Raw genomic sequence first — 285,036 nt, 5'->3', positions numbered from 1 at the left:
CTTCAGACTTTCCCCCAACCCATTTCACGCTGCTCACTTCTCACTGGCCTTTCAAGTCTCAGCCTGGGTGTCACTTCCTCCAGGCAGCCCTCTCTGACCATGCCCACTCAAGGATAGATGCCCTTCCCTCTCTCTCTCTGAATGCCCACACTGCTCCTGTCACTCTGGGAGGGAAGAGCCTGTTGGCTTGTCTGTCTCCCTCTCCAGGCTGTGGGTACCACAGGAAGAGGCAGGGACCTCGTCTGCTTGCCACAGACCCTGACACAGCACCTCATAAATATCTGCTGCCTGAATACAAAAATGAAGGTATGAAAAGATTAACAGAATAAACTATATGAGTGAATGAACAGTGGGTTCATCAGTCCTTCCCAAGGACCTGTGTTGCCTGAAAGCTCTGTCCTGCCCCCCAGTTGCCCCGACTAGTGGGAGGGGCCCCCCTCAGGCTGGCTCTTGAGCTTCCAAACCTCCCAGGCCAGTGCCCAACAGTGCCCAGCCCCAGAACTGGAGCCTGCCACAGCTGGCTGGCCCCTGCTCAGGCCAGGCCCTCCTACAGTGGGAGCTGGCTGTACGCCGGGCAGCCCAGGCAGACAGGTCCCACTGCTCCCAGGGGAACAGGGAGAGCTGACCACTTTCCACACTCACCCGGCTGTGCACACGTGGCATCCCACCACCGTGTCCCTCTCCAAGAGGACCCTAGACCCCACCTCAAGACCCTAGCTCCACCTGTATGGAGAGTGATGATGGGAACTCAGCTTCTCTGTCCCACCCACCAGCTACATCTCAGGCCAGCCCCTCCAGCCTGGATGCTCTCTCAGAAATCAGCTCACTCAAGCTTGGGCCCTGTTTCTCAAATCCTGGGATCCACAGTTCCCTCTTCAGGCTACAGTGCTTCTCACTGCACACTAAATCCCAGCGAAAAGACTTCCACACTCTCCCCATCTAGTGTGAAGACCTCCACAGTCTCTGCTTTGGATGTGAAAACCTCCACGCTCTGTCTGTCTAGTGTGAAGACTTCCACATGTTCCCTGTCTGGTGTGAAGACCTCCACACGCTCCCTTTGGGTGTGAAAACATCCATGTTCTCCTTTTCTGGTGGGAAGACTTCTACACTCTCCCTGTCTGGTGTGAAGACTTCTATGGTCTCCTCTTTGGGTGTGAAGACATCTATGCTGCCCCCATCTGGTGTGAAGACTTCCACCCCTTCCCCTTCCAGTGCCCTCCCAACACTCCACCTTCTTCAAGCTGTTTTCCTGGCCAGGAAGGCCTCCCACCACCTTTCCAATGCTGAATGTCTACAGATCCTTCCAGCGGCTACTTCAGTCTTCTTCCTCCTGAACCATCTCCTGATCACCCCGATCAAAGTGAGCTTCTCCTTTGCCTTGACTCCATTTACTCATCCAGCACTTCCCATGGGGCATTGTCCCTCTGTTCCTTGCCTCCTAAGGAATGAGGCAAGCAAAATCTTCCAGGGAGACCCCACATCCGGTGTCCTATCTGTATCCCCTTCACCCCCACTCAGCCAGTGGCACCACACAACTCAGCTTTGACCCCAATCTCTGACCTTGACCTTTCCACCTAAGCCTGGCATCCCTGACTCATCTGCTATTGGGGCACCAGGTTTACCTCTGCTCAGCTCAACAGATCAGTGACCACTGGACTGTCTTCACCTTTTTGGATTTCAGTTTGACCCTTGGATCCTGCCTCTCTGATCATAGTCTCCTCCCCATTCTATACTCTACAGACCTCCACTCCCAGGCCAGTCTCTGCCTTCAGAACTTCTGCCCCATCTCAGACCCTAGATCTCTGCTTATCAGGGAGGGAAGAGTGGGCCATCCAGAAGGGACACATGCCCACTGCTCCCAGGACAAGACTGTCTGTTTAAAAATTCCTTCTTCCCAGCTAGGTACAGCGGCTCATACCTGTAATCCCAGCACTTTGGGAGGCCAAGGTGGGCCAATCATCTGAGCTCAGGAGTTCAAGACCAGCCTGGGCAATGTGGCGAAAGTCCATTTCCACAAAAAATTAAGCAGGCATGGTGGCGCATACCTGTAGGCCCAGCTACCTGGGAGGCTGTGGTGGGAGGATCACTTGAACCCAGGAGGTCAAGGCTGCACTGAGCCAAGATCACGCCACTGCACTCCAGCCTGGGTAAAAGAGCGAGACCCTATCTCAAAAAATAATAATTTTAAAAATAAAATAAATAAAATAAAATTGCTTCTTCCTTCCCTACCCTTACCAAGGGATCCCTGTAGAGAGGTATTTCATTCCTTTTTCTTGACAAATAATAATAGTCCATTCTATGGAGCAACCACATTTTGCTTATTTATTCATCATCTGATAGATGTCTGAGTGTTTCTACTATTTGGCTATTATGAATTCTACTGCTATGAACATTGCGTACAAGTTTCTGTGTGGATTTGTGTCTTCAGTTCTCTTGAACACATACCTGGTTGTGGGATGCTAAATCGAATGGTAACCTTGTGTTTAATTGTTTGAGAAAATGCCACCCAGAGGCCTTCTCTCCTTTCTGCTGTACTTGAACCAGGGATGCTTTTGAGCCTGGAGCTGCTGGCGGCCACTTTGCCAACAAATAGAGCCCGAGAAAGAAGCCAACGTGCAGGAGAAAAGGGTGAAAAAGAGAAACCAAGTGCTGATGACATGGGATCGATCGATCCCTGGATGTTCCAGCAACACAAGTCAATATATGCCTTCTTCATTTCTTTCTTCATTCACTCAAACACTTATTGCTTAAACCATTTTGAGCTGAGTTTTCTGGTACTTAAATGAAGAGTTAACTGAGCCAGGCTTTCACTGTTCATGCTGATTTACTTTCCAGCTCTGGGCCCTTTCTCATGTTGGTCTGAATCCCAAACACAACTCATATAAGTGGGAGCCCAGTCTCTGTTCAGATGAGGCTTAGAGAAGGCAGGGAGACCAGGGAGTCACTGAGCTGGGCCAGGGGTGGTCTGCAGCCTGCATGGTCTAGGCTGGCCCCAGTGCAGTTCTTCCCTTCTCATCACTCACAGCTGGACTCACCTCTCAGGGAGCAGTGGGATGGCCCTTCCCTGGCCCATGTCACGCATTTGACATTGACCTCTTCCCTCTGCCCATGTGAGGCTTTGTTTCCCAGCCATGGGTGCAGTCCATCACTTTTCTGCCTCCCCACAGCCAAAGAGAGTGGCCCAGGCCTACTGGCAAAGGCATCTCTACAGACCCCAGTTCCCTTGGTGGGCTCCGTGACTTTGCCCAGGTGGAATTCACAGACGAGTTTCCAAAACTGCTAGGTTGAGTCTGCTAAAAGACTATTGGAAATGGTTCAATGTGAGATGGAGCCACAGCAAATATTCAGGGCTTGCCATGGGCACTGTTTCCATCCTTCCTTGCACACAGAGCCAGGCTGAGCAGCCAGCAGAAACACAGGCAGAGTCTTGCTAAACAGGCCTGTCTGTCCCCACAATGACTCACTTTGGTCACAGGAAGGCAGGACACTGCCTCTGCCTGGGATTTCAGCTGGGAACACTGGTGCAGGTCTGCATCCGGGCCACTGCTCGCAACATGGAGGGTCACAGCAGAGAGGTGCAAATGCTTCTGCAGAAAGACACAGTGACAACCCTGAAAAGATACATTTAGGCAGCATTGTCTCCTACAGATCAGTGAGCCCACGTGAGCAACAGTGGACAGGTATGTGTCACCAGTTGCAAAACCCAAGGGTATAGGTTTTATCCATTTTTGGCCATCGAGAGCAAGCTGGAGGAGTCTCATGAGGCTACAATTTGCCAGCATGCTTCACTTTATGCTCCCAATCTGGAATTAATGTTGGCAAATGTTGCCTTGGGTTAATTAAACTTATTAATGAGATGGGGCAATAAAAGTGCCAGTTTCCTCCCATGTTTGAGGTATCCCTTAGGGAGCTAAGAGAGAGGGAACTCAGCCAACCACAGAAATGTTCCAAAACCCAGTCATGCTGAGAGCTTGTAAAATTAGGGTCTGCCACAGTGTTGCATATCTGAGCTCCTTGAGGACAAGAATGAAGTGACACTTATCTCATGTTCCAGTACCTTGCGGAGCTGGGCTCACAATTGGGCACAAAGAACCCCTGCCTTGATGCTGGAGAGTGAGTGCAGGACCCTTTGCTAAGCAAGAGAGAGATTGTGCCCCCAAAATCTTCCTATTAGACCATTAAACACACACGAAGTCCAGAGGCTGAAGAAAAATGGTCCTTTAATTTTCCCACTGGGCCAGGTGAGCTTATCTTGAATGGGCAGAAGAGACCTCCTCTCTCTTCCTCTTCCCCACCATCATCCCATCCTTCTCTAACACCTCTGCCATCCCCCTAGAATCCACTCTTCTTCCCCATCCCTGGCCCTAGTCAATCCTTCAGTCGCACTGAGTTTGCCCCATCCATATGACTGGAATGGGAGAAGCACTAGAAAGTAAGTTAGGGTCCTAAAGGATGGAAGATGGGGTCCTGTCCAGGTCCAGTCTCAGGGAGAAGTATCATCTGGCCCTGCTCAGACCGACTGCCCTTAACTCTGGGATGATGTCTCAAGTCTTGTCTCTGCTCTGCCTTCCCAAAGACTCCCTCCTGTTCGCCTAACCCTTGAAAGACCAGCTCTCCATGTGTCTGGAATGTGACCAGGGAAAGAGAAAAGCCCATCTCTGTCAGGACTCAAAGGAAAGCCCCGGACACCTGTGATGTCTGCATCCTAGTGAGCAGCCTCTGCCCCATATGCACCACCAAGGGAAGTGAAATGAGCCAAAGGAAGTTCCAGGAAAATGATGAACATACCAGCGCTTTCAAACCTCATCCCTTTCATCTCTCGAGAGAGCTGTGTTTGTGCTCTTCTTCAAGAACCGACGACAACTAGCTGCACTTTGCACTCTACCTCTTCTGTTCTCTAGAATCTTCTGTGCCCCAAATTCCCTCCCCCATCAACCCCCCCCCCCCACCCACCCACAAAGCCTAGTCCTGCCTCTGATTTAGAACTTTGCTCCCCAGGACCTGGGTTTTTCCAGAAGCCTGCCAATAACCGAGGCCCCCACTGTGCTGATAGAAGGTAGCCACCATCTCTGCCCTAAGGGTGGGAAGCCACCCTCCCTAAGCTTCAGGGAAGAGCCATACTGCCTCGCTTCTCACCAGAGCCCAGCCTGTGCCTTCTGGCCCAGGGATCTTCCTACAGACCCAGCTGCCTACTAGTCCCAGTTTCCCACACAGGATTTGAACGTCTAAAATTATGGCAGACTAGGCAGCTTGAAAACCTTCTGTGCATGTAGAATCATGTCTCTCCAAAATTCATGTCCACCTGGAAATTGTAAATGTGACCTTATTTGAAAAATAAGGACTTTTTGGATGTAATCAAGTTAAGATAAGACCATACTAAATGAGGGTGGGCCTTAAATTCAATGACTGGTGTCTTCATAAGGAAAAAAAAGATTTGAGCACAGACACACCCAACAGAAGGTCATATGAAAATGGAGGCAGAGACTGGAGTGAGGCATCTACAAACCAACAAATGTCAAAGATGGTCAGAAACAACCAGAAACTAGGACGAAGTAGGGAAAGATGCTCTTCTAGAGCCTTCAAAGAGAGCAGGGCCCTGACAACATCTTGATTTCAGACTTACAGCCTCTAGAATTGGGAGAGAATGAATTCCTGTTGTTTTAAGCAACCCAGTTTGTGGCAATTTGTTATGGCAGCCCTGAGAAACTAATACATCTTCTTTACAAAATACACAGAAATGCTAGTTAAAACAAAACAGCATCCCTACCTGAATGAGCTCACAATAAATTAACAGTCAAATATAAATGGGAATATAAAAACCAGAATGATGACAATGATGCCACAACTACCTTAGGAACATTGTGAATCTTATTGATCAAGGAGCTGAAGTTTTAAGAACCATATAGGGATAGATATGAGGCTTTGGTCTTACACTGAGGCCCCCCTAGGCCTCCATGTACAGCCAGGACCCTCAGAAGTCCACATCTTTAGTGAAGTAGTGGATTGGAAAAGAGCCTGCCCATTATCAAAGCGAGATGACAAAGAAGCTTGTCTCTCTTGGCCTAAAATTGAAGTGGTGAAGGAGGGGGCAAGCATATCTTTAAACGGGTTTGGGATTTAAATTTCTATTGTATGTGCATTGCAGGAAACTGCAAGCCAAGAAACAAAGCTGACATCCAGACAGTAACACTTGGGGGAACTGGAAGAAGAAAATACAAATACCCCGATTATTTGTATTTGTATTTGATCTCACAATCTAAAATTACAACACACACACAAAAACACAACAGGCAAGAACAAGAGAAATGACACCCAGAAAAATGAATACCATGTGCAAAATAAGGATGTTTAAAATGTTCAAATAAATAGAAGATAAAATTAGAAAATTGAGGAATAACACTCTTAAAAGATACCAGGAAGATTTGAATTTGAAAAAGAACCAAATAAAATATAGAGGAGTGTGTGTGTGTGTGTGTGTGTGTGTGATATTAGACTGAGCTGAAGAAGTAATTAGTGACCTGGAAGATAGACATAAGGAAAGCACCCAGAATACAGCAAAGAAAGAAAGGCTAAGAATACAAAGAAAAGTTGAACAAACTTCTAATTAGAGTCCCAGAAGACAAAGAGAATAGAGAAAATGAAAGAAAGGCCATATTAGAAAAAAAGAATTTTCTGGAATTTGTTTGAGACAAGAATACATATATTCAGGAAATGTGAAATCTTTAGAAGAATAAAGTCAAAGAAAACCACATCCAAGCCAAGAAGATGTCTTAAAAGCTTTTAGAGAAAAAGACAGATTACCTACAATTAGATGGACAATAAACTTCTCAATGACAACAACAGAAACAAGAAGCCAGTGGAACAACATTTTCAAAGTACTGAGGGCAAATGTTTTCACTAGCATAGTATGCATAACTAAGGAATTATTCGACAATAAAGACAAAATAAAGATATTTTTCAAGCTAGCCATGAGGAAGTAAGAGTGTCTGGAATTCCCATCCCATCAGTTTGACCTAGAAACTGGACAAAATGTAGGAAACTTTTCAGACATTGGAAAACAGGCATCATAGGACTATGATCCCTGAGAAAACAGGAAGTGAATAAGGCAAACCTCACTATTACTCAGGCTTTATGCTTAGAGATCATTTCTGGTCTGTGGTGCAAGAACCCAGAGACCTACAATTTCATGGAGTAGAAGAGACAGAGATTGGTGTTCAGGAAAGTCAGAGTAACTGGGGTTCATGAGGACAGTACTCAAAAGAAGGCAGCATTAGAGAGAAACAAAGTAGGAATTTGAATAGGGGTCCCCTTGAGTCTTGGACTGAACACCAATCTAGGCATGAAGAGTGATACTCACACAAGGCCAACAAGAACAGCTTCCAGGGAAAGGGCCATTACTGGAGAACTGTGAGATGAACAATTTCAAAAGCTCACACAGGTCCAGGAATTGATCATGCTCACTGCAGACAGAGTGCAGGGACTCATTCAACACACAGAGTCTCTGGACTCTGTCTGCAGGGAGCTTGATCTGCAGAGTGCATTCGGAAGAGAACGCAGAAGGGTCAGGCCTTCGAAGCAGAGGCTAAATTAGCCTTAGGATAAAGGATATTTGATACCCACCTACAAATCCTAAAAACAAACCCCAAAGAATCAAATTTAACTTAACAAGTAACTTAACCACCCTTCCGAAAAAGTTCAACCCTGGTTAAAAATATACACTAGAATCCAGCACTCAGTATAAAATTGCAAAGTCCTTTCTCCAACAAAAAATTATTACATATACAAAGAAGCAGGAAAATGTGCTCCTGGGTCAAAAGAAATATCATGTGATGGAAACAGACCCAGAAATAATGGAAGATAGAGCAGAAAGAGACATTAAATCATTTATTAGAAAGGTATCAAATCAATAACTTAAACCTCCATTTTATGAAGTAGAAAAAAATGACAAAATAAACTCAATGCAAGCAGAAGGCAAAAATCATAGAGACAGCAGAAATCAGTGAAACTGTAAGCATAAAAGCAAGAAAGAAAAATCAGTGAAACCAAAAGTTGTTATTTGAAAAGATCGATAAAATTGATAAACCTCTAGCAAGACTGATAAATTAAAAAAGAGAAAAGACACAAATTACCCATATCAAGAATGAAAGAAGGGATATCATTGCAAACCCTGCAGGCATTAAAAGGATAATATAAAGGAATGCTCTGAACAACTCTATGCACATAAAATTGACAATGATGAAATGTAACAATTCCTAAGAAAAGGAACTACTAAAACTCATCCGAGATGAAATCATAATCTGAATAGTCCTGTAACTATTAAAGAAATTGAATGTATACTTTTTTAAAAACCTTCCAAAAAAGAAATTTCCAAGCATAAAGGGTTTCACTGGTGAGTTCTAGAAAACATTTAAAAAATAACCCCAATTCTACACAATCACTTCCAGGAGACAAAAGCAGAGAGAACATTTTCCAACTCATCTTATGCTGCCAGCATTACTCTGCAATCAAAACCAGACAATACAAGATAAGAAAACTACAAACCAAAATCCCTCATAAAGAGAGACGCAAAAGTCCTCAAGAAAACATTATCACATCAAGTCTAGCAATATAAAAAGAATTATATGTCATAAGTAAAAGTGCAATTTATCCTGGGAATGCAAGCCTGCTTCAATATTTGGAAATAAATCAGTGCAATCCACCATATTAATGGTTTAAACAAGAAAAATTACGTGATCATATCTATTATGGGGCTGAATTATTTACCCCAAAAAAATCACATGTTTAACTCTCAACCCCCAGCACCTCAGGATGTGAATGTATTAGGAAACAGGGTCTTTAAAGAGGTAACTAAGTTAAATGACATCATTATGGTGGGCCCTACTCTAATATGACTGGTGTCCTGCTGGAAAGTATATTTATCCATTCTCATGCTGCTAATAAAGACATACCCAAGACTGGCTAATTTATCAAGGAAAGAGGTTTAATTGACTCACAGTTCTTCATGGTTGGGGAGGCCTCAGGAAATTCACAACCACGGCAGAAGGGGAAGCAAACATGTCCTTCTTCAAGTGGCAGCAAGAGAGAGAAGAATGAGAGCCGAGTGAAGGTGGGAACCCCTTATAAAACCACCATATCTCATGAGAAAACTTACTATCATGAGACTAGAATGGAGCAAATCACCCCTATGATTCAATTACCTCCCACCAGATCCCTCTCACCACAAGTGGGGATTATGAGGACCACAATTCAAGATGAGATTTGGGTGAGGACACAGCCAAACCATATCAAAAGGAAGAAGAAATTTGGACTGTCTTAGTTCAGGCCACTATAACAAATAACCACAGACTGGGTAGCTTAAATGACAAACATTCATAGCTCAGTTCTGAAGGCTGGAAGTCAGAGATCAGGGTGCCAGCATGGGTGGGTTCTGGTAAGGGCCCTATTCCAGGCTGCAGACAGCTGACCTCTCCCTGTAACCTCACATGGTGGAAAGAGGGCAAGTTAGCTTTGGCCTCTCTATTTTTTTTTTTTTCTCAGAGACAGGGTTTCACTCTGTCACCCAGGCTGGAAGGCAGTGGTATGATCATAGCTCACTGCAGACTCAACCTGTCAGGCTCAAGCCATCCTCCCACCTCAGCCTTCCAAGTAGCTGGGACCACAGCCATGCACCACGCCACCAGCTAATTTTTTTTTTTTAGAGACAGGATCTTGCTATGTTGCCCAGGCTGGTCTTGAACTCCTGAGCTCAAGACATCCTCCCACCTTGGTCTCCCAAAGTGCTGGGATTACAGACATGAGCCACCACTCCCAGCCTTGGCCTCTTCCTTTAAGGACACTAATCCCATTCATGAGGTCTCCAAAGGCCCAACCTCCTAACACCATCACTTTGGAGGTTAGGATTTCAACATAGGAATTTTGGAGGACGCAAACACAGACCATAACAAACACAGATACGTGAAGAGGAAAGACCATGTGGAGATACAGGGAGAGCATGGCCATCTGCAAACTGAGGAGCCAGGCTTCAGAGGAAACAGCCCTGTTGAACTTGATCTCAGACTTCTAGGCTTCAGGATTGTGAGAAAATGAGTTTCTGTTTTTCAAGTCATCTAATCTGTAGTACTTTGTTATGGCAGCCCTAGCAAATTCATACAATATCTATGTGATATGTAGTGCAGAAAAAGCATTTGACAAAATTCAAATCCATTTATGATGTCTTAGTAAAAAACTCTTAGCAAACTAGAAATAGAAGGAAACTTCTTAACTCAATGAAGGGCAGATACAAAAAAACTATTCCTAACATCCTACTTAATCGTGACATACCGAATGCTTCCCCCAAAATAAATAGCAAGACAAAGGTGTCCACTCTCACCACTCCTATCCAACATCATCCAGGAAGTCCTAGCCAGTGCAATAACGAAAGAAAAATAATTCAAAGGCATACATATTGGAAAGGAAGAAACGAAACTGCCCATTTACAGATGACATAATTATCTACATAGAAAATCCCAAGTAATCTAAAAATAAAGTCTGATAAAACTAGTGATTTTAGCAAGGTTGAAAGAGAAAAGATCAACACCACAAAAATCAATCACATATGCATGTGTATACCAGTATTGAACAGTTATAAACCAAAATTTGAAAAACCAATACATTTTACTAAATCTCAAAAAAAAAAATACTAAGCATAAATAAAACAAAACATGTAGAGAATCTGCATGCTGGAAACTACAAAAGCTGATGGAACATATCCAAGAAGCCAACCTCATGTTGAAATTTGATCCTCAATGTTGGAGGTGAGGCCTAATGGGAGGTGTCTGGGTCATGGGGGCAGATACCTCATGAATAGATTAATGACATCCCTGCCGGAATGGGGGGTACACGGGAGTGGGGATAAGTAAGTTCTCACTCTATTAGTTACCAAGAGAGCTGGCACCTCCCTATAAATCAAGAGGTATACCATGGTCATGAATGGGAAGACTCACAAAAGGTAGAAGACAATTCTCAGATAGACCTGTAGATTTAACACAATTCTAATCAAAAATCCCACAAGGATCTTTATCTTCTTTTTCTTTTTTGTGAGGCAGAGTCTCGCTCTGTTGCCCAGGCTGGAGTACAGGGGTGTGATCTCAGCACACTGCAACCTCTGCCTCCCGGATTCAAGCGATTCTCCTGCCTCAGCCTCCTGAGTAGCTGGGACTACAGGCACGTGCCACCATGCCTGGCTAATTTTTTGTATTTTCAGTAGAGACGAGGTTTCACCATGTTAGCCAGGATGGTCTCAATCTCCTGACCTCTTGATCCACCTGCCTTGGCCTCCCAAAGTGCTGAAATTACAGGCGTGAGCCACCGTGCCAGGCCGAGGATCTTTATATATATAAGCAAGCTGATTCCAAAATTTTAATAGAAAGGTAAAGAAACTAGAATACCCAAAGCAATTTTGAAAAGGAAAATAAAGTTGGGAAAATCACACTACCTGATTTTTTAACTTACTACAAACTACATTAATCAGCCAGGCACAGTGGCTCACAACTGTAATCTCAGCACTCTGGGGAGGCAGGTGGATCACCTGAGGTCAGGAGTTTGAGACCAGCCTGGCTAACATGCATATGAGATTGATTTTTGTGTTAATCTTTTCTGTTTCAACCTTGCTAAAATCACTAGTTTGATCAGACTGTCTCTACTAAAAAGACAAAAAATTAGCCAGACATGGTGGTGGGCATCTGTAATCCCAGCTACTCAGGAGGCTGAGGCAGGAGAATCACTTGAACCCGAGAGGCGGAGGTTGCAGTGAGCTGAGGTCATACCACTGCACTCCAGCCTGGGTGACAGAGCGAGACTCTGTCTCAAAAAAAACAAAAATAAAAACTGCATTAATCAAGACAGTGTGGTATTGCAGAAGGATGGATACATAGATCAATGGAACATAATAGAGCACCTAGACATATACCCACACAAATATGGCCAATAGAGTTTTGGCAAAGGTGCAAAAGCAAGTTAATGGATACAGGCTAATCCTTTCAGCAATGGTGTTGGAACGGTTCACCCCTCACCACGCTTTCTGCCCTGCCTGGCACTGACGGGGGACTCCCTGCTCAAGGGGCAGGGTCACCAAGAACCCCTGATATGGTTTGGATTTGTGTCCCCACCCAAATCTCATGTCGAATTGTAATCCCCATGTGTTGGAGGAGGGACCTGGTAAGAGGCGATTGGATCATGGGGGCAGATTTCCCCCTTGCTGTTCTTGCGATAGTGAGTTCTCATGAGATCTGGTTGGTTGAAAGTGTGTAGCACTTTTCCCCTTCGCTCTCTCTCTCTCTCTCTCTCCTGTTGCCATGGTAAAGACATACTTGTTTCCCCTTCACCATCTGCAAGGATTGTAAGTTTCCTGAGGCCTCCCAGCCATGTTTCCTGCACAGCCCGAGGAACTGTGAGTCAATTAAACCTCTTTTCTTCATAAATTACCCAGTCTTTAAAGCACTGTGAGAACGGACTAATACAGCACCTCACAAACCAATCTGACACCTGGCAGCACCCAGCACTCACCCTGCAGAGAGGACAGGCCAGAGCCTGGTGGAGGGAACCAGCATGTGTGGAAGAGACGGAAGAAGGATGACATGGGTCCCGGGCAGAGCAGCTCTGCACACTTTTGGCACCTGAACAGAAGTCCTTCCTTTTTTTTTCTTGGAGGGTCTGTATCTCAGTCAGCTCAGGCTGCTATAACAAAATGCCATAGACTGGGGCTTAAATAATAGACATTTATTTTCTCACAATTCTGGAGCCTGGAAGTCCAAGGTCCAGAGGCCAGCATGGTTGGTGTCTGGTCTGACCCTCTTCCTGGCTTGCAGGTGGCCACCTTCTTGCTGTGTCCTCACGTGGCAGACGGAGAGAAAGAGCAAGATCTTCCATCATCAAGGCCCCATCTTCATGACCTTGTCTAAACCTAATCACCTCCCAAAGGCCCCATCTCCAAATATCATTACACTGGGGGTTAGGACTTTGTTGTATGAATTGGGGGGAGGGCACAATTCTAAAGTCTAAAGCAGTCACTGTGAGTGTGCCACCCTTGTGCAGAAGCCATGGGCACCTCTCCTTCACACACTGGGCTGACAGCCATAGTTGAGTTCTTCCATCCACTGGGGCTGGCCTGCCCTTTTTTTTTGAGATGGAGTCTTGCTCTATTGCCCAGGCTGGAGTGCAGTGGCGTGATCTTGGCTCACTGCAATCACTGCCTCCCGGGTTCAAGTGATTCTCCTGCCTTAGCCCCCTGAGTACCTGGAATTACAGGTATGTGCCACCACACCCAGCTAATTTTTGTATTTTTAGTAGAGACAAGGTTTCACCATGTTGGCCAGGCTGGTCTCAAACTTCTGACCTCAAGTTATCCTCCTGCCTCAGCCTCCCAAAGTGCTGAGATTACAGGTGCAAGCCACCATGCCCACCCCATCCTGACCATTTTTAACTCAGGTGGGGCTCATATACTCCCCCTTCCTCATTAAATGGAACCAGAGAGCTCCCTGAGGCTCCCCAGCCATGCAAGGTGAGCAGAAAGTGGGGAACTGGCATGGCTGTGAGCCAACAGCTTCCCACCACAGAGCTGCCCCAAGCGGGCTGGAGCTGGATAAGAGATGCGGAGCTAGGATCACCCACAGCACAAGGTGGGGTGTGGGACGGCTCGATCTACACATGCCGGCTTGCTGCGCATCCGCCACCTCAGATATGCATCTCTCCAGCCCGTAGTTCTTGAGCACTCACGCCACAAGCCAGGCAGCCTGCTGCAGGAAGGAGAGGAGAGTTAGCCAGCCCCTTCCTGTCCCTGAGGGCCCGCCATTCCCGCATCAGATGCTATCAGGTGTTACAGACACCCCTGGGTACCCCAACGCTTGCCAGCACAAGGTTTAGCAGTGGCCTCTCAGTGGAATAATGGGCCCCAGGGTCCCCTGAAACACACACCCAGTGCCAGGTGGCAGCAATCTCAAGACTGATGTAAACAGTGACAGTGACAGCCACCGTGCAGGGACCTTGGGGCCACCACTGTGTACACAATTCACATGCAACTTCACTTCTAGGTTTGGGCCAATTATACCCGATATGGCACAACTGTCACCCCTTTTTCAGACTAGAAAACTGAGGGTCAGAGATGGGAAGTCACTTGTCCAATGGCTAAATTGAGATCTGACCTCAGGTCTGAGTGCAGACACTAAGGAGCTTCTGTTTTGGCTCCACCGTTGGCCTCTGAGGCAGTTCCCACCCTGGAGAGTGGGTGCTGCATGAAACGCACCCTCTTCGAAGGTCCTTTCCTATTTCCCCATCGTGAATCTTTGCTCCACGGTGGCCACATGGCTGACAGATTTTCACAGGAGTTTGGGGTTGAGGCTGGCTCTGTAAAGCTGTGTTTAATCTCGCCCTGACCCTGTAGTTTCCACACACAGACATTTTTGTGCCATGACTTGCCATTTTCCCATGATTTGACCCAATGTGCTTGCTGCATCAAATTGTTTACTTTCAAAACATTTGTGTTTCTCTAGGCACGCTCTTGCAAACACTCTCTGGGGCTGACGGGCCTCCAGCAAGAAGCCAGCTGCAGGCCACAGCTGAGCATCCTGGTCTTGAGCCACGCCAGCCTGGTGGAGGCTGAGGCCGCAGCAGTGAGCCTGGAGCACTGACCCTGATACTGCCCTATGACTGGCAAGCGGCACGAGGCTGCTCAAAACCCTTGTGAATGCATCTGTGCAGGCCCCAGAGCAACCATGATCTCCCCGCTCAGTGTTACCTTGCTGACTGTGGTCTGAGACCACCCCAGAGTGACACCAGTATCCCTGCCTCCTTTCCCGGCACAGATGGTCCAGCTCTTTGCCAAGGCAACTGTAGCCAAGTGGCCTGGGACAGACCCAGAGAAGCAGGAAGAGGAGCCCCCACCTGCCATCTGGGGGCTTCGAGACCCAGGAAGGCACTTGTAGGCAGCAAAGTCCAAAGAAGGGGCTATCCGTGTCCAGGTGACAAGCCCTTCTGAAAAGGCAGCACAGAGAGGAGGCCAGGAGCAGGTGCCAGGAGACCTTGTCAAGTCACTCAAAGTCTGAACCTCAATGTCTTCCGCTGTCAACTGCAGATAATAATATGAATAATAGAAGGCGCCAGCAGCCCTGCCTCAAGGATTGGACTCCATACTGAGTGTGAAACACTGCATGGTGCAGGGCGGTGGTTAGAGCCCCTGGCATGCTAGCTAGTGCTGCCGTCAACATTGGAGATGGGGGCCAGGCAGGACTCACTGACCTCCTGCACCAGTCGCTGAATTGATTTAGTTAAATACTACATGATGTTCATTCAGTGCCTTAGCATGGAGCTGGAGTCCAGCAGGAGTGTCCTGTTCCCTTGGGGGGGATGCCCCAGAGACAGAGGCAACAAAATCCCAATGCCAGCATCGCTGCTGAGCCGGGCCTCCATGGCTGTGAGCTGCCTGCAGATCACGGAACGTAGTTAAAGCGTGTTTGTGCAAGCTGGGGCCAAGGCCCCTTCCACAGCAGCTGCCCTCAATCAGCACATCCGTCACACTAGATGCTCCATGAACTTTATCTTGCTTCATTTCCTGAGAGCCCTAAGAGGCGAGCACTATTGTAAAGCCCATTCAGTGGTGTGGCATCCCCTCAGGGTAATCAGAAATCCCCAGAGTGTGGCCCCAGGAAGACAAGGAGCTCGCCCTGTACTGAGGGTGATACGAAGGCTAAAATGCTCACCAGCTGCAAAGCCTGGACTCCCAAGACAGGAGCTCGGAGCAGAGGCTGCACTGTGGAGGCAATGGGGCCACACCCCCAGGCTGTGCAGAGGCTGCCCGCACATCCTCATTCTTCCACTGCACACCCCTCACCCAGCCCCACTCACCCCAGGGTGCTGGGGTCTCCAGACGTTGGTGGAAGTAATGCATCCACGTTATGCTACAACACCTTTGAGAGACAGGTCAGCCTCCTAGCCCAGGCACTGCCCTCCCGCTGCCACCAGGCCCTGGGCAGCCCAAGGGGTAGAGCAGGGAGTTAGGACATGCGGGCAGAGGAAGAGAGAGACCAGAAGGCGAAGACACCGGGGCCCCCAGGATGAGTGTTCCCTGGCCAGGGTGGGGACTGATGGGAGCCACGTGCAACGCCAGAATGGCCAGCAGCAGGGTTTCTTCTGGCCCTGACCCACAGGCCCCCCCAGACCTTGTGGGCTGACACAGGGAAGTCACAGCCATCACACTGTGTCACCCTTCACAGTGTCACTGAGTCACCATGTCACAGCCTAACCACATGACAGCATCAGCACACCACAGTGCCACCTTGTCGCTGTGTCCACATTGCCCTGTCACTGTATTGCAGTCACAGTGTCATATCATCACTCTGTCACATCACAGTGCCACCATGTCACACCATCCCCCATCACCCTGTCATCGAGTCAATGTCACCATGTCACACACCACATGTCATTCACTCTGTCACCACACCCCACGTCACCATTTGTGCTTCTCAAGAGCTTTCCAGGTCCTGCTAATAGCCACTGGGAAAATATTTTCAGGAAAAGCCACTCATGCCCAGTGACCCACCTGAAGCTCTGCTGCCGGCAGAGACGGAGATCTCCAGCCCCGCAGGGTGGGGCTGTCTACACTGGCTACAGATCCCCGAGGGCTGTCAGTTTGAAAGCTTTGTGTGACTCCCTTTGCTGTGCCCAGGACTTTGCATGGATCGACTTTTGGCCTCAATCTCTGGATGCGTGGCCTGTGCAGTCCAGGAGCAGGAGGCCTGTGGACACCTCCCAATAGAACAAATGTGTCCATGCTAACAGACCTTTGCTTCCAGGGGTCATTTCCTCTCAAACCTACAGCCAACAAGGCCACCAGTCCGCTCAACCCAGGGCCACTTCCCTAATGACCAGCCACCAGCAGAAGTAGACAGCCTCAGGCAGATGGCCAGAGTCACCCATTCTCTAGGGCATCAACTCCCCTGGCTGCCCTGCTCAGCCCAGGCATCGCTCACCTGCGACCAGCAGAAGAGACTGATTTCACGAAGGCAAACGCCCCAGAGAAGGGACTGCTGCTGGGCTCCAAAAGCCAGGCCTTCAGAGCCAACAGACACAAGCCCATTCACAGGGCCCACTTCAGCTTGTTCCCCAATGTCTGCCCACCCACCAGGTCATTGCGAATGACCTTGTCCAAGGGTGGTCAGGCCATTGAGGGAGATCCACAGACACACACAGCATCATCGTAACAACACACGTTGGTGGAGTCTTCACCGTGAGCTGAGCACCATGCCTCATGCAGCAAGTGTGCCGGTCATCTCCTTTCTTGCAGTAGGTACCTGGCCTTGACGTCTGCCTCTTTCTGACCCCCAGTCCAGAAGCTCATCCCTCCCCTCAGCCCCTCCCACCTCACTTTCTGTCACTTGCCACACTGCCATCCATTGGGAACACGCACTAGATATGCAAACCTGACCAAAGGCACCTCCTCATCCCGTCTCAGAACCTGTTTCCTCACCTGAGATCAGGATCCATATGACAGTTTTCTAGATTCAGTATCAGGCACTTTTCCAAGGTCTTTGGTGAAATATTTCATTTTCTTTCCCCAACACCCTATTAGGGAGGGTTGATCTAGTTTAGCCCCATTTTCCAGGTGAGAAACTAGGGCTCCAATAAATCCTGTGACTTCCAACAGCCACACATTTGGTCAGCATTGACTCCCTACGTGAACACTGGCCCCAGGGCCGTGCCAGAGCTACACTGACTCTCATGAATTTTCTAATTTTATCCTTACAACCTACAAGAAACCACGTACAGAGCTGTGCACAGGCATAGCCAAGTGCAATGAAAACCTCTCAAAGCCACCAGGTCTTGCACAGCTCCCTGGTCCCCACCCCAAGGGCCCTACTATCAACATCCGCAGACCAACATACGGGGCTGGGCCTCTTTTGGACTCCCCAGACCCTGGCCCAGCTCAAAGATGGCGGAACCACAAAGCTCCACCCCCAACATGTTTCTTATAGCCAAGTGTTTTGCTTCTAAAATTGTGTTTGTCTCAGTCATTTGGGGATAAACAAAATGCAAATTCATTCATCAGAGATATTTCTGAACTGGGAACATGAAAGTCCAGGAGCTGCCTCCAGGCAGCTGTCCCTTTAGCCCCTCTGGCTCCTGGGGGAGGCGAAGCCCTTCGCTGGTTTGGATGGGACCAGCAGGAGCATGAAGGACTCACCCCTCTCCAGCAGCAAAGCCCTTGGAGCAAGCCGAGTCCACAGTAGCTGTGGTTCCCTCAGCAAATCAGGAAAGGGAATTTACTCCTCTGGAGGGAAGCTGGCCTTTCTGCTCCTGACTCCAGGTTCCCTGGCCCGGAGGCCACTGTTGGTGTTTCAGGCCCTAGATCCAGCCTTTGTTAGGAGGCCTGGGAAGGAGGTGGATGAGCTATGGAGGCTGTGTTTATTCTCCTAGTGCTGCTGTCACAAATTTCCACAAACGTACTGGCTTGAAACAACACACATTCATAACATTCCAGTTCCATAGGTCAGAAGACCACCACCATCTCACTGGGCCAAGATCAAGGGGCCAGTAGGGCTGTGTTCCCCCAGGTGGCCCGAGAAGAGCACCCATTTACCCGCCTCCAACTTTTCAAGGCCACAGTGTTCCTGGCCCTTCCTCCAGCTTCACAGCCAGTAACGGTGAGTGGGGTCCTTCTCACAGGGCATCCCTGTCCCCCTCTCCTGCCTCCACTTCTACCCTTGAGGACCCTTGTGATGACATTGAGCCCACCCAGATAATCAGACAATGCAACCTAGCCCAAACTCATTCTGCTCACTGCACAACACCCAATAAGTCAAGAGACAAGGAGGTGAGGCAAGGAAAGAGACTTTCGGAGAGCAGCAAACTGAGAAGATGGCAGATTCATGTCCTAAAGCAGCGGTCCCCAACCTTTTAGGTACCAGAGACTAGTTTTGTGGAAGACAATTTTTCCATGGACAGGGTGTAGATGACTCAAGCGCATTGCATTTATTGTGCACTTTATTTCAATTATCACATTGTAATATATAATGAAATGATTATACAACTCACCATAATGTGCAGCCAGATGGTCCCATCTAGGGGGATGGGAGACAGCGGGAGATCATCAGGCATTAGATTCTCATAAGAAGCTTGCAGCCTACATCCCTCACATGCGCAGTTCACAAGAGGGTTCATGCTCCTGGGAGAGTCTAATGCCACCATAGATCTGACAGGAGGTGGAGCTCAGGCGGTCATGCGAGTGGTGGAGAGCGACTGTAAATACAGATGAAGCTTTGCTCACTTGCCTGCCGCTTACCTCCTACTGTGCACCCCTGTTCCTACAGGCCATGTACCAGGACCAGTCTGTGGCCCAGGGGTTAGGGCCCCCTGTGCTAAAGAACCATCTCAAAAGGCAGGAATCCCAAGCTTCCTTTCATGATAGGAAAGGGGAACCAGCATAGGGTTGAGGTCAGGAGGTAACTAGCGACCACATACATCTGGGGTCAGCAGGGGTCCAAGGAGGTTGCAAAATTTCTTTGTCCTTGGTCAGGTCACAGTGCTTGTATAAATCTTCAACATAACATTGTGACCTGTATGTATGCCCTCCTCGTCTTGTTGGGATTTGTTTTGGGAAGGGATTATGATTATCTTTGCTTTAAAGTTAAACTGTAGACTAAATTCCAGTCCCACTGTTAGCTTGGCTCAGTGCAGAAATCAACAAGAACAGTTAGCTTGTGAGGTTAGATGCAAGATGGAGTCAGTTATGTCAGATTTCTCTCACTGCTACAATAACGCAGGATAATCTCCCTATCTTAAGGCAACTAATTAGCATTCTTAATTCCCCTTTGCCACGCAAGGTAAGACATTCACAGGTTCCGGGGATTAGGACGGGGACGTCTAGGGTGGTGGGGTCAGGGAGGTGCATTATCCTGCTCACCTCAGGAGTCTGAGAGAGTGCTGCTCACCTGAGATAGGGAAGAGACTGGCACAGTACCTGGGTGAGGAGTGAATGTGTGCCTGGAACTCAGTAGGCCTCGTGCACAGGGCCCAGCCTCATAGGGCCTGTGGAGGTTGGACACTGAAGGGCACAGGGACTCTTCAGCCAAGCAGGAGGTCTGTGGAGAGGCCCCCAGAGGCGAATCCCCTCAGTCCCTGGAGCACAGACCAGTGGCCAGCCCAGGACCCCATACACACTGGCACACCCCACAGGGCAGTCAAAGTGACAGGGCCTCACTCCGTTTCCAGGATCACATATGGCCCAGGTCTCTTAGGGGGCCCAATGCAGTGGGGGAAGGGTTCCCATAATGACTGAGCCAAACCTGTCACCAACCGGGCTCGGAGCCAAATTTCATTTAACTTCTTTGCTGGATTTAAATGCGTATATATATATATAGCCAGGCATGGTGGCTCACACCTGTAATCCCTGAACTTTGGGAGCCAAGGCAGGTGGATCACCCAAGGTCATGAGTTGGAGATCAGCCTGGCCAACATGGTGAAACCCCATCTCTACTAACAATACAAAACTTAGTCGAGTGCAGTGGTGAGAGTCTGTAATCCCAGCTACTCGGGAGGCTGAGGCAGGAGAATCACTTGAACCCAGGAGGCAGAGGTTGCAGTGAGCTGAGATCGTGCCACTGCACTCCAGCCTGGGTGACAGAGCAAGACTCCATCTCAAAAAAAAATTTTATATATATATATATATATATATATTTCTTGCTCTTGAGCCCCATGGGAAGGTTCTTTCCTGTTATACCAGAAACACCTGGGAGAGAATGGCACTGTCATGCTAGGACACTGGTGATTTGCAGTGGCCACCTCTTGAGTCCCTGCCATACCAACTGGCCTTCCCTCCTTCTCACTCTCCCTCCAGCACACTGAGGCCTCAGTATATTGCCCACAAACATGGGTAAACCCTGGTTTGTTTTGCTTTGTTTTGTTGAGGTAAGAGTCTCCCTGTCACCCAGGCAGGAGTGCAGTGGCACGATCTCGGCTCACTGCAGCCTCTGCCTCACAGGTCCAAATGATTCTCCTGCCTCAGCCTCCCGAGGAACTGGGATTACAAGCATGCGCCATCATGCCCGGCTAATTTTGTATTTTTAGTAGGAATGGGGTTTCACCATGTTGGCCAGGCTGGTCTCCAACTCCTGACCTCAAGTGATCCACCTGCCTCGGCCTCCCAAAGTGCTGGGATTACAGGCATGAGCCACCACGCCCAGCCAACCTTATTTTTGTTTTTGTTTGTGGAGAAAGGATCTCACTCTGCCACCCAGGCTGGAGTGCAGTGGCACAAGCATCGTTCACTGCAGCCTCCACGTCCTTGGCTCAGGCGATCCTCCCACCTTGGACCTCCAAAGCACTGGGAATACAGGAGTGAGCCACCATGCCTGGCCGAACCCTGCTTTCTTTGGCTGTCCTTAACCTAGGAAAAGGTGCTGATGGCTGCACAGGCACCTGTTCTGAAAACACCCTTGTGACAGGGAAACAGCAGAAAGGACAACGCTCCAAACAGCAGGAGCAGGCCATGCCCGCACCCAGCATGGCTTCCAGGCACCATCGCCCCTTGGCTGACCCTTCTCTCTACCTCCTGGCCTCCTCTCTTTCCTGTCTCCGGCTCCAACCCTTGTGTGCAAGAGAAAATTAAGACCCTGGGTGAAGCTGGAAACCATCATTCTCAGCAAACTATTGCAAGGACAAAAAACCAAACACTGCATGTTCTCACTCATAGGTGGGAATTGAACAATGAGAACACATGGACACAGGAAGGGGAACATCACACACTGAGGCCTGTTGTGGGGTGGGGGGAGGGGGGAGGGATAGCATTAGGAGATAAACCTAATGTAAATGATGCGTTAATGGGTGCAGCACACCAACATGGCACATGGATACATATGTAACAAACCTGCACGTTGTGCACATGTACCCTAAAACTTAAAGTATAATTAAAAAAAAGAAGAAAATTAAGACCCAAGGGTCATGGGTGGGCACCTACTGCGTGTCAAGCCCATTAGTTCCTTTATCCACATGAGCCTGCAAGACAGCAGCTGATGTAAACCTAAGAAAGCTGAGGCTGAAGTCATCTGGTGGGATCTGCAGCTGGTGTCTGGCGGCGGCGGAGTGGAAACTCACACCCTCCCGCGCCCAGACCTGTGCTCTTTCCCACGCTGCCTCTGCACGGACGCCCTTTTCCGACAGGCTAGGATCCCTGTTGAGTGCACAGGGCATGTCACACACTACTTGGCTTGTACCACGGAGGAAACAGAGGCCTGAAAAGGAACAGCCATCTGCCCAGGGCGGCCGTTGGGAAGAGCAGAGCTGGCGCCACTGAGTCCTCACGCCCCTCTATGTGTGCGTGACAGTTACCGGCAGCAGTATGCGTGTGACAAAGCTGGCCTTCGCTCCCCAGGTCTTCAAAGCCAACTCCTTTGCACAAGCCCCAAACCCTCTCCGCCTGAGGAACCCCGGGCAGGTCCCAGGCCAGGAGTGAGCACCATGTTCAAAATGTCAACAGCCCCTACTCCGAGCCCTGGAGGCCTGAAGAAGCTGGGGTTACAGGGGTGAGCCACCACACCCAGCCCCTAATGGCAGCTTTTATCTTAGCATCCAGGCAGCTTGCTAACCCAGGCCCAGGGCAAGGCCTCCCTAGACTCACTCACTCAACAAAGGTTCATTTTTGGTAGACTCCAGGGACTTCACTGTGAAAGAGACCAACAAGGCCCCTGCCCTCCAGAATTTACAGACAAAATTCAAGTAAACTAACAAACAAAACAGTTACCAGCCCTGATAAGTGCACAGAAGGAAGCGGAAAGAGTGTGCTGAGAAAGGAAATCACAGAGGAGGCTGTGCTTGAGATGGAGTGGGGGGTCGGGGAGAGCCACTCTGAAAAGATGCTATACATTCCGGGGCCGCCTGGTTGAGAGCAGCACCAAAGCCATTCCAACAGCAGAACCGCAGTGCCAAGGCTCAAGGTGGGCTAACAGCTCAGATTCAGTGAGTTCCTACCTCCCCCAAACACCCCCAGCCCTTCGCAGGTAATATGTTTCTCCCTGCAACTCTATGAGGGAGGTACTATAATCATACTTTACAGATAGAGAAACTGAGGCACACAGCAATGAAGTGACTCACCTAAGATCCTACAGCTGGAAGTGGTGAAACAGGATCCAGCTACCCAGGGGGTGCCCAGGCCCAATCTCCCTCTGAGGATGCTCCAAGCTCGGGAATGGCCTTGCCTGCCCCCTGATCTCACCATTGTCTGGGCAGCTTGGAGCAGACCCAGAGCTCTGGAATCTGAGGACAAGGTCCAGTGGCTCCCAAAGAGTGCTCCTGAGATTGGGTCATTGATTTGACTGGGGAGAAACCTGGATACCATGTGCTTCCTGCAGCACGAAGTGGCCGTCTGGCTTGGGATGGGGCCAAATCCATCCTGAGCAGGCAGGCCTCCCATACCCTCAAGTTCAAGCTTGATCCAAGGTAAGGTTAAGCCACTCTCTGCCTCACTTCCCTCATCTGTAAAGTGGGGATGATAAACAAAGATCACATGAAAATAGCTGCAGAATCACCCTGCAGGGGGAAGGCTTCCCGCACCTTGGCAACCTGCACTGGGAAATCTCTTTCTCTTTGGAGGGAAAGGCAAACACTCTCTGCCTTGGTCCCCGCTGGCCATGCAGGGCTTTCTGGGCCTGGACACACTGCACATTCATATCAGTGTGCCCCTGAGAAGTGGCGGACAGCTGGCCACCAACCAGGCGTGTGGCTTGGCAGAGCGACCTGGAACGAACTCATAAGCTCTCCCCTGTCCTGCTTCTGCAGGGGACCAGCTCCCCGCTTGCATAGCCAGGATGGTTCTCTGTCTCTATCTCACGCGGGCGCACACACACACACACACACAGCCTCGGGCAGCACTAGTAGCCACGGGGGACACCACAGCAGGCACACGTAACCAGGCCTTGGTAGGATGCCCCTCAACTTCAAAGCTCTAGGGCAGGGTGGAGGCCCCAGGTAATGACAGGGAACCCCTATGCAGAAACCGCCAGCCTCAGCAAGAAAAGAGGTCAGGCCCGGTTTACAGCTGACCCTGTGTTCCTGGGCTTGTCAGCCTGTGGCCAGCACAGTGCTAGAACGGCTGTCAGCTGCCCTGTGGCCAGAGCAGGTCTGCACCCCGACAGCTCCTTCCTCCCAGCTCCTTCTCCTATGTTACCTGCCTCAAAATAGGACACAGTCCCACCCAACCCCCAGCCTAGCCCGCCTCTGGGCTCTGAGGACAGCCACTCCCACCTTCCTCCTGACTTTGTTCCCCCAAAATTCCTAGAAAGCCAACCCAGGGCTCCCTGCAGGTGAAGCATGCATGTGAGACAAATATGCCAGATGGCCCTGTCCTTCCTGGTGCCTCAGGAATCCTGCCTGCCTCAGGACAGTGCAGGGCTGGAGGGAAGGGGAGAGCTCCCCACTGCAGCTTCGAGCCAAGGAGGTGACAATGATTTTTTTTTTTTTTTTTTGAGACACAGTCTCACTCTGTCGCCCAGGCTGGAGTGCAGTGGTGTGATCTTGGCTCACTGAAATCTCCGCCTCCCAGGTTCAAGCAATTCTCCTGCATCAGCCTCCCAAGTAGCTGGGATTAGAGGCACGTGCCACCACAACCAACTAATTTTTGTAGTAGAGACCGGGTTTTGCCATGTTAGCCAGGCTGGTCTCAAACTCCTGACCTCAAGTGATCCACCCACTTTGGCCCCTCAAAGTGCTGGGATTACAGGCGTGAGCCACTGCACATGGCCAGAGGTGAGGATCTTTGTGCCTCTCCAGCCTGGGCAGAAAAGCAAAGGTTCTGGGTCACTGCAGAGCCCTAGAGATGAAATTAGAGATCACTAGTGGGTCCTTTTGATCCTTGACAGGGATCAGAATAGCCTGGGTTCCACATCACACACCAGGGCCTGTCAGGGGGTGGGGGGGCAAGGGGAGGAAGAGCACTAGGACAAATACCTAATGTATGCGGGGCTTAAAACCTAGATGATGGGTTGATGGGTGCAGCACACCACCATGGCGCATGTATACCTGTGTAACAAACCTGCACATTCTGCACATGTATCCCAGAACTTCAAGTAAAAAATTTTTTTAAAGTAGCCTGGGTTCCAGTTTGTAAAGTGCCCCCACGCCCCACCCTGACTTCTGGAAATTGTTCTTCCTAGGCCCCCAGGGCTCTGCTCCCTCCCATGTCTCCTCCTCCAGCTCCCTTCTCTCTCCCTGCCCTCCCCGGCAGGTTCCCTGGTCCCGTCTGTTCAATGTTGGGATTCCTCGAGGTCCGTCCCAAACCCTCTTCTGAGCCTGCACTCTCCCTGGGCCATCTCAGTCACCCCTTCTTATACGCAGATTTGTTTTCAATAGAATTTACAATGAGTGTGCCTGCCTCTCCCGCCTCTCCTGTGCCTCCCATCTACCTCCTCCACTTCTTCTGCCTCAGCCACCCCAAGACAACAAGACCAACCCCTCTTCTTCCTCCTCCTCCTCCTCAGCCTACTCAAGGCGAAGACAATGAGGATGAAGACCTTTATGATGATCCACTTCCACGTAATGAGTAGTAAATGTATTTTCTCTTTCTTATGATTTTCTTAATTTTCTTTTCTCTATTGTAAGAGTAAAGTATTTAATACATATACAAAATATGCGTTCATTGACTGCTTATGTTATCAGTAAGGCTACTGGTCAACAGTAGGCCATTAGTAGTTAAGCTTGGGGGAACTTAAAAGTTATACATGGATTTTATTAACCCCTGTGTTGTTTATGGGACAACTGTACAGTCATATTTGTTACCCCAGTGAATCCTTACAACCTCCCTGCCAGATACGGGTATCCATTTTACACATGAGCAAATGGAGACTCAGCAAAGGGAAGAGATTTGCTTCATGCAAAGTAATCAGTGCACTCTTGGACACCCACCTGCTCACATTTTCTGGACAGCCAGATTCACTTCCTTCTTGTGGCTGGAGGTGTCCTTTGGCAGGCCCTGCCCAGGCAAACTGCCAGGCCAGACAGTGGGTTCTCGGTGCCCTCCTCTGGAAGTGCCCCTTTCTTGCCTCATGCCTCTCTAACCAAGAAGTGTCCAGGGAACATGGGGACCCAGCTGGAAGAGACCCCTGTTGATCTTCATGACCCAGGATGGACTGCAGCAGGGAGCTGCAGTGATCATATACACATGCTCACACAGATACATGCACACACACACACACCCCAAGGTGGGGCACCAACATGCCAATGAGGCAGCACCAGTTCTGCCATCTTCATGCTGTGTGACCTTGAGCGAGTTACTCAACCTCTCTGAGTCTCAGTTTCTGCAATATAAAAATGGAGACAAAGGCCAGGCACAGTGGTTCACGCCTGTAATCCTAGCACTTTGGGAGGCAGAGGCAGGTGGATCACCTGAGGTCAGGGGTTCGAGACCAGCCTGGCCAACATGGTGAAACCTCATCTCTACTAAAAACACAAAAATTAGCCGGGCATGGTGGCAGGTGCCTATAATCCTAGCTACTTGGGAGGCTGAGGCAGGAGAATCACTTGAACCCACATGGCAGAGGTTGCAGTGAGCCAAGATCATGCCACTGCACTCCAGCCTAGGCGAAAGAGCGAAACTCTGTCTAAAAAAAAAAAAAAAAAAAAAAAGACAAAAATACCAAGTTCTTGGAGTTTTATGAAGATTAAATGAGAATTCATGAGAAAGAATTTTGCAGTTAAAGGCCATGGAATAAGAGACTTATCATCATCATTCTGTGTTAATTATTTCAGTCTTCTTAATATTATCATTATCATTGAGAGCCCAGGGTGTCCTCCCCAACTAAATCAGAAAGACCAAGAGATTATTAAAATGCAATTGAAGGGCTGGGCGAGGTGGCTCATGCCTGTAATCCCAGCAATTTGCGAGGCCAAGGCAGGAGAATCACGAGGTCAGGAGTTCAAGACCAGCATGGCAAACATGGTGAAACCCTGTCTGTACTAAAAATACAAAAAATTAGCTGGGCGTAGTGGCAGGCGCCTGTAATCCCAGGTATTCAGGAGGCTGAGGCAGGAGAATCGCTTGAACCCGGGAGGCGGAGGTTGCAGTGAGCCAAGATCGAGCCACTGCACTCCAGCCCTGGCGACAGTGCGAGGCTCCGTCTCAAAAAAAAAAAAAAAAAAAAAAAATGCAATTGAACAGCCAAGATAATCCTTGGGTAAGCATGAGAGAGTGGAGAAGGGTCCCTGGACCTCAGAGAAGACCATAGTCACCGGCCCTATTGGCCCAAGGCCTGGGGTGCCTGTTCTGGGCAAGGACCTGACTCCTCAAGGCTTCCCCCCAACCCCCCAGCTACATGGGGAGGTTCCTGGGAACATCCAGCCCTGCAGACCTCCTTCTCCTCTCACAAGGCTGCCTCCTGGGCCAGAAGCCCATCTCCAGGGCAGTCTCAGTCCAGGGAAGGTGTCCTCAGAGTGTTCCCCCGAACCCAGCTCCCTCCCCCCGGCCCCTTGCTGTCCTCCTTTCATCTGGCTCCTCCTTGGGTCAGGCCGCTTCTGGAGATCCCACCCTCAAGAGTCCAGGCATGGCACCTGCCCCTCGGCCCCCGTGGGAGGTCCTCCGAGCCTGAGCCCCATGCGTGCAGAGAGTACTGGCCAAGGTGGGTAACAGCCTCTCCCAGGGCAGCGCATGACAGGCTCCTCATCCTGCACAGGCCCCCTTGGATCACACGGGTGGGTTTAGGGGTGCAGGAAGGAAGTCTTCCCAACATTCCAGACCACAGGGGATAGTTTCTCCCGGCTCCAAACCATATGGCCACCCTAAAGCTCCATGCTGCAGCCAGAGACCACTGAGGCACAGGCTGGGGGAGCAGAGGAAGCCATGGCCCGCCCTGGGTGAAACAGCATCGCCAGTGTCCTCGCAGCAGGAGTACCCCCCTCCCTACCGCAGGACAGCTGTGGTCTCAAGCCCCTGCAGGCTCCATGGCGGGGAGCTCCATGGAGGCCAACACTGCCCCACTCAGCTCTCACGCATTGCCACCAACGCTCCCAGCCCCACGAAGGAAAAGAAAATCCCCCACTCAGCTCTCACGCATTGCCACCAACACTCCCAGCCCCACAAAGGAAAAGAAAATCGTTTTTCCTCTGAGCACAGCTGAGACATGCAAATTCTCAAAGAGGCGCTGAGGATGGTGGAAGGAAATCTAACCTTGCTACTTACTGAGAGCTCCGGCCGCCGTCCCGTGAGTGGCCTCCCATCTCCCTCCTGGGTCCCTTGTCTTTGTCCCAGCTTCTTCCTTAGCTGTGCTCACTAAATGAGCAAGGATTTGAATCAGCCCTGTGCCCATCAGGGGAATTCCCAGGCAATGCAGGGTGCCAAGGACATCTATAGGCCCAGAGCACCGGGAAATACAGGCCTGGGGGAGGCACTCAACCTGTGAGCTGAGCAGATGGCGGCGAAAGCCCCCAGCAACCTCACCCCTCTGGTGGGATGCCCTAGGCTTCTGCTTCCCGAGAGCCCCCGGGGAGAGGAGGCAGCTGCCCTGATAGTGACATTTCCCAGGCTCACCTCTCCACTCCAGGTGCTTCCAGGATCACCTCCCAAATACATCCCCCTCCCTCCAATGCTGGTCTCAGGGTCTGCTTTTAGGAGTGAGGAAACCAAACCAAGATAGAGGACAAAGACCGAGAGTTTGGCAAAGGAAGGACTCAAAGAAGTGGTCCATGATAGAGGAGACAGGATGGAGGCACTTCCGTGTCGTTTGAGTCTCACTGTGGTCCTTTAGGGTAGGTGATATTATTCCCATATCTCAGCTGCAGCCATTGAGGCTCAGACACGCCCCAGATTCCCCATCAAGGACAGGTGAAGCTCGGATTCAAACCCAGGCCACTGACCAGAGCCCAGGTCCCAGATGCTTCCAGGCAGAGCTGGGGGAAATGTCATGTTCTCTGGAACCGGGACATTTTCAACCATTCCATGAAGTTAGTACGATGACAGGAAACTGGCTCATTGAGTCCCTGGGACTGAAGAGAAGGCAGTCAGAGGGAGGATCATGTTTTATGCTCCCGATCGCCCCATCCCCTCCCCCCGCAGGCCTCGTGCTTCCCACCACCCGCTCATTCATTCCGCACATTGAACAGCCTCATCTCCCTCTTTTCCCTTATCTCAAAAAGCCCAGAGCTCAGCTTTCTCTTCAAAAGCTCCGCTAATGAGAAGCACATTTGATTTCCTCGGGGGAGGCAGCTGTGGGTCGACAGCCGGAAGTGTAAACTCTGCTGGTGGCTGAATCATCGCGGTGCTTCTTAACTTTTTTATGGCGATGTTTTATAATTTTCTAAAAACACATAGAAGAATGAGGCTCATCGCTCTCGTTATCGGCATTGACTGGAGTGGAGTTCAAAAGACTACAGATGGTGTTGAAACATTCTCCACAGGCTGCGGAGGCTGGCGTTCAGAACCCAGGGCCCCGCCCTCCTCGGGCCAGGCACGGGGAAGGCAGGACCCAGGGGAGCAGCCAGCACTGCGCATGCTGGGAGTGTTTAATAAATACAGGCTGAATGAATGAATGAACCGATGCAACCAAAACTTTCTTTTTCTCCAAGGAAATTAAAATGATTGGCCTATGATGACCCATTAATAAGATGGAATATGATACAGTCAAAAACTTAATGATTGGGAGAATATTTAATGACAATGATAAAGTATTCCCCTTTTAAAGTGGAAAGCAAATTGAAAAAAATAGAGTTAAATCCAAGCTTTATTTTCAACATATGTACATAAATAAGCCAGGCACAGAAAGACAAACGTCGTGCATTCTCACTTATTTGTGGGATCTAAAAATCAAAACAATTGAATTCATGGACATAGGAAGTAGAAGGATGGTTTCCAGAGGCTGGGAAGGATAGTTAGGGGTGGGGGCAGGGAGATGGGGATGCTTAATTAGTACAAAAAAAAATAGAATGAGGCCGGGCGCGGTGGCTCAAGTCTGTAATCCCAGCCAAAGTGGGAGGCCAAAGTGGGCGGATCGCCTGAGGTCAGGAGTTCCAGACCAGCCTGGCCAACATGGTGAAACCCCGTCTCTACTAAAAATACAAAAATTATCCGGGCATGGTGGTGGGCGCCTATAACTCCAGGTACTCAGGAGACTGAGGCATGAGACTCACTTGAACCTGGGAGGTGGAGGTTGCAGTGAGCCGAGATCATGCCACTGCACTCCAGCCTGGGCAACAGAGCGAGACTCCATCTCAAATAAAAAAAAAAAAGAAAGAAAGAATAAGACGTACTATTTGATAGCACAACAGGGTGACTATAGTCAATAACTTAATTGAACATTTCAAAATAACTAAAAGAGTGTAATTTGATTGTTTATAACACAAAGGATAAACGCTTGAAGAGATGGATTCCCATTCTCCATAATGTGATCATTATGCATAAAATGCCTGTATCAAAACATCTCATGCACCCTGTAAATATATACACCTACTATGTGCTCACGAAAGTAAAAATAAAATTTAAAACAACAAAATATATGTATATAAATACAGAGAAATATAGCAGAAACATAAGGACAGGCACAAATGCTAGTGGTAGTTATCTCTGAACTGTGGAATAAGGAATGGTTTGCAATTTCTTCTTTGTCTTTCCCTGCATTTTCCAGTTTTCAATCATGAACTTGTGTAAGTTACTTCAGTAATCAGAGAGAAACATGTCCGACGGCAGCCAGGACTGGGCACGGCCTCACCTGCTGGCTGCCTCCCCAGAATCCGTGGTCTGCCCTTCCCCTAGAAGGACCAGCGTTCCTCTTTGTCGAATGTGTTCTCTTTTCCATTCTCCATTTCACATTTCAAGCGAATGACCCGCTCCCCTACATCCGGAGGTGAATCTTATTTTCTAAGCCAATCAGCATTTTCCATTTTACCAGGCCTCAGTGACTGGTTTTGGAATGGGAACCCAAGCCAATCAAAATCAACAAGGCCCTTTCTTCCACAAGAAAGCAATTCAAGGAGACTCAACCTTTCCCACTGGACACAAATGGAAAACAATGTAGCCCCAGGAACTTTGGCAGCCATTCTGTGCCCATGAGAAGAGCGTCTGGATAAAAACATGCCAATACCAAGGAAATAGAGCCAAGAAAAGGAGAGGAGCCAAGTCTGGTTACATCATTTGAGCCCTGGAGCAAATCATTCATGATAGCTGAGTTTCAGGTGCCAATAAAATCTCATGTTTTGCTGAAGCCAGTCTGAATTGAGCTTTCTGATACAAGCTAGAGATCCAAATGGCATGTGGTGTATTGAGGGCCTTCTCTCGAAGCCAAACAAGTGGAAAACAGCCAGTGCCAAGAGGGTGCAGCTCCGCCCAGCCAGGAATCAAAGCGTCAGTCAACCAAAGAGACGAGGAAAGGTCAACCCGGAACCTGGGCTCACTGTGGGAGCAGCAGAGGGAGCCCCTCCTCTACCAAAAAGGGGAAGCCTTCGCTCGGTATCCTTTGGAGAGGCAGGACAGCATGGAGGTTACTTACCAGGAGGGACCCAGGTCTGACCGGCTCAGACCCCTGGACTTGATCCCAGCTCTATTCATTGCTAGCTGATCACCTTAGGCCACTTTCTTAACATCTCTGGGCCTCAGTCTCTGCGCTTGAGGATATAGTAGCCCCTATCATGTAAGCTGTTGCGAAGATTAAACAAGTTAATACCTGCAAAGACTTTAGAACAGTAGTTGGCACAGAACTATCCTCCTTAAGAGATTTCAGCGGCTGCTATTGTTCCTCATATCATTAATGCTAACTCTCTCCTTGGATGAGTTCCACTCCGGAGGTTTGCGGCCCTCCAGCTTCCACCCACGTGTGCATGAGCCCCCTTCGGGCAGGCGCTACCCAGCCCTCCCCTGAACCTGACCTGATGGGCTGCTCTGGACCCACCCACGCCTGATGGTGGAGGCATGCGCAGACTCAAGAGCTTCGCAGCCTTTCCCCAGCCCTAGGCTGTGATGTGTTTCTGCTGCAGGTGACAGGCAGCCTTCCCCACGCTGGATGAATGGGGGAGATGATTTCATTGTCAGGGCTCTGGGGTCCCATGAGGCTGCAAATACTCCACCTCCCTCAGCCACACTTACCTCTGGGCTGGCGTCACCTTCTGGCAGGTCATTTTCAAGTTGAATAACTTTTTTTTTTTTTTTTAAGCCTGAAGGCTCAACAAATCTGTCACTTAAAAAACTCGAGTTCACAAGAAAGTCATAGAGAAAGATAATGTACTGAATAGCTGAAATTGCAGAAATGCTGAATAATCATGAACATACTACATGTAAAAATTCATGGGTAATGATTAAAGTTCTTCTTAGAGGAAAACTCAAAGCTTTTAATATGTTAATTAGAAAATAAGAAAAACTGAAAACAAATGAGTTCAACTCAAGGAGCTTAAAATAAACAACGGTCAACTCAAGGCAACAAGGGCATAAGAAAATAGACAAGGGCAGAATTAAATAAACTCGAGAACAAAGCAGGAATGTTAAAAAAATCAAAATACAAATATAGAAAATGAAAACAAAATAACTCACATATCAATCATTTTGGATTTTGGGGGTGGTTTGTTTTTTTTTTTGAGACAGAGTCTCACTCTGTCACCTAGGCTGGAGTGCAAATGGAGTGATCTCTCAGCTCACTGCAACCTCTGCCTCCTAGGTTCAAGCAATTCTCATGTCTCAGCCTCCAGCCTCCTGAGTAGCTGGGATTACAGGTGCACATCACCATGCCCAGCTAATTTTTTTTTTTTTTTTTTTTTTTTGGATTTTTAGTAGAGACAGGTTTCACCATGTTCGTCAGGCTGGTCTCAAACTCCTGACCTCAAGTAATCCACCCACTTCAGCCTCCCAAATTGCTGAGATTTCAGGCATGAACCACCACACCCAACCACACATAGCAATAGTTTTAAGTGAAATAGTTAAGAAATATTATTCACAACTACAAACCGAAATTTAAAAGCAGATTAAATGGATACATTTCTGGAAAAAAAAAATAATAAAGTGCCAAAACTGGTACAAGAGGAAATAGAAAAGTTGAATAGATCAGTAGCCATGAAAGAAAATAAAAACTCAAGAGAAACAACAAACTGTAAGAAATAAAAGGAGGCTTCAGCATGGTTACCAGACATATACTCAACATACAAAAAACAACTATGCTTCTCCACTCCAGTAAAACCCCATGGGAAAAATGCAGCCAAAGATATAACAGTATTGGTCATAGCAGCAAAAAATATGAAGTGTCTAGGAATTAGCCTACCAGGGAATGCGTGATATCTGTATGGAGAAAATTTTGCATCTACTAAAGGTACAAAATGATATGTGAGCAATGGTGAAATGGACCTATTCACTTAGCACTCCCAAGGGTCATTTCCCTCAAGCTAATCTGTAAATTAAAAACAATTACATTAAATCTAGCCAAAAGCACAGCTGCATATTTTCAGGAATGTAACAAATCAATTCAAAAGTTCATCTGAAAAATAAAGATTCATGAATGGCTAAAACAATCTTTTTTAAAAAAGATCAAAGAAGCAGTGTTGGCAAGAGAAATATAACAGATCAAAGAAACAGAACAGAAATTCCAGGATCAGACCAAAATGATGGACGTGGCATCAAAAGTCAAAGAGGGAAAAAATGAATTATTTAGTAATTGATGTTGGAGATACGAGCTTGCTATGTGGAGAAGAGCTTGGCTCCTAGCGTACACAGGCTACGCTGCCAGGGAACAGCCCGTAGCCCAAGCATGACTCACTGGCCACATGTGCCACCAAAATATTGTGCTGGCTACTGGACAATCACTGGTCTGGGTATTGCAGTGTGTCTGATAATTTTCACGTATATTCATGACACTTTTCAATATTTAATGCATATTGAATACTTATGTAATTCAAACTATTTCTACACAGAAGAGTGATTGAAAGAAACAAGCTCTAAGTGAAAAGCAGGTTTCTGAACTCTTTACACTGAATTAAGCAAGCAAATAATCAGGCTGCTTCAAAGATGAGCAACTGAAGCATTCGACTTCTAAAAAGATGGAGGTAAACTACCCAAAATGAACAACTCCGACTCCAGTAAGGCAGCATGGCAAGAGTAAGAAGACAAAAGGAATTATGAAGAAAAGTGTTTATCCTGACTATTTACTTCTTTTAGAATAGGGAAGGCCCAGTGTGGTAGCTGACTCCTGTAATTCCAGCACTTTGGGAGGCCAGGTGGGTAGATCACTTGAGCCCAGGAGTTTGAGACCAGCCTGGGCAACATGGCAAAGCCTCATGTCTACAAAAAATAGAAAAATTAGCCAGGTGGCTTGTGCCTGTAGTTCCAGGTACTTAGGAGGCTGAGGCACGAGAATCACTTGAGCCCAAGAAGTGGAGGTTGCAGTGAGCCAATGTCGTGCCCCTGCACTCCAACCTGGGTGACAGAGTAAGACCTTGTCCCAAATAAATAAATAAATAAATAAGCCAGGCACGATGGTGCACACTTGTAGTCCCAGCTACATGGGAGGGTAAGGCGGAAGGGTCACTTGAGCCCAGCAAGTCAAGGCTGCAGTGAGCTGTGATTATGTCACTGCACTCCAGCCCGAGTGACAGAATGAGACCCTGTCTCAAAAAAAAAAAAAAAAAAAAATTGGCTGGGTGCGGTGCCTCATGCCTGTAATCCCAGTACTTCAGAATGCCAAGGTGGGTGGATTGCTTGAGCCCAGGAGTTCAAGACCAGCCTAGACAACGTGCCAAAACCCTGTCTCTACTTAAAATAATAATATGTTTTTAAAACTTAAAAAAAAGGGGGAGTTTTATTATTGGTGTAGGTTATGTAGAAGAAAAAAACACTAAAAGCTCTTTAGATGCAACTATCAATGGCATTTGTAAAATGTTCACGTTGTACACAAATACAAGAATATAAAAGCTGAAAAACACATATGTGCATATAACATAAAATAATGTCATATATGATATGGTTTAGATCTGTTTCCCTACCCAAATCTTATATTCGATTGTAATCCTCAGTGTTGGAGGTAGGGCCTGGTAGGAGGTGATTGAATCTTGGGGGTGGGTCTCATGGTTTGACACCATCCTCCCTTGATGCTGTTTTCATCATAGTGAGTGAGTTCTTGCAAGATCTGATTGTTTAGAAGTGTGTAGCATCTCCCTGCTCTTTCTCTCTTGCTCCTGCTCTGGCCATGTAAGATGTGTTTGCTTCCCCTTTGCCTTACACCATGATTGTAAGTTTCCTGAGGCCTCCCCAGAAGCCACTATGCTTCCTGTACAGCCTGCAGAACCACAAGCCAATTAAACCTCTTTTCTTTACAAATTACCCGATCTCAGGTATTTCTTTATAGTAGTGTGAGAATGGACTAATTACATTATACATTATAATACATTATAATACTAGTATATACATTATAATACTAATGCATTATAATACAATGTATAATATACGCATACACATATTCCAAACAGTTTAAGGACTACAGGTGAAAGTTAATTATAAAGCTAATAAAAGTCCAGGTGTGGTGGCTCACACCTGTAATCTCAGCACTTTGGGAGGCTGAGGCAGGTGGATTATCTGAGGTTAGGAGTTCGAGACCAGCCTGGACAACATGGTGAAACCCTGTCTTTACTAAAACTACAAAAATTACCAGGGCACGGTGGCGGGAGCCTGTAATCCCAGCTACTCGAGAGGCTGAGGCAGGAGAATCACTTGAACCCAGGAGGCGGAGGTTGCAGTGAGCCGAGATCATGCCATTGCACTCCAGCCTTGGTAACAAGTGTGAAACTCCAACTCAAAAAAAAAAAAAAAAAAAAGCTAATAAAAGAAAAAAAAGTTTTATGGTCTCAGAGTTTGTTTTTTATTTTTTTATTTTTTTTGAGATAGAGCCTTGCTCTGTTGCCCAGGCTGGAGTGCACTGGCACTATCACAGCTCACTGGAGCCTTGACCTCCGGTACTGTACTCAAGCAATGCTTCCACCCCAGCCCCAAAAGTAGCTGGGACCACAGGCACATGCCACCACACCCAGCTATTTTTTTTATTTTTATTTTTTGTATAGACATTGTCTCAATATACTGCCCTGGATGGTCCTCAACTTCTGGCCTCAAGTGATCTTCCCACCTTGGCCTCTCAAAGTGCTGGGATTACAGGCATGAGCCACCTTGCCCAGTCTCAGAAAGAGTTTCTTAAAGAAGTCACTGAAAGAATAAACTATGAGAAGAAAAATGACAGAATCAACTTCATCAAAATTAAAGCTTTCTGGCTGGGCACAGTGGCTCATGCCTGCAATCTCAGCACTTTGAGAGGCTGAGGAAGGCAGATCACCTGAGGTCGGGAGTTCAAGATCAGCCTGGCCAACATGGTGAAACACTGTCTCTATTAAAAATACAAAAATTCGCCAGGCGTGGTGGCATACACCTATAAACCCAGCTATTCGGGAGGCTGAGGCAGGAGAATTGCTTAAACCCGGGAGGCAGAAGTTGCAGTGAGCCAAGATTGTGCCACTGCACTCCAGCCTGGGTGACATGGTGACATAGTGAGACTTTGTCTCAAAAAAAAAAAGCTTTCTACTTGATAAAGAATACCACAGACAAAGTAAACAGATGACTGACAGACTGGGAGAACTTTTTTTCAATGCCTGAAATTGATGAGGCATTATTACCCAAATTATTCAAGTAACTCCTATAAATCAGCAAGTTGAAGATAGTCAACCCTTGAAGAAGATGAAAAAATGTTATGAACAGACAATTAGCAGCAGAGGAAATCCTGTTGTCACAAAGTAAACGAGGAGCTCTACCTCACTAGTAACCAGAGTCGTGGAAATGAAAAGGAGATCACACCTTGCTGCCATCTTTGCAGAAAATAGAAGGTCAAATGACAGCCAGTGCAGCTGTGGTTTGCAGAAATGGGATTCCACATCTCCCGCTGGTGGGACGAACGTGCAGGCATTGCAGAGAGCCATCCAGGAGCATAGGTGAGAGGCTCGAATCCCCCTGCGACACAGAGATGTGTCTCCTGCATTTACATCCCAAAGATTCTTGCACGACCCACAAGAACATATAGAGAAGGACGCTCAGCACAGCATTGCTTTCTACAAAGAGTAGCAGGCAATGGAGAGGCCATCGCCCAGGAACGAAAAAGGTTTATGGTTTCTTTAATTTTTAGTTGGTTGGTCGGTTGTTTTGGTAGAGACGGGGTCTCATTATGTTGCCCAGGCTGGTCTTGAACTCTTGGCCTCAAGAGACCCTCCCACCTCGGCCTCCCAGAGTGCTGGGACTACAGATATGAACCACTGCACCTGGACTATTTATTTATTTATTTATTTATTTATTTATTTATTTATTTATTTTTGAGACAGAGTCTCGCTCTTTCCCCCAGGTTGGAGTGCAGTGGCTCGATCTCGGCTCACTGCAACCTCCACCTCTCGGGTTCAAGCAGTTCTCCTGCCTCAGCCTCCCGAGTAGCTGGGATTACAGGAGCTCCCCCACCAAGCCCAGCTAATTTTTTGTATTTTTAGTAGAGATGGGGTTTCACCACATTGGCCAGGCTGGTCTCAAACTCCTGACCTCGTGATTCGCCTGCCTCAGCCTCCCAAAGTGCTGGGATTACATGCGCCCGGCCTGGACTTTGTTTTTAAGTATACTCACACACTGGCAAGTCCATGCAGTCATCAGATGTATTGAACCAGACTTACATATAGCAAAAGGCCCAATCTCAAAAACATAATATCTGACGAAACAAGGAAGAAAGGGATGAGATTTATGGGCCAATACTATTTATGTAAATTTTAAAACACATGCAAAATAGCACTATATATTTTCAAGGAGTCACTGATTTTAAAATAAATGTATTACGTGTTGAAAGTGGATTGGAAGAACATAAATGCATGAAAGCAGGTATTATTGGGAGGAGGAAAATGGGAGGGAGGAGGGAGGAGGAAGGGAAAAAATAATAAAGCAAATAAAACCAAACTGCAAGGCTGCTGGGGAAGGGGGCAGGTCCTCAGCTGGGTGGTCAGCTCAGTTCGGCGGACCTGCAGACCCCAGGAAAGAAGAAAGGTGTGCGCCATGCAGACAGCACCGGTCACATGAATGAGGACAAACCTAGACGTTTCCCGCCACGCAAATTCGGGGTCTTTGTTGCACTGCAGAAGTCAGGATCTTTCCTGCAACCAGGTAAGCACCAAAGGACCTTCCCAGCGTTCCCCTTCCATTTCTCTCTCGTCCACCAGCCCTAGCCCAGCACCTGCAGGCTCATCTGTCTACAGCCCAGCTTCCCTCAACAACACAGCTAGACTCAGGCCCTTGTGTCACCAAGGCCCATCTGCATTGTCCGACTGCCTCTGAGGCCTCTGGCACACCTGACCTTCCACCCACCCACCCCTCTACCCCTTTGCCAGAGACGCCAACCAGAAATGGAGGCGGTGGCTCAGAGCAACCCAGACAGGTGAACAACAGCAGTGCCTGGGCAGCAGGTGGGTCTGCCTGTCCCACACACCCACTCCACCTCTCAGCAAAGCCCCCTGGGGACCCGGCATACACTGAGGGTGAGCCCCTAAGTCTCTGGGAGCACGGAGTCTGAAAAAGATGCCCCAGATGTCACCCAGGGGACAGCTACAGTCCAGGTGCTGTCTGAATAACTTCGGAGCCTTATTTCTTGCTCATTGGATTCCAGTCCTGATCATTGCAGAGTTAAGGGGAAAGAGAGATGCCCCCGATTTCAGGGATTCCCAGGCATGCTTGGGTGGGGAGGGGTGGCCGTCTAACTCCTGCAGCAGCAGCGGGGGGTGAGGAACCAGATGGCCTCAGGACCTTGAGAAGGGGCCCTGACAAGGGGTGGCACTCATTTACTGTCTGAGAAGCAAGGTCTCAGGACCAGCTGGTGCCCTGACAAGGGATGGTACTCATTTACTGGCTGAGCAGCAGGGCCTCAGGACCAGCTGGTGCCCCTCCAATGGCACAGGGGCTGAGGGATGCCTGTGGAATCCATGGAAGAAGCAAGGGATGGTGGGAAGGAAGGGAGCAGGGAGGGAGAAGGGGGAGAGAGGGCCTGAGGAAGGACAGGAGCCACCACACCTAAGTGCAAACAAACCAGGCCTCCCAGGTGCCAGCTGAGCAAAGGGACACGAAGGCTCCCTGACAATACAGGCTGTTCCACACACACACCTGGCCGTGGTATAAAGAAGCCTGCTTCATAAAAGCGTGGAGCCAGCTAAGCACATCTTAGAATCTTCCAGGCAAATAAAAAGTATCCCTTCAAGCACCAGCCTTTCTATTGTAACATTTAGAATAATAACACTGGGAGGAACGAGCTCATGCTCCCCACATTTCATCTTATTCCATTATTTATTTAATTACCCACAGGATACCAAGTGTAATTTGATGTTTTCCCAAAGATGTCATCATCTGGAACTTGTGTCTCCCCTGTTGTCACGCCACTAGGACCTCAGAGCTCACGAGGCCTGAGCGTCCAACCGGCCTGCCCTACCAGCCCATCGGCCTGCCCTCTGCCTACCCCACCTGCCCGCTCTTCTATTCCAAACCTCATTCTTCCCACTCAGAGCCCTGGGACCTGAGAGCTACTTCTCTCTCCACCAGGAAGAAGGGAGCCCAGTGTTCCTAGTGAGGGAGCCCAGCTCCTTGCAGGAAACTGACCTCCTCCCACCCCCAGCGGGGCCAACAGAGGACTGGGGATTCAACCTCAAGCTTGGGACGCAGAATCGTCAGCAAGCTCTGGGCTGCGATGGGGTGAGGATGAATGAGGGTGCTCACTGCGACCCCAACTCAGAGAAGACGGGAAGGGATGTGGCTTAGGGGACAGCCGGCATTCTCAGCTGCTGGCGTTTGTGTTAGCCTGAGACAGAAGCAAGGATAAATCAGAAAACCCATCACGAGCAAAGGCAGTGAGAGGGAGACTGGATGCCAGGTGTGGTCAGCTTGGCATGGAGAGGCCAGCACAGGCATGCCCAGGGCCCAGGGCCCCAGCACGGCCCAGCTCTCCCCTACACCAGCTCCTCCTCATTCCCCTGACCACTTGAAGACCCAAGAGCCCTGGCGCTCAGTCCCTGGTCCTCTCTTCTCTGTCCACACTCAACCTTGTTAGTCTCACTCAGTTGCAAGGCTTAATGTCATCTATATGTTGGAAACTCCCAAATCGATTGAATTGATCTCCTGAATCTCAGGCTCATGTATCCAGTTTCCTACTTGACGTATTTCTGCTTGGATGTCTAATAGACATCTATGGGGTAATCCATCACTGCATAACAAACTCCCCAAAACTTAGAGCCCCGAAAGAGCGATGTATTGTTTCTCGTGATTCTGTTGGTCAGGAGTTCATCTGGATGGTTCTGCTCTGTATGATGTTGGCTAGAGTGGCTCCCACCGCCGCATTCTCTGGGAACTCAGCTGGAACTAGAAGCTCTTTCTCTCCTGCGTGTTAGTTCGTGCTGATTGTCTGTCTGTTGGCCTCAGCTCTCCTCCACGTGGCTTCTCCTCTTCCCACAGTCTGCCTCAGCTTCCTTACAGCATGGCAGCTGGTTTCCAAGAAAGCAAGAGGGGAAGCTGCTAAGCCTCTTCGAGTTCAAGGTGAGACCAGGAATTGGCACAGCTTCATTTACTCCACATTCTCTGTTTTTTCTTTTTCTTTTTTTTATTTTTCTTTTCTTTTTTTTTTTTTTTTTTTTTTTTTTTGAGGCAGGTTCTTGCGCTGTCACCCAGGCTGGAGTGCAGTGGCACAATCATGGCTCACTACTGAAACTCCTGGACACAAGCAATCCTCCTGCCGCAGTAGCTGAGTAGCTAGGACTATAGACGTGTACCACCATGCCTGGCTCCTCCCTCCACATTCTATCAATCAAAGCAAGTTAGGAGACCATTCTTAATTCAAAGAGCAGGGAGAGGAAGGGTTGTGGGGGGTGGAATTGTCAGCGGCATTCTGAGGAGCTTCTTACCAGGACGTCTCATACCAGCCTTTCAAAATCAAGCTCCTGATCTTTCCCCCAGACATGCTCCTCCACAGCCTTCCCCCAGTGGACGACAACTCCAGCCAGCCAGCCTTCCAGCTGGAAACCTGCATGACACCTAATTCATTCCAAGTCCTGTTGCCTCCACCTTGAAAATGTATCCCAAAACACCCCTTCCCACCACCATCCCAGCTCCCAGCAAGTCTAAGCCCCCAGCGTCTTTACCTGAGTTCCTCAGCAGCCTCCCAGCGGCCTCCCTGCCTCTGCCCTTGGAGTTTCCTCTTCACGTGACAGCCAGGTGGATCCTTCAGTGCTCTGGGCCAGAGAGTAAGTCAGGGGGTTCCGCTCAGACCTTCCTGTGGTTTCCTGCTTCCCTCAGAGTAAGTCAAAGCCCTTACACTGGCGCCGGGCCCTATGCCGGCTGCAGCCCACCCCATACACGCTCTGCATGACTGCCCAGGCCTGGCCCCACTGCAACCTGACCTTCCATCCAGCAAGCCCCCCGCCATCCCCTAGCCAGGACTGGCTACATAATTCACGGGGCCCCACGCAAAATGAAAATACAGGCCCTTCTTCCTAATGACCGAGCATTTCAGGACAGCAACTGGACAGAACGAACCCAAATGCAGGAACCTTGAGGCCGGGGCCCTGTGTGCTGCCCGCACAGGTCACACACTGTGAAGCGACCCCTGGAGCAGCCCAGTGAAGCAAGCGACACAGAGCTTTTTGTCATTTTCTTATGTCAAGATCAGGAAACAGGCTCAGAGAGGGCCAGGACTGGCCAGGGTCACACAGCTGGAAAGCAGAGGACTCCTGCTAGACTCCAGACCTCAGCAACAGGGTCTGGACTCCCCTCCACACCCACCACCTTCCCCTCCATGCCCACCTCCTTCCCCCCGCCCCATGCCTGGATCCACCTGAGAGGAGAAAGACCCTGAGTCCCCCTCTTCGCTGCCCCATGGACACTCCTACCCGGCGCACCCCTGTCCTCCAGCGTGGGGGCATCAGAAGTCCAGTCCCACCTGCCAGGCCCTCCATGGCCTGCCCTGTGTCATGGTCAAAGTCCCCCCTTACTGGAAATTAGGGCTTTATTTGAGCTGGGAATGAGGCCAAGGAAGATGGTGAAACAGGGAGAAAAGCAGAACCCAGTGGGAAAATGTCGCTTCCGAGGACAGGAATCAAGGGACATGAGGCTAGCAGAGGAAACCTGCACAGGAAGGGGTGGAAGGTACTGACCAGTGTAAACCAGAAGCCCCCGCCCAGCTCTGGAAGCCCGAGACAGCACTGCCTGACTCCAGGGCCGAGCCCAGCAGGGCCGGGCCAGGGGAGGTCTCCCCGAGGACCACAGCCTGGGGCAGAGACACGGGAGCCCTAATTAGGAGCTTGCAAAAGGCTTAGCCTCGGGATTACACAAAGCCCCAGAGCCGGGCCACGTGAGCCCCAGCCTGTGTCGGGACAGACTTAATGGCCTGGGCTGGAGTCACCAGCAACATAAAGTATTCTTGTTCCTAGCTATTTTAACAAGGCATTTATGGACCCGAGACAACCTCAGGACACCACTCGGCTGAAGGGGCTGGCTGCCCAGACAATCAGGGCACAGAGTCGGGTCAGCACAAGGGCCCAGTGATCAAGGCCAGGAAGGCAGGAGAACTGAGGGGCCATTCACCCCACGGTGCAGGGATGGCCCCTCCCCAACCCTGTTAAAACGCAGCCAGTTGGGCTTAGCCCTGGGGGGCCTTCACCTTCATAGAGGTGGGAAGAGGGCGGAGACACACTGCAACCAGATTCCCAGGCCTGGGAGCCCACCACCAACACCAACATCAATTTCAAACATAGCCACAGTAGACACTAAAGCACTGGGGGCCAGGTCCCTGAGTCACTGTCCCCAGCAGCACCAAGCACCCTGGGAATATCTTGGGCTCCCCAAGACTGCCCCGCTGTTCCCATCAGCCTGTGCACTTCATCACAGAGCAATTAATCTGTTGTTCCAGTTTTTGCTCATCAAAGTGGCCATAATCAGGGTCCAATGTAGCGAGATGAGCCCTCCTGTTGATGCAGTTCCAACCCAGTTATGTTGCCCAGGTGGTCTCAAACTCCAGGGCTCAAGCAGTCCTCCTGCCTTGGCCTCCCAAAGTGCTGAGATTACAGGCATGAGCCTTCTCTATTGTTATTAATAACAGTGACAGCTACCACATATCCAACACTTATTAAGTGCTTTAGAGAATTACATTTTACCCTCACAAATAACCTGTGAGAGAAGAACGTTGATTATCTATAGAAAGCTGAGACACAGGGAGGTTAAGAAACTTACTGACGGTGCAACCTTAGGCAGATAGTGGCATCAGGTCTAAAACATGGGCCTCATTGGCAGCCAGTGACCATATGCCTGGTCACTGGGTAGCAGCCTGTCGACAGGGTGGGTTTGTGTGAGCTGGCAGAAACAGCTTTGGACTTGAAATAGGGACACCCTGGTTCCACTGAGCTCTGACACTCACTTTACAACCTCTGGACATCTCCATGAAATGGGGATGCAGCCCCTTTCCCTCCACTTTCCAGGGCAGTGAAGGGGATTGGAGAAGCTGAGCCAGGGGAAGTGCTTTGCTCACAGTGGTATCCAAATAATGGCCCCCAAAAATGCCCAGTCCTAATGCCTGGAACTGAGCCTATGTGACTGATATGGTTTGGCTGTGTCCCCACCCAAATCTCATCTTGAATTGTAGCTCCCATAATTCCCACATGTCATGGGAGGGACCCGGTGGGAGGTAACTGCATCATGGAGGTGGGTCTTTCCCATGCTGTTCTCGTGATAGTGAATAAGTCTCATGAGATCTGATGGTTTTATAAAGGGGAGTTACCCTGCACAAGCTCTCTTGTCGGCTGCCATGTAAGATGTGTCCTTTGCTCCTCATTTGCCTTCTGCCATGATCATGAGGCCTCCCCAACCACGTGGAACAGTGAATCCATTAAGCCTCTTTCCTTTATAAATTACCCAGTTTCAGGTATGTCTTTATTAGCAGCATGAGACTAGACTAATACAGTGTCCTTACATGGTAAAAGGGACTTCGCAGGTGTGATTACATTAAGGATCTTGAGATGGAAGATTATCCTGGATTATTATTCAGGGGCCCAATGTGATCACAGGGGTCCTTATAAGAGAGAAGAGTTGGGGCTCAGAGGCGGAGAAGGAGATGCGACCACAGGAGCAGAGGCCAGAGAGATGCTCTTTGAGGACATAGGAAGAGGCCAGGGGCCAAGGCCAGGGCAGCCTCTGGAAGCTGGAAAAGGCAGGAAACAGATTGTCTCCTCAAGCCTCTAGAAGGAACCAGCCCTCTGATACCTTGATGTTAGTCCAGTGAGACAGATTTGGACTTCTGACCTCCAGAGCTATAAGATAATTAATCTGTGTTATGTTACAACACCAAGTCTATGGTAATTTGCCATGGAAGCCACAATGAACTCACAGAGTGGCTCCAACACCCATTCATTTGGGAGCAATTCCATGCACAACTCTGAACCCTGTGGATTTCACAGAAGTGTCTGCTTTGGTCCAGGCTTGCAAATTCCACTCTTGCAGAACAGAAAAGAGGCTTCAGATAATTCTGTTCTACTTCCTGCAGAGGGTTTAAAGAGTAGGAGCTGAAAACTATATCATTATTGTAAACGACACCAGACTCTTCCTGCTGCCCCCAAATCAAACATATTTTCTTCTCGGAGAGTGATTTTAAGGTGTTTTCTGACAAAACCAGCCCTATTCAGGTGGAGGCCACTGCCCACCACCAAATCACCCCATGTGCCCATGGACTCTGCCACTGGCCAGGGCCAGGCCGAAATCACAGCACAGGGAAAGGAGCCACACTGGCCAGGCAGGGCAGCCAAGGGCTTCAGGTTTTGACAGGGTCAACGGTTCAAGGCTGCGGGGCAGGGAGCATCCCAAGAGCTATGAATATAACAAGTCATCTGTGCACAAAGGATGCTGCCCTCTTATATTAATAAACCTTACGGAAATGTATAGGCCGTGGAAGGAATCAGAGCCAAGCAGACGCTTCTTCATCAAACTGCCCACACAACAGAAAACGGAGTCCACGTGGATGTTCCCAAACCGGGGGAGACTGTCAGTGCTTGACCATGGGGTTTGTCCTTCTCCACCAGGGTCCAAGCACAGACGGACTTGGTAAGCAGAGCCTCAACAGACCTGCCTGCATACTGACACCCCTGCCAGGGAAGCCCCTCAGTGCAGCGGGGGCAAAGCGAAAATGGGAGGTCTTCAGATGGAGATTCCAGTCCCTGCTGTGAGCTGAGGCCATTTCTGGACCTCAGTTTCCCCAGCCACAGCCAGAGTGAGCTGGGGTACGGGACCCAACCTGAAGGTCTGGGCTCCCCTACTCAGGTCCCCAGGCTCAGGACTAGCTCCACCTCTCTCTGCTCACCTGCTCACAGATGTGGCCCCAGCCCAAGCCAGAGCTTCCCCAGCTCTCCCCACTCCCTGCTTCCTCTACCCCAGATTCTGAAAAAGGAAGCTCCTTTCTGCTTGAGGCTCTCCAGCTCCTCCTTGCTCCTCCATCTCCTGGAAGTCCCCCCAAACTTGAACTTGTTTCTTCACCACCTGGCCAAAGGAAACTTGATTCCTAACTCTCTTCATCCCTGGCCTTTGCTCCCTCTTCTTTATTTTCTTCAGAATCTTTGCCCTCTGTCTTAGTTTTGGTTCCCCCAAAGACAACCAGAGCTAAGAACTTGGATGCAGGTAGTTTATTTGGGAGGCAGCCCACGAAGCACAAGGGAAGATGGAAAAGCAGAGAGGGTGATGAGGGTTGAGTCATGTCCCACAGAAAGATGTGTCAAGTCCTGATCCCTGGTACCTGTGAATGTGACCTATTTGGAGATAGGGTCTTTGCAGTAATTAAGGGTTAAGGTCTGATATGGTTTGGCTGTGTCCCCACCCAAATCTCGACTTGAATTGTAGCTCCCATAATCCCCACGTGTCATGGGAGGGACCCAGTGGGAGGTAATTGAATCGTGGGGGGCAGGTTTTTCCTGTGCTATTCTCTTGGTAGTGAGTAAGTCTCGAGATCTGATGGTTTTGTGAAGGGCAGTTCCCCTGCACTTCTCTCTTGCCTGCCGCCATGTAAGATGCGCTTTGCTCCTCCTTCACCTTCTGCCGTGATTGTGAGGCCCCAGCGCTGATGGCCTCCCTGGGTTCAGGAATGTCCAACTGGACTCTGTTTTCTATTGTGTGGGCAGTTTGATGAGGCATTGTCTGCTTGGCTCTGATTCCTTCCACGGCCTATATATTTCTATAAGGACGTAGAGCCATGTGAAACTGTGAGTCCATTAAACCTCTTTCCTTTCCCAGTCTCAGTTTATGTCCTTATAGCAATGTGAGAACAGACTAAACAAGGTCTTTACATGTAGATAAGTTGTAAGTTAGGATCCTGTGATTGGGATGAGCCCTAAATCCAATATGACTGGTGTCCTTATTTGAAGAGGAGAAAAGACACCGACACACACACACAGAGAAGCATGCCCCATGAAGGCACAGTCACAGTGGGAAGACAGAGACAGAGATGAGAGTGGCATAGCTGCAAGACCACAAACACTGAGCACTGCCAGCAAGTACCAGAAGCCGGGGAGAGCATGGCCCTGGGCTTGTTACTCAAAGCCACCCAGTTTGGGCAGCACCCCTAGGAAATTAATACTCCATATATATATTAACACACACACTCTCTAATGGTTCTTCTCCTCCAATTGAGACTTGAGTGACACACGTCATTCTCTTTGGCCACCCAGCATCCTGATATACCCCTTCCCCGCTTCACGTATCTTAGAGGAAGGGAGAAACTCCAACCCATCATAAAGCCTGAAAATGCCAGAAACCTACCTTCACAGCCTCCCTTGCAGCCAGGGAAACAGACATTTGATAAGGGTTCTGCCAATTAGATGCATGTGAGAGCCAGTAACAAAAAGTCTGTCACTGTGTGGATGCCAGGTTGGGGGTGTTGGGGTAGCAGAGATACCCACTGTCAGTTCTAGAGGCTTCCAGAATTGGGTTGAAGCAGTGATGGCCAGTCCTTACACTGGTGGAGTCAGCAGCACACGCTGAGGTGTCAGTACCCATCAGAGGTCTCAGGGTATCTCCCCTGGTCCTGCAAAGTGATTTTGAACATTATTTCCAGGCTGCATAGCCCTCAAACCATGTTGTCCAACCTGTGCAGAGATCCTGTGAGCTGCTTGATATCCCTTAGTACATTTCTGGTTTGCTTTAATGAGCCGAAATTAGCAGCAGCTGCTTGCAGCTATGCTCCTTGATTGGCATGCAATTTCATGCACACAGCTCTTCCCACTTTTGCTTGCAGCTACTCTAGGATTCTGGTGGGAAGCTTTGGAGCGAGCCAGGAGCTGATCTCGGGGTGACCTCCCACTTTCAAGGCTGGGCTGCTGGCTCTCTGGTCTTTCCCATCAGCAAAGTGAGAGAGTGGTTTTGAGTATAGGCTTCAGCGGCCACAGTCATGGGTTAAGATCCTGGCTCGTTGGGGGCTCTTGGGGTGAGTTATTTAGCCTCTCTGACTTTTTTTCCTGTTTTTTTCTCTCCCCTCCTCAACTTCTCTGAACTTTTATCTGCGAAATGAGAATAATAACACTGAGGATTTGTGATTGACCTCAGGATTTGTTTTCTCCCCAAAAATGCTTTCTTCCTTCCTGGTGATAGGGCCTGTTCTTTCTTGGGGTGAATTCACTCGTGACTCATTCAGGGACAGGCATGGGTCTCCAAGAGGCTCATCCAAGTGTCCCCAGGATGTTTCTGGTTAAACAGGACCAACTGTTTCGGGTGGAGTGGGTGTGAAGGTTGAGGTGCATCCTAGTTGCAGGCAGCTATCTCTGCCATGATGCAGATAGTGCCTCTTGGGATGACCCAGTCTCTAAATGCCAGATGAGGAGAGGGTGTTCTGATGACACCTTCCAGCCCCTGGATCCAGCTGGGCTTGAAGTTACATGAAAATCAGCCGGTCAGTTTTCTTTTCCCTTCAGCTGGTGTAAACTGGGTTCTTCATCTCTGTCGAGTCTCTGAGCAGGATTCAATGAGAAAATAGAGAGTTGCTGAGCATGGATCCCAGGGTAGAATCTGCCAGGTTTTCTTTTCCAGGACACATGAGAATGCAAGTAGACTCCAGGTGGCTGCCAGGAGCGCCCCCAGCCTGCCAGGCATGCCCAGGCCTCAATCTCAGGGCTAGATAAAGCTTAGATTCAGTCTGGGGCCCTGGCTACACACAATTTTGTATTCTACTTCACACTGTGTTGTGGTCATTTTTCCATATCATCAATATTCTTTGAAGGCCTGATTTGTCATGTCTAACAATCCAAAATGAGGATTTCTCATAACTCTTTTTAGCCATCCTCTACTGTTTGACATTAAGGTCGTTTCCCATTTTCCACTTTAGAAGTCGTGCTGTTAAATCATGTTTGTGCACAAGTCTTGGACTGTATTGTAAATTACTTTCCTGGGATGGATTTCTAAACATGGAATGACTAGGTAGGTCATGGATGTCTTTAGAGCTCTTGATACCTTTTGAGATGCTCAGTTTTGAAAGAGCATCTGTACCCTTTTTTAAACGCATAACTCCACTGTTAACCAATCTTCACTGCCAGAAATTCTTCCACGGCTACCACTCATTTAGTGCTGTGGGCTAGATACTGTTGTAAGCACCCATTTACAACAAGCCAATTGCATGGATAACATTATTGTCCAGTTTTAGAGATGAAGAAGCTGAGGCTCAAAGAAGGTTTGCAACTTGCCGAAAGCAACACATCTAGAAAGAGGGAAAGCAAGGTGTGTGCTAGGTTTGTCTGCCTAAATCCTACGCTGTTCTGCCTGAAACCTTCTTGGGAGGGAGGGATCACTTCCTACTGGGAGTTCTACCTGAAAATAATTCCCCCAGCTGGTGCCTGGACACTTCCTGTGCAATACCATGAGATATCCCAGTAGAAGCACATTCTAAATTATTTTGGGTCCTAGATCATACAGCTTACACCTTAATAACATCAGGGTTATTTCCATTGAGGATCTTTCTCAGTGAAGCATAGTTGCACGGACCTATGAATGGTGCGTCTCCTAGCAAAGAGTCTTTGAGTAGCAAATTAAGCCCTCGGAAAACAGGGCAGCAGCCTGGGCACTTGTTTACTGTTCCTTCAATGGCGTTGTCACGTCCCTTCCTGGGCAAGGTCAGGGCAACAAAGGGAAGAGCAGATGCTAATCAGGCAGAGTTCACCAAGCGCTCCCTCAGGACTGAGGGAGTCGGAGAAGGGCCTTTAGGGGTTTCAGCAACTATATCACAAAGGATGGGGGTGCAGAAACCTCGGACCAGGACAGTGAGTCTGGGTGCTGTCACGTGCAGAAGGACAGGTTGTGTTCACTTCTCGCCCACCCTCTGCATCCTCTCTTCAATCCATTTTCAATGAGCTGCTCTTTCCCCGGCCCCCCACACTGAGCAGGTTGGGGGCACACTTCTCTTGGACAGTGCAGCCAGCATCCACATGACTCCCAGGGACAGCCGCAGGTGACTGGGCCAGCATGCTCATCACCACGGGAGGCTGGTGCTTGGGAGAGGCCGCGGTTCCCATCTGGTCTGGGGCCCACCCGGACAGCCGCACACCTGGGGCCTCCCTTTTGCTGGGCCAAGCCTCGCCCCTGCTGGGTTTCCCTGTTGATGGGGGAATTGCACTGTCAGGGGGGTGGGGGCAGGAAGGGGCATGCCTGTCCCTGAGGGGACATGGGCTAAGGCACATGGGAGCATGTCCTCTGCGCCTGCTCTGCCGCTCCGTGTGAAACCAGTGGCACCCCAATGTCTTGGGCTGTCTAAAGACCATGCAAGGAAGCAGAGCTCCACCAACTGGAGCCGCCCGGGGATCTGACTGTAGCTAAAGAGGCTCTCCTCATGCAAGTCCATGCAGGTCCCAGGCAGCTGTGTGTGGAGTGGCCCCACAGACCTTTGGTCCACAATGGGGTCTGTATGAGCTCCCCCCACCCCACCCCATCGTCCCTGCCTGGGCCTCGGGGCACCTTCCAGCTGAACAGGAGAACAGGAGACCCTGCACATCGCATGGTCTAGCCCAAAGATGGCTCCTGTGGACCCATGTATCGCTCACCCTCCCATAGCCCCTCAAAGTGCTGGGCCCAGCGGTCTGTCAGCAAATACCTGGGGACTGGGGCCAGGTGTGACCAAGCCAGTGCTACTTGATTCCAGGGAGCTTTAAAGATGGTGTCTGGCCGGGCGCGGTGGCTCACGCTTGTAATCCCAGCACTTTGGGAGGCCGAGGCGGGAGGATCACGAGGTCAGGAGATCGAGACCACGGTGAAACCCCGTTTCTACTAAAAATACAAAAAATTAGCCGGGCGTGGTGGGGGGCGCCTGTAGTCCCAGCTACTCGGAGAGGCTGAGGCAGGAGAATGACGTGAACCCGGGAGGCGGAGCCGAGATTGCGCCACTGCACTCCAGCCTGGGCGACAGAGCGAGACTCCCTTTCAAAAAAAAAAAAAAAAAAGATGGTGTCTGGGGGCCGGGCGTAGTGGCTCATGCCTGTAATCCCAGCACTTTGGGAGGCCAAGGCGGGCAGGTCACCTGAGGTCTGGAGTTTGAGACCAGCCTGGCCAAAAGTGGTAAAACCCCATCTCTACTAAAAATACAAAAATTAGCTGGGTGTGGTGGCTGGCACCTCTAACCCCAGCTACTCAGGAGGCTGAGGCAGGAGAATCACTTGAACCCAGGAGGCAGAGGTTGCAGTAAGCCGGGATCGCGCCATTGCACTCCAGCCTGGGCGACAAGAGTGAAACTCCGTCTCAAAAAATAAAAATAAAAAAAGATGGTGTCTGGGACAGAGACTTCCTGGAGATAGGAGGAAGGGGTCGAGTACCATGGCCCAGGTGGGCGAACCTCAGCCAATGAGGGAACAGAATCCTTTCTCCATAGACACCCACACTGGCAGCACATCCGTCTGCTCCCTAGGTCTGACACTGCTGTAAGACCACCTTGCCTTCCGGTGCCCTTAGAGCCCCTCCACTCGGGTTCTGTGGAGCCAAGTTAGTTCCTCCCAGCACCCCGGGCTTCCCCCACTTCTCCTGAAGGTGATGTTAGTAAAGACATCACATCACGTCTTTTCCTCCTTCCAGATTACGGCACACAAGCTGGACAGGAGGTAGAGGATGAGGTAAGGAGCTGGGGGACATGCTGTCATTTCCCCACAGTCATTCCTGCAGGCTTTTGGCCAGGAGAAAGGCTTGTTATTATAGAGCCATCAGAGCCACCAGCCTCCTTCTCCTTCTGCAGGTGGGTGGAAGTCAAGTCCGTTTGAGGCCTCCATCCCCTTGGCCCATTCACCATTCAAATCCTCCCGAGAGTGCCCGCCAGTGGCAGACAAAGCCCGGTGGAGTCTCAAGAACTGGGATCCTCTCCTGCCCTGACCCCTACCCCGTTATCCCGGGTGAGATTACAGATTTGTGAACTTGGGTATAAAGGAACTTTTTGAAAATTCCACTTCAAAGAGCCAGTGTGTCTTCAGCCCCCACCTCTGGGCACAACCTCCAAGGGGTGGCAGGTGGTGTCTCTCCCAGCCCCTGAGTCCCTGTAGGGGTTGTTCACAGAGGTTGTGCCTGAGTTTTCTCTCATGCACGAAAGATCCTACAGAAGCCTTGGAAGACTGTGGCTCTGCCCCTTTCTTTGAGATCTTCCGGGGTCTCCAAGGGACAAGAGTGCGTGGGGCTCCCTGCCAGTAGCTCCCCTTCCTCTCGGGTGCCAGGCTTTGTCTCAGAGGTAGCCCGGCTGTTGGCACCAAGTAGGCCCCCCACACTGTGCCGTCTTTTGGAGTGAAGACCACGTGGGGGTAGCACATCAGTCTTCGAGACCACCTTCCTGGTGCCCTTTTCTTTCTCAACTCTTCTCTCCCCCTTCTTCCACCACAGCACCCACCCTGTTCCCTCTTAAATCAGCTGAGTGTTTATGGGCACCGATTGCAGGTCCAGCACCTGCTCTGGGGATTGATGGTTTAGAAAATGAATAAAGGGAGGTGGGGAAAGGAGATGGCAGTGGGAGCACCCAGCCCTGTCCTGCTTCTTTGCAGAAGTGGTCGGAGAGTCCCCTAGAGTCAGGAAGAATGCCTTCGACGGACCACTAGCTCCTCCAGGGCCGGGTTTGTGCCTCGTCACCTTTGCGTGGCCAGTGCTGACTTGGCTCCCAGGCTTCCATTTGCACACACATGAAATGGGCATCACAATGCTTCCTTCTCAGGGCTGTTGTGAGACTTAGATACAATGCTGCATGGCAAACGTCCAGCACAGAGTGCTTGTGGCAGTGCCCTCTCAGCACGGGAGGACAATGTTGGGCAAATTTGCTGGGCCACACATACACAGTGGTGCTAATGGCAGTGCCTGCCTTGGGATCCTGGGAGGATGAAGTGGAATGCTGATGGTAAGGACCATTCTGGAACCTGGCACTTCAGCACCCAATGAATGTGATTCAGAGATGGTGTGGGGAGCCAGGTGCACACCTCTAATTCCACCTACTCAGGAGGCTGAGACAGGAGGATCACTTGAGGCCAGGAGTTTGAGACCAGCCTGGGCAACATAGCAAGATCCCTGTCTCAAAAAGGAAGAAAGAGAGAAAGAGAGGGAGGGAGGGAAGGAGGGAGGGAGGCAATGCAGAGGGCAGGAGAAGGGAAGAATAACTGGGCACTGGGCTTGTCCTCTTGAAGACTGCCAACTCCTGCCCACCCAACACAGCCTAGTCCCTGAATGTTTATTGCAACCCGGTGGCATGGAAACGCAGATGCCATTTGGGGAAAGAATCAGCCCTCACGGGAGGGAGAATGCAGTGAGGAGGGATGGAGGAGCCCTGGGTCCGAGAAGGAAGAAGGTTATGTAGACGAGGCCAGGTGGGAAAGGGTCAAGACAGATGCAAAGAAGATGCTGGGTGTGGCCAATGGTGCTGACGCCCCTCTTGGCCCACCCAGGCTCACCAGGGGCGGGTGGACAGTACACCTGCCCACCCATGCAGCATGAGGGCCTGTCTGCTCAACATCTGCAGAGCCAAGGGCGGCCAAGAATGTAACCCTTCAAGTAACCATGGAAGGTAAGTTAACTTCAGTCTTCTCAGACTCCATGGTGCCCACGTGCCCAATTTTGGAAGGATAGTTATGCAAGGATACGGACAGAAGGCCCGGAAAGAAAGCTGCAAGCCATCTTTAGGAGCTCTATCTGCCAGATGGGATTATGGAGGATCCTTCCCTCCTCCTGTGTATTTTTCTATTATTAAGAGGTTTTCAAGGAACATGTATTACTTTTATATCAATTTTCCTTCAGCCCCTAGTTCACTCCAAGCAGATCTACTTGATGGGCAAAGCCACAGCCGAGGGAGCCTGAGCTGGGCAAGGCCCGCCCATTGGCACCCGGAGGCATTCCATAGGCAACCAACGAGGCCGCTTCTCTTGGCCTTTCCGACACCGAGGGCGTACCTGAGGCTGGAAACTTCCAAGAGGTTTAGTCATCAATCCCTAGCCTCCTGCTGGCTGTTCCCGATAGTCAGCAGGGATCTCAGCGTAGGGAGCTGGCAGGCAGGCATCCCTCATTCAGGAGGCATTTGCCAAGAACGGTAAGGGGGGAGTGTCTCGCCCCCTTTAAGTATCAAAAATCCCAGGCTCTGTGTGTACAATCCCCTCCCTGGCCTTTCCAAGGGTGGCAGGAGTCCTAGCCCAGTGAAAAGACTGTTGAAGAGGGAGGAAGGCTGCTGAGAAGGACTTGCAGGGAGCAACAGGCTTGCCCCAGGGGCCACCGGTGCCAGCCAGAACAGCCCATAGTGGATCCAGCTTCTCCCCCAGGCCATTCAGTTCCACAGCACAGGCTGTGGAGAGCCTGCCCAGCCCCCTCACTGCTGGAGTGCAGATGAGTGGCAGATGGCCATCCAGTGCCTCTGGGCCCTCGGCTTGGGGACCAAAGGGGTTTCCCATAGCTCAGTGCATGTGCCCCACTCTAAGAGCCAGATTCACAGCAGGTACCCAAGGTTTATAATTGAGTACCTTCCAACTGATATTCTTCATCTATTTGTTCAAACGTATTTGTTGACTGCAGGAAGGAACCGGTGCTGCCTCCACTGTGTGCAGGGTAAAGGCTTGATGACATGGGGGCTTTCCAGCCCAGCAACTGCCACTGAGGCACTTTGAGAGGCTGTTAATTTCTCTCCACTTCCCAGAGCCTTGCGCGGTGACAGGGGCGGGGTCTTTTTACGTTTTGCCAATTTGGCTTATGTTCTGTGATGTTGTTGTGTCCTCAAAGGTTGAGATCCCAGGGAATTTTGCCCGGCTGGCTCCCTTCAATCTACTCTGCCCACTCTGCAGCCAAGCAGAAGCAGCCATGTCCCACCACCAACCCCTGGGCCTGACTCCCTTTCCCTTGAGGTTCACACTTCTCCCAGGCTGCAAGGCCTGATTTAATGGCACCTCCTCCCTGCTCCTTCCCTCACTCCACAGCTCCTCCCCCAACTCCCCAGCTCCTCCCCACCTCCTCTGTCCTCCTCCCCTTACTCCCCATCTTTTCCATGAGCCTCCCCGACTCCCCAGCTCTTCTCCATCTCCTCCATGCTCCTCTCGACTCCCCATCTCCTCTGTGCTCCTCCCGACTCCCCATCTCCTCTGTGCTCCTCCCGACTCCCCAGCTCCTCTGTGCTCCTCTCGACTCCCCATCTCCTCTGTGCTCCTCCTGACTCCCCGTCTCCTCCGTGCTCCTCTCCTGACTCCTCAGCTCCTCCATGCTCCTCCCCAGCTCCTCCATGCTCTTCCTCTGACTCTTCAGCTCCTCCCATCTCCTCTGTGATCCTCCCGACTCCCCAGCTCCTCCCCATCTCCTCCGTGCTCCTCTCCTGACTCCTCAGCTCCTCCGTGCTCCTTCCAACTCCTATCTCCTCCATGCTCCTCCCCTGACTCCGCAGCTCCTCTGTGCTCCTCCCCGGACTCCCTAGCTCCTCCCCATCTCCTCCATACCCCTCCCCTGACTCTGCAGCTCCCCTGGGCTCCTCTCCTGACTCCCTAGCTCCTCCCAGCTCCTCTGTGCTCCTCTCCTGACTCCCTAGCTCCTCCCCATCTCCTCCGTACCCCTCCCCTGACTCTGCAGCTCCCCTGTGCTCCTCTCCTGACTCCCTAGCTCCTCCCAGCTCCTCTGTGCTCCTCCCGACTCCACAGATCCTCCGTGCACTGCCCTGACACTCCAGCTCCTCCTCTGACGCCCCGGCTCCTCAGTGCTCATCCCCAATTCTGTCCCAACCACTTCTTCATCCTGACTTGTATGAGTTTTGCTGTTTTTGTCTCTCTTCCCCCACGACTTTGAGATGCTATCTGTCTTTCCTTAGCTTTCATTCTCTGGCCCCTAGCTCAGATCCTGGCCCTGTAAACACCCAATAGACCCTGGTTTGATTTCAAATTGTTCATCAATTTCTGAAATTAATGCACCTCAAGCTTTTCATGGCACTTGTCTGCAAATTGATTCAAGATGCCCAGCCGGGCAGGGGCACGTATGCTGGGGAAATCAAGGACACCAACATCCCTCCTGCTGGGAAGGACCCCACACTCTGACTCACCTGGTTTTCCTTCACACGTGTATTTGCGGGAAACGAACTTCTGTGCTTGAATAAATATGCGGTTCTTTGTGAACATCAACGTTGTAAGTGCAATAAATCACTGGAAACAAGAGGCACCTCTCGCGGTGGAAAACAGGAACGGCTTTCGCAAGCACTATCGGAAAGAAGCAGCGACATCAATAAAGCCGCCTGTCAGAGCTGAGGAAGGAAATCAAAGCCCTTCCTGTGGAGGACACTGTTTAATTGATGTCTGCATTCAGGGGATTACGGACTATGATCAATCAAGACTGGACTGACCGAGAGAACCCTGAGCATGGAAGGTTAGCTGGGTGCCCCGGGCTCCCAGCCAACCACGTCAGAGCCAGAATGGGCACCCAAGGACGGTAAAGACAAGACCCCATCTAGAGTTGGAAGCACCCAGAAGCCTCTGTCATCACCCTGCCCCAGCAATGCCACGGATGGGTGCCCCCTGGCAGAGCCACAGAATGTGTAAAGCTAAAATGAGTGTCCCGGCGTTCAGGGTTCTCCCTGTAGTACCCACCTCAGCATCCCTGGTGTCATACACAGCAGGTACTGAATAAAGGTGGCTGAATTATGGGTTCCCAACTCCCAGTGCTGGCAGCGGGTCAGCACTCAACACTGAATCCCAACTGCATGGTCTGGTGCACTCCCAGGAAAACAAACTGGTCAACAATTGTCACCAGAGGAAGTCAAGACTAGCTCAAGGTAGTGGACAGTACATCTCTTCATCGACTCGCTGATCCAGTCGAATCTGCTTGCTTTGATCACTGAAATTTTGCTCCAGGGGCTTTCAACCCTGGCTGTGCTGCAGAAGCACCTGGAGAGTCTGTTAAAATATGCACGTAAGCCAGGCGAAGTGCTTCACGCCTATAATCTCAACAATTTGGGAGCCCAAGAAGGGGAGATTATTCTTGAGGCCAGCCTGGGCAACACAGAAAGACCTCATTTCTAAAAAAAAAAAAAAAAAACTGTGGCCAGGTATGGTGGCTCATGCCTATAATCCCAGCACTTTGGGAGGCCGAGGTGGGTAGATCACCTGAAGTCAGGAGTTCAAGACCGGCGTGGCCAACATGGTGAAACCCTGTCTCTACTAAAAATACAAAAATTAGTCAAGCATGGTGGCGGGTGCCTGTAGTCCCAGCTACTCTGGAGGCTGAGGCAGGAGAATCACTTGAACCCAGGAGGCAGAGGTTGCAGTGAGCCGAGATCGCACCACTGCACTCCAGCCTGGGCAACAGAGCAAGAATCTGTCTCAAAAAAAAAAAAAAGAAATTTTTTTTATTAGCCAGGTGTGATGGCGCACACCTGCAGTCCCAGCTACTCACGAAGCTCAGGCGGGAGAAGTGATTGAGCCCAGGAGTTTGAGGTTACAGTGAACTATGATCACACGACTGCACTGCAGCCTTTTTTTTTTTTTTTTTTTTTTTTTTGGAGGGGGAATGTGTTTAATCCCAGCATGTCCTCTGCTGTCCTGCCCTGTGTCGTTGGCGGATGGCGCCAGGCAGCATCACTTTTTCTTGGGCTCCTTACAAGCCACCACGTACCTCTGAGCCACATTGACGGGAGGGGAATAGCCGTCTGCATAGGAGGTGTCTTCAAACAGGACCGAGTAGTCATCCTGGGGCCGCTGTGGGGGCGCATGGATCAGGGCGCGGTAGAAGCAGGTGGTCTGGGGATACAGGGCCAGCACGAGCTGCTCCTTCTGGAACAAGGCCTCGGGGTCCGTCTCCGGGTTGGCCTTCCACTGGGGCAGTGGGATGACACGGCGCCGGCTCAGGGTGTGTCTCTCTTTGCCTTCTTCGTCGATGTCACCCAGGCTGAAGTGCAGTGGTACAATCATGGCTCACTGTAGCCTCAACCTCCTGGGCTCAGGCGATCCTCCTACCTCATGAATAACTCAAGATAGTGGATGGTACATCTCTTCATCTGCTCGCTGATTCAGTAGGCTGATCTACTCGGCCTCCCCAGCAGCTAAGACCACAGGTGCACGCCACCACTCTGGCTAATTGTGTTTTTTTAGAAATGGGGTCCCACTATGTTGCCCAGGTTGGTCTCGAATTCCTGGGCTCAAGCGATCCTCTTGCCTTAGCCTCCCATAGTGTTGGGATTACAGGTGTAAGCCACTGTGCCCAGCCTGGGCTAGCTCTCCAGGGGCTGAGGAACTCACATTTCCAGAATCTCTCTGGCCACCAATCCTTCCTTTCAAACCAAAGCAGAGGCAAGGAACCAACAAAGTTGAATTCCTCTGCAATCAGGACACCTGGTGGCCCTTCTGGGCTCCATTCAGCCTCACAGGACCCCAGCCAAGACTTCTCTCACCAGAATGAAAAACCTGCCAGGCCTCGGAGGGCAGGTTCCCAAGGGACAGCCTAAGAAACAGCAACCCACTTTTTCAATCCAAACTGTGAATTGCTTTAGGAGCAATCTGCTAGCTAAGCAAAGCTTTTCCATTTTTCACCTGTCTAAGCGCATTCTTCTGAGTCCTTGAGAGAGGACGGATGGGAATCCCAGCTCTCCCTTCATCCTCGTCACAGAATAATTCACACACAGGAATTCATGGTGCCAAGGTCCCAGTGAGAGGTGACGGGCCTGCCACAGGGGCGTCCCCAAACCCCCATGCCTGACACCAGTCGGCAGCATGACAGGGAGGGATGTGTTGCCCCATAGCCAGTGTGCTGCCTCCACAGGCAGGACAGGGAACGATGGGGACCAAGTGGTGCCCCAGCAGCCTTAGCCTGCAAGCCCCAGGCCTGTGTCCGTGGTTAGCCCAGCACTGCCCAGCACCTCAGTGCTGGAGGGAGTCTCCCAGGACCCCCCTTGCTCAAGACCCCTCTGTCCTACCTGATCCCAGACTCCCTCTCTCTGCCTCTGGCAAGACCACTGAGCCCTGCTCAGCCCCAGGGCTCCCTCCAGCAGCAGACAGTTGATCGCCCCTTTGGCCCCATCTTTTGCAATCCATTTCCCTCACTCCTAACCAGCCCAGAACAAATGCCCACTGGGGGCCAGCCTCCATGCCAGGCACAGACAGTGGGCACAAAGTCAAATGACCTCCCGTGAACCCAACAGATGCCCACCAAGATGCATTCAGACCATTCTTAAGCAAACCAGCTGCTGTCATTACAGAGATAGGAACTTCTCCAGAAGGGTCTGGAAATGACTCTCAGCTGCCATCACTGCTACATGGGACAATAGAGTATCACATGCATGCCTGGGCATCCTGCAGAGGGGGTCCCTCCCTGGGCCTGTCTTCACGCTATCCATCAGCACTTTTAAAGGATTCTTCTTCACTTTCCCCAGAACCAGGGTGTCCCATGTGCAGTGAGACCACAGGACATGGTGGCAAGAGGTTATCTGGACCAGAGATCTACACAGTCCAACCACTGGAGAGCTTTTCACAACCTCACACGCACAAGCCCCACCCATACCCAGAGGCAGAATCAAGGGAAAAAGCCCGGCCCCAGCATGGTGTGACTTGCACAAGTCAGTTAACCTCATGGAGCCTCAGTTTTCTCACCTGTGGAATGGCGCTAATAACACACCTTCCAGGTATGAGATGAAATGAGAGCCTCTGGTGCTTCACAGCCTTTCTCCTGACAGCGTACATGGAGAATGTGAACGGACTTACACAGTGCACTGAGTACATGAGCGAGCCTGCCTCCGGTCACCCCAGGGCTGAAGGGACCCCCATCTCAGGTGCAGGAGGCTGAGGGGCAGTGGTGGGAAGGCCTGATGGCTGCAAAGCACTAGGCAGAGAGCTGGTATATCAGAGGCCCCTCATGCAACGATGGGTTTTGTGGCTCAGCCAGGAGGCCCGGGCTCGGGCTGATGCATCACCATTGTTTAAGGAGCTCCCCGTCTGACTCTGGAGCAGCTGGTCTGTGGGGTCAGGTGTGGACCAAAAGGTTCCAGCAGCTCAGAACCAGCAGGTTCTTCCCCAAACAGGGTCACCAGCTCCCCCCGACATGCCACCCCTTCCTGCAGCTCACACACCAGTAGGGTCCTCCCCGCCTAATTCGCGGGCAAATCCCTTCCTGGGAGAACTGAATGGGTCCCTTCTGCTGCGAGCACTTCCCTCACACTGTCCCTTTGTAGCCGCCCAGCATCTCGGCCAGGCCAGACTGGGTCCTCCGCTGTTTACTCTCCCTGCAATTTTTACTTTGCCCCTCTGGCTCCCACCTTCAAAGCTTCAAGCAGGGCTGTGGCTGGGGACTCCAATGGGGCTGAGTTTTCTGCTGGAAAAGTGGCTGGACATGGGCAGGGCCTGGTCTGGCCACCCCAGACAGGGCTATTTGCAGGGGGCGTAGTGACCCAGACAAACATGCTCTGGAGGCAAGACCACAAACAGGCCGGGCCCAGAGAGGCACTGAGACCTCGAAAATGGGGTCAGGCGCAGCTGCTGCAGGCCCGACGCCGCCCCTCTGCTCACCTGAAGGTGGAGAAGCCTAAAGAAGCTGGGAGGGGCTGCTCTCTCTGGAATGCACCACGGAGGCAGACACTCCTCCAAACAGAAAGGCAAGGCCCCTCTCACCCCAGGAGAGCACACCCGCTCTTCTACAGGGCAGGCTGACAGACCCTCTCCAGAGAGGGCCCTCTCCACCCACCCGGGCAGGAGGGTGGAGTCACAACTCGCTAACCCTAACCCCAGGCAACAGGGGGCAGACGCTGCCCTCCCCTTACCCCAGGCCTCCAGACATCCTGGACCCAGCCCAATCGCCTGGCCACACTTAGCAAAGCAGCCAGGCCCACTCGAGGTTGGACAACGTGGGGATGGAGTTTCCTTCACTCCACAGCACAGTCTGGGCTGTCCGGGACCAGGTCCAGGTAGAGCCAGCCTCAGCGCCCCACCTTAAGACTCTGTGAAGAGCTGTCTGAACTCCCTGCACCTGGGTCCTATGAACTCCGGCTTTTCAAGGCTGGCATGGGGACCGTGGGATCTGATGCAAGAACCGACCCGCCATAAAGGACGGGTGATCATCACCATTCATTCACTCATCAGGCCGAGACCAGGGAGAGACAGGCACTGGCCAAGTGAACCCAGGATTAGAAGCCAGGCTCCGGTCAACGGAAGCCAGGATGAGGACCTGCCCCCCGAGGTGTCCCAGGGTGTCCTCGCTTCCCTGAGCCCTCTTAAGTGGAACACCGATTCAGCATCCCCACCCAAACCACTAAAACCCTTCTTTCTCAACAGAGTCTTGTGGGATTGGTGGGCCTGGGGAGGGTACCTCTCTGCTGTCCCATGGCCCTGGCACTTCCTTGCCCTGTGCTGGGGGCTGGGAGGGTGCGTGACCAGACCCTAAGAGGGTTGTTCCCAGCGGGATTCCTGGTACCACCCAAACTTGATGAAACCACCTGTCAGAGCAGGGCCGGGGCCTGTGTGTTTATCAAGCCTCAGGGGACCCCAGAGGGCTCGAGAGTTTGAGGTCGGGGGCAGAGGGAGCTACAGGCAGGACCCAGCAGCCAGTATCACCCTCCCCGCAGCCCGCTGCTCCCATTTCTACATGAGGATACTGAGACTCCAGAGGTTGTGTGACTGCTCCTCGGTCTCAGAGCTGGTAATTTGCCTCCTGGGATGCAGACACAAGCTTCCACCTGCGGGTGTCACCCCTCCTCAGGCCCCACCTCCCCTCCCATCCACGAAGTCCAAGGTAAGTCCAGGACTGGGCCCTGGGCACCAGCCTTGCCCTTGGCACTGATGGGGTTCAGGACAGGGTACCCCAAAATACGGCACCTTGGCATTTGAGGAAACAGCAGAAGCAGAAAGGTCGTTTTCACCTCCCGCCCTCCCTTCTCCCCTGAAGCAGGACATAAAACCCTCATTCAGGTGTTAGTCTCCCTACACCCAGAAGAAACGTCCTCACCTCTGAAGACACAGGGACAGAGGAGACTGAACACGGAGGCCTGGCTAAGTCCCTCCATCTATTACCGTTATATCAGACGTTTTTATCCAATCAAATTTTTCTAGGACTATCCACTTTTGTATCAAACCAAGCATAAAAAACACAAGTTTGGCTGGGTGTGGTGGCTCATGCCTGTAATCCCAGCATTTTGGAAGGCCGAGGTGGGCAGATCACCTGAGGTCAGGAGTTCGAGACCAGCCTCACCAATATGATGAAACCCGTCTCTACTAAAAATACAAAAATTGGCCAGGCCTGGTGGCATGAGCCTGTAATCCCAGCTACTTGGGAGGCTGAGACAGGAGAAACGCTTGAACCCAGGAGGTAGAGGCTGCAGTGAGCCAAGATCCCGCCATTGCACTCCAGCCTGGGCAACAAGAGTGAAACTCTGTCTCAAAAACACACACACACACACACACACACACACACACACACAGGTTTACACATTTCTTTGGGTCTTCATTTCCTTATGAAGGCTCCTGCATCAGGTAAAAATTATATTAAATAAATGTGTATGTTTTTCTCTTGTTATATGAGTCCCAGGCAGGAACCTAGGACGGTGAGGAAACGCTATTTCTCCTCCCTATGGCATCCACACACCCAGGGCCTGCCACTCCTGCCCAGCCCAGGACCGTCACTATCTCAGTGACCAGTGGACAGGGGTCAGCAGGGCCACACGGATCAAGGTGGGCCCCAGCCAGGCAGGGACCAGGCCCGGCATCCTCCCACCCCCTGCACAACTTCGGTCCCCCAATCACCAGGGCAGGTATGAGTAAGGCCATCATTGCACAGTGGCAAAAACTGAGGCCCGCAAGGGCCCAAGGACCACCACTCAGATCCCTCCCAGCACAGCCCAGCCAGGAGCTCCGGGCAGAGTCCCGGGAGGCCCTGCCCACAGGGTCAGAGCGCCCCTGCCCCCGGCCCAACGGATGCGCGGGTGACCATCACCTGTCAAGCTCGCCGCAGCGCGGGAGGTGGCGTGGGACCCTCCCGTGCCCCGGAGCCCGCACCTCTGCACGGTGAACCGAGGCGCTCCGACGGGTGCGCGGACAGCACCCGGCACTGAGGAGGTGAACGCGACTCCCACACACGCGGGACTGAACCAGCGCCCCAGAGCCCCAGAACACGCATGGGCCCGCGGGGCCGCAGCCCACGCCCGGGACAGCCGCCCGCAGTCTACGCAGGGAGCGGCCGCGGGGCTCTGGTTTCTGCATGTTCTGCATTGTCTCCAAGGAGCACATTCCAACGTCAGAATAATAAACTTTTATAGAACTGTATTGCTCTGCAGCGCGGGGGGCACTCGGCCCAGCAAGGAGCGAGCCCCCTACAGGCCTCGGCACAGGAGGGCAGGGCCCCCAGCACGGCTCCTGGCCCCGCCCACGGCCCTGCCCCAGCTCCCGAGCCCCGGCCTCGCGCACGCGCGTCTTGGGGGTTCGCAGGTCGGCCGGGAAGCAACGATTTGCGGGCAGCGCCCCCTGCCGTCCCAACGCACGTGGGGCCCTGCGGCTGCGAGCAGTTCCGGCCAAAAGCCCCAGGACCCGGCCTTGGGGTTATTGACTTGCACGTGGGCACTGAGTCTTGGAGGGGAAGGGACAACTCGCCACACCCCCGTCCTCTCCCTAGAGCTCGAAGCCCCTCTCTGCTGAAATGGGGCCTCCTTTTCTCCAGAAACTGACTTTGGGGGAAACTAAGTCTCAAGGGGATCTTAAAACCCAGGACGTGGGAGCGCTTTTCTGGCCATCTCTATATAAAACCTGCTGGGGGCCCCAGACCCTGGCTCCTCTGTCAGTTCCCAAGACCCGTCGCGTGCCCATCTGAGCCCGGTGCCCACTGGATGGGGGCTCACGCTCACCTGGTCAGTCCTCACCCCCCACCACCAGAAACCAGGCAGTCATGCCCTTCTAATATGGCGGAGGTCCCAAAAGATTATACCATATTTTTACTGTGCCTTTTCTGGGTTTACTTATGCAAATACTTAGCATTGTGTCGTAGCAGGCTGTGCCATCTAGGTTGTGTAAGTACACGCCATGATGTTCACGTAACAACAAAATCGCCAGAGGATGCATTTCTCAGAACATACACCTGTTGTGAAACCACCCGTGACTGTTCTGTCCTAATTCAACCCCCTCATTCGATAAAGGACAGAGAGGCATTGAGTTGCCAGAGGTCATCCTGGTTGTCAGAGGCAAAAGCAAAACTGAAGCTCTGAGCCTCACAGCAACCACCCACGCCACTCCCTCCCATCATCATCAGGAGGCCTCCCCAGGTTTCTGTCCCAGTGAGCGCAGCCGGTGGACAAGTCCCTTCCACTCTCTGAGCCTCCAGCAACATGAAAACACTGGCAGGAGACCCTCCATGATTCCAGGATTCCTAGAACACTGGCAGGACACCCTCACCCAGTGCCCACTCCCAGGTCACCCCACTGAAAGCCGGCAGCTTTCTGTGTGGTCTGCATCCATGTTTTTCTATTTCTCCCAGGAGTAATTACTCCATTTGTTCACAGGTACACGGCTTGGCACTCAGGGGCCATAAATTAAAGAGATGTTGTGATAAAAAGGAAGGCAGGAGAGATTAGGGGCTGGTGGATCCCACTTGCCCTTCACTGTGCGTCTCAGAGACTGGCCTAGGAGAAAGCCACCAAGATCAAAGGCCCCCAGACCCTGTATCCCCATGGATGTGCAAGCCTGAGCTGTCGGTAATCCTCCCAAACCCTGCCTTGAGCCATGCTTGGCCATTCCACACAAGCCTTATTTGTAGCAATCATCTGCTGGGCTCTTAAGTATTGTGATGCAAATTATAAAAGCCATTTTAGTTCAGATATCTCATTAACAATTTGAAGGGCTAGGCTGATGTATAGAGAAAAAATCTCATTTGCAAGTTAATCAAAATAAAGGCTGGGTAGCTAATAAACCTCCTCTGCGCCATTAGACATGCATGGAACACTGGAGTGAGCCCTGAAATATATTTTAAAGTTTTTTTTTCCTAAATGGACTAAGCTGCTTTTAGATATATATTATTCATTTTGATGCCTCCTGCTGGTATTTTAAGAATCCATCCCCCAAGTTCAAAACAAATTGAAATGCTTTTACAGGCCGCAGGGGCCTCTTGGCCAAGCTCTTGAGACAAAGGGAGGAGCTGTTCTCAAAGCCCCCAGTCCCTGAGGCACCAGGACCCCCTACTGGCTCCCTCAGAAGGTTTGTCCAGCCCATCCAGGGCTCTTGGGCATCACCACTATTTCAATGACCTAAAGCAAGCTTGTGTTTCTGAGCCTTGGTCTCCTCATCTGTAAATGGAAGTAATAATACCTGGAGTGAGACTTAAGGCATTTGAAATAGTGCCTGGCACAGACTGCTGAATAAATGCTATTTATTTGAACCACTGTCTATCCTCCGGGACCAGCCAAGTAGTACTCAATAAACATTTCTGAAATAAATGTACCTATTAAAAAGCCCCCTGACGCCAGGAATCGTGTGCCTTATTCACCAGTAAATGTCAGTGACCCAGCATGGTTGGGTGAATGACACCCTGCCTCACACTCAATACCCGCTTTGCAAGGACTGCCCATTAGAATCCCCAGGAGCATTTAATATCCAGGTGCAAGGCCTCATCCAGGAGATGCTGATGTAATTGATTTGAGGTGAGGTCTGGCCATCAATATTATTATTTTTTTTTTCGAGACAGTGCTTCACTCTTATTGCCCAGCCTAAAGTGCAATGGCACAATCTCGGCTCACTGCAACCTCCACCTCTTGAGTTCAGGTGATTCTCCTGCCTCAGCCTCCCAAGTAGCTGGGATTACAGGCGTGCACCACCACGCCCAGCTAATTTTTGCATTTTTAGTAGAAACGGGGTTTCACCACATTGGTCAGGCTTGTCTTGAACTCCTGACCTCAGGTAATCTACCCACCCCAGCCTCCCAAGTGCTTGGATTACAGCCATGAGCCACCACATCTGGCTGATACTAATTTTTTAAGCAAGCCAGGTGACTCTGAAGTGCAGCTGGCATTGAGCAGCACAGATCTAAACCTATAAATGTCCCCTATGTGCCTCCCCCAACCTCTGTGGTGCTTCCCCATCACATACAGATGTGCTGCAGAGAGCATGCTGGGAACTTCACAGTCCTAGTGCTTGACACACATTGTCACTTTCACCTCTGTTATTCTGGGTACATCAGATGTCCTGTCCCAACCTCAGTTTTCTTGTATGTGCAGTAATTAATTTAGATGAGGTGTTCTGGAAGGTCAGAATCCAAAGAACAAGTTATCATTAGGGGGTGTGGAAAGTGAAGGTGGTGACTATTTAAAGTGCAAAAATGTACCAAGATTATCATCTTTCTTTTGCACATATCTAACTGTGCATCTGGGCACCACATACTCTGTGAGTTCTCCTCTACTTTGAACCACTCCTCCCTGAAGAAGAAGAATAACTTTTTATCTGAAGAATGTGAGCCCCTTTAAATTATCAGGCCCAGAAAAGTGTCTAAATATAACGACAGTCAGGTCTCATTCCCCCTTGAGCTAAATAATAACCTCTTGAAGCCCCTTGCCATGCAGCTCTAGACTAACTGAAGCCAAATGGCCACAAAAACGCCATACATCCTGTACTTCAACAATGAATAGCCAATCACTAACCAATGCCAATTCTCTAGACCAATGAGGATGCCTAATAAATAAGTTTTATTATCACCCCTTCTCCTGATCTTTTTTCTTTATAAATATTCTCCAGAGCACTCCCCAAGGCAAACTGATGATGTATCCTGGGCTGCAGTTCTCAAGCTTGGCCCAAATGAGAGGATTTTTCTCAGCCCCCTTGCCAGGCACGCAGCAGGAGGCACCCCATCTACTGGGCCTGCCAGGCTGCGTCTGGCTTGCAGTCCAGCACAGATCCCACAGCAGCTGCTGCTGCATGCTCAGGCCCTGGCGGGAGGGGGTATGTGAGTGAGCAAGTGTGGGGTCCAGCCAGCCATTCCAAATGCTGGCACAGGGGTGGGATCCATGCAGGGTTTGCAGCTGGACCAGGTGTGTCACCCCAAGGGGAATGCAGTGGTGCCCAGGCAGGGGTGCCCATGGCCCTAAAGCCCCGAAAGGGTGTTGCAATATGCTCATTAGCTCTTTTAGTCCCACCATCCACAGCCCAACAGACGGTGGCATGTTAACAGCTCAGTCAGCCCCTTGCCCCATTCCAGCCTGCAGCTCCGGGGCCAGCTCAGCCCCATCACTACTTTCCATCACATGAGGCAGCTGCCCTCCACCAGTGGAGGGCAGAGAGCCACAGTGTTACAGCCTTGTGAGTACCCATGTTCAGTGAGTCTGGAGTTCTTGTCCCACATCAAAGAAGAATGAGGTCACACTGGCAACTGAGGGGTGGTGAGGGCAGAGAATTTTATGAAGCGACAAAACAGCTCTCAGCAGAGAGGAGACAGGAAGGTGGTCTCCTCCAGCGTGGCTGAGCCTGGGGTTTTTATAGGCACAGGATGGGGGAGGGGCAGGCCATAGGTAGTATCAGAAAAGGCAACGTTCAATTGGTCAAAAACCATTATTCAGAAAGAACCAATTGGGAAAGGATGGGCAAATAGGAACAGAAGTTCTCACTCTGGGTCACAGGTTTAATCCAGAACCAACAGTTCAGTCTTTCAGACTTCAGGCTGTTTTTGGCTTGAAGGTGGGGTTTCGCTGGGGACCCTCTCCTATTGGCCTAGGCATTTTGTCTGCCTCCTGCTATCATGAATAACTTTATGATTATTAATTTTGCCTCAGCTTCTTCCTTTAGCTTGACATCTCCTTTGTGATACAGCCAGGCTATCAGTTCTACACCATCTCTTCCTTATCTAGATGTCACCCTTATCTGAAAGATTCCTTCTCCAGAAGCTTCCTCTCTCCCAAACTCCTCCAACTGTATGTGTTGGGGGTGGGGAAGGGGAGCTAGCAACTTATTTATTGATCTGCAACTCTGTGCCAGGTCCTCCACCAGGAGCTTGACCTACTCCATCTTTTTTAATCCTCCTAACTCCCCTGAAAGGTAGATAGCATCCCACTTCCTCACAGCTAAGGAAAGGGAGTCTCTAACCACAGCAACTGCCCTGATGTTCTACCCCAAATCCAAAGCCTGTGTCTGACTCTCCCTGCCTTCCGCTTCACCACCCCTCCACTTCATCCCCAGGGCATTAAGTGCAGTCAGCAGGTTCCTGCCCACCTGTTCACCACTGGACATAGGCCCTGAGGCCCTACAACCAGTGTGTACTGCACGAGTAAGCCCTAAACCATCAGCCAGAAAGGATTTTCTTTTGTTTGTTTCTTTTTTGAGACAGAGTTTCGCTCTGTTGCCCAGGCTGGAGTGCAATGGCGCGATCTCTGATCACTGCAACCTCTGCCTTCTGGGTTCAAGTGATTTTCCTGCCTCAGCCTCCTGAGTAGCTGGGATTATAGGAATGCACCACCACGCCTGGCTAATTTTTTGTATTTTTAGTAGAGATGGGGTTTCTCCATGTTGGTCAGGCTGGTCTCAAACTCCCGACCTCAGGTGATTTGCCCTCCTCAGCCTCCCAAAGTGCTGGGATTACAGGCATGAGCCACCGCACCCAGCCTAGGATTTTCTGATAGGATCACGCCACGGCCCTGCTTCAACCCCTTTCTTCAGTGACTCCACTGCTCACCAAATTAAGCCCAAATTACCCAAGGCCTTCATCGTCACTGGCCACCCTCTCCACAACTCCCTGTGCTTTCCTACCTCTGGGTCCTCTCCGACTTTTAAAGCCTTCAAAGAATTTAGCAGGGAGATAGTTTTGTTAAAAATCACCCGGCCCTAAGGTCATCTCTGGTGAGAATAGCTGAATGCAAATTAAACTGACTCATCATAATAATAGTATGCCCTAAGGCAACCTGCAAATGTGGAATCTCCAGTACACACACACACACACACACACACACACACACACACACACACAGAGACTGAATTAGAACCTGCATCTTAAGGCTGGGCACTGTGGTTCACACCTATAATCCCAGCATTTTGGGAGACCGAGGCAGGTGGACCACTTGAGCTCAGGAGTTCAAGACCACCCTGGAAAACATGGCAAAACCCTGTCTCTACCAAAAATACAAAAAAATTAGCCAAATCTGGTGGCACACAGCCGTGGTCCCAGCTAGCAGGGAGGTTGAAGTGGGAGAATCGCTTGAGCCTGGGAAGTGGAAGTTGCAATGAGCTGAGATCATACCACTTCACTCCAACCTAGGTGACAGTGAAACTATGTCTCCAAAAAAAAAAAAAAATCTGCGTATTAATAAGATTCCTAAGACAGGTTCTCAACCTTGAATCCCCTGGAAAGCTTACCTGGCCTGGGTGCCACCCTAGTTGTAACTGGTATGAGGCGGCTTCCCAGTAACTGCTCACTCATTTAAATGTAGTCATTCAGTGACAGAACACTATGCTGACAGAGTACCAAAGACAACTCTCATACTGCTAAGAGGTAACTTTTTAGAACCTGGGGGAGGCAGGGAACAATGTAACACAATTAACTTGAGAAGTTTTTTCTGTTTGAAAAGCAAGTCACTTCTAGGGATTTACTCCATAGGAACACTGTGCACTTTTGCACCATTGTGAAAAGATATGAAGTGGTCACAAGCTTTATTCAAGTCAAATGGTCCCAATACGAGATGAAATTACAGTATACCCACAAACGATGAAATACCAGTTATTTGAGAATGAGACATGGAAAAACATCCAAAATACTCTGCTCAGGTTAAAAAAAAGAAAAAAGAAAAAGAAAGTTGCAAAACACCACATATGAAAAGGATAACTTTAAAAAAATGATAAGTATTAGTATATGCACAGAGAACACGCTACTTTGAAAGGGAAGTATAAGAGACCTATCTTTTACATGTATTCTTTTTATAACTTCTAGTTTTCTGTAGGTCAGAGTTGAAATGCTCTTAGAAAACACATGGAATATGCCGGGCACAGTGGCTCATGCCTGTAATCCCAGCACTTTAGGAGGCCGAGGCGGGTGGATCACGTGAGGTCAGGAGTTCGAGACCAGCCTGAGCAACATGGTGAAACCCCATCTGTACTAAAAATACAAAAATTAGCCGGGCATGGTGGTGCAGGCCTATTGTCCCAGCTACTCAGGAGGCTGAGGCACAAGAATCGTTTGAACCTAGGAGGCGGAGGTTGCAGTGAGCTGAGATGGCGCCATTGCACTACAGCCTAGGCAACAGAGCAAGACTCTGTCTCACAAAAAAAAAAAAAAAAAAAAAAATAGAAAAAAAAAAAGAAAACACATGGAATAAATAAGAGTCTCAAAAAGCTTAAAAATGTAACTGATAGGCTGGGCGCAGTGGCTCACACCTGTAATCCCAGCATTTTGGGAGGCCAAGGCAGGCGGATCACAAGGTCAGGAGAGCAAGACCATCCTGGCTAACACAGTGAAACCCCGTCTTTACTAAAAATACAAAAAATTAGCTGGGCGTGGTGATAGGCATCTGTAGTCCTAGCTACTGGGGAGGCTGAGGCAGGAGAATGGCATGAACACAGGAGGCGGAGCTTGCAGTGAGCCGAGATTGCGCCACTGCACTCCAGCCTGGGCAACAGAGTGAGACTCCGTCTCAAAAAAAAAAAAAATGTAACTGATAACACTGCAGTAATAGCACAGTGACATGGGGAATAAAGAAATCTTGTATCTGAAGAACATGAGCCCCTTTAAATTACCAGGCCCAGGCCAGGCACGGGGGCTGATGCCTGTAATCCCAGCACTTTAGGAGGCCAAGTCGGGGGGATCACCTGAGGCCAGGAGTTCAAGACCAGCCTGGTCAACTTAATGAAACCCTATCTTTACTAAAAATACTAAAATTAGCTGGGTGTGGTGGTACACACCTGTAATCCCAGCTATTCGGGGGGCCGAGACAGGAGAATCATGTGAGCCCAGGAGGTGGAGGTTGCAGTGAGCTGAGATCGCACCATTGCACTGCAGCCTGGGCAACAGAGAGACTCCATCTCAAAAAATAAAAACCAAATTATCAGGCCCAGAGAGGCGATAGAATGAAACCGTAGTCAGGTCACTCTCTCCCAAGCTAAATAATTACCTCTTGAAGCCAAGTATCTATCAAATGCCATATACCCTATAGTTCAACAGCATACAGCCAATCACTAACCAAGGTTAGTTCTGTAAGCCAATGAGAATTCCTGATAAACAACTTTTGTAATCACCCCTTCACCTGTGTCAGTAGAGGGCACAACAGCAGCTGATCTATCCTTTTTTCTTTAAAAAATGTTCTCTGGAGCACTCTCCAAGGCAACCTGGAAGTGTGTCCCGAGCTGCAGTCCCCAACCTTGGCCCACCTAAACATTCTATATTAATTTTGCCTCAGCTTCTTCCTTTTAAGGTTGATACTCATCACAAAACAGACATTTTAAATATAAGCTTTATTTTAAATTTAAAGAAATATTGAAAATAAAGATTTTTTACAAATCATAATCAAGCACTCAAAACAATTTAGGAATGTTAAACACTAATTCTTAATTCAAAATAATGACATCCATAGAATACAACCCTGGTGTCGGCCAATATGAAGTTTACTTAATATTAGTATTTTATATACACTTAACCATTAATCCTTCCTAAAATTCAATAACAATGATTTCACTTTATAAGATGAAGCCTTTTATGTAATACCCAGAGATAACTTTTTCAAATATGAAACACTTATACCAGTGAGGAAATTATAAAAACATATATCAATTATACTGAAGGACTTGATTTAGAGGCTGTCTGTATATAGATGCATTTCACCTTAGGAAGTACACATGCACATCAAAACACTTCAACTGAATGAATATAGATGCCATTACATTATCTTGGTTACGTTACAAAGCAAACGGCAGGTTAATAAACATTGTTCTATTATGTATCAACTGAAAAAAATATATTCAAAAAAAAAGTTTTTGAAGACTCATGGGAGTGGAATGTGCCCGCATTAGGAACAAAGCTTTTACAGGACCACCTGTCTCCAGCTGGCTCCCGGGGACCACTGAAAACAGCTGGCTACCCTCAGAAAGACAAGATGGTCTTGTTAATAATTTCAATGGACTCTCGAAGCTCATCCTCCTTGATCACCAGCGGAGGCGCAAACCTGATAATGTCGCCATGGGTTGGCTTGGCCAGAAGTCCATTATCTCGAAGTCGTAGACACACCTTCCAAGCATCACAATCTAAAGAAAAATAGTAAAACGTACATGCTCAAAGATAAACGTTTAAACATCCCTTGCCATATGTATGGGCAAAGTGCAGCCTGGCAAAACAAAATTAACAGAACTTGCTCAAGTAAGGGAAACTTGGGCTGGGAGCGGTGGCTTATGCCTGTAATCCCAGCACTTTGGGAGGCGGAGGTGGGCGAATCACAAGGTCAAGAGATTGAAACCATCCTGGTCAACATGATGAAACCCCGTCTCTACTAAAAATACAAAAATTAGCTGCGCATCATGGTGCACACCTGTAGTCCCAGCTACTTGGGAGATGAGGCAGGAGAATCGCTTGAACCCAGGAGGCGGAGGCTGCAGCGAGCAGAGATCATGCTGCTGCACTCCAGCCTGGTGACAGAGCAAGATGCTGTCTCAAAAAAAAAAAAAGAAAGGGAAGCTTGGAGCTGCAAGCTTGCTTTGTTTTTATTCCTAAAAAGGAAGTTACTCTTCACTTTTCAGAAAGTACATAACTAGGTTTGAATGATATGATTAGACATATCATAGTTTTTCATAAATGAAAAAGACCAAGCCAAAAAAAAAAAAAAAATGTGCTAAGGCTGCTGTATTAATCACACAAGGAACAAATGCAAAAGAACTTGGGTATGGGCCGGGTGCAGTGGCTCACACCTGTAATCCCAGCACTTTGGGAGGCCGAGGTGGGCAGATCACAAGGTCAAGAGATCGAGACCATCCTGGCCAACATGGTGAAACCCCATCTCTACTAAAAACACAAAAATTAGCCGGGCATGGTGTGGCACACGCCTGTAGTCCCAGCTACTCAGGAGGCTGAGGCAGGAGAATCGCTTGAACCCAGGAAGTGGAGGTCGCAGTCAGCCAAGATCATGCCACTGTACTCCAGCCTGGCAACAGACACTCCAGCCCAACAGAGAGAGGCTCTGTCTCAAAAAATAAAATAAATAAAATTCTAAAACAGAAAAAAAAAGAACTTGGGTATGATACAGATGATTAACTGACATAAAATGGGCAATACTCAAAGCCCAGTGAACACTACACATTCCGAAAACGGACTCGCTTCCTGAGCTCAACATTTTATAGCAGCGATTCTCAACCTGGCTGCCCATCAGAATCATCTTAAAGGCTATTGCTAATGCCTGTGCCCCGTCCCAGATCTGTCAAATCAGAATCCCTGGGGTAAGGCCAGGCTTTGACTCATTTTTTTAAGAAGCTCCCCAGGTGATTCTTTTTTTTTTTTTTTTTTTGAGACGGAGTCTCACTTTGCCGCCCAGGCTGGAGTGCAGTGGCGCGATCTCAGCTCACTGCAAGCTCCACCTCCCAGGTTCAAGCGATTCTCCTGCCTCAACCTCCGAGTAGCTGGGACTACAGGTGCCCACCACCTCGCCCGGCTATTTTTTTGTATTTTTAGTAGAGATGGGGTTTCACTGCGTTAGCCAGGATGGTCTCGATCTCCTAACCTCGTGATCCGCCCGTCTCGGCCTCCCAAAGTGCTGGGATTACAAGCATAAGCCACCACGCCTGGCCCCCCAGGTGATTCTTTAAGTGCAGCCAAGGTTGGGAGGTTGGAATCGTTGCTTTAAAAGGAAGAGTTATCACAAGAAAATCCAGCAAGGAACACCTAAGGGTTACAAAGGATGTACTAAAACATCAAACACCCAATTAAGTGACAGCCAGCATTATTTTTATTATTGACCCCACAACTGTCATTCATATCATTATTTCTGCTGCTCCTATAACCTCTACTGACACAAAGCATCAAAGTGAGGGAGGGAAGGATAGCAAAGAGGACACTTGCAAGTCCAGACTCACCAACAAAAAATCTTGAACTCTCTAAATACTGCATGACTAATTTAAGGCAGAAAAATAAGTGTCTTAAAGGAACAAGGGTCAAATTGGTTAAATGTGCCTTCATTTAGAAAAGAGCTATATTTTTTATACTCTGAATGTAATTATAAATCAGACAATAATCTGTCTAAAAGGTTTGGTCATTATGTCAGTCAGCAGTTTCAAACAGAACATCCCAACAACCAATTAAAATACCAAGTGTGGCCAGGAGCAATGGCTCATGCCTGTCATCTCAGCACTTTCAGAGGCTGAGGCGGGAGGATCACGAGGTCAGGAGATCAAGACCATCCTGGCCAACATGGTGAAACCCCGTCTCTACTAAAAATACAAAAATTAGCTGGGCCTGGTGGCACATGCCTGTAATACCAGCTACTCGGGAGGCTGTGGCAGGAGAATCACTTGAACCAGGGCATCGGAAGTTGCAGTGAGCCGAGATGGCGCCATTGCACTCCAGCCTGGCAACAGAGCAAGACTCCATCTTAAAAAAAAAACAAAAACAAAACAAGTGTGGCCGGGCGCAGTGGCTCACGCCTGTAATCCCAGCACTTTGGGAGGCCAAGGCAGGCGGATCACGAGGTCAGGAGTTCGAGATCAGCCTGGCCAACATGATGAAACCCCGTCTCTATTAAAAATCCAAAAATTAGCCAGGCGTGGTGACAGGCACCTGTAATCCAGCTACTCAGGAGGCTGAGGCAGAGAATTGCTTGAACCCAGGAGGCAGAGGTTGCAGTGAGCCAAGACCGCACCACGGCACTCCAGCCTGGGAGACAGAGCAAGACTCCGTCTCAAAAAATAAATAAATAAAAAAATAAAATACCAAGTGTATTTTAGGTCTTCCTTAAAAAATTATCTTGAGTAAATGTTTTATCTCCACACCTTTGGTTTCTTTAATAACAATGGCGTTTAATAATCCTTTTCCTCTCACGGCAGTTACAACGTCAGAAGGCAGCTTCATGAGTTCATTTCTCAAGATGATGCCCAATTTTTCTGCATTTTCAGCAAGGTTTTCTTCTTCTAAAACCTACGTTTAAAGAAAAATTATACAAATGTTAAGACTGTCCTTTTTTTGTTGTTCTTTGGAGGACAACAGGGACTGTAAACACAGGAAAAACATGACTAGATAAAAGACCAGAGGAACTTAACTTTCATTGCTATTTTTCAAAGCCTGTATTAATTTCTAATTAAACAAACACTAGCTCAGAGCCTTGCTTTCGTCACAAATCTATTGCCAATCATTCATGGAAAATAAGGATTAAAGTTTATTTAATGCAACTCACATACTGTCATTAATCGAATACATCGGTGGAGGAAATGTAATTCCTAAACTGCAATAGTTTCCTCCCCCCTCACCAAGTTCTATCCTCAGAGATTACATAATAATTGTATGCCTTCAGCAGGCACTTAATCAGTCTGAAAACATTATAAATCCACACTTAAAAGAAAACCTGCTTGCTAAGCAAAAAGACAGGGCTGGTGGGGGGTCACAGTTGAGAGTCCTGTGAGGGCCAGCCAGGGCCAAAGAACCCAAAGCGCCAGGTGACTGTGAACTCAGGAAGCCCACGGAGGAAATCCAGTCTACTAGGCCAAGTTTAAATTACTTTTTGAGAATATCTTGTTCCTAAAATTTTTCCTCTATACTTCATGTTTTCTGATATTTGGCATTCTTATTGAATTTCTTATTATACCAGTGGGCCCAAATTAAAAATCACTTCAACACTGCTTTAAAGAATAGACACCGTGTGGCTGTATCAGTCTTTACCTCAAGGGCTGCGATGGCCACTCGGCAGGCTAGTGGATTGCCACCGTATGTGGACCCATGCTCCCCTGGCTTAATGGTCAGCATTATGTCATCATCGCACAGCACTGCAGACACCTGAAAGACAGTCAATTCACCATGTCATTTCTCAGCACTAAGCATTCTACTAAGCATTCTTTTCCCCAGAGTCCCGCTGTCACCCAGGCTTGAGTGCAGTGGCGTGATCTCAGCTCACTGCAATCTCTGCCTCCCGGGCTCAAGCAATTCTCCTGCCTCAGCCTCCCAAGTAGCTAGGATTACAGGCACCCACCACCACACCACACATGCTACTTTTTTTTTTTTTTTTTTTTTTTTTTGTAGTTTCAGTAGAGATAAGGTTTCACCATGTTGGCCAGGCTGGTCACGAACTCATGACCTCAGGTGATCTGCCTGCCTCGGCCTCCCAAAGTGCTGGGATTGCAGTCATGAGCCACTGTACCTGGCCAAGAAGCTGATATTTAATGACTTCAATGAAAAAGTTTACATCTGCCAGCCTAACTACTGGTAACAACCTAATGACTTACGTCATACCCTAAAACATTACAAATACTTTAGGTACACGTCAATGGCACAAAACAATATAATTTTGCAACTAAAAGAGAAAAGCTATTTCTGCAATGATATAATTTCACAATCCCTTCCAACACTGAGATGAAATGCTTTGTTTAAATGCTTAAAAAACAAAGTTGCGCATTCTTTTTAGCAAAGGTTTTGTCTATTCAGCAAAAACATCTATACTTCAGAGACCTCTGATGCAGTAACAATTACTGGCTGTGAAAGGCAAACCCAAGATATGAACTACAACAAACATTAATTTTTTTCAGTTTCTATGTTCACCAGTCATGGTTTTAAACAATTAGTAATATGCCATGTTTCTGAACACTGGAAAAAAGGACAGGAGTCTACAGGAGTCCTTTGAGGGTAAACTGTTTCCACCCAAATCCAATGTCATAGCAAATTCCAAGGCACATTCAATTCTTCAGGCAATAAGTAAGTGGGTCACACACTGGTCCCTTAAATGTTTTTATTACAGATATTCCAGGTGGCCTACAGCACACTTGGCAAAATCAAACCATCCGAAAGGCATTATTGTCACAATCAGTTGATGTATAAATACTTTAGGGGTATATTTTACAAGAGTAGGAAATGGAAAGAGGGGGGACATGAAACTTACAGGGTATAAGCCCCCAGAAAGGGCCTTTCCAAGGAGGACTATATCAGGTCTGACATTTTCATAATCAACAGCCAGCCATCTACCAGTTCTGGCCAATCCTGTCTGTATTTCATCAGCAATAAACAGAACCTATTGGGGAAAAAAACATAACCCTATTACTAATTACTTTCATTTCCACAGGGAAAATAGCCATCTTTATTTCACTGTCCCCCCACCAACAATAAATGTGTAATTCTGATGTGCCCTCGGATTTGTAAAAATGTTTTAACTACACACACAATTTCAAGAGTATCCTATGAGAATCTTGTAGACTCACCAACTATTTCCTCTGTCTGGCCACTGTCTCCCTAGAGGCCCATTCTGCCCTGCTCTACATAGTGAAAAGGTGCTGATGCAAAGGTGAGGGTTTTTTATGGCTTTTCTGGACCTAACTACGCTCTGGGAACAAATTAACTCATTTGTTTATTCCACAAACATTTAATATGTGACAGGAACTCTCAAATGGTAAACAAAATACACTACTATTAGCCCTGGGGGAAAGGAGGAGAGAATACAACAAAGGGCTTGCGGGGGCTCAAAGTGAAAGGCTCTTAGAGCAGCGAGGAAGGAAACGCTGTTAAGGCCAGGTCTGCAGTTCTGCACAGGGCCCAGGACAAGGCCAGAGACAGGAAAAAGTCAGCTTCTGTGCAGGTTTCTAAGCACTAGACAGTACTTAAGCTCTTAGAATGCCATCGCCCTCTAGTGGAAAGTAATTTAATCTTTGCATTTATCCAATCAGCAGAATTCAGAGAGGAGCTGGGGAGGAGCCCATTCAACCTTATCACAGCTAACTCGACATTCAGCCTTATCACAAACACCTAACATGACAACCTGGTGCCTGGTGCAGAGCTCTCGCACTCCCATTAGGTAACCTGGATCCGGAACAACAACGCCTGCTTCACCCTGAATTGGTTCTACCATGAATGCAGCCACATTTGGATCCTGAAGAGCACGCTACGGAAGAAATAGGAATAAGTTTTAATAACTTTCTTTCTACCACACTTGGAAATCTGAAAGCATATACCACACATATTTTCTATTAAGTATGCAAATCAAGTTTTTGCACTAACGTAAATTCTGACTTCATAAGAATTTGAAGTGGAAGACTTCAAATTCACTGCCATTCAATTATCAGAAGCTCCAAATACCTCACCTTTAAGTTACATTAGCCTACATTTCCTTTTTTGCCTCATTCTGTTGCCCAGGCTGGAGTATAGCGGCACAAACATGGCCCACTAAAGTCTCGAACTCCTGGGCTCAAGGTGATCCTCCTGCCTCAGCCTGCCAAGTAGCTGCGCACCATGCCCAGCTAATTTTTTTTTTTTTTTTTGGAGATGGAGTCTCACTCCGTCACCCAGGCTGGAGTGCAGTGGCACGATCTTGGCTTACTGCAGCCTCTGCCTCCTGGGTTCCAGCAATTCTCCTGCCTCAGCCTCCCAAGTAGCTGGGATGACAGGCGCACACCACCACGCCCAGCTAATTTTTTTTGTATTTTTAGTAGAGACAGGGTTTCACCATGTTGGCCAGGCTGGTCTCGACTCCTGACCTCAAGCAATCTGCCTGCCTCGGCCTCCCAAACTGCTGCAAGTACAGGCATAAGCCACCGCGCCTGACCTTGATTTTTAAATTTTTTTGTAGAGACAGGCTCTCCCTATGCTGCCCAGGCTGGTCTTGAACTCCTGAACACAAAGTGCTCCTCCAGCCCTGGCCTCCCAAAGCACTGGGGTTACAGGCATATACCACCATGCCCAGCCTGTTTTCTAATACACAAATGTACCTAAATTAAATCTGGCTGGGCACAGTGGCTCATGTCTGTCACCCCAGCACCCTGGGAGGCCAAGGTGGACAGATCACTTGAGGTCAAGTGTTCGAGACCAGCCTGGCCAACATGGCAAAACCATGTCTCTAAAGAAAATAGAAAAGTTAGTTGGGTGTGGTGGTGTGTGCCTGTGGTTCCAGCTACTTGGGAGGCTGAGGCAGGAGGATCACTTGAACCCAGAAAGCGGAGTTTGCAGCGAGACGAGATTGTGCCACTGCGCTCCAGCCTGGGCGATAGAGTGAGACTCTGTCTCAAAAAAAGAAATTAATTACTTAAATTAAATCTAAAGTAAATAGCCTTTTAAAGCCAACTTAAGGCTTTCTTAAAAAGTCTTCCACTTCTTAATTTTAAAAAGCTAGCTAAAAACAGAAATTTTACCTAGTAAGTAAGCAGGTATACCCAAGTTAACTGTTAAAGTCGTTGGCTGGCTGTACAGAGTAGATCACAGAACTCAGCTTTCTCTGCGTTGGAAACTAATTGATCGCTACTGAGAACAAGTCTGAAATCGTGGCCTAACTTAAGTGAGATAAATTTGCATTACTGTCATATAATGTACTTTTAATTCATATATTCAACAGCTTTAATTTCTATTCTCAATGAGCTGAGCACTATGACGCTAGTGAAATACCTCCAGTGCAGGCAGATCATTATAGGGAATGATGTCGAATCCTGGCATAAATGGTCCAAAACCATCGTAACTGGTTGGGTCTGTGGAACTGGAGATAGCAGACAACGTCCTACCCCAGAAGTTTCCAGCTACAAGGGAGAAACAAACAGTGATTATTTCAAAGAAACCCAAAATTCAATAAGCACTATCCCCGCAAAACACCACAAGAAGTTTGACTCAAAAAATAAATCAAGGGCTTGCTTTAGTGCACCTTCAGTGGGTTTTCAATTGTTAAAACAAAGTCTGATATTAAACACCATGGCTCCTATGACACAAGGCCACTAAGTCTGGCCTTGTAATTCCTATTTTCGGCATTTCTCTCTACTGAGCCTCTTGACTGGAATATATAGCCCCTGAAGATAGATAACTTACTTTTCTTTCAATAATCCCCAACCCAATACCAAGCCCTAACAATTGAGGTCTTCAATGCATGTTTTCTAGAGAAGGTGCATTTATGATAGTGATATGAGAAAGAATATCCTTCATAGACAATTAGCGGTTTTCCTTTCAAAACTCCAATACTGCAGGCTAACAACAGAATGCATTTCCAATTTCATTTGGAGAAAAGATCCTCAAGCAATCCAAACACGTTTCCATTTTACCTTCCTTGATACTACAATCCTTTATGATGCTAAATGACAGACGTCTCCCTTTCTGCTGGAACATTTTTTATCCATTAATAAAGGTGACTGAGGATCTACTATGTCAGGCATTGTTTTAGATGTTGGGGAATAGGCCGGGCACAGTGGCTCACTTATGTAATCCCTGCACTTTGGGAGGCCAAGGCGGGCAGATCGCCTGAGGTCAGGAGTTCAAGACCAGCCTGGCCAACATGGTGAAACCCCATCTCTACTAAAAATACAAAAATTAGCCGGGCATGGTGGTGCACACCTGTAGTCCCAGCTACTCAGCAGGCTAAGACACGAGAATCCCTTGAACCCAGGAAGCAGAGGTTGCTGTGAGCTGAGATCACACCACTGCGCTCCAGCCTGGGTGACAGAGCAAGACTCTGTCTCAAAAAATAAAAATAATAATAATAATAATAAAGATGTTGGGGAAGCTGCGTGCGGTGGCTCATGCCTGTAATCCCAGCACTTCGGGAGGCCGAGGTGGGTGAATCACCTGAGATGAGAAGTTCGAGACCAGCCTGGCCAACATGGTGAAACCCTGTCTCTACTAAAAGTACAAAAATTAGCTGGGCGTGGTGGTGGGCGCCTGTAATCCCAGCTACACAGGAGGCTGAGGCAGGAGAATCACTTGAACCCTGGAGGCGGAGGTTACAGTGAGCCAGACTGCAGACTAGGTGACAAGAGTGAAACTCCGTCTCAAAAAAAAAAAAAAAAAAAAAGTTGGGAAATAGATCATGATCACAACTGGCAAGATCCCTGTCCTCAGGGAGCTTCCTTTCTAGCAGGGAGAAAACACCTAACATAAACCAGTAAAGCAAGTGAGCTGGATAATTTCAGAGAGGGTTACATTCAAGAAGGAGAGACACCATGTAAAATAACAGCAAGGTTGGGAGTTTGTGACATCACGTTTTTATCTTCTCACCACTTCTGCCAGCAGCAACTCAATTAATCAGTGCTGGATTATCGTATTTTGGCTTCATCTCGTTTCTAAACACTATTCTTGCAAAGCCTCTTTCACTAGCATCCCTTACCTACAAGTAATCTCTTCTTTTACTTGTCCACAAACAATAGCACATTGATTTTGACTAGGTTTGTTTAAGAAGAAATGCACTGATTAGACCATAAGCCTATTTGCTCTCCCCTGCCTAGCCTCAGGAATCTCATCCTCAGTCACTTACCCTGCAGGTATAAGGGACTTACAGTTAGGGACAGTCTTCCTCTGTCTCTCCACCCCACTGACTCACCAGCTTCTTTCAATACTCAGGTGAAAACATCTTTGCACCCTTTGCTATTAAGAAAGAGACTGGACACAGTCTATAAGAATGAAAATCACCAGAAACACCATGTTTGTTTGCAAGAAACAGTTATGTTGTCCTACAACGAAAGCACAAGATTTTTAAATGGCAAGTTACAGAGTTTTGCAAAGATTTCTTCTTTGGGAATACCAATCTGTCCCCTCAAATACCAATCACCTCTGGCCTTCGGTTGAACTCTGGATTCTATTATGTTATGGGGTTTATCATTTAACTGCATGTGTTCACAAGGCAGAATATTTAATGATTTCAACTATCACAAGAATGAATTTGACCATTATAGTGACAAATCTACACATACTTGTTTTAAAAAAATAAAGCTTAAAAAACAAGTCAGAACCTCTCATTTGAATATCATATACAGAACCCAACAGTCAAACTACATCTTCTCAATTAATTGCTAGTCTCCCTAACCAAAATTCAAGTTATTCCTTTCATCCAGGCCCAGAAGCCTAACAAGGGCAACTCCAAGCCTCCTCTTTTCAACAGCTTCTAAGAGGAACATGGCACAACAGGACCTCCAATATCAAGATTCAAACCACTGTTTATGTAGGCCAAGGCCCCACGCTAACTTCACCCAACCCCAGCCCCCAACCCAAACCCTCCACCAGTAAGACTATCTAATTAACTGGATAACTACTATGAAAAAAATCTGACAGGCAAATGAGAGGAATAGGGAGTTCAGAAAGAAAAATCCCATATATGAAGAAAAATCCCAAGAAGAGGAAATCCCTCATAAATTTTTAGGAAACATTCAGCAAATACGTATCATGTACCGGGCAAAACATATTACAAGTATTTCATCAGCAAATTAAAACAGTAAATGTATACATATATATATATATGTTTTTTATATATAAAATATATAAGTGTGTGTGTGTGTATATATACATATGTATGTGTATGTATGTATATATATATATATATATATATATATATATATATATTTTTTTTTTTTTTTTTTTTTTTTTAAATAGAGACAGGGTCTCCCTATGTTGCCCAGAAGGCTGGTCTTGAACTCCAGGGCTCAAGGAATCCTCCTGCCTTGGCCTCCGAAAGTGCTATGATTACAGGCATGAGCCACCATGCCTGGCCACAGTAAATTATTATATTGTATGTTTCAATCATAGAAGTTAATATTTAATTTCACATACCTGCAAAAACAATCTTTGCTTTGTATTTCTGAATGCCCTTCACGGTATAGCCCCACTTACGAGCTAGTTTACAGGCAGTCTCTCCGGCCTCCACTCCTATCAGGAGAGAAAAATGTTCAGATTTTTAAAAAATGTTAAACTATCAAAAAATAAAAAGATTATTTTTGAGAGTATTTAACAAAAAAAGGAAATGTTTTACCTGTATTCATAGGAAGAACTTTGTGGTAGTTGAAAAGTTTAGTAATATACTCCTCATATTCACCAAGTACGTTATTATAGAAAGCTCTAGATGTTAAGGTCAATTTGTCCACTTGACTCTTCAGAGCATTCACAATCTTGGGGTGACAATGCCCTTGGTTGACAGCACTGTAAGAACTCAGGAAGTCAAAATATTTTCTGCCTTCTACATCCCATACATAAATACCTAAAATACATAAAAAAGGAAAATAATTTTAGACAATTACTATACAGCATAAAGTTCAAAAATTAAGAGTGGTAGCAAGCCCTCTGAATGCCTATATATGAACCTCTATTTAATATATATTTGTAGTTAAAGCTTGTTTTAGCTCAGGTATAATGAACTTTGGTTTGCAAGGAATTACTAAGAATTGTATTTTATCCGCCCAGCTTCAAAATACACATTTAACAAAAATAACACAAAAAGGTTATAAACTCTGGAGTAAAACCTTTACCTAATTCTAAGATTTAGGATCCAAAATTAGAATTTAAAAGCAGAAGTTAGGCAGGGAGCCATGGCTCACGCCTGTAATCCTAGCACTTTGGGAGACCAAGGCAGGGATTGCTTGAACCCAGGAGTTCCAGATCAGCCTGGACAACACGGCAAAATCCCTGACTCTACAGAAAAATGCCGGGCATGGTAGTGTGCACGTATGGTCCCAGTTACAGAGGCTGAGGTGGGAAGATTGCTTGAGCCTGGGAGGTAGAGGATGCAGTGAGTTGAGACTGTGCCACTGCACTCCAACCTGGGCACCAGAGCAAGATCCTGCCTATAAATAAAATAAAATAAAATAAGTAAAATTTAAAAATAAAAAAGCAGAAGTTACACATAACAGACAAAAATCATGAGAAGTAGACTATAATAACTCTTAGGATGGAAAAAAAATATTTGTAAATCATGTGTCTGATAAGGATCTAATATCCAGAACTCTTACAACTCAATTTCAAAAGGACAAACAACTCAATTTAAAAAATGCGGAAAGACTTGAATAGCTATTTCTTCAAATAAGATATACAAATGGCAAGAAACACATGAAAAGATGTTCAACATCACTAATCATTAGGAAAATGCAAGTTAAAACCACAATGAAATACCATCTCACACTCCCTGGGATGGTTATAATTAAAAAAAAAACAACTTTTGACAAGGATCGGAAGAAATTGGCACTCTCATACATTGCTAGTGGGAAAGTAAAAACAGGGTTGCCATGTCATGTAATATGAAACAGACTTTCAATCGTTCAAAAGAAGATATGTCTATAGTACTGGTACCAAATAAAATACAAGCAAATGACCAAAATGTGTGATACTCTTATATTGTCATTTTCTGGTACAAAGCTAAGTAATAAACTTTGGTTTTATTTGGTTAAGGCTGTTATTTATTCCAAATTGTAGATTAAATCACCATTTGGCAACTATCACAGTAATCATTTATTCAGGCAAGAATCATTAATGGATGCTGAAATTGTGAGTAAAAGTTCATGAGTAACTGGATATTTACAGAGTTTTACACTCTGTCCCCACAAGATACTTAATACAAAGGGAAAGAAGACCAAGACAGTCAAGGATTGAGAACTGTTCTGGGTTAAAGAATAAACATGACAACTGAATGCAACTCAACGGAGGTTTTTCTTTTGTTATAAAAGAGAACAATTGACATCTGGATTAGGTCTCTAGACTAATGGTGCTGTACCAGTGTTAAGTTCTTGATTTTTACAATTACTCTATGGTTATAAAAGAGAAAGTCAGCTGGGCACGGTGGCTCACACCTGCCATCCCAGCACTGTGGGAGGCTGAGGTGGTAGGATCACTTGAGACCAGGAGTTCAAGATCACCCTGGGCAACATGGCAAAATCTAATCTCTACAAAAAATAAGCCAGTCATGGCAGGGCACACCTGTAGTCCCAGCTACTTGGGAAGCTGAGGTGGGAAAATCACCTGAAGCCGGGAGTTCCAGGCTGCAGTGAGCCATGATCACACCACTGAACTCCAGCCTGGGCAACAGAATGAGACCCTATCTCAAAAAGTCATTGCGTTTTTGGAAAGATGCACTAAGTATTTATGGGTAAAGAGATATCATGTGGTGGGGTGCGGTGGCTCACACCTGTAATCCCAGCACTTTGGGAGGCCAAGGTGGGAGGATCACAAAGTCAAGAGTTTGAGACCAGCCTGGCCAACATGGTGAAACCCCATCTCTACTAAAAATACAAAAATTAGCTGGGTGTGGTGGCACATGCCTGTAGTCCCAGCTACTCAGGAGGCTGAGGCAGAAGAATCGCTTGAACCCGGGAGGCAGAGGTTGCAGTGAGCCGGTATTGTGCCACTGTACTCCAGCCCGGGTGACAGAGTGAGACTCCATCTCAAAAAAAAAAAAAAGGAATTAACCATGTCTGCAATATACACATTAAAAACATCTAGTAAAATGTATATTGTGAAAATATGGAAGCAATTTTTTTTTATAAAAGGTTTCAAGAAAAGGGAAGAGACAGATTAATCTGAAATGTACCTTTTCCTCTCTCCAGGGCTACAGGTAAAGGATGGTAGTTGTGTGCACCATACTTATATTCCCTTTCAAAAATGTCATCAGAGGTTGGAGGGCCTTGGACTGTTTTTTTAGTTGCAACAGATGTAGCAGAAGCCACTGAAGAATGAACTCCGCGACGAAGTACAGCAAACCTCTGCAAATGTGCTAGTTTGAAAAACATTGTGTCCTTCAAGTAGAAAAACCACAGATCTGTCCAAAGAAAAGAGAATGCATTAAGAGTGAGAATCCTTGGCTTATGCCTACAATCTCAGCACTTTGGGAGGCTGAGGCCAAAGGATCACATGAGCCCAGGAGTTTGAGACCAGCCTGGGCAACACAGCAAGACTCCATCACTACAAAAAATTGAAAAATTAGCTGGGTGTACTGGGTGTGCATCTGTAGTCCCAGCTACTCAGGAGACTGAGGTGGGAGGATTGCTTGAGCCCAGAAGTTGAGGCTGCAGTGAGCTGAGATCGTGCCACTGTACTCCAACCTGGGAGACAGAGAAAGGCCCAGTCTCAAGAAAAAAAAAAAAAATGGCCAGGCGCAGTAGCTCACATTTGTAATTCCAGCACCTTGGGAGGCCAAGACGGGAGGATCACTTGAGCCGAGGAGTTAAAGACCAGCCTGGGCAACATAGTCTCCATAAAAGAAAAAAAAAGAGTGAGAATCTTGAGTCAGGTGTGGTGGTTTATGCCTGTAGCCCCCAGCTGCTCAGGAGGCTGAGGCGAGAGGATCACTTGAGCCCAAGAGTTTGAGGCCAGCCTGGGCAACAGAGTGATACCCTGTCAATCAGTCAATCAATCAACCAATCAGTAAGAGTGAGACTCTTTCCAGAGCTAATGAACCGTGTGTTGACTGAGTACCTGCTAAACACTAAGTATTTGTTAAGCACCTACCACAGTCCAATACCATCAGGCACGATGCTATGAGACAGCTACAACTGTAGGGCAGAGACCAGAGGCAGGGAGACCAAATCAGAGAAGACTGCCAGAGACTAGGCATGGGGCAGGAGACAGAGGGACTGACAACTATTTTGTCCTTGTATATGGAGAGTGAAGCAATTAAGGTAGAATTTGGTTTCTACCAAAATAAAAGGGACCATCCTAAAATAAAAACAACAGGTGTGGAGAGGAAAAAGCTGACTTTTGGGGTATGGGAATTGCTTAACACCAAAGTTCTAAACTATAAAAAGTCAAATCTTTTTTTTTTTTTTTTTTTTTTTTCTGAGGGCGGGGAGGACAGGGTCTCGTTCTGTCACCCAGGCTGGAGTGCAGTGGTAAGATCATGGCTCACTGCAGCTTCAACCTCCCTGGCTCAAGCAATCATCCTACCTCAGCCTCTCCAGTAGCTGGGACCACAGGCACGCACCACCACACCCAGCTAATTTTTGTATTTTCCGTAGGGATGGGGGTCTTGCCGTGTTTCCCAGACTGGTCTTGAACTCCTGGGCTCAAGCAATCCGCCCACCATGGCCTCCCAAAGTTTTCGAATTAAAAGTGTGAGCCACTGTGCCCAGCCTAAAATCCTTTATTTAGCCACAAATATCTAAAACTTCTGTAGGTCAAATTTATCATAAATGAAGGTGAAAGGCAAAAAGACTAGGAAAAAAATGTTAATTTCTAATAATTTAAAGTGTTCACAGCAAGTTGAATTAGACCAAACATATATATACATACATAAATACACACATACACACACATATTTATATGAGATTCCCAAACAAAACAATCTATTCTGCTAGGATGGTTGTTTCTACAAAACTTATCCTCAAAAAATTGTAGCATAAAAGGTAGCGTTGGCCAGGTGTGGTGGCTCATGCCTATAATCCCAGCACTTTGGGTGGCCAAGGCAGGCGGATCACCTGAAGTTGGGAGTCCGAGACCAGCCTGACCAACATGGAGAAACCCTGTCTCTACTGAAAATACAAAATTAGCTAGGCGTGGTGGTGCATGCCTTTAATCCCAGCTACTCAGGAGGCTGAGGCAGGAGAATCGCTTGAACCTGGGAGGACGAGGCTGCAGTGAGCCAAGATCGCGCCATTACACTCCAGCCTGAGCAACAAGAGTGAAACTCCGTCTCAAAAAACAAACAAACAAAAAAGCGATTGTTAGCAAAAGGTAACTGAGAAACTAGAGAGAGTCAAACTGCAAACTACAATCCGTTACTTGTATGAGCGTTAAAGTCTAAACATCACTGAGCAGGCTGGTGTTTACCCTGCCACCCCATCACATTAAGTCAGAGCCATGGCTACTCTCCCCAGTCACCCCCAGCCCTAAAACCAGCCCCTCCACAAGGCTTTGCACATCTCTTTGTACCCAGTTTACCATTAAGCATCCTGATAAGCCATGAAGTAAAAACTAAGCTATGAAAGAAACTAATAATTAAAAGGAAATTAGAGCGTGTGCATAGGAATCACCTCTGGAAGAAAAAAAAAAAAAAAGCTTAAAGACAAATTCATGATTAGGAGAAAGTTGCCAAAAACTAGGTGTACTTATTCCATCTATACTTACTTTCTAAAAGACTAGTTAATTCATGTTTCAACAGAAGTCTACCAATGACAAGTCAAACCATGTATAATCTCACAGCCACTCTTGATTCGAGCTGCCAAATTAACAAAACATAATACTTGGAGTTTGGCTTACTTCCCTTTAAACTTGGCACTACCCAGTAAATCCAGTATGTTCAGGAATTCGCAATTACTAAACAAAATCCAGCACTCCGGTTTGCCAAAGACTCACCGACTATTTTTTCTTCCCACAGTTCAGTCTAGAATACAGATTTTTAACCCAAGATCCAGGGAGAGTCTGCAGAGAGTCCAAAATCTCCTGAAATAAAATGCAGAATTACATGCAGACGTATATTTTTCCAAGAAGAAGGTCCATAACTTTCATCAGACTTTATCTCAAAGGGGTGGGTACCAACAATCAAAACAAAAGTGATGTAAGAATCACCCAACTGGAGGCAGCTGCTAGCAAAAATGTCTAAGTGTACTATACGGAACTTCCCCAAAATGCTACTGCTAAGTCTAAAACACTCATGTATGATTTCTTTCTTGGGCTCTTTATGCTTTGCTCAGTATGAATTAATTGTTTGATCAACGAAAAAATTAGAACATTAATTTTTGCCTATCAAATTAGCAGTAAAACACTCAGGTAATACTTAGTGGTGCTCTAAACTGCAACAACTTTCTAGGGCCAGGCAAGGTGGCTCACACCTATAATCCCAGCGCTTTGGGAGGCCAAGGCAGATCATTTGAGCCCAGGAGTTAACGATCAACCTGGGCAACATGGGGAGACCCCGTCTCTATAAAAAATACAAAAATTAGCCAGGTGTGGCGATTCGTACCTGTAGTATCAGGTACTCAGGAGACTAAGGTGGAAAGATCTCTTGAGCCCTGAGTTCTGGGCTGCAGTGAGCCATGATCTGTGCCACCAGCACTCCAGCCTGGGCAACAAAGAGAGACTGTGTCGCAAAAAAAAAAAAAAAAAAAAAAAGAATATCTGAGATTATCTAAATTCAACATTCTTATTTTATATAAAAGTTATCTGCACAGCTAATTTCCAACAGAAATGGGATGAAAAATTCATTTACCTGTTAAGTTTAGGCAGTTTTATTAAAGAATAACTGGTGACAAAATAATATCATTCAAAACATTACTAATACTCATTCTTAAGGTTTTTGTTTCTTTTCACTTACAGATGGAGTCTCAGCTATGTCGCCCAGGTTGGCCTCGAACACCTGGGCTCAAGGGATCCTTCTGCCTCTGCCTCTGCCTGAGCCTCAGGAGGAGGTGGGACTACAGGCACACACCACGGGGTCAGCTATTCTTAAGGTTTTTAAGATGAAGTCTGGATATTTAATTCAACTGGGAAAGGTCAGAAACTGGATACGCCATGATGTATCAAAATCCTGTAAACGCATTTCTATTAAAGAACCTTCTGTGTTCAAGTTGCTGTGCTTGGCACTGTATGAGAAATCTTAGAGCAGAATTAAGATGGACTTAAAAATAGCCAACATCAATAACATCCTCTTCCAAAAAGGTTTCAAAACCAGGAGAATCAAGTGGAAAATCCCGAGTTTGGAGACCAGGATTTTAAATTCTGTCTGTGGTTCTGAAGAGTAACTCTGGGTGATTCTGTCAATCTTTCTGAGCTTCAATCACCCCATTTGTAAAATGAGGTTGAAGTGTTACTGAGGATTAGATGGGTTAATGTTATTGTGCCAAATCCAGCACAAAATGGCCACTCAGTTCCCTTTTGCCCTTAAAACTAGCCAGCTTCTGAAATAGCACAATCAATAGTGCCATGATTTCTTTTTAAAACTGTTTAAAAAGACACACACACACACCATTTTTCAGTTGATAAAAAATTAGAAAACACAGACAAGAAAATTACCAGCAATTTTACACTTGCATGATAACCATTAACATTTGGTTATTTTTTCTATGCATAATTAGCATCCATGTTAGCTTTTTTTCACCCTCCCCTATAGAATTTCCTATTTAAGTCCCTCCTAAGGACTCCCAGGGACTGTGTAGACTTGTAATGGGTCCTAACACTGCAGGCCACTTGTTTTTATTCCCAAAAGTCTATACTCTAAGCTCCTTTAAAAAACAGTAAAATTCACTTTGCATTCCTAGAACCTAGCCCAGGTTGGGCATCCTGTGGGCCTTTGTCAGATAAAGAGGTCAGTCTTACTTAGGACTCCTGAGGAAGTCAAGGTAGCAGGTGATCAAGACCATGGGATCACCTACCCCTGACCAAGTTGAGTCTAACTCTAAGAGGGGGTGTTCACTCTCTGACCTCATCTAGAATAACTCATCTCTTCATCAAGAGCTTACTTCATTAGATCTAATGGCCTTCAAAGGTCAAAATAATGTGTTCCAGGCTGCTATCATGCATCTACCTGACGCCCATACTCAGGTCCTGGAAATGAGAACAAATTGCTCTTGGCAAGCTAGAATTCTAACACTGAAGGTTTTATCCACGTAATTAACAGAGTCCTTTGGGCTAGCATTACTCCCTCCATCTAGCCCATCCATCTACATTAGAACATACCTACAGTAGAATTTCCACAAAAGGCTGCATTTTGAAGTTAATTTAGCCTATACTCTTAAAAACTATTTTCTTACTCTAAAAGAATAGTCAGTGTAAAGTTGTCCAAAAGCCACTTAAAATATTCAACTTGAGGAGTAAATTTGTTCTTGCTATTTTGACAAATATTTACTTTTCCTGAGGTAACCATTCACAAATACAGGCCTTTAAAAAAAAAAAAAGTTCTACCAACAGAAGTCTCTTTGATGAAATCAGTATTCTGGCTAAAATTCAAGCCAAGTGCATCATTGGCAAACAACTAGTTTTACTACTGAGAAAGGATTGGGGTCAACTGCAGCACATCCTCCACACACATCCAAATTCGGTGCATTCATCGCTATTTGTAAATGTTTGAGATTTGACTGGTCCTCAAGAACTCACTAAAGGGCATAAAATATGCACACAAATAACTGTAATAAAGGCAAGCTATGGGGATAATACATATTAAGACAGCTGCTTTGAGGGAAAAAATGTCTTTTAAAAATATTTACTATTTAAAGTTATACTGGATTTTTCTTTAGGAGGGGGGATGCAAAACTAATCTTAAACACCATGAAAAACTGTAAACCCAAAACTATAAGCTTTTTTTTTTTTTTTTTTTTTGAGACGGAGTCTGTCGCCCAGGCTGGAGTGCAGTGGCATGATCTCAACTCACTGCAAGCTCTGCCTCCCAGGTTCAAGCAATTCTCCTGCCTCAGCCTCCCAAGTAGCTGGGATTACAGGCACGCACCACGATGTCTGGCTAATTTTTGTATTTTTAGTAGAGACGGGGTTTCACCATATTGGCCAGGCTGGTCTCAAACTCCTGGCCTCAGGTGATCCGCCTGCCTGGGCCTCCCATAGTACTGGGATTACACAGGTGTGAGCCACCGTGCCGGGCCAAAAATAAGCTTTTTAATTTAACTCTTGTTTTTATGAAAAGATTCATCTAAAGACAGAACCAGGATATTCTGATGAAAGGAGTCTATTGTTATTTCACATGGCTAAGAGCGATTGATTACAATCTAAAGAACAGTTCCGGGGTTACTGAAAGAACTAGCTTATCCACAGAAACCCTTTCAATCCCAGAAGGAGAAATTTAGAATTTGGAAACTGAACATTAGTCATTTCTTAAGGTAAAGCCACTTCATTCCAAAGTCACTCTCTGTTCCCCCTTATCGCCGTAATTCATCTAAGAGGTAAAACTGAACACCAAACAGGTAAGATGTAGAGTGACAAAAGGAGACGGTGGGTCACAGGGCGAGTGCCCAGGTGACTTCGGGCCTCAGTCCTCTCGCCAGCAAAGGGCGGACAATGACCCCTCCCGTCCCGCCCGGGAAGGCGACCGAAGAAAGGCACCGGCCAGGCCCAGTTACTGATGCTCAGCAGGGTTTGCAAAAAGCCCCCAACGGGAGGTTTTCATGCTGAAAGTCCTGTTGCCCCCCCATCCCCCACCATCTAATTAACCTGCAAGTTACTGTAAGGAAGGTTCTGCTTCCGTAATTTTCTTTATTTCGACAGAGGCTGGAGAAAAAAAATCATAGGCTGGAAGAGGGGAGCGACGGGCAGGCCGATCTGCAGGGCGCAGGAGCGGGCCGGGAGGACCCAGCCCTCCAAGACTGCATCAGCGCCCCCGCCGCGTGACCAGGGCCACCGGTTTACTGCACAGGTCCCCCGTCCCCAGAACGCAGCCTCCCCGCCGACCCCAGGAACAAAGGGTGCCCAAAGGCCTCCTCCCCGGAACCCCGGGGCGCCTCGGGGGTCTCCGGACAGGTTGGCCGAGTCCTGGCCTCCACAGGCCGCGAGCGCAGGGGGCGGCGGCTCCGCCCGGTCTGGTAGGCGGAGCTGCCACATCCTCAGCCTCTCCCTGCCTCCCGCCCCACCCGCCCGCCCGCTCGTCCGTCGGCCGCTCTGGGCTGGAACCAGGACTCGGGCCTGCAAGCCGTGGGGCGCCACGCCCCTGCCCCCTGAAGCTGCGCGCTGGCCGGAGCCGCCCGCAGAGTAAACGGGCCGCGGAAGCCGGTCTGGTTCCCCGATCGAGGCCCAGCGCGCCCCCTCAGCCAGCATCCCCCGAACCCGGGCCGCGGCCACCCCGCGCCCGCTCGCCTCCCCCGCCGCTGTCAGGGAACCCCGGCCAGGGCCCGAACCAGAGCCCCAGGACCGCAGCGCCCGGGCAGTACCTGACAGCGCCTGAGGACAACGGGGTACACACGGCGTCTACGAAGCGCAACAGAGACACCGGAGCGTCACTGCGACTTAAAGGCTGATTCCGCCCCGCCCCCAAGACACCCTCGCCGCTCATTGGCTGGAGTGGAGGGCAGGACACCAATCGCGTGGGCCCCGTCCTCCGCCCCGCCCCCCCCCCCCCCCCCCCGGCCGCGTATCAAGAATCTTTGCTCCTCCCGCGGATTCGATGCGCGCTCGCGCCTCCTGAGCCCGCTGGCCTGCACCTGAGCTCAGGCCCTTCGGTCGCCTCCTCTGGCGGGACGAGAAGAAGGGTCATTGTCCGCTCTTGCTAACGAGAAGACTGAGGCCCGAAAAGGAAAAGTCTGTTGGGCCCTCCACTGCGCGGGCCGGGTGTGGCTGGAGGCCGAGAGACGTGAGGCTGGACCACCCGCCCTGTGCTCCTGGAGGGCAGGACCAGCCCCAGCTCTGTCCCAGCCACAGCTGCGGGAGCCCCATGCCCTTGAACCCTGATGCGCCGCGCGGCTTAGTTGTGCCTCTGAATTCACCTCCAAAAGTCGTCGCTGCCTATGGAAGACACACTGCCCACCTGTTCGCAGCTGCTGTCAGATAATTGAGTGGCAGCAACCCACTCAGAGTACAGATTTGCCTGTGGTGGCCTCCACAGCTGGTTATTAAATTCAGAACACAAAAAATAAATATTCCGGGACAATCTCATGTTAGAATCGGAAGGGACTTCACTTAGCCCACAACATTTATGTTAAATATTGGAAAACAGAGACCCAGAGAAAGAAAGCGACTTACCCAGTCATCCAACAGTAGGGGCAGTCTGGTCCTGTGTGCCCCTTGCCACCCCTCTCAGAGGGCAGGCACTGGCAGCTGCCGGCACCACATTCCATTAGACCACAATGACCAGTCAGGGGCCCAGCTGGAAACAGAGGGCACACTCCAATGTGAACATTTCCTAAAACGTGGTGGTGGGGGCCCGTGGCTCACGCCTGTAATCCCAGCACTTTGGCAGTCCGAGGCAGGAGGATTGCTTGATTCCAGGAGTTCCAGACCAGCCTGGGCGACACAGTGAGACCCGGTCTCCACAAAAAAATAAAATAAAAATTAATCTGGTGTGGTGGCACACCTATGTTCCCAGCTACTCCAAAAGCTGAGGTGGGAGGATCACTTGAGCCCAGGAGGTTGAGGCTGCAGTGACCTATGACTGCACCACTGCACTCCAGCTTGGGCAACAAAGCAAGACCATCTTAATCAACCAATCAATCAATCAATGTAGGCAAGTAAACCACAAGGGATGGAGAAATAACCTGGGTCTCATGCACCAGCAAGGGCCATTATCCATCCTAGGCCTAACGGGCTCCAAGTGGGGTTTCCAGAATTCCAGAACCCAAAGAGAGGAGTGTGGGAAAGGCTATCTGGTCACCAAAGTCATCAGCAACTGCATGGGAAGGAGCTGGATAATGAGCATCTCCTGTCAGGCTTCCACATGGGCTGAAGCCATTAGGAGGCCAGAGGCCAGGGGAGCCCTTTAAGACAGGTCAGCCTCCTGGGACACACAGCAGGGTGGAAAAGGGTGGAGACGGGGTAGGGGAGCAATTGGAAGACATCCAACATACATAACTGGCTAAGATAAGTCTTAGCTAAGCGGAAAGTAAAGTCCATACTAAATGGTAGTGGTAAGAAAGTGATATGGGTGCAGAGCTGTGAACAGCGGAGCCAATATCTGCAGATGTGCAGAGCAAGACATCAAAAGGGATTCAGTCCCCTTGGGCTCCATCTGCCCTAGGCCAAGGTCACTCTCTCAGACTGTTGTAGCCATGGGCTCTCCAGAACTCACTGAGAGCAGAACGTTGCCTTTTATTTCTTTGATGTTCCTCCACAGCACCCAATACAATGTGATTAACTTCCTGGAAGTTAGGTTATTCCACCCAAGGGGTCAGAAAGGAATGGTTTCTCCACGGTCCTGCTCTATAAACCTGGGCAGGTATGTGGGGCCATGCCCAGCTCTTGGAACTCTTATAGAGCCCAAGACTCCCAAGTTATGCCTTGTCAAGGAGGAGCAGGTGAGTTCAGGAGAGGCACATGACACCCAGGATCCAGGGGTAACACAAAGTACGTTACAATGTCTTTAGGCTGACAGATAAGGTGCTCTTTAAGGAGTTTCATATGCAAGAAATTGCTGGAAATGTCTGGGTTTTATCTCTTTCCTCTTATCAGAAAAATGCAATAGGTCCAGAGAGCATGATAACATTTTATGGTTTCTGTACCAGAGCTGTTTTTCAGCATAATGTGGCCTTGACAGAGAGACCTGAACTTGAAAGCTGCTTCTTTTCAACCAAGAAACAGAGCTGCTTTATTTCTATGTATTTTATTTGTTCAATCTAGAAACATAAAGGTAAAGTGTACACTACAAAGATTTTTAAGTCTCTAAAAACTATTAATAATTCAAGTAATTAACTATATGGGGACCATAAAACCTGAGGATATAAAGAGTGGCCCTCAGGCCAGGCACAGTGGCGCATGCCTGTAATCCCAGCTACTCGGGAGGCTGAGGCAGGATAATCACCTGAACCCGGGAGGAGGAGGTTGCACTGAGCCAAGATTGTGCCATTGCACTCCAGCCTGGGCAACAAGAGCAAAACTCCGTGGCCCTCATAACAAACATCTACGACCTAAATTCACTTCATCAGTTCATTCGACAAATGTCCCTTGAGTGCCTCAGGTGCCTGACCTTGCGAGGGGTTTCACATCATCAGGCAACATCATGTGAGTCCTGTTTGTTTGTTTGTTTGTTTGTTTTCTGAGACAGAGTCTCGATCTGGCGCCAAGGCTGGAGTGCAGTGGCATGGTCATGGCTCACTGCAACCTCTACCTCCTGGATCCTCCCATCTCAGCCTCCTGAGTAACTGGGACTTCAAGCGCATGCCACTACACCCAGCTAATTTTTGTATCTTTTTGGTAAAGATGGGGTTTCACCATGTTGTCCAGGCTGGTCTTGAACTCCTGGACTCAAGCAATCTGCCCACCTCTGCCTCTCAAAGTGCTGGGATTACAGGCATGAGCCACCATGCCCGACCCATATGAGTCTCTTCAGTAAGGAGGGAGAAGTTCCAGAAACGCTCCTTTAACAGATGTGAGCAAAAATCTTGCAACATTGGTCATCTAAAAAAGCTGCAACTGTATTTTAAAAAAGGAAAGAACCATTGATTTTCTTATACAGACAACTCTCTAGTATTTAGTGGCCAGAAAAACAACGTGTGGGCTATGCAGGTCTCTTGCTTTGCGTTGCTTCCTTGGTTGTTCCACTCGTCTTGACTTCTTATTAGTATAGCCTGCATATACCTGGGCTTCAAATGATTAAAAAGGAAAATCCAAGCTGACAGCCAAGGAGGAAAACTAATAACGACACAGAGAAAATAAGTGTTTGGTGATTTTTAACCAGCAGGAGAAATTTTGTCTCCCGGACTGTATTCACCCTAAAAAATGTCTTCGCAGCAGAAGTCTGGGCAGCATGTGTAACGCATCCTTCCTGCTCCCAGTGCACCAAGTCAGGACAGGTATTTAGGTATGGTGGAGAGCAAACCTCCTTTAAGTCCAGAAAGGCAGGGATCTGGAGGGAGCAAGTTAAGCAAGGCATCGAGGACAGTGGGAGAGGGATCGATGGTAAAACTTCTGAACTGGGAATGATAGACAGAGACTCAGAAATGTTGCTGTTCATCTATGGGTCCTCATAAGAGGCTGTGCCTGACGGGAGTATTAATTTTCCTCTCCCCTGAGCTAAGCTCCACCTAAGAACTCTGGCTGCAACCCCTTCCCTTCCCCCAGGTGAGACCCTCCCTGACGACTGAGACTGAAGGGGCCTCATCCTCGTCCTGTCCACGTCAGGCTGGCCTGCAGTCTTTTTTTTTTTTTTTTTTAATTTAAAAATATACATAGAGGGCCAGGCGCGGTGGCTCACGCTTGTGATCCCAGCACTTTGGGAGGCCAAGGCGGGCAGATCACGAGGTCAGGAGATCGAGACCACGGTGAAACCCCGTCTCTACTAAAAATACAAAAAAAAAAAAAAAAATTAGCCAGGCGTGGTGGCGGGCGCCTGTAGTCCCAGCTACTCGGAGAGGCTGAGGCAGGAGAATGGCGTGAACCCGGGAGGCGCAGCTTGCAGTGAGCTGAGATTGCGCCACCTCACTCCCTCCTGGGCGACAGAGCGAGACTCCGTCTCAAAAAAAAATAAAAATAAATAAATAAATATATATATATATATACATATATATATACACACATAGAGAAAGGGTCTCGACATCTCACTCAGGCTGGTCTCAAACTCCTGAGCTCAAGCAATACTCCTGGCCTCGGCCCCCCAAAGTGCTAGAATTACAGGCGTGAGCCCCCATGCCTGGCCTGCAGTCATTTTTTAACCTACAATATCTCTCTGGCTCTCTAGCTCTGTCTGTCAATTTGAGAAAAGAAAACTCACTTGTCCGGGCGAAGTGGCTCACGCCTATAATCCCAATACTTTGGGAGGCCGAGGCGGGCGGATTACCTGAGGTCGAGAGTTCGAGACCAGACCGACCAACATGGGGAAACCCCGTTTCTACTAAAAATACAAAATCAGCCAGGCGTGGTGGCGCATGCCTATAATCCCAGCTACTCGAGAGGCTGAGGCAGGAGAATCGCTTGAACCCAGGAGACAGAGGTTGCAGTGAGCCAAGATCGCGCCATTGCATTCCAGCCTGGGCAACAAGAGTGAAGCTCTGTCTCAAAAAAAAAAAAAAAAAATGAAATGAAAACTCACTGGTAGCAGGTATTCAAGGTTTGCAAAATCAGGCCAGAGAAACACCAACACCGGACATCAGTTACAACCCCCACAACTCATGCCCCGGGGTAAATGTTTAAAGGCATTTTTGTTCCTGACTACCTAGCACACTCATCTCATGTTCCTGGAATTTATGTTACAAAAAATAATGTATAGACAATCAGTAGCTTATTTTAATGTAAATTCTTGGTAAACAATTTAGGAATTGCCTTTTCTTTTTTCCTTAAAAACCCACTTGGGGCTGGGCACGGTGGCTCATGCCTGTAATCCCAGCACTTTGGGAGACCAAGGCGGCTGATCACTTGAGGTCATGAGACCAGCCTGGCCAACATGGTGAAACCCCGTCTCTACTGAAAATACAAAAATTAGCCAGGAGTGGTGTCACGCACCTGTAATCCCAGCTACACTGGAGGCTAAGGCGGGAGAATCTCTTGAACCCAGGAGGCGGAGGTTGCAGTGAGCAGAGATCACGCCACTGCACTCCAGCCTGGGCAACAGAGCAAGATTCTGTCTCAGAAAACAAAACAAAAAAAAAACCCACTTGTAACTGATGTCAATCAAAGTGTATGGTCAGGGCAACTTGAATGGATGCTCCCAGGTGGCCATCCTCAAGCTTTGGGCTTGAATAAACTCTATACTTCACTGTATTTTCTGAGTCTCATTATTTAAGGTTGACAGTGTCTTATCTTCCCAACCACATTTAAGTTCTTAAAGGCAGAGCTTGTCTTGCAGGATTTTCACAGCCTCCCAGCACCCATCTCTACATGGCTCTAGTAGAAATTACTATTCTGCACTCGTTTGTCACTACTCGTCTTTAATCCTCTGGACAGGAATTAGAGGTAGAGCAGGTAATCATTATGGGAGTGGTTCTGAGACTCCAAAAGCCTCTCCTCAACCCTAGAATAGTGACAGCTATTCAAATTAAAGCCCTAGAAGCTTGAGTTGAAGGCAGGAGGATACTTCAAAGCATTATTGCCCATTTACACTTTGCTAACTGTCCTGCTGAAGGAATGTCACTCAGGCCTGGCACATTTACAGTTGTCTGGAGAGGAGATGGACAATTCTCTGGATGTGACATGAGATCTGGAGGGGAGCCTCTGCGAGGATCTTGAGAGCTGGGGGCTGAGGCCAGAGGACACTGGGTCCCTGAAAGACTGGGTACAGGGGAGTGGGGGGATCAGAAAATACCAGAAGAGGGATGGAGGAGGACCAGGCCCATCCAGCTCACCAAGCCAGGGGGTCAGGGCTATTCAAATTAGCCCAAAAGCAAACATGTAAAAAGCCATTAGGCTCACGGAGCTGTGAAAGTCAGCTAAGTCTCAATATTGAAAAATAATCTGTTGGCTGGGCACGGTGGCCCACGCCTGTAATCCCAGCACTTTGGGAGGCCAAGGCAGGCAGATTCCCTGAGGTCAGGAGTTCGAGACCAGCCTGGCCAACATGATGAAACCCCATCTCTACTAAAAATACAAAAATTAGCTGGGCGTGGTGGCAGGCACCTGTAATCCCAGCTACTCGGGAGGCTGAGGCAGGAGAATCGCTTGAACCTGGGAGGCAGAGGTTGCAGTGAGCTGAGATCGCGCCATTGCACTCCAGTCTTGGGGACAAGAGCAAGACTTCATCTCAAAAAAAAAAAGAAAAATATTATGTTTTCTTTCTTTTTTTTTTTTTTTTTTTTTTGAGACGGAGTCTCACTCTGTTGCCCAGGCTGGAGTGCAGTGGCGCTATCTCGGCTCACTGCAAGCTCCGCCTCTAGGGTTTGCGCCATTCTCCTGCCTCAGCCTCCCGAATAGCTGGGAATACAGGGGCCCGCCACCATGCCCGGCTAATTTTTTGTATTTTTAGTAGAGACGGGGTTTCACCGTGTTAGCCAGGATGGTCTCGATCTCCTGACCTCGTGATCCTCCCACCTCGGCCTCCCAAAGTGCTGGGATTACAAGCGTGAGCCACCGCGCCCGGCCTGTTTTCTTTCTTATGAACATAGGCATTAGAGATGCAAACACAGAATAGATTTTAGAGATAATGAGACACTTAAAAACCTAATCTAGGCCAGCCTCGGTGGCTAATGCCTGTAATCCTAGCACTTTGGGAGGCCAAGGCAGGCGGATCACCTGAGGTCAGGAGTTCAAGACCAGCCTGGCCAACATGGTGAAACCCCATCTCTACAAAAATACAAAAAAAAATGTAGCTGGGCATGATGGCAAATGCCTGTAATCCCAGCTACTCAGGACGCTGAGGCAGGAGAATCGCTTGAATCCGGGCGAGAGGCAGAGGTTGCCATGAGCCAAGATCGCACCATTGCACTTCAACCTGGGTGACAGAGTAAGACTCTGTAAAAAAAAAAAAAAAAAAAAAAAAAAAAGAAAGAAAAGGAAAAAAACCTAATCTAACTCTTTTAAAGGCAGAGAAATCCAGTCCAAGATTCCAAGGTAAAGGGCCCCCACCTGTCTTACGAAATGGGTCATGGGGGCAGCCAAGAAACTGTGTGTTCTACCAGTCATGTTCCACATTTGAGACATTTAATCAGAAGTAAGAATTTTGACTAAGAACAAAAAAGGTTGAAATAAAAATTTTTGATAAAAATTTAAGGAACGAGCAGCAGTATTTATTTAAAGAATATTACATTGCTCATTAATTTAAAAAAATAAGATAAACCTCAATTACTAGTTAAACATTTACTTTGTATCCTTATCTATTTAGGTACTAAGAAGATCAGTGTGTTTTGCAATGATTTTTTTTATTGATTGCATGATGGCAAACTTAAATAACTTTGATTACTTTTCTTTTGATGACTTTAATTCTGACTCTTTGAAGTTGGACTATAATAAAAACAAACCAGAAAAGAAAAAATTTCCACAGTTTGTTCCTGAAATTGTTGACCTAAGTAAATGTATGCTATGAAATAAATATATTAATACAATGGGTATTGTAAATCATTTCATCTTTGCTGAAAACATTTAATATTTTTTGCACGGAACTTTGCAGAGAGTTTCACCGTTTGGAATAATCGAGTTCACCAAAAGCAATGCCAGTCCTGGTATTTGGGTCATCAGTACACTCTGTCTTTGTGGCTGTCACATCCTTAATCATGGTATAGGAAGCTGGGCACGGTGGCTTACACCTGTAATCCCAGCACTTTGGGAGGCCAAGGCGGGTGGATAATTTGAGGTCGGGAGTTCAAGACCAGCCTTGCCAACATGGCGAAACCCCATTTCTACTAAAAATACAAAATTAGCTGGGTGGTAGTGGTGTGTGCCTGTAATCCCAGCTACTTGGGAGGCTGAGGCGGGAGAATCCCTTGAGCCTGGGAGGCAGAGGTTGCAGTGAGCCAAGATGGCGCCACTGCACTCCAGTCTGGGCGACAGTGAGATCCTATCTCAAAAAAAAAAAAAAAAAAAAAAAAATCATATGGAATCCTTCCTTTCTCTCTTTTTTCTTTTGTTCTCTTTTTTTTTTTTTTTTTTGGAGTCGGGGGACGGAGTCTCGCTCTGTCACCAGGCTGGAGTGCAGTGGCATGATCTCAGCTCACTGCAACCTCCGCCTCCTGGGTTCCAACGATTCTCCTGCCTCAGCCTCCTGAGTAGCTGAGACTACAGGCGGGCGCCACCATGCCTGGCTAATTTTTGTATTTTTTAGTAGACATGGGGTTTCACCATATTGGCCAGGCTAGTCTCAAATTTCTGACCTCGTGATCTGCCTGCCTTGGCCTCCCAAAGTGCTGGGATTACAGGCGTAAGCCATCGCACCCAGCCAGGATCCTTTCCTTTAACCTGAATTCTCCCCCAAAAGATTTTAGTTACAAGCTGGGCGTGGTGGCTCACCCACCTGGCACTTTGGAAGGCCGGGGCGGGCAGATCACTAGAAGTCAGGAGTTCGAGACCAGCCTGTCCAACATGGTGAAACCCCTAAAAATACAAAAAATCAGTTGGGCGCACTGGTGTGTGCCTGTAATTCCAGCTACTCGGGAGGCTGAGGCACGAGAATCACTTGAACCCAGGAGGTGGAGGTGGAGGTTGAAGTAAGCTGAGATCGTATCACTGCACTCCAGCCTGGCTGCCTCAGTAAGACTTTGTCTCAAAAAAAAAAAAAAAAAAGATGCTTGGAGATCCTTAAGTTATATTCTTTTCCACCACCTTAAGTTTGACTTAGTCCTTTGATCATACAAATTACCTTTTCGTTTTTTTTGTTTGTTTGTTTTTGAGACAGGGTCTCGCTATATCACCTGGGCTGGAGTGCAGTGGCACAATCGCAGCTCTCCACAGCCTCAAACTCCTGGGCTCAAACAGTCCTCCTGCCTCAGCCTCCCAGGCAGCTGGGACCACAGGTGTGTGCCACCATGCCAAGCTATTATTTTTTTTTGTAGACATGGGGCGGGGGGGGAATCTCACTATGTTGCCCAGGCTGGTTTCTAACTCCTCCTGAGCTCAAATGATCCTCCCACTCAGCTTCTCAATGTGCCGAGATTACAGGTGTGAGCCACCATATCTGGCCTCTCCCCATTTTTAATTCAATTTTGAACTGTTTCTGCAGGGCTCCTAACTTGCAAAGGGCAGTGCACAGCCTTTTGATTCCAAAGAAAATTAAGGAAATTAAATACATTTCAGGTCTGGCCCTCTAAGGCACATGCTGGTGTCAGTCTTGACTGCGGCCAATGCTCTAAGGAACATGTTAGCCAGACCCCAGAGCACCCAGCGTTCATACTACAGAGTGCTTCAGAGAGCAGGCTTTGGATTGAGGCAATCCAGAAGTCAAATCCTGACTCTATCGATAATCAGTTAGGTAACCTGAGTACCCAAGCCTCACTTATCCCATCCTGTAAAAGAGGTTGTTCTAAGGATCACTGACATGTGTGACGCTTCTCCAGCTACTTCTAAGCCACCTGGCGGCTCGATACATGGTGGTGTAATTATCTTTATTTACAATGATAAGTAAAGGCCCTTCTCCAAGTCCTCTAGCTTTGAATCTTCCCTCTTATACAGAGATTCTTATTGAAATCTAAAGAAATCAAGTACACATACTTAGAAGTCTTTTTAAAAGCATCTGTTTAAAAGGCAATGATGTCGGATGCGATGGCTCACACCTGTAATCCCAACACTCTGGGAGGCTGATGTGGGTGGATCGCTTGAGTCCAGGAATTTGACACCAGCCTGGGCAAAATGGCTAGACCCTGTCTCTATAAAAAATACACAAATTAGCCAAGCATGGTGATGGGTGCCTGTTGTCCCAGCTATTCTGGAGGCTGAGGTAGGAGGATCACCTGAGCCCAGGAAGTTGAGGCTGCAGTGAGCTGCACTCCAGCCCAGCCCAGGTAACACAGAGAGACCTTGAAGAAAGAAAAGAGAAGAGAAGAGAAGAGAGAAAAGAGAAAAGAGAAAAGAAAAGAAAAGAAAAGAGAAAAGGGCAATGATATTTTATCACCAGGATCTGGGATCTGCTTGAGTAATTGTACTCAGAAAAATCCACTCTTTTTTAATCTGTTGAATAAGGTGTCCTGCAGACAGCTCAGAAAACTGTTCCCATTCTGGCGCGAACCCTGGCCACCCTGGAGTTATCTCTGCCACTCCCTGGAGTTTGGGAAGCACAGTGAGGCTGTATTACAGGTTTGGAATTTCACTCTGAGTTGGTCTTTCTCTGCACAATAAACAAACCATATTAACACTTCCTACTTGGTAATTTTCTAGAGGAAGCTTGAGAGAAATCCAGGGAGGTAGGCCAGGGCCCCACTGGCAGATTGTCAAAAGACAGTTTAAATTTTCTTCTAAACTTCCAAAGATTGATGCTAGAAGGAACTTTGGAAACCTTCAAGGCATGTAAGTTAAACCATCTAGCTCTTTTCTTTTCTTTTTTTTTTTCATCACTCTATAGAACTACTTTCCTCTTTGACATTTTCTCCCCCAGGCAACTCCTTCTTTCTGTTTGTTTTTTGTTTGTTTGTTTTTGTTTTTGAGACGGAGTTTCGCTCGTTTCCCAAGCTGGAGTGCAATGGCACGGATCTCAGCTCACCGCACCCTTGGCCTCCCAGATTCAAGCGATTCTCCTGCCTCAGCTTCCTGAGTAGCTGGGATTACTGGCATGCACCACCATGCCCAGCTAATTTTCTATTTTTAGTAGAGATGGGGTTTCTGCATGTTGATCAGGCTGGTCTCGAACTCCCGATCTCAGGTGATCCTCTTGCCTCAGCCTCCCAAAGTGCTGGGATTACAGGCGTAAGCCACCGCGCCTGGCCTTTCTGTTTTATAAAGAGTTAATCCATTTCCTTTCTTCACAAATCAAGGCAAATTAAAAAGTACGCTGAGAATTCTCTTTCCTGCTTCAACCCCACTCAGCCCATAGTGGGCAATGCTTTACACTGCTTCCTCGTTTACCCTTTCAATGGTTCTTCATGCAAATAGAAGCAAATACAAACACATGTCATTGTTTTCTTCACTGTAACACATACGTGCTTTCTGTACTTCACCCTTTTTCAAAAAAAATGAGAGTGTGTTCCTTTTTTCTTTTATTCTATTGCCCAGGCTGCAGTGCAATGTCACGATCTGGGCTCACTGCAACCTCCGTCTCCTGAGCTCAAGCAGTCTCCTGCCTCAGCCCCCCAAGTAGCTGGGGCTACAGGCACGAGCCACCATGCCCGGCTAATTTTTGTATTTGTAGTAGAGATGAGGTTTTGCCATGTTGCCCAGGCTGGTCTCGAACTCCTTGGCCTCCCAAAATGCTGGACTTAAAGGCATGAGCCACCACACCTGGCCTGGGACTTTACCCTTTAATACGCATGGACTTCTGTCTGTGTCAGTATGGAGAGCTCTCCTTCATTCTTTTTTACAGCTACATTAACAGCCCTATGTTGCCAAACACTTGGATTATTTCCAGTCTTTTGCTATGATAAACGATGCCACAAAGGACACTTTGTCTCTGTCTGACATTTCATGCAGGTATGTTTGTATGATAAAGCCCTACAAGTGGGATTGCTGTGTCAAAGGACTTGTCTACATGTCCAACAATAAGGTTAAGACTCTAAACCCAGGGCTTGGATGAGAGGAAGCGTGCTGCCCAATGTGTGGTCTATGGGCTGGTGCCAGTCTCTCAAGGAGATACTGCGGAAATTGACAGTAGTCAGAGAATTTAGAGCAACTTTACCTTGTTGCAATACCAAAGTGCATTATCATTTTTCTAAGTAGTTCATTTTTATTGATTTTAGCAATCTGTGACCACAGGAAAGAAAGAAAAAAATTACTTTTTTTTTTTGAAATGGGGTCTTGATCTGTTGCCCAGGATAAGTACAGTGACATAATCTTCACTCATTGCAGCCTCAATCTCCCAGGCGCAAGTGACCCTCCCACTTTAGCCTTCTACTTTAGAGTAGCTGGAACTTCAGGCATGTGTCATAACGCCCAGCTAATTTTTTTTTTTTTGTAGAGATGGCCTCTCCCTATGTAGCCCAGGCTGATCTACAACTCCTGGACCAAGCAATACTCCCACTTCGGCCTCCCCAAAGTGCTGAGATTATAGGCATGACCTACCAAGCCCAGCCAAAAAATACTTCTCATGGCTATGCAAAACATGTTTGAAATTACAAATAAAAATCACACTGGGCGCAGTATCTCAAGCTTGTAATCCCAGCAATTTTGGAGGCTGAGGTGGGCAGATCACTTGAGGTCAAGAGTTCGAGACCAGCCCTGCCAAGATGGTGAAACTCCATCTCTACTAAAAGTACAAAAATTAGCCGGGCATGGTGGAGGGCGCCTATAATCCCAGCTACTTGGGAGGCTGAGGCACATGAACCATATGAACCTGGGAGGCAGAGGCTGCAGTGAGCCAAGATCGCACCACTGCACTCCAGCCTGGAGACTCCCTCTCAAAAAATAAATAAAATAAAATAAAATAAAATAACAAATAAAAATGAATGTTTCCAAAGCTACAATTTCTTTATTATTATTGTTATTTTAAAATTTTATGTTGCCCAGGCTGGACTCAAACTCCTAGGCTCAAGCAATCTTCCCACCTCAGTCTCCCAAGTAGCTGGGACTACAGGCGTGCGCCATCACATCCAGCAAAGCTTTTTTATTAATGTGAGATTTTCCTTTCCAATCATTTCACATCCAGAAAGGCTTGTTATTCACACCTCCAAAAAAGTTGTGGAAAAATAGAACTATGCCTAAACATCCAAAAATAAAATATAATTAAGCTAACGAAAAAGGAAAAACCTATTTCAGTCATTTAACAGCAATGTTTTCAACATCAACATATTGGGGTGTGAGAGATACAAGATTCGCCAAATGTGGATGAGTTGTTAGAGAGAGGTAGTGAGAAAGGGAGAGAGCGCCTCTCCCAGATGAAATAAATGGCAATGGCACAGTACAAAATGTCACAGGTGCTAAAGGACATGGTGACTCTCACCTGCAAAAGGCCCGGAATCCCCCAGCAGAAAAGCAAAGCATCAGGAATCAGTCTGTCTGCTGGGATCCAATCTCCAAAAAATGGGGAGCGAGGATAAGATAAAACATGAATGAGCAGAAAGAAAAGTTTAGAAAATCTATTTATGTTTTATAATCTTGTCCCTTTTTAAATTTTAATTATTAGTTTTTTGAGATAGATTCTCGCTGTGTCACCCAGGCTGGAGTGCAGTGGTGTGATCTCTGCTCACTGCAACCTCCACCTCCTGGGTTCAAGAGATTCTCCTGCCTCAGCCTCCCAAGTAGCTGGGATTACAGGCATGCACCACCACACCCAGCTAATTTTCGTAGTTTCAGTAGAGATGGAGTTTGACCATGTTGGCCAGGCTGGTTTCAAACACCTGACCTCAAGTGATCTGCCCGTGTTGGCCTCCCAAAGTGCAGGGATTATAGGCGTGAGCCACCACACCCAGCCAATCTTATCCTTTTAAATGTACATTTTACTTTGCAATGTAGATCATCTGTTAGCATTGTAGCATATGTAAACATATACACATAGTTTAGATAAATACATATATTGGGGATGACGCAGTGTCACTATTTTCTTATTCTGAATGGTATGAGATCAAAAAAGCTGATATGGGCCAGACGCGGTGGCTCACACCTGTAATCCCAGCACTTTGGGATGCCGAGGTGGGTGGATCACCTGAGGTCAGGAGTTCCAAGACCAGCCTGGCCAACATGGTGAAACCCTGTCTCTACTAAAAATACAAAAATCAGCCAGGTGTGGTGGTGCGCACCTGCAGTTCCAGCTACTCGGGAGGCTGAGGCAGAAGAATCACTTGAACCCAGGAGGTGGAGGTTGCAGTGAGCTGAGACTGTGCCACTCTAGCCTGGGTGACAGAGTGAGACATTGTTTCAAAAAAAAAAAAAGGCTGGGCACAGTGGCTCACCCCTGTAATCCCAGCACTTTGGGAGGCCGAGGCAGGTGGATCACAAGGTCAAGAGATCGAGACCATCCTGGCCAACATGGTGAAACCCCGTCTCTACTGAAAATACAAAAATCATCTGGGCGTGGTGGCACACACCTGTAGTCCCAGCTACTTAGGAGGCTGAGGCAAGAGAATTGCTTGAATCCTGGAGGCAGAAGTTGCAGTGAGCCAAGATCGTGCCACTGCACTCCAGCCTGCCAGTAGAGGAAGACTCTGTCTCCAAAAAAAAAAAAAAAAAAGCTGATATGGACTCAATCTAAGTACCCCTCAAGGGATGAATAGATGAGGAAAATGTGGTACATATATACATGATAGGATTCTCTTCAGCCATAAAAAGAAATAAAATTCTGTCCTTTGTAGCAACATGGTTTTGGAATTGGAGGTCATTATGTTAAATGAAATAAGCCAGACACAGAAAGACAAATATTGCCTATTTTCACTCATATGTAGGAGTTTAAAAAGCTGATCTCATGGAGGTAGACAGTCAAATAGTAGTTACGAGATGCTGGGAAGGGTGGGGAGGGGTGAAGAGAGGTTTGGTGAATGGGTACAAAAATACAGTTAGGGGCTGAGCATAGTGGCTCACTCCTGTAATTCCAGCAATTTGGGAGGCCAAGGTGAGAGGATGGCTTCAGCCCAGGAGTTCAAGACCAGGCTGGGCAACATGGTGAAACCCCATCTCTAAAAAAAAAAATACAAAAAATTAGCTGGGCATAGTGGTGTGTGCCTGTAGTCCCAGCTACTCAGGAGGCTGACGTGGGAGGATCGCTTGAGCCTGGGAGGTCGAGGCTGCAGCGAGCTGTGATTGTGATGATGCCACTGCATTCCAGCCTGGGTAACAGAGGGAGACCCTGTCTTAAACAAAAACAAAAACAAAAAATACACAAAAAGACCCCACATAAATATAGTTAGACAGAAGGAATAAGTTTTAGTATTTGATAGCACGGTAGGGTGACTATAGTTGACAACAATCTATTGCATAGTGCAAAATAGCTAGAAGAAAAGATGTGAAATGTTTCCAGTACAAAGAAATAATAAATGTTTGAGGTGCTGGATATCCTAAATACCCTGATTTGATCATTACATGTTGTATGCATGTATCAAAACATCACATGTACCATGTAAATATGTACAATTATTATGCATCAATTTAGAACAATTATTTTAAGCTGAAAGGCCACTGGATTAGATACATGGTAGGAATGGAGGGCAGGGACCATGTTTTCTTGCTTACCATTGCACTCCCAGGTCCTAGCACAGTGCCAAGAGGGGTTATGTGGCTGTTTACAGCCTTGAAAGTAAGTACCCACCTCAAGAGCCAGCATGCTTCTGCAGGTGTGGTTGCTAAATATTTCAGCTTCTAAAGACAAGGATAAGGCAAAACATCCCATATCTGTCCTGCCAGGGAGTTATTCAAACATAGTATTTTCTTTTTCTTTTTTTTTTTTTTTTTTGAGATGGAGTCTTGCTCATGTTGCCCAGGCTGGAGGGCAGTGGCACGATCTTGGCTCACTGCAACCCCTCTGCCTCCTGGGTTCAAGTGATTCTCCTGCCTCAGGCTCCTGAGTAGCTGGGATTATAGGCGCCCACCACTGCACCCAGCTAATTTTTGTATTTTTAGTAGAGATGGGGTTTCACCATCTTGGCCAGGCTGGTCTCGAACTCCTGGCCTCGTGATCCACCCGCGTTGACCTCCCAAAGTGCTGGGATTACAAGCGTGAGCCACCACACCCGGCCAAGTATTTTCATCTTTTAGAGTTGAAAGAGAAATTCGAGGCCAGGTGCGGTGGCTCATGCCTGTAATCCCAGCACTTCGGAAGGCCAAGGTGGGTGGATCACCTGAGGTCATGAGTTCGAGACCAGTCTGGCCAACATAGCAAAAACCCATCTCTACTAAAAATACAAAAATTATCTGGACATGGTGGTGTGCGCTGTAGTCCCAGCTACTCGGGAGGCTGAGGCAAGAGAATCGCTTGAACCTGGGAGGTGGAGTTTGCAGTGAGCCGAGACTGAGCCACTGCACTCCAGCCTGGGTAACAGAGCGAGACCCTGTCTCAAAAAATAAATAAATAAAAGACCGGGCGCGGTGGCTCATGCCTGTAATCCCAGCACTTTGGGAGGCTGAGGCGGGTGGATCACCTGAGGTCAGGAGTTCAAGACCAGCCTGGCCAACATGGTGAAACCCCATTTCTACTAAAAATACAAAAATTAGACGGGTGTGGTGGTGCGTGCCTGTAATCCCAGCTACTTCGGAGGCTGAGGCAGGAGAATCACTTGAACCCAGGAGGCAGAGGTTGCAGTGAGCCAAGATTGCACCACTGCACTCTAGCCTGGGTGACAAAGTGAGACTTCGTCTCAAAAAAAAAAAAAGGAAGAAAGAGAAATTCGAAATCAGCTGTGGATCCTTTTACATGGGTTTGTTCTCCATAAGCACATGGAATCTTGCCACTTGGAATACAGAGATATAGAGACTGCCAAAACACAGTTAAGGTGGTTATAATTCAGCTTATTTTAGAAAACCATGATGGAAGCTCATGGCTTTATAAGTGAAAAGAACCAGTTATGGTTCAACTAAAAAAACAAAAAAAACAAGTAACTCTGGTACTTTGAACTTGCCTTGGTAATATCATTGACTTATTTGTGAGTAATGTTTTGCCACACTCTGGGAGGCATAAAATGTCAGGGAGGACTTTTCTTTTTAAAAAAATTACATTTTTTATTCTTGATAGAGATGGGGTTTCACCATGTTGCCCAGGCTGGTCTTGAACTCCTGGTCTCAAGCGATGCCCCACCCCCCAACTCCCAGTCTCGGTCTCCTAAAATGCTGGACTTACAGGCGTGAGCCACCAAGCTGGGCCCCTGGAAAAACTTTTCTAAAATACACACCAGATCTGTATAGAACAAGCATGGCAAAGGAGGAATTAGTAGCACAGGGTTCTTTCTTTCCAGCCTGAATCCCAGATGACGTCAGTGCAAAGGGCAGGGTTTCTTTGTACAGAAACAGCTGACAAGAAAGCCACGGAATTTTCTGCACTGCACCATACCAACCACCACCTGTCTGTGGCCTCCATCCACCTGAGCTCCCCTCGCCAGTGCCAAGCCAGGGTCTTCTGCTGTACTCCCAGAGCCCAGCGTAGCACCTGGCACACAGTTGGTGCCCAATAAATGTGCAAAAGAAGAGAGGAGGGAAACTTTAGATCATATATTTATTCTGATTTCCTTTTTTTTAAAATCACATGTACCATGTAGATTTGTACAATTATTATGCATCAATTTAGAACAATCGTTTTAAGCTGAAAGGCCACTGGATTAGATATATGGCAGGAACGGAGGGCAGGGATCAGGCTTTCTTGCTCACCATTGCACCTCGAGGGCCTAGCACAGTGCCTGACACAGCAAACCAAGAGGGGTTATGTGGCTGTTTACTTAATTTTTTTTTTTGAGATGGAGTCTTGCTCTGTTGCCCAGGCTGGAGTGCAATGGCGCAATCTTGGCTAACTGCAACCTTCACCTCCTGGGTTCAAGCGATTCTCTCACCTCAGCCTCCTGAGTAGCTGGGATTACAGTCGTCACTACATCCAGCTAATTTTTGTATTTTCAGTAGAGACAGGGTTTCACCATGTTGGCCATGCTGGTCTTGAACTCCTGACCTCAAGTGATCCGCCAGCCTGAGCCTCCCAAAGTGCTAGGATTACAGGCATGAGTCACTGTGCCCGGCCCATATATTTATTTTAATATACAAAAGAAATGGAGGGAGGATATAAATGTTTTGAATGAAGAACTCTTAAAACTCAACAAGATAAACAACCCAATTAAAAAATGAGCAAAGGACTTGATGGACACTTCTCCAAAGAAGACATACAAATGGCCAGCAAGCACTTGAAAAGATTCTCGATGTTATTAGTCATTAGGGAAATGAAAATCAAAACCGCAAGGAATTACCACTTCCTATCTACTAGGATGGGCTTTTTTCTTTTTTTAACTTTTTGAGACAAGGTCTCACTCTGTCACCCAGGCTGGAATGCAGTGGCGTGATCACGGCTCAAACTGCGGCCTCAACCTCCCAGGCTCAAGTGATTGTCTCACCTCAGCCTCTTGCATAACTGGGACTACAGGCGCATACCACCACACTCGGCTAATGTTTGCATTTTTTTTGGTAGAGACGAGATTTCGCCATGTTGCCCAGGCTTGTCTTGAACACCTGGGCTCCCAAAGTGCTGGTATTACAAGCGTGAGTCACCCTGCCTAGCCTAATTTTCTTTTTAAAATTTTTGTAGAGACAGGGTCTCACTTTGTTGCCCAGGCTGAACTCCTGGCCTCTAGCAATCTCCCTTCCCTCCTTCCCTCCTTCCCTCCTTCCCTCCTTAATCTCATTCTGTCACCTAGGCTGGAGTGCAGTAGTGCAATCTTGGCTCACTGCAACCTCCACCTCCCAGGCTCAAGCAATTCTGCTGCCTCAGTCTCCCGAGTAGTTGGGACCACAGGTGTGTGCCACCATGCCCAGCTAATTTTTTTGTATTTTTAATAGAGGCGAGATTTCACCATATTTCGCAGGCTGGTCTCAAACTCCTGAGCTCAAACAATCCACCTGCCTCGGACCCCCACAGTGCTGGGATTACAGGTGTGAGCCACCACACCCAGCATCTTTTTTTTTTTTTTTTGAGACAGAGTCTCACTGTGTCACCCAGGCTGGAGTGCAGTGGCACCATCTCAGCTCACTGCAACTTCTGCCTCCCATGTTCAAGAGATTCTCCTGCCTCACCCTCCAACTAGCTGAGATTATAGGTGCCTGCCACCATGCCCGGCTAATTTTTGTATTTTTAGTAGAGATGAGGTTTCACCATATTGGCCAGGCTTGTCTCGAACTCCTGACCTCAAGTGATCCACCCACCTCGGCCTTCCACAGTGCTGGGATTACAGGCGTGAGCCACAGCACGTGGCTTCTTTTTAAAATCTATATTTTTTTATTTCAGTAGCTTTTGGGGTACAAGTGGTTTTTGGTTTCATGGATGAATTGTGTAGTGGTGAAGTCTGAGATTTTAGTGCACCTGTCACTCAAGTAGTGTATACTGTACCCAATGTTTTTTTTTTAATCGCTCATCCTCCACTCACCCTCCCCGATCCTGAGACTCCAATGTTCATTATGTCACTCTCTATGGCTTTGTGTTGGTTTTAATTTTTTTTTCCAGATGGGGTTTTGTTCTTGTTGCCCAGGCTGGAGTGCAGTGGCGCGATCTCAGCTCACCGCAACCTCTGTCTCCCGGGTTCAAGCGATTCTCCTGCCTCAGCCTCCTGAGTAGCTGGGATTACAGGCATGCACCACCACGCCCGGCTAATTTAGTATTTTTAGTAGAGGCGGGGTTTCTCCATGTTGGTCAGGATGGTCTTGAACTCCCGACCTCAGGTCATCTGCCTGTCTCAGCCTCCCAAAGTGCTGGGATTACAAGCGTGAACGATGGTTTTAATTTTAAAAAAAGGAAAAGAAAAAAGAAAATCAAGCCGAGCACGGTGGCTCACGCCTGTAATCCCGGCACTTTGGGAGGCCGAGGCAGGCGGATCACGAGGTCAGGAGTTAGAGACCAGCCTAGCCAACATGATGAAACCCCATCTTTACTAAAAATACAAAATTAGCCGAGCATGATGGCGCATGCCTGTAATACCAGCTACTCTGGAGGCTGAGGCAAGAAAATCACTTGAACCCAGGAGGCAGAGGTTGCAGTGAGCCGAGATCGTGCCATTGCACTCCAGCCTGGGCAACAGAAGCGAAACTCCATCTCAAGAAATAAAAATAAAAAAAAGAAAAAAGAAAATCACAAGCATTCACCAAGATATGGAGAAAATTGCAACTCTCACACATTGCTGGTGGAAAGGTAAAATGGTACAACTACTGTGGAAGACAGTTTGGCTGTTCCTCAACAAGCTAAACATAGAATTACCATGTGATCCAACACTTCCAGTCCTAGGTGTATACCCCAAATAATTGAAGACAGGTATTCAAATAAAAACCTGAACAGAAATATTCATAGCAACACTATTCTCAACAGCTAAAATGTGGAAACAATACAAATGTCCATCAACCAATGAATGAATAAACAAAATGTGGTCTGTCCATATGATGAAGTATCACTCAGTCACAAAACGAAATGACACCTGATAGGTGCTACAACATGAACGAACCTTGAAAACATTATGTTCAGTAAAAGAAGCCAGATACAAAAAGACATGTATTCTATAATTCCATTCCTATGAAATATCCAAAATAAACAATCTATAGAAATCGAGGGCAGGGCCATGCCCAGTGGTTCATGCCTGTAATCCCAGCACTTTGGGAGGCCGAGGCAGGCGGATCACAAGCTCAGGAGATCAAGACCATCCTGGCCAACAGGGTGAAACCCCGTCTCTAATAAAAATACAAAAAAATTAACAGGGCATGGTGGTACGTGCCTGTAATTTCAGCTACTCAGGAGGCTGAGGCAGGAGAATGGCTTGAAACCAGGAGGCGGAGGTTGCAGTGAGCCAAAATCACGCCACTGCACTCCAGGCTGGCCACAGAGTGAGACTCCATCTCAAAAAATTAATTAATTAATTAATTAATTAAAAAGTCAGGAGTGGAAGCACATGCCTGTAGACCCAGCTACTTGGTAGGCTGAGGTGGAAGAAACACTTGGGCCCAGGAGGCTGAGGCTGCCGTGAGCCACGATAGGGCCTCTACACTCACCCTGGGAGACACAGTCTCAAAAATAAATAAATAGATAAATAATTTAAAGTAAAAACAAAAATCTTCTTAAGTAAATATTTGATGATTGTTTTATGATTGGTGGCCCCATTCATATAACTCAAGTTACTCTGGAGTGGGCCGGGCACGGTGGCTCACACCTGTAATCCCAGCACTTTGGGAGGCTGAGGCGGTGGATCACCTGAAGTCAGGAGATTGAGACCATCCTTGCCAACATGGTGAAACTCCGTCTCTACTAAAATACAAAAAATTAGCCAGGCATAGTGGCATGCGCCTGTAGTCCCAGCTCATCGCAGGCTGAGGCAGGGGAATTGCTTGAACCTAGGAGGCGGAGGTTGCAGTGAGCCAAGATCACGCCACTGCACTCTAGCCTGGCAACATGAGACTCCATCTCAAAAAAAAAAAAATTACCCTGGAGTCATCAGGCCCAGATTTCAGGCTCTTCTCTTTCATTTATTTATTTATTTTTCTTTTGAGATAGGGTCTCACTCTGTTGCCCGGGCTGGAGTGCAGTGGTGCAATCGTGGCTAATTACAGCCTCCACCTCCCCAGGCTCAGGTGATCCTCCCACCTCAGCCTGGCACAGGCCACCACGGCCAGCTAATTTTTTGTAGTTCTTCATAGACACAGGGTGTTGTCATGCTGCCCAGGATGGTCTCAAACTTCTGGGCTCAAGTGATCCACCCATCTCGGCCTCCTAAAATGCTAGGATTACAGGCTTGAGTCACCGCATCTGGCCATCTCTTCTCTTTTTCTTACCACGTGTGTGACCTTAGACGAGTCACTGAATCTCACTAAGTCTCAGTGTCTTTGGGAGTAATGCAGGTGACCTGGGGAAAGTAACTTCCTCTCTAAGGATCAGTTTACTTAACCAACAAATGTGGGGCTTAGCCAATGGACAAAAGATTTGACCAGGCCCTTCACCAAAATACATATCCAAATGGCCAACAGGCAGACACAGTCAACATCATGACTCATGAGGAAATGAAAATTAAAACCACAGTGCGGGCCAGGTGCAGTGGCCCATGCCTGTAATCTCAGCACTTTGGGAGGCCGAGGCGGGTGGATCACGATGTCAGGAGATCGAGACCAGCCTGGCCAACATGGTAAACCCTGTCTCTACTAATTAAAAAAAAAAAAAAAAAAAGAAAAGAATTAGCTGGGCGTGGGGTCACAAGCCTGTATTCCCAGCTACTCGGGAGGCTGAGGCAGGAGAATCACTTGAACCCAGGAGGCAGAGGTTGCAGTGAGCTGAGATTGCGCCACTACACTCCAGCCTGGGTGACAGAGCAAGACTTCATCTCAAAAAATAAATAAATAAATAAATAAAACTGGCAATATGTACTATGGCTACACATCTGCATAACCAGTAGTTCCACTTTTAGATTTTTTTTTTTTTTTTTTTTTTTTTGAGACGAAGTCTCGCTCTTGTCCCCAGGCTGGAGTGCAATGGAATGATCTTGGCTCACTGCAATGTCTGCCTCCAGGGTTCAAGCGATTCTCCTGCCTCAGCCTCCTGAGTAGCTGGGATTACAGGTGCCTGCCACCACACCCAGCTAAGTTTTGTTTTCTTAGTAGAGACTGGGTTTCACCATGTTGGTCAGGCTTGAACTCTTAACCTCAGGTGATCCGCCCGCCTCAGCCTCTCAAGGTGCTGGGATTACAGGCGTGAGCCACCATGCCCGGCCTAGATATTTTACCAAAGGTTTATTTACCAAAAGACATGTTCAAGAATGTTTAGTCATAGTAGCCCCAAAATGGAAAGAACTCAGTTACCTATCAAAAGACAAACAAGTTGTGGCATTCATAGTACCGTAAAATACCAACAGTAATAGGAATGAAAAATCTACAACTATGCAAAACAATATGGATGAAACTCCTAGTGTTGAGCAAAATAAGCCAGACACGAGAGATCACACCATATGATTCTGTTGTTATAATTACAGGAAAAAAGGAGACACAACTTCTCTCTGCTGTTTGAAGTCAGAGTCATGGTTGCTCTTGGGGAGGGTAATTATTAGAAAGGACACCGGGATGCTGGCCAAGTTCTGTTTCTTGTTTTTCGTTTTTGTTTTTGTTTTTGAGACAGGGTCTCCCTCTGTTGCCCAGGCTATAGTGCAGTGGTAGGTTCACGGCTCCCTACAGCCTCGACCTCCTGGGCTCAAGCAATCCTCCTACCTCAGCTTCCCAAGTAGCTGGGACTACAGGCATGCATGCACCACCACACCTGACTAATTTTTATATTTTTAGTAGAGATGGGGTTTTGCCATGTTGCCAGGCTGGTCTCAAACTCCTGAGTTCAAGTGATCTGCCTGCCTCATCCCAAAGTGATGAGATGACAGGCATAAGCCACCGCATCCGGCCTTTCTCCATTTTTCTTTCCCTGAATCTCTGTCTGCCCAATTCCCCTAAGAGTCAGGTGTTTCAACTGACCACATGATGGAATTACGCTTCCAAATGTATCAAAGACTTCATTTACTTTACCAATAAATGTAGGAATTTGCTAGTGGGAGAGGCATTTCATCAAAATAGATCACCCAAATGGCTAACAGGTATATAGAATTGTAGTATCTTCACCAAAAAGAGTATTCCAAACAGCATTTATTGAAAAAATTTTTGTGTTACCCTACTCATAATTCTAAAATCTAGTTAAATCAGTTCTTAGGAGTTATTTCTGAGGCAGACATAGTTGCTCATGCCTATAATCTCAGCACATTGGGAAGCCGAGGCGGGAGGATTGCTTGAGCCTGGGAGTTTGAGAACAGACTGGGCAACATAGTGAGACCCCATCTTAGAAAACGACAATTAGCCAGGCGCGGTGGCTCACGGCTATAATCCCAGCACTTTGGGAGGCCGAGGCTGGTGGATCACCCGAGGTCAGGAGTTCGAGACCAGCATGGCCAACATGATAAAACCCTGTCTCTATTAAAAATACAAAAAATTAGCTGGGCGTGGTGGTGGGCATCTGTAATCCCAGCTACTCGGGAGGCTGAGGCAGGAGAATCGCTTGAACCCAGGAGGTGAATGTTGCAGCGAGCAGAGATTGCACCATTGCAATCCAGCCTGGGCAATAAGAATGAAACTCCGTCTTGAAAAAAAAAAAAAAAAAAATGAGCCCGTTGTAGTGGCACACACCTGTAGTTCCAGCTACTTGGGAGGCTGAGGTGGGAGGATCGCTTGAGCTCAGGATGTCAAGGCTGCAGCGAGCCATGATTGTGCCACTGCACTCCAGCCTGGGTGACAGAGCGAGACCTTGTCTCTAAAAGAAAAAGAAATAATTCATGAGTAATTGGATATTTACAGAGTTTTACACTCTGTCCCCACAAGGTACTTAATACAAAGGGAAAGAAGACCAAGATGACCAAGACAGGCTGAGGAACTGTCCTGGGCTAAAGAAGCCTAACTAGGACAGCAATGCAACACATCAGGGGTTTTCCTTTTGTTGTAAAGGAGAACAAATGAAATCTGGATTAGGTCTCTAGATTAAGTAATGGTGCCATACTAGTGTGGAGTTCTTGATTTTTATAATTACTCTGTGGTTATAAAAGAGAAAGTCATTGTGCTTTAGGAAAAACACTCTAAATATTTATGGGTAAAGAGACATCATGTCTGCAACTTCCTCTCAAACAGTTCAGAAAACAATGTACAATATGCGGGTGTGGGAGGGGAGAAGGGAGTGAACATACTAAGACCAAAGCAGTAAAATGTTAGCACTTGGAAAATCTGGGTGAAAAGTAAAAGGAAATTTATTTTATTTATTTATTCATTTTTGAGATGGAGTCTCATTCTGTCGCCCAGGCTGGAGTCCAGTGGCGTGATCTCGGCTCAATGCAATCTCTGCCTCCTGGGTTCCAGCGATTCTCCTGCCTCAGCCTCCCAAGTAGCTAGGACTGCAGGTGCGCGCCACCATGCCTAGCTAATTTTTGTATTTTTTTAGTAGAGACGGGGTTTCACCATATTGGCCAAGCTGGTCTCGAACTCCTGACCTGGTGATCCACCCGCCTTGGCCTCCCAGAGAGCTAGGATTACAGGCGTGAACCACCACGCCTGGCCAATAAAAGGAAATATTTAGTACTATTGTTACAACTTTTCTTTTCTTTCTTTTTTTAGGCAGAGTCTCTCCCTGTCGCCCAGGCTGGAGTGCAGTGGCACAATCTCAGCTCACTGCAACCTCCGCCTCCCAGGTTCAAGCGATTCTCCTGCCCCAGCCTCCTGAGTAGCTGGGATTACAGGCGCACGCCTCCACGCCCAGCTAATTTTCGCATTTTTAGTAGAGATGGGGTTTCACCATGTTGGTCAGGCTGGTCTCGAACTTCTGACCTCGTGATCCGCCCGCCACGGCCTCCCAAAGTGCTGGGATTACAAGGCGTGACAACTTTTCTTAAGTCTAAAATTATGCCAAAATAAAAGTTAAAAGAAAAAAATGACATGCCTATGACAGTACTTTCCTGATTTTTCTTGCATTCCCTGTTGGTGAGATCCACATGACTCAGTGGTTCATCTTGTAGCCCTCATAGCACCTGATACAGCAACACTAGCCACTCAGTAAATAAACTGCATCTGCAAAACACACATTACATGTATCCAGAAAAATGTATATTGAGAAAATATAAAAGCAACTAATTTTCATAAAAGGTTTCAAGCAGAAAAGGGAGGAGACAGATTAATTTAAAACGTACCTTTTCCTCTCTCCAGGGGCTACAGGTAAAGGATGGTAATTGTTTGCACCACACTTAGATTTCCTTTCAAAAGTGTGATCAGGCCTGGTGCAGCATGGTGGCTCACGCCTGTAATCCCAACACTTTGGAAGGCCTGGTGGATCACTTGAGGTCAGGAGTTCAAGACTAGCCTGGCCAACATGGTGAACCCCCGTCTCTACTAAAAATACAAAAATTAGCCAGGCGTGGTTGCGCATGCCTGTAGTCCCAGCTACTCAGGAGGCTGAGACAGAAGAATTGTTTTAACCTGGGAGGTGGAGGTTGCAGTGAACTGAGATCACGCCACTGCACTCCAGCCTAGGTGACAGAGTGAGACTGTGTCCTTCAATTAGGAAAAGCACAGATCTGTCCAAAGAAAGGAGAATGCTTTAAGAGTGAGAATCCTTGGCTTATTCCTGTAATCCCACTACTTGGGAGGCTGAGGCTACCAGATTGCTTGAGCTCAGGGGTTTGAAACCAGCCTGGGCAACATAGTGAGATCTCCTATCTACAAAAAAAAAAAAAGAAAAAAAATTTAAAAAATTAAAAAATTAGCCAGGTGTGGTGGCAGGACCTTGTAGTGCCAGCTACTTTCGAGGCTGAAGTGGAAGAATTGCTTGAGGTCAAGCCCAGCCTAGGCAACCAGACCCTGTCTCTACAAAAAAAAAAAAAAAAAAAGTTAGCCAAGCATGGTAGCATGTGCCTGTGGTCCCAGCTACCCAGAAGGCTGAGGTGGGAGGCTCATTTGAGCCTGGGAGGTTGAGGCTTCAGTAAGCCTTGATTGTGCCACTGTACTCCAGCCCGAGTGACAGAGCAAGACCCTGTCTCAAAGAAAAAAAAGTTATTACTATAAAGATAAGCACACTAAATTAATTTCTGTCCATAAATTGGATTGTGGTTCTCTTAATGTAAGAAATGCTCTCCAGTCACTCCTATAAATACAGCTCCTTGGCTATGTGGTTTCAAACAGGGATCTAAAGTGGTAATATTTAACACCAGAAATCTATGACCAGCAGATGGCCGAAGTCTGAAAAGTTACCTACCAGGCTGTTTTGGGGTATTAAGAACTTGTAAGGTTAAGGCTAAGAAGTTAACATCCTAGAAATCTAATAGGTTGGTGTTGATATAATTAGCAGCCACTAATTCAAATTCTGTGAAGATGCTTTGCTTCTGCTAAGAAAATGGCCTGAAATGTGTGTCTGTATATACTGCATGCAAATGTAGCCACTCTGGGTATATCTAGCTTGGGTCTGAAATGGCTGAAGAAAGGAGTGTTAGTGTAGAAATATTCTCTATTTAGGGATTATGGGGAGAAGGAGAGATACATATATACTTTATAATTACCTTCTGATAATTATAAACTTATTTTAAAGCTTTGCTAATAGAGAACAAGGAATAATGAAACAAGAAATAAAAATAAATTTACTACAAAAAGAATTTATTAGACAAACACACCAATAGATTGAGTCTAAGGATTTGGTTGGAAAGCCACCGGGCCTTTTAAAGCAGCAGAAGTCCAAAGTCACATGCTTCAAGCATTACTCTGCAACGATCTGTGGAAACCAGAAGGGTCAGAAATTACAGCACCGTGCTAGGCCACAAACAGATCAGCCTGCCACCTCTCTCCCTATTCCCTCTCTTCTACTGAAGTGCGTGATTCTGGTACCTGAGAAGACTGGAATGAAGTGTTTCCCACTTATTACAGAATTCAGCTTCTTTGTTACAGAGGAATTGTCACATTTGAATTGTCTGTTTAATATGGGATATTGCTTTTGAGAAACCAACAAATAGTTATTAAAGGAGTGTTTACCAAAGCGTAAGGTGAATATTATCTAGTAGAGTAACTGCATTTTTTATCTCATCTGGCACCAACTGTCTTTTAGAAAGTCACAATGTGTTGTTTGGGGGACATTCTTCTTTAGAAGGAAAAGAGTCTAATTAGTGGATATTAAGTAATTAAATAATACATACTATCAAATCTTATGAGAGTCACATGAACCATGAAGTCTTCACTTAATTTAGGAGAAATGGGCAATATTTTCTATCATTCCTGATAACAGAACTAGATATTTCAAGATCATGGTAATGGAATGTAATCCATAATACCAAACGGTGTGCTTTACTTTGAAGCCATTGACCATTAAATTTGATTGTTAGTAGCATAGGCTACCAAAAAATAGCAAGGAATATGGTATCCACATAGATCTCAGCTGGCCTCAGAATGAAACATACATGACACAACTGGGGACCTCTGGGTTTCTGAGATATGGGCTACAAGATTATAATAGGTAGAAAACTAAAGGAAATGTATTCCAAGCAAAAGTGGCAAGGGAATTTCACAGAACTAATTTTTTAAGGGAGGTAATAAAAACCGCAGTTAAAATGCATGTCCATGTATCAGATTCCTGGAGGTGAATCCATTAGGAACATGACAGCTCTTCACACCCAAGTATTGCTTTCATGGGCCCTTACAAGCTCTGCTTGTTCACCACCGTAGAGAGTCTGTTTGTAATAAGAATTGTTTTCAAGTCAGAATCCTAGACGAAGATCTAAAAATGTTGAGTTTGTGCTTTTAAAAAACAGTCCAGTCCAACTGTCCACATGTAGTGTGTGCTGGTGGAACTAGCTCTTCCCCAACCTGGCTCACTATTGGGAGCCCAGGAATCCCTGGGACAGGCAGATAAGCCAGGACTAAAGTTTTAAAGTGTCAATTACTGCAAATCAAAATAGGCAGCCTCATGCATAGACTTCATGATATTAGTTGAGCCATCACTGCCTTCATTATCATTTTTATGCCTTTGGGGTCACTGTGTGGTTTGGTCCAAGCTGTTCTCAAAACTTGCAGTGCAACAGACCTGTGTCTACTTTAGCAGGTGAGTCTAGCTACAAATCAGTCACCTTTCCTACCACAAACTTCTGGCCTACACCGAAAACAAAGGTACCCCCTCTCTCAGGAATAACCTGGGGAGGTTATTTGGAACAAGTATTGCGTTCCAGTCCGAATCTTAAGTAAATATCTAGAAATGGGGAGTTTTATGCATTTTAAAAATAGTCCGTTTCAGAGCGGCCGTGTGTGCTCCAGGACCAAGCTCTCCCCAGCCTCGTTCAGGATTTGGAAGAAATCTCTGGGTTTGGGCTGAACCATCGAGCATGAGGAGGGGAAGCTATCAGTTGTGAACAGAGACTGTTTCTCACCCTCTGATGAGCCAGCACCTTTAAAGGTTCCATCCTAGCCGCCAGCAGCTGGCAGCCAGGGCGTCTCTGCTCCCGGTATTTCCCTCTTGGCATCTTGGTTAGCCCTGCGCCAAACACCCAGACCCTCAAAAACTAGCCCCTGAACTGAATTAAACCTGACCCAAAGTGAACAGCAAGGTCCAGAAACGGCAAGGCTTGAGGTCAGCCTCCGTCCCCGGACACTTTGAAGGACGGCAGATCCCTAACCCCTTGGTGGCCCGCGAGGATCGCGGGTGCGCGCAGCGGTCAGGGGTGCGGCGTCTCCGGCCGCTGGAAGGGAATGGGCGCGCTGATACCCGCGCACCTGCACCCCCGGTGGAGAAGCCGAGAGCACACGACGATGCCAATCCCTCGTGAATCCCGCGAAAGAGGGGCCGGGGGGCTCCGGATTCATAGATGCGGGGCGTAGAAGGGGGTCAGGTAGGAAGGCCCAAGGAACGGCGCGAAAGGGCTCCCGGGGGCCGCAGCCGTCAGCGGGAAGGAGGCGGCGGCCGGGACGAGAACGTTGGCAGCAGAGTAGGAAGGGAAAGTCTGGAAGTGCAGAGCGCCGGTGCCGGGAGGGCCAGGACTGCCCCGCGAGCAGCCGCCGCCGCCGCCCCCCGCCGCCCCTGACTGGGGCGCGCCACCCCCCACCTGCGCCGCGCCGTCTGCACCCGGGTTTTGCTTCTTCCACTTGGTCCTGCGATTCTGGAACCAGATTTTGACCTGCGTCTCGGTGAGGCTGAGCGACAGCGCGAGGTTCAGGCGCTCGCACACTGACAGGTAGCGCGTGGCCCGGAACTTATTCTCCAAGGCCACCAGCTGCTCGTAGGTGAAGGCGGTGCGCGCGCGCCGCGGCTTGGCGCAGTTGGGCTCCATGCGCCGGCGCCTGGGCCGCGGGGAGCCCGGGGACCCCGGGGGGGACCCCACAGGGCCGCCCCCGCCGTCCTCGCAGGGCTCCCCAGACGCCAATGCCCCGGCGTCAGGGGAGCGCGCTGGGCCCGGCAGCAAGCGCGCAGCCCGCTCCCGCAGTCGCGGCCTCCTCGGATCCTCCACATCCTCCTCCTCTTCCGCCTCGGAACCCTCCAGGGGGGACGCCTGGCCGGCGCCTGGGCCCGCAGCATCTAGGGGAGAAGGGGTCGGTGAACAAAAGCCTCTCCAGGTCCCCAAACCTCTCCTCGTCCTCCCTAGAGCAAGCAGCTCACCCCCCAACCCAACTCTGGGTGCTGCTCCTGTCCCCACATCGCGCTCCCCTTAGACGGGACTGCATATCCTCGCCAGCGGGTTTAGGGGAATGGTGTCCTCTTGCCCTTTACAAATCTGCCATCAAGTAGGCGTCCAAGAAATATATGCTAAATGAATGAATGACACTCCGCATTAAGAAAAAATAGTGACCTTATTGGGTAACCATATTGGGGGGTAGGATCATTGTATTAAGACATCTAGATGTCAAACGCTTTTAGGGCTGTGCCTTCCCCAGACCCTAGAAGCCTATTTTGGTCTAGGACTCCTAGCAATTATAAAAGGAGTTATTAAGCTCTCTGCCCCACCCCACCCCCGCCCCCGCTTTAAAGTGAAATTCCTTTTCCCATCTTCTCTCTCCCGCCGTGTTAATAGAGTTTCAGATTTGTGCGGGCCCGGATCGATAGATGTCATCTATTAAAAGTAAGTTTTAATCGAACAATATTAGGATCAGACAGGGAAAGGGGGTTTGAAGTCGGTACCTGCAAGCTGCGGGCAGGAGATATGCAGGCGCCAGTAATAGAATATCGATCATGAGGGTGGGGGAAGGGAGCGCGGCCCCTCGGAGAGAAGATCCGAACAATTACCAGGCCGCCGGCCCGGGCCCATGTGCGGCCGCCAGAGGCGCCGCGGGCCCCAGGCAATCACCGCCAAACTTGGGGAGGGGAGCAGGGGGCTGCGCGGCATCCAGCCTCCCCGGGAACCTGAGCCTCTGACCCTCCAGGGAGCGGCCTTTCCCTGTCTGATCCCACGCCCCACCCAGCAGGACTCCTGCTGTCTTCCGTCCTTCCTTCCAGCCACAAACTTTCCTGACTCCTTCATCAGGTGTCCGCCAGCGTTGGGAGTAATTCAGAAAGGGTTTCGAGGAGAAAGTAACAAATGCTTCCCAACACTCCATCCGAGCCCCGCCCCCAGCCCCAGTCAGCAGTTGGGTCTGGGGAGCTTGAGCGCCTGGGGCATCCCAGCCCCGCAGGCGTCTCCGAGTGGCATCTGACCTCGCTACTCACCAAGACCCCCCGGCGCAAGCCTTAGCCTCAGCTCCCCCATCCATAAAACGGAGGTGAGGTTAATGATGCTGTCCATATCTCAAGTTCCGAAGTTTTCATCACCTTTATCCCAGCCCTTAGCCCAGGTCCTAGCACGTGGCAAGCACATTAAATGCCCGATAAATGAATAAGCCTGGCAAGATAGGCGCCAGGTAAGTTTCCACCGCTAGCATCAGAGCTGTGGTGCGGGTGAACTTGGCGGGTGAGCGGGGATGCGGTAAATCCCTGCCCCATAATGCGGGGTGCCTCCTCTCTGCCTCTATCCAATTCCAAGGCGGGGGCTACACTTTGCACCCGGTCCCGTGCGCCTTCTCTCTTTGAGGAAGACGCTGTTAAGGGCCACTCGCCGGGCCCGGCTGTTCCCCCATACACTCCGCAGTGTTGGGGCTGAGGCCTCCTGGGGCCGGGGCCGCCTTGCATCTTACCAGGGGTCTCCAGCTGTCGGACAGGGTCCCTGGAGCTGGCATCTTTCCCCGCTTCGACCTCCGCCAAACTTTTCCTGGCTTCCTGGGGAGCCGGGCGCACGGCCGGGAGCGCTGCGCGAGTGAATTTCTGCGGGTCCAGGATGTCCAGGACGGAGAAAGAAATCTTGTGGTGGGAGGGAGCCGTCTTGGCCCCGCCGTCCTGCCATGCCAGCATGCCCGTCGCCCGCGGGCCGGCGGTCGGCGGCGCGGGGTCGGGGATGGCGCCGCTCGGGCTTGCCTTGGGCTGTGGCTTGGCCGCAGCTCTCCAGCCGGGAGCCCGGTCCGCGCGGCCAAGTGAAGCTAGGGAGGGGGGCGGGGAGGCGGGGCGGGGAGAGCGCCGCGGGGGTCTGCGCGCCGATTGGCACCGGCGCAGCCCGGGCCAGCCTCGGGACTATCCGGCGCTGTGCCGCGGCCGCTTGCCTGGGCTCGGGGAAGCCTCCGCGCGCCCGGTGCGCGCGCCCGCGGGGACAGTGCTGTCGGCTCCGCGCGCCTCCGCCCAACCCTCTGGGACTCTTGGAGGGCGCGAGGGAGGCTTCCATCCCGGGGATCCCTCACCCCGACACACGCACCTCTGTGACTTGAGTTTGTGCCCTTTCTCCGGCGCACCCGCCTTAGACTTGGGGATGCAATTGGGGCCAGGACTGCTTACTCCCAGGCAATGCTCAGCGCATCTCCTTCCCCGCCAGTGAATTACTGTAATAGCTTCAGACCCGGTTACCTCGGAGGTAAAATCCCTCACGTTCTCACAGTTTAGCGTTCACGAAGCCCTGAGGCTTGCACGATCTCTTTTGATTGTTTGAGCATCCCTGTGAGATAGGCGTCGCGTGGCACAGACCACTGTCCCCGTTTTAAAGATGAGGAAATCGAGGTTCAAAGGTAAGATGAGATTTGCCCAGAGTCACTGTGAGTTGGTGACAGAGTCTGGGTTTGGACCTGGGTCTTCTACTGGACCAGTCAGTGCTTTTTTAGTACATCCTGCTGTCTCAGAAACGGAAGGAGAAAATCCCGGACTCTCAGTCTTTTGCTTCCACTCCAAAGCCAAGCCAGAGGCCAGCAAGAGGTTTGGAGAGGTGATGAGCCCCCACCGGGATGCCAGCTGCTTTGGAAACCTTGGTGGCTTCAAGCACAGAGCCAAGTGAGATGGCTGAGGGTGTCTGCCCTGGTTTGCTATGACCCGGAGCACAGCCCTCGATGGACAAACTTCAGGCCTTCTCCAGAGTCACAAATTCGATCATTTGCAACAGAAATTGGATTTGAGAATTAGGTTGCATCTCTGACCCCCATTCCCTCTCAGCCCCAGAAGCAGAAGATTCAGAAATGCCTGTCTGGTTTGAATTTAAGGTCTGAGAAGACAGACAGTTGAAATGGCCCTCATCTGCCCCACCAAGTCCCCTGGGAAGGTGATCACCAGTGGTCGGAGAAGCTTCCACTGGCCACGCCCTTCCTAAATTTCTTCTTTTGTCTCTTGGAGAGCACACAGCACTCTGTGAGCACTAAGCATTTGTTTCAGGCAAATCCCGAGGCTTCTCCTAGTGTTTGGCCCAGAACCACCTCTGACTCTGTTGTTCCTTTCTTCTCTGCCCCATAGGGTTGCCAAACAATGACTTGGCAATTAATATTGTCTGAGCAGGTAAGGAGTAGGAAGAGGAGGAGAAACCTTCTCATTAAAGTGCTGGGGGCTGCTAATCCCATCTGTTATTGAAGAGGCATTCTTAGAAGCCAGCTCCTTGTAGCTTTTCTCATTCAAACCTTGCTGCCCCTCCCAGAGGTGGTCACTGTATTCCCTGCGGACTTTAAAGCCCTGCCGAAATTCAAGCCAGCTCCAGTCCTAAAGTGAAGACGGATTGTGCTTTTAAAGCTCAGGAAAGGAAGTGCCCTTCCGAAGCCCACTGGACCACCTCCCAGCAAAGGGAATGCGAAAATCCCAAAGAAAAGATGGCCCTGAAACTAAAAAGTGGCGCCCGAGCACCTGGATTGCAAATCACAGAGCCTTCCTGAAATACGGATAGGGTACTTTGTTTTCTGTGTTGATAACGCTTTCTCACCCAGTTCTCGATTTTTCTAATCTTCCTTTTTGTTTCTCCCCCTTCACCCTTTTGATCCTAGCCGCCCCTTCTACCTTTTCCCACCATGTTTACTTTTTTTTTAAGACAGATTCTCTCTGTCACCCAGGCTGGAATGCAGTGGCGTGATCTCGGCTCACTGTGCAACCTCTGCCTCCTGGGTTCAAGCAATTCTCCTGCCTCAGCCTCCCAAGTAGCTGGGATTACAGGTGCATGCCACTGTGCCCGGCTAATTTTTGTATTATTAGTAGAGACAGGTTTTCACCATGTTGGCCAGGCTGGCCTCAAACTCATGATCTCAAGTGATCTGCCCACCTCGGGCTCCCAAAGCGCTGAGATTACAGGCATGAGCCATCGTGCCTGGCCCATGCTTATATTTTTAAATGCTAAGGTTCTTCAGGGTAGCTAGGAATAGGTTTCCTTAAGTTGGCCCCAGATGAAAGTATGTGGCTTCCTACCGTCCCTCTTATTCGTTCTCCTGTGAGAAACCTTGAGACTCTTTATTTTCACAGGATGGTGGGCGTTCCGGGGGCCACCCTATACCCCAAACCATAGGGACAAGGGAGGCCCAGACAGCCAAGAGTAACCCAAACCTGGATCATTTCCATTATACTCCATAGATTACCTCAAAAAATTTTGTTTAAATGATATGAATCATCTTTCCCTTGAGGTTCATAGATGTTAAATATAGGAAAGGAGCTGAAAAAGGAAGAAGCAACAAATTGGAGAGAAAGCCAAGAACGGTAGAGGCCACATTCCTTAAACCTGTGAATCTTTACAAACTCCTTCTTTTAGTGGTTTTCTATTTTGCTTGTCCCTTATTTTTCAGATTTTTTTTTTTTGAGACAGGGTCTCGCTCTGTTGCCCAGGCTGGAGTACAGTGGCGCGATCTCAGCTCACTGCAGCCTTCAACTCCCAGGTTTAAGCGATTCTCATGCCTCAGCCTCCTGAGTAGCTGGCGACTAGCTGGGATTACAGGCACGTGCCACCACGCCTGGCTAATGTTTTGTTTTGTTTCAGACAGAGTCCTGCTCTGTCTCTCAGGGTGGAGTGCAATGGCATGATCTCGGCTCACTGCAACCTCTGCCTTCTGGGGTTAAGTGATTCTCCTGCCTCAGCCTCCCCAATAGCTGAGATTATAGGCATGCATCACCACGCCTGGCTAATTTTTGTATTTTTTAGTAGAGACAGAGTTTCACCATGTTGGCCAGGCTGGCCTTGAACTCCTGACCTCATGTGATCCACCTGCCTTGGCCTCTCAAAGTGCTGGGATTACAGGCGTGAGCTACCGCGCCTGGCCTAATTTTTTGTGTTTTTAACAGAGACAGGGTTTCACCATGTTGACCAGGCTGGTCTCGAACTCCTGGCCTCAAGTGATCTGCCCGCCTTGGCCTCCCAAAGTGCTGGGATTACAGGCATGAGCCATTGTGCCCGGCCAGATATTTCTGGTCTGTGTGTTCATTGTAGCACAAGGTAATGTGAATGCTCATGCTTAGTGCTTGGCTGCAGGCAATAGATGGCACAGAAGAAACTCCGCTGGATCTCCCATCAACACTGAAGGGATAGAAATGCCCTCTCTTCCAACTTAAAGAGAAACCTGCTACCCAAAGAACAGGATACTTTCTTCAACGTGGGGGACAGTGGAGGAGGAGGTCCTAGGTAATTTTTTTTTTCTGGCCACCTGTTTTGTAAAAGACCAGGAGGCAGTGAGCATCCTTTTCAGTACAACTTGGCCATGTGTTTGGCTCACTAACATCCTCACATGTGTATTTATACCCATGCTATTCCTACATAACATATCCAGATCCTGCAAGCCACCTTCCCTCTGTGCATAGAGTTGATTTTTTTTTTTTTCAGCCTGGGCATTAAAATTCCGCCTGAGTGCTGTCTTTAAATTGCTTTGATGCTAGGTGGGTTCCAACCCTGACCTGTCCTGATGGCAAGTGATGCCTGTAACAAGCTCGGGATCAATATTCATAGCGGGTGTCCTGGGCTGATAACACTATCCAAGACAATGTTCACTATCAGTGCAGACAGCTGAGATATTGCACCATTAGGGATGTTGTGTTAAATAACCTGATCCATTTCTGGGGCTATTTAATGAATTTCACAGTTTAGATAGTATCTTTAAGGAGAAGGCAAAGGCTATTCTGGAGGCACTGATGCAAATCAATGGTGCCAAGCTTCCCAAGGTATTCCACAAACAAAGGTGCCTATAATTCCAGCACAGCCTTGAAGAGCCGCTGAGTGCCATGAATAGTGTTAACAATGGAAAGAATTTGCAGTTTATGCCGGTGGCGGGGGCGGGGGGGGGGAGGGGGCAATATTATGAGCCATGTTAAAGCATTTTAGATAAAATCTTATGTTCCTAAAGTAAAATGCAACTGAAATTCTCTAGGTAAAACCCTGCGTTTTGAGCCAGCCCCCAGGGTAGGATATATATGCCAAAGAGACAGCTTCATAAGACACAGCTTGATGACAAAGAGGGACACCTCAACTGCCAGACAGCCTGTGGGTAACCCCTTTTCCCAGTACCTCAGCCACCTTCCCCAAGATGTGCTTCTTCAACTCAAATTGGTCTATAATATGGGAGAGGGTAGGCACTAGATTTTAGAAGGAAGCCACAGATAGCAGAATCCATTGTTTGTTTACCAGACTCTATGTCCCTTGGTGCTGGAGAGGTCATTTACAATTAAAGGCTAGCGTTTACCATTTCCCACCAGAGCTTTGAACTCTGGCTGCCAAGCACAGCAAGTATTCCTAAAAAAAAAAAACAACAACAACAACAAACAAACAAAAAACACCTCATAGACTAACTTGTGAAAGCTGAGTTGAAAATACAGCCTTCCCACCTGACCCCAAACCAAAGTTAAAAAAAATCAACTCCCTTATCTTAGGGCATGCTCCCTGCCACTGGTGGGTGCTTGAGCTTAATGGGCAAGGAAAATGGAGATGGGTGGCCGCTGAGGGTCACATGCTCACAGAAGTTATGGAGATGCAGAGACTCAGCAGGGACATGGAGAGTCAAAAACAAGTATGTGGGCTGGGCGTGGTGGCTCACATCTGCAATCCCAGCACTTTGGGAGACCGAGGCGGGCAGAACACCTGAGGCCAGGAGTTCAAGACCAGCCTGGTCAACATGGCAAACGCTGTCTCTACTAAAAATACAAAAATTACCCAGGTGTGGTGGCAGGCGCCTGTAATCCCAGCTACTGGGAAGGCTGAGGCAGGAGAATCACTTGAACCTGGGAGGCAGAGGTTACAGTGAGCCGAGATCACACCATTACACTCCAGCCTGGGCAACAAGAATGAAACTCCATCTCAAAAACAAACAAACAAACAACAACAACAACAACAAAAACAAGTGCAGAGCAGAGCGGAGAAGCCACGAAAGACAGGCAGACGGGTGGGTTCCAGCTGCTGCCACCGTTGCTGACTTCTTCCTGATGCTGGTTGTTCCATTCCCAGTTCCCTGGGAGCCTCACTGCATCCCTACAATACTATTTCTTCTTGAGGGCTTCCCTGACTTACCCCACGCGGACTGGAGCATTCCTTTCCACGTTGTTTCTGGGGCACACTGCCATCATAGCCCTTGATGGACATCTCTTGGTTTTGCCTGATCTGGGGATCCACTCCCTCTTTTCTGGTGTCCGTAGTTGATTTTGATGAGATCCCCCTGGGCCCCCACCCTTGTATGTGGTAGTGATGGGACTGCCAATCAGGCCCCTCAACCTTTTTCTGGCCAAGAGGTAAGAGTGAGCCCCTGCAGGAGTAGAGTCCTCCCGGGAGTATCTGAAGCAGAGTGACACCGCTTCATTGTGGCAGTGGTGCCCAAAACTAAATAATCTGTTATTTCCCACTCTTGATGCTGATGGTTCCAGTACTCGCCCAGGTCTGGTTGTTCAGCATTTCCTTTGATTTTGTAAATTGCCTACACTCTTCCCAACCTTCTCTTCCCCTCTGCATTTTGGCATTCAATTAGCCAGAGTCAAGGAACCCTGACAGGCACAGCCTTTATCACACTGCCTGGCATACAGACTCTGGTCCTTGGATTGTCTTAAAGTCAGGGAGTGCAGAGCATGCATCCCTGTGCCCACCAGTACCTTGGTGTTTGGTAGGTTGAAGAGTTGAAAGCAATAAATGGTGGCCCAGTAACACAAACCCAAAACTCCACAGTTTGACTAAGATGGATTGGAAACCCATAAGAGACCATAGAGGCTGAAGACAAAAATCGGATCAAGAAATGTTTAGGTATGGATATAGGTTCATAAGGGGTCTGACTCCCATGCTGAGCATCTGTGGAACAAGCTTATGCTTTTATTCAGGTCATCCATGCTGGGTACCATGCTTTTTATAAAGAAAAATGCGGGGGCCAGGCACAGTGGTTCGCACCTATAATCTCCGCACTTTGGGAGGCTGAGGCGAGAGGATACTTGAGCCCAGGAGTTTGAGGCTGCAATGAGCTATGAGTCATGCCACTGTACTCCAGTCTGGGTCATAGTACAAGACCTTGTCTCAAAAAAGGAAGGAATAAAGGAAGGGAGGGAGGGAGGGAGGGAGAGAGGGAATGAGGGGAACAGAAAATAAAAATGCAGGCGTAGAACCACTATGAATTTAACCCTGTGTGGTGTTTCTGACATTGGAAGACATGTTGCGGTATCTAGCCTCAAAAAATGGCCACCCCTAATCAACCATGCTGCTTAGTGCTCATGGCCCTGTGTCATCCACTCCCACACTGAGCCTGGCCTGGCCCTGGGTGACCAGTACAACATGGCTGAAGTGACTCTGTGACTTCCAAAGCTAAATCACAGGAAGCCCTGCAGCCTCCACGTTGTTCCCTGGGAACACTTGCCCTGGAGACATTTCCTCTTTGACTCTTGCTGTCATGCTGTGAGATACACAAGCCACACGCAGAGGCCATGTGTAGGACTCCAGAAAATAGCCCACATCAACTGACAGCCATCTCCCAGGTTTCCAGGGCCACCCAGACCTCCTGAATCTAAACCTATGGGTTAAAAAGCCTTCCAGGTGATTCTAATGCACATGAAAGTTTGAGAAGCATTTCCTTCCTTCTTTCTTTCTCTTTCTTTCTTTCTTTCTTTCTTTCTTTCTTTCTTTCTTTCTTTCTTCCTTCCTTCCTTCCTTCCTTCCTTCCTTCCTTCCTTCCTTCTTTGTTTTTTTTTGAGACAGAGTCTCGCTCTGTTGCCCAGGCTGGAACACAATGGCGTGATCTTGGCTCACTGCAACCTCTGCCTCCCAGGTTCAAGTGATTCTCCTGCCTCAGCCTCCCGAGTAGCTGGGACAATAGGCCTGCGCCACCATGCCCAGCTAATTTTTATATTTTTAGTAGAGACGATGTTTCCCTGTGTTGGCCAGACTGGTCTCGAACTCCTGACCTCAGGTAATCCGCCCGCCTTGGCCTCCCAAGGTGTGAGCCACTGTGCCCGGCCTGAGAAGCATTTCTATTATCAATGGTGCACTGATTTTTTTTTTCCACTATAGCCCATCCCAATAAAATAGAAGATTCTTTGGCTTATATGGCTCTCACTTGGTCTGGTCTCACTTTCCAGGGAGATGGAATTTGATAATAAGAAATGTCTTGGTGACTGGTGGGCACCTGCTATTTTTGCCTATACCATGTTGCTTCCTTATTCCTCTTTCACAGTGCCCTGCTTTTTGCTTTCTTTTCTTTTCTTTTCTTTTTTTTTTTTTTAGAGAAGTCTTGCTATATTGCCTAGGCTAGGGTGCAGTGGCCATTCACAGTTGCAGTTGCAGTCATGTACACTATAGCCTCCAACTCCTAGGTTCAACTGATCTTTTTTTTTTTTTTTGAGATGGAGTCTCACTCTGTCACCCAGGCCGGAGTGCAGTGGTGTGATCTTGGCTCACTGCAACCTCCGCCCCCCGGGTTCAAGTGATTCTCCTGCCTCAGCCTCCTGAGCAGCTGGGATTACAGGCGTGTGCCACCACTCCTGGCTAATTTTTGTATTTTTAGTGGAGATGGGGTTTCACCATGTTGGTCAGGCTGGTCTTGAACTTCTGACCTCATGATCCACCCGCCTCAGCTTCCCAAAGTGCTGGGATTACAGGCGTGAGCCACTGCACCCGGCTTCAAGTGATCTTCTTGCCCCAGCCTTTGGAGTAGCTGGGACTTCACGTACGTGCTGCTGCGTCTGGCTAACGTACCCTGCTTTTGGCTGGAGGGCTTGTCCTCTCCCTTTCCTTCTGGTCATGGTGGGACTGTAGGCAAGTGCCCTGCCTCCAGCCCTGGTAAGGGCACAAGTCAGGCTGGAACATCACAGTATCACTTCCATTGGAACACAGACAATGGGGGACACTGACCTAAGAGAGCCAATCAGAGTTCTTTCTGGAACAGTCAGACCAAGTTGAGGAAAAGGATCCTTACCAGGTGGTGTACTGGAGACTCTGTGAGCCCAGAGCTGATAACCAGCCATGCCTGATGCTGTCCATTGCTAGACTATCTGGTTGTGTGAGCCAATAAATTCCTTTTAAATTTAAGCCATTTGAAATTTGGCTTCTGTCACTGGCAGCCGAAGAGTCCTGACTATGACAAGCAAATCTGAAAGGATGAGGCATATGTCTAGTATAGCAATAGATGGTTGATGGATTCATAGTTGAGCTGAAATTCAGACATGAGTTGTAGATTTGTTATAACAGGCCAAAAGCTCAGTCAGTGATGTATACTTCCTGGCACACTATGGTGTTCATGTGCCACCTGACTAGCTCTGGCCCAAAAGATGCAAATGAGAGTCCACTGGATCAGGATTCTGGGGAAGCTTTTGCTTTCCAGGTATAAAGGGTAAGACTCAGCTGTCACATGCCCTTTTTTCTTTTCTTTCCCCTCCTTCCTGCCTGAAATGCAGTCATGATGCCTCGGGTGGAGCAGGAGTCTTGCTAGCGTGAGGGGTAGGCCACATGCCGAGAGGGTCGTGGAGCAGAAAGCAGGAGGCAGCCTGATGGTCCTGGGAGCTGTTGTCCCATCCAGGATTGCCTCCCTCTTGGCTTCTTGATATATGAGGAAAAGTAAAATCTGATGTGGTTGGGCAACTATGGCTGGGTTTCTGTTACATGCAGCCAAATGCAACCCTAACAAGACAATGCCCTACATTCATTGCATCCCAAGAAAAGCCTGGAATTTTCAGATCAAGTTTTAGCCTATCAGTGGCCCACATTTAGAGACTTGCCACACTTTTCAGGTGAGGGACCTGGATCCCTGTATTTGTTTCTTGTCACTACTGCAAGAAATTACCATATACTTAGTGGCTTAAAACAACAGATTTATTATCTTACAGTTCTGGAGGTAAGAAGTCCTAAACTTGAAGTACCAGCAGGGCTGCATTCCTTCTGGAGGCTCTAGGGGAGAATCCAATTCTTTGCCTTTTTTAGCTTCCAGAGGCCACCTGCATTTCTTGGCTCATGGCCCCTTTGTATTCAAGGACAGCAGTAGTATCTTCACACCTCTCTCTCTGACCTCTGCTTCTGCTGTCACACCTCCTTCTCTGACTCTGACTCTCTCCTGCTTCCCTCTTTCCCTTATGAGGACTCACGTCATTACACTGGGCCCACCTGGACCATCCAGGATAATCTCCCTACAGGAGCATAGGCTCTGCAAGATCTAAGTCCCTTTTGCCATGTCAGGTAATACATTTAGAGGTTGTGGGGATTGGGAGGTGGACATCTCAAGAGGGCACTATTCTGTCTATCGCAGTCCTAGAAATGAAAAGGGACTTGCCCAAGAGTACCCACAGAGTTGGCTGAAAAGAAACAACTATGGGTAGGCTCACACCACTGGCGGAAGCACCCCTTTTCCTCCTCCTTGGCGTGAAGCTAAAGCCCAGCCATTCTCCAAGGTCCATTTCAGGCTGCCCCTGCCCAGAAGCCACGGCTGCCCTCCTAGGCCTGCAGAGGTCATCCTCTTGACTGTGTCTGTGTCACTCATTGCCACTTGGCACACATTTGGTCAGCAATCACGAAGGTCTTCCATTGTTCCCTGCCCAGTCTTGATCCTGGAAGGCAAGGATCACACCTTAGAACTTTTTTGTGCCTACTGCACAGAGTAGGGTCTCAATACGTGTATGGTTCATGATGTTCCTAGCGGATTCTCCAAACTGACTCACTCAGCCCCTGGAAGACTAAAAACTGCATTTCCCAGACTCCTTTGCAGCATGGGCTAGGTTCCACCAAGCCAGGCACAGTGAAAGTGAGTGGGTGGCCACAGGTGGAGGGCACAGTGGTGGATATGTTTTGTTCTTTTGGGGGCAGCTGTGCTGGGGGCTGCACTAAGTGATGGGGCAGTGGTCCCAATGGAGTAGTAAAATTAAATGTTTCTCATAGCTGCATGGCTCCTGCCTGTGTAGGACTTAGACCCGCCTCCCCAGGAAATCCGTAAGCTCCTTCACGTCATGTAAACAAAACCCCTCTAGCTGGAGTGGTTTCTATTGTCTGCGACTAAGAACACTTATATAAGGTATACGACTCCGCAACCCCATTAGTGGAAATCCCAAAGGGTAGGAACTATATTTTATTTCACTTGTAAACAGCTCCCCTAGTAAGCGTATCAACAAAATATACACAATTCATTGAACCCCATAGCATTTCAACGAATTCCTCATCCTTTCTGTGAATCAAGAGCCTGAAAAGAAATGGTGAAATAATATGATCCTCTCTTCTTTGAAAGCTCAAAGCTAAATTGGACCAGAAGTAAAGTGTTCTCATCTCAGTTTAATAACTTGAAAGGTTCTGAGGGGCCATCGAGGAAACTCCTCCCTTTTTTTTTTCTTTTTTTTTTTGAGACGGAGTCTCGCTTTTTCACCCAGGCTGGAGTGCAGTGGCTCAATCTCGGCTCACTGCAAGCTCCGCCTCCTGGGTTCACGCCATTCTCCTGCCTCAGCCTCTCCGAGTAGCTGAGACTACAGGCGCCCGCCACCACGCCCGGCTAATTTTTTGTATTTTTAGTAGAGACGGGGTTTCACCGTGGTCTCGATCTCCTGACCTCGTGATCCGCCCACCTCGGCCTCCCAAAGTGCTGGGATTACAAGCGTGAGCCACCGCGCCCGGCCGAAACTCCTCCCTTTTAATATCAATGTGTATTTATTGCAAAAATAATGTAGCATTGAGTGGTATTTTATAGCTTATCCAAAAATCTCCTGGGTCTAACGCATTGTGATAGTCCCATTTTCTTCTCAGCCCAGGTCCTATGCATCCTCATCTATGCAGGGCTGTTATCTGCATAATTTTTTTTTTTTAAGACAAAGTCTTGCTCTGTCGCCCAGGCTGGAGTGCAGTGGTGCAATCTCGGCTCACTGCAACCTCCGCCTCCCAGGTTCAAGCTGTTCTTCCGCCTCAGCCTACCAAGTAGCTGGGACTACAGGCATGCGCCACCACACCCAGGTGATTTTTGTATTTTTAGTAGAGACAGGGGTTTCACCATGTTGGCCAGGCTGGTCTCGAACTCCTGACCTCAAGTGATCTGCCCACCTCGGCCTCCTAAAATGCTGGGATTACAGGCATGAGCCACGGCGCCCGGCCTCAATTTTGTATTGTACTTTTTCTTTCTTTCTTTAATAGAGACGGGGTCTCACTATGTTGACTAGGTTGGTCTAGAACTCCTGGGCACAAGCTGTCCGCCCGCTTCTGCCTCCCAAAGTGCTGGGATTACAGGCGTGAACTACCGCCCCTGGCTACAGTTGCCTTCTTGTCCCAATTTGCCTTTGACCTTTCTTAGGGACTTGTTTTCTGCTTTTCCTGCTCTTTGTCCGCTGATCTCCTGGGAAGAAAGCTTCCGAAAAAGACACCGTTTCGGCGGCGAGCGACGCCGGGGTGCCCAGGCCGCGCCCCAGTTCCGGGTTTGCACCCGGTCTTCCTGCCCTGCCCCGCCCGCGGGACTACAGTTCCCAGGCGCCCTTGCGCGGCCGCGGCGCCGGCGCCGGTTGGGACGCGGAGCTGAGGAGCAGGGCCGGGCGCCATGGCACCGTGGGGCAAGCGGCTGGCTGGCGTGAGCGGGGTGCTGCTCGACATCTCGGGCGTGCTGTGCGACAGCGGCGCGGGCGGCGGCACGGCCATCGCCGGCTCGGTGGAGGCGGTGGCCAGGTGAGTGGGCCGCCGGACGCCGCTGGGGCCGCCCAGCTCTAAGCTCAGCCCTGTCCCCGGCTGCCGACCGGGGGTTGGGACTGCAGGGGGCGGGGCCGCGGCGCAGGCCCCGCCTCGTTCTCCCCCTTCCCACCCCGGTGCGCGCACAGCGCTGACCCCGGACGACCCCACTGTTGCCCCGGGCGAGCACCAGGCCTCTGCTGGTTAGGGCTGCGCAGTCAGACAGGGCGGCCACCTGGTACGTGCGCTGCTGAGCGCTTGACCTGCGGCCAGTCTGAGTTGAGATGTGCTGTAAGGGTAAAATGCATACCGATTAACAAGACTTAGCCGGGCGCGGTGGCTCGCATCTGTGATTCTAGCACTTGCAGAGGCAGAGGAGAGAGGATCGCTTGAGGCCAGGGGGTTGGAGACCACCCTGGGCAACATAGGGAGACCCTATCTCTGCCAAAAATTTAAAGATTAGCCAGGTGTGGTGGTGCACGCCTGTAGGCCCAGCCACTTGGGAGGCTGAGGCAGGAGGATCGCTTGAGCCCAGGAGGTCAAGGCTACAGTGACCTGTGATCACGCCACTGTACTCTAGCCTGGACTGCAGAGCGAGTTTTATTCTTTTCAGACGGAGTCTTGCTCTGTCGCCCAGGCAGGAGTGCAATGGCACTATCTCGGCTCAGTGCAACCTCCGCCTCCCGGGTTCAAGTGATTCTCCCCCTTCAGGCTCCCAAGTAGCTGGGATTACAGGCACCCTCCATCATGCCAGTTACTTTATTTGTTTTGTTTGAGACGGAGTTTTGCTCTTGTCACCCAGGCTGGAATGCAGTGGGGCAATCTCTGCTCACTGCAACCTCCACCTCCCAGGTTCAAGCAACCTCAGCCTCCCGAATAGCTGGAATTACAGGCATGTGCTACCACACCCGGCTAATTTTTTGTATTTTTAGTAGAGACGAGATTTCACCATGTTGGGCAGGCTGGTCTCTAACTCCTGACCTCAGGTGATCCACCTGCCTGGGCCTCCCAAAGTGCTGGGATTATAGGCGTGAGCCACACGCCCAGTTGATAATATATTTAATATACTGTTTTAGGTTAAAATATTTGAAATTAAGTATACCTTTTTAAAAAACTTTTGTTAATGTGCTTATTAGAAAACTTTAAATTGGCCGGGCGCGGTGGCTCACGCTTGTAATCCCAGCACTTTGGGAGGCCGAGGCGGGCGGATCACGAGGTCAGGAGATCGAGACCACGGTGAAACCCCGTCTCTACTAAAAAAAAATACAAAAAATTAGCCGGGCGTGGTGGCGGGCGCCTGTAGTCCCAGCTACTCGGAGAGGCTGAGGCAGGAGAATGGCGTGAACCCAGGAGGCGGAGCTTGCAGTGAGCCGAGATTGAGCCACTGCACTCCAGCCTGGGTGACAGAGCGAGACTCCGTCTCAAAAAAAAAAAAAAAAAAAAAAGAAAACTTTAAATTACCTTTGTGGCCCTCATTATAATTCTGTTGGACTGCATTGGTTTAGGTGAGAGGAGGAAGAAGAGAACATCGTGCCGGCCAAGACTTGACCATGGAGGACACTTTTTTTTTTTTTGAGACAGTTTCTCTCTTGTTGCCCAGGCCGGAGTGCAGTGGCGCCATCTGGGCTCTCTGCAACCTCTGCCTCCCAGGTTCAAGCGATTCTCCTGCCTCAGTCTCCCAAGTATCTGGGATTACAGGCTCCCACCACCACGCTCAGCTAATTTTTGTATTTTTAGTAGAGACGGAGTTTCACCATGTTGCCCAGGTTGGTCTGGAACTCCTCACCTCAAATGATCCGCCCGCCTCGGCCTCCCAAAGTGCTGGGGTTACAGGCGTGAGCCACCGCACCTGGCTGACACTTTTCTTTTTATAAATTTTTTTTTTTTGAGACAAGGTCTCATTATGTTGCCAGGGTGGTCCTGAACTCCTTGGCTCAGGCAGTCCTCCTGCCTCGGTCTCCCAAAGTGCTAGGATTACAGGCACGAGCCACCGCATCTGGCCAAATTTTTTTTTCTTTTTTTTTTTTTTTGAGACAGGGGCTTACTTTGTCACCCAGGCTGGAGTGCAGTGGTTCAATCTCACTGCAACCTCCACCTCAAGGGCTCAAGAGATCCTCCCACCCCAGCCTCCCAAGTAGCTGGAACTACAGGCACGTGCCACCATGCCCAGCTAATTTTTTTGTATTTTTTGTAGAGATGGGGTTTTGCCATGTTGCCCAGGCCGGTCTTGAACTCCTGAAGTGATCTGCCTGCCTCAGCTCCCAAAGTTCTGGGATTAGAGGTATGAGCCACTGTGGCCAGCCAGAAGGACACTTTCAGTAGCATGGTTGGCACCACTGGACCTGGGCTTTGTAAGGCCTCCTGTTGGCATCCCAGGTCAGCACTGCCATATGTTGATAGGCAGTCGGGAAGGGCCAATTGCCAGGACTTGGCCTCCCAGAGTCACTAGCTGGGGCACCCTGGCTTGGTAGCCTGATGTCACTGGGACTCAATATACCTATCTATAGCTGGCAATTAAGTGAGTCTCTTGGTCCTTTGTAGAGACCCCATTCTACCAATCTGCATGTCTAATGTCTGGGAGCCGCTGAGATAATAGGGACCCAAATGGTCCTGCATGGTGAAGCCGGAGGTGTTTGGGAGGCTGGGAACTGGGAACAGGGAGACTTGGCTTCCAGGAGCAAGCGTGAAGGGCAGCCCAGACCTAGGACACTCCGCTGGGTCCTGGGTCTGCTCTCAGTGTTGGCTGAAGTTCAGGGTTAAGTGCATTCCTGACCTTATTCTCCATTACTCCAAAGCTTTAGACTAGCTCAGTCACAGATGAGAGCATTCTGTGGATGGCACTGGTGGGAATCCAGCAGAGGGCTCTGGGCAGTGTTTTGGGGTGAAGTGGGCCTCATTTGGGGAGCAGGAAGCCAGAGCTCAATGCTGTGACTGGGGCAGGCAAGGCCTCATGGGAGACCTTGCCACTCATTGCTTGCGGAAGATACATTTGACATTATCTACCAGTGGTTCCACTTCTGAGAATTTGTCCTATCTCATGCATGCGAAAGGACACAAGTACAAGGTCATTCCTGGCAATGCCTTTTAAATAGCAAAAGACTGGAAGCAGCTCAGATGTCCATCAGTAGGGGAGTTTTAGGGTCTGTCTGTTTATACAGCAGAATAACATGCAGTGTAAGAAGGAATGAGTACCTTGTCTGTAGACATATTACTAGTGGAGACAGCAAGCACACAGCAGGGTGCACAGTGGCTGTTTCTGGTATAGAAAAGGCAGAAATGCAAGAATGTATTTCTCCTGCTGTGTTTGCATAAAGACACTGGAAGGATGCAGGCTGCTTCAGAGTCTGGGAAGAGCTGGAGGATAAGGAAAGTGGGGGCCACTGTGTGGTTGGAGACAGGGTAGGAGAAAGACTCGTCACTGTATAACTTTGTATATCAATGTTTTTGTTTTTGAGACAGAGTCTTGCTCTATCACCCAGATTGGAGGGCAGTGGTGCAGTTTTGGCTTACTGTAACCTCTGCCTCCTGGGTTCAAGTGATTCTCCTGCCTCAGCCTCCTGAGTAGCTGGGATTACAGGCACCTGCCACCATGCGTGGCCAATTTTTGTGTTTTTAGTAGAGATGGGGTTTTGCCACGTTGGCCAGGCTGGTTTCGAACTCCTGACCTCATGTGATCTGTCCACCTTGGGCTCCCAAAGTGCTGGGATTACAGGTGTGAGCCACCGTGCCCAGCCTGCATATCATTTTTAAGATTTTTAAACTATGTGAATGTATTTTCTATTCAAAATATTACAATTCAAATATTACATTGAATATTAAAATTCAAAATATTAATGTCTGGGCACAGTGGCTCACGCCTATAATCCCAGCACTTTGGGAGGCTGGAGGTAGGAGGATTGAGACCAGCCTGGGCAACATAGCGAGACCCCATCTCTACAAAAAACACAAAAATTAGCTGGGCATGGTGGTGCATGCCTGTAGTCCCAACTACTTGGGAGGCTGAGGCAGGAGAATTGCCTGAGCCCAGGAGTTTGAGGCTGTCATGAGCTATGAATGTGCTACTGCTCTCCAGCCTGGGTGACAGAGTGAGACCCCAACTCTAAAAAATAAAACATTGTTTTTTAATTAAAATATTTCAAGGAGATCTCTCTGGCTGCAGTGTGGAGAACAGGCTGGCAGTAGGGCAGAGGCAGGGGCCAGAGAGGACACAGGGTCACAGTTAGATGGTTCCAGTGGTTCAGGGAGAGCTGGTGGGGCTTGGACTGGGTAGAGGGCAATGGAGATGGAGAGGAAGGCATGAATTAAAGAGGTGTTTTGGAAGCAGGACCTATGGGACCTGCTGACATACAGGGTATTGTGGGGGTCAGGGAGAACTTGAAATAAAGGGTGGTTTCCAGTGTCTGACTGGAACAGCTGGTAGGGTGGAGAGGGGACAGGGAGGGGGTCATGGGGCAGGTACCATGATGGCTCATGATGTATGTCAAGTTCCTGGCCTGGTGTTTGGCACACAGTAGACCCACAACAGTGTAACATTGAAGACCACTTTCTTTTCTTTTTTTTTTTTTTTTTTTTTTGAGACCGGATCTTGCTCTGTCTCCCAGGCTGGAGTGCAGTGACACGATCACGGCTCACTGCAGCCTTGACCTTCTAGGCTCAAAAAAATCTTTCCACCTCAGTTTCCCAGATAGCTGGGACTATAGGTATACCGCCACATGCAGGTTTTTCTTTATTTTTTTTTGTGGGTTTTTGTTGTTGTTGTTGTTGTTGTTGTTGTTGTTGTTGTTGTTGTTTTGAGACAGTCTCAGTCTGTCTCCCAGGGTGGAGTGCAGTGGTATGATCTTGGCTCACTGCAGCCTCCGCCTCCTGGGTTCAAGCAATTCTCCTGCCTCAGCCTCCTGAGCCTGCCACCATGCCTAGTTAATAATTTGTATTTTTAGTAGAGATGGTGTTTCACCATGTTGACCGGGCTGGTCTCAAACCCCTGACCTCAAGTGATCCACTCGCCTGGGCCTCCCAAAGTGCTGGGATTACGGGCATGAGCCACCATGCCCAGCCCCCAAGGGACAGTTTGAGCCCTGGTCTGCCCAACCCAGACCCCTACTTGGAATCCTTCAGGGAGAAGGGGGTGTTGGGAAACGTCACAGGCTTCTCTAACAGCTTATTTTGAGCAGATGGCCCCCACCTGATACAGAACTGTCCAAGAAACATGCGGATTCCAGGTTGTGACATTGGAAAGGGTTCTGTTAACTTCTCTGGGTTCTGGGTTGGCGTCTTCTGACTGATGGATTGCCAGGAGGGTTTTGTTTGGACTTGCTTTGGCACCTGCAGCTTTATCTAGCTAGGGGGGTCTCTGGTAGCAGCTACACTGTATACATCTAACAGCAATGTAATAGCAATCCTGAAATACACCACAGCCTGTTAATGTAGCTGGGAGAGGCTAAAATCTCCCTTCCCAAAAGCATATGGGATTATTTTTGGTGAGGGGACATCGCACCCGTGACCTGGGAGGTTTTGTTATTGTGCTGTCTGTGGGCCTGCAGAAGTGATGGCCTGGTCTCTCAACCCCATGGGCTTCCCATACCATAGGACCAAGTCCCCATGCCCTGCCTTGTCCACGGGGGCCTTCTCAAGTGACCTTTGTGGCCTCTCCCACTGGCCCCCAGTTACACAGACTTCTTGATGGGGTTTTCACTGAAGGGGCCGCCGAGCTGTCCAGCACCCACAGACCTGTTTCCGCCCACATCAGCGTGCCCTTCATCTCTCAGCAGACCTTGGCAGGGCCCCCTTCAGCCTTTCTGTTGGCTTTTAAGGGCAGGCGTGAAGGAGGGGATCCTGGGGTGCCAGGACCCCTCCACTCTGGCCCAGTGCCTCTGGGGCCAGATCATCACACTCAGGGCCCGGGAAGCTCCGTACACCCTCCCTCGCATGCCTGTGGGGCCCGTGACAGATGCCCAAAGTGGCTGCGGAGGTGGTACAGGAAACTCCCCCTCCAGGAAAGTGTGCCTGCTTTTGGAATTTTCCCTGGGGATTTTCCAGAGATGCAGGACACCTGTTTTCCTCACCTGGCGATTGAGCCAGGAAGCCTTCAGGGAGCAGGCCCTACTTGCCCAGGTGAAGCCTGTGTGGCCTGCAGCCACGGGGGCGAGTGACCCTGCGCCTTTCATGCTGTGGCCTCCTTGATACACACAGCCTGCTTTGAAGTCCTGCAGGAGCTCAAAGGAAGTTCCTGGGGTGAGACCAGCCACCGCAGAGGGAAAAGTGTGATTGGAGTGGGGTGGGGGGTCTTAGGGTTGGCAGGGGGAACACATGCCTCCGTGGCAGCTCCCAGCACCGTGGGCTCCCTGGCAGCATCGTCTGTTCTCTGAGCCTGTGAGGGGTGACAAACTGTCACCATTCTTCTTCTTGGATTTTCTGTGGTGACAGGGGTCCTCCGATTTTATTGAGGGCCACAGAGCACAGGGGAAGTAGAAGCTCAGCTTTTTAAAATAATATCCACTGCAACAGCAGTCACCCTGCATGGAGGGAGGCCTCTCGTGCGCCAGGCAGGTGCTTAACCACCCACCTTCCCTTCACGCCAGCCCCTGAGGTGGGGGGGCTTCCTCTTTTCAAAGTGAGGACCAAAAATCGGAGGGATTCAGGAACTGGCAGAAGTGGAAAAGGTTGCCGAGCCCTCATTAAAGATGCACGCACACACACACACATTTGTTCATTTATTCCTTTTTATTTTTGTTTTCATTCATTCATTCCTTTACTCATACACTCAACAAGCAAACACTGAGTGCCTCTGCTGTACTAAAAACACCATCCTAGGCCCTGGGGATGTGCAGCAGTGAACAGGTAGATGGCAGCCCGTGCCCTGGTGGAGCCGATGCTGCAGTCGTGGGGGACCAGCAGGCGACAGCATGCACTCGGGAAGGCTAGAGCATCTGAGACACGCAGCGAGGTGGGGAGCCCAGGGCTGGGTGCCTGGCCTCACAGATCCCATGGCGAGGGAGCTGGGATTGGCGGATGCTGAGGGAGCCAGCCAGGCAGGCATCTGAGCTAAGAGCATCCCAGATGGAGGAGCAGGAGGCCCAAACCTCTGAGGCCACACTGGTGCTGTTGGCCAGGCAGGGCCCACTTGCTGCTCTAGGACTTGTGGGTGGGCGTGGTCACAGGCCGGAGGACATCTGTAACCGGCCGCATCCCCCCAACAGGCCCTTTATTGAAGCCCTTTCATGGGCGGATTGGGTTCCCCGAGGGGAGCCATTCAGAGGCAGGGCCCGGCACAGCGAGGGGTGCAGAGGCTGGCCTCGGGGCCCTGGCCCGATGGCTGGGAGGCATCTGCATGTGAAAGGGGGTGGGCATTTACTGCATCCTGTCTTGGGCCACTAAAGCACATCTGCTGGGCCCAGCCCAGGCCCAGCTCGGCCTTTTTGGAGCCGGCGGAAGGAAGCAGACTTGGCCCAGGGCAGCCTCATAAAGCAATTCCCACCCAGTACCACCCCGATCAATCGCCCTGGTGCTGTGGAGCCAGGCCCACAGCCCTTCCGTCCAGTAGCACCTCTCAATCCCCTGTGTGTGTGGGCGCCTTCGGGATCCTGATAAAACGTAGGTGCCTCCCAGTAGGTCTGGAGCAGCGAAGGGCCAGGGGATCTTTGAAGTCCAGCTGGTCCTGGCACCCCAGGATCCCCTCCTTCATGCCTGACTTCCCTGGCACCATCCGGCCCTAGGGACACAGGTCCCTGGGAGTAGCAGCAATAGTAACAATAACAGCAACAACAACAACAATAATAATAATAATAGTAATAATAATAATAATAATGTAGGCTGTGGGCCTGGGCTGGAGCTTCATCTGTGTTGCCTCATCCAACCCCCACACGCAGTGTGGCACCTGCTGGAGGGGTCTGGCAGGACGTTGTAGGGAGAGGGCCATTTGTTTGCATTTGTTTAAGCCAATAGGAGTTTTCCTGATGCAACCTGGACCTTGGACAAGGGGTGTTTGTCGAGAACGTGCTGTCGTCACCTGTGGTCCCGTTTGCCGTCAGGAGGTGAAGCACTTTGTCTTCAGAGATGGAAGCCGGTGCTCTTTCATCCTGGGTTCTGTGATTTCAGCTGTCATTTCAACATTTTAAGTTTCATAAGAAATAGGTGGCCTCCTTATGTAAACATTCTCACCAGCCTGTGAATATACAGAGTGAAAAGTCCAAGTCCTCCGTCCTTGACCAAGTCCCAGTGACTTCCCCAGGGTGACACAATACATCCTTTTCCTTTGTATTCCTCAAAAGCACAGAGGATTTTGAGATGCAGCCTTCCCTGACTCTTGTCCAGTTCTGCAGGCACCCGCCCCATCACTCTTGAATGCCACCGCCCCACCATTGCCCAAGGCATGTGTTTGGTTAGTCACAGGTCACTGGAGGCTGGAGACCCCTTGCAGGTCCCCGGGCCAGGGGTTTTGAATTCTTTGTAGCCTAAGAGCACTTATCCAACCAAATGAAATTTTGAGTAGAACTCCAAAATTATATATATATATGTATATTATGTGTATATATATGAGAACAATGTTTGAATAGTATATTATTTTTAATAGGGACGGGATCTTAATATATTGCTCAGGCTGGTCTCAAATTCCTGGCCTCAAGGAGTCCTCCTGCCTCAGCCTACCCAGTAGCTGGGCTTATAGGTGTGTGCCACCGTGTCTAGCTCAGAATGGAATATGTTTTCTTTGTTCAAATTTATAATGTTTCTTCTGAGGTCAATTGATGAAAATGATGGAAGTGTTTTTAAGAATAGCAATGTTGGGCTGGGTACAGTGGCTCACGCCTGTAATCCCTGCACTTTGGGAGGCCAAAGCGGGCAGATGACATGAGGTCAGGAGTTTGAGACCAGCCTGGCCAACATAGTGAAACCCCGTCTCTACTAAATATACAAAAATCAGCTGGGTGTGGTGGTGTGCACCTGTAATCCCAGCTACTTGGGAGGCTGAGGCATGAGAATTGCTTGAACCCAAGAGGCAGAGGTTGGGGTGAGCCAAGCTTGTGCCACTGCAGCCCAGCCTGGGTGACACAGCAAGACCCTGTCTCAAAAAAAAATGTCGAGGTCTGTGGCAGTGAACCGCACAACACAGTTTATAGGCTTAGAAGTTTATGTGAGTTTTGGAAGTGAGCTTATTAGGAGGGATGAGTGAATGCTTTCTGGTTTATCCAGACTTCAGACTGTTAGGCAGCTATGAAAGAATGAGTTCGCTCTATTTGGTGCTGACATTAGTTTATAGACACGAGTGCTGTATATACCAAGTGAAAAAGCTGTAGAATAATGTGTATAAACTTACTTTTTTTTTTTTTTTTTTTTTTGAGACAGTCTCGCTCTGTCACCCAGGCTGGAGTGCAGTGGTGCGATCTCAGCTCACTGCAACCTTGGCCTCCTGGGTTCAAGCGATTCTCCTGCCTCAGCCTCCCGAGTAGCTGGGACTACAGGTGCCCGCCACCACGCCCAGCTAATTTTTGTATTTTTAGTAGAGACAGAGTTTCACTGTGTTGACCAGGCTGGTCTTGAACTCCTGACCTCAGGTGATCCGCCCGCCTCGGCCTCCCAAAGTGCTGGGATTACAGGCGTGAGCCACCGTGCCCAGCCTAAACTTCCATTTTTGTTAAGAGAAAACAAAGAAAGGAAACCACAGGTCCCATCTCCAAACCACAGGTCCCATCTGTAAATGGAAACATGAACCCACCTCTCAGACTGTCAAGAGGATTCGACGTGAACATGCCGGTGGGGCTCGGTGGAGGAGGAGCCAGGCACCGGGTGCTGCTGTAGCCACTGCTGGGGCTCAGTTCACCCTGGGCTCCCTGCTGGTGTAAACTTTCCCCTCTTTCTAAAGGTGCCCCTGGGTGATGCACTCTGGGCTCCTCCTGCTGGCCTCCTTCCCGGGGCACCTGGCTTCCTCTCAGAATATACCTGCCCCAACAATGGGTTTGTCAGAGACGTGGTTGTCATTGTCACCACCACAGCAATTACTGCCATTTATTTAGTATTCGAAATGTGCCAGATGCTTCTCATGTCTTTTTGTTTTGTTTTCTTTTTTTTTTTTTTGAAATGGAGTCTCGTTCTGTCGCCCAGGCTGGAGTGCAGTGGCACCATCTCAGCTCACTGCAACCTCTGCCACCCAGGTTCTAGTGATTCTCCTGCCTCAGCCTCCTGAATAGCTGGGATTACAGGTGTGTACCACCACACCCAGCTAACCTTTGTATTTTAAATACAGATGGGGTTTCACTATGTTGTTCGCCATGTTGGCCAGGCTGGTCTCAAAACTCCTGACCTCAGGTGACCCACCCGCCTCGGCCTCCCAAAGTGCTGGGGATTACAGGCGTGAGCCGACGGTCAGGAGTTCGAGACCAGCCTGGCCAACATGGTGAAACCCCATCTCTACTAAAAATACAAAAAATAAGCTGGGCATAGTGGCTGGCGCCTGTAATCCCAGCTACTTGGGAGGCTGAGGCAGGAGAATCACTTGAACCTGGGAGCCGGAAGTTGCAGTGAGCCGAGATCGCACCACTGCCCTCCAGCCCTGGGGACAGAGTGAGACTCCGTCTCAAAAATAAAATAAAAAAATTAAAAATACGATCTTCATGACAGCCCTGTCCAGTAGCTACTGTTAGTGCCTCATTTTACAGGTGAGGAAACTGAGGTTGCAGAGGGTTAGGTGACAAGCCACAGTCATACAGGGAGGAGGTGTGTCTGCTTCCCGAGCCAAGCTCCCACCTTACTTACAGGGGCCTGGCCTTTGTCCCCTGCAGCCACCGTGGCCCTCAGGGACGTCAGGCTGCTGCTGAGGCTCCTAGGCTGAGGAGTGGAAGAAAGGACCCAGGATCCCCACCACTCCACCCCCTTGTGCCACGAGGCATTTCCTGTCCCTCTGGGCCTTAGTATCCCCCTCTGTGAAATGAGACACTCGGGCTGTGTGTTCTCCAAGGTCTCTGGCTGCCGATTCCCATGCACTTGATTCTAAATTGTGTTTATTGATTCCTGGGACATCGATGCTTGTGGGATCAACATGTCCCTGTGATCTGGGCTCCGTGGCACAGGCACTTCAGAGAACACTCTAGATGGGAGTTCTGCCGGCAAGTGAGGAGGCGCAAGTACGGGAAGGTGTGCTGCGTGTTTTATAAGGGCCCTAGCTGGGGGCCGGCCCCAGCTTGACCTCATTGCCATCCCGCTAAGGTGACTGCCCAGCTGACTTAGACCAGGAGGCCCAGCTAGGGCCCAGCTTCTGCGTCACTGTGTCTTCTCTCCATTCAAACTTTGGACTCTGATGACACAAGGTTCTGTGCAGGTGCTCAACAGCATCTAGCAGACCTGTTGCCTTGGCCCGTCAGCTGGAAAGAGGAGCAAGTGCAGCAGGCTCAGCTGGAGCCAGTGTGAGGCCGTGCCCTGTGCCAGGGGCCTCTGGTGTCTCCACTGTGCCCAGCCTTTACCTCGTCTCCTTCATGGCAGCTCCCTGTTTATGGCTGGGGCTCCAAGACTCCATGAGCCCGGTGTGTGCGCCAGGGTGGGAAGCCAGACCCCACTCCCAGAGGACAGATGCCGATCTGTTGCTGCTCCTACCTACAGGTGGTCCCCCAGCCCAAGCTGGTGTGCATCATGGCGCAGGGCACGGGGTGGGCTCATCCCCAAATCAGCGTGGGCATCCCTGGGGCGTATGTGAATAACTATTTTTCTATTGAAAAAACAACTCTGCTCTGCTTACGGGGCTCCTGCTTGACCTTCTGTTTTGGAAAATTGGATTTTTGGAGGAAATCAGCACTTTGTGGGTTTCAATTCTCCAAACATGTGTGTTCAATCTCCATTACTTTCCAAAAGGGAAGCGACTGAAGATCTGAAAATTAGACAGTGGCTAGCATTGCCCAGAGGCCCCGTTATTAAAAACATTTCAAGACTGGGCGCCGGTGGCTCACGCCTGTAATCTCAGCACTTTGGGAGGCCGAGACAGGCGGATCACGAGGTCAGGAGTTTGAGACCAGCCTAGCCAACATAGTGAAACCCGTCTCTACTAAAAATACAAAAATTAGCTGTGCATGGTGGTGCGTGCCTGTAGTCCCAGCTACTCAGGAGGTTGAGGCAGGAGAATCGCTTGAACCCAGGAGGCAGAGGTTGTGGTAAGTTGAAATTGTGCCACTGCACTCCAGCCTGGGCAACAGAGCAAGACTCTGTCTCAAAACAAAACAAAAACATTTTGGTGCCAGTGGCGCTGCTGAGGGCCTCGGGCTGGTGCTGCGCCTGCATCTCCTTTCACTACAACCCCCGGGGAAGGGGGTGGTCAATGTCCTTTCCCCTCTCTGAAGAAACTGAGGCATTGAGCTTGTATTTCTCTGCACTGGTTCCCATTTCAGTAGTAATAGAGACCCTCCAGCACACCAGATGAAGTGATGTCTGTGATGTGGCCCCGGGAGGCAGGAGCAGGCTGGGAGTTAGGAGGCTGAAGCCTGATGTGGGGGAGCGCTGCCTCCCAACCCCACTCCCCGGGAACCAACCTCCACCCCTTTGCCCTGCTGCCTCCACATCCCTTTCCTCTGGCTGTGAAGTTCTCCATTACCAAATGGGCCCGTCAGATCTGGAACTTGGGTCAGTTAGGTGCTTCTCCCAGTAAAGCACCTACTGTTCTGGGTACTGGGTACTGTGCCAGGTAGATTTTGGGCAGGATTCTAGAGAGCGTCTGGCAAAGTTGCTGCAGGAGAGGGCTAGTCACTGCCTACCAGTCTCGGCCCCTGTGAACCCACAAGTTGACATTTCTCAAATTCCAGCCTCACTTTGTGGGCCAGGCAGCCCTTCTGACCTATGAGCTGCCAAACAGCCTTTTGATGACACTGCCTCCGAGGGTTCCTTGCAGCCCTATGTCCTCCTGAGCACCTGGTAGCCCCTCTCTGGCCTTCGAGACCCTGGCCTTGGTGCTTACTGCCCCTCATCCCTACACAGGAGATGCTGGGGTAACTCCTCTGTTGGTAAACCAAGGCTCTGGCCGCTGAGGACGGGGCTGGTCCTGCGCCAGAGTGCCCCCAGGTGCTGATCTTGGCTCCACTGTGGTTGGGCACCAGGCATGGTGGGGGTGCTGAGCAGACAGAGCCCTGCCCTCCCAACCCCAGGCTTGCAGAGGAGGCAGGAGGAGGGAGGTGGTGATGGCAGGACCAGAGCAGCACCAAGGGCTGTGTGGGCGCAGCTGGGAGGATGGGATCTGCCTGGGTGCCTGGCTGTGGGGCCTCCAGGAGGAAGAGGTGTATGAACCCTGCTTTGTAGGATGATCAGGGTCAGGCCCCAGGGGAGCATGAAGGCAAAGACTCAGGGTGCTGTGAGGGCCTCTGGGTCACACAAAGGTGACCAGTACCGGGGCTGGAGGGCAGGGGGCCCAGCTGGGAGGGGCTCATACTGCCCTTTTCCTGAGGCCCCCTGCCGCCTGCCCAGCCTCTCCTCCAAGGGAGCCCATTCTCCCTCCAGCCTCAGGACCCTCGGCGGTCCCCAGAGGGCCAGCTATTGAGCTGTCCCAAGGTCACTGAGGATGTCCAATGATTGTCCTAGCAGTTTACCTGCTGTGGAACAGTAATGAGAGGGTTTTCATTATTTGCGGGTGAGCGCTCCTGGCAGATGCCGACAGCCAGCAGATGTGGAGAGTCCGAGGTGATTTGTAACGGCCGGTTCATCTGATGCAGGGTAATTGCCCCGGGCGACGTTGTCACTCAGAGGCTCGTCCTGGCCTGCTGAAATGAGGTAAAGGTCAGTTCAAAGATCCAGTTTGGGCCGGGCGCCGTGGCTCACACTTGTAATTCCAGTGCTTTGGGAGGCCAAGGCAGGTGGATCACCAGAGATTGGGAGTTCAAGACCAACCTGGGCAACATGGTGAGACCCCATCCCTACTAAAAATACAAAAATTAGCCGGGCATGGTGGTGGGCACCTGTAATCCCAGCTACTCGAGAGACTGAGGCAGGAGAATCGCTTGAACCCAGGAGGCGGAGGTTGCAGTGAGCCGAGATTGTGCCGGTGCACTCCAGCCTGGCTGACAGAGTGAGACTCTGTCTCAAAAAAAAAAAAAAAAAACAAAGATTCAGTTTGGCTATAGAAAGTGGGAGCAAATCTCCACTCCCGTGGGACTCCTGGGGAGGAGGCAGCGTGCTGAGGTGGGGGCCATGGTCTCAGAGGGGCTGTCTGGCAGCCAGGACCCTGCAGAAGGCCCCTTTCCCCAAGATTCTTGGGCGGTGGGGTGGGGAACAGCCCATCCCAGAACTGGGCTTTTCCCTCTTTGCAGGGGCTCTTTGTGCAGCTCTTCGCAAGCCTTGCTGGGGTCCTGGAGCCCTGCCTGACTAGGGCTTTCCTGATATTTTGGAATTCCTGTACTTCATGCCTCCCAGGGCTTAGTCTGTGACATCTGGTGGCAGGCCCCACTGAGGGATGACAAGGGTTTGCTTCCTCAGCTGTCCTAGTTGGCCTGGGCTGCCATAACAAGTGCCATTGACGGGGGACTTCAACAGCAGACGTTTATTTTTTCACAGTTCTGGAGGCTGGAAGGCTGATATCAGGGGTCAGCATGGCCAGTTTCTGGTGAGGCCCCTTTTCTGGGCTTGTAAGCAAGTGCTGGCTTGCTGTGTGCTCACATGGCCTCCTTGTGCATTCACGAGGGTGCTCTCTGGTGTCTCTTCCTCCTAGGACACTGATCCTATCATGGGAGTCCCAGCCTTATGCCTTCATTTCACCTGAATTACTCCACAAAGGCCCCATCTCCAGATGCAGTCACATTGGGGTTTAGGACTCCCCGTCTGGGCTCACAGGCCTTGCTGCTTACAAGCTGTGTGACCTTGGTCAGGTCTCTGTCTCCTGGGGCCTCCATCTTCTCCTTTCTAGAGTAGAGATAATGGTTCTTGCCTCATAGGCTTGTTTACCCAGTGGGTACGACTTACTGAGGGCCACCTGACAGCCAGGCACCTGGCCCCTGGGGAGGTGCATAAGGGACAGCAAATACCTTGGGCATGAGGACAAAATCAGATCATGGATCCTGAGTGACACCACCGTCCTTACCCAGATGCAAGGCTCAGGATAATATTGTATTAATATTTTACTCTTTAAACAATAGTGCATACTTTCTTTATTTTCAGTAATTTAAAATAAGGAAGAGGCAACCTGGGGCTGGTCCCTGGTAGTCAGAATGGGTCTCTGGTGATGGCTCAAAGGGGGTTGTGGTCTGGGGCACAGAAGGACAGAACCCAGTGGGAGGGGACTTACCCCAGCATTTCACATCAGATTTTTCAGGGACAGATTTCATCTCTAAAACTAGTACTTGATACTATAAGAGCATATAGGTTGAATGAACTTATATTGGTATTTCAGAGGAGGCCAGTGGCTCAAGAGTCCTAAAGTGAGTTCTGTGACTTACTCATGTTTCATCACATCTGAAGTTGTGTTTGGAATAACAGATGCGAGGCACTGTCATCTCACTGTCACATCGATTGCTCACTGTTCTGAGAAGGTCACATCATCATTCATTAGCAATAATTAGTCCCCGGGGACCCCCTGCACTTCTTCACTCAACTGCTCCATTAACTTGGGTGCAAATCACGCATTCCAAGTGCCAATCAATGGAGATCTATCCATAATGTACAAGGTGACGCTATTAGTTACAATATATTAACTGCCTAATTTAAAAATAAAAAAAGCTATCTTTATGAAGGGCAATTAACCACTAAGTGTAATTGATAATTCATAAATCTCTGATTAGGAAAGACAAATAATAAGAAAGGAATGGATCACCCATCCTATTGAAGAAGACGTTGCCAGCCTCTGGTCTGCCTTCACTATGTGGTCAGCAGATCTACAGATTTCTTCCTAAATTGCACCTGTCAGCTCCAGGGCTGGGGGTCTGGAGGCTCATTTCAGTGCAGAAACATGTGTTTTCACCACTGAAGCCTGTCTGTTTCTGTTGGGGGTTATAAGGAGGCTGCAGGCTCAGGACACCCTCAGGGAAGTAGTGGGTGGGGTCATTTAGACTTCTCCCTCAGTCAGTCATTCAGCAAATGTTTATGGGGGATTGTGGAGTGCCAAGCCCTGTGGGAAGCCCTGGGGATGCCGTGGAGACCCGAACAGATTCATCCCTGAACTCCTGGAGCTCGTAGGCCAGTGAGAAAGACAACAAATGCATAAATCAGATGATTGGAGACACTGGTTAGTGTTACAAACAAAAACTGACAGACAGGGTGGAGGCAATGTCACACTGGATGGTGGGAGGAAGGGACATTGGCTGAGTCCTGCCACCTTTTTGCAGTAGCTGTCACTACCACTCAGGGCTGTATTTGGGGCCCTCCCTCACTAGTGGGGAATTGTGCCTGGCTTATCTGCCTTTTTTTTTTTTTTTTTTTGCGACAGAGTCTCACTGTGTGGCCCAGGCTGGAAGGCTGGAGGGCAGTGGCACGATCTTGGCTCACTGCGACCTCCGCCTCCTGGGTTCAAGAGATTATTCTGCCTCAGCCTTCCGAGTAGCTAGGACTACAAGTGCCCGCCACCACCCCTGGCTAATTTTTTTGGTATTTTTAGTAGAGACAGGATTGCTCCATGTTGACCAGGCTGATCTAGAACTCCTGCCCTCAAGTGATCCACCCACCTCAACCTCCCAAAGTGCTGGGATTGCAGGCCTGAGCCACCATGCTCTGCCTTATCTGCCCTCTCAGTGGTCCTCCACTCCAGTCCCATTTGCTGGCTCCACCTTCCACATACCCCACGCTGCTCGAGTTCTTTCTATCCGAGAGGGTGGGGCCAGTGCACACCTGCCTGTGCGCAAAGTGGGTGGCCCTTCCCACCACCTGGCCTGCCCTTTCCTGCCATCTCCTTGTCCGTCCCTCAGGTCTCCAGTTGGGCCTGAATCCCCTGTCTTTAAGACCCCACACTGGGCTGTGTCCTTTCCCCACTATGTGGGAGCGCTCCAGGAGTGCTGATTTCCTGTTCCTGACTCCATTGTGCGTAGATATCAGCTTCATCTCCAAAGTCTCAGGCTCAAGAAGGGGACAGAAAGCCCTTGACGCTTCTGGGATTCAGTCTCTCACCCATAACATGGATAAATTACATTCACACTGGGTTCAGTTTGAGTTGAGTTTTTAGATGGGTCTCACCTGCTCAGATGGAAGTTGATTTCAAGCCGTAGTTCTAGTAAGTGGGTTGAATCTGCGTGTATTCATTTCATTGGGCCACATCTGTAAACAAAACTTGAGCACATGCCTCCTCTCTGTGTATTTTCTATAAATTTTAAATTACGCATTTAACACTATATTGCTTAGGTTATAAAAAATATACAACTTGAAAGAATAGGTGAAGAGCCAAGATGTCTGCATCTTTGGAGATCAGTGGAATGTGTGTGTTTCGGGACCTGTCTGAGAACAGTGCCAGATGCAATTAGCATGGCTGATTAATTTCACTAGGGTTTCTTAAAAGTGCCTCCTGGCCCTTGGGCTTGCAGCTTGATGTCTTTTCCACAAGTCCACACTGCAGCTCGGTGCAGATGTCAAATATGACTGCTGCCTTGTTGGGGCCAGTTTGTCCAGGAGGGGCTCTTGTGATCTTGGCGAGGGAGCCAGGTCCTGCCTATCACCCTCCCCCCAGGTCTGAGTGACCCACCCCGCCTGCCTCTGTAGGTTCCTCTAGCACGCTCGGGTCCCTTCCTGGTGGTGCCAGGTCCTCCAGCCTCCTCTCCCTGCACAGAAGCACCACACCCCGGCGCTCTCTCTTGCTTCCCCAGGGAGGCGTCCTTTGACCTTCCTACCCCACCTTGTCACCCTCTGTCTGCTCACCCTGTTTATATTCTGCATAGTGTCTCTCCTCAGTCACAAATTGCCCTTCCTTTGCGGGGTGTCTTGTTTGGTGCCCTCCTCCTATTCCACCCTGGATGGTGGCCTGGAGATCAGGGACCTTTTCCATGCTCACGACTACAGCTCTGTGCACCAAGCCAGTGCCAGGCACGTAGTAGGCGCTCAGTGACAGTTTGCAGAAGGGTGGATGTTATTTCATTTGGTGCGTTCTGAGAACTTGCCCAGGTGCAGCCTGGATTCGCGGGTCTCCTGTGAAGGCAGGAGGGAAGAAGCTCAGTGCCGCCAGCCAGTGGCAGCGTCCTCAAGTTCACGAGACCTCCAGGCTGGGTTTGGGCAGGGTCCAGGTCCTGTCTGTCCATCCCGGAATAGTTGGTGTCCCTGATGACTTTGGCAAACCTTTCTCCATTGACAGTGATGAGAAGACAAACCTGTCTCGGGCCATCTGCCTTTGTACTTTTTGGGAAGTATGGATCCAGAGTTAGTAAGGCGTGGACATGTGCAGCTCACTTGCAAGTGGAAATGCTAAGTGTGGTGGAAAGGGACAGAGAAATAGCTGTGGACATTCAGAGGTGGCCCCTAGCCAGGCTGAGCAGGATTGTGGAGAGGAGGTATTGCATGGATCTCAGGGGCTGGGTAGAAGTGGCACAGGTGGGCCAGGCACGGTGGCTCACACCTGTAATCCCAGCACTTTGGGACACCTGAGGTCAGGAGTTCGAGACCAGCCTTGCTAACATAGTGAAACCCCGTCTGTACTAAAAATACAAAAAATGAGCCAGGTACGATGGCAGGCGCCTGTAATCCCAGCTGCTCTGGAGGCTGAGGCAGGAGAATCATTTGAATCTGGAAGGCGGAGGTTGCAGTGAGCTGAGATCATGCCACTACACTCCAGCCTGGGCGACAAGAGCGAGACTCCTTCTCAAAAATAAAGAAATAAAAAAAAAAAGAAGTGGCACAGGTAGAGAGGTGGGGGGACAGAGCTGCATCCCAGGCAGGGGGAGAGGCAATGAAAAGGGGGGTCAGGTGGGGAACCTCGGGGGAGCCTCAGGTGTATGAAGTCCAGTGAGGATGGAAAAGAGTTGTCGGGGCGTGGTATGGGGCTCCTGTGAGAAGGGATCTGCTTCAGCTCAGAAATCCCAGCCTGAACACATCCGGGGTCAGCCAGGGCCCCCTCAGGGGCTTGCAGTGGCCTGGTCTGCTCTGGGCTTTGCTGGATGCCCTTCGAGAATCACCGCGCAACCTCTTTCAGAGGCCCAGCACTCCATGTGTTGACTTCCCGGGCCTGTGTCTCCCCTGCCGCAGACTGAAGCGTTCCCGGCTGAAGGTGAGATTCTGCACCAACGAGTCGCAGAAGTCCCAGGCAGAGCTGGTGGGGCAGCTTCGGAGGCTGGGATTTGACATCTCTGAGGGGGAGGTGACCGCCCCGGCACCAGCTGCCTGCCAGATCCTGAAGGAGCGAGGCCTGCGACCATACCTGCTCATCCATGACGGTAGGCCTGTTGGACACCAGGACCTCACGAGGGTGAAAGCTCCCCTTTCCCAGGGCGGGGGCTGTGCAGAGGGCCTCTTTCACTGGGCCAAACCACTGACTGAGCTAGGCCACCAACACTCATGGGTGGGGAGTAAAAACCTCATGGGACTTCCTGCTGGGGCTGGGGGCCGGTTAGGACCCAGCCCTGTCCATTCCTTGGCCTCACACCAGAGGATCCTTAGAGCAGGTTCTGGATGGCTCCTGGGAGGAAAATCCTAGGCTCTCTTTTCTGATCTAGGATGGACCAAGGGACCAGGGAATTGTCAAGGCGGCGGAGTTTTAGCTCCTGTTGAGAAAGAGACAGAGAGAGAGACAGACAGAGAGAGAGAGAAAATGAGAATGAGAATGAATGAATATAAATGAGAAGCTACATTGAGGTCCATAGCTTCTAACGTCTGGCACCATAGCCTTCAACTATGTGAAAACTAGCCCTGCTCTTTGGAACAGTTTGCAAATGGCTGTAGGAACAAGGTTTGCATCCTGATTTCAGTCTGAATGCAAGAACAGAGAGCCCCTTTGACCCTCAGTGGGGAGGTTTTTTTGGAATGAAGCAGAAGGAACAATATTACTGGTGCCTCCTGAATATTTAAAAAGAAGAGACATTAGCAATTCCACACACTTCTCCATTGGTCCACTGCACCTTCTTCCTTCCTCTGCACTTGATATTTTTATTTCTACAAACCACTAGGCAGAGGCAAGCATGGTTTTTTCCTTTCCAGGGCAAGATGGGGTCTCTCAAGAAGTGGCGGGTGCTCCCTGGAAAGCCGAAATGTCGACTTCATAGCCCTGGTGCCAGTTAAGGGTGACATGCCTGGCCTTTAGAAATCATGTTTCTCAAAATTCTTTCTCTGTAATCTAGGATCCCTGCTAGTGTCTTTAGAACATGGTCTTCAAAGAAAGAAGATTTAAGAAAAATTATCTTGCCCCATCCTCCAGAGAAGGGTTGCTGGACCCGGGAGTGGAGCTGGAAGAAGCCAGCAGGAGAGGGAAGTGGGCATCCACTTGGAGGGTGGCCTTGGCCAGTGAATCAGACAAGCAGACGGCAAATCTGGGAGGCTGGAGGGAGGACGAATGCCCTTCCTCAGCTGTAATCCTGCATCCGTGTTTTCAATAACTAGATCCTTGTTTTCGGACTTAGAATTTTTTTTTTTCAATCATTGGTGGATTTTCTAACATTTTATGAAAAATTTCAAGCATACATCAAAGTTCAAATAATTTTTACCTGGAATAGTTTTGGTTTTTTTTTTTTTTTTGGAGACAGAGTCTTGCTCTGTCACCCAGTTTAGAGTATAGCAGTGGTGTGATCTTGGCTTCCTGTGACCTCTGCTTCCCGGGTTCAAGCGATTCTTCTGTCTCAGCCCCCCAAGTAGCTGGGGTTACAGGTGTGTGCCACCACACCCGCCTAATTTTTGTATTTTTAGTAGAGATGGGGTTTCACCGTGTTGGCCAGGCTGGTCTTAAACTCCTGACCTCAGGTGATCCACACACCTTGGCCTCCCAAAGTGCTGGGATTATAGGCGTGAGCCGTCGCCCCCGGTCTTACTGGGCATAGTTTTACACCCTTCACCTAGATTTTCAATGACATTTTTTGATATTTTCTTCACTTTATATCCATCCATCCCTGCATCTATCTATCCATGTTATTATTTAGATGCATTTCAGAGTAAAATGCAGACATGGGTATACTCCCCTAAACACTTCAGCATATCATTAGAGTTTGGTATTTGTTTACAGTTTTTCCTGTTGATGTAAAATTTACATACAATGAAATGTACACACCTCGAGTGTACTTTTGCTGAGTTTTGACAAATGCATGCACCCATGGAACCCAACCCCGTGAAGAGCTAGACCATCACCATCACTGACAGCTCTGACAGCTACCTCGCACCTTGCCCCGGTGGTCTCCACCCCTTGTCCCCTTAGAGGCAACCACTGTTTGGATTTTTTCCATTATCAATAAGTTTTCCTATTCTAGAATTTTATGTAAATAGAATCATACAGTATATAATTGTGCTGGGGCCTCCAATGCTACCTACCCCTAGGCTGAATGATTCATTAGAAGGACTCACAGAACTTAGAAAAGGTATTACGCTCACAGTTAGACTTATTACCATGAAAGAATAAAGATTAAATTCAGCAAAGAGAGGAGACACGTGGGGCAAAGTCTAGGAGAAGACAGGCTTGAACTTCCAGTTGTCCCTTCGAAGTGCAGTCCTACTGGGCACACTTGATTCTCCCAGCAATGATGCGTGACAACACGTGGGAAGCATTGGCCACCAGGGAAGCTCACTGGAGCCTCAGTGTCCAGGGTTTTTGTGTAGACATTAGCACCCGTGTGACTGACCTTAGCGACTCAGTCTCCAGCCCCACGGAGTCCAAACTGATACAGCTCAGCCAGGGCCTCAGGGATACAGAAACAGGTGTTCACCGTAAGCCAAGCTGTTAGCATAAGTGATCTGGTCGGACTGAGAGAGCAGGGCCCAAGGCCTTGAGCATACAAAACCCCTCTTACCAGGTAGGACATTGCAGTGGCTCAGAGGTTATCTCCCAGAAGCCAGTCCTGAAGACAGGCCTTTTTTGGAATGTACAGGGTTTGAGCAACCTAGTCCTGCTGAATTAACCCTTTCCGTCACAGTAGTCTTTTGTGTAAGGCTTCTTTTACCCAACATAATTTTTTTTTTTTTGAGAGGGAGTCTCGCTGTCGCCCAGGCTGGAGTGCAGGGGCGCGATCTCGGCTCACTGCAAGCTCCACCTCCCGGGTTCACGCCATTCTCCTGCCTCAGCCTCCTGAGTAGCTGGGACTACAGGCGCCCGCCACCGCGCCCAGCTAATTTTTTGTATTTTTAGTAGAGACGGGGTTTCACCGTGGTCCGGATCTCCTGACCTCGTGATCCACCCGCCTCGGCCTCCCAAAGTGCTGGGATTACAGGCGTGAGCCACCGCGCCCGGCATCCAACATAATGTTTTTGAGACTCATCCATATTGTTGTGTGTATCAGCAGTGTTGCTCATTTTTATTGCAGAATAGTATTCCATTGAGTGAACAGACCACAGTTTATCCATTCACATGTTGTTGATACCTGGATTGTTACCAGTTTTAGTCTATTATGAACAAATCTGCTATGAACATTCTTACACAGTTCTTTTGGGTAAATGCCTAGCAGCGAAATTACTGGGTCATAGGGTACGTGTATGTTCACCTTTATAAAATACTGCCAGACCTTTTTTTCAGAGGGATTGTACTATTTTACACTTCCTCCATCTGCTGCAGCTGTTGAGTATCCTCACCAGACCTTGGTGTTACCAGTCTTTTTAATTCTCACCATTCTGGTGGGTATGAAATTGGTGTATTTCAGTTCCTTCCTTCTTTTCTTTTCTTTTCTTTTTTTTTTGACGGAGTCTCGCTCTGTTGCCCAGGCTGGAATACAGTGGCGCAATCTCAGCCCACTGCAACCTCTGCCTCTCGGGTTCAAGTGATTCTCCTGCCTCAGCCTCCTGAGTAGCTGAGATTACAGGCGCCCGCCACGATGCTGGGCTAATTTTTGTATTTTTAGTAGAGATGGGGTTTTGACCATGTTGGCCAGGCTGGTCTCGAACTCCTAACCGCAGGCGATCCGCCTGCTTTGGCCTCCCAAAGTGCTGGGATTACAGGCATGAGCCACTGCGCCTGGCCTCAGGTTCTTTTCAATTTAGAAAGGTCAACATCTAATCCTAAGAGCGATGGCAGCATGTTTCTTCTAGGATCTGAAGACACAAAGCCAATGATTTGAAATATCCTTGCAAATTTTCGTATTTTAATTTAAAATGGGGGAAGACAAAGAAGGAAAGGAGGAAGAGAGTTTCCTAAGGGAGCTGGTGAACTGGGGCCTGTGGGGATGGAATTCTGCTTTTTCTTCAGGACATATGTGTGGGGTTGCCTGAAATGTGTCAACGGTTCTTACAGTTTGGGACCAGTAGTGCCAACCCTCCAAGGCTTGTGCAGCCCCATTTCCTCCTGCTGCAGGCTCTCAGTGTCTTCTAAGCAGATTTCCCTTCTTAGTTGCAAAGCTGTGGGTTTCCTGCCTGCGATGGTGACCTCAGGGAGCTCCTGGGGCTGATGTGGTATTGGGATGGGGGGTCCTGGGTGTGTCCACCTTTCTCCTCATAAGCCCTCTGTGAGGAGCCTAATTCCCTCCTCTGTCAAACAGGAATGACACCCTTCTGTGTCCACCTCCCATGGTAGCTGTGAGGATCGGAAAGAAAAGCATCTGAGAAAGGGGAGGACTCGTAAAAGGTGTCCCTGGTCGGAGAGGGGGAGGTAGGCCACGTCCTCCCAGGGCTTCGTCGCACTGTCTCTGTCTCTCTTTCCAGGAGTCCGCTCAGAATTTGATCAGATCGACACATCCAACCCAAACTGTGTGGTAATTGCAGACGCAGGAGAAAGCTTTTCTTATCAAAACATGAATAACGCCTTCCAGGTGCTCATGGAGCTGGAAAATCCTGTACTCATATCACTGGGAAAAGGGTAAGTTGGCTCCAGGGAGAGTCATTTCTCAGTGCTTTAGATGATGCTGTGCCAGTCTCTGACTTGCGGAATCAGGCAGAGAAGGATGCAGAAGGGGAGGTGGGAGGAGCACCGGTGACCTTGTTTTCCCTCCGTTTTTCATGCTTTCTTCATTTCTTTATTCCTCTCCTTTAATCATTTCTTTAGGAAATAGGAACACTGTCTTCAGGAGCTGGTTGATCAAGCTTCTATGTGGAGTCTAGACTAGAGGAGGGCGTCATTGCAGATGGAGACCCTCTGGAGATCTCAGAGGCCAAGTGTTGATCATCCCAAGTTTAGAGCAAAGAAGGAGAAGGTGCATTTGCAGAGGATATAGCAGGGTGCTGGAGAATGCTCTCAAGGGTTGTCTAATTAGTAAAACATAGGCTTGAGGGCCTACCCAGTCTGGGCACCGACAGTCTCTGGCCACAGATCACGGTCTCTGTAAAGTTGTGATTTTGTGATCAGTGTTTTGTCTGAACCTCTAGCACGTGCCTTGCCATCTCTTTCTTAAACAAAACAGTGTTGGTAATTTTTAACATTTTTCTTACACTGAGATAGCACGTGTTCATTGAAGAAAAATTAGACAATACAGATGAGCAAAAGAAGAAACCAGAAAGTATTTTTAGTCCCACTGCACGAGGAAAACACCTGTCACTATTTTGGTGTATGTCCTTGCAAGTGGCTTCCTGTGTGAATAGACTATTATGGATGGAGATGTTCACAGCATTTGACCTTGTTTTGTCACCCATTTTTTATTGTTCACCAAACAATATTCGTGAATGACTTAGCATGCAGCAGATGGATATATCTTGGGGCACGGTTATCTATGGTGTGCCTATCTTGTATTTTTTTTTTTTTTTTTTTTTTTTAAGATTGAGTCTCGCTCTGTCACCTAGGCTGGAATGCAGTGGCGTGATCACGGCTTACTGCAACCTCCGCCTCCCGGGTTCAAGCAATTCTTCTGCCTCAGCCTCCTGAGTAGTGGGGACTACAGGCACCCGCCACCGCACCCGGCTAATTTTTGTATTTTTAGTAGAGACGGGGTTTCACCATGTTGGTCAGGATGGTCTCGATCTCCTGACCTTATGATCCACCCACCTTGGCCTCCCAAAGTGCTGGGATTACAGGCGTGAGCCACCGCACCTGGCTTCTTGTAATTTTTTTCTTTTTTTCTTTTTCTGCTTGTAAGTTTATTCAATGCAAAATAAACCTCGCCAGTTTTACTGAGGTGGCTGACCACATCCACGACCAAATATACCTCTAAACTGAAATTCGGTTGCTGACCCAGCCCCAGCCTCAGCTTTCTCATTGGCACCAGGGGGGACAGCACTCCGTCTGTGGGTGTCTCTTTCTCTCCATGGCTATCTGTCTGTGGGTGTCTCTCTCTGTCTGTGGGTGTCTCTGTCTGTGGGTGTCTCTGTCTGTGGGTGTCTCTCTCCATCTGTGGGTGTCTTTCCCATCTGTGGATATTTCTCCTTGTCTATGGGTGTCTCTTCCTGTCTGTGGGTGTCTCTCCCCATCTGTGGGTGTCTGTGGGTGTCTCCCGTCTGTGGGTGTCTGTCTGTGGGTATCTCTCCTCGTCTGTGGGTGTCTCTTCTCATCTGTGGGTGTCTCTCCCTGTCTGTGGGTGTCTCTGTTGGCTTCCACTCGTGTGGGTCTTGCAGGTCGGTCACGCTCCAGACCTTTAGGCTGCAGCCTGCCAGTCTCTGGACGGCTGTGGTGTGGGGTAGCAGACACGCTCTCCAGGGGCAGATGGTGGTAATCGCAGAGATTCTGGATCCACGTGTGGGTGAGGTACCAGTAGAAATGTCTCCAGGCAAACTCCTTCCCGCAGCCTCAGGACCTGAGAGACTGCCCATGACGTGAAGGTTGGGCATATTCTCATCTGCCAGCTCCAGGTCTTAGGCAGGTGGACATTCTTCTTGGCCACCATGACTCCCTCCTTAAAAAGGAGTTCATAAATAGCAATCTGGTTCTTCTTAGGCATCAACATCTCTGCGGCTGTAGGGTCCGGGGCCGGGGCTGGAAAGCGCGATTTTTTTCTAACTGATCCCTGCTGATGGCATCTAGATTGTTCCTGGTTTTTCACCGTACTAGGGCTGTGATGAGCATCTTGGTGCATTTCGGATGACATCTCCGGATACAGTTACAGAACGAGTATTTTTGAGGTTCTTGAGGCATGTTGCCAAGTTGTTTCCAGAAAGCTGCACAGATTTATTCTGTACAGCCTAGAATTCTAGAATCACAGGGTTCTGCACAGCCTAGAATTCTAGAATCACAGGGTTCTGCAAAGCTAGAATTCTAGAATCACAGGGTTCTGCACAGCCTAGAATTCTAGAATCACAGGGTTCTGCACAGCTAGAATTCTAGAATCACAGTGTTCTGCACAGCCTAGAATTCTAGAATCACAGGGTTCTACACAGCTAGAATTCTAGAATCACAGGCTCCTAGGGTTGCAAGGACACTTTGGAGTGTCTACCTCAGCTTCTCATGAAGTGTGGGAATTCTGAGGCCGTGGCGGAGGAAGTGTTTTCGAGCTTCAGTGCTTTCGGTGCTTCTGGTGACAGCGCTCACTGCCTCTGCTTGCTGTACCGGGACCAGCTGATGGAACAGACAGGGAGGGACTTTTTATCTGGCCATTGGCCATTGCCACGCACTTTGTGTACCCCGTTTTGTGTAATTCTGACTACAACCTTGTGGGCTCTAGGCAGGTCATTGCCGTTTTGCAGGTGGGGCTGTTGAGGCCACAGGAGATGAAATAAGCTGCTGTCCCCCAGCCATTGAGTGCTGATAGGACCAGGAGTGCCACTTGGCGTGGCCAACCCCAGACCCTGTGCGTGTTACCTCTAAGCTACATTCTAGAGCAGACTTTTTGCCCACACAAGCCTTAAATGTGGACTGGGGACAGTGGCTCACACCTGTAATCCCAGCACTTTGGGAGGACAAGGTGGGCAGATCACCTGAGGCCAGGGGTTCGAGACCAGTCTGGCCAACATTGTGTACTGAAAATACAAAAATTAGCCAGGCGTGGTGGTGCATGCCTATAGTCCCAGCTACTCGGGAGGCTGAGGCACGAGAATTGCTTGAACCTGGGAGGCAGAGGTTGCAGTGAGCCAAGATTGCGCCATTGCACTCTAGCCTGGGCAACAGAGCAAGACTCCATCTCGAAAAAAACGAAAAACAAACGTTAAATGTATTTTTGAGGCTGTGTTTAAAAATGGGGAGATTTTACACAAAATATCCAGATTTCTGGATTCTCTTGAAGAATCAGAAGATCTGACAATACTAAGCCTCACATTCCTGCACATGCAGCAGCGTCGCTGGAGCCACTGCCTCCATTAGTTAGGGTTTACCGCAGACCCTGCCCCTCCCTGTTGTCCCTGTCTCCAGACGGCAGAGTCAGTTGCCATTGATCGTGTGCCGTTTGGTGTTTTTTTCAAAGTAGAGAAGTACTTCTTCATGCTGTGTCTCTATCAAAAATGGGCAAGTGAAAGATGTTTCAAGAAATAACAGGATTTTCTTTTTAGTAACGAAAAATTTCTAGTGTGTTTCTCATATAAATAAGATGCGTCCTGTATGTAGTCAGGGTTCCTCAGAGAAGCCCGAAGCTACAGGATATAGATATGTAGAGAGATTGACTGTGGAGGCTTGGCGAGTCCAAAATCTGCAGGGCAGGGCTGGCAGGCTGGGGACTCAGGAATGCGCTGCAGCAGAGTCCTAAGGCAGCGTGCTGGTGAGATTCTTGCTCGGGGAAGGTCAGTCTTTGTTCTAGTAAAGCCTGCAACTGGTTGGATGCGGTCCACCTGCATTGCGGAAGGGAATGTACTCTCCTCCTAGTTCACCGATTTAAATGTTAATCTCATCCAAAAACACCTTCACAGAAACATTCAGAATAATGTTTGACCACATATCTGGGCACCGTGGCCCAGCCAAGTGGACATATTAAGTTAACCCTTGTAGTCCCTTTTTAAACTTACACCCATTGCAACTTAGGTCGCTGCTATGGAGCAAACCACAGAACCTGGTCTCTTAACTCATTTACCCAGGCTGACCCGTTAGGCCTTTGAGTCACCAACACCTCACTAGAGAACAAGCATAATGAAGAAGCTCTGCTGTAATTCGTTAATGTTAACACTTTTTTCTTTAAAGATGTCTCATGCTGAGCTTGGTGGCACACGCCTGTAATCCCAGCACTTTGGGAGGCTGAGGTGAGAGGATGGCTTGAGCCCAGAGGTTCGAGACCAGCCTGGGCAACATAGTAAGATTCCGTCTCTACAAAAAAGAAAAAAAATAGTAGTCTCATAATTATCAAAACCACTATTCCAGATCATGGATAATAATAGTCAGAACAGGTATATTGTTGAAAAAGGAAAAACAAAAAACAAAAAGCGGAAGCAGTCGCTTTCAGCTTTGTAATACTGCAGCAAATGTCATAGTGGACAAGGGTTTGTTTAAAGTAGGAGATTAGTGGGGTCTCTGCTGATGGGGGTTCTGGGTGTTTAAAAACCAGAGAAAGGAACCGGCGGTTTTAGGGACTAGGTCCCAGCTTCTCAGGACAGCCCGAGGACCCTCGAAGAGCTGCCATCACCGTGCTCTCCTCGGCTGTGGTTCACTGCTGGTGACGTCCACCCTGCACTGCAGGACACAGGGGCACAGGCTGAGCGGTGCCCACCAAGGAGGCAGGAGCAGCGGGTGGAGGCGCCAGGGCAGACTGTCCCTCTCCCAGAAATGGAGTGATTTACATTTGGCATCTGTTTGGACCTGAGAGTGGGAATTGACTTTGTAATTTCTTCTGTCATGCCGCTCTCAGAAAATTAAGCTGTTTACCCGACAGACTATGGAAGGTTAATGGCTCTTCTGGGAAAGGTCAAGTGGTCATTTGCAGGGAGGCTGTGCTGAATAATCGGAAACAGCAGAAGAATACAGCATAAAATCGCATCTGACTCCTCCTCCTGGGCTTCCCCCTTTCTTTGCAGCATCCACGGGTTCCTCTTTGTGGCTAGAACATTCACGTCCTAAGTGGGGCTGCCGTTGGCTGGGTTAAACCAGTAACCAGTAACAGGGAAAATACATCGCATCTCTAGTGTGTGGAGATTACCGGGCCTTCATATTAAAAAAAATTTTTAAGTGCTTATATTTGCTGTGTCTCTAAAAAATGTTCTCAGGTAACAGTTGGCCTCAAGATGCCTTTTTGTTTTTCTGAATGAATAAGGAATAAAGAAAAATTCTGGGCACTATAAAATGAAGCCCAGATTCAGTTTTTAAAAAAATAAATGTTAAAGTTTCTCATTTTGATTTCTGGAAGTTCGTGTTCTCCTTAGACTCTAAAGATTAGCATGCAAAGACAAGGTTTTGATTGTGTATTTTAAGTTGCACGTTCAGTTTTTTTAAAATCCCATCCAGGACTAAATTTAAACATAAGAAAATCCAGGTTTCTTTTGCTTTAGAAGAGGCTGCAGGGAACACGAGGCCAGCGGAAGTGGCGCCGCGTGGGTCCCTTTAGGAGGTTTTACCAGATGATGGGAGGTGCTTGCTCCCGTCCACCCAACCTCTAGCTCCTCCAGCCGGCCCCAGGGTAGCTGAGGGACAGGGGTCTGGGCCCAGAAGCCCCCAGAATCCTCAGCCCCAAACAGAGCTGTACCTGTCGCAGTGGAGTAGTTTTGTTGATTTCAGGTTTTCTTTTGTTGCTGGGTAAACATTTCCTGTGTGGGGTACGTTCTTTCCTCTGTCCTGGCTTACTTCCACACATCACTTCCTTACCCACCTCGATGCCCTCCTTCTCCTGGCACAGGTGGGCAGGAGGGGACGAGGGTCGTGGCCTTCAAGGGCCTGCACAGGGCCTTGCCTGTGGTGGCATGGCCACCCTGGTCCTCAGCAGGGTGCTCAGCGGATTCCAGGGTGCTCAGCGGATTCCAGGGTGCTCCCTAGACCTGGACCTGCCCTTCACTTCCTTTTAGCTTAGGTCTCAGCTTTCCATGCCTCTCCTGCCTCCCTGAACCCAGCCTGTCCCCCGCCCTGTTCAAGCAGACTGCCCCTCACCTGGCTCCTGCCCTTTAAAGTTTGTCTGTGGGCTTCTTTGCTTCCCCACCAGACTGTGAGTCCCTGGGGAGCAGGCCTGGGGCTGGGAGTGTCCCCGAGTTCTGCAAAGGGCTGTGGAGCATCTGGGGTTGTTAATGCCAAGGGGGACCATGGTAACCTGGGCCATTTGCAGCACCAGCCAGTGCAGGCCTCAGGACCTGGTGTCCCCTCACCATTTCCTGAGAACTCTGGACCCCACTAAGGAAATCATCAGACCAAAGTAGCTGATTGTCCAACTGGGAAAAAGAAAAGGTAGTACCTTTTTAGGCCATGTAAATGCAAAATATAGATTTGAAGTCTGCGTTTAAGACATGAACTTAGAGATTTCTAAGCCTGTTTTGGGGGGTCACTCTAAAAGGGAGGGCATTTGCAGGTCCCCCCTCTGGGAGCATTCACAGCATCCCAGCCAGCCTGTGTCCCTGTGCCGTGACCCCAGAGCACAGAGCCTTGGAGGCTGTGGAACAGGCCTGGGGTTCACTGTGGAGAGTCCCAAGCCCACGTCACGACAGGAGATGCCCACACCTTCAACAAACAGACTCCAAGCTCCAAAGCTGCCTAACAGGGGAGTGGCAGGGGACCAGCCCTGGCAAGGCCCGGGTTTGGCTGAAGCCCGTACCTGCAGCCCAGCTTGTAAATTTAGCCGGGAAGCATCTGAGGCAGGCAGTGGAGGACGCACAGGGGTGAGCGGTTCATCCCACAGGTGTGGCTGGGTGACTCCTACAGCTTCAAGGCATCAGGTGGGGCAGAAAGGGACAGGCAGGGTCCCCAGGAGTGGTGGAGCCCCGGGGCAGCTCCCAAGGAGCTCAGTTCTCACACCCCAGGTGGTCACAGAACACATTTCAACCCCCTAAACTGAACAGGGCTGTGTTCATTTTTTCCTTCCCCCAGCTCATATCTTATTGCCTGTGTCAGCCTGGGTGGGCAGTTATTTATAATAATACTCTCCTATCTCATCTGGGCAGTTTCTGCCTGCAAGGTACCAAGTTAATAACTTTGCATGCATTATTTTGTTCAAGCTTCACAGCAATCTGTGAGGTAGGTATTGTTTGTTGTTCATTTTGCCCATTTTACAGATCAGGAAACTGAGGCCCACAGGCGTAAGCAACCCAAAGTCACACCATTAGAAGGCGGCGAGATCTGAACGCTCAAGTCAGCATGCCCTCTTCTTCCCTCTTGTTTTCTGCATACGTGCTTTCTCCACATCTCCCAAATCCTAGGGCATGGCAGGAGGAGAGGGAAACTGATGTGATGGTGGATGGCAAAACATTTTAGTGGTTCCAAGAATCAAGCCCCCTTGTGTATTCTTGGGTTTCAATGAACTGCGTCTTCAGAGCAGCGCAGGTTAAACCACTTTCTCCCCTCATTGTAGTCAATTGGCTTTGTTGAGCCAGAGCAAACTGGCCCACCACGTGTCTGGACTGTGGGTGCCTTGAGGCTCAGTGACGCCATCATAGGGTGTAGGGTTGGCCAGGCGGGGCTGCAGCCAGCCACCAAGCCAGCACTGGGCTCAAAGAGCCGTGAGGCCATTTTGAGAAAGGAATGCTCACTCGTGCAGAGCCTGTCTCCACCTCCACGAGACAGGGGAAGAAACAGTTGTCTTCTCATAAAAGCATCTGGCACCCATGAAACCTGGCATCTCGCTTGACCTCCAGCTAATAGGGGATGCAGCAGGGTGCTGTGGAACTAATGGAGTTCTCTTCTTCAGCCAGCAATTAGGGGTTAATTATTAGCAATTAGGGGTTCGCCACATACCCTGTGGACCTGCTGTTCCTTCCCAGGACACAGGTCACTTGTCATTCTCTGTGTTAGCAACTGAAACCATCTGCCCTCTGGGTCCCCTGTTAATCATTGCAGCAGGGTCCCCACGAGTCTGACAGCAGGGGCACGTTCTGTGTGACCCATGGCATCCCTGGAGCTGCTGGTTGCTGCACTCTCCCCACTGGGTGTGGCGGCCTGCCACCCGGCCCTGTGGTGCTGGTCCCCTGCAGTCATTCTCAGCGTAGCGCCTGGACTGCCCCTCAGCCCCGGCTTGGCTCTGCAGCCAGCGGGACAGGCCCGGTGCTCAGCTCCCAATGCTTAGCATCCTGCAGTCAGCTCCCCGTGCTCGGCTCCTCGTGCTCAGCTTCCCGTGCTCAGCATCCCGTGCTCCATTCTGCTCTCTCCTAGGCGTTACTACAAGGAGACCTCTGGCCTGATGCTGGACGTTGGTCCCTACATGAAGGCGCTTGAGGTACCAGCCCTGGTTCTGTCCCAAGCTCTCTTCAGACCTCAGGGCACCTGGGACTTTTTGGGTCTTTGTTGAGAAGAGGCTGTGCTTAATTAACGTACAAATGGCCTTTTGTGTTTCCACAAAGGCTGCCTTCCTATTCTGGGCTCCCCTGGCCGGGCCCTCGGGCCCTCAGCTGTCCTCCTCCCTCCCCTTCTCTCCCTTCTCGTCCTCCCCATCCTCCAGTGGGAGCAGCCCCCCTGCCCACCGTGGACCCTGCCGCTCTCCCAGCTGCTCTCTGCCACGCTCCTCTCGGGCTTGTGGCTTCTGTATCAGTGCTGACCACCGGTCTTATTCCTGACCCTGGGCATCTGCAGCACCTCAAGCTTGACAGGTCCTCACTGGCCTCCTTCCTGACTTCCCCTTCAGTTTCCAAGGCCATCTGTGGCCAGGCCTCCAGGTGGGGCTCCCCTGGGTCCACTCTGGCCCAGGTCCCATTAGCTGCCCCAGGTCAGCCTCACATCTCATCCCATCCTCACAGCTGCAGCAGCTCCTGCCTGCCTGCCGTCAGGTGGGAAGGAGAGGCAGACGAGCAGAGGCCCAGGAGGCCTGTGATGAGCTGGGAGTGGGCAGGGGAGAAGAGGGCGAGAAGGGATGAAAGGACGGAATTGCAGGCGAGTGAGCAGAGCACTGCTCTGCTGGCCCTTGGGAGCCCTGTAGTTTGGGCAGCTCTTGGATGCCTTCTGCTGTGGGTAAGGCCTTTGAGCAGATGGCAGGGTGCCTGGTGCTAGGTAACCTGAGCGACCTGGGCAGCCCTTTCTGGACCTGTGAGGCTCCTGCCTGTGAGATGAGTTCTCAGGCCACAGCATCCTGCTTCTTCAAGGGCCTTGACTCTTGGGGACACATTTGGGACAGGGTTTCCGTGGTTGGGCATACACCTGTTCCTTGATCCCAAACTCATGCCGTGTCCCTCTGTCTTTTCCCAGTATGCCTGTGGCATCAAAGCCGAGGTGGTGGGGAAGCCTTCTCCTGAGTTTTTCAAGTCTGCCCTGCAAGCGATAGGAGTGGAAGCCCACCAGGTAGGTTGGCGCCTTGTGAAGTGGGTCGGGGGAGGCAGCCCCGTCAGGGAGGCCCTGGAGCTTGGAATGGATTGCAGGACTCAGGCAGCCTGTGGGGTTGGCCGGGCAGCCAAGCGTGGGCTCCCTGTGAGAGCTGACCTGGCTGGGAAGGAGGAGGAAGACAGCAAACGAAATCCACTGAATAGTTTCAACCGTGAAGTTACTTTCAGTGTGAAAGCAAGAAGCAGAAATGCCTATGGCTTTTCCTGAGTTTTTGCTGCTTCTCTGAAAGGATAAGAATTGACAAGTCCTATCAGTGTGTTAATATATCTCACTGGCAAGACAGTGTAACAGCAAGATTACAGCAATATGGAAGAAATAATAAAGTCACTCATTTTGCGACCTTTATATTTTGACTATTTTGGGATAGATTGCCTTTCAAACTTCCGAATTTTAGAAAGGAAGAAGAATAGGTTAGGATTTTATTGTCTACACCTACCCCACCCCCACCCTAAGTGAGTCTGGCTTCGTCCTCCAGTGGGTTTTTTTTTCTTTTTTTTTTTTTTTTTTTTGAGTCAGTGTCTCCATTTGTCACCCAGGCTGGAGTGCAGTGGCACTATCTCAGCTCACTGCAACCTCCACCTCCTGGGTTCAAGCAATTCTCCTGCCTCAGCCTCCTGATGAGCTGGGACTACAGGTGCGTGCCACCACGCCAGCTAATTTTTTATTTTTAGTAGAGACGGTTTCACCATGTCGGCCAGGCTGGTCTCAAATTCCTGACCTCAGGTGATCTGCCCACCTTGGCCTCTCAAAGTGCTGGGATTACAGGTGTGAGCCACCATGCCCAGCCCCAGCTAACTTTTGTATTTTCCATTGAGATGGGGTTTTGCCATGTTGCCCAGGCTGGTCTTGAACTCCTAGCTCAAGCCATCCTCCTGCCTCGGCCTCCCAAAGTGCTGGGATTACAGGCATGAGCCACCACACACAGCCCCTCCAGCAGGTTTTCTGAAAGATTGTAAGGAATAGTGGGCAGCCGGCATGGTGGCTCACGCCTGTAGTCCCAACACTTTGGGAGGCTGAGGCGGGTGGATCACTTGAGGTCAGGAATTTGAGACCAGCCTGGCCAACATGATGAAATCCCATCTCTACTAAAAATACAGAAAAACAAAAAAAATTAGCTGGGCGAGGTGGTGCATGCCTGGTAATCCCAGCTACTTGGGAAGCTGAGGGATGAGAATTGCTTGAACCTGGGAGGCAGAAGTTGCAGTGAGCCAAGATCACGCCACTGCACTCCACCTGGGTGATAGAGCAAGACTCCTCAAAAAAAAAGGAAAAAAGAAACAGAGTCCACAGCTGCCCCAGGCTGTCCTGCTGCCTCCTCGGAAGTGGGCAGCAGAAGCATGGGTTGGGGGTCCCCCAGGTGTCAAGCCGGGTGCATGTTTCCCCTGTGTGTATTTCGGTCCAGAACACTGGTGCCTCAAGGTGCTTTGAGAAAGATGGCCCAAAGCTGCCGAAGTCTAGACACTGCACCTGCACCTGCCCTGAGATCCATAGAGATGTCAAAAGACGCAGGCTCTCTGGAGTCCCCAGAAAACACCTGGGAAATGTCACGTTAGTCTGTTAGAGAAGGAAAGGTTTGTGTTCTGAATGAGTGAGAACTGCAGCAATAAATAACCTGGCTTTTTACTACCTTGCTTCATAGGGCAGAATTTTGTTTTTTATTATGAGAGATTTCAAACATACAGAAAAGTAGAGAGAATGATACAGACCCCCATTATATCCATCACCCAGCTTCAGTGGTTAAGATTTTGCCACATTCCTTTCTTCTATCCTCTTTTTTTCGTTTTAAAAAATTTACTGGCTGGGTGTGGTGGCCCACGCCTGTAATCCCAGCACTTTGGGAGGCCGAGGCAGGTGGATCACCTGAGGTCAAGAGTTCAAGACCAGCCTAGCCAACATGGTGAAACCCTGTCTCTAATAAAATATAAAAATTAGCTGGGTGTGGTGGTATGCACCTGTAATCCCAGCTACTCAGGAGGCTGAAGCAGAATTGCTTGAGCCCAAGAGGTGGAGGTTGCAGTGAGCCAAAACTGCACCACTGCATTCCAGCCTGGGCGACAGAGTGAGACTCCATTTCCAAGTAATAATAATAATAATATAATAAATTTACTTATTTTTTGCTGTCATATTTTAAAGCGAATCTCAATTGTATCCTTTCATATTGTAGCATGACTTTAAAAAAATTGTGATTTTTAGATATAACTACAATACATTAAAACTCCTAACATGGCCAACAGGCATACAAAAAGATACTCAATATCATCATTCATCAGGAAATGCGGATCAAAACCCCAGTGAGATACCACTTCACACTAAGATGACTGTATAGTTAAAAAAAAAATAGAAAATAACAAGTGTTGGCAAGGATGTAGAGAAATTGGAACCCTTCTCTATTGCTGGTAGGAAGGTGAAATGACAATGTTGCCACAGTCGGCCACTTGGTGGTTCCTCAAAGTTAAACATAGAATTTGCCATATGACTCAGCAACCCATTTCCAGGTGTACACCCAGAAGAACTGAAACAGGTGTTCAAACAAAAACTTGTACAAAAATATCCATAGCAGCTCCATACACAATAGCCAAAAGATAGAAAAAACCAAGATACCTGCCCATCAACTGATAAAGGATAACCAAATGTGGTATGTCCGTACAGTGGAATATTATTCAGCCATAAAGAGGAATGAAGTTCTGACACATGCCACAGTGTAGATGAACCTTGGTAGCATTATGCTAAGTGAAGGAAGCCAAACACAAAGGACATATATCGTATCCTTCCATGTATAGCAAATGTCTAGAATAGGGAAATCCATAGAGATGAAAAGCAGATTAGTGGTTGTCAGGGGCACAGGGGAATGGGGAGTGCTGCTTCAGGGTACGAGGTCTCCTTTTGGAGTGATACAAATATTCTGGAACTGGGCCGGGCGCGGTGGCTCACACCTGTAATCCCAGCACTTTGGGAGGCTGAGGAGGGTGAATCACTTGAGGTCAGGAGTTCGAGACCAGCCTGGCCAACATGGTGAAACCCTGTCTCTACTAAAAATACAAACATTAGCCAGGCGTGGTGGTGTGCGCCTATAATCCCAGCCACTTGGGAGGCTGAGGCGGGAGAATTGCTTGAACCCAGGAGGTGGAGATTGCAGTGAGCTGAGATCGTGCCACTGCACTCCAGCCTGGGCGACAGAGCCAGACTCTGTCTAAAAAAAAAGAAAAACAAATATTCTAGAACTGGACAGTGATGATGGTTGCACAAGGTTCTGAATGTGCTCAATGCCAGTGAATTGAATACTCTGGTCACAGTCATAAATTTAATGTGTATTTTACCACAATAAAAATTTTAAAACCACCTAAAAAATTAACAGTGATTTTTGTTAGTATTATTTAATACCAACCCATATTTAAATTTCCTTGACTGTCTCAGAAATGCTCTTTTACCACTGATCTGTTGGAATCCAATCTGAAGAAGCTCCGTGACTTGTGTGTGGTTTTTATGTTTCCTAAGCCTCTCTTTTTAGCCCTCCATCATGGAACATTTGAAATATCTATGTCAGTAGAGAGGGCAGCTCACGGAACTCCTAGGTACCCATCACTGTGCTTTAATAATTATCAACTAATAACCACTTTAAAATTGTTTTCAACTTTTCATTTTGAAGTAACTTGACACTCACAAAAATTTGCAAACATAGTACAAAACGTTCACATGTGCCCTTCACCAGCTTCCCCATCGTCACCAAACGATGATAAAACCAGGAAATCAACACAGGCACAAGGCGGTTAGCTAACCTAGAGACCTTATTCAGACACCACCAGTCATCCCACTCATGGCTTTCTGGGCACACGTTGCATGTAGCAGTCATGTCCATAGTGTCCTTTATCTGTGAACTCTGATCACCTGTTGAGGAGGTGTCTTCCAGAGTTCTCCACTGTCGTTACTATTTGTCCCTTTTAATAAGTATCTTTTTTTAAATTATTTATTTATTTTTTGAGGCGGAGTCTTGCTCTGTCTGTCACCCAGACTGGAGTGCAGTGGTGCTATCTCTGCTCACTGCAAGCTCCGCCTCCCGGGTTCACGCCATTCTCCTGCCTCAGCCACCCGCGTAGCTGGGACTACAGTTGCCCGCCACCACACCTGTGTAATTTTTGTTTTTGTATTTTTAGTAGAGATGGGGCTTCACCGTGTTATCCAGGATGGTCTCGATTTCCTGACCTCGTGATCTGCCCGCTTCATCTCCCAAAGTGCTGGGATTACAAACGTGAGCCACCGCACCCGGCCTTTTTTTTTTTTTTTTTTTTTTTTTGAGCAGGAGTCTCATTCTGTCACCCAGTCTGGAGTGCAATAGCGCCATCTCGGCTCACTGCAACTTCCACCTCCCAGGTTCAAGTGATTCTCCTGCCTCAGCCTTCTGAGTAGCTGGGATTACAGGCGCCCGCCACCAAGCCCAGCTAATTTTTGTATTTTTAGTAGAGACAGGGTTTCTCCATGTTGGCCAGGCTTGTCTTGAACTCCTGACCTCAGGTGATCTGCCTGCCTTGGCCTCCCAAAGTGCTGGGATTATAGGCATGAGCCACTGGGCGTCCGGCCTTCATTGGTGTATTTTATGTGTGGCCCAGTATGGCCCAGGGAAGGCAAAAGATGGGACACCCCTGCCGTAGAGGTTTATGATCAAAATACTGTATTTAAAGCTGCTGGGAATAATTTTTTTGTGTGGGTGGTATTCCCCCAAGTGGATGCTCTTTGAATTCATTTTCATTTTGATGTTTAGGGAATTGGCTTAACATTTATATTTGTTTTGTAGTTATGTAAAATATTCATATGGTTCTAAAATCCACAAAGCAAGACATATTCAAGGAAGTCTAACTTCTTTTCCTTCTATTTTGTTTTTACCTGTCTCTTGTAGTTAGCCATGTTTATAAATATTATAGCTATAAATATTTTATGAGTATTACAGCTTACTTTTTTATTTAAAAAATAAGCAACTATGTATATATTTGTATTCCCCTCATAGGATGAATTTAAGAGACAATAAATTCTCAAAATAATTTGTTTTATATATAGTGAGAAAGGCTAATGCTTTAATCTGAGTTTAAAAATCAGTATTTAAAAGTTTATAAGTAGGCCGGGCATGGTGGCTCATGCCTGTAATCCCAGCACTTTAGGAGGCCAGGGAGGGCGGATCACCTGAGGTCAGGAGTTCAAGACCAGCCTGGGCAACATGGCGAAACCCCATCTCTACTACAAATACAAAAATTAGCCGGGCATGGCAGCAGGTGCCTGTAATCCCAGCTACTCAGGAGGCTGAGGTGGGAGAATCGCTTGAACCCAGGAGGCGGAGGTTACAGTGAGCCGAGATCGGGCCACTGCCCTCCAGCCTGGGTGACAGAGTGAGACTCCGTCTTAAAAAATAAGTGGTATGATCACAACCATATCAAACAGCCCCTTTACCCTGACCCAAAACCCAAACAAAAACAAAACCCTGCCACTGCCTGGAAAATAAGACCTGGCCGGGCGCAATGGCTCACGCCTGGAATCCCAGCACTTTGGGAGGCCGAGGTGGGCAGATCAGTAGAGCCCAGAAGTTTGAGACCAGCCTGGGCAACACGGTAAAACCCCGTCTCTACAAAAAAATAAATAGGCAGATGCAGTGGCATGTGCCAGTGGTTCCAGCTACTTGGGGGGGCTGAGGTGGGCAGATTGCTTGAGCCCAGGAGGTTGAGGTTGCAGCGAGCTGAGATTGCACCACCGCACTCCAGCCTGGGCAACAGAGCGAGACCCTGTCTCAAAAAAAACATAGGAAAGCAAGAAGGAAGGAAGGAAAGAAGGAAGGAAGGAGGGAAGGAGAAGGGGAAGGGAAGAGAGGGGAGGAGACGAGACTGGCTGTCCAGATGGCATTGCTGGTGATATTTGGATGGTCCGACCTTGGGTGATCTCCCTGCCTTTTTCTTTTGGCATTTTCAGTTATTTTCACAGTCAGCTTCCTTCACATTTCGAATGAGATACAGCCCACCTCACTGCCGAAAGAAGACCCCTCGTGAGGGTCTGGTGAATCTGGGTTTGTGGTTTTCGGATGCTGGGGCAGTGTGTCCAGGAGGGAGCGGGGCTGTGGATTCCTGGTGGGTCACCGTGGCTGCTTGAGGTTTTGGTCACTGCCGCTGCCATTCACCCTGAGCATCTGTGGCCCTGGAGAGCGAAAGACTTGTTTCCTCTAGTGGCTCCGAGCATATGTGGCAAAGCTGTGTCTTATTTACCTCCCACATCGTCGTCCTCTCCCACCCTCATGTGACATTTTTGCCTGTCCCCTTGACAGTGGGGCAGCAGCTGCATGTTCCGAACGTCCCCACCCTGCCGTTTTCCTAAAATGGTCACTAACGTTATTTGACTCTCAGGATGTGTAGACATTTTAAAGCAGTATTTCAAGGTAAGGCCATTTCAAATGAACTGTGTCTTATGCACAGGGTAATAATTCTCTGTTCCTGGCTTTTTTATTTTTAATGAAAAACGCCTGCGAGGACCTCTCTTGCTGCTGAAGTGCCAGGCTGTGGCAAACCTTAAATTTTTCCAGCTGCTTTAATCAATAAAGTTATCACCAGTCATTTCCCTTGACCACTGCCGCTTCCCGAGACCCTGACCTGCTTCTTGCTGCTGAGTTTTCAGTCTGCACTCAGAATAGATATAACTCCCCAAATCCAATTTTCATTTTAACCTTTCCTCAGTGGCCTAGAAATCACAGATTGCTGGTATTACGCTAATAGATTGGAAATTCAAACCTCTTAGAGGCAACCTGGCCCTTTCTAGGATTCAGTAATAAGGCAAAGAATAACATACCTTAAAGGTTACTTCTAGAAATATCTAATTCTCACGGTTTAAGCTTCTGAATCAGTGGATGGTTTTATAGCTTCATATGAACGCCCAAGTGATGTGAAGGTTTTGGCAGTTTTCCATCATCATAAGAAGTTCTGTGGGATGCAAATCATGCAGGTTTAGTGGAGATTGAGACTGTTCAAACCAGAGCACTTAGTTAGATGTGGCAGCCAAGGAGCCTGGTCTGGAGGGGCCCGTTCCACAGGTGAGGAGCCTGAGGCTTAGAGATGAAACACCTTGTCATAGGCGCTTTGTATTCCCACCATGAGGTTAAGACAGGATTTCTCAGGCTGGGTGCGGTGGCTCACACCTGTAATCCCAGCACTTTGGGAGGCCGAGGTGGATCACCAGCCCAGGAGTTTGAGACCAGCCTGAGTAACATGGTGAAACCCTGTCTCTACAAAAAATACAAAAGTTAACTGGGCATGGTGGCTGGCACATGCCTGTGGTCCCAGCTGCTCAGGAAGCTGACGCACGAGAGTCGCTTGAATCTGGGAGGCGGGGGTTGCAGTGAGCTGAGATAGCACCACTGTACTCCAGGCTGGACAAGAGAGTAAGACCTTCTCTCAAAAGAAACCAACAAACCCCCCCAGATTTCTCAACCTCGACACTTGACATTTTTGGACTGGGTCATTTTGTGGTGAGGGGATGTCCTATGTGTTGTAGGTGCTAAACAGCATCCCACTGTCCACCCACTACATGGGACCACCCCCTTCCCAAGCTGTGAAACCAAAATTGTCTCTAGACATTGTCAGATGTGCCCTGGGGAGAACCACATTATTAAGAGAACGGTTACAGAGAACTCTAGTACTGAACCCAAGATTACTTTGCTAATGAGGAATGAAGCCAGGCGCCAAACCATCGTCTTCCAGCCCCATCCAGTGCTCTTTGCCGTAGCCCAGCTCTCAGGGAGGGCCAGCGGTGCAGCAGAATTTAAGAGAGGTGGGGGGGTAGGGAGGATTTCAGGTGGGGGTAGGGAGGATTTCAGTGGGGTGTAGGGAGGATTTCAGTGGGGAGTAGGGAAGATTTCAGGTGGGGGGTAGGGAGGATTTCAGGTGGGGGTAAACAGGATTTCAGGTGGGGGGGTTAGGGGATTTCAGGTGGGGGGTAGGGAGGATTTCAGGTGGAGAGGTTAGGATTTCAGGTGAGGCAGGTAGGGAGAATTTCAGCTGGGAGGATAGGCAGGATTTCAGGTTGCAGGAGTTGGGAGGATTTCAGGTGAGGGGGGTAGACAGGATTTCAGGTGGGGAGGTAGGCAGGATTTCAGGTCGAGGGGGTAGACAGGATTTGAAGTGAGAGGGGTAGGGAGGATTTCAGGTGGTGGGGGTAGACAGAATTTCAGGTGGGGAGGGTAGGCATGAGGCTGTGGTGATCCTCATGGCTCGCGCCCTCAGAACTGCCTGTGAAAAATGGGGGTGAGGTTTGCAGGCTTATCCAGAATCCTGGCCATATAAACTGGAGGGTGCCCTACCATTTCATTCCCTGATTCTCAGGGCATCAGTCCTAACTATAGGGGTCTGGGGACAGTCTGTACCCCTAGGGGGAGGCTGGTGAGTGGGGAGTGCATGTCTGTCCACATGGGGGCCACTCTGGGCCAGTTCTTTCTGCTGTGGCCTCCCTCCCCCATGGGTGTTTCCACTGAGGCCTCCCCGCGAACTCTGTTGGCTGAGCCTCGCCTCCCGGCCCTGGGCATTTTCTTTGGATTGTCAGTGTGGGGATCACCCTGCTCAACTCCTGACTGGGAGCAGGCTGGCCTGCTGGGCTGTGCCCACTTCCAGCACTGAAAGAATGGGCCCAGGAGGGGGTCAGCCCTCCTGCAGCCCTGGTTTGAATTGGAAACTCTGTCCACTGATGCCTGGCACCTGGCACCTAGCCCTGCAGCTGTGGGTCTGAAACTGACGGGAGTTGCAGGAGCTTCCGGCCCTGGCTTTGTCTTTGTGATGTGTCCTAGTCATAAGGTGCTCTGAGACCTCATGGCTTAGTTTTCCTTCGGAATTTTTCTCCCTTGGAGGCTTTTTTTTTTTTTAGTGGATTTTATTTTCTTCTCAAAACACAAGTATTTAAAATATCTATGAAGCAACTCATGCTCATTAAAGGAGCTAAGAAAAATTCAGAAAAGTACAAGAAGAAAAGAAACCACTCATCATTTCACCAGCCTAGAATAACACAGATCATGCTCGATCTTGCCAATTTTTGGTGGCTATATATACATTTTTAACACAAAATTGGGATAATCTTGTATCTGCTGTTTAAAATCTGAGTTTTCCCCCTTAATATCCTATTGGGAACAATTTTTTTTAACTTACATTTTAGGTTCAGGGATACGTGTGCAGGTTTGTGATACAGGTACATTGTGTGTCTTGGGGGTTTGCTGTGCAGATTATTTCATCTTCCAGGTCATAAGCCTAGTACCTGTTGGGGTAGTTTTTCAATCCTCACCCTCCTCCCACCCTCCACCCTCAGGTAGGCCCTGGTGTCTGTTGTTGCCCTGTGTCCATGTGTATTCAGTATTTAGCCCCCACTTATAAGTGAGAACATGCAGTATTTGGTTTTCTGTTCCTGTGTTAGTTTGCTTAGGATAATGGCCTCCAGTTCCATCCCTGTTGCTGCGAACGACATGACCTTGTTCTTTTTTAGGGGACAGCTTTCTTTGTGCTTATTGAAGCACTTTAACAAACCAGTTTTCATGGCTGCATACTGTTCCACTGTTGAGACTCCCGTCATGTTCTTGACCATTCCCTATTGATGGAGATGAGGCTGCTTCCAATTTCGCTCTTGTGCATAACCCTGATGAACACATCTTGTATGTACATCCTCTTGTACATTTCTAATTATTTGCTCCAAATCCTAGTGATGTGGCTGGGAGGCTGTGATGCATGTTGCTTATTTCTGTTTCAGAAACGTGTGTCTGTTCACCTTCCCCACCTGCTGCGTATACAGATGCTTGTTTCCCCACATCCTTACCAACACCATGATTTCTGGCTTTTTTTTTAGTGGTCTTTGAGTTTTGCTGTTAGTCTTGTTCCTTATGAAGGTGTCCGACCACAGTGGCAGTCACTCAGCATCGCACTGTCTCCAGGTCTCTATGGGACCACAGTGGCAATCACTCAGCATCGCACTGTCTCCAGGTCTCTATGGGACCACAGTGGCAATCACTCAGCATCGCACTGTCTCCAGGTCTCTGTGGGAGCCTGGGTTCCTTTGGGTCCTGGATCCAGGGCTCATCCTAGAGTGAGCTGTCATCTCAAGGCATCTCCCTGGGGGATATGTGCCCCCCGGGGCTGCAGTTACAGACACTGAGCTCGCTCCACCTTCACCACTCAGCCCTGCTGCTTCCCACCCTAATCCTCCTGGCAGAGCCCCGGGATAAGGAAAATATTTGTGAAGAGGAGACCAGGGCAGGCAGGCAGATGCGTAAGAGGGAGGATTGACTGCTGTAGCACCGGACCCAGGACACCTCCCTCTGGGACTGTGGCGCCTCCCTCTGGCTTTCTGGATTCTGGGTTCTGGGGGGTCCGACCTTTCATTTTTTTCTCCACCTCACCCCCCACCATGTCGTGTCTGAAAGGAAGCAAAGCCCAGCCCTGGCAGGTGGAGTATTTTTATTTCCCCTGACAGCGCACCTCCTGACCTCTATCTTCTTGCCAGTGATTTTTTAAATCCTAAACGATTTGGCAATAATTGCTCCTCCTTGCGTGATTATTGCCCTTCACCGATAGTAAATCTGGGAATCCCCCGGGGTCCTGAGCGCACTTTGGTATGCGGAGCCCACAAGCTGGCCTGGACAGGCATTGCTGCTCCAGGCAGCTGTGCACCCAGCCGGCCAGCCCTGGCGTCCCGGCCCCCAGCCTCCGCCTCCCTCGCCGACAGTTTCCTGGGGCTCTGCCTGGATGCAGCCTCGCTTTATCCCGCAGAAGCTCCACGCTGTTCCTGCACGAGAACTCGTCCTCCAAGAGACCACGTTCCTCTGGTCCTGTCCCCGTGGGCCACATCCACACATGTCCCAGCCCAGGAAGAACAAGTCTCTGTTCTGGGAGGGAAACCTGTGTGCCGTCTGGTTCTGTGTGTGGGAGGAGCACGCACACAGTTTTATTTTCCCCAGAAGCATGGAGGTGTAGGATGACGTGTAATATTTGGAAGACCCATTCCATTTCCAAGGAACCTTCTAGCAGGATGGCCCCGGAGTCTCTGGCAGCAGTGGACATGGTCCTGAATTGGAGTGCTGTGAATGTTCACCGCTGACCTCACGGTTTGAAGACAATTGCTTGAGAAGGGCAGAGGGGACCCGAATACAGGGGGCTCTGGCCAGCCCTGCTGCCAGATGCCAGCAGCCGTGGGGGCTGCCCGGCCAGCCCTGGCTTTTCCCGACCCTTAGAGTGCCCTTTGTGCATGCAGCGGACACTGGTGCTTGTCCCATTCCCGGGAGCACACGGTGCCACTAGCTGTGTCTTGCCTGGCCGGGTGCTGGTTTGATAGACACAAAAACCTCATTTGGATTTGGCAGAATTTTCCCTAACATCAGTCATTCTGGAAAAAACACTTTGAATTTTTACCATATCTGGGTATTTTTACCATATCTGGGTACTTGCCACTAGCTCTATTTACTTCACGTTTCTTAAAATTGATTCATTTTATTACTTAAATAAATGTATTTTAAAAGGAACTTTTGATGACTACTATAAATGGAAAACCAGAATCTCTCACTTACCATAATAGATTAATCTAAAAATAAAGACCACATGATTACATTAAAATGTATGTCCTTGCTCTGCCTGGAGTCAAATAGTATGTCACCCGTGTGCATGACACACTGGGAATCACAGGGGTGGGTGGAGGAAAGATCAGAGAAAATCCATGGAGAGTGTGAAGTACAGAGCACCACACCAGGAAAACGTGGTTTTATTTCAGTGCCTCATGTCTCGCGGTGGCTTGCGGCTACCAGTCATTGGTAGAATTCTCAACATTGCGGCCCTCCGCCACCTCCTCTGAGCTCTCTCAGCGCCACCATCCCCCGTGGCTTCTCTGAGGGAGGTCCCTCTGGCCTCTGCTTGACTGTGATACGTGACGAGTCCATGCCGAGTGGCAGAAAAGCTCCGTGTTCAGCTGAAACTACCTCCCTGGCCTCAGGGGGCCTCACGGGCTCTTTGTCCTTTCTCACAGCTAATGGTGATTCCTTGGTTATCTGAAGGCCTGTTTGGGAGACAGTTCCCAGGACAGTTGCTTCAGGCTTATATGTGTGTGCTTTCTGGAATTCATGGCACGGCCTGCCCTGGTGAATGGTGGGGAGACGGGTAGTGAACACGTGTGGTAGCCCCTGCTGGGTGTGTCCCACCTGTCCTCCATGTCCTACAACCTGGTTGGCCCCTTTTGCTTGTCAGAGCAGAGCTCAGAACCTCACCTCCTCTGGGAAGCCTTTCCTGACCACCCACAAGCCCAGTAGGTCAAGAGGAGGTCAGACCTCACAGCCTCCTGTGCGTTATCCCAGGCCCTGATGATGAGACTGTGGAATTACCTGATTAATGTCTGTCTGTAGCACTTGTCGTGAGCTCCGTAAGTGCTGGGACTGCATCTGTCTGATTCACACTGTGTGTCCACTGCCTGGCCTGGCACTGGCCCCCGAAGGCCTAGGGCAAAGGTATCAAGTAATCAGAGCAAGGGCGCCTGCTGCAGGTCGGGGGCCTCTGACCTGGTGAGATAGGGAATTTCCTCAACAAAATATTTCCTCATGTTTCTGTTTCCTTTGTAACATGTTTAGGCCGGGCGCGGTGGCTCACACCTGTAATTCCAGCACTTTGGGAGGCTGAGGCAGGCGGATCACTTGGTCAGGAGATTGAGACCATCTTGGTTAACACGGTGAAACCCCGTCTCTACTAAAAATACAAAAAAATTAGCAGGGCATGGTGGCAGGCGCCTGTAGTCCCAGCTACTCGGGAGGCTGAGGCAGGAGAATGGCATGAGCCTGGGAGGCAGAGCCTGCAGTGAGCCAAGATCGCGCCACTGCACTCCAGCCTGGGCGACAGAGCAAGACTCCATCTCAAAAAAAAAAAAAGTTTAGATAACTTATTATGTCCTGGCCCTGTGCTGGGTGCTTCACTAAGATTATTTCCTTTAAACGCCACACCTGTTATACCCATTTTACAGATGGAAGTAGAGGCTGGCCCAAGGTCAAACAGCCAGCAAACAGCAGAGCTGGGATCTCCACCCCACTGCTCTAGCTCAGCGTGAGACAGGAGTGAGTCTGTGTGTCTGCTGGCCACATCGGGCCCGCCCCCCCTTTCTGTGGTCCCCTTCCCCCAGATGGAGAGCAAATTCCACCTGGACCCATCCTTGCAGGCAGAGTCCAAATCGATGGGACACACACTCAGTAAGACTCCCCCGGCTTGGGCATGCTTCACAGTCATCGTTTCATTTTGTCTTGATTTTGGTTTGTGTATTTATCGGTTAGCCCCGCTTAGCATCTGAATTCCAGTGAGAAGACCTGTAGTTTGTTTGTTTGTTTGTTTGTTTGTTTGTTTGTTTGTTTTGAGACAGTTTTGTTCTTCTTGCCCAGGCTGGAGTGCAATGGTGCAATCTTGGCTCATTCTCCTGCCTCAGCCTCCCAAGTAGCTGGGATTATAGGCGTTCGCCACCATGCCTGGCTAATGTTTTGTATTTTAATAGAGATGGGTTTCACCATGTTGCCCAGGCTGGTCTGGAACTCCTGGGCTCAAGTGATCTGCCTGCCTCGGCCTCCCACAGTGCTGGAATTACAGGCATGAGCCACTGCGCCCAGCTTTTTTTTTTTTTTTTTTTTTGAGACGGAGTCTCGCTCTGTTGCCCAGGCTGGAGTGCAGTGGTGCAATCTCGGCTCACTGCAAGCTCCGCCTCCCGGGTTCACGCCATTCTCCTGCCTCAGCCTCTCCGAGTAGCTGGGACTACAGGCGCCCGCCACCTCGCCCGGCTAATTTTTTGTATTTTTAGTAGAGACGGGGTTTCACCATGGTCTCGATCTCCTGACCTCATGATCCGCCCACCTCGGCCTCCCAAAGTGCTGGGATTACAAGCATGAGCCACCGCGCCCGGCCATGCGCCCAGCTTTTAATCAGATTTTGGAGTAGGGGAGTGAGAGGAGCTGGTTGGTTTTTTTTTCTTTAAAATTATTATTACTTTTTTTTTTTTTTGAGACTGAGTCTCACTCTGTCGCCCATGCTGGAGTTCAGTGGCACTATCTCAGCTCACTGCAACCTCCGCCTCCCAGGTTCAAGCAATTCGCGTGCCTCAGCCTCCCGAGTATCTGGGGGTTACAGGTGCATGCTGGTCTAATTTTTGTATTTGTAGTAGACACCGGTTTCACTATGTTGGCCAGGCTGGTCTCGAACTCCTGACCTCAAGTGATCCACCCGCCTCGGCCTCCCAAAGTGCTGGGATTATAGGTGTGCGCTACCACTCCCAGCTGTTTTTTCTTTAAATTACATGTATTTATATTAAAAAAAAAAAAAGCATGAGTCCATTTAAGCAATAACACATGTTAATGTGGAGACCCACAAATGACTGACGTTTTGGCCACACTGACGGGGACTGTACGACTCCCTCCACTCTATGTGGGTGACCAATGGGAAGTCTTATTTGAGCCTCATAAGTGTGTCCAGACACAGCCAGCCGTGTCGTAATGCAGAGCACTCATCTACTCAAGACACATTTGCTGAGCGTCAACCAAGTGCCAGTTGTCAACCCAGATTCCTTGTCCTGAAGGAGCTCCTACTTCTGGAAGGGTGAGATGAGCAGAGTCCTTTATGCTGCACTGTGACACAGGTGGCACCAGGGTGTGATCCCAGAGTGCTTTGGGAGGCCACGCAAACCAGCCTGGGGGCAGAGGAAAGGTGGTGGTCACCGGAACTGAGTCCTGAAGGCCTGGGAGGAATTAGCCAGCAGAGGAGGGAGGTAAGCAGGCAGAAGGTCAGCACATGCCCACAAGCTATTTTTCTGGTGTTTGTGTGTATTTCCAGCTATTGTCATCCTCCCTTTGCCCGAAGGACTTCGTCTACATTTCTTGTAGGGTAGATTTCTTGGTGATGAATTATTTCCGCTTTGGATGTCTGAAATATCTTTATTTCATCTTCGTTTTGGAAAAATATTTTTGCTGGGTACAGAATTCTAGGTGGGCATTTTTTTCTTTTACTGCTTAAAAGACGGCAGTCCACAGTCTTCTCACTTGCATTGTTTCCGACAAGAAATCTAACGTCTTATCTTCGTTTCTCTGTATGTAACATGTCTCTTTTTTGTCTGTTTTATAAGATTTTCTCCTTGTCACTGGTTTTGAGCAATTTGATTATGATGTGCCTTAATACAGTTTTCTTTGTGTTTCTTGTGTTTGGTGTTCATTGGGATCTTGGATCTATGGATTTATTATTTTTATCAAGTTTGGAAAAGTTTCAGTCACTATTTCTTCAAATATATTTGTGTCTTCTCTCATCTCACTTTTTTTTTTTCTGATTTAGAGACAGGGTCTTGCTCTGTCGCTCAGACTGGAGTGCAGTGGCACGAACACAGCTCACTGCAGTCTCAAACTCCCTGGCTCGAGTGATCCTCCCACCTCAGTCTCCTCAGTAGCTGGGACTGCAGGCTCGAGCCACCACATCTGGCTAATTTTAAAAATTTTTATAGAGACAGGGTCTTGCCGTGTTGCCTAGGCTGGCCTTGGACTCCTGGGCTCAAGTGATCCTCCCACCTCAGCCTCCCACAGTGCTAAGATGATAGGTGTGAGCCACTGTGCCCCAGCTCATCTCACTTTGAGGAACTCTAATTGTGTGCACATCAGGCCACTTGAAGTTGTGCCATAGCTCACTGATGCTCTGTTCATTTTTAAAAATAATTTTTCTGCCTCTGTTTCATTTTGGGTAGTTTCTATTGCCACGTCTCCAGGTTCATTCATCTTTTCCTCTGCAGTATCACTTCTGGCATTAATCCCACCCAGTGTATTTTGATCCCTGACATTGTAGTTTTCATCTCTAGGAGCTTGGTTTGGATTTTTTCTTTTATCTTCCATTTCTCTACTTTTGGAACACATGGAATACCATTACAAGGGCTGATGAATGCTCTCGTCTGCTCGTTCTCACCTCTCTGTCAGTTCTGGCTCAGTTTGGATGAACTCATCTTTCTCCTCCTTCTGCATAATATTTTCCTTCTTTGCACGTCTGATCATTTTTTATTGGGTGCCAGACATGATCAATTTTAACTTCTTTTTGGGTGCTGGATATTTTTGTGTGCCCATAAAGAATTTTGAACTTTGTTCTGGGATGCAATTAAATTACTTGAAAACAGTTTGATCCTTCCAGATCTTGCTTTTAAGATTTGGGAGCAGCACCAGAGCAGGGGTTGCCCTGGATAAATTATTCTTCACAGCGAAGCCAGCAGCTTCTGAGATCGCACTCAATGCCCTGTGCATCGTGAGTGAGCTTTCCCAGCCTGGCTGGTGGGGACATACACAGTCCTGCCTGAGACACAGGCACCATTTTCTCTAGTCATTTGGTGTGATTCTTTCCCAGGCTCAGGGAGTTTCCTCCCTCACATGTGCAGGCAGTGGTCTGCTGAGTACTTGAGGGGACCCTCCACGATCTCCACAGCTCTTTCTCCATGCAGCCTTCTTCTCTCTGATTCCCTGTCCTGTGGACTCTGCTCGTAGGTCTCCCCAGAATCCTAGCTTTGTCTCCTCAGTTCAGGGATCCTACTGGACTCTACCTGGGTTTCCCTCTGATTAGTCAGCCCAGACTGTCATACGAAACACCACAGACTGTGTGGATTCAACAGCAGAAACTTTTTTTCTCACTATTCTGGAGGCTTGAAGCCTGAGATCAGGGTTCCGGCAAGTCTAGTTCTGGTAAGGGCTCTCTTCCCGGCTTGTAGATGGCTGCCTTCTTGCTGTGTCCTCCCATGGCCTCTCTGTGCTTGCATGGAGAGTGCACTCCAGTGCCTCTTCCTCTGGTAAGGACAGCAGTCCCATCAGATCAGGGCCCCCTCTGACCTCATTCGACCTTAATGAATTGCCTCCTTACAGGCCCTGTCTCCAAATACAGTCACACTGCAGGCTAGTGAATTTGTGGGGGACAGACTTGAGTTCACAGCACCCCTCCTGTGCCCACAGTCTGGAAGCATCGAAGGCAGTACACTGGGGGCAGTCACAGGAGCCACCTCATTTGTTTCCTGCATGTCAGAAGTCATTGTCCTTCGTTGCTTGATGTCCGGTGTCCTGAAAGCTGTTGGTTCATAGTTTGGTTTTCTGTTTTTTTCAGGTGAGAGAGTTTATCCCAGAGGCTAGTTTTTGAAATGACGCCCAGGCTGTCAGCATTTCCTCTGTGTGTGTGTGAATTTTGGTTGGTATATTATTTGGTTTTTAAGGCAATACCTTCACCGTTGAAAGCAAAACCTATATAAAGCAAAACTTACAAAGATTTGCCAGAGATTTGCTTCACTTTCATGGAATCAAGGGCAAATAACCAGGTTACAGAGTCTTTAGGGTCAGGTAAAATTTAGCCTGTGTTCCAGCGGAGGCCAGACAGCGTTCAGCATCCCTGCTCGTCCTTGGGGCGTCAAATCACTTTGACATCTGCTGATTGATTTCAAATTGCACAAATATATACCATTCAAAGCTGTGGCCTACGGGGGCAGTGTGAGATATATTCAAGGTGGGTTGACTTTTAATCAATACGATGACAATATTATCTTGTTTAATTTGTGTGATGGTGGTTTTAAACATCAAATCAAGCCATTTATTATGTCAAAAAAAGATGAAGGAGCCCGGAAATAAAACTCTCCTGACATCACTTCTGAGCATATTTCACTGCCGTGACAGGCCGTCATGATTGGGGACGATATCGTGGGCGACGTCGGCGGTGCCCAGCGGTGTGGAATGAGAGCGCTGCAGGTGCGGACCGGGAAGTTCAGGTCAGTGCCAGCTGGAGTCAAATTTATTCACCTTCCTTCCAGGGGATGACCACGTCCTCATTCTGTTTTGTTCTTCAAAATAAAGGGGATATTCTTTCCAAATCAAAGAGCAGTATGTGGGCATTCACTAGCTTGTATGTAATGGACCTCTAAGAACAGGGCTGAGTGGTCTTTTATAGCAGACAGTGACAAAGCAGAGTGGCTTTTGATACAGGGTCTGGGTTTTGGAACGGTGTGCAGTGCAGAGAGAACTAAGCAAAGGCACTGTCCATCCTGGGCGGCCCACCGGGGAATTGGGCCGAATTTGTGCTGCTGTCCCTTCGGCAATTCAATCAGACCCTGCACTGCGGCAGTTACAGCTGTGGGCACTCAGCCCCTTGGACAGCCTCCCTCTCCTTTTGTTCACCTTCTCCACTCTGTGAGACACAGAGAGCCTGGAGACGACAGAGGGTTGCTCAGGGATGCCCTGGAACAGAACCTCCATCTCGAGAAGAAGCTTGTGTTTTATTTGCTGGCAAAAGTCTGCCTGGCCTGGAGCAGCTGTCAGGGGTTGGGAGCTCCGGGGCATGTGGAGGGCCCTGTGGTACCCAAGCTCCAGCTCGCCTGGTCATCGAGAGGATCTTGGACATCAGAGTGTTGCCTTGCCTTATGCTAGATGGTTTCGACTGTGGCCATTCAGAGAAAGTACATCTTTGCAGATGCTGAAGAGACTTGGTTGAAACATGGTTACCTGGAGGTACTTGGATTTGGGGTGGGGGCAGTTACATTTGTCCTGAGAGGTCTGCTTAGGCAGGACCAGAGAAGACAGATCAGAGGGCCTGACCATCACTCTGAAGTCTCTCCTGTGGGTTGGGAGCCATGGCTGAGTGCGAGGTGAGTGAGGAAGTCTCAGCGCACCTGCGTCCAGGGTCAGGAAGTTGGTCCCTTCCAGCTACCTCCCAGACCCTCCCAGGCTTGGGGGCCCCCATGGAGCCCCCGACATATATGACATATGGGCCTTCTTTCTTTCTTGAAGTTGAGTTTTGTGGCTCCCCTTGGTTAGGCCTGGCCTAAGGGAGTGAGGGAGACCCCACTCACAAGCCACAGGAACATTTTTTCCAAGAGACCAGCCAGGGGTCCCCCAGTCCCCAATCCTGCCTTTCCTGCAAAGGTCGCAGAGCCTGGTCTTGCTGCTGCTCCCAGGCGAGGGGCTCTCCGCTGACAGCAGACCTCGGGGCCCTATAGTTGATGCTGGGTGCTGCCTGGCGTCAGCCGTCAGGAGCCCAGCCCAGTGCCCCGTGCGTCTCAGGGCACATCTGTGACCCATGAGCACAAGTGACACCTCCCTGCTTGGGAACACAGCGGTGTGGCTTGGCAGGAGGTGGAGAGGGAGAACTGTACCATGTTGTGTACTGGGCTTCTTCCAGTTCCTTGGATGAGAAACATGTCTGTCCTGAATGCCACCTCATTTGGGGTCTTTCTGGCCAGCCCAGGCCAGGTGCCCCTATAAACTGAGAATGGGCCTCTGAAGAAGGCTCCCCACAGCCCACGAATGCAGATGGGCATGAGGGAGGCTGTGCCCACCCTACGCCAGCAAGGGTTGGTGCTTTTCACATTCCGGTTACCTGCATGCTATTTGAAGAAGAGTATGAGGTGGGCATCCCCCATGACACTGTCTCCCGGAGAGAGAGAAACTCTTTTGAGACAGAGTCTCCCTCTGTCGCCCAGGCTGGAGTACAGAGGTGCGATCTCAGCTCACCGCAACCTCCGCCTCCCAGGCTCAAGTGATTCTCTTGCCTCAGCCTCTTGAGTAGCTGGGACTGCAGGGGTGCACCACCACGCCTGGCTAGTTTTTGTATTTTTAGTGGAGACGGGGTTTCACCATGTTGGCCAGGCTGGTCTCGAACTCCTGACCTCAGGTGAACCACCCGCCTCTTCCTCCGAAAGTGCTGGGATTATACACGTGGGCCACCGCGCCCGGCCCTGGAGAGAGAAACTCCATCAACTGTTTGCCGAATCTTTCCACACTGCCTTGTCTGCGTAGATAAACAGACTGGTAATATTTTGGTTTTTTCTTTTTATAAAAATAGGATGATATTGTTTTGCAGCCTCCTTTTTCCTTGAACACTGTTTTATGGCCTCTTTCTACAAGCGTCTTCATAATGATTTTTTTGGTAATTTTTAAAATTTCAGTAGTTTTTGGGGAACAGGTGGTGTTTGGTTACATGCATAAGTTCTTTAGTGGTGATTTCTGAGATTTTGGTGCACCCATCACCCGAGCAGTGTACACAGTACCCAGTGTGTAGTCTTTTATTTCTCACCTACCTCCCACCCTTCCCAGCAAGCCCCCGAAGTCCATTGTATTGTTCTTATGCCTTTGCATCCTCATAACTTAGCTCCCACTTGTAAGTGAGAACATACAGTGTTTGGTTTTCCAGTCCTGAGTTACCTCCGTTCCTTGAGGTCTCCGACTCCATCTAGGTTGCTGTCAATGCCATTATTTCGTTCCTTTTTATGGCTGAGTAGTATTCCATGGTGTATATATACCACATTTCCTTCCTTCCTTCCTTCCTTCCTTCCTTCCTTCCTTCCTTCCTTCCTTCCTTCCTTCCTTTTTTCTTGATGGATTCTTGCTCTGTCGCCCAGGCTGGAGTGCAGTGGCGCGATCTCAGCTCACTGCAAGCTCCGCCTCCCAGGGTCACGCCATTCTCCTGCCTCAGCCTCCTGAGTAGCTGGGACTACAGGCGCTCGCCACCATGCCTGGCTAATTTTTTGTATTTTTAGTAGAGATGGGGTTTCACTGTGTTAGCCAGGATGGTCTCAATCTCCCGACCCCTTGATCTGCCCACCTTGGCCTCCCAAAGTGCTAGGATTACAGGCGTGAGCCACCGCGCCTGGCCTCTTCCTTTTTTTTTTTAACTTTTAAGTTCAGGGGTACATGTGCAGGTTCACATGTAGGTAAACATGTATCATGGGGGTTTATTGTACAGATTATTTCATCACCCAGATATTAAACCTAGTACCCATTAATTATTTTTCCTGATCCTCTCCCTCCTCCCTTCTCCACCCTCCAACAGGCCCCCGTGTATGTGTTATCCTGTGTATCCATGTGTTCAGATGCTGTAGGAAAGGAATCAGTGTAGTGCGGGGCACACAGCAAGCCCTCAGCAAATGGCCAGGGTGGGGAGCATGTGCGGCCACTACCGTCCATATCCATCCGTGTCCATCCATACCCACCAAGCTCCAGACATGGAGTCACCTGCCTCTGTTAAAGAGGATGGGACTTAGCCCGTTTGTTCCTAATGAGATTTAAAATGTCAGATCTTTTGATTTGTTTGTAAGGATGCAAATCTGTGTTTGTTAACATGCAGGACAAAGGGAGAAGAGTGTTAGCTTGGCTAAGGTGGGGACTCAGTTGCTGGGGGAGGCCACATGGCCATCAAAGGAGGTGGGGCTCTGCGTGTGTAGCTGTGCCCCAATTAAAGGGATGGGAGGTCTCCCAGCCACTGGTGACTCTCTGGAGCTGCGCTGTCAGACACAGTAGCTGCGAGCCACAGGGGGTGACTTGTAGCTCGTCCACAGTGAGACGTGCAGGAAGTGTAAAATACACACCGGATTTCAGAGACTAGATGGGGAGACAGGATTGTGAAAGAGCTCATGAGTATTTTTTTATAGCGGCTGCATGTTGAAATGCTGATATTTCGTGTTAATTTCACCCATTTATTTAAATTTTTGTTAACGTGGCTACTAGAAAAGGTTCGCTGGCCTCTGCATGAGTGTTGGTGGCCCCAGGTGGCAGCTGCCCTCCTCCTGCACTGTCCCCTTCTCCCTCCAGATGGTACTCTCGGTACACAGATACACTGAAATGCTGGAGGGGCGTGGGGTCCTGGATGAGTAGCTGATGGGGCCTCGCTCTCTGGAGGGCTGTTTTGGGACTGGAAGTGCTTGCGTGGTGCTCCCTATGGATGTGTGGCCGGCCCGGGGCCAGCACACAGCCTCTAAAGTCAGCCGGGCACCTGCCACTGGGCCGGTATCCCTTCCTTCCAGGAAATGCCCCCAGCCAGGCTCTGTGGAGCAGCACCTCGCCCTTCCAGGGCCACCCCCAGCCCTCTGGCAGCTCAGCACGGCCCCGTTCTGCACAGCGGTGAGCCCCCCAGGGGCAGCAGCTGTGTCTCCTCTGCAGCTGAGGCATGTTGTCGCAGCCCTGTGCTGAGCCTCTCGTCTCCTGCCAGTGGCCCAAAGAGGCCTCACAGGAGCCACTGACCACTGGATGGGTCAGCTGGGCATCCGAAGGCCTTCCAGGCTCTGTCCTCTGTCGGTGGCCTTGGCCTAGCCTTGGCTGAAATGGGAGAGTGAAGGGGGAGGAGGGGTGGCCTTGTCCTGGGCCCAGGTGGCAGAGAGCCCTGTGGTGAGTAACTGTGCTCACACTTGGTTTGAGGCCAGAGCAGGATGGGGAGGCCGTCCAGGCTGGGCAGCTGGTGGGCGGGGGAAGCAGTCAGTCCTCCCAGTCACTGGCACCAGGAAGGGAGAGAAGCCAGAGGGCTGACTGAGGCCTCCCACTGGTCCTGCTGCGGGACGTGCCCTCAGCCAAGGTCTTCTAGTACGGAGCACGCACTTACACGTGCACACACACACACACGATTGTTTTTCTGAGGCAGCTGTCAGAAGTCTGAGAGGCCTAGAGGCGGCTGAGGAGTGGCATTCGGCCGCTCACTGGCAGTGAGATCTCCTTGTCACCTTGGATGTATCCATTTCTCTTGCTTTCATTATAGAATGGCCCAAAGAGAGTGAAGCCTCGGGGTTGGGAGAGATTGCAGGTGGCTTAGCTCTGGAGGGAAAGTTTTGCAGGGCCTGTTCCCCAGTAAAGCGTCATCCCCGGGCAGGCATGTCTGGAGCTTGGCCCGGCAGGGCTGCCCAAGAGCCCTGGACAGGGAAGCACAAAGCTTTCTTTTCATACCTGCTCCCTGTGGAAGTCCTGCCCAGCCAGGGTGTGGCCCTCACCTGGCTGGCAGGTAAAGGCCTTCTGGGTGTCCCCCACCTGCCCTGTTCCCAGGACTCCTGGCGCATTGGACATGGCTGCTCCCCTGGACCCCTCGAGGTCTCATCCAGCCACAGCATTCCTGCTGCCCAGGCCTTGGACAAGAGTGTCTCCTCCGTGGGGGGTCCTGTGCCGTGGGTGGCAAATCCTCATGGTGCCATGAGTCCTGCAGCCCCAGAGTGTGCTGCTGCCCTGCCCTGAGAGGCTTTTTCAGATGGGACAGCTAGGACCTTGGCCAAGGCCACCTGGCAAGGTTTTACAGAGGCTGGACTGGAACCTGGCCGCCCCCAGTCCCCTGGGCGAGTGCTTTTGCCTGCACTTTTCCCTGTTGGAATGTCCTGCCCTTGGGGCCACATTTTGCAGCAGTCACAGGGCCCCGCCTCACTCCAGGGCCCAGGCAGGGCTCCACGTTTGGATGCGGGGCCCAGTGGGTAAGTGCACTTCTGCCCACGGTCCCCAGCACTGTCGCCCCTCCCTGCTTGCCTGCCTGTCAAGGCAGCCCTCATCTTCCTTGGAGGATGGGGCTGGGCTGGGAGCCTGTGCCCTCCCATTCTGACAAATGAATAGAGGGAAGGGACGTTTTACCCAGTTCCAAGGTGCCCTCTCTGTCCTCAGTGGAGAAGGAAGAGCCACTGGCACATCTGAGCCGCAGACCCTTCCTGCCTCTTATATCCCCACCAACTTGTCTTCCTGTGGACATGCCAGAAGCCAGACAGTGTGGCCCCTCACCATCCCCATCACTCTGTTCCCTGTTCTACGCCACACCCCGCAGCCACCACCCAGTCAAAGGCGCCACTGCCTGGGAAGCCCCGCGCTAGTCCTGGAGCTGCTGCGTAAATAAAGCCGCGATGCAGAGCTCGCCTCAGGTCTTCTCTTATTGTTTACCCAAGGCTGGCAGATGTTTTATGAGCCCAGAATGTTCTTGACAGTTTGCCCTTCTGAGAGGGGAAGTTTCCTGGACCGTGATTCCTGACGTCCTGCAAGGTCCCTTCTAGCTGGGGCCTGGGTGCTGAAGGGGTTTCCCCCCAGCGGGGCAGCCAGCGGATCTGGGATTCCAGCCGCCTTGCACAAAGCTGGAAGACGAGGGGCTGCAGGGTGCGTGGCTGTGGAGCTGGCTGGGTCGGGAGGGAGAGTGCCCCCATGCCTGGTCTTTGACCTTGGAGGCGGCTGCCATCAAAGCAGCAGCTTGTCCTGGGTCTTCCCAGACTTCGCAGCGACGGACTTCAGAGTGTTTCCTGTTACGAGAAGGCTGTGGATTCGCTTTGCAACATGACAGATTTTTCTTCTGTGCTACGTGGAGTGTGAGGGAAGGAAGTAAACCTGGTGTTAAGTTTTCAGCAGTCACATGTCAAAGTGAGTGGCTAGCAGGGCGGCGGGGGGTCCAGGCTGTGGTGGCCCTGGTCAGCCTTCCAGGAGTCAGGACCCTCCTCCTGCCCTCCTGTGTAAACAGACCAGCCAGGGCAATCCGAGCCAGCGCCGGTGGAGAGAAAGGGCCAGTGCTGGGCTTGGGAGTTCACTCTAAGTTCCTCAGGTACTCATCCTGGCAGTGCAGGGAAGGAAGGGCACCAGGAACAGGCCGTGGAAAAATCCACTGTGCAATGAGTCCATGAATCCCAGACATCCTCTCAGCAGCCCTCTGGTCCTGCCCGGGATAGAGGCTGTGGCTTCTGGTGTAGGTGCGCACTTCTGGGCTCAGAGGGGTCATTTAGCTCACCTGAGGTCACACAGAGTGGGACACAGCCCAATTTAAGCCTGTACACTTTTTTCTTTTGTCTCTTTTGGTAACAGCTTTATTAGAAATCATTCCCATGCTGTATAACTCAGTGGTTTTCATACATTCACAGAGTTGTGCAGCCGTCACTGCAATTTTATAACATTTCATCACCCCAAAAAGAAGCCTCAAATCATTTAGCTATTATTAGCAAAGCACCCCCACATTCCACCCAGCCCCAGACAATCACTAATCTACTTTATGTCATACTTTTTCTTTTTTTTTTTTTTTGAGACAGAGTCTCACTCTGTCACCCAGGCTGGAGTGCAGTGGCATGATCTTGGCTCACTGCAACCTCTGCCTCCCAGGTTCAGGTGATTCTCCTGCCTCAGCCTCCTAAATAGCTGGGATTATAGCCACGCACCACCACGCCCAACTAGTTTATGTATTTTTAGTAGAGATGGGGTTTCACCATGTTGGCCAAGCTGGTCTCGAACTCCTGACCTCAAATGATACCCCCGCCTCGGCCTCCTAAAGTGCTGGGATTACAGACATGAGCCACCGTGTCTGGCCTTATGTCATGCTTTCATTTGAAAAATGTAGAAAAATTAAATTGGCCCAGGAGTTTGAGACCAGCCTGGGCAACATAGCGAGACCTCATTTCTATTAAAAATCAAAATTAGCCAGGTGTGGTGACACCCACCTGTGGTCCCAGCTACTCGGGAGGCTGAGGCAGGAGGATCTTAAACCCAGGAGGTCCATGAGGCTGCAGTGAGCTATGATCATACCACTGCACTTCAGCCTGGAAATTTTTAAAAATTGTGGTAAAATATGTACAACAAAGTATGACATTAAACAATTGTGATGTGAATAAAATTTGAATACATAGCATAATGAATAGCTCAGCGAACACTCTAAGGTCAAGAATTAGGAGGCTATCAGCTCCCCAGAAGACCTAGTCCCTGATTCACACGCCCAGTCCTCCGGAGGCAGCCCTACCTTGCCGCGGGCACAGTGGCTGCAGTGACTGGGCCTGCTTTGTTCTCCCACATGGCTGGCTTCCCTCCAACATGGTGCTGGCTCTTCCTTCTCTGACCTTTATCCAAATGGAATCACACACTGTACCATTGAGCTGTGGCTTGTTCATCGTGTCCTCTGTGGCTCGAACACCCCTCTCTGCCCATCCCTCGGAAGGAACATCTGGGTGGGTCCCAGTTTGGCCCTTCTGCACAGGCTGCCAGGACTGTTACGGTTTGTGTCTCCTGGACACATGGGCGTGAGTCCTTCTGGGGCAGATCTGCTGATAGATGGCAGTGCTGGGTCATGGAGGAGCGTATGTTCAACTTGACCAGATGAGGCCAGACAGGTTTACGCCCCCACCACGGGGGGACCCTGTTGCTCCCCGCCCCGACCATCACGAGCTGTTCTGGGAGGGAGGCCCATGTTCTTCCCAGTTTACAGTCCTGGGAGGTTTCTGGACATTGTCAGCACGTGGCAGTCCCGGACGCTGGGCCTCCTGAGAGAGTGGGGAGGAGACCCGAGGCGGAGGCAGGTGTGTGAAAGGAGGCTGGTGGGGTCCGCATGGCTCAGCAGGTGAACGTGGGGTTTCCGGGGGGCAGATGCCCCGTCGTGGCCCCCACGGCTTTGTCTGGTTGGGGCAGCGTCAGCTTCCTCCTCCTCTGCTGGGTTTCCTGCCTTCTGTTGGCTGCCGGGGCGGGGGAGACAGGATTAGGAACAGTCGCCCTTTCTGCTACTGACCTTCACTAGCATTCTTGGTTCCTGACCAGGGCTGCTTCGTGTCCAGGGCAAGAGGGGAAAGGTGTTAAAACCTGAATCCCCCTGCTGGGCTTGGTGCCGCCTGTGGGAAAACCAGTGGGCTGAGGGCTGGGGGGCTCTGAGCTGAGGAAGGGGGTCCCACGTGGAGGCCGGGAGGTGGCTGCAGAGTGAGGCCACGAGGCCTGGGGGTTGGCCCAGAAGGTAGGACCCCTGTAGGCAGCCTCCCAACCCCAGGAATTTGCCTTTTGGGAACGTGCAGGTCCCTCGAGGGTCCTGGAAGGCTCTGGAGTGGTGGGACAGGGATTGAGGGAGCGTCAGCAGGGCCCTCGCTTCTCCCTAGAGCCGCTCAACAGATGTTGCAAGGCGCGTGCTCTGGGCCTGGTGCTCACACGTGCTCTTCTCCCAAGACACTCCCTGAAGCGCATTCCCCAGGAGCTGGAAGGAGGATAACGCAGGTATGCCTCATGGCGGGGCCAGTGCTCATGCTTACACACACTCGGCCTCAGCTCGTCTACACCCTGCAGCAGCCCAGAGAAGCTGCCCACCTTCTTACCCCTACGATTTAGATTTGCAAATGGAAGCCCAGAGAGGTGGAGTAACTTGCCCAAGGCCACACAGCCTACCAGTGTCAGAGTCGGGATTCGAACCCACCTCTGCCTGACTCCAAGGCCTGTGCCCCTGAACATTCTCAAGCCACCCCCCAATTAGCCAAGTGTCGCTGGAGCTCTGAGCAGGGGCCGGGCCTCACAAAACAATAGTAGCCAGTGTGGGGGCTCACAGGACTGGTCAGCTCCCGCCCTCCCCCGCTTTGGCCCCCTCCACACACACACGACCTGCTGCTGAGCTGGACGTAAGCAGGACTTGGACCCGGGGGCTTCTGACCTAGGGCAGGCCCTGAAGTCGGTCATTAGACCCCACCCACCCACCTGAGAGCCTGGTGGAGACGTGACAGGTGACAGCCCCAGAAGTCCCATCATTGCTGCCTTTGTGGTTAAAGTCCGCGGAACCCGAGTGCTCTCTTCCCCTCCAGTGTATGGTGGGGAGGTGGGGAGGGGACCCAGGCGGATCTGGGCAGCTGTGGCCAGGCTGCAGCAAGCAGGGGAAGAAGAGGCCCGTAATGAACTTGCAGCAGGAGCTATGGCCACCATCCTAGCCAGGCCGGCCACCTGCCCAAAATGGTCTCTAACCTTAACATGAACCTGGGCCGCTTGGGCTCTGCTGGATGCCCCCAGGGCTGCCAGAGCCTGCCCGTCACAGAGCCCCTCTGAGACCTGGAGTCTCACCTGAGTCCTCTCGCTGCCCACAGGGCTGGCCTCTGCCTTTCCGCTGCTGCTCTGTGGCTTAGGAACATGGCCAGGGCTGGTGGCGCTTACAACCCAGGGGCAGGGGAGGGCACATCCCCCACAGCATTCACCATTGCTGCTGTGTTCTGATGTATCAGGGAATCTGCATTTCTAATCCTTTGATTGTACATCTTTTCTAGCCTGGAAAAGTGAGGAAGGAAGGAAAAGGGGCCCAGAGGCCCCTGACTCCTGTCCTTGAAGACACAGCTGGACGCAGTTCTTATTTTCAGCCATCTTGCAGCAGTGGTTTTATTTGTGCGCAGGTTCCTCTGTGTCGTGGGTGGGTCCCAGGATGTGACCCACCGGTGTGCTCCCCTAACTCCACTGTCCTCAGGTTAGGGACAGCCAGGGACAAGGCCCCCTACTCCAGCCTCCAAACATAGTTCCAGGCTGGAGTGCCCTGTGCCCAGGCCCAGCCTGATAGCCCCGGGTGCTCTCCCTGACTTTTCATGAGCCCAGGGGCTGAAACCAGAGCAGCAGGGAGACAGAAAAGCCCAGCCCCACCCTCCAGAGGGGGAGTCTAGCTGCCCGGAGACCCCAAGAGCACTGCCAGAATCTGGGTATGAGACCCAGTCCCCTGCCGTGTGCTAACCATGTAACCTTGGACGTGATCTCTTTGTGCTTTTTTTTTGTTTCTTTTTGAGATGTGGTCTTGTTCTGTTTCCCAGGCGGGAGTGCAGTGGCACCATCATGACTCACTGCAGCCTCTAACTCCTGGGCACAAGTGATTCTCCCGCCTCAGCCTCTCAAATAGCTGGGAAACAGGTGTATGCCACCAAGCCCAACTAGTTTTTAAATTTTTTGTAAAGGTGGAGTCTCCCTATGTTGCCCAGCCTCCTGGGCTCAAGTGATCCTCCCGCCTCGGCCTCCCAAAGTGCTGGGATTGCAGGGGAGCCGCTGCGCCCGGTTTGAGCATGATCTTTGCCTTGCCTGGCTCTGGGTTTCCTCATGTGTCAGGTGGGGCTGAGCCCCAGCTGTGTGGGCTGAACAGGGGAGGGTTAAGCTCGGCCCCTAGGGTGAGGCCCACCATGGTGGTGGCTCCCGCGTGGCGTATTTCCCTAACGGTTCCCATTTGGTCTGTCCTGCTAGACCAGGCTGGTGGGACGTACACTGCCTCTGGGGTTCTGTCCACCCTGTGGGTGTGGTCCACCACATGGTCATGGTGGCTTTCTAGGGTAGACTTGACCTTCCCCACTGCCTTTATTTATTTATTTATTTATTATTTTATTTTTTTTGGAATGGAGTTTCGCTCTGTTGCCCAGGCTGGAGTGCAATGGGGGCGCGATCTTGGCTCACTGCAACCTCCGCCTCCCGGATTCAAGGGATTCTCCTGCCTCAGCCTTCCAAGTAGCTGGGAATATGGGTGCCTGCCACCACACCCGGCTAATTTTTGTATTTCCAGTAGAGACGGAGTTTTGCCATGTTGGCCAGGCTGGTCTTGAACTCCTGACCTCAGGTGATCTGCCCACCTCAGCCTCCTAAAGTGCTGGGATTAGAGGCGTGAGCCACAGCGCCTGGCCTTCCCCACTGCCTTTAAAATCTCGATGGTCCCCACTGCCCATGGGAGGAGGCCCAACCCTGTCCTCTGTTAGCCCCCTGGTCCCCATAGATATTTACCAAGCACCTACTATGGCCAGGCGTTGTTGAGGATGTGGGGGATCGAGTGAATGTGGCGGGTGTCCCCTGCCCTCTAGGGCTGTTCTTCCTTCCAGGGAGGGAGGTTCAAGCCCCTCTCCTGACACCCAGCCGGCCTCCCAGCATCATGGATCTCTGCTCTGCTGGTCCCCTGGAGTGGCCCTGGGGCCACCACCTAACACTCTTGTAGGAATAAGAGTTATTTTTTATGGCACAATCGCCTGTGCCCTGGGTTTGTGAATTTGGGGGATTCTTTTTTTTTTTTTTTTTTTTTTTTGAGACAGAGTCTTGCTCTGCCGCCCAGGCTGGAGTGCAGTGGTGCGATCTCAGCTCACTGTAAGCTCCGCCTCCCGGGTTCATGCCATTGTCCTGCCTCAGCCTCCTGAATAGCTGGGACTACAGGCACCCACCACCACCATGCCCAGCTAATTTTTTTGTATTTTTAGTAGAGACTGGGTTTCACTGTGTTAGCCAGGATGGTCTCGATCTCCTGACCTCGTGATCTGCCCGCCTCGGCCTCCCAAAGTGCTGGGATTACAGGCGTTGGGGGATTCTTAAGAAGGAAAACCACCTGAAAGTGCGGGGTTATTAAAAACAGAAACCAACCCACGCACCCACCACTGGCGAGCAGCCCGCACAGCTCCCACCTGACCAGGGCTCCCTTCTCATGGGCGAGTGAAAGTTGCTGAAAATAGGCCTCCTGGTGAGGAACCTCCCGCCCAGCCCCAGCGCAGCCACTCCTATCGGTGGCACTGAGGCTGCACTCCGACTGTGGCATCCCCCATGTCTGTCCTCGTTACTAAGCAAAGATTTGTGCAGAGGAGTGCGCTCCACTTTCCAACGGTTTCATCCAGGAGCTCAGGGCCGGGGGCTCCATGACCATAGACTCAATCTCCTGGGTCACAGCCATCCGTGAGCGGGGGGACAAGGGGCCACACCCTGCACTCTGTCCCAGCATCCCCTCTCCCTGGAGCCGTGCAGAGATGGCCTCATTTCGTCCCACACTCACATGTGGGTCCTAGACACCGGCTCATGCACACACACACACACACACACGCATGCACACACACACACATGCACGCACATACACGCATGCACACACACACGCATGCACATACACGCATGTGCACACGCACCCACGCTCTGTCTTTGGCCTGTGGGAGGGCAGGATCCCAGCCGCCCCAGCGGGGAAGGGGTGTGGGGAATCAGCCCTGCAGATGCGGTGTGAGGGGCAGACCTGGCATGCTGGTCTTTGGCAGTGTGGTCCCAAGTAGGTGCGGCTGGAGAGATGCCTTGCCACAGGGCCCAGGCCACCCGCATGCATCCCATGAGGCCGTCCAAGCCCGTCTGCCCTGCATCAGAGAGGACACCCCCGATGCAGGGAGGGAGGAACCTGGTGAAGCCAGGAGCGGTGGGCAGGGGCCAGCGAGGATCCCCAGGCCCCCAGGGCAGTGTGCATCCGGCCTTCTTGCATGCCCACCTGGCATCCTCCCTGCCGCCTCATGCCTCCCGCCCTACCCTTCCTGCATCCCACTCTCATTTCCTCCTCCCCACGCCACCTGCTCGGGCCACAAGAGGGCGCCTTGCTGCCAGGGATGGGACAGGCCGGGCCTGCTGGAGCCAGGGCCGATGTAGGCACAGCTGCATACACTCACCCGGGCCCACATGCGCTCACGAGGGGCCCCCATACCCACACGATCCCACATCCACATGTGCGCATGCCAGGCCCCACAGGTTCTCAGGCCCAGGCCACACATCCACAGGTGCCCACTCTCATGCTGGCCTCATAGTGCACACACACACACACACACACACACACACACACACTCACGCCCAGACCCCCCATGCCCCAGGCTGCACATGTGGCCCTGCTCACACCCCACTCATTCCCTCCCAGATGCTGCGCCACCCCCATGCCCTGTGTGCCCTCTGCCTCTCGGGGCCCTGGGGGTCCCAGCTCCAAGAACCACGGGCTTGCTTTAGCCAGGCCTCCACAAGCCTGCCCATTCCTCAGGACACCGGCCCTCTCCTCTGCCACCCTTCACGGGTGCAGACGATGAGCATGGAGACCACCACAGCGCGCAGGGCCGAGGGCCACCATCAGAGTCTCCTGCAGCCCTGGAGTCCCAGGGCCTGAAGCAGGCAGAGCGGCCGAGGTGGCTTCACCAGCCTCACCAGCCCGTCCTTCTTGTCTCCCTGGCACCTTCTCAGAGAGAGGCCTAAGAACACGCTCTGGGTGTTGGGGGCCTCCCAGTGTTCCCTGCGAGTTTGGAGAGGCCAGGTCCCTGGGATGAGGACACCCCCACCCGCCAAGCTCCCCTCCTGCCAGTCCCACCTGGAGCCTTCGTGCAATGCTGTCTGCACCCTTCACTTGTCCCGCCACCTCTTCCTCGGCCTGCCTGGATCCTGCCATATCCTCAAGGCCTTCCCCGGTGATGGAATTCCAGAGTCCTCCCAACTGCAAGGGCCTGAGGGATCCGCTGCCCCCCAACCCCCCACCCCATCTCAAAGTCATGTGCTAATCCCATGCAAGCTGGGATGTGGGCTGGCTGCCATGTCAAGCTCGTTTCTGTTGTACCCAAAACACAGTCTCACCTCCAGAAGAATTACCTGGCACTCCCTGGAGTCCCCGCAGCCTTCTCATTTTCAAATAATTTCTCAGATTTCTGGAATAGAAAGAAATTCCATACACCCTTCTCCCAGAGACAGACCCCATTCAAGCTTTGCCAATCATTCCATGAACTCCTCTAGAGAGAGGAAGACCCAGTCTGGGGACAGGCAGCTCCCTCTGTTCTCTCTGGACTCCGTCCTGGAGCACTTCCCTGTCCTCGCCTCAGTTCTCACAGATTGTCAGTTTTGAAGATTATGAGACAGTCATTTTGTGTGGTGTTTTCTCACGATACAACCCAGGTTACGTGTTTGGGGCTAGCATTGCATAGAAGTGGTGCTGTGCTTGTTCTCATAGGCATGTAACGTTGGTTTGCCCAAATATTGGTGATGTTAACCTTGACCTCTTGTTTAATGGCGACCACATAACGTTGTGTTTTTCCCCTTTGTGACTGGTACATATTTGTGGGGAGATGCTTTGAGGCGATGCGATGTCCCACTTTCATCTGCCAGTTTTAGTGTCCCTTATTATTTCTTGTTTGAATGAATGATTTCTATGATGGTTGCCAAATAACTCCATCATTCTTCCTTGTATTTACTCCTGGCATTTTACTTTAAGGGAAGATGTTCTCTTCTTTCCACTGATTTATGTACGCCAGTGTGGGCTCCTGGCTTCCTATGTAATTCAGTGGGTCATCATCTGTTAACCGTCATTATTAGGATATTCAGATGGTCCCCGACGCAGGCACTGGCAGCCCCTTCAGGCTGGCCCTGTGACCTTTGGGCACATCCTCACCGTTCTTTGAGCCCTTCCTTGCATTTTGGCCCAAAAAGATGTTTCAGGTTCATTTGTTCAGTCTTTGCTTCAGCCGTGGAACCGGCCATTTCTCCAAGGAGCCCCAGTTCCTTCCAGTGGAGAGCGCTGTTTAGACTCTCAGCCCAGGGCCCCAGGTGTGCTTGTGTCTCTGGGCATTGCTGTGCAGGCCCTGGTGGTGGACAGAAGTAGGAAAGATGCGCATGGTATGCAGGCGTGACACACACATGCGTCCGTGCTTACCCTGCCCACCTGGACCTGCCCAAAAGCCTGAGCTCACAGCAGTGCCTCTGATTCCAGTCCAGCAGCACAGGGCTCCTTCTCACCTCATGCCTTTACACGTTCATGCCTTCCTTCCACAGCAGGGAGAAGCCTGGCTTCCTCATTCTCTCTCCATCTGCTTATCGCTCCATCCCATGTAGAGCCAAGTCCCTGACCTTGCCTGTGGTGGACACTCTGCATTTGTTAAACTGAATAACCACAGTCCTCCCTATTGGGAGAAGCCTTTTCAGCTTCCCAGACCATGTCTGCATTTGTGGTTCTCATCCCAGCCTCGTGGGAAGGCATAGAAAGTCTTCTCTGTTTCCCAGGGAAGCTGCAGACTCACCCAGGGTCACCCAGCTGGTAAGGGTGTAGCGGGACAGTGCTAGCATGTCTGTCCCAACTGTCCCTGTGGCCTCTATGGAAGATTAGCCACGTGGTGGCAAAGTGTCCCGGGGAAGGGGCTTTCTGGGATGTCCAGTGCTCGACTGGGCTGGGACTTGTACTTTGGAAATGAGAAGAAGCCCAGGCTCAAATCTTTGCCCCACTGCTTGCTGGCAGGAAGACTGCTGAGCCTCAGTTTTCTCATCTGTAAAATGGACTTATTTCCCAGGTATCCTCAGCACCTTTATTACAGGAGCTCCATTAGTACATGGCTGCAGGAGGTAGTTCAGGGAAGCAATGGGAGTGGAGTGCTGGGTGCATCATGGCCTGGGGTTGTCGGCCTGGCCTCTGCAGGCATCTGAGATATTCCTGAGGGCAGATTCAGCCAGGCCCACACTTCTGGATAGAACCACAGGGCCATAAACTGAGACCATTGAGGGAGACCGCTTGGCTTGGAAAACTCGCCCAGGGACCATGTGCTCTGATTTGCAAAATGCACCCCCAGAGCGGCTTCCTGCCTCGCTTTGTGCGGAGTTGGGAGCAGGGCGGGTGGATGGACCACGTCACCCAGAAGTTTGTGTCCTCGGATGGGGAGGGGAGAGCGTCTGCCCAAGCACAGCCTGGAGGCTTCCCTTGCTCCCCATGACCTTGCGGTGGTCACTGTCGCCCAGGCAGAGTGTGGCACGCCTTGGGGACCTCCCAGAAGGATAGGCACTTGATTGGAAATGTTGACTTTTCATTTAAATAAGTAAAGGTCAGAGCCTACTGCATGGCGAGGAGATGGCTCTTCCCTGCCTCTGTCCTCTCTTACCCCCGTGTGAGTGGACAAACCCCCCGTCCTCACCCAGGTGACCTGCTCCTGCCATCCGTACTATGTCCAAGACAGAGCCCAGCTTTGCAGGCTCCTGCCGTGTGCTCAGCAGCGTGCAGGGTGACGAGATGAACAAGACCATGTGGCCTGAAGGGTCCCATGCTGCAGAGGGCCCCAGCCCAGGGCCAGACCCCAAGTGTGTGCCTGGAGCGATTCAGGGGTGCTCGAGGAGGACTCAGTGGGATACGGAATGCAGGGACTGAGGCGTAGGGGGTGGCACAGGGGCTCAGGGCTGTCCCATGAGTCGAGGCTCATTGGGTTGGCAGGGACCACATCTGCCCTGGTCGATGCCCTGCCCATGCAGGCTCTAATGGCAGAGTTTGGGGATTGGGGCGGGGGATGCAGGGGGCCTGGGGTGGGGAGCTCGGGGGCAGTGGGCCAGGCAGAGCAGAGCCCTTTGCTGTGTCGGAAACCCCTCGGAGGCCCTAGGTGTGATAAGTGAGTGTGACACAGGAGAGTCCTGCTGCATGGGCCACCCACGATTGCAGAGAAGACGCCCTGCATGTCATAGGCTTGGCGACCCATGCCGGGAATCTGGCATCGCCGTCTTTCCTCCGGTGCTGGGGAACTCAGCAGCTGGAGGCAGATGCTGGATTGTCCTTCTCTACCGCAGCAGGGCAGGTAGCTTGTCTTTTCGTTTGTTTTTTTAATCTCCTGTATCTGTGACTCTGCAGAGCACCGACGGCAGGAAGAGGGCAGCACCGGCACATCAGAGGCCGAGGACGGCTTAGACGGGAGGTCTGGAGGCTCTCAGCCTGACCAGCCCTGGCCCAGGGCCGGGGAAAGGCCTGGGCTTTGGGGTCAAGGGCAGGGGATGAGATCTCGGACCCACGACCTAACCATTGACCTGCCTGGGCCACTTCACCCCTGCATGCTTCCTTCCCTGTCTGTAAAAGCGGGTCTTGTGAGGGGCCTTGCAGGAAGCTCTGAGGCCCAGTGAGGCCCCTGTGGGGACAGGCGAGACCACCATGAGCGCCCGTCCTTCCCGCCCAGTGCCTGGCAGGTTCCTGGGCACTCTCGGGGCTTCGGGCTGGGGCCCTGCTGCGGCGAGGGGGGCGCTCCCCAGGCTGGCGCTGTCGGTGGTGTGGCTTTGGCTGACACGAGGTGGAGAGGATCTTGTTGACCTGACCGTATAAAGTAGCAAATGTACTTTAAAAGTACTACTAGTAGTAGTAGAACTACCAGCCTTACAAGTAGTTCTAGGCCTGGAAAGGAAAGGGAAAGAAAGAGCGATGGAATCTGGTATTTTCTCAGGTGTCCTGGACTCCATCTGAAAGGTTTCTCCATGGGAAGCATTCCCTCCTGGGTGCTCGGCGCCTATTGCCACAGCATGCAGACACCAGGGCTGCGGCGTAGGGGTGACACCTTGCTTGATTGTGTGGCCATAGCTGGTTACTTAACTTCTCTGTGCCTCAGCGTTGCCACTGTGGGTGGCGATAGCAACATGCCTTCTTCCTAAGGTTGTTGGGAAAACACTGATTGCAACAGTGACAGACACAGGACCCACTCCACCAGAAATTGTTCCATGAGCTTGTTTACCCACCAGACACCTGTATGAGAGAGAACTGACGTCGTCTTCACTTTGCAGAGAGGTCAAGTAACTTGCCTAAGGTCACACAGCCTTTGAACCCTGGAAGTCGAACTCCGTCATCTATGCTCTGAACCACTCTGCCACGTGTGGTGGTTACTGTCAGTTCCATTTGTTTCCACACAGTTTTAAGTTAGTCCTGTGGTTTGGTTTTATTTTATTTTTAAGACATGGTCTTGCTCTGTCACCCAGGCTGGAGTGCAGTGGTGCAATCATAGCTCACTGCAGCCTCGACCTCTGATGAGATTCTCCCATCTCAGCCTCCCGAGTAGCCAGGACTATAGGCACATGCCACAATGCCTAGCTAATTAAAAAAAAAACTTTTTTTTTTTGTAGAGACAAAGGTGTTGCTATGTTGCCCAAGCTGGTCCTAAACTCCTGGCCTCAAGCGATTCTCCCACCTCGGGATCCCAAAGTGCTGGAATTAGCTTGGCGTGAGCCGCCATGCCTGGCCTAGTCCGATGGGTGTTTAAACCGTGCTGGCCTTTAGGGGGTGCATGCTGTGAAGCCCTGTGGGCCAGGGGCCAGGTATCAGGAGGAGACACACCTATTGAAGGAGCTCAGAGCCACAGGGCTGCGAGAGCAGCTGCTTCAGGCTCCTCAGGCCGTGGGCCCCTGAGCCCCAGTTCTGCTCTGCTCCCTCAGGGGAACTGGGGAGATCAAGGTGGGGCCCCTGGACTTCCCCTAATTCAGCCAGAGAAGCTCTCATCGCTTCCGGGGTTCCAGGCAGGATTCCCCTGGGCTGGGGTGGGAGGTTCTGCTGCTTTAAAACCACTGGAAAGGCTTGAGAACCAGTGATCTCCCGCCCTGTTACAGACGCGGAAGCTGGGGTGGAGCAGGCCTGTAAGGTGGGGGCTGGGGCCGGCACTGGGTCCCCGGGCTTTTCCACCCCTCCGCATGTGCGTGCAGACTGGCCGCGTAGTCCGTGGACTTGGGCCTGCCATTTGGCTTGCTCCCGAGCATCCTGCCCAGAGGCCGTGTGGCTTTTAGGGATGCTATCTGGGGCTGGAAGTCAGTCCTTGTTTTGTCCTGGCAGGAGTCAGCGGGAGGGAGAAGAAGGGGTTAACCTGTCTGGAACCAGGAAAGAGGAAGCGGTAGTGTTCCCGCGTGCAGTCCCAAATAGACTCCTGCTCCTGCTCCGAGGCCAACCCAGCCAGGCTGGATAGAAGCTCCCCGGCTGGGCCATTGTTCCGGCCCCTCTCCCTCCACCCTGAGAGAGCCCCCAGCCCGGTGGGTCAGGGCAGGACATGGACAGGCCAAGGCTTTGGGCTCCAGGGAGGCCAAGCTGCTGGGGCCCAGAGACCCTGCTGTGTATCCCAGAGCCAGGAGAAGAACCTCCCTGAGGGCTCTGTGAGCCAGAGGGCTGGGGGGTGTCGAGGGACAGGCAGGGCAGGGCTGCAAGGTTAGAGTAAGGGGAGGGGTGCCTGGTGCCATTTTGGAAGGGACCCCTGAAGGCAGGAAGCAGGACAGACCACCAGCCATTGGCAGAAGACCTCTGGAATTCTGAGATACTTAAATTCCCTGCGGCAGCTCCAAGCCCAGGGAACCAGACAGACTGGGGAGGATTGGCTAGAACAGTGCATCCTGGTGGGTCGTGTTGGAAGCTCTGGAGGTCCCTCTGCTGCTTGAGAGATGAAGGGATGGAGCCCTGGCTCTGCTGTGGGATGCCAGGTTGCCCAGGTTCCCCGACCTCTCCAGCAACAAAAATAATAAACACAGCATATGTAATATATAAATAATAAAAGTAACAGCCATCTTTTCAGAATAATCTCGCACTTAGAATGTGCCAGGGAACATACAAGCACTTTTCTCCTTATACAGCAAGCCTTAAGGTAACTTTTGTCGTCCCCAGGTTTTAAGTAAAGAATTTGAGAATCAGAGACATTCACAGCAACCTGGTGCACCCAGAGCCTGGCTGACCCCAGCACCGCTGCTGGCGGCCCCACCTTGCTCGCCCAGGCTCCCTGCTTCCCCAGCCACCTTCCAGCTACCTTGAGAGATCCTGGGAGCATGGTGATTGTGGGGTGCATGGGGCCCAGTGAGCTGTTGGGGATGTCAGGGTTCTGCCCGTGAGATCCAGACATGAGGACCTGGACTGGCAGCTGTGGGTGGCCTCATGAATCAGGGATCAGAGATAGTGGGCAGCAGGCGGGCCCAGCCCGAAGCAAGCTGTGTCACTGGTGATGCGGGGAGGCTGGGCCCCATCAAAGGCTGGTGAGACTGGTGGAGACTCCTGTCCACTGCCCAGCACGAGGCCTGCAGCAGACACCGTGAGCCCCAAACTTCCCAAAGCCCCTCCCTAGTCCCACAAGATGGTGTCTGCGGACGGTGCTTGTGAGAGATGGCAGCCAGGCAGTCCCCACAGGGCATCCATTTTCAGCTGCCCCCGCTTCTCAGACAAGGAAACTGAGGCCAGAGAGCCAGGTGGCCCAGGAGCTGGCTTCCCCATTTCCTGCTCCTGTGGGCCCCACTGCAGTGCCCACGGGCCGGGCTGATATTACCCGAGACTTCGGAGCTCTGACGGGTGCGAGTGACTTAGGCTGTGTGGACACAAGCTGCTGGCTCGAGTTGCCCCGTTATGAATGTGTGTGGGTCTGTGCCCCTATCATGTGCCGCCACAGGGCCCACAAGTGTGCTGAAAGGGAAGGACACGGCCAAGGGGCCATGGTGGGCAGGAGACCTTCCTGGGGGTTCGGTGGTGTCCTTGACCCCACTCTGACTGAGCACTGCCCCAAGGCACTGCCATTCCAGGCCGCCTTCTCTGAGCCTTCCACCCCAGGCCCACCGACCTGCTGGGTCCTCCCACCTGCAGGGCCCGCCATGTGGGGCTCACCATGTGGGGTCACCATGTGGGGTCACCTTGCGAGTCTCACCATGCAGGGTCACCATGCGGGGTCACCATGTGGGGTCACCATGTGGGGTCACCTTGCGAGTCTCACCATGCAGGGTCACCATGCGGGGTCACCATGTGAGTCTCACCATGTGGGGTCTCCGTGCAAGTCTCACCATGCGGGGTCACCACGTGAGTCTCACCATGCGGGGTCACCGCGCGAGTCTCACCATGCGGGGTCACCATGTGAGTCTCACCATGTGGGGTCTCCATGCAAGTCTCACCATGCGGGGTCACCATGCGGGGTCACCATGCAGGGTCACCATGTGAGTCTCACCATGCGGGGTCACCATGCAGGATCACCATGTGAGTCTCACCATGCGGGGTCACCATGCAGGGTCACCATGTGAGTCTCACCGTGTGGGGTCTCCGTGCAAGTCTCACCATGTGGGGTCACCATGAGGGGTCACCACGTGAGTCTCACCATGCAGGGTCGCCACGCGAGTCTCACCATGCGGGGTCATCATGTGAGTCTCACCATGTGGGGTCTCCATGCAAGTCTCACCATGCGGGGTCACCATGCGGGGTCACCATGCAGGGTCACCATGTGAGTCTCACCATGCGGGGTCACCATGCAGGATCACCATGTGAGTCTCACCATGCGGGGTCACCATGCAGGGTCACCATGTGAGTCTCACCATGCGGGGTCACCATGAGGGGTCACCACGTGAGTCTCACCATGCAGGGTCGCCACGCGAGTCTCACCATGCGGGGTCATCATGTGAGTCTCACCATGCGGGATCATCATGTGAGTCTCACCATGCGGGGTCACCATGTGGGGTCACCATGCGGGGTCACCATGCGAGTCTCACCGTGTGGGGTCACCATGCAAGTCTCACCATGCGGGGTCGCCATGCGGGGTCACCATGTGGGGTCGCCATGCGGAGTCACTATGCAGGGCTCGCCATGTGGGGCTTCAGGAGCTTGCTGAGCACCCTCCCCACCCATAGTCACTCTCCCTGGGGTCTGTAAGCCTCCCTGGGCCTGAGCAGCTCCCAGCCTTGCTGCTGCCTCTCTGCTTCCTGGCAGTGAGGTCTCCTGGTTGCCTTCTCTCAGCCCCTTGGGATGTTTTGCATGAGGAAGGGAGGCTTTGATGCTGCGGAGCGTCTGTACTGCCCACTCCGTGGCTTCACAGGAGCAGCTGGCTGTTTGTTCTGAGCTGTTCCACCTTGTGCCTGCCGGAGGGGAGACAGTGGACAGGCCTCCCTCTCCCCAAGCAGTGGGGTGGACCCCCTGCCCGCTGTGGCCCCGTACCTGGGGGCCACGCACCACTGCCCTGGGCCGTGCAGCTGCTAGGAAGAGTGTGCTGCTGAGACCCGGAAGAGACGGAGGATGAAGTTGTGTTGCCAGATAGGCCATTTGTTCCGAGACTCGCATGCCTGGGAGAAGCCTGGGAATTAACTAGCTCTTTCTCTCCCATCCCATTTTACAGAAAAGTGAGACCCACAGTGGTTTCTGACTTGCCCAGAGGTCATAACTGCTTGGACACTCATGGTCCTCAGAGCCCAGGTTTGCTGACCAGTGCAGGCTCTCACAGCCACTCAGCTCCTGCAGCCGTGGTGTGGCAGAGGAGGGAAGCACTTCCTGGGATTTACGCTGCCTCCCTGACATTTCAAGGCCCTTCATTTCTCTAAATATTGGAGGGGTTGAATTATTTTTAGTTCAGCCTCAAGGGATCAGAGGATAAGCTTGCAGCAACATTGGCAGATGGGCTTCTTCTAGTGGAGAGTGGTTATTCGGGGCCTCTTATTGAGAGAATCGGGTGATTGGAGGGAATCTGGGGTGTCCTGAGGCATACCAGAGGACCCACAAGTTTTTCTTGTGGCTCGTCTGCCATTGGGAAATCAAAATGACTCCCCTCGTCCTGAGTTCTCCAGGGTGTGGACCTGGAATGCTTAAGGGGAGGCAATGGTGTATCTTTAAGACGAGCACAGCTCCGGAGCCGTTCGAGCGCCTAAGGCCACGTCCTGCTCAGGGCACTTTGGGCCTCAGTTTCCTTATCTTTAAAATGGACAAAGTTGGCCGGGTGAGGTGGCCCTGCCTGTAATCCCAGCACTTTGGGAGGCCAAGGCTGGCAGATTGCTTGAGCCCAGGAGTTTGAGGCCAGCCTGGGCAACATGGCGAAACCTCATCTCTACTAAAAGTACAAAAATTTGGCTGGGCATGGTGGCTCATGCCTGTAATCCCAGCACTTTGGGAAGCCAAGGAGAGCGGATCGCTTGAGTCCAGAAGCTCGAGACTGCCTCTACTAAAAATACAAAAATAAGCCGGGCATGGTGGCTCACTCCTGTAATCCCAGCTACTTGGGTGGCTGAGGCAGGAGAATCACTTGAACCTGGGAAGTAGAGGTTGCAGTGAGCTGAGATCGTGCCACTGCACTCCAGCCTGGGTGACAGAGTGAGACTCTGTCTCAAAAAAAAAAAAAAAAAAAAAAATTAGGCATGGTGGCACGCACCTGTAGTCCCAGCTACTCAGGAGGCTGAGGTGGGAGGATTGTTTGAGCCCAGGAGGTTGAGGCTGCATTGAGCTGAGATTGCACCACTGCACTCCAGCCTGGGTAACAGAGCGAGACCCTGTCTCAAAAAAATAAAATAGACATAATAAGAGTACCTACCACCTAGGGCTGGGGAGACCAGAATGAGATACCCTGCCAAAAGCACGCACCGCACTTCCTGGCACACAGCAAGGGTTCAGCAGTTACCAGCTTCTGCTCATTTTCTTGGTGTTCTCATCAGTATGATTATTTAGGGAAACTTAGGTCCCCAGATAACCATGGGGAGGGGAGGGCTTTACCTCCAGGTGCCCCGGCCCAGCTGTTCCTGCAGCGCCGTGCTGTTTCTGTGTCTGTGCACCTCGGTGGAGATGCTGTGGGTGGGTGGGCAGGTGTGCCTTGTGCTGTGGCCTCCGGAGACAAGGAGGGTTCCCATCCAAGCAGGGCCCTGCAGCCCAGGCCCATAGCCCCGCCCTGTCCCTCCAGGTCCACATGGCTGTGGGTTCCCACCAGGGGGCGGCAGTGCCTTGTGGCCCGGGACCCAGCCTGGTTTCTCCCGCTTCGTGGCCAGGCTAGGGCCAGAGGGGCTGTGCAGGACGGGGCCTTTTTACCGCTGCCTGGAGCCACTTGCTCACTAACCCCACTGACAGCTCTCAGTTCCCCTTTCCCCCAGCGCCGTTCACTCTGAGGCACAGCACAGCCTTGTGCTTCTGGCCCCACTGGCCTGCTCCCTTAAGCTTAGTTTTGCCTTTGCAGTTTGAGTGACATTTTTGCTGGGGATCCGGGGCTGCTCAGGGTGGCCTCGCACACCCCCTGCACTTTGGCTGCCTGAAACACAGCTTGGGGTTCACGGTGCTCCGTGGTTTGACTCTCACAGGCAGGGTTCCAATGGCCACAGAGAGAGCATCTTCTCCAGCTGGCCCTACAGCGGCCCCAGGACCCCAAAGGCTACATCAAGGTGGCCACCAAGACCAGGGGGCAGAGTCCTCCTAAGTTCTGGCCCTAGATCTAGGCTCCAGATCTCCCAGGAGTTGGAGCCAGAGGAACCTGGGCTCACTTGTTTAGCAGGCTCTGGACACACGATGCCTTTAGGGGCTCAAGAAAATGTTTAATTTCTTTTAAAATTAGAAGGAAAAAGTCTCTGGAACATTTAGGGCCAAAGAAAATGTTTTAATGTTCTTTCTCACTTTAGAAATAATAATTTCAAAAATCGGTTAAATTATTTAACAGCTTTTTTAATGGAGGAAGGGGACCTCCAAATCACGAAGTGGCCCTGGGCCCTGGGATGGCCGGGTGAGAGCCCGCCATACCCGCGCAGCGTGCCTGAGTCCTGGAGTGCGATGTAATCTGAGCCACCCAGAATGGAGAGTCACCAAGAGGCAGCTTGGAGGTGGGCCACTGCCCCTGCACACTGTGCCTGGGGGAGACAGCCGACCCGACCAGCCTGCAGTGCCAGGATAGACAATTTGAGCTGGAGCCAAACTTGATCAAAGGGAGGCTGACTTTATCGAGGGCTGCTTTGTGGAGGGCGTTCATTGTGGAAAGAGCCCAGGAAGGAGCTCTCTGCCTGTGGCTCAAAATGGCCACATAGGATGCAATTCCTGAGCTTAGAGTTGGCAGAAGAGCCAGCCTCTGCTAGCACCAGACCTAACGGAGGCGCGGCCCATGGCCACCCTGAGGAGTTCCACCTAGGCATTTGGTGTCGCTGGTATATCTCGAATGGCAGGCTGAGGCTTGAAAGTCTCATGCCTGTCTGCGGGACCCCCGCGTGAGCCTGGGACCACCTGTGGGGACAGTGTGTGGCTAGGCAAATGCCTTGGGCACTCGAGGGGGCACTGAGGCCCTGGAGGGCTTCTGTGGGCGGGAGTTCCCATGACATCATCCCTCAGTACAAGCTATGAGGGCTTCTTAGGACACACTGGACATTGGGGAGGGCTCTAATGGTATTTGCACAAATTTGCAATGTTGGAGACCAGAGTGGGGTGGGCTGGGTGGCCAGGCCCCGGCCCAGATGGGGTGACCTTTCCTTCACCCCTACTTCCCCACTGCAGGGGTGCTGCCTCCCCATGGCCCTGGGGAGATGCTGACATCTGCTCATTGGCAGAGTGCCCTGTGCCCACAGTCTGTCCCTGTCCAAACATGAAATGGACAGCAGGAGGGGGCTTTGAGGGGTCTCTCCTGAGACACCTCTCCAGCTGAGGCTCCTGGAGTTGGAAGCCCCTGCAGACTCGGTGGCTGCCTCACCAAAGGCTCCATCTGCATTTGCCCCCATGACCTTCCCACTGTGCCTGGGACCGCACTTAGAGCTGACCAGCACCTGGGGCAGTCTGGGGTCTGGGGCTGGTGTTCGGGCCAGCATAGAACACAGATGCCATCACTGGCTCTGGTGGGCACGTGGCTTGCACAGATCGGACTGTGACCACAGGCTGCGGGACTCAGCCACCAGGTGCCTTCACTTACTTATTTACTGACCTTGAAGTTTTCCAGCAATTATGTGTTTACAGATACCTGCACAACAGCCAGAGAGGTACGAATACATCACCACCTATAGGTGAAAGCACAGAAAGGTTAGGACCCACCTGAGGGGATGCAGCCAGCAGGTGGGACTTGGGCCCTGGCAGTCTGTTTCCAGCCTGTGTCTCAGGTCCAGGGTCTCCCTGGGACTGGAGAGGGCACTGGGGGAATGGAGCCGCCTCCTGCATCAGAGCTTCTCCTGCTCCAGCTCAGCCTGCAGCTCTCCTGCATCCCCAGGTGGGGACCAGAGAGAGGGGCAGGCCAGTGCCAGCCTGGGGGAGGGGGCAGTTACCGGAAGACCTTGGTCCCCATCCCAGCTCTCTGCACCCTGGGGCCCAGCCAGGCTGGAGGCCCATTTTTCCCAGAAGGCCACCTCCCTGCCTCCTTCCGGGGGCTCACTTCGCCCTGCTGCCTGTTCCTGATCGCCTCCTTGCCCCTACTCTCCCCTCTGACCTCCCCTCACGTTCATGGGGTTTTGTGGATGCACCTGCCTGCCTTTCGTCAGTGGTGTCCAGCCATCTCCCTGACCGAGGCTGAGGGTCCTGCACATCTAGGCCCCGTCATGGTCATTCTCCCCAGTCCCTGCCTGCCCATGGCTCTTGCCATAGTGGGGATGCAGCAGCTCTGGGTTGAGTGTCTGTCCTTGCCACTGCACTGCGTGTGCCCTGCGAGTGGGGGTTGCTGTGCTGCACCTCACTGCTACCCATGCCCATCTCAGGGTGTGGGCCCAGCGGGTCCTCAGGCTGTACCGGTCAGAGGGCTAGATACCTGGACAGGGCCTTGTCCGAGGGTTGAATAGGAGAGAAAATGCCCCCACTCCAGCTCGAGCAGTACAAGCCTCCATCCTCCCAGGCTCCGCCTCCCTGGCTGCTCCTTCCTGCATGGCCCCCACAGGGGTTGGCAGGGCGCACTCCCCAGAGGGACAGGAGTTTGTGGCCAACCTGAGGGTAGACACTGCCTGTCCTCCAGACCCTAGACACCCCTGGTTGGCCCACTTGTGGAGTCTGCCCCCATCCCAGAGCCATCATTCCAGCGAGGACAGTGCAGGCCCTGGTGGCTGTGCCATGGCTGCTGTGATGTGCTCACTAGGAACAGCAGAGGTGCCCTGGGAAGGCGGAGGTCTGGGAGCCCCACAAGGGCTGAGCCTTGGGGCCTCAAAACAGGGAGTCTTCTCTGGGCTCAGGGCCTTTCTGGAGATGGGACTTCTAGGTTGCCAGGACCACTGGCCCTGAGGAGTTCAGCTGCCCATGGCGGCGGCGGCTGGGCTGTATCTTGCACTTCTCAGCTCTGTGGAGGGGTCCGTGGGGCCTGTCTGGGCCCAGCACAGCAGCGCACAGAAAAGCCACTTTATATATTTGGGATTCCATTAATCCTTCTAGTTTGTACATTTTTTATAGCACCTTCAATTTTTTTCTTTTAAAAATTAATGTATTTTTTTCTGGTAATATAAGAAATGCATGCCTTCTTTGGAAAATACAGAAAATCACAAAGAAAATAATCCACGATCCCACCTTCCGAAAGGAACCACAGTTAGCATTTTGTTCAACTTGTTTTTTTAAAAAACAAACAAACAAAAAAATGCATACTAAAAGCAACGATTTATCAACTGCGGTTTTAGAGTTAAGATCGTACCCAGAGTTGCCGGTATCTCACCGGTTCCTCTCCTGGGACGGTGATTGTGCCTTCCCGGAGCTGCCGCACCCTGGCCTCCCAGCCAAGCCTGGTGACAGCAGTGGGGTGACCCTGCAAGGCCCCTGGGATGGCTGATGCTGAAAGCCCAGCAGAGCTGGAGTGGGTAGGGGCAGCCTCCCCAGGGCTGATCTGAGAGACAGGTATGTGCCTCACCCGGCATCACCCACCAGGGAAGCCTCCGTCCGCCCCCATGTAGAGTCATGCTGGGTCCTCCCATCTCGTGTCTTCTGGGGAATGGAGCGGAAGGCCTCCCCTCTCTGGAACCAGGGGTGGGAGGGACTGTGCTCCCCAAAATGAATATTCCTTGGCTGTGGGTGAGCCTGCCAGCCCAGAGTCCCCGGGAGCCAGGAGCAGACTGGCAGGGGCCATGGCGATGACTGAGACACCTGGGGAGCCAGGTGTCCAGGCAGGCTCCAGTGTCCCCTCCCAACAAGTGTGGGGCATTGAGGTCCTGGGTGGATCTCAGGGGAGCAGGCGCGCTCAAGCTGACACAGCCCGAGCTGTCTATTTACCAGCAGACCCGAATCCACCTCTGGGCCAACAGTCTTACCCTGCAGGAGGCCTGGCACCTGTGTTTATATTTCATCACCATGAGGTTGTGTGGGCTGCTGAGAGCGTGTACAGAGCTCTGGGCACGAGCCTTGGCTCTGCGGCCGGCTGAGTGGCTGAGCCTCGGTGTTCTCATCTCTGAAGTGGGGAGAAGGATACCCCCGTCACGGGACCTCACAGTGTTCGATGAGATTGCAGATGCGATGAGGTGGGGTCCCAGCAGGCCTGCTCAGGGCGTGGCCGTCCCTCCTGGTGCAGACACCATCATGTATGTGGAAGGTGATCACATCGAGTGTGCTTGCCACTGCGGTGCGAGCGCATATGTGCGCAGGTCTGCGCATGGGAGGCCTGGGCTGGGCTTCCTTTCTCGGCTTGTCTGGGAGGACGGTGGCTCCTAGAGGGTGTCTCCCTGTCTCTGCCCCACTCTGAGGATATGAGTGCTTTGAGCTGAGTGAAGGAGGAACTTCTCCAGGAGAGAGCTCTGTCTGCCACCTCCCCGGTGCCCCCACCCCCGGAGCAGAGCTGTCCTTACAGGGCCACAGCCTCTGCTGGCCCCGCAGCCCCTTTGCAGTGAAGGGGGGCTCCTGTGTGTGACTCCCTCCAGATAGACAAAAATCAGGTTTGGATGCCGGGGCCTCAGCTGAGTCCCTCGCTTCCTTTCCTCATCTGGAAAGTGGGGGTGTGGTATTGTGCCAACCTCCCAGGCCATCCCAGGATGAAATGAGATCATGCCCATAACCTAGACCTCCGCCTGGTCCCTGCTCAGAGCTCCCCAAATGGTCATTGCCACATCTAAACAAATTTTTGTTTCATCCGGGGGTGCTGGTGGCCTCTGCAGCGGTGCCCACGGCAGCCCGTGCACCCAGGCAGGAAGCTGCTTTGTGCAGGAGGGTCTTTGTGCAGGGGCAGTGTGGGCGAGCCTGGCAGCCTCCTAAGCGGCAGGACTACGCGGGCGCCTTATTGAGCTGTCAGCGGCTGGCAGCTGCTCCCAGGTAGCAGGAAGAAGGGCCGAGCTCCACGTGGGCATGAAAGTCCCAGCGGGTGTGTCAGGGGGCGGGGTGGGGTGGAAGTGTTAGTGCGACTGTGAGTGTGTGTGCACGCTTGCAGGATAAAGATGAGTTTTTAACATGTGTCTCCTGTGGTTTTTGATTTTTTTAATCTTTCCCAAAATCAATACAAACAAACCACAGGCATAATTTGGGTCTGTAAAGGCCGACGCTGTCATTCTGCTGCAAGAGGCAGGGAAGTTCATTTGGCAGGGGGAATGCAGCACTTTCGCTGTCATTAAGTCCAGTGGTGGCTGGCGACAGTCACGGCGCTGATGGAGCTCAGAGCAGAGGCGGGAGGGGTGGTATTGACCAGGCATGTGTGTCTCCGGCGTGTGATGTGAGAACCCGGGGCTCGCCAGGATGCTGTCCTCCCTCCCTGCCTCTGCCAAGCTGGTGGGAAGGCCCTTGCCAAAGCGCACAAGACCCCTTCACACAGCACAAGGTCTTCGAGGCAGTCACCTGCAGGTGGGGTGGAAGGGGTGCGCTCCAGACCCTAGGATCACCCGTCTCTCCAAGACCATCCCTGGCCGCTGGTGGGCAGGGTGAGAGGGTTGTTAGCACCTGCTGTGGCCGGGGCCGTGCCAGGTCTGTACACATTGTGCCCTTTGCTGGGTGGCAGCCACCACGTATTCTCAAGGGCCTGTGCTAGGCCCCTGCCAGGCCCTGGGTTGTTCCTTTCCATGTGAGCTCCCATTATTAACTAAAGAAGACACTGAATGATCTCATGTGGTTGTATTTTTTTTTTTTTTTTTTTTTTGAGACGGATTCTCGCTCTGTTCCCCAGGCTGGAGTGCAGTGGCGCGATCTCGGCTCACTGCAAGCTCTGCCTCCCGGGTTCACACCATTCTCCTGCCTCACCCTCCCGAGTCGCTGGGACTACAGGTGCCTGTCACCACACCTGGCTAATTTTTTGTATTTTTGTATTTTTAGTAGAGACAGGGTTTCACCATGTTAGCCAGGATGGTCTTGATCTCCTGACCTCGTGATCCGCCCGCCTCGGCCTCCCAAAGTGCTGGGATTACAGGCATGAGCCACTGCGCCCGACCTCATGCGGTTGTATCTTGGTAGGTAAGGCAGGTCTTTCTGTGCCCCACCTGCCAGCCTCATGATCCATGTTCTCCGCCTCACCACGCTTCTCTTGCTGTTTGTTCACACGCTTACTTACTTTGTTTTATATCAGTTTTTAGATACAAAAATAGTACAGGTAGAATTCTGTATTCTACATTTTCAGGGAACATCACATCACACATACGCTGCTCTTTTACTGTGGTTTTCATGTTTTCTGTACCTCTCCCGCTCTTACCCCACCTCCCACCCAGATTTAGCTCCGTTAACCCTTCAGGCTTCTTTTTCTGCACACACACATGCACACGCGCACACACACACAGGAGGTTGTCCTGTTTGGTTTTTAGAAATGGAATTGTCCTGTTCCTCTTCGCACCTTGCTCATTTCACTTCATGGTACATCCCAGATACCCCTTTCTAAGTCACTGGCAGAAGCAGGACCTTGTGCTTCCCGATGGCTGTGAGCTGTCGTGGCGGCACACCTGTCCTCGGTGTGGAGTTCCAGTTCGTTCCTGCAGTCCCCTGTTAACAGACGTTTAGACTGTTTCCCTTTTTTCCCCCTTTTCATTACAAACAAAAAAAATTGCTTTCTTAAACTGATTTTCATGTTTTTAAACTTTCTAATTTCTCATAAATATTTCAACTTTAGATTCTGCGAGTGAGTCTATTAGTTAGTGTCAGGCTTTGTAGAGGAAAGAAAAGTTCTAGAAGAGTCTGCAGCTCGTTCTCCCACCCCCTGCCCCCAGTGTCCACCCACAGAGGTGTGAGCATGCAAATAGGATGAGCTTCTGTCTCCCGTCTCTTGGGTGTCTTTTCCACCTGGGGCCTCCCTGGGGCCGCGCTGAGGGAGTGAAAGGCCCCTCCCTGGGCGCCCGAGGCCCCTGGCTTGGATGCTGTAGCCTTGCCTGAAAGCGCAGGAATTCTGGCTGCCTGGTGGAGGTCAGGGCTGGCCCTACCCCTCCAGGAGAAACAGTCTTGTGGGGGGCTGCTCAGGCTGGACCCAGCCCTGACCAGCGGGGCCATCGGGCCTCCTGGGCCCTGGCAGGATGTCGTTCCAGGGATACAGCACTTCCTTGCTTCTGCAGTGCTGAGTGGTCAGTGTCGGTTATCAGCTGTTCACATATGTTGCATAATCTCAGATGCTGGCTTGTAACAGTGAGTGGAGGTGGGTGGCCACACTGTCCCTTTAGAATAATCCACATGGCCCTGTCCAGGCAGGGCAGCCTCTGGGCTCCCACCTACCGCCTGATGCCCCTGTGCCTGGTGAGCCTGGGCTGGGGTCTATTCGCTGTGGATGGGCGTGTTCAGAGTTCCCCGGTCAGCAAGCTCCCTTTGTCTCTAGGGGAGTTCCTGGGAGGTAAAAGGGAGCCTTTTCAAGCCATAGGATCACCCAGAAAACCTATGTAAGAAGAAAAGTTCAGAAAAATCCAGCCAGCCTTGGAGCTGGGGAGACTGCTTCCCTTGAGGCCCGGGCCACTCCGGAACCATTTCTGTGATGGTAAAATGAGTGGGGGCCCCACGCTGGCTCTGCCTACTGTGAACATGATCCTCTGGTTCGTTCACCTTCAGGCTCCCGCATGAGCTGGGTGGTTGGTGTTAACTCTTTCCTCTTTCTACCCGGAACCCCCTGCCCTGGGCTCCAGGGAGCTCCACCATAGCCAGGGGAGGGAGGGCTCCATTCACCTCCTTCCAAGTTCCTGAGTTTGCTCTACTGATTTTTGTCTGCGGTGCATAATCAATCAGCCTGGACCCCAGAGAGGCCTTCTGTCGAGGTGGGTGGGTCTCAGAACTGCAGGCTGCTCCCCGTCCTACCTCGGGGCTGCCACTGTGCACCTGTGGCTGAGGCATGTTTTCTGGGGTTCCTGGCTTTGGCCTGCACGGCTGGGTGGGAGGAGGGCATGGGAGGTGATGCTGCTCACTGAGCGGGGCCTGCTTTGGCCGCCTTGGGATCAAGAGGCCTGTTAGATGCCCAGGTAGAGACCCTTGGTGGGCGAGCAGGTGGATCTTCAAGAATGGAGCTCCGAGGGACAGGTTGGCTGATCTCAGCGAACCCTGAGGCTTCCCCAAGGCCACACAGCTTGTCTGGCAGAGCCTCAGCAGGAGCCTGGGTCCCCGGACCCTGAGGCTAGCTCTTTCTGCTGTGGCCTTCTCACAAACCAAGGTGGGATCACAGCCTTCGTAGCCTTGAAATCTCCCTAACCTGGCAAGACAGTGGAGAAGGGGGGCAGCCAGCGAGACATTCCATTGTAGAATAAATATATGCATGGTAAAACACTTGACATCTATTAACTTTTAAGTGGCAATAGTGATTCTTGTGGTTAGACCTGAATGGGAACTAGTATGTCTAAAGTGAAAATCTAATTGATTTTTTCCACAAAACAATGTTCCAGCAATGCATTGTGGACATAAAGGTTTGATGAATGTATAGCCAGGCACAGTGGCTCACATCTGTTTTCCCAACACTTTGGGAGGCCAAGGCAGGAGGGTTGCTTGAGCACAGGATTTGAGACCAGCCTGGGCAACATAGTGAGACTCTGTCTCTATAAAAAAATAAATTAGCAGGGCATGACAGTGTACACCTGTAGCCCCAGCTACTCGGGAGGCTGAGGCAGGAGGATCATTTGAGCTCAGGAGTTCGAGGAGTTCGTGAATAGCCATGCACTCCAGCCTGGACAACACAGCAAGACCCTGTCTCAAAAAAAAAAAAAAAGATTTGGCCAATGAATTTTATCAGCTAAACTGGGATATTTAAGAAAAGGGAAGGAACTCCTAATTTCTGAACCCTGGTTCTGAAAAAGCTTTCTTTTTTCTTTCTTCACTTTAGTCTTGTTAGCAAAACCTTAACAGTTCATAGAAGAAATCATTTTTTACTTTTTTTCCCTTAATCTGAGCACAATATCTGGGGTCGCCATGGTGGTCCATTGGTGTGATTTGCAGGATGGGACCTTACATCCGGGGAAGGGGCTGCCAGGCTGGGCTGCCTCTGACCCTGTGGGCATGGCTGGGAAGGGCATGGCCTCCGGAATCAGAGGCCTGGGTTGAATCCTGGCTGAGTGCGTAGTGGGGCACTTTGAGACAAATGACAACCTTTCTGAGCCTTGCTTTTCTCATCTGTAAATGCGGGTGGCAATGCCTACTTAGTTGAATGTTAAATAAAATGAAGTCATGTCTGTGAAGCTCCTGGCATGGTAATCGGTGGCTGTGAGGACGACGCTGTCCTCATAGGGACTGGGTGGCACAGGTGCCTTGACCTTGGCATGCAGGGCGGATGGGCCAGGCTTCCAGCCAGTGCTGGATCTCAGAGGCCCAGGGGTTAGAGAATTAAGGGCCTCTGAGCCAGGCTCCTTGTTGCAAATGGACTCCTCTCCTCTGCATGCTGTGAATTGGGCGTGAACACCTCCTGTGATGGGGGGCTCACTCCTTGCCGAGGAAGCCTAGTAAGCTGTTGGCACAGTCATCCTCATACCCTCTCTCCTGACCTGTGTCTTATGGCCTCTGCCCCCAGGCAGCTGTGGGGCAGGGGGCTGGGGTGACCCCTGTCTTGGTTGTTGAGCCCTTGCCCTAGCTGGAGGGTGACTGTCCCCCCTACTCCCCCGACACAAGGCACAGCGTTTCTTGTGGCTGTCCTCCTTTGCGCCCACCCTGCCACTGCGCCCTGTGGCACTGCATTCAAAGTGAGTGTGTCTGCTTTTGTTTCTTCCTAGGACTTCTGAAAACGTGTGGGTGGGGGAGGGTGTGGAGGGTTCGTGCGCCGGGTGGTTTGGCTGCAGTGGCGTGGGAGGCGGCCCCAGAGGGGCAGAGCTGCAGCGCGTTTATGTGCACAGGGCCATTCCCTTCCTGTCCCGCGTGTGAACACCAGTGTACAAATGTGTGCACACAGGTGTGTCCCCCGTGCCTTTTCCCTACCTTGGCTGATCGTGGGGAAGATAGGCTCGCTTCCCCTCTCCAGGCGGCGATTCCGGAAAGGAGGCTCTGGAATGCCAGCTGGGGGCAGGGAAGCCAGCGCAGCCAGGAGGGACCTAGCAGGCCCACAGAGTTCTAGGACAGCTGAGCCCTCCTGCCCACGGCCCTGCCGTCCCTGTGTGTCCCCAGGGTAACGTCCAAGCTCCGCAGCAGGGACCAGCCCTGGGTCCCACAGAGGAGGCTGGTCCAGGTGGTGGACTAGAGCTCTACTTGTGCCAGCCTGGGTGCAGAGGCCTGGCCGAGCCCTTCCTAACCTTGCCGTCCTGGGCCAGCTGTTCAGTCTCTCCGTGCCTGTTTCTACACAACCCATCCATAAAATGGGGCCATGGGAGCCACCACCTCCCATTAAATCATGTGTTCCCCCAGGCCTGTCGCCATCATTGGCGCCTCCACCAACATTAGCGCCAGTGTCTCCATGAAGTTGGGGTTCCTGGGGAGATGGCTCCCCCCCCAGCCTCACCTCCTCCCTGCCTCAGAGACTGAGCAGAAGGAAGGCAGCTGGACTGATGAGCAACTCGCCTGGGGCCCCAGAGAGGCCTGATCCCATCCCGCTGGGGCACACCCCAGGTCCAAGCCTGTCTGGGCACCCCCAGGGCTCTGGACTCACCTCCACCCCTCCCTCTGCGTCCTTGGTGGTCACACTCACCATCAGCAAGCTCGGCACCCCTGGCCTCTCCAGACACCCATCCTTGCCCTCACACTGACCCCAGCACCCCTTCCCCAGGCTCTGGTGAACTCCTTGCTCACGCTGCCTGCTCTAGGGGGGCAGAGCCTGCCAACCGCTCCCACACTTCCCTCACCAAATCACAGGACCCTCGGGGTGGAGGCCGGTGCGTGGGAGGGTAAGGGTCAGGTGGTGGGAGGCCGTCCTCAGCAGGGATCCCAGAGTGGGAGACCCAGAGCTTTAGGACCCCAACATGTGGAGAGGCCAGGGTCCCTGGGATGGAGAGATGCCTCAGCCAGGGTGGGCGGAAGTGTTGCAGCCCCTGAGACCCTGCAGGCTTGGCTGGCCCCCCGGAAAGAAAACCCACAGCTGGGAGGGCAGTTCACGCAGGGCGTGTGGGGAGCCAGAGCGCCCTCCACCTGCAGGCCTTGGGAAGCACCAGGCAAGGCTCCCTGGGAAGCAGGGCTCTCACCTCTGACCTCGCTCCCGCCTGACCTCGCCATGGAGGCTCACGCAGGATGCCCACACAGGCCCCCAGGTGGCAGCTTCCTACAGTGCTTTTCCACCAGGGACCCTGCTGAGGCCCAGGGCCCTGAGACCCTCAGGCCCATCGCAGCCTCCCCACTGAGCATAGGCATGTCCATCCCCTCCCCTTCACCTGTCACCTGTCTGTCTTCCAGGCTTCGTGGGGCTTCCCAGTGCCCCATCCCTGCTTGTTAGAAGAGGGGCTGGGAGAATGGCAGGGCCTGGTACTCCAGGCTCCCCCTGCCCTCCTGCACTCTTGCCCTCCAGCCTTTCCCCACCCTGGAAGTGAGTTCATGATATTAATGGCAGCAGCAGCCGTGTGAATGGAGCAGCCATGGTGCACCAGGCACTCTGCTAAGCACTTTATGCACATTCTTAAATTGCCGGATCCCCATTATAGAAATAATGTCTTAGGTTGAGAAACTACTTGACCAAGGTCATCCCAGCTGTAAGTGGCAGAGCAGGCCCTGAATCCAGGCAGCCCAGGCTGATCACCACCCTGCCACCACCCACCCCTCTCTCACATACAGGCTCTAGGCCTCCTGTCTGTACTGGAATCCCCCACGGCAGATCCACATGGAGCTGTCTAAAGAAGCACCTGCCCCTCCCCCAGACAAGGCAAGAAAGCCATCTCCACCTGGAGGGAGAGCAGTGAGGGGCATCATTAATGGGCTGTTGGGTGTCCTGATTTCTTTGAGAGAAGACAAGCTGAGCAGGCACAGCTCTTAATCCTCCAGCCACTGCCCCCCAGGCTGGGGCCTGCCAGCCCCCGCCCCTGTAGTCATTTCTAAATCGGGTCTAGATGGACTGGACGCGTGGCTGCCAGAGACCATTTGAACCCCCTGCCTCCAAATTCCCCAAAGTCCCCGCCTGCAAAGGACCAGCCCCAGCATGAGGCCCTGAAAGTAGCAACATTTCAATAGCCTAACCCTGGACAATCAGGACGATCCCGTTGCTAATTTATACGCTATACGTTTGGGGTTTAATTGGAGCGTAATTGTAATCCATATGCCTGTTAAGGTAATTACACTTATAAACCTAATATAATCCATAGATCAATGGGTTTGGAGCTAATTAAGGCAACCGTAATTAACATTTACCAAAAACCTTGCAATTACTGGAATATCCTTTAAGCTGGCCTTCCGAGCTGATAATGAGCGCCGCTCAGCGCTTCACGGCCTCCTAGCGTTCCTTTATTCTGTACAAGGGGGGCTTCTGGGGACCTCAATGTGGGGGAGTCAGTGCCTGCTTTTAGCACCCTGGGACTCTGATCAGGCACCCAGCTGATGAGTGACAGCACCACGGGAAGCCAGGTCCCTGTGACTTGGTCGTCCCCAGAACACGGCTGATTTTCTGGCTCAATGGACTCAGTCCGACAAAGGGGAACTTGGAGAAAGAGAATGAGAAATCCATATGCTGAGCTGGGACAGAACCCAAGTGGGGTCCTCACGCGGGGAGAATATGGCGCTTTCCTCCTGCCCACCCCCTGCTCCTGCAGCCAGGATGCACTGAGCTCGGACTGCACCGAAACCCCGGGAAAATCCCAACAGCGGCACCACAGGGCCAGGATTACAGCCATTCTTTTTTTTTTTTTTTTTTGAGACAGACTCTCTCTCTGTCGCCCAGGCTGGAGTGCAGTGGCGCGATCTCGGCTCACTGCAAGCTCCACCTCCCGGGTTCACGCCCTTCTCCTGCCTCATCCTTCCGAGTAGCTGGGACTACAGGCACCCACCAGCACGCCCTGCTAATTTTTTGTATTTTTAGTAGAGACAGGCTTTCACCATGTTAGCCAGGATGGGCTCGATCTCCTGACCTCGTGATCCGCCCGCCTCGGCCTCCCAAAGTGCTGGGATTACAGGCGTGAGCCACCACACCTGGCCTACAGCCATTCTTGAATGTTGTGTGACTCCCGGTGATATTGTCACCTTGGGAGCTGCACAGAGACCCCCTCCCCCGGCCGGGCCCCTCCTCTGTCTGCAGAAGGAGGTAAGGGGCCCACCGCATCTGTCTTATCACAGGCTAAGCTGTTGGCATCTGTTCTTTTCCTGCTCCAGGAGGGACAGAGCCGCCCTGTTGTCCTTGCAGCACCGTGCTCTGTGAACTGGGCGCTCCTGTGGACAGCTCCACGTGGGTCTTCTTCAAGAGCCTCCACTGCAGATAGAAGGAGGCCTCGAGCCTGTAGTTCAGGGATGGTGGTCAGCCTGGGCTGCCTGGATTCAGCTCCTGCTCTGACATTTACAGCTGGGACGACCTGGGCCAGGTAGAGGTTTTTCAACCTAAGACTCAGTTTATTATTTATTTATTTATTCATGTTATTTATTTATTGACAGGGTCTTGCTCTGTCACCTAGGCTGGAGTGTAGTGGTGCAATCATGGCTCACTGTAGCCTTGACCTTCTGGACTCAAGTGATCTTCCCACCTCTGCCTCCTGGGTAGGGTGCATGCCTGAGGAGGGACTACTGGCATGCACCACCGCACCGGCTCATTTTTTAAATTCTTGCAGAGACAGGCTCTCCCTTTGTGGCCCAGGCTGGTCTTGAACTGGGCTCAAGTGATCCTCCTGCCTTGGCCTCCCAAAATACTGGGATTACAGGCGTGAGCCACTACACCCGGCCTGGACTCAGTTTCTATAATGGGACTTGGCAGTTTAATAATGTGCATGCAGTGCTTAGCGTAGTGCCTGGTGCACAGCCACTGCTTCATTAATGCTGCTGCTGCTGTCCTTGTCATCTCTATCATTGACAGCCCTAGAGGAGCTGAAGGGGTGGGGCCAGGTGGGAGGGGCTGGGTGGGCGGGGCCAGGTGGGCTGTCTGCACCTCGCTGACTCCTGGATGGGCTGTGAACTTGGCGGGTCCCAGGGCTCACTTTTCCCCCATCATCATTTCTGTACACTTTTTCCATCTCTGGGCCTTAGGGCCTTTCCAAAGACTTTGCAACTCTGGCAGAAATTTCTAGACAGAATTAGGTTCTTTAACGAAGGAATGAGGCAAATGTGGACAGGAGATTGCTCATAATTGCGGCTGTCATTTATTGAGTACCTGCTGTGTGCTCTTAGCCTCTGGGCTAAAGACTGCACAGACATAATTCACTGACTGCCAACAGCAGCTTGATGCGGCTGGCATTTTAGTCTGACTTTAGGGTGAGGAAAGTGAGGCTCAGAGAGACTGAATCACAGGTTTGAGTACATCCAGCGAGGGGGCAGCTGGGCCAGGATTTGAAGCCAGCCATTCTCAACACCACTGTGCTCTCTGCCTCCCGAGTGGAGGCCCTGACCCCTTTGCTCTCTTCCTGGGTGGGCCAGTGGGGCTGGGTGAGGGGTGAGTGTGTCAGTGTTTCCCTCAGCTCAGTAGTGGAGAACAGGCAGGGTGGGCGAACTCCTGGCTGGACCAGAGCCACAGGCCTGCAGGAGACAGCCTTGCCAGGGCGAGTGAGCACTGTGGTCTAGGAGACCCTAGAGTGAGATGGGGCCTCTACAAGGCACAGCTCTCCCTGGAGGAAGGGAGGGAGGAAGGGAGGGTCCCTGCCTTACAGGACCTGGCCCTCCCCACTTGTCCAAAGCCCGACTGGGTCCTGGTGTGTCAGCGCTTTGCACCACACCCTGTGCTACCCACCCAACCTGTGTCCCCGTCTGATCTCCCTGGACCCTCCCACAGCCTGGGAAGGGTCCCCCAGCTGTGAGGTCAGCATGGGGGACCTTGCTCTGCAGAGGGCACCTGTAGGGCTGGCCTTATTGGAGTGTCCCTCCTTTCTAGGCCCACAGTCCTGCGCTGCCTGGTGTGCGGGGCCTAAATGTCATCGTTTCATATATTTTATCCGACTTTCTAGTTGCTTTAAGGTACTTGGTCTATCATGACTGTTAGCCTCTTTATTTTTCAAAAAAAAAAAACTCAATATAATAGTTTGTATTTTTTCTTATTGATAATAAAACCTCTGACATTATTGAGCTCTTGTTCTGGGCCCAGCTCTGCCCCGAACTGTTTGTACACGCTACCTTGCTGAACCTGCACCCAAGTCCTCAGGCCGTTATTCCTCCTTACAGATGAATGAAGTCACTGGCCCGAGGTCACACAGCTGGGACGTAGTGGAACCAGGCTGGGCGCTAGCTGGTTGACCTCAGTCCCCAGTGTTTAGTGCTTACGTGCACTGGCTCATTTAGTCTCTACAGCCTTGCAGAGGCCACAGTTATGAGGTGGCAGAGGTGGTATTCAAATTCAGGCCCCTAAACTTGTGTCTGTGTTCCCTCTTGAAAACTTCAGCAAACTGAAGAAGTGAAAGGCAGAGAGTAAACCACCAACCAGCCCACCATCCAGAGGTGACAGTGACCTCTGATACCGCTGGGTGTCCACCTTCCGAACTCTGTGCACAAATGTGCCCTCTGTGTTCTAGTCCACAGCGAGGTCAGGAGCATGGGCTGTTTTGGGATATCTCTTCCCAGTGCCCAGTTCCAGAACACGCTTCCACACCACCGTGCGTTCTCCAGGGCCATCGTTTTAATGGCTGCAGGCTGCTCCCGCGTGTGGGCGCATCCTAAACAGCCCCTTATTATTATGGTTAGATGCTGCACGTGTTTCCAATTCTTCTATTGTAAACCCGACTGCATTGCTCATTGTTGTAGCATGGCTTTGCACTGACTTTGGATTTTTGCTTTAAGATGACTTCTCACGCATGGAATTGCTGGGTCAAAGGGTATGCAAAATTCTAAGGTGTTTGGTACTTCTGCAGAATTCTGCCTCCAGACATCAAGTTGCTCTCCCATCTGCACTGTGGATAATCCTGCAACTCTCGACACCCTCACCAACAAATAACACCAAGGACTAGCAGTGTCATTTTTAAAACGTGCCTCCATCGATAGGAAAAGAATGGGATCTTCTTTGATTGATAATGAGACTAAAGGCTTTTTCTGTCTTCCTCGGTTGCTGATATTTGTTTCTTCTATAAATTGCATATTCATATCCTTTCTCAGTCTTTTTTGTATGTTTTTTAAACGAAGGCTTTTCTTTAATGGGAAATCTGCATTTCATCAAAGATGGAGCGCAGAGTCTGTGGTTCATTTATTCTCTGGGGAAGATGCTTCTTTTTTGTTCTCTCACCAATCAGAGACAAGCCTGAAGATGCTGGCAAATTAATTTCAGGCGCGCGAGACAGGCAGTCGGTGCCCACGAGGATCCTGGCTGAAGACATCACATTTTAGTCCCAACTCCTCAAAGTGTTGAGGCTGCCTGGAGTCCACACGCACCAGGGTTCAAATCCCCACTCGGCCACTTCTTAGCAGAATGACTTTGGGATGTCCCTCAGCCATCAGAGACTTCACTTTCTGGGCTGTACCGTGAGGTGTTGGTGTGCAGTTTAAAGGAAGTTTGGACGGCTGTGGTGTGGGTAGTTCTGAGTGCTCAGTAGGCAGACCTGGTTTTGAGCTGACAGACAGAGAAGGCCCACGCGAATGGGCAGAGCTGGGCCTCGCCAGGGCCTGGCGCTCAGTTGTGCTCAGCAAATGCCTGTTACACAAGGGATGGTGCCCAGGTAACCTGGGTGAGCTACAAACCAGAGCCGCTGGACGAGTTCCAAAGGGAACTTGGGCACAGTAGCCCCCTTTGTGTTTGGAGTGGAAGTCACCACATAGCTTTATTTGATTACTTTTTACCCGAATCACCGTATCCTCAGGAATTCAAGGACAAGGATACATAACAACATGATTTTTGTCTTGGAGTAAATCACAGTCCACTTGGAAAATCTCCATCTAGAGGAGGGCGAGGGTGCAGGTCTTGGGGTGAGGCTGGGGATGAAGCCTCCCATGGCTTTGTGGTTACCCTGCTGGGGGGCTCACTCCCTGCAGGGCCATTGGTAGAGTCACATGATGCTGGGCAAGGCTGGCCAAGCAGGATACAGAGCACACTGGGGGAGGGATGGCTGTACAGGCGTGGACCGTGGGGGATCCAGGGTGGCGATCCCACCTGGGGGCCTTGGGCCGAGTGGTGGAGCATGTTGCCTGAACACGCGAGCCCGCAGACATCTAGGGAGCTTAAGGCATGGCAGGGGTGGGGTGCGTTGCCTGCAGCCTGGGTCGGCCTCGGCTCCTTCACGTCAGCATGACACTGTGCGTGGTCACATGGAGCCTGTCCTCTTGTACCTGCTTCATCTCTGGCTTTCCTGTCCATCTGCCTGGTGCTTTGGAGGGTGTACCAGGCTGTGAGGGAGAAGCAACCACGTGGCCCTGTGTTCTTGTGCCGCAGCTGGGCCAGCAGATCTGGGGGAAAGGCCACTTCCTAGTGGCCTTTCTGGTGGGAGGGAGTCATAGTGATGAGTCTGGAAGCTGAGCCCGGGCTTGGGAGCAGCTGGAAAGGCTGCCTGTGGCCTCCCTGAGTAGACGTCCTCTACCAGTTGTTCAGCCTCCCTGTCCCCAGCCAGCCACCATCTAGTTGGCACTCCCAGTGGGTCCCACAAGCTGCGTGTTGCTGTGCACAGCCCTTACTAGAATCCCACTTTCCAGATGAGGGCGACAGAAGGAGGAAGTATCAGTCACTTGCCCAAGGTCCCCCCGGCGAGGGGCTCTGAGCCTGGACATGGCCCTCTGAGCTGCTCTGTCGCCCCATGGCGTTGGAGCGTCCCAGCCTCTCCCAAGAGTGTGTGCCCTTGCATCGCTGGCTCAGAAGCCAGAAGGCTTCCAGGGGCAGACCTAGGCGGAAGCCCTGAGTGGGCATCCTGGTCAGCCATGTGGAGGTTGGGGGCCGGTGAGCAGGAGCACTCACCATGCTACCCGACCCCCGATGGCACCCCCAACATGGAACGCACGGGCTCAGGACTCACTTTTATTTTGGTAGAGCTTGGAGTCCCCATTTCCATGTTTTGTTTTTCTTTATAGTCCCAGTGTCGAGCCTAGTAGGACACAGATGTCTCAGCAAACAAAATTAGGAGCCATCCGAGCAGGGCCCTGCGGCCATAGGCATTCCCATGCGTAGCGAAACCAGGCCCTCTCGCCAAGCACTCTTTGGGAGGATATTTGGAAAAAATGTTAAGACATTCATTTTTCTCTCGACCTTTTCTGTTGGAATTGTGGGGCCTTAACACTGGAAGTAAAAGGAGTTATGAGACACGGCTGGCTTCCTACACCCGGGACAGCCCCAGTGGCCAGGCCTGGCCCAGTTCTCCCATCTGGCCCTCAGTGGTTTCTGCAGAGGTTACCAAGCACAAGGGCCAGGCTGTGGCCCCCACCTCTGTGCAAAGAAGTTGGCAATGATGTCCAGGTAGCCAGCAGGTGCAGGGCGCAAGCTTTCTACCCCCAGGCCAGTTAGAGACGGAGGAGACTCGAGGAGGGAGAGGACCAGCAGAGGACACTCTACGGGGGTGGCTTCTGGCAAAACAGTGCTATCTGAAGATGAGTTTGGAGTCAGGAATGTTTGCTGAGTTAGCCTGGATATTGGAAGTGCCCTTTCTTTTGAGCCCTTTGGCTCTTGGCGCTGACCATCTGCTGGCAGAACATGGCTGGGCTCCCAGAGCACCTGCCCCTGTGGTGTATACCAGCTGGCTCTCAGCTACACCTACGGGCCTGCACTGGTGTAGATTTGGGTCCCAGGTTCCCCACCAGGGGCCTGGCTGGCTTCCCCGGGGCCATACCCTTCCAGCGGAGTCACATCACAAGTTGTGTGGAAATGGAGGCCACCACCCTGGCCACAGAGGTGAGGCTGGTGAGGCCCAAAGTGTACCTGTTGGGGATGCTGCAGCACTTGGAAATCTGGCTGCCCGAGGCTGGAAGCCACTTTGCTGCGTATGTCATGTAGGATAATGAGTGGACTCTTTTCTCAGTCCTGGAGGACTTCCTCGGCCAGTCTGGAGTAAGCCATAGCTGGGGAGATCAGTTCTGGGAAGTGCTGGGTTCTCCTGCATCTTTGGTCCTTTGGTGGCACAGGCCTTCCCTTGCAGGCCTGAGGCACCTGTCTTGGGTGTGTGCCATTGGCTCAGTAGCCCATGGGCAGTAAGTTCCGTGGAATCAGGCACATTTTCAGCCAGAGCTGCCAAGTGCTCCCTGCAATGGTGTTACCAACTGAGGTGCCACTCAAACCAGAAAACCCCGGGGCTGGGCAAGACAGCAGCTTTCAGGAGCTGGGAAGAGGCATCATTTCCACTTTCCAGGCCCTGTGATCTGGTTTGTAGCCTGTACCGGGGCCCTGGAGTCCTGCCTTGGCACAGCTCATGGTCTAGAGGAATAACCCCAGGTCCAGGTGAGACACTCAGCCTGTGATGGCTTCATATGGTCACTACATTGTTGTGTATGGAGGGAGGACTGTTTCTTGATTTTAAATTTTGTTTTTCATTTTATAAATGTAATATATTCACATGGAAAATTTGGAAATTATAAACAATCAAAAAGAAGCAGCTAAAAAAAGTCCTTTCATAATCCACCGGCAACATCAGTTAACATGTGGCATATTTCCTTCCCGTCTCCTCCACTCCCATTTTTTTGGACTTCTTAAACATAATTGAGATTGTGTTTTATGTACAATTTTATAGCATGTACTTGTTAGCTTTGAAACAGACCCATCTGCGTTTGCAATTTGGCCTGCAGGGAAAAGACCAGATTGCTGAGTCTTAGCTAAAGCTGTGGGAGAAGGAAATCTAAAAATACCCTCCTCGTTGGCCTGCTCAGGGAGCGCTGTGGCCTCTTGTTCTCCTCCCTGTCAATACAGCAGAATTAGCCATGACTCAGAGTGGGTCTCCGTGGTGATTCTGCCTCCAGAGAACATGCCGTACTCCCAACGTCAGGCTCACAGGTGAGTGGGGGCACTAGCCGGAGACGAGGGGCTGGAGCCTGACCGGCCCAGCTACAGGGGGGCCTGGGGTTCGGCTCCTGCCTGTGGAGCCCCTCTAAGGCTTTCTGGGGTCTTCTGCAGAGCAAACACTTTGAAGGGAGCATCTGTCAGAGACATATGATGCTTCTTCACCCAAAGCCCCACCCTGGCTGCAAGAGGAGAAAATCAAAACCGTGAAGAGCATTTTAGAGACTTCCACTTCCAGCAAGATGGAGCAGAAGTGCCTTTTCCTATTCCTCCTGCCAAGTGCAACGAAAAACCCTGGACATCAGTTATGAAACAAACAGAAGAGGCTGAAAGGAAGAGAGGAGAAGACAGACTGGCCAGGGACCTCAGGACCCGGGGATCAGCAGAGGGGTGAATTCCCTGGGTTTCCTTTGTGCCTTGTACATCTCAGACGTGGAGCTGAAGAAGCCAGCAAGAGCCTCTGCAGAAGCCTGCTCTCCCTGGCCGAAGGACCAAGGCAGGGACACCTGGAGAGACAAGAAACATCTAGGCAATAACTGTGGTACTCCAGCCAAACACCACAGAAAACCCTGTGGCCCCATCCCTACTCGTGCCAGCAAGGGCTCAGCGGGGAGCCTGGACCAAAACACTCACCAGGCTGAAATGAGCCCCTACCACTGGGGGTGTCAGAAAAGGCCAAGAAGGGAGCCAGGAGCAGGGTGGGAATGAGGTCCCCCAGCTGGAGCATCAGTGGAGACCACATGGTAAGCCCGTGCTTCCCCCAGTCAGTGGTGACAAGACATCCCTTCCCCTCCCACCGGACGGGCAGTGTCATACTGAAGAGTCAGGACTTCATCGCCACTCAGAGGTTACAAGGCTATCCCCCCACAACAGTGTCAATGGAGCCCACATGGGACACAGTAATGAGGGGTTCCTGCATCTCCCTACCAGGGGAAAACTTGCCCCTTGAAGAGCAATAACAAGAGCACCTCCCCCATCTCAGTGTCAGCAGAGGCCAAGTGGGGAACCTGGACGTCCACCCGACCCAAGCAGAATAAGGCAGCACTACCCTCTTCCCCTGCCTGAGTTGTGTCCAGAGAAGGCCAGCTGAAAGGGAAGGTTTAAATAAGACTCAGAGTCTCACATCACACACCCAAAACGTCCAGCTTGTGGTACAAAACCACCTGTCATGCCAAGAACCAAGGAAACCCCAACATGAATCAGAAGAGAAGACCAACAGACACCAGCACTGAGATGACACAGATGTCAGGGCAAAGACTTAAAACAGCTACTGGAAAAATGCTTCAACCAACAATTGCAAATATGCTCAAAAAAAATGACAAAGTAGAAAGTCTCAGCAAAGAAATAGAAGATATAGGGCCAGGTACGGTGGCTCATGTCTGATCCCAGCACTTTGGGAGGCTGAAGTCGGTGGATCACTTGAGCCCAGGAGTTTGAGACCAGACCTGGGCAACACAGGGAGACCCTGTCTCTACAAAAATTAAAACATTAGCTGAGCATGGTGGTGCACACCTGTAGTCTCAGCTACTCAGGAGGCTGAGGTGGGAGGATCACCTGAGCCTGAAAGGTCAAGGTTGTAGTGAGCTGAGATCATGCCACTGCACTCCAGTCTGGGCAACAGGGTGAGACCCTGTCTCAAACAAACAAACAAACAAATAAATAGAAGATATAATGAAGAGCCAAATGAAAATTTTAGAACTGAAAAATACAGTAGCCAAAATAGAAAACTCCATGGATGGGTTTGACAGCAGAATCAAGGGGACAGAGGAAAGAATCTGTGAACCTGAAGGCAGGAAAATAGAGATGACCCAATCAGAACAGAGAAAAAATAGACTGAAAAGAATGAACAGATATTTCACCAAAGATGATATCCAAATAGCAAATAAGCACATAAAAAGGTGTCACGAGTCACTAGGGTAATGCAATTTAAAGCCACAATGAGACATCACTACACACCTATCAGAATGGCTAAAATAGGCTGGGCGTGGTGGCTCACAGCTGTAATCCCAGCATTTTGGAAGGCTAAGGTGGGTGGATCACTTGAGGCCAGGAGTTCGAGAACAGCCTGGCCAACATGGCAAAACCTTGTCTCTATTAAAAATACAAAAATTACCTAGGCATGATGGTGCTCGCCTGTAATTCCAGCTATTTGGGAGGTTGAGGTGGGAAGATCACTTGAACTGGGGGGGCAGAGGTTGTAGTGAGCTGAGATCATGCCACTGCGCCCCAGCCTGGGCGACAAAACAAGAAAGACTCCATCTAAAAAAAAAAAGAAAGAAAAAAAAAGAATGACTAAAATAAAAAATGCCGATAAGAACAATGAGAATCCAAATCACTCAGACGTTGCTGGTGAGAAGGTAAAATGATACAAACACTCTGGAAAATAGCTTGGCAGTGTCTTAAAACTCTAAATGTAAAACTGTCACATGACTCAGCCATGGTACTCCTGGGCAGTTATCAGAGAAATGAAAAATTATAATTTACACAAAAACCTATACACAAATGTTCGTTGCAGTTTTATTGATAATAGCCCCAAACTAGAAGCAATCCAGGTGTCCTTCAGTGGGTGACGAGAGGAACTGTATCCATGTCATGCAATAGTACCCAGCAATAAAAAGAAACAAACTCTCTTTCTCTTTTTTTCTTTTTTTTTTTTGGCATAAAATCCAGATCCTGCATAAAAAAGAAATTTGATACTCACAATGACTTGGATGGACTCCCAGTGAAAAAAGCCTATCCCAAAAGGTTATCTACTTTCTGATTCCATGTATAGAATATTCTCAAAATGACAAAATTCTATCTTGCAAAACAGATACTGTTGGATGGGGCGGGGCAGGAGGGCAGTGGGCATGGCTATAAAGAGCAGCCTGAGGGGTCCTGGTGGTGATGGAAAGCTTCTTTATTTCACTGTATCAATGTCAATTGTTGACTTTGATATTTTTCTATAGTTTTGCAATATATTACTGTTAGGAGAAACTGAGTCACTTAGTGGCATGCTTACAACTGCATGTGAATCTCCAATTATCCCCAAATTAAAAGTTTACTAAAGCAACAATGGAACAAGAAAAAGAAAAGCCTTTGTACATAGCAACCCAGAATGCCTATGATAAGTGGCAGGAGCTGATGACAGGCATTCTGGGTTCAGAGCAATGACAACTCTGGGACAAGCATGCCGCTGGGAGAAAGAGACCAGGAGCTGCACACCCAGGCAGATGCTTTTGCATTGGGATGGCGGTGGGGGGTTGGAATGGATCGTCATTTACTTTTATATTTAACACTTTTTTTTTTTTAAGAGATGGAGCGCTCTGTCACCCAGGCTGGAGTGCAGTGGTATGATCATGGCTCACTGCAACTTCGAACTCCTGGGCTCAAGCAATCTTCCCACCTCAGCCTCCTGAGTGGCTGGAACTACAGGTGCACATCGAAGCACCCAGCTGATTAAAAAAAAAATTTCTTTTTTTTTTTTTGAGATAGAGTCTTGCTCTGTCACCCAGGCTGGAGTTCAGTGGCACGATCTCAGCTCACTGCAACCTCCACCTCCCAGGTTCAAGTGATTCTCCTGCTTCAGCCTCCCAAGTAGCTGGGACTAAAGGCACGCACCACCACACCCAGCTAATTTTTTGTATTTTTAGTAGAGACAGTGTTTCACCATGTTACCCAGGATGGTCTCAATCTCCTGACCTTGTGATCTGCCCACCTCGGCCTCTCAAAGTGCTGGGATTACAGGTGTGAGCCACCGTGCCCGGCCAATTTTTTTTTTAGAGAGACGAGTCTCACTGTGGTGCCCAGGCTGGTCTTGAACTCCTGGGCTCAAGTGATCCTCCCACTTCAGCCTCTCAAAGTGCTGGGATTACAGGTGTGCCCTACTGTGCCCAGCCTTGGATTCTCATTTAGCAGTCTGTCTATCTGTCTGAACATCAGTCTCCTGATGTCCTTCCTACAGATAGGAACAGAGTCCCTGCTAGGCATGAGTAGTTGGAGCATAAGGTCCTGGTTCCCCAGTGGGAGACGGATGTGTAAGGAGGCAGTCTCAGGGTAGGATGTTGAGTCTGGGCTGGGCACAGTGCACTGTGCCGTGGAATTCTGGAGAGTTTTTCCTCGTATCTCTAAGTTCCAATGTGTGGCATGGTTATATTACATTTTTAGGATAGAAAAGTTATACCATATATTTAAATGAATTAACAGCATTTGCAATGACCTGGGTGAGATTGGAGACTATTATTCTAAGTGAAGTAACTCAGGAACGGAAAACCAAACATCGTATGTTCTTACTGATATGTGGGAGCTAAGCTATGAAGACGCAAAGGCATAAGAATGATACAATAGACTTTGGGGACTTGGGAGAAGAGTGGGAGGGAACGAGGTGTCCTTGTCCAGCGGGCGCTCCGTGTGAGGCTCCAAGCATCTTTATGCACTGTGCTCTGATGTTTGCAAACACGACGCCTGGCAATAAGTGAGGCCCCCCGAGATACTCGAGGGGCTCCACGTGCCAAAGCTCCCCTCCCCACGGCAACCTGAGCTTCTGCGAAAGCTGAGAAGCATGCGTGAGAAGGGCACTTCCCTTGCTTGGAAATAATTTTTTGGTCGCAGTAGGGGATTTTGTTTGTTATTTGTTGCTTGCTGCTTGCTAGCTTGTTCTTGCAGAAGGAAGAGCTGGTCTCCTTTGCCATCCCTTACTGAGGGCTGAGAAATACAGACAGGTGTCTTCAGGCTTTCCGTGCAGGCCACAGTCCCCAAGAATTCACTTGTGAGCCTCTGTGGCAGTTTATGTTGAGGATTAGGTTTAGTTGGGGGAGAGGAGGATCCATGGCTCTAGGGTTCCAGATTTGATGTCTTATTTTAGAAAGGACACTATTTTTAAATCAATAGCCGTGCAGCCTAGTGTATCAATCTGACCCCGTGCCCTTCAGGGACGCACTGGGGAGGACATTGTTCAGGACAGAGCCTGAGAAGAAAGGAATGCTACCCCACACCGTGTGCCCCAGGCGGCCACTGTCGTCCAAGAATTTCCAGGTCTTTTCTGGTATTACTTCTTGGCACAGGCAGAAGAAGCCTTGTTCCCATCGTCCCAACATGCAGCTGGGGACCTGGAGAGCGTTTTGGCCTTGCTCAAGGTCACAGGAAGGCAGGGGGAAGGCTGGCAAGGGCCCTGTGGATCTGCCCTGCTCCAGCCCGGCGTCGGGTTACAGCAGTGGGGACGGGAGGGGGAAGGGGTGTCACTGCAGGAGCTAAGGAGAAATCCGGGGTTGACACCCTCAGAAACTGGAGAAGACCAAGGAAGCAGAGCGGAGAGTGCCCCCTGCAGTCCGCGGAGGGCCTTTGCCGAGGTGGGCCTGGAGCCATCGCCGTGCCCCTGGGTGGCCCGCAAAGCCAGGCTTGGCTGCCTGGCAGTGTTTGTTGTGGGCAGTTGCCATGCCACTCCGGCAGCAGCAAGAGCAGGGACAGGTGTGGCAGAGCCGGGTGGTTCCAGCCCAGCCTGGCCTCCTGGCCGCACCTTCTCCAGTTACTCGAAGCGGGCCAGGTCCTGGAGACCGGGCGTGTGGTTATATGCTCTCCAGATTCTTGGTGCCTTCCCGATTGCAGAGTCTGGTTAGCATCATGGGACCCCTGGGAGGCCCACTCTCAGGAGGGGTTGTCCTTCCCCCGCCAGGGGACACACTGCTTACTTGTACCCTGGGAGCACTGGGCAGGGAGACTGCCGGTGCCAGCCACTCCTGCAGCTTCTGCCCAGCCTCCTCTGGTGTCCCCTGCACTGTCACCAAGCCGTGGCCTTGAGCGACTTGTGGGTGCCTGTGATTTAGGCCTTGGGGTGTTGGAGCCCGCTTGGACCTGCTGGCAGGAGTCAGTTGTGACGTCTTTTGCCAGCTCTCTTCTGTAGCTTGGAACTGGCCACGGTGGAAGTATTTACACCATGGAAGTTGGCAAGTGCACGGACCTAGCACCCCCGCCCTCCATCCTGGAGAGCCAGTTACCAGCACACATTTGCCTTTTGGGGTCTTTTGTGCAGGGCTGATGGATGGAGCCGCAGCAGACACTTGGCCTGGCCACTGTGAGGCTGTGTGGTGGGAGGTTGGGGGCACCTGAGACAGAGGGAGGAGGCTGAGAGTCTGAGGGGGCAGCCAGGGCTGGAGGGCCATTTGGGATTCCGCTGGATTTCCCTGCACTTTGTCCAGGGGCAGGAGCCTCCCTCCCAAGGTCAGGCCCCATTTCTAGCTGCGCTGGTCACACACCCCTGTGAGCAGGTGTGCAGAAGAGAAGTGTTCCCTCAGGAGCCCCACACCCGCTCCCATCCAGCTCTCCCCCAGACGGCATCTCCAGGCACTGGGACCCCGCAGAGGCAGGCCCTGCTCAGCCTGCAGAGCTCCCAGTGGAGAGGGAGGGCGGGGGTCCAGGTGGCCTGAGGAGAGGGGTGCAGGCCAGCTGAGGGGGCTCCCAGAACTCCAGGAGCTCAGAGACGGGCTCTTGCCCTTGCAGCCCCATCCTTGGGATGCCCCAGCCCTTCGTCCAGACCTCTGCTGTGATTGTGTCAGGACCTGTCCCTGCAGTGGACTGGAAGCTCCAGGTGGGCAGGCCTTGCCGTGGTCACCTGTGTCCACAGGCCTGGGCAGAGCAAACTGATGAGTGTTTACTAAATCAGGGGGCGAGTGCACGCCCGGGGCCGACCAGGGCTGTGGGCATCGCATCCCGCTCAGCCGCTGTCTGCCCTCCACGCGCCCCTGGCTGCCCCTCTCAGCCTCGGCCCCCTCCACTCATGAGTGGGAATAAATAAGAGAGTAGAAAACATAAGTGAGGTTCTTGGCTGACCGCCCGGCTCATAGCAATGCTTAATAGATAGTAACTGGTGTTATGACTGAAGACGTCCTTTGTGGGCTGTTGGAGTTCTTAATATCCCCGAGTAACCACACGGCAACACTCTGGCTTGACAAGGGGCAGCATTGCTGGTCAGCAGCCCAGCCAGCCGCAGCGGCCACTTGTGTTCCCAGCTGTGGCTTGTGATCTATGGTTGACTAAGCTGTTACTCTCCTTGGTTAGACACGCATGCGCACACACATGCACACTCATGTACTGACGCATGTGCATGCAATGCACAAGCAAACACGTGGACACATGACATACATGCACACACGTGCACACACGAGTGCACAGACACGAGGGCTCACTGTGATCTGCTGTAATGCATGGTCTTAATAGCTATGTAATGTTCCATGGTTCTTTTTTTATTTCTTTCCTTTTTAAGACGGAGTCTCACTCTGTCGCCAGGCTGGAGTGCAGTGGCGCGATCTCGGCTCACTGCAACCTCCGCCTCTCGGGTTCAAGTGATTCTCCTGCCTCAGCCTCCTTAGTAGGTGGGACTACAGGCGCGTGCCACCACGCCTGGCTAATTTTTGTGTATTTTTCAGTAGAGACGGGGTTTCACCGTGTTGGCCAGGATGGTCTCCATCTCTCAACCTTGTGATCTGCCTGCCTCAGCCTCCCAAAGTGCTGGGATAACAGGTGTGAGCCACCGTGCCCCGCTGGTTCTTATTTCTTTAATTTTACTGAAGAATAACATACCTACAGAGCGGTGTGCATATCATAAGGGTACAATTTGATATATTTTCAGAGTGAAATACATCCCTGAAACCAGTCCCGGATCGAGAAGCAGGACATGTCCCACCCCCTTCTTGCCCTTTTCCGGCAACCCCCATCCCCGGGGTAACCATTCCCCGGCCTCGCCCCCGGGACAGTTTTGTTCACTCCTTTGCTTTATGGGGGTGAAACCGCGCGATGCGGACCCTCTCGAGTCTGGCTGCTTTTGCTCAGCCCTGCGCTTGTGAGATCCCTCCGCGGTGCTGTGGGCAGGTGTGGTTTCTTCCCGCTCCGTGGCGAGTCGTGTTCTGCCATTTCTCCATATACCAAGAGAGGCTTACAGTGCTGGACCGTGGAATGGGATCTGGAATGTTCTCATACAGGTCCTGTGATGCAGTGGGCGTGTGCTGGCACTGGGAGTCTGAGTCTGACGCTCTTCATCCTAGACCTGTGAAAGAAGACTGTTGTCCCCAGGGCAGTGAGAAAGAGGCCAGCTTTGGAGTGGTCACCCTCACCTCGCCTTTACACACCTCACTTCATTTAATTTTTAAACAACAGTCCTGCTGCCGGTGGCCTTTTCTGTGTTCTGTGGAAGTGAAAGCAGGTGCCTGGAGACACGTGGAGGCCCCCCTAGGTTTGTGTGTAATGAACTTGTGCTGGTGACTGGCATGTTCTGTCTCCCCCATGGCTCCCAGCGCCCTCCCACAGCTTTGGGCAGTTAAGACACGGGCTTGGATTGGCCATTGCAGGACATGCTGGTAATGGGGGTGAGGGGTAAGCTTTGTTTCCAAGGCAGGTCTGTGCCCTGGGGTCTTGTCCCCTTCCACGTGCACACTGCCTGGGTGGGGCTCATTCCTGCGGGCAAGGCCCAGGATCAGGAATGGCTCTTTCTTCTGCCCAGAGGGAGCTGCTTGTGGCTTGACGTGGCCCTGAGACTGTGAGACAGGCCACTGGGAGGCCCAGGCTCTAGCAAAAGTGGGGATTTTTTTTCTCTCCCTAGTTTTGGATCAGGTTTTTGAGGTTGTGCAAACGTAGGAATGAGGCCTTTCACCCCGTCAGTTGTCTGTCGGGCTGTGTCGCACAGTGGCCCCTCGGGACAGCCTACAGAGCAGCTGTCTCTTCCAGGCATTGCTGCAGGGCCTGCTGTCTCTGCTGTCCTGGGCCGGGCGCTGAGTTCTGTCGCGGAAAGTCTGAGGGCAGAGCTGGGAGGGCAGCGTTTCCAAAGCAAATGGAAAAGGCAAATGGGAATGTGGCGGGCAGGGTGGGCAGGGCAGCCTGGAAACACCCTTTGTCCCATGCAGCTCATTCACTCGGCCGGGATTTGCCGAGTGGCTTGCTGCACTCTGTGGCCCTGAACCAGGGCTGGGGGATCTCGGGGACATGTGTGTCCACAGAGCACACAGCTTGGAGGGGAGACAGGCATCTGCCACCTCCACCATCACAGATGCCACGAAGGCTGTGAAGGGAAACAGACCTGGAAGGCAGTGGAGCTGAGATGGGGTTGATGAGTGTCGCTAGTCACAAGCACGGTGTCTCTGTTCTCTCTTCTACGTGTTGATCGAGGTATAACACCCAGGAAAGGACATCAAGTGTACAGTTTGAATTTTTGCACACACGTACACCCGTGTAACCCCCACACAGATCGACGTAGAACATTCCAGCACCCAGAAGTTTCCCCGTGCCCCTTCCCAGTCAGACCCCCGACCCCAGGTCACCCCTGCCCTGACTCTCAGTGTAGAGCTCACCCTGCCACTTCCTCTTTTGCTCACAGTAGGTGGAGGAGGGGCTTTTACTGGGAAAAGTTGTGACTATTAATTTAGGTTTAAAATGTATTGTAACAGGCAGATCTGGCCAGTCCCTCCCTGGCTTCAATCTCTTTGGTGGCTTCCAGGATTAATCTTAGGAGGGACTGGAGGAAAAGCCCCTCTCTGTCCCCATGGCACCCACAGTGACCGTCACAGCCCTCCTCTGGGCCCTCACTGCCACCAGTGGACTCTGTTGCCCCTGCCCCGTGCACAGCTCCTTAATTTGGGTCCCTCTGGTTTAGCTCAGTGCAGCCAGAATTCACCCAGTGCCTATGCAAGTCGGGCACTGGGCTGGCCCAGGGGCCTTTGGAATGAAGGGGACAGTCGGTGAGCTGAGGTTGTCCCAAAATCAGAGGTGTGACCCTATGAGCAGCCAGGTTTTTAATTTTGTAATTGAGATATTCACGTCATAAAATTCCTCTTAAAATACACAGTTCAGTGGTCTTTAGGTTTTTAATATATTCACAATGCTGTGCAACTATCACCTCTAATTCCAGAACATTCTGTCACTCCAAAGAGAAACCCTGTACCCATTAGCAGTGACTTCCCACTCCCCACACCCCCAGCCCCTAGCAGCCTCCAGCCTCTTTAAATCTCTATGGATTCACCCGCTCTGGGCATTTCACATAAATGGAATCAGTGGGCTTTTTTGTCTGGCTGCATTGACTTTGCTTAATGTCTTGACCGTTCATCTGTGTTATGGTGTGTATCAGAGTTTCACTTCTTTTTGTGGCTGAGTAATATTCCACTATGTGGATAGGCCACATTTTGTTGATCTGTTATCAGCTGATGGACATTTGAGTTGCTTCCTGATATGGTTTGGCTGCATCCCAACCCAAATCTCATCTCGAATTCCCATGTGTTGTGGGAGGTAATGGAATCATGGGGGCAGGTCTTTCCCGTGTTGTTCTGTTCTGGTGATAGTGAATTAGTCTCACAAGATCTGATGGTTTTAAAAAGTGGAGTTTCCCTGCACAAGCTCTCCTCTTGTCTGCCACCATGTGAGACATGCCTTTCACCTTCTGCCATGATGGTGAGGCCTCCCCAGCCACGTGGAACTGTAAGTCCATTAAACCTCTTTCTTTTGTAAACTGCCCAGTCTCTCTGGTATGTCTTTATCAGCAGTGTGAAAACGGACTAATACACTTCCACTTTTTGGCTGTTGGGAATAGTGGTGCTGTGAACACTAATGTGTAGGTTTTTGTGTGGACACGTTTCCAGTTGTCTTGTATATATGCCTAGTTGTGGAATTCCTGGCTCGTGTGGTCATTCATGTTTAACTTTTTGAGGAACGAGCGGCCATTTTTAAAGACTGGTTAGGAATATGTAAGGAAGAAAGTAAATTTATTCACTTCCGTTCAGGAAATTTACCTACCAAACAACATGCTGAATGGGAACCTCTAGGGGCTTGGCTGAATGGCCCTGCACAAGGTGTCCAGGATGCACTGCCTGAAAGCTGTGGCCCCTGTGCCTGGGAAGAGGACCAGCAAAGGGCAGAGCCACCTGTGTTTCAGATGGAAAGGTTAAGTAATGTGACTCTGGTAATGCAGTCCAGTTCATTTATGAGATCATGGACCTCTTATACTACAGATTTTTTGTGCTTTTTTGCTGAGTATTTTGCTCCTTAACTGCGTTCCCTGGCTGGCCACCCTGCCAGCACCATGCTGGCCCTCAGGAAGCATCATCAGCCAGAGACACAGGCCTTTGCTGTGGCCTCACATGCCAGCAGAGGAAGACAGACAACATGGTGATGGATGAGGAAGTTGGGTTGTCTGTAAGAGGATGAGAAGGGCTGTCATTAAACAGGTGGGTTCAGGTGGGTCTCATTGAACCCTGAGATTTGAACCAAGACCTGGGGGAGTGAGCCAGGGGTTGGGGAAAGGAGATTAATGCGAATTCTGGGGAAGGAACATTCCAGGTGAGGAAGCAGCCACTGCAGAGCCCCTTGGGTGTTGGAGAAAGACACTCAGGTGGCTGGAGGGGTGGGGGAAGCATTGGGCAGGGAGAGGCCAGAGGCTGGCAGGCCTGCCGAAGGCTTTGCTTCTCTTCTGCCAGGCTGGCCATCACGGGCCTTGCACAGAGGAGAGCAATGACCTGCCTTCAGGTTTCAAAAGGTCCCTCTGGCCGCTGTTTGAGAGAAGGTCACAGTGGGATGAGGGCAGAGCAGGGGGACTGCTCAGCAGGCTTTTGCAGTAACCCATGGAGCGGTGGCAGTCACGGGCACCGAGTAGTGTACATGCTGCAAAGAAAATACTCTGTTCAGGAGGCCAGATGTGGTGGCTCACGCCTGTAATCCCAGCACTTTGGGAGGCCGAGGTGGGTGGATCATTTGAGGTCAGGAATTCAAGACCACCCTGGCCAATATGCTGAAACCCTGTCACTACTAAAAATACAAACATTAGCTGGACGTGGTGGTGGGTACCTGTAATCCCAGCTACTCGGGAGGCTGAGGCAGGAGAATCGCTTGAACCCAGGAGGCGGAGGTTGCAGTGAGCCGAGATCACGCCATTGCACTCCAGCCTGGGCGACAGAGCGAGACTCCATCACAAAAAAAGAAGGAAAGTAAGAAAGGAAAGAAAAGAAAAGAAAAAAGAAAGAAGGAAGGGAGGGATGAAGGAGGGAGGGAGGGAGGGAGGGAGGACTTTGTTCACGTAATAAAGAAATCCAGACGTTTGACCGTTTGACCGTGGGTGTCATCTCATCGCTGCACTTGGCAGAGGTCATCGCTGCTGCTCCCATCCGGCTCAGTCCTGTGGTCCCTGTCGTGTGTGGAAACACATACTCTGTACTTTGCTGGGATCATAGCAGAATATCAGCTCCGCCAATCGTGGTTCCCCGATGGCGACACCCACGCACTCAGGGCGTGTATCGGTGTGCATGGAGTTGCCTCGCGCTCAACTGCGTGGTGTGGGTAATGCAGTTGTGCCATTGTGTGTCTCACAATTCCCAGATTGGTAAATAATGTTGCTTCTAGTTTTTTGCTACTTAAGCAGTGTCACAGTGAACATTCTTACATAAATGTGTGTATGTTTTAAAAATAAGCTTATTTTGGAATAATTTCATATGTACAGAAAAGTTATGGAGTTAGGATGTTTTCATCCACTCTTCATCTAGTTTCCTCTATGAACAGCTTACACATCCGTGGTACATTTGTCATAACCAAGAAACTGACATTGGTACCCACACTATTCATGAGACACCAGACTTTATTTGGATTTTTTTCTTCTTGAGATGGGGTCTTACTCTGTCATTCAGGCTGGAGTGCAGTGGCACAGATCATAGCTCACTACAGTCTCCACCTCAAGTGATCCTCCTGCCTCAGCCTCCCAAGTAGCTGGGACTACAGGTGCACGCCCCCACACCCAGCTAATTTTTTATTTTTTGTAGAGACAGGGTCTCACTGTGTTGCCCAGGCTGGTCTTGAACTCCTGACCTCAAAGGATCCTCCTGTCTTGGCCTCCCAAAGTGCTGGGATTACAGGCATGAACCACTATGTCCAGTCTTTATTTGGATTTTACTGCAAACATAAGCTTCTGTATACTTGTGTGACTATTTGTTTAAGGTACAGTCCCTGAAGTGGGATTGCCATGCCTGATCCTTGCTGCCACATCATCATCCCACAGGGGACAGGGCCCCACTGTCCCCCATCACTGAGCAGTGTGCCCAGGCGAGATCATGGACTTGGGCCCCCTAGGCCAGCCCAGCCTCTTTGCAGCCGAGGAAAGTGAGGCTTAGCTGTCGGGGGCTGTGGGGGGGATGCAGCTTGCCACACTTGACACCCAAACGCTGATTTCGTTTACATGAGGCTCAGGTCCGAGTTTATGTCTGGGACCTGGGAATCAAAAAGCCGCCCCCACAGCCTCCAGGGACATGGCTCGCCTGGAGCCACCGTGCTGCCCCACAGGTGTCACCCATGGAGGCTGCAGGAGTGCCTGGCATGGCCCAGGGGACGCGAAGCCCCGGTGCTGGCTCCTCCCAACTCCCCTGTGAGTTCTGCCTCCCATAGACCATGTGTGTCATCTGCGTGCACATGTGTGAAACCCGAAAGACAAGCAGATGAGACCCGCCTGCCAAAATATTTGCTGCCGCGCAGAACAGTAAGTCGTTTTTGACATATGGATCTCAGCGCGCAGCCACAGCAAACAGGCAGCGCGGCGCTGAGGGCCACAGGTTTGCTGGGGGGTGTGAGCCGGGAGCATCGCCAGCAGCAGGCTCGCCCCCCTGCGAGGGTGCGCACAGATTCGCTCGCCACCGAGAGCAGGGCCCCAAGAGGGGCCCTCGGCATAGTCCCCTCGAGTCCCCAGAACTTCACAGGCAGAGAGCCTGGCTCGAGGATGGGCGGGAGCTCGGTCCGGCTTTGATCTGCGGGAGGTGTTGTGTGCAGAAGCCGTGGGCACCAGGGGCTGCAGAGCTTCAGACCTGGAGCTGCTCCGGGGGCTGACCCAGACCCGGCACCTGTGCTGACCCAAGAGTCAACCAAAGTCCTGAGTTTGGCCGCGCCGAGGGAGGGGAGTGGTCGCATCTCACTGGGTGCCTAGAATGGCGCTGGAGGAGGCCGCGTCTGATCTGGGCCCTGTAGGGCCAGAGAGGGGATTTGTAGGCACAGAGTAGGAGGGAGTGGAGCTGAGGCTGGGGGAGGGCATGGTCGGAGGTCCAGAGGTGGGAGAGGGGCCGCCATCCTGAAGCACACCCCTCCTGGTCTTCCTGCGGCCTCCATCCCTTCCTGATCTTCCAGGTCATGGGCTCCAGGCTTGGGCCCACTGCTGTCCTTCTCCATTGTCTCCCCAGGGAGCCCACCTGGGTTGTGGCTTTAAACCCAGCCAGATGATGCTTCTCCAGCCTCTGGCTCCTGCCGGGCCCTCCCCTGAGCTGAGGAGCTGCCATTTGGCAGCCTCAAAACGGAGCCCTTTGGGAGTTTAAGCAGAAACAGAATATTTTTGCATAGTCTTAAAGTAATTCCCCTCACCCCCAAATATTTAGCAATTCTAAAGGGCAAAATAAGAAGTTTACGGTGGAGAATCCTGGTGAACACAGCCTTGGCCAGGTGATCAAGGTTCATGTCACTAGCCGTGAAGCGGCGTGCGCCCCTGGTGTGCTGAGAAGGGCAGCTCACCTCCTGCGGGTACCCTTTCCCCAACGCACTACTCAGCCTAACCATGGGGAACATCAGACAAAACCAAGCTGTCCACATCTCCAAGGACAGGCACACTGGGGATCAGGGCTTCAGCGGGGACGGAGGTACAGTTCACTCCCTAATATGCCATTTACTTGGAGAAGTTCTCGCCAGCTGCCTGAGGCAGAAGCACCCGGTTCTCTCTCTGCAGGACCCCTGCTTCGTTCTTCCTGGGATGCGTCAGCCCCTGATTTTCCGTGACAGTCCCCTGCGCCCACGTCCTGCAGCCTCTCCTGGGGGCAGGAGCTTCAGGGTTTCTTGACTCCTACCTCAGCACTTCGGTCCAAGCTCTGAGCAGAGACCTCTATAGGCATCTGCAGGATTGGCTGGCACTTGTGCCTGTCTTTCCCCTCATCCTGGCCCCCTTTGTCCACTCCTGCACCAGCTTCCCTGGACCCACTGCCACTGCGTCACCTGGTGCGGATCTGTGTCGCCTGCACTCTCACCACCTCAAACTTGCATCCTGGTCCCCCACACCCTGACCCCCAAAGGCATCGTGCATGTGGATGAGTGAGTGAAGGAAAGGCTGGCGTGTTGGGTGTGCAAGGTCGCAGGGGCATGAGGTGCCTGGACGGCAGAGAGCCAGGGCTGGGTGAGGACATGGGTGCCAGGTCAGGGGTCTGGGCAGCCTGGTGACCCCCTGAAAAGGTTCACATCCCTTGGGGTCTGCTGTGATACATACTTATCAGTGCTTCATGAGAAAGGTATGAGCCGAAAGAAATGGGGGTTCCCACTGGATTGGTCGTTTCTGCATCGTCCGGAGCTCTCAGACCTGGTTTCTTAACCACTATGTTCACTGAACACCCCGGGCTTGATGATCAGCTGCTGAGGGCGACTTCACGCGAGATTATAATTGTACTGCCTAATGGAGTGCTCACACACGTTAAAACTACCTGGCAGGCAGGAGTGAGAATACAGCTTTCCCAGAAACATGTTCAAAGAAAAACCCATTACCAACCCGGCAGAACATAAAGCACTAGTGTGGGATGTGAGGCAGCACGTGGGGGCGCTGGGGTGGCAGCAGGGCCAGACCCCACTCCAGGGGTTGCCTCCTTTCCATGAGCTGCCCCCAGACCCCCCTCATAACCATCCTGCCTCCAGAACCCCTATATCTTGCTCCCACCCCCTACCATATGCTGCTCCCAGACCCTCCTCCATGGCCTGCCCCCAAATCCCCCTTTGCTGCCCCCCCCGTATCTTACCCCCAGACACCCCCATATCTTGCCCCCAGACCCTCCTCCATGGCCTGCCCCCAGGCCTGCTGGTAATATGGGATACAGAGGTCTCCTCACTGCACACGCAAAACTCTTTCCCTGAGCAAGGGATAGGCAGAAGTGAGGGCGGGGTGACTGGGGGGCTGGGAGGGGGTTCTTTAGGGCAGGAGTTACCTGCCCTGTAGATGGGGAGACCACTTTAGTGTTTGTGCAAAGCCCTGCCCTCATGCACCTGTTCTTCCGTAGCCCACGATACCCCATCCAGCCCGGGCCCTGGGTGGGCTGCTGAGCACCTGACCACAGCCAGGCCTCCGTGTGCCACTGTCAAGGGGACTTGGCCAGCTATGATCCTGAGTGCACAGGTACATTGCTCCGCCCTCTCAACAGCCACGACCCAGAAATAAAGTCGGCACTGTAATTTGCATTTTGAGGATAAGGAAACTGAATAATAGAGTCTACTGAGGGCGTACTCAGTCTTTCCAGACCCTAGAAAGTCGGTGCCATTGTCATCCTCATTTCAGAGCTAGGAGAGCAGAGGCCAGACAGGTTCCATAGCCTGCTCAGGTGGGTCCGTGCTGGACCAGGAGAAGAGCCAGGTGGGCTGATGGCTCCTGAGCTTGTGCTCCTGACCGCCAGGCTGTGTGTCCTGATGGCTGAGGCCAGGGTGGCTGAGCCAAGCCCAGCCAGCCCAAGACTAGACCATCCCCAGAGTCCACCCCAGCCTCCTGGGCACAGGGGTCACCTCCCACCCCTGGCCCACCCATACAGCCTTTTCCCATCTAACCTTTTCTTTAAAGCAAGACATCCCTTGGAATGAGTCCACCTGAGATTTTATGGATCCAAAGGAAAAACTTAATTAGCTTCATAAACTGTCAGTTGAGACTCTCCAGAGGACACACCTCCGGCTTTCAGGTTCCCCAGGGAATCTGAGGCTCTGAGGCAAGTGGACAGCCAGGTCCCTCTTCACCCAGCACCAGGTAACCTTAGAGGCCTGGCCCTGCCTTCCTCATTTTGAAATGTCACCCTGTGGTCATCTCTCCTTCCCTGATATGAAGGAGTGACCAGCTCTGCCCCATCCTACGCATGTGTGCACACATACATGCACACACATGCACATACCTTCACCTCCCTATCCCTCCCCAGGGGAAGGCCTTCCTCGGGGCCACCCCTCCTCCACTCTGGCAGCACTGGGACTTGAATCTTGTGGCCCCATCACAACTGTGCTTAGCTACTCCAGCTCCTCGTGTGACCTCTCAGTCCTCAGGCTCTGAGCTACTTGAGGTGAGGTGGGGCCACACTGGTCCCCACCTCGGTGTAGCACACACAGCCCCATCCTGGGAGTGCCACCCAGGTTCCCTCTAACTGTGCTTTCCAGGGGCTGGGAGGACCTCTTCCTCTATGCCAGGTGTGGTGCTAGAGTGGCCCCAGCCGAGAACCTGGCTGGGACCAAGCCCCAGGACAGTGGTCAGGCACACACCTGAGTCACTCTTCCTCCCATAGACACATTTGGAGTTCCCACTGCCTTCCTAGGCCCCACCAGATGCTGTCACCTCCAGGAAGCCTTCACAGATTCCTCCCTGCTGATAGCCTCGACCTGGTTCCCAGGGCATTTGCAAGGGAGTAGAACAAAGACCAAGTCCGTGCAGGGGCTGCTGGCTGTGTGCTGAGCACGCACCCCGTGACCACCTCAGGGGCGGCTCTGCGAGTCCCCACTTGATAGGTGAGCCACAGGACCACAGGCATGGCTTGGGGTCCTCTGCAGAGCCCGATGTGTCACTGGCCCTCATGTGTCCTTCTCCGATCTGCTCACTCATTCATTCATTCATTTATTCAGCAGGGGTTCTTGAGTGTGTCTGAGGGGAAGCATCTGCTGTGAAGGACTGCTGGGATGCAAACGGTTACCGCTGGTGTGACAGGCTCTGATCAGGAGGCACAGGGTGTTGGGGAGCTCAGAGGGTGACATCTCGCCCTGCCTTGGCAGGTGTGGGAAGGGAGAGGGTTCAGGGAGGATGTAACTGTGTGTGTGGCAAGTGCCGTGGTGGCACAGAGCAGAGGGGACATAGGCACAGTTGCTGGATGCAGGGCTCACACCGTGCCATGCATCAGAAGCTAGCAGGGGCTGAGCAGCATCTCTGCCCTCCCCCTTGCATCCCCACCACCCAGTGCAGCCCAGCACCTGGGGGGCATGGGCCAGTGCCTGGCACATTTTGTCCTGACTGTGGAAAAAAGCTCTTCACAGCCCTGAGTGCTGCTTTAGCTTTGGCCCCACCCATCTTAGGCTGCTCAGAGGCCTGAGGCCTCCCTGGAGGGCCAGAAGGGATTCCCAGTGGCAGGATGGCATGGACAGGGGGGTCCGCTGTGTAAGCCTGGGAGATGCTGGCTGCTTGAGGCTGGCACACTCCCCTGAGGCTGTTCCAGGCACAGTCACTGGGTCTCCCCGTCGAAGTGGCTCTAAGGCAGGTCTTCCTGGTTACCAGCAAGCAGATACATGTTGTAATGGGCTGAGAGTGGGTGCCTATCTCATATTCCCCAGAGGAGCTTAATGACAGCCCCTCTTTGAGGAACATCTCCCGGGCCGAGCGTTCTGAGCGCCCTCTGAGCAGGCAGCCCGCCACCGGGGCGCTGGCCAGTCTGAGTCAGTCCTGCCTGGGAGGCAGTCAACTCTGGGGAAGGCAGAAGAATCACAGCACTGAGCGCCGTCCAGTTTCCCCTCAACTACATTTGCGGACACGGCGCCAACAGGGGAAAGCTTACATAGCACCTATTCATTCTGAGGCCTGGCCGGCCTCTGGAAATCAGCATTTCAGTGTTGGCCAGGAAGGAGGCCAGAACTGTGCTGTAGCATTTCAATGTATGGCTGTCCCACGATTTATATTCCAGTCCCCTGTTGATGGACACGTAGGCGGTTTCCAGTTTTTTTCATGATCATAGATCACGCTACCGTGAACAGCTCTGGATGTGTCTCCTTGTGCAAATATGGTGCTAGCTGTTCTTCAGAGCATTTTTCTCCAAACTTGCCGGGTAATATGGTCACCTTGGGGAGCTTGTTAAATATACATATTTCCAGGTCTGCTCTGGTGGGTCTGATATTTGGAGCCAGGAATCTTTTCTTTCTTTTAACAGATACTTCAGTGATTCCTGTGGTCCAGGAAGTTTTGCAAGCTCTGATACGGAAAAGCTCGCTGGAGCAAACATGCATGTTCTGTTTTACTAATTAGATATACGCTGCTGATGACTCCAAAGTGGACGTGTCATTTCTGTCCCCCCAAGCAGTAGGAAAAAATCCCATTATCCCACATCCTGGCCAGTTCTTGGTACTGTGAGATTTTTTTAAACTTCTTCTCTGAAGACTATGATGGTATTTTGTTGTAATATAATCCACATTTTCTATATTATTACTGTGCTTGAGCACTTCTTCAAATGTTTGATGACCTTGACCATTGAAACTTCCTTTTTGTGAATTACCTATTCATATCCTTTGTAGCTTCACTGTGGAATGCATGTTACTGATTTGTAGCCATTCTTTATACATTTCACTCCCACTTGTTTGTCAGTTATGTGTGGTGCACACATCTGCTCCCAGTCTGTGGTTTGTCTTTCCACTTTGTTTATGGCCTCTTATTGGGACACAGTTTTAAATTAAAATATAATCAGATGTATTAATCATGATGTTGTAGTTTGTGCGTTTTCTATCTTGGCTAAGAAATTCATCCCTCTCCTTGTTATACTTAGAAAGAAGGATATTCTACATTCTCCTTCAGGAGTTCTAAAGATTTGCTTTGCACGTTCAGATTCCAAATCTACTTGAATATGACTTGTGTATATGGTGTGAGGTAGGGATTTGATTTTATTTTCTACATGGATAACAGTTGTTCCATTATCACTTTTGAATAGTCCACCCTTTCTCTCACTGACTTGTAATGCCACCTCTATCATATGTCAGCTTTTCATATTTGCTTTATCAGTTCCTGTTAGATGTGTTTTTTAAAGCTTTATTGAGACATAATTCACATATGATACAATTTACCCATCTAAAATGTATAATTAATGTTTCTATTATATTCATACACCATCGCTATCAGTCAATTTTAAAACATTTTCTTTTTTTTTTTTTTTTTTTTTTTTTTTTTTTTTTGAGATGGAGTCTTGCTTTTTTCACCCAGGCTGGAGTGCAATGGCACAATCTTGGCTCACTGCAACCTCTGCCTCCTGGGTTTAAGCACTTCTCCTGCCTCAGCCTCCTGAGTAGCTGGGATTACAGGCACCCGCCACCACTCCCGGCTAATTTTTGTATTTTTAGTAGAGATGGGGTTTCACCATGTTGGCCACGCTGGTCTTGAACTCCTGATCTTGGGTGTTGGGATCCACCTGCCTTGGCCTCCCAAAGTGCTGGGATTACAGACGTAAGCCACCATGCCCGGCTGTTTTCATTACCTCCAAATAAACCTTGTACCCTTTAGTTACCTCCTCATCTCCATAGCCCTAAGCAAACACTCATCTGCTTTCTGCCTCTGTGGGTTTCCCTATTCTGAACATTTTTTATGAATGGAATTGTATAGTATGTGGCCTTTTCTGTCTGTCTTCTTTTACTCTGCATGTTTTCAAGGTTCATCCATGTTGTAGCATGTATCAGGACTTCATTTCTTTTTATGGCTGAATAATGCTCCACTGTATGGATAGACCACAGTTATTTATTCATTCCTGTGTTAGTGTATATTTGGGTTGTTTCTGCCTTTGGCTATTGTGAGTAATGCTGCTATAAGGATTCATGGGCAAGTTTTTGTGTGGACATAGGTCTTCATTTCTCTTGAATATATGCCTAAGGAGTGGAATTGCTGGGTCACATGATATCTATTTTTAATCACTTGAGGAACTGCCAGACTATTCAAAAGCAGCTGCACCATTTTATGCCATTTTACATTCCCACCAGTAGTGTATGAGGGCTGATTTATCCATGTCCTTACCAACACTTCTTATCTGACTGTTTAATTCTAGCCGTTCTAGTGGCTGGTGAAGTACTATCTCATTCAGATTTTGGTTTGCAATTCCCTACAATGATGACTAGTGATGTCAGGCATCTTTTCTTGTACTTATTAGCCATCTGTATATCTTCCTTGGAGAAATGTCTACTCAGATTTTTTGCACATTTTTATTTTATATACACATACATACATACATATACTGTTTTTTTTTTTTTTTTGAGACAGAGTCTCGATTTGTCGCCCAGGCTGGAGTGCAGCGGTGCAATCTTGGCTCACTGCAAGCTCCGCCTCCCGCGTTCACGCCATTCTCCTGCCTCAGCCTCCCGAGTAGCTGGGACTACAGGCGTCCCATGCCCAGCTAATTTTTTGTATTTTTTAGTAGAGATGGGGTTTCACCGTGTTAGCCAGGATGGTCTTGATTTCCTGACCTCGTGATCCGCCCACCTTGGCCTCCCAAAGTGCTGGGATTACAGGCGTGAGCCACCGCGCCCAGCCTATATTTATATCTATATATCTATATCTATATATATAGATATAGATATAGAGATAGATAGATAGATAGATAGATATAGTTAAAGTCAGGATCTCTGTCACCTAGGCTGGAGTGCAGTGGCACAGTCACAGCTCACTGCAACCTTGAACTCCTGGGCTCAAACCATCCTTCTGCCTCAGTCTCTCAAGTAGCTAGGACTACAGGTATGCACCACCATTCCTGGTGAATTTTTATTTTTATTTTTATTTTTATTTTTGTAGAGATAGGATCTTGCTATGTTGCTCAAGCTGGTCTCAAACTCTTAGCCTCAAGCAATCCTCCTGGCTAGGCCCCTCAAAGTGTTGGGATTACAGGTGTGAGCCACCACATCTAGCCTCTTTTGCACATTTTAAAAGTGGATTAGTTGCCTTTTTATCATTGAGTTGTAAGAGTTATTTATATATTCTGGATATAAGGCCTTTATCAAATATATGATTTGAATAACATGGGGGTTAAGGGTGCTTGCTGCCTATGCAGTAGAAAATCCATATATAACCTTTGACTTCCCCAAAATTTAACTACAGATAGCCTGCTGTTGACCGGAAGACTTACTGAAAACATAAACAGTTGGTTAACACGTATTTCGTATATGTATTATACCCTATATTCTTACAATAAAGGAAGCCAAAGAAAAGAAAATGTAAGAAAAGCATAAGGGGCTAGGTGTGGTGGCTCACACCTGTAATCCCAGCACTTTAGGAGGCCGAGGCAGGTGGATCACTTGAGCTCAGGGGTTCAAGACCAGCCTGGGCAACATGGTGAAACTTTGTCTCTATTAAAAAAAAAATACATATATATATAATATATTTTTACTGTTCATGAAGCAGAAGTGAATCATCATGAAGATCTTTATCTTCATTGTCTTCACATTGAGTAGGATGTGAGTAGGCTGAGGAGGTGGAGGAAGAGGAGGGTTGGTCTTGCTGTCTCAGGGTGGCAGAGGTGGAAGAAAAACTGCATATAAGTGGGCCCATGCAGTTCAAACCCAGTTGTTAAGGGTCAACTGTATTTTCTCACATTTTGTGGGTTGTCTTTTCATTTTCTTGATGTTTTTTAAAGCATAAAAGTTTTTAAAGTTTTGATGAAGTCCATTTTATCTTTTATTTTCTTTTGTTGCTTATAGTTTTGGTGGCATATCTAAGAATCCTTTGATAAATCTGAAGCCATGAAGATTTACCCCTGTGTTTTCTCCTAAGAATTGTATATTCTTAGCTGTAACAGATAGGTTTTTGATACATTGTTAATTCACTTTTGCATATGGTGTGAGGTAAGGGTACAACTTCTATTCTTTTGCGTGTGGCTATCCAGTTGTCCCAGCAGCATTTGTTGAAGGCTATTCTTTCCCCTTTGAATGGTTATGGCACACTTGTCAAAAATCAGTTGACCATTGTAGTAGGCTGTTCTTGCACTGCTATAAAGAAATACCTGAGCCTGGGTAATTTATAAGAAAAGAAACTTAAATGGCTTACAGTTCTGTAGGTTGCACAGGAAGTATAGCAGCATCTGCTTCTGGGAGGCCTCAGGCAGCTTCCAATCACAGTGGAAGGCAAAGCAGGAGTAGGCATCTCACATGGCGAGAATGGGAGCAAGAGTGTAGGGGTGCCATATACTTTTTAAATGACCAGATCTCATGAGAACTTACTCGCTATCACAAATACGGCACCAAGCCCTGAGAGATCTGCCCCATGACCCAAACACCTCCCACCATGCCCCACCTCTAGCATGGAGGATTACAATTCAACATGAGATTTGGGTGGGGACAAATATTCAAACTAAAGCAACCATATACACAAAGTTTTATTTCTAGATTTACAGTTCTATTCCATTGATCACTGACATGATTACTGTTGCTTTGTAGTAAGTTTTGAAATTAGGAAGTATGAATCTTCCTACTTTGTACTTCTTTTTCTAGATTGTTTTGGCTATTCTGTGTCCTTTTTAATTCCATATGAATTTTAGATTCAGCTTGTCAATTTCAACAAATAAGTCAGCTGGGATTCTGAAGGGGGTTGTGTCACATCCGTAGCTCAATTTGGGGAGTGTCTTAGTCCATTTGTGCTGCTATAATAAAATACCTGAAACTGGGTAATCTATAAATAAGAGAAATTTAGCTTGGGCAACATAGGGAGACCCCATCTCTTAAAAAAAAATTAGGCATGGTGGCGTGCACCTGTAGTCTCAGCTACTCAGGAGGCTGAGGTGGGAGAATCACTTGAGCCCAGGAGGTCAAGGCAGCAGTGAGCCATGATCCACTATTGCATTCCAGCCTGAGCAACAGAGCGAGACTCTGTCTCAAAAAAAAAAAAAAAAAAAAAAAGAGAGAGAGAAAGAACAGCAAATTATTTCCTCACAGTTCTGGAGCTGGGAATTCCAAGATCAAGGCACCGGTAGGTCGGCGTCTGGTGAGGGCTACTCTCTGCTTTCAAGATGGTGCCTCTTGGTTTGTCCTCACATGGCGAAGGAGGGAAAGGAGAAACAGGGACGAACAGTGTTCATAGCAGCTCTTTTATATATAAATTGCTAATCCCGCTCATGAGAGCAGAGCCCTCATGACTGAATCACCTCCTAGAGGCCCCACCTCTAAATACTATCACGTCGCTGGTTTAGTTTCAACACATGAATTCTGGGGGGTCATTCAGACCGTAGCAGGGGGCATTGCCATCTTAACAATATTAAGTATTTTGCTCCATGAACATGGGATGCTTTTCTGTTTATTTAGATCTTCTTTACTTCCTTTTAACAAGTATCATTAATCCAAAAATCTGAAATCTGGTATGCTCCAAAACCCGAAACTTTCTGAGCACTAACATGACAGCAACAGTGGAAAATTCCACACCGTCCTCACGTGATGGGTCACAGTCAAAACACAATCAAAACCTTGTTTCATGCACAAAATTATTTAAAATTTTGTATAATTACCCTCAGGCTATGTGTCTAAGCATATATGAAACACAAATAAATTTTATGTTTAGACTTGGGTCCCATCCCCAAGATATCTCATGTATATGCAAATATTCCAGAATCAAAACATATATATAGAGAGAGATTTGAAACACTTTTGGTCCCACGCATTTTGGACAAGGGATTCTTTACTTGTATTTTGTAGTGTTCACAAGATAAACTATAATACAAACAATATAAGCTAAAATATAAAATTTGCACTTCTGCTGTCAAATTTACTACTATTTTATTCTTTTTGAGCTACTATAAATGGGGCTGCATTCCTGTTAGATTTTTTCTTTCTTTCTTTTTTAAGAAATGGAGACTTAGGCCAGGAGCGGTGGCTCACTCCTGTAATCCCAGCACTTTGGGAGGCCGAGGTGGGCAGATTGCCTGAGTTCAGGAGTTTGAGACCAGCCTGGGCAACACAGTGAAACCCCATCTCTACTAAAATACAAAAAATTAGCCAGGCGTGGCGGCGTGCGCCTATAGTCCTAGCTACTCAGGAGGCTGAGGCAGGAGAATTGCTTGAACCTGGGAAGTGAAGGTTGCAGTGAGCCGAGATCACGCCATCGCACTCCAGTCTGGGCGACAGAGTGAGACTCTATCTCTAAAAAAAAGAAAAAAAAGAAAAGATATGGAGGCTTGCTGTGTTGCTCAGGCTGACCTCAAACTCCTGGGCTCAAGTAATCCTTCTGCCTCAGCCTCCCGAGCAGCAGAGGGACTATAGGAGTATGCCACTGGGCCTGGCTAGATGTGTGTGTTTTCTTTTTTCTGGAGATAGAGTCTTGCTCTGTCCAGGCTGGAGTGCAGTGGCACAATCTCGGCTCACTGCAACCTCTGCCGCCTGGGTTTAAGTGATTCTCCTGCCTCAGCCTCCAGAGTAGCTGGGACTATAGCTGTGTGCCACCACACCTAGCTAACTTTTATATTTTTAGTAGAGGCGAGGTTTTGCCATGTTGGCCAGGCTGGTCTCAAACTCCTGACCTCAGGTGATCTGCCTGCCTCGGACTCCCAAAGTGCTGGGATTACAGGCGTGAGCCACTACACCCGGCCTAGATGTGTTTTTAAAACAACGTTGTATAGTAAATTTTTCTTAGGCTGCTTCAAGGCTAACATGCTGAAGGTCCCAGGTAGTGAAGCAGGTGAACCCTGAAGGACCATGCTCCTCCCACACCCACCCCAGCAGCTGTTCCACATTGTAGATTGATCTTTGCGTCCCTGCATTGTCACCTTTCTGTCTAAATGAGAGGTGGGGAGAAGGAGGGGTGAAGTCCAATGAGGTTAGTCACCTCAAGGGGTGGGGCCGGTGCAGAGAAAGATGTGAACTGTTCCCCAGTCCTCTTCCTTCTGGAGTTGGGAGGGGGAAATAGCCCTGCCCCCACATGTGATCCAGCATGGACTATGGTCAGTTACAAATATGAGTGAGCCTGGCCCCTGCCCTGAAGGATCTCCCAGGTTTGTGGGGAAGACACAAACTCAGCACAGAATGGAAAGGGGCCTGGGGACACAGTGCTATGTCAAGCTTGGAATTTGCTTCATGAAGGGACAGCCAGCAGTGTCCGTGCAGGTCCAGGGAGGCTCCACAGGGGAAGTGAGATTTGAGCTGAGGCTTGAAAGAAAGGTGGACCAAGAGGAGATGACTTTCCAGGGCAGGAAGTGGCCTGCACAGAGGCCCTGAGGCCAGAAGGACCACAGCTCTCCTGTGGACCTCCTCTTTGTACTATCAGTTTTAATTACTCAAAAAATTACATAATTAAAGGTTTGCTCATTTAAACAGACCTTCCCTGGATTAAGATTAATTAGGTTTTATTGTCATTATCTTGAAAATTACCTTGCCATGGACCTGTGAACACAGACTTATTTATATATGTGTGCATAGAAATCATCTCACGGAGTTTTTTTTTTTTAACTGAGATGAACTTGGGGGATTATCAAGTTCAAGTGGTGTACTTTAAAGGTAACAAACAACCATTCGGGCTGGTGTGGGGGAAGCCCTAATTTGTAGCGCTTGCCACTGTCTTTTTTTTTTTTTTTTTTTTTTTTTGAGACAGTGTTTTGCTCTCATCACCCAGGCTAGAGTGCAATGGCATGATCTTCGCTCACTGCAAAACCTTTGCCTCCCGGGTTCCAGCGATTCTCCTGCCTCAGCCTCCCGAATAGCTGGGATTACAGGCACACGCCACCACGCCTGGCTAATTATTTTTGTATTTTTAGTAGAGATGGGGTTTCGCCATGTTGGCCAGGCTGGTCTCAAACTCCTGGCCTCAAGTGATCCGCCCACCTTGGCCTCCCAAAGCGCTGGGATTACAAGCATGAGCCACCGCACCCGGCCTTCACTTTCTATGGTGTAAATATTCCTACCATGGCTGATTTCCTCTGGGGAACCCATGTCCCCTCCACTTCTGCCTCCATGGTCTTTGCTTGTTTATTTTCAAATGTGGCCAAAATCCACCCTGAGGCTGGGCGTGGTGGCTCACGCCTGTAATCCCAGCACTTTGGGAGGCTGAGACGGGCAGATCACCTGAGGTCGAGAGTTTCAGCCAGCCTGACCAACATGGGGAAGCCCCGTCTCTACGAAAAATACAAAAATTAGCCAGGCGTGGTGGCACATGCCTGTAATCCCAGCTACTCGGGAGGCTGAGGCAGGAGAATCGCTGGAACCCAGGAGGCAGAGATTGCAGTGAGCCAAGATCGCGCCACTGCACTCCAGCCTGGGAGACACAGTGAGACTCCATCTAAAAAAAAAAAAAAACCCTCCAAAAAAAAACCCACCCTGAGTTTAAAAGAAAAAAAGCTAAGAAATGCTTGCTGGGCTGTCTCAGGGGTGGCCACGAAGCTCCCGTGCCTCCCACAGGTGAGGATGTGGAGGCCCTGGCCGAGTACTGAATGCAGGTTGGGGGACAGGGCTGCTGGCCTCTGTAAGGATGGGGACCCCAGACCCACCCAGTGGAGCTGGGGCTGACGGCCGTGATAAACACAGCCTCACCCCAGCATTGCCCACCTCCACTGGCTGCCAGCTTTGACAGCCCCACTGCCACTGCCCCTCTCCAGGCAGGCCACATTCACAGGTGCTCTGTACAGAGAGCGGAAGTTTGACAAAATGCAACCCACTGAACAGGCACCTGCTGAGGCCTGGGGGCTTCATGTGTCAGGCCCAGAGGTGGCCACAGGCACAACACGCATCCCTCAGCCTTGCCACCTCTGCTGCCCTCCAAGGTGCCCTGGGTCCAGCTGGCCAGAAGCACTGCTTTTTGGAGCAGCCACTTATGCTTTTACTTTTTTCTTTTCTTTTTTTTTTTGAAGACTGAGTCTCGCTCTGTTGCCCAGGCTGGAATGCAGTGGCACGATCTTGGCTTACTGCATTCTCCAGTTCAAGTGATTCTCCTGCCTCAGCCTCCTGAGTAGCTGAGATTACAGGCATCTGCCACCATGCCCGGCTAATTTTTGTATTTTTAGTAGAGATGGAATTTCACCATGTTGACCAGACTAGTCTTGAACTCCTGACCCCAAGTGATGTGCCCGTCCAAAGTGCTGGGATTTCAGGCATGAGCCACAGTGCCTGGCCCTGCTTTTTCATTTTGAAATCAATACAAGTTTTTACAAATGTCTGCAAAAAATATCCATATTGATGAATTCTGGCTCCTCAGAATCTGAGGTTTTTACAAATGTCTGCAAAAAATATCCATATTGATGGATCCTGGCTCCTCAGAATCTGAGATGACAGCAGCTTGCAGAGGACACTGCTCCCCCAACACTGCCTTCCAAGGGAGACATGCCCTACCCCAAGGCCTCCCTTGTCCCCTCCCTCCTCTGACAGTCAGGTCCAGGGGGTCCTGGAGAGGGCACCGGCCCACCCTCCACACATGTTGCACAGTACCCCAGGAATGAGGAAGGAAGGGCAAAGGTTAGGGAAAACCAGACGTCAGTTTCTTGACCAGCCGCAGCTGGTGCAGCACGGTTATTTATAGCCCTGGTGGAGCGCCCATAAATCAAGGCTTTCCCCAGCAGCGCGGCTGTGAGGGCTCCGAGATGATCTCATGGTGCCCCTCCCTTGAACCATCTCAGAGAAAGCAGGCCTGTCACCTTCAAGGACCGATCCTTCTGCCGGGACTCGAGCAGAACCTGTTCCTGCTGCTGCAAGGTTTACAGGCAGCCTTGGGGACAGTACGTGCAGAAATGTCAGGAGCCTTTTCCTGCGTAAAGCATCTCAGAGCTTATAGCAACCTCCTTGGCGGTGGCCGTGCTCGCAGCCTGATACATGGGACCTCTGTCTCACTTGGAGTGTGCACTGCAGGTCCCAATTCCTTATCTATCCAACCACAAAAGCTTCCACTGCTGGATGGAGCCCTGTTATCATTCAGGCTTCTGAGCCACCTGGAAGGCAAAGGCCTCTCTGTGAAAATGAAAACTTGGCTTTAAAACGCTGACATGGGCTCAGCCATGGAGTTGCTTAGATGCAGTTCACAACCTCGCGGACCCACGGCAGGATTCCACCCAGGGGAAGGTCCTGGAGGTGGCCATGTGGCTCAGCAGAATGCGCGGGAGGAGCAGGACTGTTCACACGACAGCAGGGGCCAGGCTCAGTGCACAGGTCCCAGTGTGCAGAGCTCACCCGGCCCCAGCTTTCATCACCCATCTGAGATCGGCCTCCTTCACTCCTGTTCTCTGGGACTTCCTTGCTGTGTTAGAGACTCGAGCAAGACTTTTCTTGTCTATCCCTGGATGGACCCGCCTTTCCCGCATCTCTGGGGGTGAGGTCGCCTCTTGTTCAGGCCTGCAGGGTCCCTGGTGCCGCAGCCCCTCTGGTTGGAAGGCCCCCTGCGTGCAGCCCCGTTCTCCAGCCTCACTCAGCTCTGAATGAGTTCATTATGTCTCAGCTCACCCTGGCCGCCAGGCTGGCAGTTCTTCGGGCTGGTGGGGCTCGGGAGCTGTCAGCCTGCCAAATCCAGTTGTTTGACTTCATGTTTCAAGGCCAAGTCCTTTCAGGAAAGTTCTCTCCATCCCACCACTCCACCACCCCCTGCCCTTAGAAAAATAGATGCGTGATTGACTGGCTTTGCAGGTTTTTCATCCATCGTTCTTTCCAAAGAATAGTGTGGACAGCTTGTCCGGCTCGTTCACGTGACGTCCTCCCTCTCCCAATCCCTGTCTCTCTCTCTCCTTCCACAGCCACGTGAAATTGAAGTGGGAGAACATGGTGTGTGAGCATTACTGGGGGTGGGGTGCAGAGCAGGCACTGGCTTTGGCTGAGGTCTGCAAAGGAAAGCACCCCCCATGCCAGGCTGCTCAGGAGTGGCTCCCACCCTCGACTGTGGGGAAGTGCTGGAACCCTCCACACGAGGGCAACGTTTTTTGGGCTCTGAAGGTGCCTCTCATCCTCTGAGCCGAGAAGACTTCTCCTAAAGTCTGAGTTGAGTTCTGACGCAGGCATGGGCGATGGTGAGCAACTCCAGGCTGCCCCGAGAAAGCCAGTGTATGACCCCATTAGGGGACTTGGCTCCCCTGCCAAGCCAGCACCTGTCCCTTGTGTCATGACTGGACTTGTCACTTCTAGCCCAGGAGCTCCAGGTGAAGGGGACTGTTTGGGTCCTGTCTGCCCAGGACTCTTCCCCACCCGCACAGTGCACCCGTCCCACAGAGGCACCAACCAACAAGGCTCAGCTGCGCCCTCGCCAGAGGAGACACGGTGGGCTCCAGCCCCAGCACTGTCACCTGCCTGCCTCCTCTGCCACCGACGGAAGCCATGTCCCCTTCCTGAGCCTGCTTCTCTGTCCACAAAACAAAGACCAGATAATTAGAGCGCACACTTGGAGGGACAGGATGGCTTGGTATCCATCTGGCTGTGCCCTGTAACTCAAGGGATGGGACTGTGTCATTTGTAAACACTGCAACAGGCCTCCTTCCCAGGAAACAGGATCCTGTCTCAGACAGAAGCGGTCTCGCCCATCCTGGGGCCTGAGAGCATCATTCCTTTGTGAGACTCAAATGTGAGGAATTCCTGTTTCCTCAAGTCTCTGTGTGGGGAGTGCAGAGCAGCCCTCTGAGGGGGTGGAGTGTGCAGGAAGTAAGCCAGGGGAAGGGGGCACCGTGGGTGGGTGTTAACCGCTGCTTCGGGGTCCAGTCTTGTAATGAAAGCGGGGGTGAGGCAAGGGGGGAAGAATCCCTGTACCTGACCAGTGGCATGTGTGTGGCTCCAGCTGGTGTGGCCTGAGCTGCCGGTGAGGGAGAAAAGACAAAAGCTGGGGTGCCCCTGAAGGTGGGGCAGAGCTGGGGCAGTCAGGGGCTCTTCTACAGGTGCAGGCCTGGGACTCTGGAGGACACAGTCCCTACCACCCCCAACCCCCACCACCTCCCCCACCATGGACAGTGTGGGGTAGGCTTCTGAGGATGAGGCAGCTTGACTCCTACCCCTGGGCTGTCTCCCCGACTCCTGGTTTCTCTGGAAGCCTGGGGTTCCAGGCCACGCAGGTAGAGAACATCAGGTTTAGGACACAGTCATTGTGGACACTGAGGCCAGAAAAGGGACTTGCCCAAGGCCACACAGCAGGTGGCCAGCACTGTGCCCGTGTCTCTGTTATTCCTTCCTCTGCTTGCTCTGGGTTTATTTTGTGCTCCTTTTCTACTTCCTTAAGATGGGAGCTTCAGTGATCAATTTCAGACCTTTCCTCTCTTCCAACAAGCATTTGGTACTATGAATTTCCCTCTGAATTCTGCTTTAGCTGCATTCCAACTTCTGATACCAGATAGGAGTAATTGTTCTAAGCTCTGCAGCTGACTACAGAGAGCGGCCACATTTGAGAAACGTTCTCATCTTCTCTCTGATCTTGGGTCTCTGACAATGGAGCTAGCAACACTTCCTGGTTCTGAGGGCTCTGAGGAGCAAATTAGACTCTTGTCTGGTGTTGAAGAACTTTGTTTAGGAACAATTTAAGACGCCAACAGGTTCATCTGCTCTCCTCCCTCCTTCTCCCCACTTTGTAACACACCCTAGACAAGTCAGCGCTCAAGTTTATATGGACAAATAAGCAAGTAAAATTAGTTAGGAAATCAAATATTGGGGTTGGGGAACAATAAGAGAAGGCAAGCCCTGTGGGATGGTAAACTGCAGTATAAAGCCCCATTTGCTGGCACAGTGTGGTCTGGCATGTGACTAGGTGAGGGACAGTGCGGGGTGGCCTGCCTGCATATGCCAGGCTCTGTGTACCACATCTCTCACCAGGAAGGCAAAACCTGGCAGATGGCACCTGGGCCTCATGGATCCTCAACCCTCTCAGCACCCCAAAGGGGGAAGTCCCATTACCCTCACTCACCCAGCCCCAGGCTGGCCCTGTCAGCTCTCGAATTGCAGCATACCCGAGCTCTTAAAGCACACTGGACCTAGGGCTCAGGTTTGAGCTTTCATGATGACACCCTGAGGTCACTGGCGGGGAAAATGAGTCACTGGGGCATTCCCCGAACTTGGGAAAAGCCCTGGCCCCAGAATCCTGAGCCTAAATTGCTGCCAAGTTCCCGATTTCCCTTCCAGTCCTCAGTTTCCCCTTCTCTCCAGCACCCTCCTGAGGACCACTGAGCCCCAACCACTACCATGCCCGTGGCTGGTGCCCAGGAGGTGGGAGCTGTGGAGTTGCCTCCAGGCCTTCCCGGAGGCCCCGTGGCTGTCTTACTTGGTTTATGGCTTCCCAGTAAACGGTGGGACAGGACCAGGGTCTGAGGAAAAGCAAAGCAGTGTTGACAGAGTGCCCTGGAGGGCAGCTTGTCTCCCTGGCCTGGAGATGAAAACTGAAGAAAACAAGATTCCGTCTAGGAATCGTCCAGGGCGCGGCGGCCCGCCAGGAGCCCGGGCAGCTTGGATGGGGTCCCTGTGGGCACAATCGGCCCAGTGTGGGGCGCACCGCCCCAGGCAGGCTGGCGTCCCGGGGGCCAGAATGAATGGACCCTCACTGGGCCGCTTTGACAATTTATGAGGTGACGACGTTGCAGCTATGATTAATGAGGCGGCCTCAGTCGGCATTTCGGGGAACCGGGTGCAAGTTGCTAGGTAAATACAGGGGGAGGGTGCTGCCCTCCCCACTGGCCTGCTCTGGGTCCCTGTGCCATGCCTCAGTCTCCCCATCTGTGTGGAGGAACTGATGAAGATGGCACATGCCCCCTGCCATGGCCCCTAGATTGCAAGTCCAGACAGGAGAGAGCGTCCTGGGAAGCCAGCCGAGAGCACCTCTTTCTCTTTGGGTCCTGCAGCCCATGGGTGGCAGGCAGGTAACCCTGTCTGCCCAGAGCCAGGCTGCGCTCTCGGGAGGGACACAGACTCTTATCCTCTTAGGTACAGCCTCCCTGGCCACCTCGGATGAGCATCTGCCCCTCCCGGGCCTCAGTTTCCACATCTGAGATGTGAGAGGTTGCACCCTAAAGGCCCTGCATCTCTCAGGTTGGGGGATCACTCTTCTTTCCCTGCGGTTGTTTCCAGCATTAGAGTCACACTGGGGTCCGTGTTCCAGCCCCCACATGCTGGCTGCATGACCCAAACTTTACTCCCATGTCCTCCTCTTGGGGGTATGACGTGAGGTCTTCCCCAAGTGGCCCTGAGTGAGGCACCACCATGGACCTGCTGGGCAGACCCGCAGGGCACTCTATCCAGAGGGTGGCGGACCCAAACGCGACGTCCCCAGTGGCCGTGGCTGAGGAGAGGGGCTGAGGCGAGGACCAGCTCTGGGCAGTCTCCAGGTCATGTGAGTTTGATGCAGGAGGTTTTGCCAGCTCCAGGGGCTCCCTCGGCTGACTGATGGTGTCCCTTACTCCATAATGTACTGATATGGTCTGCGGAGCAGGTGGCGTTTGCCATGCCTGCCCTGCTTGGGTATTTGGCCCCAGGGCCAGGGCTGTCCCTCCCATAGCTATTGAACACCAGGCCCTTGCTGCGTCTGGCTGGGCTGCAGAATACCCTTGACCTTTCGGCATCCTCAGTACCTCTGTGGGATGGTGCCATGACCAAGCTAGAGACTTGTTATTATGCACATTATTAAGACAGCATCGGCCGGACATAGCGGCTCACGCCTGTAATCCCAGCACTTTGGGAAGCTGAGGCAGGTGGATCACTTGAGGTCAGGAGTTCGACACCAGCCTGGCCAACATGGGGAAACCCTGTCTCTACTAAAAATACAAAAAAACTAGCCGGGTGTGGTGGCGTGTGCCTATAATCCCAGCTCCTCAAGAGGCTGAGGCAAGAGAATCACTTGAGCTTAGGAGGCAGAGGTTGTAGTGAGCCAAGATCATGCCATTGCACTCCAGCCTGGGCGACAGAGTGAGACTCCATCTCAAAAAAAAAAAAAAAAAAAAAAAAAAAAGCATCACTGTAGCCAAGGGAACTTAAAAGAAAAAAGTGCATGTTTAGACAGTTGTTCATTTCTCCAGTTTCCTGCCAGCCCCCTTCTGTAGCTGTGGGCACATGCACGTGTAAGTCTTCTCTTTCTCACCCTGCTCATTGTTCATAGCCACATAATATTTTACAGAGCAGATGAACTCTGCCGGCCTTAACTACTTCCAGGGTCGAACGTCTCCTTTTCTATTGTAAATATCTCTGCAATTCCTATAGCTTTTTTCCTTCGATTCAGTAAACTTTTTTTTTTTTTTAAATTTGAGATGGAGTCTTACTCTGTCACCCAGGCTGGAGTGCAGTGGTGTGATCTCGGCTCACTGCAACCTCTGCCTCCTGGGTTCAAGCAATTCTCCTGCCTCAGCCCCTCGAGTAGCTTGGAAAACAGGCATGCACCACCACACCCGGCTAATTTTTGTATTTTTTAGTAGAGAGGGGTTTTCACCATGTTGGCCAGGCTGGTCTTGAATGCCTGATCTCAAGTGATCCACCTGCCTCAGCTTCCCAAAGCGCTGGGATTACAGCCATGAGCCACTGCACCAGCGCCTTTGCTCTTCCTTTGTCTTCCGCCATGATTATGAGGCCTCCCCAGCCGTGTGGAGTTGTGAGTCCATTAAACCTCTTTCCTTTATACATTACCCAGTCTCAGGTATGTCTTTATTAGCAGCATGAAAACAGACTAATACACCATGTCATTTAATGAGGCTGGGCCTGTCTTTCTGATGGAATGACCTCTCCCCAGGTGACAGCCTCTGGTCCCCTCTGCCTTTGGAGTGACTTCTGCATGGGGGTGCTGGACAGGGTTGGGGGGTGAGCACTGGAGAGGGATCAGTCCCAGCTCTGTTCTTCCCCACCTGCTGCAACCTGGTTGGGGATTCGAGGAGGGCACCCACCAGGCTGCCAGGGGGAGGAGGAGGGACTGCAATCTGGGCCCAGAGCCTGGCTGTCCCCCATGGAGCCACACAGCAGGCACCTCAGAGTTTGCATCCATCAGAGATGGCCAGCGGTCTGCTCGTGTGGGAAGAATGGCTTCTGAGCTCCGAGGGCCTGTGCTGGAGCCTTGGCTGCCATAGAAGGCCATTCATGTCCCTCACACCCTGGCCTGTGCTGCTGGGAAGGCTGTCACTCCTAAACAGTTATCTGCTTCTGTGTTAACCTACAGGGATTCCCTCTTTGCTTTGGCTTCCAGGGAACTCAAAGATAAGTTTTTTGGCTCACATTCCCAGGCCTCTGGTGTAGATATCTCCCTTCTTCCTTACTGTGGTTTCTGAGCCACCCTGCAAACTTCCTCTGGATCTGTCCCAGTACAAATATCACTATGTGCCATTCTAGGCTATCTGGGATACTTAAATAAATAGACAACTCTCTGAGGCTTAACTTGCATACAGCGAAGTGCATGAATCTGAAGTGTGTGGCTGACGAATCTGTACACACGACTCTCCCCACACAGCCACCCAGATGAAGACGAGGAGCACCTCCAACACCCAAGCCCCCCTCCACCCAGTCAACACCCTTCTCCAGGGGAGCCAGCCCATGCCTTCACCCCCCTCTTCTGCCTGATGGTAAACTTGAGGTGAATGGGCTCCTACCCATGAACACCCACTCGTTCATTTCATCCGTGTTGTTCTGGGCAGCCAGACTCCGTCTTACGGCATCCGTGGGTGATGTTTCATCACGAGGCTGGACCACGATGTGTTTATCATGTCACTGTTGCTGCACACGGGCTGTTTCTGGCTTGGGGTCCTTATGAAAAGAGCTGATCAGAACATGTCTGTCCATGGCTCTTGGTGGACGTAGCCTCATTTCCTGTATGTGACTCAGGAGCGAGGTTGCTGGGTCCCATGGCATTCGTGTGTTTAGTGTAGGAGATTCTCACCAGACATTTCTCCAGAGTGTCTGATGTACCATGTTGCGCTCCCGCCAGCCTCGCGTGATTTCCCGTAGCACCATGTCTTCTGCAGCACACGATGTGGCCGGACATCTCCACGCTGGCCATTCAGGTGGGCATGGAGTGGTGTCATTTCCTTCCTGAGGGGCCTGCGCGAATCTCTTTTAGGTGGAACACACGCAGAGTGGGCCGGCACTCATGAGAAGTCCCGTGTGAATCCTTGGAGAGCCGTGGAGGTGGCGCAGCTGCATCTCTAAGTTGGGGGCCGTGCTTTTCTTGGAACAAGAGCCCTAAACGTGGGACCCTAAACAATACCCAGGGCGGGGCAGCCTGGCCTATGAGCAGGGGGGCACCATGAAGCTGGGTGGACGGGTGGGGAGGCCTGACTTTAAGGGGCCTGCTTCCCAAGCACACAGGCCAGGACAGAGGCTGCAGGTGTGAGCCCTGCCCTGCCACCATGATGGTGAATATGAGGTGTCAACTTGATTGGATTGAAGGATGCCTGGATGGCTGGTAAAGTATTGTTTCTGGCTGGTAAAGTGTGTCTGTGAGAGTGTTGCCAGAGGAGACTGACTTTTGAGTCGGTGGACCAAGTGACTGAGACCCACCCTCAGTGTGGGTGGGCACCATCTCATCGGCTGTCCTTGTGGCTGGAACAAAGCAGGTGGAGGAAGGTGGGAAGACTTTGTTTGCTGGGTCTTCTGGCTTTCATCCATCTCCCGTGCTGGATGCTTCCTGCTCTTGGACATCAGACTCCAGGTTCTTTGACCTTTGGACTCTGGGACTTGCACCAGTGGTTTAGCTGGAGCTCTCGGGCAATGTCGGCTTTCCTACTTTTGAGGATTTTGGACTCGGGCTTGGCCACTACTAGCTTCTCTCTCTTTCCCAGCTTTTGTACGGTCTGTCGTGGGACCCGCCTAGTGATCGTGTGAGCCAGTTCTCCCTAATAAACTCCCTTTCATACATAGACATGGATCCTATGAGTCTTTTCCCTCTGGGGAGCCCTGCCTAACACAGTGGCGTAGAGCTCCAGGCAGGACCCTCACCTGGCCTTCAGCTTCAGTTTCTTTGCCTACTGGGCTGAATATTGGTGTCACCACCCAGGATAGCAAGTCCCCATCAGTGTCACTGCCACCTGTCAAAAAGATTCCCCAGCCCAGCACTCAAGTCTGTGAGTGGCAGTGGAGATGACACTAGGCTGTAAATAGTGGGGCTGAGTGACTCCAGCGCCCCTGGGACCAGCAAGGGCACCCTGAGCACTGGGGGAGGACTGGTGCCGCCTCTCTGCACCCCCGCTTTCTCCTGGGCCACTGGGCTAGACATGGGGCCTCCCTGCCCCCATGTGGTTTGGCCTGAAAAAGAGAGGAGGTGGGGTGGCACTTCTGGGGCAGCCCAGAGTGAGTGCCCTGCCCTGAGCCCAGCATTTGCCCCACCTGTGCCCCTGGGTGGGGGGTGCTTGCAGACCTCAGGGGGATCTGGCTGTTGGAGTGCACACTGGGAGGGGCGGAGTCAGCTCTTTTTAATCTAAACACACACCAGGTGCTTAACGTGTTTTTATCAAAATATCGTGAACAGCTGCAAGAGGCTGCTCTGCTCCAAGGCCCTATGCCCAGGCCCGTCCCTCTGCCAAAGCGAGCCTTTTAGGTGAGCCCGGCCGGCCACCTGCTAGCCCAGGCCCCGGCTCCTGGTGGGCCCTGGACCAGGCTGCAAGCGTTTCCAAGCGCACAGCGGCGAGGCGTCCAGGCCTCCCAGCCCCGGCTCTGAGCCTCCGTTTAGTCAGCAGTAAGATGGGGCGGTGGCACACACCTCCCCAGCTGCTGTGAAAACCAAGTGAGCAGAAGCGTGACAGCCCCTCACCAGGTCCCAACAGGAGGACTCTCAATGATTGGCACTGCCAGGAGTAATGTTATGAGAGGAGCGTCCCATCAGCCTGGAGGGGACACAGGCTTAATCAGCACCCACAGGGGCTTCTGCTTCTCTGTCTCAGGGAGTCCATGGTGGCCCCTTGCCACTGGTCCCCAGGCACAGCCACACAGGTGCCTCTGCAGGGTCTGGGAGTCAGCTGTCCAGGGCCTGCTTGGCCACCGCAGGGCAGGAGTGCGGCGCTGTGAGCCTGGTGGCCTGGCTGGGCACAGCCTTGAGGTTCTGATAACCCCACGAGAAAGCCCCCCTGAGGTGTTTGGGCACTGGACCTGCCCGCCGTCTTCTGAGGTGGGGCCTGCTCTCCAGACAGGTCAACATGAGTTCCCATGAGGCCAGAGCCAGCACGAGGACCTGCTGGGAGCGGCCCATCCATCCATCCATCCATCCCTGTCCACCCTGATGCAGTTCCTGCCATCCACCTGTCCATCTGTCTACACGTATACCTGTCCATCCCCATCCATCCATCCCCGTCCATCCCTGCCCATTCGCCCACCCTGATGCAGCACCTGCTGTCCACCCTTCTCTGTCCATCCCCATCCATCCATCTCCGTCCATCCATCCATCCACCTGTCCATCCCCATTCATCCATCCCCCTATCCATCCCTGTCCATTCATCCACCCATCCACCCTGATGCAGCACCTGCCATCCACCCTTTTCTGTCCATCCCCGTCCATCCATCTCCATCTATCCATCCCTGTTCATCCATCCATCCATCCATCCACTTGTCCATCCCCATCCGTCCATCCCTGTCCATCCATCCACTCATCCAGCCCGATGCAGTGCCTGCCGTCCACCCTTCTCTGTCCATTCCCATCCAACCATCCGTCCATCCATTCATCTGTCCATCCATCCATTCATTGCCCATCTGTCCACTCACCCATCCACTCATCCCACCCACCCATCCATCTACCCATCCGTCCCCAGCCATCCATCCTCCTATCCATTCCTGTGCATCCATCATCCTTCTAACTGTCCGTTTGTCTATTCCCATCCACCTGTCCACCCATCCACCCAGGCAAGCACCTGCCATGCCCACCACCTGCACCATCTCGGTGAATCTCCACCATAGCCCCAGCAGAGTCCGGCTCTTTTCAGCCGCACTTTCAGGACGAGAGAAAGGAGGCTCTGAGTGGCCATTTGCCCAAGGTCACACAGAGCTCAGGGTCAGCCCTTCCCGTGGCCGAAGCCCAGGCCCCCTCTGTCAACCCCGCCTCCGGGCTTGCAGGTGGAGCAGCCAGGGGTTCCATACTCCCTGCCAGGCAGCTGCCAGCCCTCCCTGCTCCCCTCTCGGTTCCTCAGCCTGGCTATGGGAAGCCCAAGTCCCTCGTGTCGTTGGAATTAGGGAGGCCTGGCTCTCAAAGCTTTCTATAAACAAGGAGAAAAAGAGAAGCCACTTTTGCTGTCTGGACATGCTGTGGGCGTCCTGGGGAATGTACTTGCCTACTGCTTGGGGCCTGACTTGGAGTGCCCGGGAGCTGCGTCTGCACTGTGGCCTTGAACCAAGTGTCATGCTCTGTGGACAGAGCTGCCTACTCTGGGGGTGCTCTTCCCATGGCACGGTCAGCCCCCATTCTGGAAGGTCCCAACTGGGTCCCCCAGGCCTGTGTCCCAGAGACCTTCCAGGTCTTTGGGATTCATTGATCATGCATTTATTTGGGGGGTAGGATAGGTCCTGAAGACCACGGGGCAGGGATCTCTGAGTTGGGGCTTTTGCAGAGTGAGGGAGCGAGAGGGTGTTCCAGGCAGAGGAGGTGGCGGAGAAAGGCACCAGGCGAGGCAGGGGCAGTTGAGGACATGAGTGCTGGGGAGCGGGGAGAGGGGGCAGCTGGTGGGTAAGCAGGGGCCAGCTCCAGGGCCCCCTGTGGGCCACGTTAGGGAGACAGAGTCTGGCCTTGTTGGTAGTGCGGCCCCTCGCACTGATGGGTCCCCCGTCAGACCTCAGGATCCTGGGTTGCTGGTTTGGCGCAGCCCCAGCTTATGTGAGCTTTTGTTTCCGTTACTGGTGCCTGCAGCTCTTCCTAGGCCCCTGCCCTGGGGCACTGGTGCCTGCTTTGCCAAAGGCACAGAGGGCTGCAGGCGGCTGGGGCAGGGTGGGGGGCTTGCCTCTTAGGGCTCAGCTTCACTGGCCAGAAACAGGGCTGGCCCGATCTGGGTGTTGGCCTGGGTGGGGTGGTCAGCATGCCCACACCTCTCAGTCTCGATGTTGGGAGAGGGTGTTCCATCCAGGGCAGTTGGTCTCCAGAAGGAAATTCTCTATATCTGGGTGCTGCAACCTAGGTGCCCGGGGTCTCACACGGTGGGGCCTCCCCAGAGGAGGTGAAGTGCATGTGGCCCCTTGTGCTGGAGCTGGACTCTAGGGAGGACCAGGAGGGTGAGCTCAGGCCCGGGCGCCAAGGCCCTGAGCCCCAGGGGTCCACCTGTCTGCCCATCACTCCTCCACTCATGGGGAGGGACTGCCCCACAGCCCAGATTTCTAGGAGGGCCAAGGCTCACAGGAAGCTGATACCAGGCAATAACCCACAGTCCCCAGTGGTCGGTAGGAAGGAGGCTGCCTGCTTGTCTGCTAAGCGGTTGGCTGACTACTCCTGTGCTCACTAGGAGCCAAGGCCATGAGGCCACTAATGGAATGTCTCTGATCTCAGGATCTCAGTGTGGAGGGGGCAGCACACAGGTAACCAAACAGTTGTGGCAGATTGATGGGTGCTGTGATGGGGTCCACACAGTTGCCGTGGAGTGCAGAGCGGGCACCTAACTGAGGAGGCGAGGGTTGGAGGGAGGAAGGCTTCAGGGAAGACTTCCTGGAGGAGGTGACTTGTTCTTTGGGAATGAAGCCCAGGGAGCTAAAGCTTTAGGGCAGGGCAGCAGATTCAGAGACACCCACAGGGACAGGGGGAAGTGCACTAGAGTGACGTGTGCCTGGCATGGGAACAGGGAGACGTTAGAGAATGGTGGGAGTGTGGCAGGCTGGGCCCACCTTGCCCCTTGCAAGGAAGCAGCTGCCACGTCACACCCTGCAGCGCACTGCTGCCCATGGTTTGTCGGCCCATATTGTGGGATCTTTCAGATTTTCTCAAGAAGCCAGGTTTCCAGCTCCTAGTTTTGAAAAGTTCTATGTGTGCTTGACTGGGAGCCTTATGTAGGTGAATTGGGTGAGGGCCTGAGACAGGCGGGTGAGCACTTGCCCCACACTCCAGCCAGGGTCGGGGGTTCAAGGGACCGCATTTGCCACGTGAGGGAGTCTCTGGAGACCAGCAACCCCCTGGTGGGCGGCCAAGCGTCACCACCAGCCCCTCTCAGTGCGTCCCACCTCTGTTCTCAGCCCCTGCGGTGCCCGCAGTCAGTGGGGCAGTGAGAACCACACAGGAAATAGCTGGCGCCATGGTGTCGGTTCTGGTTGACAAAGTGCCACCTGGCTAAACCCAGCTGTAAATAAGCCCCGTTTCCTCCCTGTGGACAGAGACTGGTGGGTGCCAAGGTTCACGGCAAAAGCCCTTCCCCGCCAGGCCCCACTGCTCTCTGCCTGCCTGGCACACGCCCTTGCCTCAGGCCTGGCCCCCCGGGTCCTGTTGACCACCAGGCTGCAGATCCCAAGGAATGCAGGCATCTGGGTGGCTCCACGCGGAGCACCAGCCATGGGGAGGCCGTGGGCTACCAGGCCCCGCGTGCGCTCCCAGCATGCACCGTTCCTCTTCTCCCGTCGGCCTCCATGTGTGCTGTGCCTCACCCCCTGCTGCACTGCCTCCTCTTAGTGCCCCAGCTCCATCCAGGGGTGGGTGGGAGGGGAGACCCCTGCCTACAGGCCTCCGGGTCTAGCCAGAGTCAACCAGCCCACCAGAGACACCCAGATGCAGGCTATGCCCCATGTGCCCAGGGAGGATTTGCTGACGTGAGCCCAGATTTCGATTCTTGTGGGAGGGAGACGAACTGGGTTTAAACCCCAGCTCTGCCGCTTCTGGCTGTGACTTTGAGCATGGCTGTTTGTCTCTGGGGGTCTCTCTCCTCATCTCAGAGAAGCAGATCATGGTGTGCACCCCATGGTGCGCTGTGCAGAGCACACAGAGATGCCACCCACAGCTGGCTTACTGCAGAAGTGTGGGCCCACTGTGGTATCGCTGATGTCCTGGAGGCCACAAGTCTGCTAGCTAGAGGAGTCTCACCTGCATCCCGGGGCCTGCCCACTGGCTGGTGGAGAGCTCTGGGTTGTGGGCAGCAGGCAGGCCTATTTCCAGTGAGTCTGTGGCTCCTGAGGGTGTGTGAGACCTTGGGCAGTTCCCGTCCTGTGCCTCGGTTTACCCACTAGGGTTCAGAGCCCTGGGGGACTGGCTCAGTGAGTGCCTCCTTCTGCGAGGAGAGACTTTTGTCCTTACTAGCTAGAGGACAGGTCAGCCAGGGCGGGCTCTGGGCCCTGGGCACCACCCACTGGAAGGAAAGGGGGTTCAGTTAGCCCAGCCCTGTCCCCCAATGGAAGAAAATTGGGGTTCAGTTAGCCCAGCCCTGCCCCACCCCAGCTCTTCACACATCCAGATGGGGGCCAGACCACCAGGAGACTGTAGGGATCCAAGGCTGAGGGGCAGGAGACACAGTGCACCCCTCTCCTATTTCTGGGTTGCACCCGCCCACACATGTGCACACAGGGCAGGTGTCTCTTTTGGTTGGGGGGCACAGGACCCCACCTCACTCTTAGCTCTGAGACACCCTTGTCAGGCCTCCTGGACAGGTGGGAGGGACAGGGCAGGGTGGGATGTGGCCAGCTGCAGTCCCTGGGAGGGGTACTAGGGCTGGGGCCAGGCCAGGGCAGGACAGAGTTGGGGAATCCGGGCCCCTCACCATTGCCCTGGCTCTTTGTACGTAGTGCCGCCTGGGAGCGGCAGCCTAGGTGGACACCTGCAGTGCCTTCGTGCCCAGCCTCTGCGGGTGTCTGGCTCACCCCAGGTGGGAGGAAGGCGGGAGTGGGTGGTTTGGGCTGGGCAGGCCCAGCCAGGGTGCACAGCTTTCTCATCCACACACACATTCCATGTGTAGGGGCTCAGGGGGAGGGGTCACCTCCTCCCTCCCCACCCCTCCTCGTTACAGAGGAGCAGATGGCCAAACGGATGGGGGACAAGCACCTGACCGGGCCACTGCTCCTGCTGTCAGCTGGGCCAGCGGGAAAGGAGCTTGGCACCTCCAAGGGAGGTCCCAGCCAGAGAAAGCGTGTCCCCATCCCTGCTCCTGGCCAGAGAGGTGAGGGACGCAGAGAGGCCCAGGACGAGGCCTCCTTTAGTCCTGGGTTTTTATTTGGATTTTTTTTTTCTGCCAAGTGGCTTCAAAGCAGCCCAAGAAGGTCCTGTATGTGTGAGCGTGTTGGGCAAGGGGAGGGCGGGCCTCCAGGCTGGGGGCCTCCCTGCGGCCCTCGCCTCGGGGCTGGCATGTGGCCCTGGACCCTCCAGTCCCTCCAGGCCACCCTTCCTGCCAGGACCCAGCTGGCTTCAACAGCAGGAGGTGCCCTGGGCTGGAGGGTCCCCAGGCTGGGCTCCGGGGCTCCAGGTTGACTCACAGCAGTCCTCAGGCCTGTGGGCAGAGCTGGCCTGGGAGGACACGGGCCTGAGGGCTGAGCAATCCCCGAGTGAGAACAGGTAGCTGAGGCTGGAGCCTGTGTCCACCAGGCACCTGCTACGGCCCGGGCCTGGGGCTGGAGCGCTGGGCTCAGGTGCCCTGTGAGCTCTTTACAGGCAGGGACCAGGTGAGAGTCCTTTGTGTGCCTCTTGACCCCCAGGCCCTGGGAGAAGAGGGGCTTGGGAGGCATTGGCTGGATGCATGGGCTCCGTGGGAAGGAGCTCCCGCTCGGGTTTCTTTGTAAGCAGCATGACATGGCACCTTCCCAGAGGTACATGGGTCTGGGCATGTCATCCCCCGACCTGCTTCCAGAACCCAGGGGACAGAGGGGTCAGAGCAGCCTGCTTGAGATCTGCGGCCATCTCCACCCTACCACCCAACTACCCCGTAAGGAGGCCACCGACCCTCGGACACCTGCCAGGAGCCCAGCTCAGGCCAGGTCACGGGCTGGATGTGGGATGTTCTGGGCCTTCTGCCTGCCTCATTGGGCCCCAGCAAGCTGCTGTCCTGAGGGTGGCCATGCTGGGCCAGCACGTGGACAGCAGGGAACCCCATGGGCACAGGCCTAGTGTCTGTGATGTGCCAGTGCAGACCATCTGATAATCAGCCTTCAGGGAAGCTGCGGGTGTACAGGTGGAGGCAGATCTCCCAGCTGCATCCTCCAGGCACTTGCCAGGGCCAGGCTCTGGTGAACACCCTTCTAGAAATAACCCCGCAGGCCCCCGGGGGTCTTGGGCTCCTGGGGTTCTGATGGAAGGATGCCCCTTTCCCGGCCTCACTACCTCCACCTCATGAATCACCCTCTGTCCTTGTCCTGCAAGTCTGTCAGCACAGCCGAGCTGGCATCACCCTCTGATGCCAGTGCCCGGATCCCTGAATTCACTGGGCAGCTGCCCCCCGCACCTGGCTCCCAGCCACTGCCTTTCCAAAGCAAATGGGGACAGGGATGCCTGCCCCTCCCTGGGTAGACAGCTATTGCAGCCTCCAGTCGGGAGAGCCTCTGCCCCACCCTGCTCCTTCTCCTGCCCCTGCAGGGTGGGGAGGAGGTGGGTGGGCCACCCACTGGGAGTCCTGGGCAGCTCAGGTCCCTCAAGAGCCCCTCGGGGAGAGGCTGCACCTGTCTCCCCTTGGTCAGTGTTCCTCAGGAGGCGGTGCTGGCCTGCGTGTGCCCTGGAGGAGGCGGCAGGGAGACTGGCCTCATGGGGCTCTTTTGCTGGGGCCTGGCCACCATTTTCCTTCGATTGGTGCAAAGACTGTCCCTGTGAAGCTGGCCAGGCGACAGGCACAGAACCGCCTTGTTTTCTGCCTCTCACTCACCCATTCCCTGCATTCGGCTGACAGGGCATGAGGGGGAGGAATCACTGATGACAGGCACTGGCCTGCCCAGCTGGGGGCCTTTGTTCATTCATTTGGTGGGCACTTCCTGGGTGCCTGCTCTGGGTCAGGCCTGTTGGGGGGACCACCGAGGGCAGGAAACCTGGCCTGTCCCTCCAGGAAGCGAAGTCAACACTGGTACCTGCAGGTGAAGTGGCAGAGCAGCCCCCAGCTTTGATGGCATGGGGTGGTCGGGGGGCACATTCTGCATGCTCAGAAGAGAGAACAACTCGCCCTGTGGAAGGAGCATACAGTGGGAGATGGGGACAAGTGAGTGGGGTCTTGAAACGTGAATAGGAGTTTGCAGGTGGAGCAGGTTTCAAGAGCATTCCAGGGCATAGCACGGGCAATGGCAGGGAGAGCTGGGATGTCTGAAGAGCAGCGGCCCAGGCACTGAGTGGCTGGCGTGGGGAGGGAGGTCCGCGGGTGGGGCCAGTCAGGATGGACTCATCTGCCACGCTGAGGAGCTGGCCTATGATGTGGGCAATAGGGAGCCACAGCAGTTTACACAGGGGAGGCGGGAGCAGGTGAGCATTTAGGGAGGCCACTCTGGCTGCGAAAGAGAGGAGAGGGGGCCAGGCTGGACGGAGGAGCCAGTGGAGGGGGAGGGGGAAAGGGAAGGGAACAGGCTTTAGCAGAAGACCCCCTCCCCCAAGGGGCCCGGGTCACCCTGTGGGGCCCGGTGGAAGCCATGCTGTCTCCAGGCCAACTTCCCGGTCCTGCAGCCCACACGCCTCCCAGCTGCGTGTCTCCGCTTCCACCTCCAAAACCCGGGCAGCAGGACCCATCCTGCAGGCTGCTGCGCAAGGATGGGAGAGGTACCTGGAGGGCCCACCCCACATCAGAAGCAGGTCCTCAGCCAGAGACACCCAAATGCAGCCCGAGGGAGGCTGCCCCCAGGAGAGGAGAGGAGAGGAGAACCCGCAGCCGCCCCGCAGGCGCCTGGAGAAATCGCTCACTGCTCCCACCTCCCAGCCAGGCCCCGGGGGCCAGGCACTCTGGCTTAGTGAAGAAGCCGCCCCACAAAGGCCTGGTGCCCCCACGCCATTCTCGGGAGGACAGCAGCAAGGACAATGGACGGGAGCAGTGCTCGGCCTTAACGTCCCTGTTTCCGGAAGCGTCCCTGCCCTGCTCAGTCCTGCCCCGCTCCCTCTCCCATCGGTGCCCTCAGACTCCAGGCCCTTTGCTTTCTTTCCCAGCAGTGCTGACAACTGTGAGTGTGGAACTGGACTGTGAACCGTGGAGGGCAGAGGGTGGAGGTGGGAGGGGGCAGGGCCAGCGCCAGGGTGAGCTGCAGGGTCACCAGGTGCAGGAGAAACGCCAACTTTGTGTTCAGTCTTGCCTCTTTTAATTTGTTTCATCTCAGAGTGGCCCCCAGAGCCAAGCCCTATGCTACCTTACAGATGAGGAAACTGAGGCTCGGGCAGGTGAAGAGACCAACCCTGGGCCATGCAGTTTGTTGGGGACAGAGCAGGGTGCTCAGCTGTCTGGGGGGCGCCTGGGCTGGGCCTGGGGCAGGGGGAGGAGCAGTGCTACGGACCCCCACAGGGAGCCCTCAGCCAGGCCTGTAGGCCAGGGAAGGGCGGAGGGGCTTCATGCAGGCCCACATGGCCAGGACACAGAACCATGGGGGCAGCCCCAGCCCCTCCCTGCCTGTTGCAGGCCCCTTCCCCTGTTCCTGTGTCCCGTGCCTGTCCCCTCGCTCCATGTGTCTGTTTCTCCTCGCCTGCCCTCTCTCCGCCCTCTTTTCTCTTTCTCCCTGTTTCTGCCTGTCTCATGGTTCTTCCTGTCCCTGCCCTCCCTCTCACCGGGCGTGGCCGTGTCCCTCTGTCTGTCTCTTCCTCCTCCTCCGGCTCTGTCCCAGCAGGGCCACTCAGGGCAGGATGTTCTGCAGCCCCTCCTGCTTCGCCCTCTCCGCTCTGTCCCCACTGCCGAGGACGCACCTTTGCTGGGTTTCTTGGTTCAGCTTTTGTACCGTGACATCTCTGAGGTCCACAGGTCACAGGGCACTGGCCAGCGTGGGGCAGGGACTCCTCCTGCCCAGGCCATTGGACAAAGCAGAGCTGCTTCAGGGGCTTTGGGGCCACCAGGCCGGGAACAGGTCCCCTCCTGCCTACCCCAGCTCCCTGGGAGACGCAGCCCACAGCAGCGTCACGTAATTAAGACATAAAAGTCCACGATTTCCGCTGCGTGTGGGCAAACACCGGCCGGGTGCTAATGCAATCCTTTCTTTTAGTGGATTCTTGAATTTAAATGATATGTAATTAAACATAATTAGCCACAGCCGCCATTCGGCTAGGTACATGTGCGGAGTGGAGCTGGCCGGATTCTCATTACAAAGCGTCATCTTCCATGGGGAGAACTCTTGTTCCCTCTCAGGGCTAGTTTCTTTTGCCTGGACAATAAGCCTGGCCCCAGGGCACCTGGGTGTCCAAGGAGGGGGGTCCTGGGGGCCAGTCCCCCAGGGGCTCGGATGATGAATCATGGCGGTGTTTGCTGGAAGAATTTTTGTTCTGCTTTGGGCAACAGGGAGCCCAAACCTCTCACTGTTGTGAGGAGAAAAGTTGGAAATCAGGTGGGAACTGGCTGCGGTACCAGAGAGGACATCAGACCTGGGCCGCAGCCTCAGCCCCCGACTCCTTTTAAGTGTGGGCTGGGTGTACACACGGCGGCTGCGAGCAGTGCTTTGGAGCTCATCTCCCCAGACCCTAGTGGGAGCTGAGGGCAGCCCGGCAGGGCTGATCCAGGGCCATTCACACAGGCCAGGCAGAGGTGAGACCAGGGAGTAGAAGCGCTGCAGGTGCAGAGGGCAGGAGCGAGCGTACTGGCCCTTCCCCCAGGCACCCTCCCTAGTGCCACGTCTGCTGGGAATCCAGGCTGTTGGGATGCCCCCTAGGGTCCTGCTTGGAGCCTTTCTGACCTTCCCGATCCAGTGCCTGTGCTGGGCTTCCTCCCCACTCACCCTGTCCTCCCTGTACCCCATGTAGCCCACACATCAGTGTGTGTCCATCCGCCTGCCTGTCTGCCCCCCACCCCCCGCCACCAGCCTGTGTGCCCAGGGGAAGGCTCAAGGCCGGTCATGCTCCACCTCCCTGGCCAGCCCAGCCCCAGCCCACGGCGCATTCCCCGGACAGGATTGCTGAGTTTTCAATTTTAGCCACAACAGCGCCCACACCCACGCCAACCAACCTGTCCTTGCCACGAGTATCGGCTCCTGCCCTCCTCATGGGAGCCCATGGCGCATGCTATTATGACCTCGCTCTAGAGGCAGGGACACCCAGGCACAGGGGCTTAAGGAAGTTGCCTAAGGCCACGTGGCTGGTAGGGGGTGGAGCCAGGTTTATCCTCATGGCACAGATGAGGAAACTGAGGCAGAGAGGTGTTTTGCCAGGGGGCTAATTTACTGAACTAGCCAGCCATTCTGGTTTTGTCTCTGTCTCGCTCAGAGGGCCCCCCCACCCCACCGCCCACCCAGCTTGCTGTGCACTCGGCCAGGGCCAGCAGTCTCAGAGGTAGAGCTGCTGAGAGAAGCCTCTTCCCCTCATGACGTCTGTCCTCCAAGAGGGATCTGAGTAAGTGGGGGAGCATCAGCAGCCTCAAGGGGACCTTGGACCCCTGCCCACCCTTCATTCTGTACCAGGACAGGGTGTGTCTGCACAGCCTGGAGCCAGGTGTGGCTGGCAGCCCCAGGAAGATGGGGCCAGCCCTGCCCAGCCCAGAGCAGCCGCATCTCCTGCAGCAGCGGTGCACTTGAGTGGAAGCACTGGCTTCCCAAGAGTAAGAACTTGAGAAGGGGCCTGTCTAGAGCCCTGGGGGACGGTGGGCAGGCCAGCCCAGGGGTCTAGGCCTTTCCTGTAGGGGCCGAATCGTTACCACTTCAGGCTCTGCCAGCTTCCATTTGGTCTCTGTTGCGTATTATTCTCTTCTTTTTACACCCCTTTAAAAATATAAAGACAGGCCGCAGGTAGAATTTGGCCCCCTGGCCTACACAATAGCATCTGTGAGCATCATATGTGGCTTTTCTTTCTTTTTGAGACTGTCATCTGTCACCCAGGTTGGAGTGCAGTGGTGTGATCATGGCTCACCACAGCCTCAACCTCCCAGGCTCAGGTGATCCTCCCACCTCAGCCTCCCAAGTAGCTGGGACTACAGGCACCCGCCACTACACCTGGCTGATTTTTGTACTTTTTTGTAGAGATGGGGTTTCACCATGTTGCCCAGGCTGGTCTCGACCTCCTGGGCTCAAGCAATCCTCCTGCCTTAGCCTCCCAAAGTGCTAGGATGACAGGTGTGAGCTACCACGCTCGGCCCATATGTGGCTTTTTAATTAAATTTTTGAGGTATAACATTAGTAAAGTGCTCTAAAAGTGAAGAATAGGATGTTGGCCCCACCCAGGTCAAGATCTAGAACATTCCTGGCACCCCATTCACCTTTCCGTTAGGAAGCCGCCATCCCACCCTCTGTCACTAGTCTGCCTTTGCCAGCTCTGGAGCTCTCTGTAAGTCAGTCCTGCTGTGTGTATTCCTCGAGTCTGGCCTTGGTTGCTCTTCAGGTCTGGGGCTCACCCCCATTGCCGCGGCAGGAGCTCACCCCAGGTTGAGCCGTTGTGGAGTATTCCAGTGTGCGATTCTGCCACGGTCTGTTTTCCCATCCTCCCCCTGGCGGGCATGTGTCCAGTGTTTGACTTTAGCTATTGCAGCTAAAGCTGTGTGGAACATTCTAAAATGTGCCTTTGGTGACTGTGAGGATGCATTTCTGCTGTATACATACTTAGGAGTGGGACTGCGGGGTCGCAAGTGGATATCGATACGCAGTTTTCCAACGTGGCCCACACCATAGAAGGCCTCGTGGTGGTGCTGAGTCCATATTCCAGCACTGACGCAGGATCGCGCGGTGCTGAGTCCCTATTTCAGCACTGATGCAGGATCACACACGTCTTCAATGCCCCTCTCCTAGATCGTGGACACCCTGTATGCCATCTCAGAATGGCACACACAAGACAAGAGGCCTCTAAAGCCCCGACACTGACACGGGTTGTTCTTGCTGGGGTTGCTAATGGAGCCGGTGCAGGTGAGGGTGCTGATGGAGCAGGTGTGGGTGAGGGTGAGGGTGAGGGTGCTGATGGAGCGGGTGTGGGTGAGGGTGAGGGTGCTGATGGAGCGGGTGTGGGTGAGGGTGAGGGTGCTGATGGAGCCGGTGAGGGTGAGGGTGCTGATGGAGCGGGTGCGGGTGAGGGTGAGGGTGCTGATGGAGCCGGTGCGGGTGAGGGTGAGGGTGCTGATGGAGCCGGTGCGGGTGAGGGTGAGGGTGCTGATGGAGCCGGTGCGGGTGAGGGTGAGGGTGCTGATGGAGCGGGTGCGGGTGAGGGTGAGGGTGCTGATGGAGCCGGTGTGGGTGAGAGTGAGGGTGAGGGTGCTGATGGAGCGGGTGCGGGTGAGGGTGAGGGTGCTGATGGAGCCGGTGTGGGTGAGGGTGAGGGTGAGGGTGCTGATGGAGCAGGTGCGGGTGAGGGTGCTGATGGAGCCGGTGTGGGTGCGGGTGAGGGTGAGGGTGCTGATGGAGCAGGTGCGGGTGCGGGTGAGGGTGCTGATGGAGCCGGTGTGGGTGAGGGTGAGGGTGAGGGTGCTGATGGAGCAGGTGCGGGTGAGGGTGCTGATGGAGCCGGTGTGGGTGCGGGTGAGGGTGAGGGTGCTGATGGAGCGGGTGCAGGTGCGGGTGCTGATGGAGTGGGTGTGGGTGAGGGCGCCGCATACTCGTCCCCTTGCCTGGTCCCCCAGGCTCATACTTTGGTGTGTGCTCATTCAGGAGCAGCAGAGTGCCCATGCTTGGGAGGGCCAGCCAAGCGATCCCCACTGGTACTGGCATCTGTAGGTGCCCCTGCTTGGAGCGGGTGCTGTCAACTGCCCTTTGCTGGAAGGGGCAGGAATGTCCAGCAGTGGTGGAAGCTCTGGAAAGAACACGGGGCTGGGAGTAGAACCAGTCAGATCCCAGCTCTGCTCTCCCTGCTGTGTGACCTTCAGCAGGTCTCTGAACCTTTCTGAGCTGTTTCCTCACCTGTTCAAGATGGGGGTGACCATTTCTTCCTTGGAGGATGGAAGGGAGAGGGATGTGAGGCTCGTGAGTGCTGTGCTCAGAGGCCGTGCAGGAGGGGAAGCGGCCGTAGCCCCATACAAGCGGGTGGGCAAGGAAGTGGGGGCGCTGGAGGGCTTAGAGGACAGGGTTCTGTCCTTGGGACCTGGACAAGAGCCAAAAGGTACACCCTCCCAGTCACAGGGGAGCCCACACTGCCCTCCCCTCCCAGGGACTGCCCCTGTGGCCCCTGTCCAGGTCCACAGCCTCAGCAGTCCCTGAGGGCCAGGAGGTAGCCTCCAGGCCACTGGGCTGAGAACCCTTAAAAGAAAAAGGCCCCCTGCCCATGACAGTCATTTTAGGGTAAAGAAAGCCCTTTGCAGAAACCAAACGCTTTGAAAGGGCCAACACGGCTTTTAGCTGTTGTGAGAACCACCTTCAAGCACTCCCTCTTAGACGGGGGTGGCAGCTTCCAAAGTGGGGGCGCTGCTGCTGGGAGACTGTGGTTTCCCTGCTTCTCAGGGAGCTTGGGCCAGGCCGTGGGGTGATCCAAGCAACATGTCCCTCGGTAATGGTAGGTTTGCAGACGGGCCAGTCCCCACTTCTGCCAAGCTCCAGCAGCGCCTCTGTGGGTGCAAGGCTGTGGGGAGGGGCCTTCTGGCTCACAGCCCTCCAGGCTGCCCACAGCCCCTAGGATGAGGTGCCACTTCCTCAAATGACTGTCAAGACTCTGGGATGGGGGCCGGGCACGGTGGCTCACTCCTGTAATCCCAGCACTTTGGGAGGCTAAGGCGGGCACATCACTTGAGGTCAGGAGTCGGAGACCAGCCTGGCCAACATGGCGAAACCCCATCTCTACTAAAAAAAACTACAAAAAACGCCGGGCGTGGTGGCGGGTGCCTGTAGTCCCAGCTACTCATGAGCCGAGGCAGGAGAATCGCTTGAACCTGGGAGGCAAAGGTTGCAGTGAGCCAAGATCGCACCATTGCACTCCAGCCTGGGCAACAGAGTGACACTTGGTCTCAAAAAAATTTAAAAAAAAAAAGGCTCTGGGATGTCTCCACGAACCCACCTGACCCCTTCCTGCTCCTGGGGCTCTCCTCTCCCACCCACGTGTCTACCCGTAGCCCCTGCCTGCCTGCCTTCAGGACTCAGCCCACAGCCCCTTCCACAAAGTCCCCTGGCAGGGCCCAGAGGCCTCTGCACTGTCTCATGGCCTCATTCCTGTGTCCTCAGCATCCAGTGAGACCTCAGGAGATGCCTGGGGAATGGTTGAAGGCTTTGGAGAGGTTCCTGCCGCCAGAATCCCAGCCAGAGGGCAGCTCATCCAGGAGCCCGGTGCCTCCTCTGTTGGGTGGGCGTGGCCTCAGAGGGCACCAACCAGAAGGCACATGCTGTCACTGACATGCGGGCCCCCAGCATTAGGGCAGGCAGGAGCTCCGGGTCTCTAGCCCCAGCTGTGCCCACAGTGCACATGAACTAGGCTCCTCCCACGGGGCACTAGGCCAGGCCAGGGGTGTGAGGTGAGCCCCTGGGGAGCCCAGAGCAGGGTACACTCATGTCCCCACCATCCAAGGTGAGATGCCTGTGCTGGAGGCCCAGAGGGAGCTGGGCCGGCTGTCACTCCACAAGGCTGAGCAGGCTCCCAGTGGGGGACAGGTTTGGGGAGGTGTCCAGGTTGAGGGCACAGTCAGGAGGGGCCATGTGTGTCTGAGTAGGGGAGGGGGAGGAGGGGGATGGCCAGTGGCCACGGGCCAGGCTGCCTGGCAGGACCTGGAGGTTTCCTCAAGCTAAGGCCAGGCCCGTGCTAGATGCTGGGAGGGTGGGTGTGGCTGCAGAGGGGTCAACGTGGGGGCACTGACTAACCTCCGGCCATCCTCTCCAGGCCCAGTGACGAGCACCATCCAGAAGTGAAGGCTGATGGGTACGTGGACAACCTCGCAGAGGCGGTGGACCTGCTGCTGCAGCACGCGGACAAGTGACGGCCTCCAGGGAGAGCCCCGCCTCCTCCACCCCTGCCTCTCCTCCACCCCTGCCTCTCCTCCACCCGCCCCAGTGCCCAGACCACCCAAGGCCCCGACAGCCCTGCCCTCTGCCCTGCATGGGCAGGCATTTGTTCCCTACCTGGGTGGCCTGCTCCCCTGCCTGGGCCCTGACTTCAGCTCCCTGTAGTGAAGTCCAGGAGGGTGGGACAGGCCTGTCAGGCCTCTGGGAATCTCCCAAATCCCAGAACTCACTCACTCACCATGGGCACCTGCTCCTTTAAATGCAGTAAACTCCACCTAACCGGATTCAGGGGCACTGTGCCCACTGCCTCCTCTTCAGACTCTTTGCGTTTCAGTGAAGAGCTTGGAAGAAACCCAGGGGCCTCCTATGCACAGATCTTGCAGCCCAGAACCAAGTCAGCCTCCCTGTGACTGCCCAGGCTCACTGTCCACCACCCCGCCCCCGAAACAATGCCATCCCGCTGCCTTTTCTACCCTCCCAGTCACCTCTGCAGACAAAGACCAGGGGCAGCTCCCGAGGGCACTGTGAAGGCTCCCGTGCCACACAGCGAGAACTGTAACCTCTGCCCCCAAGGCACACAGGGTACTTTCTGGAGCCACTGCTGGACAGACTTGAAGGTGTCATGCCTGGTGTGTGCAGGAGGAAACTAACAGTTCAGTAAACTCTGCCTTGACCAGCAGCCTTTGACTCAGGCTTTGACTGCTAGGAAGAACCGTATGGGGGAGGCCACCAGCAGGGTCTGGGCCACTGTCTCTAGGCCTGCCTTATGCTTGAGCCACTGAATATCAGAGGTGTGAGGGACAAGGGCCCTGAAACACCTCACCTGCCCCAGCCCCTTCACTTAGCAGATGTGGAAACTGAGGCCCAGAGGGGCCAGTGAGGTGCTGTTGGCCCCATCTGGAACAAGGCAGTCCAGGGCAAACTTTGGCACTGCCTTCCCTAACGGAGCAGCCTGTGGCCTGGTGGTGGTGAGCTCTGCTTTCCCGACCAAGGGGCGGCGGCCTTCCCACAGGGGCCCTGGGAGCAAATCACTCATAACTTAAGTTTCAGGTTTCAGAATCAGTCAGCTGAATGATAACTTGATTGCTCCATTTCTCCCCAAATCAGTTCAGAAGCTACTGATAACCCTGGAGAGACTGCTTCTTTATTTTATTATTATTTTTGAAATGGAGTTTTGCTCTCGTTGCCCAGGCTGGAGGGCACTGGCATGATCTCAGCTCACTGCAACCTCCGCCTCCCAGGTTCAAGCTATTCTCCTGCCTCAGCCTCCCGAGTAGCTGGGATTACAGGCGTGAGCCACCGCGCCCGGCCTGGAGACCGCTTCTTATGAGAGAAGCCATGGGTCCCTGGAACAGGACTTCCATCACATGAAGGTGGACAGTAAGAAAGTGTGGGACCCACGCCAGGGAGGGGCAGGGCCACTCACCATTAAATCAGGATTGGGGGAAATGGTGACAGTCTTTTCAGCAAGATGAGAGGCC

The 285,036-nt window shown here is 51.0% G+C and overlaps 3 protein-coding genes and 1 pseudogene across 8 annotated transcripts; 2 read left to right on the top strand and 2 right to left on the bottom strand.

The window, feature by feature from the left end:
* Positions 1-70,850: 70,850 nt before the first annotated feature.
* OAT (ornithine aminotransferase) lies at positions 70,851-92,198 on the bottom strand. Its single transcript, XM_030805893.1, has 11 exons — positions 92,113-92,198; positions 87,599-87,685; positions 84,840-85,067; positions 82,296-82,520; positions 82,097-82,192; positions 78,962-79,089; positions 77,346-77,468; positions 76,476-76,604; positions 75,266-75,379; positions 74,383-74,527; positions 70,851-71,655 (listed from the first exon to the last, which is right to left on the bottom strand). The coding sequence occupies exons 3-11, from the start codon at positions 85,036-85,038 to the stop codon at positions 71,495-71,497; spliced, it is 1,320 nt and encodes a 439-aa protein (XP_030661753.1). The 5' UTR covers positions 85,039-85,067; positions 87,599-87,685; positions 92,113-92,198; the 3' UTR covers positions 70,851-71,494.
* A 29,176-nt stretch (positions 92,199-121,374) lies between these two features.
* On the bottom strand, positions 121,375-123,890 carry NKX1-2 (NK1 homeobox 2). Its single transcript, XM_030805885.1, has 2 exons — positions 123,677-123,890; positions 121,375-122,087 (listed from the first exon to the last, which is right to left on the bottom strand). The coding sequence occupies exons 1-2, from the start codon at positions 123,888-123,890 to the stop codon at positions 121,375-121,377; spliced, it is 927 nt and encodes a 308-aa protein (XP_030661745.1).
* An 11,788-nt stretch (positions 123,891-135,678) lies between these two features.
* On the top strand, positions 135,679-284,234 carry LHPP (phospholysine phosphohistidine inorganic pyrophosphate phosphatase). 6 transcript variants are annotated; one of them, XM_003277767.1, is made up of 7 exons: positions 135,679-135,888; positions 154,999-155,186; positions 159,577-159,730; positions 167,996-168,059; positions 169,022-169,114; positions 186,837-186,928; positions 283,434-284,234. In XM_003277767.1, exons 1-7 carry the CDS (start codon positions 135,764-135,766, stop codon positions 283,528-283,530), a joined length of 813 nt encoding a protein of 270 aa, XP_003277815.1. In that variant the 5' UTR covers positions 135,679-135,763; the 3' UTR covers positions 283,531-284,234. The 6 variants fall into 6 exon arrangements, 4 of the variants coding, with proteins under 4 accessions (XP_003277815.1, XP_030661725.1, XP_030661698.1 ...); XR_004028500.1 differs by lacking the exons at positions 186,837-186,928; positions 283,434-284,234 and adding exons at positions 178,646-178,811; positions 178,907-179,916 and having other exon boundaries at positions 135,709-135,888; XR_004028502.1 differs by lacking the exons at positions 186,837-186,928; positions 283,434-284,234 and adding exons at positions 178,646-179,136; positions 179,186-179,916 and having other exon boundaries at positions 135,709-135,888.
* On the top strand, positions 161,109-161,764 carry LOC115833056 (annotated as a pseudogene).
* Positions 284,235-285,036: the final 802 nt, after the last annotated feature.

The sequence above is a fragment of the Nomascus leucogenys genome, chromosome 3 (assembly GCF_006542625.1).
Source record: "Nomascus leucogenys isolate Asia chromosome 3, Asia_NLE_v1, whole genome shotgun sequence".
Classification (NCBI taxonomy): domain Eukaryota; kingdom Metazoa; phylum Chordata; class Mammalia; order Primates; family Hylobatidae; genus Nomascus; species Nomascus leucogenys.
This window is presented reverse-complemented; position numbering and strand designations above follow the sequence as displayed.

Excerpts from the sequence above, each read along its gene's own strand:
- OAT (XM_030805893.1), bottom strand. The coding sequence starts at position 85,038 with ATGTTTTTCAAACTAGCACATTTGCAGAGGTTTGCTGTACTTCGTCGC. Across the intron at positions 77,469-78,961 it reads ATGATCTGCCTGCACTGGAG|CGTGCTCTTCAGGATCCAAA; the intron begins GTATTTCACTAG and ends TTTCTTCCGTAG. Across the intron at positions 74,528-75,265 it reads TGGCCATCGCAGCCCTTGAG|GTTTTAGAAGAAGAAAACCT; the intron begins GTAAAGACTGAT and ends CTTTAAACGTAG.
- NKX1-2 (XM_030805885.1), bottom strand. The coding sequence starts at position 123,890 with ATGCTGGCATGGCAGGACGGCGGGGCCAAGACGGCTCCCTCCCACCAC. Across the intron at positions 122,088-123,676 it reads CCGACAGCTGGAGACCCCTG|ATGCTGCGGGCCCAGGCGCC; the intron begins GTAAGATGCAAG and ends CTTCTCCCCTAG.
- LHPP (XM_030805838.1), top strand. The coding sequence starts at position 135,764 with ATGGCACCGTGGGGCAAGCGGCTGGCTGGCGTGAGCGGGGTGCTGCTC. Across the intron at positions 159,731-167,995 it reads CTCATATCACTGGGAAAAGG|GCGTTACTACAAGGAGACCT; the intron begins GTAAGTTGGCTC and ends GCTCTCTCCTAG. Across the intron at positions 168,060-169,021 it reads CCTACATGAAGGCGCTTGAG|TATGCCTGTGGCATCAAAGC; the intron begins GTACCAGCCCTG and ends GTCTTTTCCCAG.